The sequence below is a fragment of the Ictidomys tridecemlineatus genome, chromosome 2 (genome assembly GCF_052094955.1).
Source record: "Ictidomys tridecemlineatus isolate mIctTri1 chromosome 2, mIctTri1.hap1, whole genome shotgun sequence".
In the NCBI taxonomy this organism is placed as follows: domain Eukaryota; kingdom Metazoa; phylum Chordata; class Mammalia; order Rodentia; family Sciuridae; genus Ictidomys; species Ictidomys tridecemlineatus.
Genome location: NC_135478.1, coordinates 127485943 through 127774300, shown reverse-complemented (window position 1 = coordinate 127774300; position 288358 = coordinate 127485943). Strand labels below are relative to the sequence as shown.

Here is a 288358-nt window from a genome sequence, read left to right as displayed (position 1 = left end):
ATTTTATAAGGGAAATTGAAGAGCATAGAGGTTAATTGATTCACAGAGTCCACACAGCAATGATTAGCAGAATGAAGATCAGCTCCCATCTCTGGACTCCTCAGGCAGGGCTGCCACGTCTCTGTGTGCATTGACATGTGTACTAATGTCCTCTCACACCCGCCTGGTTCCCATCTCTCTGCCCTAAAGTGACATACCTCTAACCATCCCTTGTTTATCACAGCTCACACACAGCCTGACTTCACTCCCTTTCCCAGCTCACTTCTTGGCAATTGCTTAAGCTGGGTTCTGTCCTGCCCATGCCATATCTGTACCATTGCACCCAAGGAGTCCTGTCCCCAAGCACATGCCACCCTACATGAATCTAGATGCCCCAGCTGGTCCTCACATACCCCATTTCCCAACCCCTGTTTCTGAGTCTGATACAGTTAACTAGATGCCAGACTTAGAAAAGTTCATTTTATATGTTCCCAAAATAACATTTGCATGCTGCGTGTCTGACTCTATGATGCAGAGTTTACATATATCATCCAATTTAATTTTCACAGTAATAAGAATCGAACTTAATTTTTGTTGGCTTGTTGTTATTTTATCTTTATTTTTGATTTGTTGTTCTAGAGTTCAGGTCCCTGGGAAAGATTGATCAAAATCCTTAATACTTGACATAACACTCATCACTGATTTGACATGGTCAGCTTGTTTAGTCAGTGCTATGGTTTGAGTATTGATTGTTACCCAGTGTCCTTAGTGAAAGCTTTGTCTCCGGAGGAACGATACTGGGAGGTACTAAGTAACATTAGGAAGAGGAGCCTATGGGAGGTCTAGGTTATTAGAGGCATCCCCTCAAAAGGGATTAGGGGACCCCGCTCCCTTCATTTGTTTTATTCTCTCTGTTTCATTAGAGATGTAAGCATTTTGCTCCAAGACATGCTCTTCACCATCTGTGTTGTAAGGTGATACATTCAAGGGGGTAGCCTTCATCGAAACTTTGCTATACCAGTTGGATTTTGAACCTCCAAAACTGTGAACTATATAAACTTTCACCTTTATAAGTTAGTTACCTCAAGTGTTTTGTTGTAGTATTGCAAAGCAAGATGCCCTTCAGTGGATGCATGGATTTAAAAAAATGTGGCATATATACAGAATGGAATTTTACTCAGCAATAAAAGAGAATAAAATCGTGGCATTTGCAGGTAAATGGATGGAGTTGGAGAAGAAAATGCTAAGTGAAGTTAGCCAATCCCCCCCCAAAAAAAATAAATGCTGAATCTTTTCTCTGATATAAGGAGGATGACTCATAGTTGGGTAGGGAGGGAGAACATGGGAGGAATAGATGAATTCTAGATAGGGAAGAGGGGAGGGAGGGAGAGGGAGGAGGCAGGGGATTAGCAAGGATGGTGGAATGTAATGGAAGTACATGTATGAAGACACAAATTGGGTGTCAAACTACTTTATATACAGAGATATGAAAAATTGTGGTATATATGTGGCTTAAGAATTGTAATGCAAAAAAACCCCCAAAAACCAAATACATGTATAAAGACATGAAATGGCATGAACATACTTTATATACAAAGATATGAAAAATTGGGCTCTATATGTGTAATAATAATTGTATAGGATTCCACTGTTGTGTATTTAAAAAATAAAAATCAATTAAAAAATAAAGCATTAGTATAAAAGTAAAAAAAAAAGTATTGCAAAGCTGACTGATACAGGTAGTTGCTGAAGTTTGTATTACACCCCTGTACACCCAACTACCAAACCAAAACCAAGAGTTGATACCTTGACAGCAATCTGTGTTAAGTATATATGATAGTTCTGTCATTTTCCTTCCTACTTCCACCCAAGGTGATAGATGTCAAATCCCAGGTCCATCATCCCCTTTGGTTTTATCATTTTTATATACTTTGGTATCATTTTATGTACTTCCACAAACATTAATATAAATATCAATGTATGTGTTTATACATATATATGTGTGTTTATGTATGTGTATATTCAAAACACACACACACACACACACACCCTGAACTTTCATTATTAGAAAATCCAAAATCTGAAACTTCTAGAGCTTTAACATGATATAACAAGTGGACAATTCCATAGCATGAAACTGTTTCACATACTAAATTATTAAAACTTTGCTTCATACATAAAGTTATTACAAACATCATATAAAACTACTGTTAAGCTATGTGTATAAAGTGTACGTGTAAATAAATAAATTATATTTTTAGATTGGATCCCATCTCCAAGATAGCTCTTTGTGTATATGCAAATATTCCAAAATGTGAAACAACATGAAATCCAAAACACTTCTGGTCTTGAGCCCTTCAGGTATATGAACACTTATACACATAAACATACATATATAAAAATACACACAGAATAAACCATACCAAAAAATCTAGCTATGCCACTTCTGAAATATTTTTTTTCTTTTCTTAAAATAAAATTATTATTTAAAATTGTGCATATTAATTATAAACACTATTGGGTTTCATTATAACAATTTCATACATGCAAATAATGTACTTGTATCCACTCTGTTTTCCTGCTCGCCCCAGTTTCCCCTTAATTTATCTGCCCTTCCTTTCCCTCATAGTCTCCTGTTATGTTTTACCTACAAGGTGTCCTCCAAAAGCTCATGTGTGAGACAATGCAAGAAAATTTAGAGGAAAAAAATGATTGGGTGATGAAAGCCTGAACCTAATTAGTGCATTCATCTTCTGATAAGGATTGACTGGGTGGTAACTTTAGACAGGGTGTGGCTGAGAAGGTGGGTCATTGGAGGCGTGCCTTTGAGGGGTATTTGAGCTCCTGAGCTCTGCTTTCCTTTGCCATGTCTTTTTTTTTTTAACAACATGGCTTTATTTCATTTTCTTCCTCCTCCCTCCCTCCCTCCCTCCCTCCCTCCCTCTCTCTCTCTCTCTCTCTCTCTCTCTCTCTCTCTCTCTCTCTCTCTCTCTTTCTTTCTCTTTCCTAAGGATCAAACCCAGTGCCTCACATGTGCTAGGCACTGTGTTACAGTCCCGCCTCCTGCCATGTCCTTCCTTGGTGATATTCTTCCTAGCCTCTGATTCAGAGAAATGGAGTCAGTCATGTATTGACAGAGACCTCTGAAATCATAAGACTAACAAAATAAAATGTTCCTCCTCTAAAATTGTCTTTGTCAGGTTTTTGATTGGAGCAGAGAAAAGGCTGAGTGAAGCATCCCCCCTTCTACTTTCATGTCATCTTTTTTTTCTCTTTAGATTCCACATATGAGAGAAAATATAGGATACTTGTCTTTCTGTGTCTTATTTCGCTTGATATGATGATCTCCAGTTCCATCCATTTTCTTTGCAAATGACATAGTTTTGTTCTTCTTTATGACTGAATAATACTCCATTGTATAGTTATATCATATTTTCTTTGTCTGTTTATCCACTGATGGGCACTTTGCTCAATTTCATATCCTGGCTGTTGTGAAGATGTTACAAAAAAAAAAAAAACATGTGTATAGGGCTCCTTTTACCCTTCGTAAAATTTTGCAAGTCAGATATCCTGCCATGTAAAATCCTTGGGGAATTCTCACTTAGTGTGACCTTGCTAGGGTTCATCCCCGTTTCACCTGCTGCTGGAGTATGCCTCTTTGGATTGTAGGAGCCATTTCTGTTGTGCAAATACACAGTAGTTAATTTGCCCAATCTCCAGATGATGTACACCTGATCATTTCCAAGTTTTGCTCTAGTCAACAAGAATTCTATGAATATCTTTGTATAGGTCTTTCTTTGCACATGTGCTACCATTTCTCTAGAATATATTCCAAGAAAGTAGAAATGCAGGAGTTGCAACCTGTGCAGACACTTTACTTACTTACAGGAAACAAAGCCCATCTATTTCCCAGAGAAAGTGCACCAAGGGTCAACCCACCATCAATGCTCCATGTCCTCTTCAGAATTCACATTCTCAAACTTTTTTTGTGGACCTAATGTAGGAGTATAAAATCCTTGCTTGTCATGGTTGGGACTTTCATTTCCTTCATAAATGGCATTGACCATCTCCCCATGGGTTTATTAGAGACACCTGTTTTTGTTTTTTAAGATGCCTGTTCAAGTCTTTGCCCACTGATTATTCACACTAATGATGAGCCTGTCACTACAGAAATTACCTCTGCATCTTACCCTGACTGAACATGCCTGTTTCCAAGCGCCTGGCTCTGAGATTCCTCTCCCCACGGGTATCCTTGATGAGTTTTCTGTAAAACTTTAGGCAAGTCATTGTCTCACCACAGGAAACTGTGGCAGGTGAAGGAAAGGGAGAAATTAGAGTCTGACTCAGGAGAGACTCCTTGAATGAGGCTCTGTTAGACAGCTCATCAGGTTCCAATGGATGCCCTGGAAGTTTTGGTGGTAAAAACCCATAGAACTTTCAAGTTTGATAGTTTGGGTAAATTCTACTTTTTATTTGTGTGACAAGTGGCTCATAGTCAAATGGGTCAAAGCACAGGAAATAATAAAAGGTCTCATGAGAATATGCCCATCATCTGCAGGCTATGCACACTGAACGAGCAAAGTCAAGGAAACTTCCTTTAAGAGTTTTGGTAGAAGCAGTTTAGGATGTAATGCCTGCCAGTAGGAGCCAGTGGGCCTGGAAGACATAGAAAAGAATCTATTCAGAACTGGGGCCTGGGGATTAAGGCAAAAAGTCTATGAAATATAAATTGCATCAACAGAAAGGGAGTAGAAGGAAGAATGTGATTACCTCAAGGTAGGGATAAGAGAGGTCCTGGCCAAAAATTTTACAAACAATAATCATTTTCTGAAATAAAATGACCCAGGCTGACTGGCAGAAGAGGGTATTCTGAAAGTTATTTTGGGTTCAGGCGTCATGAGCTACATATTCCAGTGGCATCCTTTAAAGATATATATACACATACATGAACACACATAAACCATCTTTGTAAATAGTCTTCTGTTTTTAATTGACATGGTATTTCCTCCATGTATTTTGAGAGCACAATATAGCATTTCAATACACTCATACAATGTGTAATGATCAGGTCAAAGTAATTGCATGTCCATCATCATCATTTCAGACAATCATAATTTCTGTGTATTAGTAACATTCAAAGTTCTTTCTACTAGCAAAGAATAGATTTGTGAGACAGAGCTGTTGACATTTTCTGCTTTAGTCAGAATGAACTTAGGAACCATGGTGAATCAAAATCTTCGCTTAGGAAGCTCCTGTGCAAAAAAAAAAAAAAAAAAAAAACTATGGTGGAAACAAAGGAATTTATTTTAATGATTTTTTTTTTTTACATTCAGTGTATTTCAAGCACCTGACATTATCCAGGAAACACAGCTGAATATAGAATTTGCTCTCAAGTTACCTTAAAATATTTACATCAATTTTGTTTGTTATCAGTATGACTCCCAGTTCTAAACATATAACATCAATCATCTCATGTAGTTCTAAAACTACCATATAAAGTAGGTTCCAGTATTTCCCTCACTCTCTAATGAAAACATTGAGTCTAGAGGTCCCCACCATATAGAAATTCTAAGTATTTGAGGGGTTGAGAAATGCCAATGACTCTGAATTGAGAGGTAATGTCATTCATATATATATATATATATATATATATATATATATATATATATATATAAATTGTACTTTACAAAATGTGCACAAATATGTGTCAAATAAAAAGTAAAAAATATTTAAGACACACAAACACAAAACCTTCAGATTTTTTCCCAGGGTCCCTCAGAGAGTTAATGGAAGAGAAGAAATTTGCACCTAGGCAGTTAGATTCAAGATCATGTCCTTGGCCAATATGCCTGCCTTTCCAGAACTTTCCTTTTATCAGAGGCACTAAGGGCTTCCATTGCCTCCTCCAAGATGCACTATAATGATAACCATCAAAACACATAAGACTAACCACAAATTCCTTTAGTTCTTGTACAAATATGACACAAAACACATCTACAAACAATAGAAAAAAACCACAAAACCAACAAAATTTAAATCAAAATAGTACATGAACGAGACAGAGGATGTAGTTTCACCATAGTAAACCCATTTCTGCAGCCTAACACCTGCAGTGACTCATTCTCCCACCCTTCCCCTCAACATGAGTGACTGTGAAATTTCATTAGTATGGTGCCATCTGGCCTCCACTAGGTGAAAGCACATCGTTTATGAATTAATTCACCCCAGTACTTTTCCATTAGTGTGTGACAGTAAAAGAAGCATGGCTTGGCACCAACTCAATTACAAACACAAACTTGTGGGCACTAAAATTCCTGGCTATGTTCAGGTAGAAGTTAGAAGTTAGCATCTGACTGAAGAATCACAAAAGAATCCCAGTTTGAGCAACACCTTCATCTTCAGCTCCCTCCAACCACAGTCCTTATAAATGACTTCCCTGTGTGATAAGTGCCAATATGGAAAAATAAGGCCATAGGAGTAGAGAGGGCATCGACCCATCTGCAGAAAGAACAGAGAAATTCTTTCTGGAATTGTGACTCTTGAGGCAATTTTTGGAGGAACTGGCCTGGTAGAGAAAGAGAAGGGTTCCCAGGTGGAAGAATGGAAAATAAAAGAGAAGGAGGCATGAAAGAGCATTATGAATGCACAAAATGTAAATGAATATGTAATATATCAGGAGATGAAATTAAGAAGCATGTAGAAGACAGATTATGGGATATATATAGCTATACCTACACCCATATAGATAGCTATATCTACACCCATATAGATACCTATACCTACACCTAAACTAAATCTGTAGGCCTATATCTTTATCATCTACCCCCATATACCTATATCACCATCTTTTATGGCATATCTACATATCTACAGCTACAGCTACAACATCTACACCTATACCTACATCTATATCTATGTATCTATATCATCTGCATCTATATTTACATTTTTATCTGTAAGTAGATATCTACATCATCTATACCTCCATAAATATATCTATCTATATTGATATAGCTATATATCTATACATCTATATATCTATTTAAATGTATACATATATATATATATATATGTCTACATCAAATACTTCTCTAACTATACCTACGTCTGTGTATCTGTATTATCTGTATCTATACCTTGTTCTATGCCTGCATCTACAGGTTTATCTACATCTTCACCATTTACATCTACAGCTACAGCTTCATATATACCTCCATATCTACACTTTTATTCCTATACCTACACAGACATCTATACCTACACCAGAAACATTACCTTTGTATCTATATCTACATCTACATCTACACTCCTTCCAACATCTATGTGTCTACATCTATTTCATCTGAATCCATATCTACACTTATATATATATATATATATATATATATATATATATATATATATATACCCATCCATCTATATCTACATCTCTATCTCTATTTCTGTCCATGACCTGTTGGATGAAAGAGAGAAAATCACTAGACCATCCCTGAATAGTTTGAAGTTTCACTTCCTCCACTGAATGGATAGGGAACACCTCTGCTGTGTTTGAAATTGGAAGATCATGACTTTTGATGAAGCAGTCTTCCTTCAATTGCTCTGGACACTTTCCTTGCCTGACAGTTTCCGACATTCCATCATGGCTGGGCCTTGGGTGGTACTGGGTTAACAAGAAGAACACTTGGAGCTCTTACCTGACATCACCAGCTCAGCTTGGCTGAGCAGCCATGGTTTTCTGGGCCCTTTAAGTTACGTGCCCACTTTCCATGATCTCATCATTGCAGCTCTCATGGCTGCATTGCTTAAAGAAAGGACTTTTATTTATAATCATCTTCTTCAATAGGGGCATACTGGCCAATATTCATGTGCAATCACTTGCATGGCATTTTTCATCCAAGAACTTGTGCCAATACCAAATAGGTGAAGCTAGCACAATCATAAAAGCATAATGAAGAAAATGGATGTGACCTATGAACTCATTTCCCAGAGTAAGACTTTTAATTACCCATAGTGTTTCTTTCAGAGTGGTTTCTCTTTGCATATTGGGAACATATTGAATTCTGACCTTTACTGGTTGGTTGCCTTATAGTATAAACATTTCTATATAATTTTGAGTATATTGTAATCAAATTTAATGGTTATGTTCTATTTCTTTTCTACTACACATTGATCCCTCTTTTCCTTATTATCAAATACCTCTTGCTCACTCACCTGAATGAGCAAGATCAACAAGGTCCTTGTTCTTCAAGAGCTTACAATTTAAGCCAAAGAAGCAGATCATTAACAATGAATAAAAGTTATAAAATCCCAATTTTTATGTAAACTATACTCAAAATATATTCAGAGAAAAAAAATCAATTTTCAAATTTTAATTACAACCCTTTTTTCACATAATTTCCCATCCACTAAAGTGGTGAACACAAATAAGAAGTAGAATAAATTTTAGTACCAAACAGAACCCCTAGGCTAGTCAACAACATTTGATTCTTTAGTTAAAATACCCTATGGCTAATAATCCATCTCCCTCACCAGAGCAGTATCTATCAATTGAAATTCCTGCTCCAGTATCTGCTCTCAAACTTCTTACCTGCAGGATCATCTTATTCCTAACCCCAAGGTTGACTGGTCCACTGAATTCTTAGCATCTCCAAGAGTACACGTTGGGGGCTAGGATTGCGGCTTAGTGTACAGCACTTGCCTAGCATGCGTGAGGCACTGGGTTTGATTTTCAGCACCACATACAAGTAAATAAATAAAATAAAAAATTTCATCTACAACTAGTAAAAATATTAAAAAAAAAATACAATTGGGAATTTCCAGAAAGGCCAAGGGGATCTGCAACTGATGTCACAGATTCCCTTTGCTACCTACTCTCAAAGTTGCTGACCCACCTTTGTTTGACTCCCAAAGTGCCCCACCCCAAAAGCTCCACAGTGTGGTCTCTAGACTGCCAGGCCTCATATCACCTGAGAACTTGTGAGAAAAACAAATTCTTGTCAATCTGTCTACCACATCAAAAAACAGATCTGCTGATCTGTTTTAAAAGGCTTCAAGCTCATTTAAGGAGATTCTCATGGGCACTATATTTGAGAAGCACTACCCTAAATGACTACAAATTGTACATTCAGATAAGACTGCTACTGACCTGATGATCTTTTCACATATAATGTCAATCTAGATATTACTAAAATTCCTACTCCCATTCTAAGACACAAGCTCCAAGTCATGGAAGAAGGAAAAAAAAAAAAACAAGCTTTCAGGATTGTCCCCTGTCTCCCTCCACTTCACCATCTTTCATGGCTTGAAGGGGTCAGCTTGCCTTATGTTCTGTCCTCCCTTTCACCCTCCTCTGCCTCCTAGGCAGCACAGCTCATTTTCCTGCTAGTATAGATGCAGAAATCTCCTCTACATTTCTGCAACGAGCACTATAATATGCATCCTCCAGGTGTAATTCTTGACTTGGGTGAGGTGGGGGCTACCAGGGATTGAACACAGGACCTTTCATTACCTCTGAGCTTCATCGCCAGCCCAAGTTTGATTCTCAGTATGCAAGAAGACCTGAAAACATTCTCTTTTTCTTTTGCTCTCACTCTACCTTTTCCTGAACCTTCTGCTTATCCCAGCAATGCCTAATTTATAATCCTTATTATCTTGATATAGATTCAAATTTTTAAAAATCTATTTTGACAGTCAAACTGCAGAAACAAATGTATTAATTTAGCAGGTATATATCTTCTCTCCCTAAAGCATTAAAACTCATTGTTTGAATGGGAGTGAAGTCTCTAAGGCAAAAAATATAATAATAATAAAGTTAGAATATGAAAATACATCTGAAAATACTTCCAACAACAATAATATCCCTATTGCATGCACACAAAAAAATCAATATGAATTCTTTGATTCAACAAGTATTTACTAAGAATCTTCTAGAAGCAGTGACTATTTTAATCACTGGGGAATCAGCTCTGACACTAGGTGTTATACTGTTCATTCCTCAAAACAATATTAGGAGTATATACCATTATGCAGTTTTCTTAGGTAAGAGACACTAGAGAAGCTAAAAGTCTAAGTTGCTCATCCATGCAGGTTGAATCTTTAAGTCATGCTCTGCATTCAGAGGAAGTGGAATGACAGGCCTCAGCCCTAGGACTCTGTCACCCCTCATTCTAAGCATGGGTAGCACTTCTTTCAATTGACTTCTCTAAGTCTACCATTTTACTCTCTATCAAAGCCCTGTCTTTGCTACTGTTGATATGAACTCTCTAGTGTGAAATCATACATGCATACAAATGCACACACACCAGAATGCATGCATTATTTGTTGACCTGGTCATGAGGCTCTCCCTAGTACAATGTGGGGTTGGGAAAATAATGCCCCTCCCTCCCAGAGATGTCCACGTCCTTCTCCTGTGAGTGTATTATAAGATACATGGAGGATTGGTTCCAGGACCCCTGCAGATACTGAAGTCCAGAGATGCTTAAGTGCCTTATGCAAAACAGTGCAGTGTCTGTATATAACCCACACACATCCTCCCACATATTTCAAATCATCTCTAGATTACTTATCAGACCTAATATGATGAAAATGCTATGTAAATATCCATTATAGCATATTATTCAGGGAATAATAACAAGTAAAAACAATCTGTACACATTCAGTAAACACATAAAAATTTCTTTGAATACCTTCCACCTCAGTGGGTTGAATCCTGAGAATGAGAAAACAATGGTTTGGGGAAACTAACTTTGCATTACATGGCAAGGGTTTTTAAAGTTGCAAATGAATAAAGTCAACAGTCCCCTGACTTTAAGAAAAGATTAACCAATATTATCCAAGAAGGGCCAACATAACCCCATGATATAATGGACAACATGGCAAATACTGCTGAAGAAAAACCACCCAAATGGCTCAAGCTGGTGGCTGGAGGTGATTTGGAAACATCTCTGGTATGCAAGAGATGGCTCTTCACATTCCTACAACTCCATTTAAATAAGAAAAATCGTGCTGTGAATGGATAATTATGAATGCAATGCATTCCACTATTATCATGTATGTACGAAATAAATTTTAAAAATTAATCATAAAGAAAGAAAGAATCCATTCAGGTATTTCTTCCTTTAAACAGAGCATTCAGGCATTTATTTGCCCATGAACTTAAACTTACACATACCCTGTTCCATACATATATATTTGGAACAGTTATTTTTCTTTTCTCTGTCCCTCCACCATCTGACTGAATTCCTGCCTTGCATTATCTTGGGACACAGGACTAACTCTCTCAACTCAGTTCAATTTCTTCATCCAGCTCATCCAAGATCTGTAAGTAAAAATCATTGAACATGCTCCCTGTTGTGCAGGTGTATTGAATTTGGACTCTCCACCTGAAGAACCAGGGCTGCCTCTGCTGGGTCTTTCCTAGGACACTGGGGAGAACACAGGGCAAGCTCCCAGCACCCCAGTGGTGATCAGATAGCATAGACTGGACACAAACCAGACAAGAGCCACAAGGGTGCCCACCAGCATAAACATGTTTCCAGAGGGGGGAACTCCTGGTCCCAAGATAGACAACTAGGCATTGGGCTATTTGCTAGGTAAAAGAAGCATCCGTGGAAAGGTCCAATGTAAACATCCAACTCCAGCAACCTTTCATCTCCCATCAAAGCGGGGTCACTAGCAGCTCCCGTATTGGAACTCCATTTTAGCTTAGAGCTTTCAAAACACAGGATCTTTTAAATGTGGAAAGAAAAAAATAGTCAGTAATGGAGTAATGCAGTGTGAGCAAGACTCAGGCCATGGTTGACCTTGAAGAGGGAGGAAGGGGCTGCAAGCCAGCAACAAATGCAGTCCATAGAGAAAGGAAAAGGTAAGTCTACGACTCCTTCCCTGCAACCTCCAGAATGATGCAGCCCTGCCAACACCTTGGATATGGCTCAAGTGAGGTATCTATCTGACCCCCAAAACTACAAGAAAGTTTTATTGTGTTAAGCCACGGGGCATGTGCTCATTATTAGAGCAGCAAAAGGAAGCTGCCCCTCAGTGTAGGCTTCATGAAGGCAACTGTTTCACATAGGGGTGTCCCCAGCCCTAGAATAAAGCACACAGATGATTTCTATAAGTTAAATGGGCAAATAAGAATCCCCACCAACCTCTTGAGAAGGGTGACAGCTGCTGGGATGATTGGCACATGCCTGGGGAATGACTGGGGAGGCGGAGGCAGGAAGATGGCAAGTTCAAAGCCAGCAAGACTTAGCAAGACTCTCAGCAAGTGAGACCCTGTCTCAAAATAAAAAGTAAAATGGACTAGTAATATATTTCATGGCAAAACTTCCCTGGGTTAAATAAATCCCCATTATCAAGGAGAAAACAAAATGCAAAAAGATGCCTGGTTCATGCCTCCAGCCCACAGTTACCCTACTAGTTTAAACCTTCTTCATATCTCACCTGGTACATGTCTACACCCTCTAAAAATGTGGTTTCTGTTTCCAGGTAAGACTTTGTAAAGTTCAGGTCTACTGATGAAAGTCCCATTCTCCAAACCCATGAATAGTCACCCAAACTGCTTATCATAACCTTCAGAGCAGGCTTCAGCGCGGCCCATTTACATTTCCCCATTTTCCCTAACTTCCAGTTATGTGCACCCAAAGCAAGCCTCTAGCTATTGGCTAGAATGCCCTTGAACTCCTTACCCAAGCTCTTGCCCAAGCCTTTCTGTTTAGGAACTGCCAGCTCTTCTCCCTCACCTGTCTCTCTAGACCCATGTTGTGCTCCTGAGGAGATGAAGTACCATGCAGAGCTCTGTCACATGACACATGGCCCTGTCCCACCCCAGAATCAGCAGATCTGAGATGGGCCCTAGAATATAAAAAAGTTCTACCATGACAGATAAGTTGAGAAGCCGTGGTTCAATGATTATCACTCCAGGCACCTCGTAGATTTTCTGTGAAGACCTTCTTGGCTTGCAGGGAAAAAAAAATATCTCCCTCCTTTGAAATTCAGTGTCACTCTAGCTGCACTTCTAGCTCTTGGTACTCTATGTGTTTTAGCTTTTCGTAGGGTTATCTAAGCATTTCTTTCCTACAGTGACTACTAGATTGCAAGCCCCTGATAGCTGTGAATTTGTCGTCTCTGCAGTGACAGCTCCTTGCAGGCACAAGTATATGTTACGGCATTTTCTTAGATTTTGCTGTGTGTTCAATTTAAAGTCACCCCAAGAGATTTTTGAATGAGTAACTACACTTGGTTCTCATCAAGTTTGTCCTTGATAGTCTGCATAAACCAGGTCATTGAGCTATCCCAAATACTAAGCCAGCAATGCATAATTCTCACCTAAAATATAGATTATGAGACAGATTTAATGATATCAAATCATTGGTGGAAGGTCTGAGGCAGACTCTAACTGGCATCCTCTAATGCCCATTTGCTGCCTTCTCAGCTGCTCCAGGCTGGTCTGGTGCAGGGCCTTCCCTGAACCAAATGGAGAGTCTGTTGCAGTGGGATGGGCTGGTCTGTGAATGAACAAGCAGTCCTCTCTGGATTGTCTCTTTCCAATTGCCATTCTATTTCTCCAGGTTCTATTCCCAACTCTCTGACCTGAACAGTCGAGTCCCATCAATTTCTCTCATTTCCCTTCCAGGCCCACATGCCAACTTTTTCATTCTGCCCAGCCTCCTTGGATTCATTCTTCAGTGGATAGTTTCCTTTCCCAGAGATGTGTTTCTCCTCTGTGACCTTCTAAGCCTTCCCTCCACCTGGGCTTCATTTCCCCCACAGCGAATCTAGGAGACTCCAATCCTCAGCTCAGTCTGAAGCTGGAACCTTGGTTTCTTAGGAAGGGACTTAGTTTAGAACTGTTCTTCACACAGAATAGGATCCAGCAGATATTCATTAATCTGAAAATGGCTGCAACAGAATAACTGGTATGGAGGTGGGTCCAAGCATCATCAGGAATCATCTACCTCCAACCCTAACACACCATGGTGCAGGATCCATGGCCTCAAGCTAGAAGGCTAGAAGGAAAAATTGACAGTGAAATAGCAATTGTTATGGTCACAACGACGACTCCTGAATTGTCAAGTATCTGCCGAAATTATGTTGTCACAAATCCAAAAATCTGGGAGTAAAATAAGTGAAATCAATATCAAGGCAAGAAGTCAGTAACAGCCAACGCAGAGCTAGAAGCTGCCTGAGCCTGTTGACTCAGAGCATCCTGCCTCCGTTCTCTGCTTCCTGCTTAAAATGCAATAGATACAAAGTTTGCAGCTTACTCAGCATCCTTGTTTTCGCTTTCCTGGGAATCATATACCACCATCTAGTAATTAGCATTGAAATACATGCTTCTAGGTTAAAGCTTCCCTTGGCTCCAGCTGCACCAGGAGGGCTGCTGGGAAAACTTCCCCCCAGCCCTCATAGCAGTGCCATGTACTCAGTCACTTGAGTCTTGTTTGTTTGTTCCTTGCTGTTGTTCTTTCTTTTGTAATTAATCCATCCATTCATTAATTCATTTAGCAAACATTTACAGAGTACTTTCTCTGCCCGAGTGCCATGCTACTTCACAGAGTTTAAAACACGAAATACATCGATAGCTACTTCTGTCATTTAATTTAAAGAAACAGAATATCCTAGATTTCTCAGCAACCCTCAGTCCCATCAATGCTATCAGAAAAGTCCAGAACCAATCAGAATATTCAGTCACCCTATTGTGGAGATAAAAATTCTGATAGTCATCATGGTGTGGAAAATGCTAAATAGAGATAGTTCCAGAGACTTTAAGGGGTCACAAAGTGTTCAGCTTCTTCAGCCATCACTGCAGCTTAGGAACACACAGACTGAAGCTAGACACATGCAGAGGAAAGCAAAGGACTGCCAATAAAACTATGGGTCTGCAAACCCTCACATTCAAGTGCTCTCCTAGGAAAGGGTGTGTGTTCAACCTAAAGACAGGAAGATGAACAAAAAGTAGGATTTATCAGAGGCTGTAGGAGAGCATTGAGCTTATAAAAGAAGAGCCCAAACAGAGAAAATGAGAAAGAGAGAGGTCCTTTCAGAATATAATGGCTAGACCAACGGGGTGAACATAATGGGCCAGAAGGACAAGAGCTTATGGCAGAGGGTAGAAAGAAGTCACAGAGAAAGCTTTGCAGTAAAGAACATGGGAGGCCCTCCAAGGTCTGGAGCTTTGTTCCTCAGGCCAGATTTCCTCCATGCCTCAATGACACCAGCTCATAAATGCTATATCCCTGGGGCTGAGGCCCTTCATTTGTGCTCATTGTGATGACAGCGTGGGCAGCTGGTTACACACTCTTCCTACCACCCTGGCTGAATGCTGCCCAGTTGGAAAACTGGCAGAGACTTACCAGAGTGCCTGGCATTCCTTAAGAGATGTCGCTGTAAGCCATGGGTATCAAAGAATGAATTTTCAGCAATGCACCCAGAATCATACTTACATTTTTATAAGGGAGAATTCTGTCTGTGGTGTGGAAGAAAGAGAGACAAGAAAAAAGAGAGGGCATAGTTAGAAGTCAACCACAACAGCAGTGGTGGGAGGACTGTCAGGCATTTCTGGAAGAATCATTAGGGAGTGGCCTAAGTCTCCACCCTGCAAGCCACGCCTGTGCCCGGAGCTCCACTATGTATGGCACAGTACTGCCTAACTTGCATAGATCTTGGCTGCAAAAAACCATTCAAGAGACCCAGTCTCACCTCCTCTTGCAGAGTTTCCTATTCTTCACAGGTTTCTAGATGTGATTTGGAACTCCCAATAGCCCATTCTCTAAGTCTCTTTGGGATGGTCTTTGATATTATTTGTAATCCATGATACTTGTGTACATCATCATGGCCTATTGGACACAGGAAACATCTGACTCAGAAAAGACAATCACAGAGAGAAAGAAAGTGGTCAGATTCCACTGCAATGAGCTGAAATTTCCTAAGAAGTCAAGTCTGAGCAGGTCTCCTCTGTCCATCTACACAGAGGAAGGGTTAGGGGGGAGAGCGATTAAGAGGCATGGACAATACATGCAGTCCTTGAAAAATAGAAAATGTCAGGGGGCTTCAATATAAATTTCTAATTTGGGGAAAATACTAAGAAACACAAATGAACAACATTGTGAAGATACAGAAAAACAGAAAAGAATGCTTCCGACTCCAATTTTCTTGTGGCCTAGCTGAACTGATTTCTTACATAAGCTAATGCATAATCAAGTTTAGAAGAACACCTGGTGAATATTAGTACACATAAGTGCTGGCCACTGTTATTTTGAGTATCCATGAGAATGTCTGTGGTAATATTGGAAAGTAAACGTGTCAAAGCAACCTGAGAAGATTCCATTCTGTTTCTGTCACTAAAGTCAAAAGAATTGCAGAATCCATTCTATTTCTTCCCTGCCAGAAAGTTACAGAATTGTGGTTGGTTGCTACTTTATTTTTCAAATGAATGAAATAATCTTAAAATTTGTTTTCTGGACCAATTGATCTCTATCTGCATATCAATTTTTGGTGTTTCCCTGTCTCTTGTTGTCAATAATATCACCCTGCATAATTTGATTTAAGAGAAGGTCAAGAGATTTTTATACTCTGCAGAAAATGGCTGATTCGTAAGGTTTGCTAAGATCTTGCTAATATACCTTGTTCCAATGCAATGGTTGCTGGTTATGAGTCATAAATTAAAACTGAGCAACAAAAATTATAATTTTATTCTAACACCCATACCACAAAACTAACAAAATGTATGACTCAAATACCTACGTTAGTGCATATAGCAAAGTTTGATTCAATAAAACTTACTTGCTGGAAATCAGATGCCAAGAGTCCTTTTGATTTACCTTTTGGTCAATATCAAATGAAGCATTCCTCTGGATTGTTAGCATGTACATAGAAGTACCATAGTGAAGGAAAAAGAAAGAAAGAAAGAAAGAAAGAAAGAAAGAAAGAAAGAAAGAAAGAAAGAAAGAAAGAAAGAAAGAAAGAAAGAAAGAAAGAAAGAAAGAAAGAAAAGAAAAGAAAATGCACTTGAAGTTTAAACACTCCAGGAAGACTGGGTTCTCCTAATCCCAGCATGTTGACATAAACAACCTGGATGGGACAAGGTGAGGAATTAACAAGAGAAGGAATCAAGGCTCACCACAGAAAGAAAGAAAGAAAGAAAGAAAGAAAGAAAGAAAGAAAGAAAGAAAGAAAGAAAGAAAGAAAGAAAGGAAGGAAGGAAGGAAGGAAGGAAGGAAGGAAGGAAGGAAGGAAGGAAGGAAGGAAGGAAGGAAGGAAAGAAAGAAAGAAAGAAAGAAAAGAAAAGAAAAGAAAATGCACTTGAAGTTTAAACACTCCAGGAAGACTGGGTTCTCCTAATCCCAGCATGTTGACATAAACAACCTGGATGGGACAAGGTGAGGAATTAACAAGAGAAGGAATCAAGGCTCACCACACACAAGGTTATGAGTCAGTCAGAGGTAATTCCAAGTAGAACCAGGACAGGTGGAGAAGAGGAAGCAATATTTCTTACTCTTTTTTACTCCACAGTGACAGAGGGGACACCATACCCAGCCATTGTATCTGTGGTTTGTACAAAGATCATCACCTGAAGGGGCTGAGTGGGACTGATTTCCAGACAATCTCCAGTCAGAATGCTGTGCCCTTTGACCCCAGCTGTGGGCATGGATAGAAAAAATACCTCTTCTAACTAATACAAAGGGAAGTAGGAACCATAAGACTTCCACTGGAAATCACTGCACATGTGCAATAATTAAACAAATAAATATTTACGAATATTTTAAGTGTTATCTATAGAATGGGCTCCCAGAAAAAAATTTGCAAAAGTAGGTTTAAAGACATGGTCCATAGTTCTAAAGACATCATATGGTTAGGAAAGGAGTCTAAAGAAGGGTCCAGTGGATGTCCTTATTCTTGTCCTCCAGAACAAAGGATTGTGAAACACACAGAAAAAAGTAGCCAAAGTGTAGATTTATTGAAAGTGCAAGTACACTCCTTAAAGCAGAGTTGGAGTCAGAGAGAAGGACTCAAGTGTCCAAGACCAGGAACAGGGCGCCTTATACCTGCCCTCAGTTGGGGATTTCCAGAAGGAGTGTTACTTGCCTAGATTCACTTTCCTTAGTCCTATTGACACTCAGGATAGGAGTTTCCATGGCATCCTTGATGACACAACCAGGTGCATTGTTCTGCGACCTGCAGACATCTTGGCATATTCCACCATTTTGCCATCACCAACCTCCCACCTCAGGGCAAGGGCTCCTAGAATTATATTACAAACTGTTATATGCAATTCATTGTATAGACCTGTGGAAAGATTATATGAAATTTCAAAACTGCAGAAAGTTTACTTCAGTGGCAGAACAAGAACTATGAGAAAAAGAACAATACAAGAACAACACAATATAAGAAGAACAAGAAATAGAAGTCGATTACCTACCAAATACGAAGATCACCAAAAGGTTCACTATCAAAAGGCCACCTGAGCTCAAGGGGTTGCCAATCAAACTATCCAAGACCCTGGTTCTCAGACAAAGGAAGGAATTAAAAATTAGGCAGGAGCACGTATTCATGCTGCCTGATCTGAACCACCTGCTTGGCCAACATAATAACAGTTCTCAGTCCAATCAGAGCAAAGGTTATTTTTTTTCATGAAATTATTGTTTTTTTCTTTTTGACTGAATACTCTCTATTTAAATCATAATGTGTGTAGGACAGGGAACATTAATTTATAGGGGTTCATGGAGCTAGATTAGATTACCAGAAACACAAGACTGAATTCGTTCTTAAACTGAGACTTTTTTTGTGTGGTAAAAATTCAATGTAATTGACTACTTAAAAATATTTACCTCCTACTTCTAACAATTGGGTCTCTAATGACAAACAGTGGAGTTGTATTTTTTAGTAAAAGGAACACAACAGCTGGAGTTACATAATGGAACAATTTTTGAAAGATTCAGCATAAGAAAGTGTTAAACACTTAAGAGTAGAGAAGAGGGATGTCTTAAAATAGCAAATCAGTGAGTTACTTCCAATTTGAAAGAAAAGAAAGCATTGCAGATGAAGAATAAGCAGGTTTCCAATTGGCTATTACCATTTTTCTTTGAAAAAAATTATTTTAAAAAAAGTAAATCAATCAGTCAAAGAGCAAGCAACTACTTATTAGATATGCAATCAGTTCTTGAAAGAATTCCAAAGAAAGGGTGACTCTTATGTGAAGTGGTTAAAATAACTGTTATACTATGAGATGAGTGATAGTACATTAGTAAATATATTCAATTATATTTCTGACTAAACTTAAAAGTTAGCAACCTATGGCTATGTACCTGTTTTATTTGCTTTAATTATTTTAGTCCTTAAATTCCAAATCTTGAGACTATAGATTGATGAACCCATTAATCTGTTACCAAAAATAGCTGAACAAGTAGAATACAGATTAGAACATTTAATTGTTCAAATTATGTTAAATTGTTCAAATAGCTTGGGAGGGAAGAACAGAGAAGGATCTAATAAGTTGGTTAACCAACCTGAAGGTAAATCTAGTAACTAAATTCCCCCACATAAAACTCTTCTGTACATTTGTTGACACTCTTTCCTCTGTTCTCCAGATTTTTATGAGTATTTATAATTACATAACCAGGGGTCTAGGAGCTAGATTTATGGAAGGATATAATGATTTAGAGAAGACAAAAAATCATATAAAATAAAGATCAGGTTATTATGACAAGTCCAGAAGAGATCCTTTATAAAGGATGCAAAGAATGACTTGATTTATCTTTTATCATTATAGAATTATATAATGAATATTTTAAGTTTTATCTGATTTATCACCCTACTAAAGGAGCCTCCATTATTTACTTTCTAGAAAAAGACAACTGTTAATTCTTTGAAATATCTCTGGAGAAATAAATGTTATAACCAGTAGACAAATAGTTTTTAATTATTTTCTCTCCCTAGAGACAGAAAACTCCATTACTTCTAGCAACTCCCTATTCTCAGAGCTGCTATGACCAATGAATTGCCTATTCTCAAGTATAGCCTTGTGGTCATCCTAGGACTTCTCAATCTCCGAGGATAGTTGGGGGGAACATAAATACAAGAAAGAATTCCCTTTAATATATGTTAGGGTCAAAGAGTTAAAGTACCTTACAATCAACACAATCAAAAGAAGACTCTATACAAATTTAAAAATGTATAAAGTGAAAATTTCATGTTTATTATAAACAAAGTTGGTTTTTAATTTCAAAATATTGTTCAAGAACCTTAAAGTTAAGGCATCCTGTTATTCAAAACCTTCTTTTTCTTCGAGTATTATATATATATATATATATATGTGTGTGTGTGTGTGTGTGTGTGTGTGTGTGTGTGTGTGTAAATACATACATTTATTTATTCACATTTTATATATTTATAAAATGTGATATACTGCTTTATTCAGATGATCATCACAATTTTGGAAATATAGATGAAAGTGGATCTCTAATATAGAATAATGATCAACTAAATTGTAGCACATCTATAATGCACAGTCACAAAATACGATTGACTTCTTTAAAAAGCAAGTAATGATTGGAGAAATCCTTATGACAGAATGTTAAGTGATTCCAATGTGAAAGTAAATCATATATAATTATATCTGAGAAATAAGAGTTTTTTTTTCTTTTTAACTTGTGTAGTTTTAAAATTATTCACAAGGAGGCCATAATTCATTTATTGCTAAGGGTATTCACTTTTTTGAGGTTTGCTTGTCAAGTCACGCTGTTATACACCCAATATTGAGGAGAGAAAATGTTCTCTTTCTTCTCTAAGGTCACAGTTTTGAAGAAACAAGGGACATCAAATTTCCCCATGATGCTCTTTATTTGAAGTGTCAGTTTGATGTAAATCTTGGCTCAGGGTGCTCTCCCAGCAATATGCTTGCTTTAAAATCCATGTTAGAATAAAATTGCTTCCTAGTTTTTTGCAAAAATGACTTCCAAGTATAGTACAAGTGCTAATAATTTTCACCATATCCAAAAATTGGCAAGAATCAAGTTTGCAGCTGCTACAGTTCCCATTTGCTTCAGGAATTTGCACATTTTATGATAGAAAAGACCACTAGTTATAAAGTTCCCACTGGTTTATGCATGCAGATGTGTTTCTTGAATGATCTTCTTAATACTTAAGTTTGCTTGTTATTGTTAGATATTTAATATATATTATTATGTTTTAGTATGTATCATACAATTAATGTACAATATTATATCAACATTATACCATTGATACATGTTAATATATAAATATATATTATTATAGCAATAAGATATACTATATATATTATTACTATGATTATAATTATAATAATTACATGTTATATAATTATAATAATTATATATAATTACTATAATATTATATTTTTATGACTCTTTTGACAATATAATTATAAGCTAGATTGTCTTTTATTCTTATAAGAGTGTTATAAAAACAGTTACCACATATCAAAGTTTCTGAAGTAGTTATATTCATGTAATGAAAGATTAGATTATTGCCTTCATTTCAAAAAACAAATTTTGCTATTGTTTTAGTTAAATTATAAAGTTGCAATCGTGTTGGCCCTAGAGTTGCATGCCTGGCTCTGATTCCATGCCTAGTAAACCACTAACTATCTGGTGTGTCAATGAGGACACTATGTCACAAAGAAACTATATGACTTTTCCAAGATTATATATGTGCCATACAGTTCTAGCAATTAAGTCCTCTAATATTAGTTGAGTGCTGTCTGTATGCTGCATATATTTGAAGTCTGTAAAGCAGTAAAAGATCAAACAAGAAATTATGTTTTGACAACAGGCAATAATATGAACATAAGCTGTTTATTAAGGGCATTTGATTTACAAATACCAAAATGTATCCACATATAAAATGCAAAAATAAATCCTCTGGTAATAAATATAAGAAGCCTTCAAGCAATTAAAATTATAAAATGTATGTCTTTATGTCTGCTTCTTTCCTTCAATATTATATGTGTGAGACTGACTCATTTTCTTTCTTAGATTGTAATTCACTCAGATCTATCACTTTATGATTTTCCATTGTATGAATATATCATAGATCCTTTATCTACTGTATTTTTATGTACTTAATTGTATATAATTTATTGTATTTGTTGCAGTGATTAATCATTTCTGTCATTAGAAAATACTAACATTTTGCTTATTTCTCAATAATTTTTCCTAGCTCAGCTTTCCTAACATGTTCTTGTTTGTCTTCTGTTTTTATGAGTTTCTTTCTTTCCTAGAATAAGTATTTTATATTTGCTATTTTATATTTACTTATATTTTCTAAATTTTATTTGATCCACTTTTAATTTTATCTTAAGTATCACTGATAAACTTTTCTGAAAGCTTAATTCTACTATTTAATTGATTCCAAATCTAATATGTTTAATTAAGTCTTTTTCAATGTATTCTTTTCTGCTTCTATTAGTTTGATACATGAAATACTAATCAAATTCAGAATAGATAAGAACCACTATATAACATTTTAAATAATTTTTCCTCTCTCTAAACATTATCCACTCACTCATCTTAAATGATTCCTTATATATTTATCATTAGGCTTGATATTTAATTATTGGAGTAACCCCCAAGTTTAGAAGAGTTGCCTTTAAAATCTATCTAGAAGTACCTGTTCTAAAAGAGAAACTTAGTAAACTCCAGAGACAAATATAAATGTAAATCATTCCAGTACCCTTAATATGATGAAGAATCCTAAGTGTGTTCAAGGTGATATTGTTGGATATCAAACCCACCTTCATACTACTTTTGTACATACAGAGAAATCATATAGGCTCAAAATTATAGGATAAACAATTTGGGGTACAGGTTACAGATAATTTTTTAATTAGTAGATGTAGAAACCAGTATTATTTTATCTAGAAAATGGTATATTCTCATTTTGTTGATGTTCTGACTACTAGAGAAAACTATCTTCCCTCTGGATGATTTTAATGAAGTATTTAGCATTCTTTCTTATTCTATGAGTCCCCGAAAAATATTTTCACTAAGTTTTCAGCTACATAGTCATAGTGTTAGTTATATTAATTAGTAATCAATCCATCTTCCCAGTGATATTTTTTACTGACCTGCTATCCAATCAGGTACTGTATGACTCACAGAAACTATTAAATAAGCATATTGTAAGCTTTAAAATTCAATTGTATCAGCAACACTAATTAATTAAGGTTCATATTACAATGGCAACAGCCCTATTCTCTTGCACAATAAAATAGCATATCTTATTCATGTAAGGACCAATATTACTGTTCCAACTTGCATAACAGCCCTTTGATGTGGTGGGCACTCAATGGCTTCACTTAGCTGCAAGGAATGCTGGGAAGTAGTCTTAATGTGTACTGGGGTAAAGGAAACAGGTGGTAGAAACAATGGTAGGCCCTGCCAATGTCTAATCATGCACCCAAATATCCATTCTATCCTTTCTCTCAAACAAAAGAACACTGGACTTGCTCTTCAAGTTCCAGGAAGGGCACTTCAATTTCCATTTAAATACCACAATCCTTCAAATCTCAAAGTAATAGGATGTATAATTGTAGGATTTAGGATGTATTCACCTTTGAGTACAAATATAGCTCTTCCTGAGCTGGTGACCTTTAAATTAAGACATCACATGCATTATATAGGAAAGAGGAGGGGTGGGCAACTGCAGGAAACTTCCTCCAAATGTGGAAAAACAGCCTGTCCATGTCCCTAGCATTCATAAGCCTGATGGACAGCCAGGATCCCTCAAGTTGTGGGAGTTTCCCTGATTAGCTCCCGATTTTGTTTGGGGGAAGAATCTCCATAGTCCATTGCTTTCCATGTCTCTTGATTCCACACATTTTCTATGGTGCCACATTTGATTTGGACATTATACATTCTGCTTTCTATGGTGGCTGCCAAATTTTCACAGTTGACCTGCAGTTCATGAATATGTAACTGCCCCTAATTTTCATGTTTCTGACAGTTAAAGGAAGGTGTGCATAAGCCAAATCACCAATATTTTCCAAATATAACAAAATATAATACATGGATAAAAGATATATTCAAAATGCAATATAGATCAATGGACTTTAATACAACTGTGTATTTAAAGTTCATTAGAACTAGCCTTTGAAAAGTTGCCTCTTGTAGAGTTTAGGTGTAGAATCAAAGAATGTCTACAATCAGAGCTACAGTCAATATTTACAATGAGAATACTATTAAATACTATTAAATACTGCTAGTATTTTTATGAGGTCATTTTTACATATACTTCCATCAAAACAACATATTAAAACAGACTGAATATAGAAACAGGTGTGTGAATTTAATCATCTTCTGTTGAAACTTCACTTTGTGACAGTGAAGAGATTTGAAAACATATAACAATGCAACTTTCTCTTTATTTAGAAATATATCTGCTTTTCATGAAAAAAATGTCATTTATATCAACATGAAGATTATTATTTTTATTTTTTAATAAAATATTTGAATTCTATTTAATTTCTAATACAGTAAATTTTGAAATATAGAATACACATAAGAGCATTTTTATGGTCAATAACAAATGTTAGAGAATCACTGGTCTAGAAATAAGCTCAGAAGGAAACAGAAATGGGTTTCCGATGAATACCTAATGTCCCCGCTACAAACATTACAGAATTCATATCTGCAGATAGAATTGTCTCTTGCAAAAATCACAAATTCCTGAAGGAAAACCTGTGATATGAGAATAAATCAACCACAGGTATGCTCTGGGTTATTTCATACAAAAAAAAAATACTTGCAGATAGGGAAAAAACAGCAGAACACATAAATTCTGGCACTTCTCATTACCTAATCTGACAGGAAATGTACTGTCCAGGTAAATATCCATCCAAAAGTAAAGGGAGGTGGCATGCATACAGATTTGCAGATGTTCCTAAATTTTAGTGTTATGTTTTTCACTTTGTATTTTCAATGTCTTGATATTCACAGTATGGTCTTTTACATGGTTCATAATGGGATATAGTTCATATACATAGCTTCTTATTTATAAAATATTTTTGAGATGATAGATTCATTATGTCCTTTTTCTTGAGACACAGAAATAATAGATCACAAATTTAGCTCACTGCCTTTAATAACAGTTGCTTAATAATACTTGATCTTACATTCTCATGTTTTACAGATAGAATGACTAGAGAGGAATTATCAAGGAAACAGATGAAAAATAGCAGTAGAAATCAAGTAGACCTAACAGAAAACTACAGAACACCTCACTCAATAGGAGGATGCAGATTCTCCTCAAACACTCATAGAACATCCCTCGGATAGACCAAATATGAAAGCTCTAAGCAATCATTTCAAAGTACTGAAATCATATGAAGAATATTATCCAATCCCAGTGGCAATGAGTCAGAAACCAGTGATAAAGAAATCTGGGGAAATCTTCAATATATACAAATTAAAGAACACATCTAGTGAATATAAAAAATCAGAAGGAAAATTAGAAAATAGTATAAAGAGTTAGCTGGAAATTCCACACAATTCCACTGATCTGTCACACCTATGTCTCCACCTGACCCCCAAAAGTGTAAATGCATCTTTCCCTTCTCATTTTTTCATATGCTTCTATAAAACCTCATGTAAGTCATAAGAACCTCTCTTAGCTCATAGTTCACTCTAAATTATTTCAACCTAGAAGTGTAATTAAAAAATAAATTTGTTTATCTCAAATTTTGTGCACTCGTAGTTAGCCTGTGATTAGGTAAATTACATATTCTATTCCATATGATGTAAACACTATAAATAATAAGATTTATAACTTACTTTTTGTAATACCACCTAAAAGAGCAATTTTTATTACCATTTAAACTATCATTACCATTGATGTCAAACTTTTGAACATAATTAATGAAGAAAAATTCATGAACAGAGGAGACTACATGCGTCTTACTAATAAATGGCATTTCAGGTAAGAATCACTAAAATCATCTCTATTACACAAAAAATTAGAGGCATAACAAAAATAAAGATCTAGAATGTGTTTCAGAGCTGTAACTGAAAACCACACAGATCCATTAAGAATTGCCCTTCTCTTCAAGTGTAAAGAGGCACAGAAACTTTTACACTCACGGTAGTGTTAATTCTTGAAAAGGCAATGTAGTTCAAAATCAAATGGTAAAATAATAGAGAAATTTATTCTAAGGATGTATTAATACATCCTTAGAATAAATTCCTAAATAAATTGAGAAATCTACCAGACACTCTTGTTCTCTTATCTAGCTAATTACTCTCTCTCTCTCTCATCACCAAAAAGGTAATTCCAATTATCAATTTAATGTGTCTCCTTCTACATAAACATACATAAGAAAAACCTGTGCTTAATATTAATATATTAATTTAATTACATATCCTGGAGTCATTTGTATTTTGCTACATAGGGAGCTCCCTTAATTTTTTTATAGTTTCATAGATGTATATCCGGGAAAAAATGAACCAGATTCTATTTTACCACCTCATACTGATAAAATGCATGACTTTCCCACCTATTTACTGGTTAAAAAAAATGTTTCAATGAGTAATACTGTACATACACTGTTTTAAATGTATTAATACATCCTTAGAATACATTCCTAAAAATATAATTGATGAGTCAAAGGAACTCTATGCCTTGGTAATTTTGATAAATATTGAAAAATTACTCTCCCACAGTACTAAACCGATTTGCATTTCCACCAATAATCTACATAATTTCATGTTTCTCTGAGCCTTACTAATAAAATTTATTAACAGTCAACTTTTTACTATTTGAAACAAGCTTAAAGGAGTTTGATTACCTTGTCTGATGTTTTAAGCCTTTTATCTTCACTAAGAATTTCTAGTGGGCAACTGAACAGTTGAAATCTTATTTACTTCTAAGATCTTTTTATACATTAAGGAAATCAACCTTTTATGTGTGATCCAGTTTGGAATATTTCTCCAGTCGTCTGAATTTTAACTGTGCTTAGTTTACATTTGTTGGTTTGATTTTTCCATGCGTTAGTTTTAGAGTTGTGCTGACTTTAATGTAATAGAATATTTCAGTCTCTTGATGGATCTTGGATTTTCATTTAGAGTTGGAAAGTCCTTCTCCCCTGTAACATTATAAATTAATTCTAAGTTTCATTACTTATATTTAAAGACTGACTCAGAGTTTTTCAAGGTGTTCTGTGTAAGGTAAGAATATAAATTAAGCTCTTTCGAGCAGGCTAACCTCATTTTCTCAATAATATAGATTGAATCGTCTACATTTTCCCTTATTGATTTGAAAATCAACTTAAGTTAGTTTCTATATTCAGATGTACAATTTTAAATTATCTTTGCATTATTTCACTTTGAACTATCTTGTCATCAATAGTTTGGTGCTATAATATTTTAATTACTAATTATGTTAATTATAATACTATCGCCTATTTTGTCTTGAAACAATTATATCATGATATCAACTAATAGTTAAGTATTATTTTTATCATAAGTAACTTTTAAAACTATTTCTTAGCTTAGTATTTTTGTTTCATAATACATTCATTGGAATTCTATCCCTAATGAATTCCTTTCTTTCTTCTCTTTAACTCATTACATTCGTCTTTCCCTAATCTTTTGAGTGAGATGTTTAATCATTTGTTTTCATTTTTTGTTTTATTGATATAAGTATTTAAGGCTATACATGATTTTCCTTCTCTGTTCTTCAGGATGTAATGCAGAAGTCATTTAATTTTTATTTCTATCTGGTTTATAGTCTTGGTTAGTATTTGTTTCTTTTCTTGAACAAGGGAAAAAGTAAAGATACTTAAAAGTTTTAAGAGAAAAACTGGTTGATTTATGATTTGAAAGTAAATTTCTAGTTATATTTCTTTTAATGTAGGGTTAAGTTTTATGATCATTAAAATGCAACACTTATAAAACATATTCTACATCAATAATTAACAGTCAGATATTCTACTTATTGTATTATGTTGGGATTTCACGGTTGAGCTTGTTTTTGGCTCTCCTGATCTTTGTACCCAGAGAGGTGCCTTCAGTTCTCTTCCCAGAGAATCTGTTCCACATTTTATCTCCTGCAATATCTCCTTAAAAGCTCAGTATCTGCTTTTTGCTTTATAGATATTTATATGTTACACACACTTGATTAAGTATAACCTTTAACATTATTGTTTCTATCTTCATTTCATTTAATATTTTATAATTGGCTTTCATTTTATCTAATGTTAACAACATAAATTCTCCTTCTTTTCATTTTCCTTGTCTTTGAATATCATTTTGTCTTTTACATTTTCAATCCTGTCATATATGTGTCTCTTATTCAGTTGGGTTTTGTTTGATGACCCAATATGAAAATTCTATTTCTTTTTCTCTTATAAGGCAAACCCATTTATAAGAGATAGGTTTAGTCAGATACTGTTTTATAACTTTTTAATGTTATTATCCATTTTATTTTATTTTATTATGTCTTTTTATGGGCCTTGTGTGTGGGTTTTGTTTGTAGGATATATGTATGTAAGCTCTTTCTTCTATTTAAAAGTTTTATATTTTTGTCTGGTATTTACTTTTATAATTTAAGTACTGAGTTTCCCTTAGTTTTAGTTATTTGGATATTTGGACAATGTCTTTTAATTTTAACTTTGAGTCATGATAAAATTGGTTTATATCTTATATCCTCTTCTGCTCCCTTAGATGGTCTTCTCAATCATTCAATTTAATCATAATGGTATCTTTTCTAATGTCTTCCTTTGCATTGTTAATTATATCCAAATTTTTATTTTTTTATTTTACTTGTTCTAATTTATATGTTATAGATATTTATATGTTACACACACTGATTATATCTATTGTTATACATGACAGCAGAATGCAATTCAATTCATATTATACAAATAGAGCACAGGTTTTCATGTCTCTGGTTGTACACAAAGTAGAGTCATACCATTTGTGTCTTCACACATGTACTTAGGGTAATGATATCTGTTTCATTCCACGGTCTTTCCTACCCCCAGCCCCTTTCCTTCCCCTTTGCCCTATCTAAAGTTATTTATTCCTCCCATGCTTCCCGCCCCCCCATCCCCATTATGAATCAGCCTCCTTATATCAGAGAAAACATTCAGCATTTGGTCACTTAGCATTATCTTCTTCAACTCCATCCATTTACCTGCAACTGCCATAATTTTATTCTCTTTTAATGCTGAGTATATTCCATTGTGCATATATAAACTGTATATATACCAGTTTCTTTATCCATTCATCTACTGAAGGGCATCAAGGTTGGTTCAACAATTTAGCTACTGCAAAATTGAGCTGCTATAAACACTGATGTGGCTGCATGACTGTAGTATGCTGTTTTTAAGTCCTTTGGTTATAAACCCAGGAAGATGTTCTACCTCACCTTGGGCCCAGAGCAATGGAGTCAGCCACCTATGTACAAAGACCCTAGAAACTATGAACCAAAATAAACTTTTCCTCATATATGTTGTTCTTGTAGGATTTTCTTTTTAAATTCTGTTTTATTTTGTCTTAATTTCTTTTTTGTTTGTCAATGGACCTATATTTTATATATTTGTATGTGGTGCTGAGAATCAAACACAGTGCCTCACACATGCTAGGCAAGGACTCTACCACTGAGCCACAACTCCCACCCCCTCTTGTAGGGTTTTTTGGTCACACTGATGGAAAAGCTGATTAAATCATCCTAATTTTACAGGAAAAACAATCAATCAGTAAACTTGCTCTCTTTCCTTTATATCTTTGTTTCTGTTTCTTTGTTATTAGACAAGATGAGCATCCCTAATCTAAAAGTCCAAAATCCAAAATGCTGAAGAATCTGAAACTTTGTGAGTACTGACATGACACCACAAGTGAAAAACTTCCACACCATGCAACTTTCTTTTTTTAAAAAAATATTTTCTTAGTTGTCATTACACCTTTATTTTATTTGTTTGTTTGTTTGTTTGTTTATATGTGATGCTGAGAATCGAACCCAATGCCTCACACATGCCAGGCAAGTGTGCTACTGCTGATCTACAGTCCCAGCCCCACATCATGCAACTTTCTATATGAGCAAATAATGCACATCAAAAAATACCTAAAATACATATTATTTTTGGTCCAAATCATTCTAAATGAGGAATAATCCATCTATATGATATTTTCATTCTCTTTTGTCAACCTAAAATCCATACCATTTTTTTCATAATCCTCTGCTTGAATATATACAATATCAATTGCCAGTCTTTTATCCAATCTTTTGAAGATTGTTTTTGTTGGCTATATTGTGTCTTATGGAAACTTTCTTGAGAAAAAATATTCTGATTTCTTGCATGTGAGAAAGGCTTGCCCTGCAGCTTCTATTCTGGAGGCCCAATTGGGCTGAATTTTGAATTCTTGGCTCACAATTCATTTCTTTGCAGATATTTCAATGCAATTTTCAATTGAAGGTGTTCAACATTGCTGTGAAGTCTGAGAATTAACTTTTCTTGTTATAAATGACTTGATCTATTTTTGTCATAGTGTTCAAGTAATTATGAATTTGTGAGTTTTATCCTACGGCTCCATATGAACCACTTGAGGAACAGTTTGCCTGGAATACACTATCATCATACAGAGCATGCATTTCAATCTCATTTTCATTCCTTGAGTTGTATCAGCAAATATTTTCTCTTTTTTTATTGGTTGTTCAAAACATTACAAAGCTCATGACATATCATCTTTCATACATTAGATTCAAGTGGGTTATGAACTCCCATTTTTACCCCAAATACAGATTGCAGAATCACTTCGGTTACACATCCACATTTTTACATAATGCCATATTAGTGACTGTTGTATTCTGCTACGTTTCCTATCCTCTACTATCCCCCCCCACCCCTCCCATCTTCTCTCTCTACCCCATCTACTGTAATTCATTTCTCTCCTTGTTTATTTTCCCATTCCCCTCACAACCTCTTATATGTAATTTTGTATAAGAATGAGGGTCTCCCATTTCAATGCAATATACTTTCTCTATTTTGGCTTTTACTTTTGTTTCTTAGAGACTGGAATTGTACACAGGCTGATTCTTCTTTCTATGTGTTTTTCCCTTTAGGTTTTTCCTTGGGCAGTTTTTTATTTCTACGTTATGCTTTCTCTTATCATTCCTTTGTTTTTCATAGCCTTTGTTCCTGGTTTTGTTGTTGTTGTTTGTTTGCTTGTTTGTTTGTTTTGCTATGTTTTAATTCTATTGTGGTTTTGGCTCCAATTTTACTTGTCTTGTGATTTCTGCCACTTCGTACTTTAGGTCTTCTTTTTCCACATGAAATTTTTTTTTTTTTAAGAGAGAGAGAGAGAGAGAATTGTAATATTTATTTTTTTTAGTTTTCAGTGGACACAACATCTTTATTTTATTTTTATGTGGTGCTGAGGATCTACCCCAGTGCCCCGCCACTTGAGCCACATCCGCAGCCCGACACATGAGATTTCTTCATGAAAGGGATTGTTTTTATTTAAGAAAATTTTTTTTTAATTTAAGCCAAATTTTTCCGTCAGAGCTTTTATTTTCTTCAGGGTAACACTTCTCCTGTTAGTAAATTTTTTCTGATCTTTTGGCTTTTTTTCTTACTGTACCATTATACCAATGTTATACTAAATCTTTTTTATTTCTTATCATTGAATATGTTGTCTTTCCTCAAGTGAGGTTCCTATTGACAGGAAGGCAAAGTAGTTTTTCAAGCTTTCCAGTTTTCACTGCACAAGTGTGCTCTTCTTTCTCCGCGTTGCCTTCTCTGCTCCTTAATAGTAGCAGTTTTTCCAGTGACATATTTTTACACATTGCATGGGCTCCTCTCCTCTGGATGGGCATTCGTGTGACATCTCTTGCATTCTGATATCCCTGGGTCCTTCATTCCTTCTTGCATCTTTCCTTTCTCCACTCACTTTGTCTTATGAATGTGGTTAGATTCTAGGAATTATATCTCCCTCCTAGTTCACCATAGTTGAGTTCTCTTGGTGTTTACTTTTGAATAATTTCCATGAGGAGAAGGAAAATGCAGACTTTCGCTGCCATAATCATATTAGAAATCCTCTTTGGTAACTTTACAATCACTTTTAAGGTTGATTCATTTTATCAGAAAAAAATATATACACAATTTCTCCTCCATGAAAGGTTTATCAGAAAATAAGTATTAGCTGTAAACTTGAATCTTTTATGAATATTAACTATGAACTTTAAACTAGAATAAATATTATAAATGAAATCTTTTGACACAGGCATGTACAAAGTAGAAGGGGTTTTAGCTAAGGTCTAGAAAAAAGAACTTGGATTTTATATAATCTCAATTTTGTATGCCAGATAATAAAAGAGAATAAAATCATGTCATTTGCAGATAAATGGATGAAGTTAGAGGAGATAATGCTAAATGAAGTTAGACAATCCCAAAAAAACAAATGCCAAATGTTTGCTTGGATATAAGTAGGTTGATTCATAGTGGGATAGGGAGGGGGATCATGGGAGGAATAGGGAACTCTAGATAAGGCACAGGTTTGGGAGGGGAAGGGAGGGGGTATGGGGTTATAAATGATGATGGAATGTGATGGACATTATTATCCAAAGTACGTGTGTAAAGACATGAATTGGTATGAATATACAACCAGAGATATGAAAAATTGTGCTCTATATGTGGAATAAGAATTGAAATGCATTCTGCTGTCATATATAAATAAAAAATCAATTAAAAAAGATTACTTAGGTCTTTTTCTCCATAATTTACCAATGGAAAGTTAGGAATTGACAACATATAAAATTAATTGGTCTTTCATATCCTACAGATACAACTTGACAACAGTAAAGTTTCATATATATATATAATATATATATTATATATATTATATATATAATGGCAGCCCTGAAACTCATAGGAGAGTTGTCAAATTATCCTTCCTATTTATTACATTCATCATCTTTCTGCCCTTTTTCAGCTTCTCTTAAAATCCTTGATAACAAATAAGATTCTTCCTTCTCAGTTACTCTCAGTGATATGGAATATTGCATTGTTATATGTATACTCTCCTCCCTCCATCCAGAAAAAATGATCATAGCTCCCTGTCTGCATTCAGTAGAAGACCTCACTTCTTCCTGGTACAAAATGATAGGATAAAATCTCAACAAAGTGTTAATATTGGCAACCTGCAGAAACAGACCAAGTGTGTTGGAGTAGGGAAGGCATATTGTCTGCTTTCAACTTTCTCTTTCTCATAGATAGATACTTACACACATAAGAAAGAAAGAGATTAGAAATATGGCTGGTTTAATGGCTGGATGGTTGGTTAAATAAGCGAGAGAGAGAAAGAAAGGATAGATAAATATGACAAATAGATAAATTATGCAGATGAAAGATTGGTAGATAGGCAGATTGATAAAAATATACATACATGCATATGAAAAAATGATTAGAGATGGATAAATGGATGGATGGATTAATGGTTGACCTTTCTACTCAAAGTTTCATGGTTCAAATCTTCTGTTACCAACCTATACTACTCTGTAATACTTGTAAATATCATTAAAAAACTTCACCATGTAAAAAAAAATTCTATCTAGAATATATTGATGATACTGACTGGCCCACATCTTCCTCTCCAGGTGTTGTCCATGGTTACTCACATCCCCCAGTCAATAAACTGGTCCCCTTTGGCCTATAAGTGAACACCATTCCCTCCAGACCTACAGGCCAGGAATGGATTGTGAGTGCACCATGGGAAATTCAGTATGTTCTTTTAATATTTGGAACCAGAATTTGGAAACTACATTCACTCCACCAACAATTTAAACCAAGAGTTTCCATAAATCTGAGTCTGGGGTAGCCAGATTTATGTAAATGAGAAAAAGTTGAGAGGAATGGGAGAGAGAAAGAAATGAATATTAAAGTAATAGTCAGAAATTTAGGGGTCCAGGTCTCTGTTTCATGCTAGGATTGCCAGTTATCAAGATTCCTTTGGTTGCTTATACTAGTTTCATTAAATCTGCACTTTGTAAAACAATGATTCCATAATTAGATATGCCTATTATTTAAAATAAGACAACATAGAGACATTTGTTGACAAAGCAATGATAAAAGCAACAGAAATATTTGAATTAAAATATTACAACAGAAGTTCAAATTAAAGCTTAAGGGGGAAAAAACAAAAGATACTTTAACATTTGCAGCATTAACAGCATGAAATAACTTATTTGTGCAGGTTCATTAGGCCTCAAGGAATTCTCAGTGGAGTATATTATGTAGAATAAAATTAGAATAAAATTTCACAACCTCCTACCTTTTCAACCCAGCTATAAAAATCACAAAGCCATGCTTCAATACCGGCTTACACTTCACCATTTTAAATCAGATTCTTGGATCACTCCAGATTGATTAATCCAGATTCACAGACATGGAACTAAGATGACACCCTTTTGGCCAACTGGGGACCCTGTCCAAGGTATTTAAATCTCTAGTGATTAGAAACTCTCTCTTTTTTTAAGGTGGCAGCATGGATGATGATTATGGCAAGAATGACTTCAATGGACACATGTGAATAGGAGTTTAACTAGGTGTTAGATTTGCAACACGAGTTGCAAAGTACATGGTCTGTTGAGGACCCAGGGATATTATATTCCAGTCAAGAAATGAATGAACTTGACCTTGTAATGTTCCTATACCAAGAGTGTCACAATGAACATCTTTGGTTGTCAAACTAAAGAACTAAAAAAAAGTGTACATGAACATCTGAAGACAGGCACATGTCTGTCCATACTTCAGACGTATGTCCTGTGTTTTCAAAACCGAATGCTCAGTGCTGCTAAAAAACTTCCCTGTTTTCCAGGAAGCTTTCAGTCTTTTTTCCTATATGTCACATATCTATAAATTTTTTAAAGTTTCTGTAGTACAAGAGGAAATTGGAACATTTTACTTTAAAATATTTAATTAACTAATAATGTACATATTCAAGGCATATGACATGATTTAATATATGCTGTACATTGATTAATAAGTTATCACAACTCATAGATTTCATTGGTGTGGTTGCGGAGGGGCATGATGACACTTAAAAATCTTCTCATCATTTTATATATAGTTAATACTGTACTATTAATTATAGTCACTATAATGTATGTCAGTTCCCCCAAATTTATTCATGTTACAACTGAAAGTCTATACCCTTGACCAATGTCTTCCTTTATTTTCATTTAAACAGAGCTACACATTTTTATTTGAGATGTTTGAGATTTTTACATTTGTTGTTGTTGGTTTTATGTTTTGTTTTGTTTTGTTTTCAGTACTGGACCTTGAACCCAGGTACCCTTTACTACTGAGTTACATCTCCAGCCCTTGTTTCATTTCATTGTGAGGCAAGATCTTGTTAAAATGCCCAGGCTGGTCTTGAATTTGCAATCCTCCTGCTTCAGCATTCCAAGTAGCTGGGATTACAGGACTGCACAACTTCCCTAGTCTGAGATTTTTAATATTTGGGACATTAACCCTTATCAGGTATAAAGATTGTAAATATTTTCTCCCCTAAGATGTCACTGTTGATTGCTTCCTTTATTAGATGGAAGGTTTTTAGCTTTATGCAATCCCATTTGTCTATTTTTACTTTTGTTGCCTGACCTTTTGGGGTCAGATCCAAAAACAATCTTTCTAAGTCCAATGCCATACCAGCTTACACATCACAATTTTAAATCATGTTTTTTTTTCTAGTGTTTTACATTTAGAACACTCACATTTTAGTCTCTAATCCATTTTCAATTGTGTTTTGTGTATGATTTGAGATAAGTGTGAAATTTTATTCTTCTGTGGGCAGATATCTTATTTCCCTAACTTTATGGAAAACAAAATTATTTTTCTATTCTATGTCTGTGGCACTGCTTTTTGGAAAACCAATTAATTGACCACAAATGCTTGAGGTCACTTCTGGACTCTGGACTCTATATTCTCTCTCATGAGTTAGTGTGCCTATTTTATGTCAGGATTATGTGTTTTGATAACTATAGTTCTGTGATTTAGTCTGAGATCAGGTTGATTGCCATCAATATTTGAGAATTTGTGGTTTCATATAACTTTTAGAGTATTTTGACTATTCCAGTGAAATATAATATTGGAAATTTGAAAGGGACTCAGTTAAATCTGATTGTCTCTTTGGGTAGCATGGATATTTGAACAATGTTAATTCTTTTAATTCATGAATATTAAATAGCTTTCTATTTATTTGTGCTTTCTCCAATTTCTTTCATCCATGCTTTATAGATTTCAGTGTATATATCTTTCATCTCCTTGGTTAAATTTATTCCTATGTATTTTATTTTGTAGCTATTGTTAATAAGATTGTTTCTTTTTTGGATAATTCAATGTTAATACAAAGTGTCTGAATAAACATTTTGTCTTAAGAAGACATACAAATTGCCAGAAGATGCTAAAAAAATTTAAAATACTAATCATAAGAGAAATGCAAATATAAACCGCAATGATATAATACCTCATACTTGTCAGAAGGACAATTATCAAAAAGATTATATATAAGAATAGTGTTGAGCAGGATATGGAAAAAAGGGAACACTTGGATATGATTGGGGGAACATAAATTAGTACAACCATTACAGAAAACTGTATGTGGACCCTTTTAAAAAATAAAACATGATCAGCAATCCCATTTCTGGGTATATATGTAAAAATTTGAAATCAATATGTCAAAGAGATATCTGCACTCCTCTATTCATCACAGCAGTACGTACAATAGCCAAATTATGAAATGAATGTAGGTTATGTCTATCAACAGGTGGATCAAGAAAAAGTACACTCATGCACACATACAAGAGCACTACTTAGTCTTTTTCTAAAAAAAATAAAATAGGAATGTTGTCATTTGTAACAACATAGATGAACCTGGAGGACACTGTAGTAAGAAAAATAAGCCAATTACAGAAAGACAAACACTATATGATCTCAATTATATGTGGAATCTAAAACAGACTCTTAGAAGCAGAAGCAATGCTTCAGGCATAAACAGATCTTAGTTACCAGAGGCTGGGGGAGTAGGAGAAATGGTGATTTTGGCCAAGGGATATGATTTCAGTTACAAAGGAGGAATAAATGGGAAAGTATTCCAGGTGACAGATATGTTATTTAAATTGATGCAATTATTCCACATTGTATATATGTATCATAATATGACTTTGTATCCCATAAATACATAAGGTTATAATTTGTCAATATAAAACATAATTTTTATGGAACCAAACAGAATGCTGTCATCTGTCCTTAATTGCATTTAAAAAAAATTCTATTTAACTTCTATGTCCTTCTGTAATAATGACACATGCATTTTAATTGTTTTACCCATATAATATTAACTAAGAGGCTTATGTTAATTCTTTTCTCTATTATTTTGGTGCCCAAATGTTCAGTGTACTAAACAGTTTTTGAATGTGGATCTGATATGCCTCATAAAAAATATTAATATTTAGCAGGAAGTAAACTTGCTTAGAAATAACCATGTTAAAAGTCTCTTTTTGCAGGAGCGTTGCTCAACTTGCATGGCCCTCAAAACCCTGCAACCAGAGTGGGATCCACTGGTGCCTTTCCCTAACTAGAGCAATAGGTAAGGCAACACTTGTCCCTTGCGATTTAATAAAAGGTCTCCAGTAAAGGATTTATTTAGAATTATTGGGTCACTCCATGGATTACACATAATAGGTTGTGAGGGGAATGGGATAATAAACAAGGAGGGAAATGAATTACAGTAGATGGGGTAGAGAGAGAAGATGGGAGGGGAGGGGAGAGGGGATAGTAGAGAATAGGAAAGGTAGCAGAATACAACAGTTACTAATATGGCATTATGTAAAAATGTGGATGTGTAACCGAAGTGATTCTGCAATCTGTATTTGGGGTAAAAATGGGAGTTCATAACCCACTTGAATCTAATGTATGAAATATGATATGTCAAGAGCTTTGTAATGTTTTGGACAATCAATAAAAAAGGAATAAAAATAATATACATTTAGCCTTAAATTAATGGCTTCTCAACTGTATTTTAAGTAGTGTTCATTTGCTTTAAGTCCCCAGTATGCAAAATAGTGAAAAGCAGAGCTTCTCTAGGTAAAGGAGGGAGGATCATTGTAAGGCAAAATACTCCCTATTAAATCCACTACTCCCTAGAATGCAGGCAAAACAGGAGGGAATTGGATAGAAGAGACTTTTGTCCTGAAGGATTCTAAGGAAAAACTGCAGGTTACCTCTCAGAAATCACTAATGCTGTTTAGTTGATGTGGTCCTGAGCACAGCTCATTCATTGCCCTGTCTGGTCACCATCCACATTGTCCCTTTTAGGGTCCTTTCTGCATCCACACAATTTTGTTCTCTAATGACCTTTGAGTTCACCCTTACTTGCAACCTAGCCCTGTTCTTTAGGTTCCTCATATTCAAAATTAACCTGTTTTCTGTTGATCAAAAGAATTTTGGGGGAGGCTTTGCTTTCCACCTAAAAAACCACTTAAATATCTGCTACTAACAGCATATAACCCCAGGAAGTTTTTCTCTACCATTTTATTCAGTTCTTCAATCACCTTTAATAACATGAGCATTGGTATGATTTAATAAAAGGTGTGATTACTGACCATATGCTTCCTCTGCTGCTCTAGATTCCCAAAGTAACTATGTCTAGAGAGGTGGATGGCTTTGAGAAGAGATCATTTTCTTACCAGGAATTAATGAGTTCTTATAGGACTTTGTTAGACTGGGTTAATTTTTTCTTTTCTTTCTTTCTTTTTTCTTTTTCTTTTTTTTTCTTTTGGTCCCAGGAATTAAACCAGAGCACTTAACCATTGAGTCATATCCCCAGCCCTTATAAAAATTTATTTATTTATTTACTTGTTTGTTTGTTTGTTTGTTTGTTTACTTTGAGGCAGCGTCTAAGTTATCTAGGACCTAGCTAAATTGCTGAGACTTGCCTTGAACTTGTGATCTTCCTGCTTCAGCCTCCCAAGGCACTAGGATTATAGGTGTGAACCACCACGGCACCAGTCTAGGGCTGGTTTAATTCTTATCTGGGGACTGAGTTCTCTCCTTCTCAGGAAAGGACTAGTTACCTTGAGAGTGAATTGTTACAAAGCAAGGCCACCCATGTGCTTTCTCTCATCATTTATGCCCTCTTGCCCTCCCACTATCCACTGTGATTTGAAGCAACACAAAGCTGAGCAGATGCTGGGGCCATGCTCTTGAACTTCTCAGTCTCCAAAACAACAAGCCTTTTTTTTTCTTTTTAACCTTTTTTTTTCTTTATAAATGACTCAGCCTATGATATTCAGTTATAGAAAATGGACTAAGACAAAGCAATATCCTCAAAAGGCAGAATTACGGCCTCCTAATCTGTTCGATTTAAGAACTTAAACATCCTCACTAGCCACTGTGGCAAATCATTTCCTTTCTGTGCATCTGTCCCATGCCTGTTGCCTTTTGGCGTCCAGATGATTTTATATATTTAAGTACATTATAAATATATCAAATGAAAATGGAATCATTTTGAGAGTCCTACTGGACTGTCTTCAATCTTGATTACATAATAAAATCACCTGAGGAGAATTTTTTTAATACTCAAAATATCACCAACGTACTAGTAAAATCACTCAGAAAGTCCGCAATGGGGCCCCAGGCATCTCTTGTAAGATTCCTCAGGTGATTCCAAGAGAAGCCAAAGCTGGGTGCTGTTCAGTCAAGAGAATCAAGTTCTTCATCCTAGACAAGATTTCCACAAGTTTCTCTTCACATCTGTCTCCATAGATACTCAAAAGGGGAGGACCATGGGGAAGGTCCTGGTGGAAGGACAGCAGGGCAGGACTTAGTATTCTCTATTCACTCTACCTGTCATTTGGGGACAGACCTCCAAGAAATTACATTTGCACCTCCCAACCACACCATCTTCCTCAGTGCAGTCTGACTAGAAATCATGATAATCTCCCCCTGACTTCTGAGTCCATTTCTCAATTGGTACAAAATCCAGAGAATGAGTGAATTTCCTCTAGGATACAAATGCAAACAAACCTGGGTTCCTAGGGCTGGAGAGCTTGTTAATGCAGGAGGACCAGAGCCTGACACTCTCCCTAGCTCAGCTGTCTGTGGCCCTCAAAAGTGAAAACACGTCAGTTGCAAGACGCTTCCCCAGAGGAGAAGCTGGGAGAACACTTTGGGCATAAGCAGGCATAAAATAAACTATTAAAATAATTGTTTTATATTTTACTTTTAATATTTGCTTGATTTTATTTTAAATAAAACTTTCTGTTTTAGTTTATTATCATGCAATTAAGCCACATCCCCGCTTAGATATTAAAATGTTCAATATTTTGAAAACTAACTACGTGTCAGGTATGTACTGTGTATTTAAGTCGTTATAAAAATAGGTAGATTTTCCCTACATACTGCAACACCACACATAGGACAAATGAAATCAACACACCTCTGCCTGGTGCACAGCACCCCTCTATAATAGTGGCAATGGGATGGAACAGCACATCCTATTAGCAGCCCAAGAGGTCACTGCTGTGGTGTCACTCAGCCACCTGTTGACACGTTCATGAGGGTCAGTGGCCCCCAACTCTTTGCATAGTCATTGACTAGGTGTATGATTCAAGATAACAGGAACTGAAATACAGTCTGATATAAGGAATTAGTTCTTGGAGTTATATTGCACAGCAGGGTAATGATAGTGTTATGGCTTGGAGGTAAGGTGTCCCACAGCAGGTCATGTATGAGACAGTGCAAGTTTTAAAGGAGAAATGATTGAGTTCTGAGAGCCTAAACCCAATCAGTTAATTAATCCCCTGACAGGATTAACTGAGTGATGACTGAAGAGATGGATAAAATGTGGCTGAAGGAGGTGGGTTCCTTGGTACCTATTTTGTGCCTGGTGAGTAGAGTCTCTCTCTCTGCTCTGATCACCATGTGAGCTGTTTCTCCGCCATGCTCTTCCACCATGTTCTGCCTCAACTCAAGTCTGAGGAATGAAGCCTGCTACCTATGGACTAAGACATCTAAGACTGTTAGCCCCTAAATAAGCTTTTCCTCCTCTAAAATTGTTCACGTACGTCTTCTAGTCATAACAGGAGAAAAGCTGACTAAAACAAATACTGACAATTTATTATATGTTTCAAAATTCCTATAATAGAAGAATTCTAAGGTTCTCATATACAGAAATGATAAATCCTTGAAGATATGAAAACCTTGATTTGATCATTACACATTGTATACATGTATCAAATTATCTTACTATACTCCATAAAATGTACAATTATTATGGATCAATTAAAACTTAGATATCAAAAAGGAATAGATTCATATACATATTATTAAAATAATATTATATGTTTTTTTAATTCCTACGAATTCTAACTATTTTCAATTTTTACTTCAGATTTTTTCTTACATGAATTTTTTGAACTTTAGGTGGAAGCCATTGCTTATTGACAAAGAAGAAAAATTAAATATACTGTTAAAATAATTGTTTTGTATTTTATTTTTAATATTTGCTCAATTTTATTTCAGATAACCTATCTCCAACTTTTTGTTTTAGTTTATTATCATAAAATTAAGCCACATCCCCCCTGAGATGTTAAAATGTTCAATATTTTTGAAAACCAACTCTGTTTCAGTATTGCACTTGTTTAAGTCATTTTAAAAGTAGGTAAATTTTCCCTACTTTACAAATGAAAAATTAAAATACCCAAACATTTGTACTCACTTGACGAAATTCCCAGCTTCATTTGAAATATTTTTGTAATAGATTAGTAATTATGTTTTGGACTTAATAATGTGGTCTTTTTAATCTTTGACAAATTAAGGATTAATTTTTAAAATATATACTCAGTGTCATGAATATTTTAACAATAATATTACATATAACTCCACTTTCCTGAAATATATTATATTGATGCATCATTTTCTTCTGTCACATATTTTTCTATTTTATAAGCAAAGAGTACAGACTTGGGAATCTCAAGAGGCTGATTTAAATCCTAGATTGATGTAGTATAAGAGGAATAAGCAGCAGCTCTGAGACCAAAAACCCAGGCCCCACCACAGCTGTGATGTTTGTTGTCTCATTTTCCACCAGGCACATTGGCACACACCTGTAATCCCAGTGACTCTAAAGGCTGAGGCAGGAGGATCCAAGTTCAAAGCCAGCCTCAGAAATTTATTGAGACCCTAAGCAATTCAGGGATACTATATCTCAAAGTGCAAAGGGCTGATGAATGTACCTCAGTGGATTCGAACCCCTGGGTTCAATCCCTGGTTTAAAAAAGGGGGGGGCCTTATTTTCTTTGTCTAAGAAAATGGTGGCTATATTAATTTCTTCATGAGATTATTGTGAGGACAAAATGAGGTCATGGTTATAAATTCTCTTACACTGTGACTGGCACTTCACAAATGTTAAATTACTCTTGGTTTCATTTCTCCCCTCCTAATCACACATAGAAATAATTCAAGTTTATGTATCTGAACCCGAACGCCATTCAGACAGTCACCATCCATATGTCTTTGTGATCCCTCGACTCAATGTATGACTAATCAGTTTGAAGTTTATAGCAGCTGAAGATATCTCAGTCCCTTTAATGAGTCAAATACAACTCAACACTAGGTTGTCAAGAAGGATAACATGTTTAAAAAGTTGTTTTCTCCCAGGAAAAAAATACATTGACTTTTAGCCCCTAGAATGAAGGCTGCCACAGGTAGAAGACAGCAAAGTGAATGAGGTCCTCACAGGAATTCTCTTATTTCCTCTCTTGGCCAAGCATTTTACAAAACACCTGCTCCCAAATTCTCGGGATGCAGATGACAAGTTATCCTCTAGCCCTAGAATTAAATCCATATTAAAAGTGCTCTGTCTCATGGATATGGATGTAGTGGAGCCCCTCTTGGCCTGTTCAATGAAAGAAGATATAAAACCTTGGGGATTGTCCCCCATCAAGTATGTATCAGCTTTGCATTGTTATATTTAACACATTAATTGTATTCATCTTTAGGAAGGTGTTTATATACCCATGTTATACACATGTACAATTTCTTTAGTGCTTGGGCAGATTCAGATCTGCCCAAGCACTAAAGATTATCAATTTTAGCATCTACCTCCTTCTGCTCACCAACTTTTGAATGTTGACAACGGAAGAGACCACTTGAAAAGGATATTAAATGTGTACATCCACGCCTTGCAGAGGTATTTTCCACACATTCCCTTATAACTGAACACTTCTGGGCTTTCTATACATAGTAATAAGACAAATTTATAGCAGAAAACTCCTGGAATTGGCCAGTTCTGGGCTTAATTCCTGTCTTCATTACTTAAACAATGCTTTAAATTGGATTTTAAAATTAACTGGTCTGAGCTTCAGTCTCCCACAAGGGGTTGCAAAATCAGACTCACAAAATGTACTTAGTCCTTCTGTTTTTCTTTCATGCATAGATCCTGTAACTTCTGCTCAGTGGTCTTTTCCTGTTCAAGGAGCTACCACTCCTCCATTGTTTAACAACTTATTCTCTTTATGCTAACATAACCCAGCTTGCCTGTATCATTTCAGCATTGCCAAGTAGAAAAAACAACAAAGCAACTCTATCTTAGATCAGAAGGAAGTTTTATCAGCTTGGTAACTGAACAATTTTGATGTTTATAGATTTCTTCATGCCCCATCTGTTCAATGCCATCAGTGCTGTAGAAAGTCCTTGTGATTCCCCATGCCTCTTGTATATGCTACCTTTGCCCCCAGGAAAAAAAAAAATATATGTTTTTCACAATAATGAGGCTTCAAGCTTCACACCTGGGAAAAAAATAGATAACTATGGGTCTCTTCCTGTGTATGTGTGGTGAGGATTGAAACTAGGGCTTCTTGTGCATGCTAAGCACACACTCTACCACCAAACTATGCTGTAGTCCCTCTTCCCAAAGCTTTTTAAAAATACTCCTTAAGCTTCACTATACCTGAATCATCTAAAGTCATGAACCCTCCTCTTAACCAGTCACAAAGTACAAGACACATATTACCATTACTGGCTTATAAGTGAGGTAGGTCTCTCCTGAATTGATAATGTGGTCTTTCTGAATAACACATGACTGACAAACACAGGGAGAGAGGTGGTACAAATATCTACATTCCACTATTTCACCATTCAAGTCTTTTCTTTCAACAGAATTTTTCATTTCTGTCTTGTTTGCTCTTAGGCTTTACCATTCTAATTCGATATGGCCCCAGTGGCCAGTTCTAGAAACTTTCATGGAAAAGATCTGCTGTTGGGTAACAGTACAGTAAGTATAGTTCCAGGAGAAGGTGTTCATTGACTTCCCAGGAACATATAAGTTTGCTGAAATTGTAAAATAAAATAAAATTGGGAAAGCTGTTTATAAACAAAGATGAGTGTGAATGTCTTCTGATTCCTAAGTAAACCCATCTAGACTTGTCTTTGTGAGGAGACCTTGGTTTGTGAAAGAGGAAAAAATTCAAGGGAATGTGCAATAACAGAAGTATCATTAGTCTATAGAGTATTGTTCACTTGATTACTGCCTTTTAGTAAGATGGGCATTTGAATGCATAGTATCATGGAATTTACTGATGGTTTACATTAAACCTACATATTTTTATGTAAAAAGTTCTTTATATTTACAAAAAACAAACCAAAAAAGGCAATGAATGTGAGTGATATAGAGAAAATCATGAAAATATTTTAAGCATTCATCTTAAGGCTAATGGATAGGTTCTTAATAGCAGAAAGGAGAATAAAGAGTCTTTAAAGTACAGCATACTATCAACATATTCCCTAGGAAAATTGCACATTATAATAAAAAGGTACAGCCTCTCAAGGTGAGTACTTTATTCAAATGAGCAAGATCAGTTATATTTAGTTTAAAAAATAGCACAATACCTGATACCTAATACATTTAAATGGCACCTTACAAACACTCTTCTAGACATACTGCATGAATTATAAAATTTAATAAGAAATGCTCAGAAATGTTTTGTTTAAAGCCTGGAAAAATCCAAGCAATATTGATGAAATAATTTGCTGCAGTCACATTAAAATAGCCATATTTAAATATATTTTTTAAAAGATGGCACCTGTAATATTGGCGCTGTTCGTGATTGATCAGTAAAGCACTGTTTATCACTTCACAAATAGTTTTATTCAGTATTTTAGGCCTCCATGATGTACATAGGTGTGCAAAAAATAGGAAACATGATACATGTGTTTCTACCATAATAAATTTTAACAATTCATAAATAAATACAAATATATCTCTATTTTTAAGAATCCTCATTCTCATCAATCAGTAGGGTCCCACCTAACAGAAACACCTATCACAGAATGCTCCATAATTGCACTTTTTCCTCATGAAAAGCTGGTGCTACCAGTTTTTCTTTGGCTGAATTCCCAGACACCGGATGCTTTAGTTTTATTACAAACCTTGCCCATTTTAATCTGATTCTTTCTTCATGATACATGAGCCTCTCCTTGCAGGGTAAGTTCATTCGAGTGCAGTTCTCTCATTTTAAATTAATCGGCTGCCTTCCACATTATCCAGATTGAAGTGTTGATTGTATACTATTTATCTTCTTAATAACAAAAAAAAATTAATCTATAAAGGAAAGATCAAAGAAGACATTCTGTTCTCCACTGTGAGAGATGAAGTGGTCTGATGTCACTAAGAGGAACATTTGCCTCCTTATATTTATTTCTGGGTGGCTGTTATTTTATTTAAATGTGATTGCTTTCTGGACTTTATATTTTTAACATCAGTTCCAGAATACCCATCAAGCTTCATTTCGGGTCTTCCCAAGACCATAGCTGCTTCTTGCCAGGAATGCTGAACAGCCTCTCCTGATGTCCACTTTTAAACCAACTCCAGCATCCTCTTCGGAACAAAGATGTAGCATCCACACCCAAAGCAAAAGCTGCAAAGAGATACTCAGACTACCAAGCACTCCTTCCTTGCTAAGTGATCACACAATCCCTTTCTAACAGCCTCTCACTCATTCCTCCCTCCAACCACTGGCTTCCTTCCCATTCTGCAGTGTGATGAGGGAAGAAATACTCATTCATAAACACTGGATGGAACCAGGAAACACATCCAGACATATATACCTAAGAAATCAGATCAGATGTTCAGAACTCTCCCTTGCAAGACATGAGCTCTGTGCTTCACTGGAGAATCAAAGTCCAGGGTTTCCTCAAGGTTAGGGTAAGATGCAATAGTCAAAGGAGTGAGTAAAGATGATGGAGCCATGGTAAAAATGTCATCAGGGCCCTGGAATTAAACCCTAGCGTACTAGTTTCTTCCATAAACCATGCAGACATTCCATCAATGCATGCCAAGTACTAAACACATACTAGGTCTGAAGAATGCAGTAAGAAACCCGAAAGTCCAAGCCGCACCCTCATTTAAATAAAGGACGTGGTTCATGAACCCAATAACAACATGGACTTTCACAGAGGGTCTGTTAGATGCCAGGCATTTCTGTGGATAATTTATTAGTTGTTTTAATTTCCATATAAATTGTTTAGAGTCACTATTGCCATCCCTTTTTTTATAGAGGAACAGATATAGGTACATAAAATTTAAATACTTGTCCCAAAAGACATGGCCGGCAAGCTATACTGCCAAGTTTTGTGTATAAGCAGCAGGAACCGCCCCCCCAAAATCTGTGCTCTGAGCCGTCAGTTGTATCAACAGAGCCATCAGTTGTATTAATAGAGCCATCTTCAGCATCGCATTCCAGCTCATCTTTACGAAAGAAAGCACAGTCTCAGAATCCTTTAGAGTGAAGAGTCTGGCTGGAGGTAATCTTAGACAAAACTCCTGTATTTGGGAGAGGAGGCTGAAGCTAACAGAGGGCTTCTGACTGAGGAGGCACTGGGCACCACATTCCTATGCTACACATTGCCTTCCTCATCTAAAACTAGCCGCAGCCAGCGAGGTAGTCATGTTAACTGGATCACCCAGCCCCACGTTTTTCCAGCTTGAATAAGAGAATAATTGAGTTCAAATCACATTGCCTCTATGTTAACTTCAGCTTTTTTAGTTCTTTTTCTTGTCTCTCTGTGTCCCCCCAAACCCTGCCTATGTGTTTTCAATCTTGCATTTTGACAGCAGGCCCTCACTCAGCAGGAAGATTTTATTTACCATGTCCAAAGCTTCTCCCTTCAGGGTGATCTTTTTCTAGATGTGTCTGTCATTGATAAGTAGTAGCTGGCCACCTGGAGAATCCAGGAAGATCAGGACATACCCCAAACATTGGTACCTTCTCAGTACAGCTGGGCATCTCCTACAGGGCAGAGCAGTACAACAGGCTGTGGAAGGGTAGTGGGTGATAGGAACACAGACCCAGCTGGTGATACACAGGAGTGTCCACTCAGCCTAAACATGCTCACTTGAAAATGATGATGGGAAGGGCGCAGACTCTCAGACTGTCACAGTCTCACCGCAAGTGCCTGAAAACTGTAGCTCTGATTATTAGTAAGATTTAATCTGGTGTTTGTTTACTGAGGTGTTTTCACTGGACAGCAATTTATCCATTTTGATTCATACACTTTTCTGTCTTCACAGGATACATTCTATAACACACATGAGATCTGAGATCACACAAATTTTAAGTCTAAATCGTCAGGCCTTCATTCCCGCCTTCACTTCTAGGACAGTCTCCTAGTCTGTCCTGCCTTCCACTCATAAATGAAAATAATAACACTTGCCAGAGTTCTCCTAATAATTTTTTTTTAAAAAAAAGAGTTTTATATGACCAAAAGCATCTGACGCACACCAGTCCTCCATGAAAATTCTTGTAAAGAAGAAAGAGCTTGTATTGTGATTTTTTTTCCCCAATTCCTATCATGGAAAGCCTTAACCAATGTTTTATTTAAATTACCTATGATGTTATTCACTTATCTTTCTCAAAGAGACACTTTATACAAAAATGTTAAGAGTTCCACTTAAGACAATTCTGAACTAGACAGCAAAGATATTCTTCACACACCCAAGTGTTAGAAAGATTCACTAGATAATAGTGGATTCTCCTCTCCAGGTGGAGACACAAAGTCCTGCTGAGTTTAAAATAGTCCTTCAAGACCTGGCTTTAAATGGGCCATCTCCGGCCAAGAGACGTGGAGTGAGGCAATGAGTATTTATGTCTGTAATTACCTGATTTGCATAGCTAATTGCCCTCCACTGCCTGTGCAGCCTGGACTGTGCCAGTAGTCTAGATGCAGGGCTGAGAGCCAACAACTGCCTAGTACAAATGCTCTTTCTGCAATTCATTTGCTGAATGGCTTAGACAAATCACTTAGCACCTCCACATCTCAATTTTCCACTCTCTGTAAGCGTGGCAATGGTTTATACTTGTTTACCAATTAGCTGACTTAGTTAATAAATTTAAATTGCTTTGTAGATAGGTGATATTGAGTGCGAGTAAGTATTAATTATTGTGATTTGTGAACACTTCTCAGATAGTGAGTCTTACATGCAAATGAGGCAATAACTAGCCTAATTTGGTAAAAAGAGAAATAAATGCTAAGTAGACGTTGTGTCAGCAAGTGCAAATGTTTACATGAAAGCAGAAAGGAAGAATTAGAAGATGCACTGGTGGGAAATTGTCCTTGGACTGCCAAATTAGTCTGTTGCTTGCAGAGTCAAAAACAGATTGAGAAAGTGAATGATCTGCCAAGAGACCCTGGACAACCTCACCCCTTGGAGAGAGTAAACTCAATCTATATGGTTGGACATGGGAAAACTAAAGGGTAGTCCAACAGTTACAAATGCTTTCCTTGATAGTAATTAATTAATTACTGTATTCAATACACCTAAATTGCATCTGCCTTAGGAGCCACATGCTCTTTTGGGTGATTGGCAAGGGGAATGAATGTAACCTAAGAAAGAAAAATACTAGGAATTATTCTCAGCCTTTGAAAAACTCATAATCTGAAAGAGGAAGACCTATAAACATGTGCATGCTTACATACACACACACACACACACACTTATGTGTACCCATACACAAGAGATTAAGTAATTATAAGAGACATCTGGACGAGCAAATAGAATTAAAAGAAACAAGAGAGGCTTCAGAGAGGAGGTAATATTTGAACTGGGTCCTAGAAAAATAAATAGTAATTAGCAAGAAAGAAACGAACACACAGTTCAGCCTTTTGAGCAACAAGATAAGTGGGTCTTTCTGGTCATTCTATTGGGTGGACAGCATATGTCCAACACAGGCAAACTGAAAAGGAGATAATTATAATAACAGGTGACCAGAGCAGGGAGGACATGGCCAAGGAGGGCCTTTGAATCACCTTCTTAGCACAGTATCTCTTAGAAAAGCAGACCACATACTAAAGAGGCATTTTATTTCCTTTTTGAAAAATGTTTTATTGGCTTATTTCGTTTATCATGGTATTATCCAACTCCATCCATTTAAGGGGAGAGGGGCACTAGGGAAGAATACCTTAGATTAGGTGGAGGAGAGTGAAGAGAGAGAAGGAATTGGAGTGGATGGATTTGGGGATAGGAAAGATAGTAGAATGAAATGAACATTATTACCTTATGTGTATGTATGTATATACATATATGACTGCATGACTAATGTGATTCTTCAATATATACAATCAGAAAAATAAGAATACCCCATCTAAAATATATCAAAGTGCATAAATGCATTCTACTGTCATGTATAACAAAAACAAATGAAAAAAATTTAAAGTTTTCTTGGGGTATTATAATTGTATATGATAATGGAAATCATTGCGCCTTACTCAAAACATGCACATTACATGGAATTTAAGTCTACAAAACCATGGTTTCCTTCAGCCACAGAAACTTCCCTTTTCAATGAACCTCAAGGAGGTGAAAACCAAAACAAAATAGAGTATAAAAATTCCAGTCTTATGTAGTTAAGTCTAAGGAAGCCAAACACCTAAATTCCTTTGCATAATGGATATTTATTTTTGTAATTATCTGAAGGTTGGCAATAATCATTTCATTTATTTCTTTACCCACCTCCTTGATACCCACAGGGTATCCCTATTTTATAATCCTATGCTGGCTATTGTCATTTGATGACTTTTGGGAACTGACCGGCTTCCTATCTGAGGAAACTCTCTGTTTTCACTTTGGCAGGACATAGTTCTATACCTTTTTCTAGGGAAGCTATCAGGGAGCAGATAATTCGTCGTTCTTTGGATAGCCAAGAGGGGCATAGGTGGCCTGACCCAAGCCACGATCTAAACCCAGATACCATGGTTTCTGCTAAAGCTGAGTGGGTATGGAGAGAATGGGGCAGAGGACCAGTAAGATTCAAGGGGATTGCTGGTTGTGGTAGAACATGCCTGTAATCCCAGCACTCAAGAGACTAAGGCAAGAAAGTCAGCCTCAACAATTTAGTGAAGTCCTAAGAAACATAGTGATAACTTGTATCAAAAAAATAAAAAGGGCCAGGCATAGTGGTGCACACCTGTAATCCCATCAGCTCTAGAGATTAAGGCAGGAGGATTGTGAGTTCAAAGCCAGTCTCAGCATCAGCAAGGTGTTAAGCAATTCAGTGAGACCCTGTCTCTAAATAAAATATGAAATAGAGCTGGGGATGTGGCTCAGTGGTTAAATGCCCCTGAGTTAAATCCCCAGTACCAAAAAACATTTTAAAATAAAAAAATAAAAAGAGCTGGAGATGTGGCTCAGTGGCTAAGCACCGTTGGGTTCAGTTCCTAGTACAAAAAAAAAAAAAAAACAAAAAAACCCCCAAGATTCCAAGGGGGGGGTGACTGCAAATGTGTCATGATGATCACACCAGAAGTCACATTGTGACCAGATACTTCATCAGATCCCTGACCTTCATAGGCTCCAGTCCTGGCAATTCTCCCAGCTTAGCCCACAGCCCTAAACAAGGACTCTGAGAACCCCAAGTATCTACTGGAACAATTTATTGTCTGTTTCACTAAACAAGCAAGAACCTCGACTGCACTACAGAAGTTTTAATCCTGTACCTGGAGTAACAGAGGACACAACTGCCCTGACACTCAGTGGTGCCGTCTTAATTCCAGCCACAACATTTAATCTAGCACTGTTCTGAGGTTCTGCCCAGCACCAGAGTGTGAGGCATTACAAAGTATAACCAAGTTTTGACAGCATGAGATGAGAGTGAAAATTACAAAATAATTAATATTTTTCTGTATTCATACCCCACAATCCACATAAGAAAGGATAACAGCAACCATTTATTTCCTACTATGTGCTTTGCCTTATACCATAGCATACATTCCCTGTATATATTCCATCCCATCTAATATCTACATCGTTATAAGGATAGTATTTTACCCATGTTTACAGAGAAGAATTGAGGCTCCCTAAAGTTTGGGCTATTTGCAAAATGCACAGAAACAGTATGTATTTGCCTAACTCTTTTTTTAAAAAATTTTATTTGTTTTAATTAGTTATATATAACAATAGAAAGCATTTATGCTCTTTGATATACATAGATGGGATATAATTTCTTATTTTTCTGAGTGCACATGTTGCAGAATCATATTGGTCATGCAGTCACATATATACATACAGTAATAATGTCTGTTTCATTCTACTCTCTTTCCTATCCCCACATCCCCTCCATTCCCCTCCCATCACTTCCCTCTACCTAACTTAAGGTAATGTTATTCTTCCCTAGTGTCCCCTGCACCTTATTGTGAATTAGCATGCGCATATTAGAGAAAACATTCAGCCTTTGGTTTTTTAGGATGAGCTTATTTCGCTTAGCATGATATTCTCCAACTCCAAACATTTACTGTCAAATGCCATAATTTTATTCTTCTTTAAAGACGAGAAATATTCCATTTAGTATATATACCACATTTCCTTTATCTATTCATCTATTGAGGGACACCTAGGTTGGTTCCATACTCTAGCTATTGTGAATTGAGCTGCTATAAATATTGGTGTGTCTGTGTCACTATAGTATGCTGATTTTTTAGTCCTTTGGGTATAAACCAAGGAGTGGGATAGCTGGGTCAAATGGTGGTTTCATTCCAAATTTTCTGAGGAATCTCTATACTGCTTTCCATAGTGGTTGCACCAATTTGCAGTTCCACCAACAATATATGAGTGTATCTTTTTCACCACATCCTTGCTAACATTGCCTGTATTCTTGATTACCATTCTGACAGGAGTGAGGTGAAATCTTAGTGTAGTTTTGATTTGCATTTCTCTTAATTGTTAGAAATGTTGAACACTTTTTCATATATTTGAAGATCAATTGTATTTCTTCTTCTGTGAAGTGTCTGTTCAGTTTCGTAGCCCATTTATTGATTGGGTTGTTTTATGTTTTTTTGTTTGTTTGTTTGTTTTGTTTTGGTATTAAGTACTTGGAGTTCTTTATATATACTAGAGATTAATGCTTTATTGGAGGTGTATGTGGTAAAGATTTTCTCCCAATATCTAGGCTCTCTCCTTGCTTCACTAACTGTTTCCTTTGCTGAGAAGTTTTTTAATATGAATCCATCTCATTTATTAATTCTTGACTTTACTTCTTGCGCTTTAGGAGTCTTGTTAAAGAATTCAGATCCTAGGCCAATATGGCAAAGATTTGGGTCTATTTTTTCTTCTATTAGGCACAGGGTCTCTGTTCTAGTGCCTAAATCTTTGATCCATTTTGAATTGATTTTTTTGTGCAGGATGAGAGATAGAGGTTTAATTTCATTTTTCTACATATGGATTTCCAGTTTTGCCAGCATCATTTGTTGAATAGACTATCTTTTCTCCAGTGAATGTTTTTGGCACCTTTGTCTAGTATGACATAACCATATTTATGTGGGTTTGTCCCTATTCTTCTATTCTATTCCATTGGTCTACAAGTCTATTTTGGTGCCAATACTATGCCATTTTTATTACTATAAGCTCTGTAGTATTGTTTAAAGTATGTTTTTATGATGCTTCCTGCTTCACTTTTCTTGCTAAGGATTGCTTTAGCTATTCTGAGTCTCTTATGTTTCCAAATAAATTTCATGATTATTTTTTCTAATTCTATAAAGAATGTCATTGGGACATTTAATAGGAATTGTATTAAATCTGTATAAGCTTCTGCTAGTATGGTAATTTTGACAATACTAATTTTGTCTATCCAGGAGCATGGGAGATTTTTCCATCTTCTGAGATTTTCTTCAATTTCTTTCTTTAGTGTTCTGTAGTTTTCATTGTAGACATCTTTTACCTCTTTTTTTAGATTTATTCTCAGGAGTTTTTGGTTGTTTGTTTTCTTGCTTGCTTTGTTTAGTTTTGTTTTTGTTTCTGAGGCTATGATGAGTGGAGTAGTTTACCTAATTTCTCTTTCAGTGGGTTCATCACTGATGTATAGGAATGCATTTGACTTGTGGGTGTTGATTTTATATCCACTACTTTGCTGAATTCATTTATTATTTCTAGAAGTTTTTTTGGATCTTCTAGATATAGAATTATGTCATCAGCAAATAGTGATAGTTTGAGTTCTTTTTTACCTATATGTATCCTTTTAATTTCTTTCTTTTGTCTATTTGCTCTGGTTAGAGTTTCAGGGATGATGTTGAATAGAAGTGGTGAAAGAGAACAACCTTGTCTTGTTCCAGTTTTTAGTGGGAATGCTTTGAATTTTTCTCCATTTAGAATGATACTGGCCATGGGTTTAGCATATATAGCTTTTACAATGTTGAGATATATTCCTACTATCCCTAGTTTTTCTAATGTTTTGATTATGAAGGTGTGTTGTATTTTGTCAAATGTTTTCTCTGCATCTATTGAGATGACCATACAATTCTTGTTTTTAAGTCTATTAATATGATGTATTACATTTATTTATTTCCAAATGTTTAATCATCCCTGCATCCCTGTGATGAGTCCCACTTGATCATGGTGCACTATCTTTTTAATATGTTTTTGTATGTGATTTGCCAGCATTTTATTGAGAATTTTTGCACCTGTGTTCATCAGGGATATTGGTCTGAAGTTTTCTTTCCTTGATGCATCTTTGTTTGGTTTGGGCATCAGGGTGATATTAGCCTCACAGAATGAGTTTGGAAGGGTTTCCTCCTTTTCTATTTCATGGAATACTTTTAGAAGTATTGGTGTTAATTCTTCTTGAAAGTCTTATAGAACTTGGCTAAGAATCCATCTGGCTCTGGGCTTTTCTTTGTTGGTAGGCTTTTGATGTTGTTTTCTATTGCATTACTTGAAATTGACCTATTTAAATCATGTACAATATCCTCATTTAGTTTGGGTAAGCCATATGTCTCTAGAAATTTGTCAATGTCTTCAATATTTTGTATTGTATTAGAGTATAAATTTTCAAAATAGTTTCTAATTATCTTCTGTATTTCAGACATGTCTGTTGTGATATTTCCTTCTTCATCTTGCATTTTAATAATTTGAGTTTTTCTCTTTTTCTCTTTGTTAGCATGGCCAGGGGTTTATATACCTTATTTATTTTTTCAAAGAACTTTTTGTTTTGTCAATTTTTTCAATTGTTTCTTTTGTTTCAATTTTATTAATTTCAGCTCTGATTTTAATTATTTCCTGTCTTCTACTGCTTTTGGTGTTGATTTGTTCTTTTTCTAGGGCTTTGAGATGAAGTGTTAGATCATTTATTTGTTGATTTTTCATTCTTTTGATGAATGTGCTCAGTGCAATAAACTTTCCTCTTAGTACTACGTTAACAATGTTCCAGACATAACCATATTTATGTGGGTTTGTCTCTGTTATATCAGTGTTGTCATATACCTCTAAGAATTTTTTTATTTCAATCATGATTTCTTCTTCTATCCACTCATCATTCAATTGTGTATTATTTAGTCTCAATTTGTTACAGTAGCTTCTATTTTTTATTTTATAATTGATTTCTAATTCCACTCCATTGTGGTCTGATAGAATGTAGGGTATTATTGCTGCTTTTTTGTATTTCCTAAGAGTTGCTTTTTGGCATAAGATATGGTCTGTTTTAGAGAAGGAGCCATGTGCTGCTGAGAAGAAAGTATATTTGCTTATTGATGGATGAAATATTCTATGTATATCTGTTAAGTCTAAATTATTGATTGTATTATTTAGTTCTATAGTTTCCTTCTTTGTTTTTGGTTGAAAGATCTGTCCAATAGAGAAAGAAGTATGTTAAAATCACCCAGTATTATTGTATTGTGGTCTATTTGACTCTTGAAATTGAGAAGGGTTTGTTTGATGTACATCGATTCTCCAATATTTGGGGCATAATTACTTATAATTGTTATGTCCTGCTTATATATACTTCCCTTAAGAAGTATGAAATATCCTTCTTTGTCTTTTCTGATTAACTTTGGTTGAAGTCTACTTTATCTGAAATGAAAATGGAAACCCTGCTTGTTTACATAATCCATATAAGTGATAAGTTTTTTCCATCCTTTCACCTCCAGCCTAGGGATATCTTTGCCCATGAGGTGAGTGTCTTGAAGACAGTATGTTGTTGGGTCTTGCTTTTTAATCCAATCTGCCAGTCTGTCTTTTGATTGATGAGTTTAGGCCATTAACATTTAAGATTATTACTGAGATAGGATTTGTTTTCCCTGTCATTTTGATTTATTTCTAGTTTTTGTCTTAGTTTCTCATTTGGTTGAATGCTATTTTAGTGTAAACTCTCCCTTTTCTGGTTTTTACTTTTTTTTTCACTTCATCCTCATGGAATATTTTGTTGAGAATGCTCTGTAGTGTAGACTTTCTAGTTGTGAATTCTTTGAATTTTTGTTTATCATGGAATGTTTTAATTTAATTTTCAAATCTGAAACTTAATTTTGCTGGATATAAAATTCTTGGTTGGCATCCATTTTCTTTTAGATCTTGAAAAATGTTATTCCAAGACCCTCCCAGCTTTGAGAGTCTGAGATGAGAAATCAGTTGAGATCCCAATTAGTTTTTCCCTATACATAATTTGATTTTTTTCTCTCACAGTCTTTAAGATTTTATCTTTATTCTTTATGTCATTAATTCTCATTATAATATGTCTTGGTGTGGGTCTGCTATAATTTTATACTTTTTGGGTCCTGTAAGCCTCTTGTATTTGATTTTCCATTCCATTCTTTAGGTTTGGGAAATTTTCTGCTATTGTATCATTGAAAAGATTGTGCATTCCTTTAGTTAGTATTTCTGCTCCCTCATCTATTCCAATAACTCTTAAATTTTATCTTGTCATGTTATCCCATAATTCTTGGATATTCTGTTAATTGTTTCTTTTCATCTTCTCCGAATGTTCTACTCTACTTCCAAGGTTATATATTTTGTCTTCATTGTCTGAGGTTCTGTCTTCCAAGTGATCTAATATGTTGGTGATACTTTCTATTGAATTTATAATTTGGTTTACTAATTCCTTCATTTTAAGAATTTCTGCTTTTTTTTCACCATCTCTAACTCTTCATTGAAGTGATCTTTCACTTCTTGTATTTGTTCTTTGATTTCACTCCTCATACTCCTTTACTTCACATATCAATACCTTACCTTTACTGGTAAAACCAATATGAACAAGCACCCAATGAACACAATATATAGCTTTAAACCTAATAACTCCCACTAAGGCATCTACTGCTTTCTCGCATTGAACCAAAATGATGAGTTCAATAACTATCGATAGTATAAACAGAATATTTTTTAAAATGATTTACAATTTAAAATGGTGGATGAGAGAACAGTGGTAGTGTAGTAAGCAATATTCGCGAGGGAGGAAGATAGAAGCTAGAAGTAAAAATTCACAGGAAGAGTGGAAGTGTAGCTAAAAGAGATTGGCTGTTGGTTGGAGAAAAGTTGGAAAGAAAATCCAAGAAAATAGACAAGAGAGAGGAAGAATATGAACAAAGAGAAAAAATTAAAGACATAAGAATACAACAAAAATGCAAAACACCATTCATGTATCATTGTCCTGTATACCCTGATGCATAATAAACATTCTGTTCCAAATATGGTAGAGAGATTAGTGAATCCAAAAAAAAAAAAAATAACATAAAATAAAATAAGTCTTGCTGGAAAGTTGAACTGTCTCTGTCAGTGTTCAACAGTTCTCAGCCCTGTTTCTGACATCTCTTGGAATCACTAAATCCAGATCAACCCTTGCAAACCCATCTCTAGCCCATCGACATGGGCTTCAGATACCTCAGGATCCGCCATGCTGCAGCCCCAAGATCTCAATGCTGCTCCTACTTGCAGAGAGACCACCAGGGGATACACTCGTGTAAAGGAGCAAACCTGAGATGCAGCAGCAGCAAGACAATGGCCACTAGCACTCTCATCGGGAAGACCACAGGCTCCTCCAAACCTGCAGGCACCCCCACACTGGACCTGCAGGTCCCAGCTAGAGTTCCCAGACAGAAGCTCTTGTGGTGGTAAACCTGATGGAACCCAGGCCCCTGGCCCTAGGCTGGTGTCTCAAGATGGGTTCAGCCACATGCAACCAAACCTGGAGTCTCCCCAGAAGCAGTCCTCTAGGCTGTGGTTGCAGCAGTAGTGGCCCGTGGTTGTTGGCCACGGGCAGCAGGTCAGCAGTAGCGGTGGCTGCAGAAGCTGCTGCAACTGCAGCTGTGGGGGACATTGTCTCTAGGCTACCTCCAGGGGTCAGCAGGAGTGTTGGCTTCAGTTGCTTCTAAGGCAGTGGTTCCTTCTGTGGCAGTAGAACCCAGAAAGAAGACCTCCATGTGATCTAAGGCTGTCAGCAGCGGAATCAGAGGCAGCAGCAGCAGCCATAGTGGTGCAGGCGGCAGTTGATTGACAGGAGATTTCCGGTTCAGCAGCCGGGGACCACAGAGGTAGCCACGGAATTCACCTCTAAGGTAATGGAGGCCGTGTCCAGAGAAGAGATCTCTTCTGCTGCAGCCCAGAAAAAAGACCTCCAGGTGATCTCAGGCTGAAAGCAGTGGAAACAGAAGCAGCAGCCATGGCGGTGGCGGTGCGGGTGGCGGTTGTTGACAGGAGACTTCCGGTTCAGCTGCATGGACCACGGAGGTAGCCATGGAATTCACCCCCAAAGTAACGGAGGCCATGCCCGGGGAAGAGATCTCCAGGCATGGCACTGACTTCTGCTGCAGCCCAGAAAGAAAACCCCTCCAGGTGATCTCAGGCAGGCAGCAGTAGTGGTTTGCCGTTTTTATTTCATAAAGTTTTAGTTAGACCTGAGTCTTGGAAGCCTGGCTATCTGATAAATGTCACTTAATAGATGGTGCAAAAAGATGGACAGAATTGCAAGCACGGAATTAACAAAGCAGGTATTTATGCTTGAAGACTTATTATATTCATAAACGTCCCCTTGTGCCCTGCAGAAATAGAAACTGCTTTTTTTTCTGGCACTAAAAAAAAAATGAAAGAATAAGAAAAAAATCAAGACATCATATCTGATAAGAGATTTCTACACAGAATATGTAAGAACTCTTACAAATCAGTAATAAAAAATACAACAATCTAATTTTACAATGGACAAATAGCCAATTAGGTCATGAAAATATACCCAATATTATCAATCACTAAAAAAATGCAAATCAAAACTGCATACTCACCTCACACCCACCTGAATGACTAAATTAAGAAGTCTTAGTGAGGATGTAGAGAAATTGGATTTGACACATTGCTAAAAGAAAAGTAAAATCCATGTCAGAGTACATGAGTCACAAACAATATGCTAAGTGAAAGAAACCAGCAATAAAGACCAACTATTGCATGTGCCATTATACAAAATGTTCATACTAGGTGAAACCATGGAGATAGTAGGTTGATGGATGCCTAGGGACTGGTCAAGGGAGCTAGTGGTGGAATCAGGGGTGAAATAGGCACAAGCTTCTTTTTGGGTTAGTGAAAATGTTCCAAGATTAGATTATATTCATGATTCCACAATGCTGTAAATATGCTAAATAAATAATAAATGCTAAATAAATGCTAAAAAGCATAATACACTAAACAAATGAAGCTCGTGGTTTACATAAATTATATTTCAACAAAGCTCTTCCCAATAAAAGGAATTTATTTAGTTGATGATTATACCATGTAACTTATTTTCAATAATTCTAAAAAGTCTAATAACTATCCTTCTTTATGACTAACCAACCTTGGGCTATAGAGGTCATTTAATCTCTGTAAGTATCTCTCTACATAACACAGTGAATGGATAACTAATATCTAAGTGGAACCTTCTATCATGCTTTTAACTAAACAATATTCAAATGATAGAGCCCAATATGTTTTGAAAATTTTACCTTTAACTTCACAATCCTTTTATGATACATATATCATTATTTCCATTTCTATTTATTTTTCTGTGGCTGAGAAAAATGAAAATGAGAGAATTTTTAAAGCATTTTACATAGTTAATAAGTAAATTTATCAAATATACATTTGTTTAATTTCAAAATAGGAACTCTTTTCTACTGTTCCTATTTTTTTCTCATTATACAGAAGTTCAAATCTCTAAAGTAATAATTTGCTTCAGAGATATAAAAAAGTCATGAAAACAAAGCTATTATTTCCTCATCATTTATATAAAGAAACAATATTAGGCACCAAAAGATTGAAAAAAAAAGTTGTCCCAAGTGTGCATAATGTAGATGAGCGAAAATGCTCTGTCAGTTCTCAATCCAGTATTCCTGAAGGTGTTTGAGTGATACTATACTACTAAGAACATATCTTTAATTTGGTTTTCTTTAATTCTTGTAAAACATATTTAATCTTATATTTTTCTTCTTTGGAAAAGCAATAAAAGTAATGCACCAACAGTAACAAATAAAAAAAATAAAAATAAAATAACTTTCCATACTAGAACAGGTGTTAAATTAGCCACAAGAGGACTCTCGTGTTATTTCCCAAATGTAATACAATGGAATTACAGGGAATGCATCATTAAGAAGGGAAAAGCTTTTTAAACTCCTATTCTCCAGTATAAATTAATAGCTTCTAGGTTTATTACCTCCCAGAAGGAAACAAGCTGAATTTGTTTACTCCTACATATGAATAATCATGTCCATCATGTCCCAGCAGAAGAAAACATACAAAAATGATTAATGTTCTTAGTTATATGAAGTAAACAGAAGGCCCAGTCAGAAATGAGGAGAGAGAGAGGACTTGAAATATAACAAAGAATGTAGTTTGCTCTAGGGAGTTTAGATTTGCAGACAGACAATAATCCAAGAGCAAAGTTCATGGCAGTACAAGAAAGGCATGACCCCTATTATGTATCAACCAGCATTGAATAAGAAATACTTTCCTTCCTCAAAGTGTTTAAGATCTCACTCATCTCAGTCCATTATAGACAGTTTCATGTCTTAGGAGCAGACATGCAGAAAACTAGGTGATGGGAATAAGTCACTACCAAATAAGGTCACCTTTGTATGCATCTTACATAAAAAATACAGAACACATAAGCAAATTGAGCTGATTAAACTAAAGCCACAAATTATTTAAACACACATAATCTCAATAACAACCCCATGAAATGCCGTTTCTCACATTGTCCAGATGTGAATATTGAGATTGGAGCAGTTATGTGCTTCCAAGCTTAGATAGTTAGGTCTGTGTCTGCCAGCCTATGGTCGTCTTTCTTTGAGAAGAAAGCACAAGTGAGCAGAGAAAAAGCAAAAGAATCAGGAGGGACCAGATCCTAGAAAGCAAAGCACAGAATTTGTAACAGCCAATTCTTTCTGTGTACCAACCTGGAATACCAATGGCAATGGCAATGGCATGGAAACTTAGGAATTTATTTCTTATTCACCTGCTAGTGGGACAGACTGGGTAACTTCCCTCCACCTGTCTTTCTTCCTCCCTGCAGGTCCAGATGACTCTGGGAGAATTTTCATATGTGACAATGGTTAAGGCCAAGGGAGACATCCCAACTGTGCAGGCACAATGGGAGCTCCTGCCTATGCCAAGTCAACTGCTGGCCCAGGGGCCACAACAAAGCACAAGAGAAGTGCCCAGAGAAGTGAGGAAGTAACTTACTCTACCTCGGTGGTGGGAATAACAAGGAAAACAGGTGGAGGACATTGTGGTTTGCCTGGTCACTGGTGTGGACAATTTGGTCACTCAGCTTTCTCAGTCACTGGGGATAGAGACTCGGAGTCAACACACAGACACAAGGAACTGGTGAGAGAGCTGGAAGGTAGCAACCTCAGCCAACATCCAGCAGCTGCTTTAATGTGGAAATGATTACAATTGATATAGAATGCATCTTCCAATCATACACAAGCAAGCAGGTTACACAACATCTAGAAACCAATCATCTTATGATTAATGTAGCTGCACTATGAGGAAGCTCTAAATATTGCTACGCAGTGGAAGGCAGACTGGAAGGGTCTTTGTCCCTATGAAAAGGGGGCCTTATGAGCTGGGGGTTTCATGCCCCGAAGCACCCGACTTTCGGTTTCCTGGCCTTGTAGCTTGGCAACTCTGACCTCAAGCACTGAGAATGTGGTTTCACTGACAACTCGATAGAGTAGAGCGCCCCATCTCCTGCAGGTGTTCCTGTCAGGCCTGTATGAGTCTTGCATTCTGAGTTGCTCATAGCTGCTAGCTGTAAACTGAAAGTTATTCCAACAGGACATGGATAAAAAGAGGTAAAGAATGAGGGTCAATCTTTCCATCTACCTCAGCATCTACAGAAATTTTACTCCAACAGTTGACTTCTGGGGAACCACTTACAGATGTTACTCAGGAGTAACAGTAAACAGTCAGTGTTGTCATAGGTGTATGTTGGGAAAAACTTTAAAGAATAAATCAATTATTGGGATGCATGATAAGGAGATAATTTTTCCCCTTTCCTGGAAAATATATGAAATGCAAGATTTCCACGGTGGCTAAGGGATAAATGGAATCCACCTACCTGACTCCTGTAATCAGGTGCTGAAGATCTGTCAGACTCCTGCAAAAAAAAAAAATGGATTTGTACATTTTTACGGTGATTTTTTGCAAACATTTGTTCAAAGAAAAGAAACCAAAAGGGAACTAGGATTAGATTTCAAGCTTTGTTCAAAATATAGGAATGTGAATATGTCATAATAAGTACTTTCATTGAATAGACAACTGTTTAAATCACCACCTGACTTTCATTCAGCATGTACATTTCCATTCAATAATAACGTGAAATTCTATCATTGATATTTTTAAATTGACAAAAATATTTTCAGAGGTTTGTACTGATTTTTATCCCTATTGGAATATACTTCATTTACCAAACTATGTATGAGTTTGCCTATTGAAAATTGATTATTATCTTTATATATGTTAAATTTGAAATTGTGTAGATCTGAGCATGTACTTTTTATGAGACTTCTCTTGTTTTTAAAATAAAAATACTAATACCTACAATATAAGAAAGTGTGGGTATTAAAGAAAAATGTAAAGCATGATGTCCTTCATTCATGGGAACTATTATTATCATTATCAACATTATTATTATTATTATTATTTGGCATGTCCCAGTGAAGAATGGGCTCCCACTTACAACATATTAAAGACCTCTTCAGTTAATAATGAGTTACTTTGAATCCTTCTGAAAACGCAACAATAAATAGAAAATTGTTTTGTTTCTTAAGAATCAGGGACTCTCCCAGAAACCCCCAAAGATAAGGCAGGAGAATCTCAAGTTCAAAACCAGCCTCAGCAACTTAGCAAGGCCCTTGTTAACTAGCAAGACCCTGTCATGAAAGTAAAAAAAAAAAAACAAAAAAACAAAACAACAACAAAAAAGGCCCAACACTCTTGCATGTCAGCTTAGGAACTGAGTTCCTAAACAAGACTCCTCAAGTGCAAGAAATAAAATGTAAAATTAATAAATGGAATGGCCTCAAATTAAAAATCATCTTCACAGCAAAGGAAACAATCAAGGTCATTAAGAAATATCCTAAAGATGGGATAAGATCTTTGCCACCTGCTGCTCAGGGCATTAATATCCAGGATATACAAAGAGCTCAAAAAACTTAACACCAAAAAAAAAAAATAACCCAATCAGTAAATGGGAAAAGTAACTAAACAAATACTTCTCAAAAGAGGAAATACATGAGAATATGTGAAAATAAAAAATATTCAACATCTCTAACAATTAGACAAATGCAGAAACTACACATAGATTTCATCTCACTCCACTCAGAATGGCAATTATCAAGAATACAGTAACAATAACTGTTGGCAAGGATGTGGGGAGAAAGATACTCTCATATGTTGCTAGTGGGACTGTAAATTGTTGCAACCACTATGGAAAGCAATATGGATGTTTCTGAAAAAGCTAGGAATGAAACCACCATATGATCCAGCTATTAAATCAGCATACTAGAGGGATGCAGCTGCATCAATGTTTACAGCAGCTCAATTCACAGTAGCTAAGCTATGGAGTTAACCTAGGTTGTCTTCAACAGATGATTGGATAAAGAAATGTGGTATATATACACAATGGAATATTACTCAGCTATAAAAAAGGACTGTGGCATTTCCTGGTAAGTGTATGAAACTGAAAACTATCATGCTAAGTAAAATAAGTCAATCCCAGTAAGTCAAAGGTTGAATGTTTTCTCTAATATGTGGAAGCTTACCAAAAGTGGGGGGGTTGATAAAAAAAAAAGAAGAAAGATCAAAGGTACAGACAAGGAGAATGAAAGGAAGGGAGGAGGGATGGGATAGAAAAATTCAATGGAATGACAACTATCGAGAAAGAGAAAGCCCAGCCCCAGCCCAGATTCACCCAAACCAATTTATGCAGGACCCAGATCCAGGGTAGGTCTGTGTTTGCCCCCACACACACCTGGGAGCCTAAGCCTAAACCTCTTCCATCTTGGGACACTGCAGTCATCTCCATAGCCTTCCCCACACGGTAGCCTCTAACTTTTTGACAACAGACAGTGCCTGGAAGAATCTGTATCTCAGAACAGGCATCCCAAAGAGAGTGTGAGGCCCAACCTTTCAGCCCCATCTCTGTAAGACATTGCTTCCCTCTTGGGGCACCTCAACTATTACCTTGAGTTACCTCAGCTATTGCCGCCACCACTTTTACATGCAGTAGCATACATTGAGGGACACCAGCAGGAATCCCAATATCAAGATGAGGTACAGACATTCTGCATGGGTACTACAAGAATACAGGGTAGAAACTGCAATATCTCAGACACACACTGCAAGAAAGGAAGACACGTAGACAACACGAAAAAACAAGGGAGGAAAGTGCCCCAAACAAACCAGGATACTACTATAACAGAACTCATGGACAGTGAAGTTGATGAAGTGTCAGAGAAGGAGATCAGAAGGTTTGTAATTAAAATGATCTGTGAATTAAAGAATGACCAAAGTGAGCAAATACAGAAAAAAATTGATTACTTCAACAAAGAAATAAGAGAGAAAATATAGGTAGCAAAAGATGACTTCAAGAAAGAGATGGAGACTCTGGGAAAAAAAAACCAGTCAGAAATCCTTGAAATGAAGGATACAAAAAAGACAAATAAAAAACTCAATAGAAATCATAATCAACAGACTAGATCTCTTCAAAGAAAGAACATCAGATAATGAAGACAAAGTATACAATCTGGAAAATAAAGTTAATCACATAGAGAAGATAGTAAGAAACCATGAACCATGAACAGAACATCCAAGAATTATGGGACCAAATCTAAGAGTTATTGGGAAAGAGCAAAGTACAGAGTTTCAAACCAAAGGAATGCACAATCTCTCCTATGAGCTAATATCAGAAAATTTCCCAAGCATGAAGAACAAATTAAAAAACCAAATACAAGAGGCTTACCAGACACCAAATGTACAAAATTACTACAGATCTGGTATACATAATAAAAATAGAATCTTAAAAGCTGACAGAGAGAGGAATCAGATCACACATGGGGGAAACGAATTCGTATCTCAGCAGATTTTTCAACCCAGACCCTCAAAGCCAGGAAATCATGGAACAACATATGCCAAGCTCTGAAAGAAAATAGATGCCAACCAAGAATCTTATATCCAGCAAAATTAAGCTTTACATTCGATGATGAAATAAAAACCTTCCATGATAAACAAAAGTTAAAAGAATTTACAACTAGAAAGCCTCCACTATAGAACATCCTCAGCAAAATATTCCAAGAAAAGGAAATGAAAAACAATGATGAAAATCAGCAGAGGGAGGGATTACACCAAAGGAAAATCTATGCAGAGTAGAAACCAAGTCATGTTAAATACCAAAAATAAACAAAAATGGCTGGGAATACAAATAATGTCTCAATAATGACCCTCAATGTTAATGGCCTAAACTCACCAGTCAAAAGACATAGATTAGCAGATTGGATTTAAAAAAAAAAAAACAATATGCTGCCTCCAAGAGACTCATCTCATAGGAAAAGACAGCCACAGACTGAAGGTGAAGGGTTGGGAAAAAATCATACCACTTGCATGTACTGCGGAAGCAACCAGGGGTTTCCATCCTCATGTCAAATAAAGTAAACTTCAAGCTAAAATCAATCAAAAGGATAAAGAAGGACACTACTCAAGGGACCCATACACCAACAAGACTAACAATTATAAATATATATGCCCCAAACAATGGAGCATCTACATTCATCAAACTCTTTACAAGTTCAAGAGTCAAATAGACCAAAATACAATAATCTTGGGTGACTTTAACACATCTCTTTCACCACTAGACAGATCTTCCAAACAAAAGCTGAAAAAAGAAAATATTACACAATCAATAACTTAGACTTAACTGATATATATAGAATATTTCATCCTTCAACAAACAAATACATTTTCTTCTCAGCAGCACATGTATCCTTCCCTAAAATAGACAATATATTATTCCACAAAACAAATCTTAGCAAATATAAAAAAGTAGAGATACTACCCTGCATTCTATCAGATCACAATGGATTGAAATTAGAAATCAATGAAAGATAAGAAATAAAAGCTATTCCAACACCTGGAAACTAAATAATATGCTACTGAATGAACAATGGGTTGCAGAAGACATTAAGGAGAAGATTAAAAATTTTTAGAGGTGAATGATAATACAGATAACAACATATAGAAAACTCTGGGACACTATGAAAGTGGTTCTAAGAGGAAAGTTCATTGCATGAAGTGCATTCCTTAAAAGAAAACACTCAACAAATAAATGACGTAACATTACATCTCAAAGCTCTAGAAAAAAAAATAAAAGTCAACACCAAAAGCAGTAGAAAATAGGAAATAATTAAAATCAGAGCTGAAATCAATGAAATAAAAACAAAAACAATTTAAAAAATTGAAAAGTTGGTTCTGTAAGTTGACTCCCAATTATGTTATTATTTTTTTGAGGCTATTGTAAATGGACTAGTTTTTCTCATTTCCCTCTCAGAGGATTTGTCACCAAAAACAAGTCAGTTCTTTGAAAAAATAAATAAAATTGACAGACTATTAGCCACTATAACAAAGAGAAGGAGAGAGAAATCTCAAATTACTAACATACATGTTGAAAAGGAAATATCATGACAGACACTACAGAAATACAGAAGATAATTAGAAATTATTTTGAAAACTTGTACTCCAGTAAAATAGAAAATATTGAAGGCATCAACAAATTTCTAGAGTCATATAATTTGCCCAAACTGAATCAGGATGATGTATACAATTAAACCAGATCAAATTCAAGATGCCATTAGAAGTCTACCAATCAAGAAAAGCCAAGGACCAGATGGATATGCAGCTGAGATCTACAAGACCTTTAAAGAAGAACTAATACCTATACTCTTCAATTTATTTCAGGAAACAGAAAATGAGGCAGTAATTCCAAACTCATAATATGAGGCCAATATCACCCTGATTCCAAAACCAGGCAAAGACACATCAAAAAAGGAAAACTTCAGACCAATATCTCTAATGAACATAGATGCAAAAATTATCAATAAAATTCTGGCAAATCGAAAACAAAAACATATCAGAAAGATCTGCACCACAATCAAGTGGGATTCATCCCAGGGATCCAAGGTTGATTCAACATACAGAAATCAATAAATGTAATTCATCACATCGATAGACAAGAATCATATGATCATCTCAATAGACACAGACAAAGCATCTGACAAAATACAGCACCCTTCATTTTCAAAACACTAGAAAAAATTAGGGATAACAGGAACATATCTCAACATCATAAAGCCTATCTAAGCTAAGCCCCAGGCCAACATCATTCTAAATGGACAAAAATTGAAGGCATTCCCTCTAAAAACTGAAACGAGACAGGGATGCCCTCTAACACCACTTCTATTTAACATAGTTTTTGAAACACTGGACAGAACAATTAGATGAAAGAAATGAAAGGATATGCATAGGAAAAGAATAACTCAAATGGGCACTATTTTCTGGTAATATGATTCTATACCTAGAAAATCCAAAAAACTGCACCAGAAAACTTCTAGAACTAGTAAATGAATTCAGCAAAGTAGCAAGATATAAAATCAACATGCATAAATCAAAGAAATTTCTGTATATCAGTGACAAATTCTCAGAAAGAGAAACGAGGAAAATTTCTCCATTACAATAGTCTCAAAAAATAAAATACTTGGGAATCAACTTAACAAAAGAGGTGAAAGATCTATATAATGATAATAATACATAATTTTGTGAGTTAATCTCTGTACCATTTGTTTGAATGGAATCAAACTAAAAAGTTTCTTCGCAGCAAAAGAAACAATCTGTGAGGTGAATAGAGATCCTACATCTTGGGAGCAAATCTTTACCCCTCACACATCACACAGAAGCCTAAAGAAAGAAATCAAAGACCTTAGAAGATGGAAGGACCTACCTTGCTTGTGGATAGGCAAAATTAATATTATCAAAATGACCATACTACCAAAAGCACTATACAGATTTAATGCAATTCTGATCAAAATCCCAATGGCATTCCTGATAGAAATAGAAAAAGCAACCATGAAAGTCATTTGGAAAAATAAGAGACCCAGAATAGCTAAAGCAATCCTTAGCAGGAAGAGTGAAGCAGGTGGCATCACTAAACCAGACCTTAAACAATACTACAGAGCGATAGTAACAAAAACAGCATGATATTGGTACCAAAACAGACTGGTAGACCAATGATACAGAATATAGGACACAGAGATTAACCCACAAAATTACAATTATTATATATTAGACAAAGGTGCCAAAAACATGCACTGAAGAAAAGATAGCATCTTCAACAAATGGTGCTGAGAAAACTGGAAATCCATATGTAACAAAATGAAATTAAACCCCTCTCTCACCATGCACTCAACTCCAAATGGATCAAGGACCTAGGAATTAAGCCAGAGACTCTGCATCTAATAGAAGAAAAAGTAGGCCCTAATCTTCATCATGTGGGATTAGGGCTCAACTTCCTTAAAAAGACTCCTTTGGCACACAAGAATCAATAAATGGAATGGAATCAAACTAAAAAGTTTTTCTTCTCAGAAAAAGAAACAATCTGAGAGGTGAATAGACAGCCTACATCTTGGGAGCAAATTTTAGCCCTCACACATCAGACAGGCCACTAATCTCTAGGGTATATAAAGAACTCAAAGAGCTAAGCACCAAAAAAACAAATAACCCAATCAATACATGGGCCAAGGACCTGAATAGACACTTCTCAAAAGAGAATATACAATCAATCAACAAATATATGAAAAATGTTCATCATCTCTAGGAATTAGAGAAATGCAAATCAAAACTACGCTTAAGATTTCATCTCGCTCCAATCAGAATGTCAGCTATTATGAAAATGAACAATAATAAGTGTTGGTGAGGATGTGGGGAAAAAGGTACACTCCTACACTGCTGGTGGGGCTACAAATTGGTGCAGCCAATCTGGAAAGCAGTATGGAGATTCCTTGGAAAATTGGGAATGGAACTACCATTTTACCCAACTATCCCTCTCCTTAGTGTATACACAAAGGACTTAAAAACAGCACACTACAGGGACACAGCCACATAAGTGTTTATAGCATCACAAGTCACAATAGATAAACTGTAGGACCAACCTAGATGCCCTTCAATAGATTAATGGATAAAAAGAAAATGTGGCATACATACACAATGGAATATTACTCAGCAATAAAAGAGAATAAAATGGCATTTGCATATAAATGGGTGGAGTTAGAGAAGATAATGCTAAGTGAAGCTAGATAATCCCAAAAAAGCAAATGTCAAATGTTTTTTCTGATATAAGGAGGCTGATTCATAGTGTGGTAGGGAGGGGGAGCATGGGAGAACTAAACAAACTCTAGGTAGGGTGGGAGGGGAAAAGAAGGGGTACGGGGTTAGAAATGATGGAGGAATGTGATGGACATTATTATTCAAAGAACATGTATAAAGACATGGATTCGTGTGACTCTACATTGTACACCACCAGAGATATGAGAAATTGTGCTCTATATGTGTAATAAGAATTATAATGTATTCCACTGTTTTAAGTAAATTAAAAATTAATTTTAAAAAGAAAGATCAGTGTAGTAGAGGAAGGGAAGAGGAGTGGAAAGAAGGGACTGCAAGGGGAAATACTGGGGAGTGTAGAACAAATTATAGTCCATGCTTATAAAAATAAAATTAGAAATCCTGTAAACTTAATAAGATATGTGTACCACTTTTATGATGAAAATTATATGATGTTACTAAATAAACAACTACACCATGTTCAGTGATGGAAAGTGTCGGTATAATAAAGAGAATAATTTCCTCTCAAAAAGGGCCAGGGACTGGGTACATATACCCATGATATATACATATGATTCAGTGGTTAAATATCCCTTGGTTCAATTCTGGGAACCAAAAACAAGGAATTAGGGACTCAAGAAATAGGTTTGTTTTTCTTAGTGTTGTTGTTGTACTTCCTCCTCCTCTTCTTCTTTTTAAAGCTATAGCATTTTCTCTTTCGTTGTCAGTTCAAATATAACTCTGCACTGTGGAGACTAGAAGTGATCACTGCCTGATGACCTAGAAATAAAGAAGGTAAGAGTCTCCATCAAATTCTGGCAAGGCAGGTGACTGGTGCAGCCAAATGAATGTCTTTAATTGCCAGCCCTTTTCACAAATCCTGGGACAGGTTAAGGATCCACCAAACATATTGTCTCATGGTCCATGGCCTCCCCTAGTGAGGCTGGGAGGCATAAGGGGAGGTAGAGGGGGTAGTCCCCCACATTAACATTTTTGCTTCATTCTCTCCTTTTAATAGAATAAATTAATTATCTCCACCCAGAACATCATTAGTTTGGGTAAACTCAGCAGTAGAACAATATTGTGCTAACAGAGAGTCCGTGGTAACCAAGGTGGTTCACATTTGACAAAGTTCTCATCATGTACATTTGCATGCTACGTATGCTCTAACATCTGATATCCCTTCTAAAATTAATACCCAAAATGCCTAGTCATCCATTAACCACATGCACACCATCCCTGCCCAATGATACTCTGTCTATTCAACTCACTGTAAGAAAATCCTCTGTTCTATTAGTCTTGACTTCCTCAGTAAGTAGGGAATTCCTGGACATCATTGGAAGTTTCAAGCAAAAGAACAGCTGGTTGGTTAAGATTCTGGAAAATTATGAAGTGCTTATACTCTATGAATTTTTTATATTCCATTTCTAACATTAAGAACTGGAAAGGACTTTAACATGGGTTGAACTCCTACTAATTGCCAGGCCTATTAGGCATGCTTTACATAGACAGGTTTTATTCTGTTTATGTAAATATGTAATGAGACACCTCTACAAGGCCTTTATTTTATAGAAAAGGGAAATGAGATTCAAAAAGCAAAAGGGACTTGTCCAAGATTGCATATCGAGGGAATATCAAAGCTGGGATTTAACCAGGGCCGGTCAGGATTTTTATTTAATTTTATAGGAGGATTTGTTTTGCTTCATTACACAATACTACCTTACAACCCTAGTCCAGGAGAAGTAATTCTGCATGATCTGAATGTGAATTTGATTTGCTTTGGCCTTTTCCATTAGTAACTAATCACATTATGCTACGGATCAGAAAGGAGAGCAAAGAAGGCCACAGTACCTGTGAAATCAGCTTGTTCAGAGGTTGGCTGGAGGAGAATAAGAGAGGCAAAAGCTGTGAGAACATTGTTGAGGTTAGAAACAAACTGGGTGCGGTGGTGCACGCCTATAATCCCAGCAGCTCTGTGGGCTGAGGCAGGAGGATTGTGAGTTCAAAGCCAGCCTCAGCAAGATAGCAAGGCCCTAAGCAATTTGGTGCGACCCTGTCTCAAGATAAAAAATAAATAAAAAGGGCTGGAAAGTGGCTCAGTGGTTGAGTGCCCTGGGTTCAACCCCCTGCATGTATGTATATAATATCTATTAGTGAATAGATAGATTTAATACATATATATACATATATGTATATCCACACATATGCATGTGTATGTGTATATATATACTATCTAAATATTACTGGAACCTTTTCCAACTCTTCTCAAGTCAAGAAAATGATGACATCACAGGGCTTGAGAGAAGAAAATGGAAAACAAAAGCTTACTTGCAACAAGTTTGGGGAGTACAGAAGATTACCCAAAATTTAAGTTCCCTCAGAATCATCAAAGAATCTCTCCTAAATTCCTCAAGATTTTCTGGAAGAGAAAAATTAAAATTCCTTGAGAAGCATAGAATTCCTACATTGGTAGGAAAGGCCTTGGAGATTCCCTGATACCTTCCCTAAAGTATAAGCTAAACAATAATCTCTCTTTGCTTGCCGTCTTCAAAAACAAACAAAAAGCCATTAGGAAACATGGAGTTTTTCAAGGGGTGTCTGGCAGAGAGGAACTGAACAGAGAGGGACTGAAGGTGAGAATGGGAAGAAGTCAAGCTTCCAAAGAGCCTCATGGAAAAGCAGCAGAGTTTGCATTTCATCTCAGATCTCCAAGTACCAGTCTAGAATCTCTGTCCCTCAGCCACCTTTTCAGGAGATGTGTTTCCTGATTGTGTGTTAGATACTATTCTAAATGCTGAGATCATATTTATAGCATTGTTGTTTTCAAGAGACCAGGGATTGGTGGAGAGGGCCAACTAATCAATGGTCAAACTGCAGATTCTCGGCACTACAATAGTAGGGGTAATGTGGGAGTACAGAGAAGAATCTGAGTTCCTCCTGTGGTGGGTCACAGGATAAAATGAAGATTTTATTGAGCAAGCAATTAATGGCACAGTTTTGACCTTCATAGCAATATTCAAAACAAATAATTATGGTGATGGAGCCAGAGTCATGTTTCACATTGGGTAAGCAAGTTAAGGGAATGAACTGTGTGTGCAGAATGCCTATGCATGAATCCAATCCCAACACTCACTCTCTATGTAACTGTGAGCACATTATTTAAACTCCTTGAGCCCTACATTTCTCAACAGTAAAATGGGCATTTGTATGTTATGAAGTTAACAAAACTTACATGTGGTTAGTTTAGTACCTAAAACGTTATGCCTTACGGAAATGTTAACAATCATTATCATTATAAATTAGACACAAAGACTTGGGTTTGTTGCCTCCATTGAGGACTTATAAGTCTCCTTATCATTGATATCAGAACCTCTTTCAAGATGAGAGAGGAGGAAGCACCAGGTTCAGAATGTGTCATTTTTGTAGACAAAAAGTCTGCAATGCTTCAGGCCCAACATGGAAGTATTGAATTTTTTAATATAAAATATTCCTAGTGTAGGTACAAATATTCTTCCAGAACATCTTAGACTATGACTAAAAAAAGCAAAAAAAATTGTCCAATTTTATTAGATGAGCAAATAACAGCATCAGTATTTATAAAAGGAAACCGGTACTTTCATGGCGATAGCGATTCTTGGAAGAGAAATCAGGTTGAGCACATAATATGTGAAATTTAAGCCTGTCAGTCACTGCCAACCCTGAAAATGCAGCATCCTCACATTGTTCATGGTCTAGGCCAAACCCCTCGAGCATCAGCAAGGAACGGCTAATTCTCCCAGCTGTCATTCACAATCTTGATGATCATCTTACTGCCCCACCTCAGCCATTGTGCTTTCTGACACTTTGCTGGTCAGCACTGTGGCTTCTCTCTTTGCTGGTGCCGCAGGCTGTCCTTCTGTCTACATGTTCTGAACTGGCTTCCTTCATATCACTCTCCACCTTCTACGCCGTCTTGAAGAGCTGATTCCCACTGACTAGGTGCTCGGGATTCTGTGTCAGTTTTGACCATGTTCAGTCAGTAAAGGAGCAATGGGGTTGGGGAGGGGGGGCTCAGACAGGAGATGAAAGGAAGGTGGAGGATGCTCCTATAGTCAGAAGCAACAACTTGTCTATGGTTGTAGCTCTGGCAGGCAGACCTTTTGAATTCCAGATTTTGTGGAATGGCCCTGCATACTGGGCATCAAGAAGGCCTCCTCCTACTTCCCCTTAGGTCTAAAGGCAAGGGATAATGGCTTTCTGATGTTGCTCATTTCTACCTCCTTCACTGTCTTCTTTAGTCTTCTCAGCTCCTTCATAACCTGAACACCAACCTCCTAAACTCCACTCTCTCTGTTTCAAACACTCAAGTGGCTTCTGCTTTCCTGGTTAGACCTTGACTAGCAGAGTTGGTTTCATGAATGTTCTTCCCTCCACAGTGGCATAGGGACCTGTTTTTGGAAAGGATTTGTGCTTGGTCTAGTGCTCAGCTATCACCATGTTCAAGAAACTCCCTAAAATTTCATTTTTCTCAGGGAACCACAGGTAAATCAGCTAACCCTGCCAAACAATACACATGGAAACTTTCAAAATTGCTTGCTATGATAGAGCAAGTTCAAAAGAGGTATTACTCTTCCCAGGATTGTCTGGCCAGGGCTCTAGACATGAAATAGATGTTCCTTCTGACATACTGTTTTTGGAGATGACAGCAGTACTTGGTCCTGGCTCATCATGTGCCCCATATGATAGCACAGCAATCCCATCTTAAACAGGGTTATCTTTCAGTCCTCAGCTGTCCATGGACATAAAACAGCTATCAGGCTGGCTGCATTTCTTCTGGCTCAATTGCAAAACTTTGAATTTTTTTTTTTTATTGATTGTTCAAAACATTACAGAGCTCAAGACATATCATCTTTCATACATTCGACTCAATTGGGTTTTGAACTCCCCAAATACATAATACAGACTCACTTCTGTTACATACTCACATTTTTACATAATGGCATATTAGTGACTGTTGTATTCTGCTACCTTTCCTATCCCCTACTATGCCCCCTCCCCTTCCCTCCCCTCCCATCTTCCCTCTCTACCTCCTCTGCTGTTGTTCAATTCTCTCCCCTTTTTTTTCCCCCCACCCCCTTGCCCCTCATAACCTCTTATAATTTTGTGTATCACTGAAGGTCTCCTACCATTTCCATATGTTTTCCCTTCTCTCTTCCTTTCTCTCCCCCCATTCGTCTTAGTTTACTGTTAGTCTTTTCCTCATGCTCTTCCTTCCTGTTCTATTCTTAGTGGCTCTCTTTATATCAAAGAAGACATTTGACATTTGTTTTTTAGGGCTTGGCTAGCTTCACTTAGCATAATCTGCTCTAATGCCATCCATTTCCCTGCAAATTCTATGATTTTGTCGTTTCTTAGTGCTGCATAATACTCCATTGTGTATAGCTGCCACAATTTTTTTATCCACTCATCTATTGAAGGGCATCTAGGTTGGTTCCACAGTCTAGCTATTGTGAATTGTGCTGCTATAATCATTGATGTGGCCGTATCCGTATAGTGTGCTCTTTTAAGGTCCTCAGGGAATAGTCCAAGAAGGGCAATAGCTGGGTCAAATGGTGGATCCATTCCCAGCTTTCCCAGGAATCTCCATACTGCTTTCCAAATTGGCCTCACCATTTTGCAGTCCCACCAGCAGTGAACAAGTGTGCCCTTTTCCCCACATCCTCGCCAACACTTATTGTTGTTTGACTTCATAATGGCTGCCAATCTTACAGGAGTGAAATGGTATCTTAGGGTGGTTTTGATTTGCATTTCTCTGATTGCTAGAGATGGTGAGCATTTTCTCATGTGCTTGTGGATTGATTGTATGTCCTCCTCTGAGAAGTGTCTGTTCAGGTCCTTGGCCCATTTGTTGATTGGATTATTTGTTATCTTATTGTTTAATTTTTTGAGTTCTTTGTACATTCTGGATATTAGGGCTCTATCTGAGGTGTGAGGGGTAAAAATTTGTTCCCAGGATGTAGGCTCTCTATTTACCTCTTTTACTGTTTCTCTTGCTGAGAAAAAACTTTTTAGTTTAAGTAGGTCCCATTTATTTATTCTTGTCATTAACTCTTGGGCTACGGGCGTTCTATTAAGGAATTTGGAGCCCGACCCCACAATATGTAGATCGTAGCCAACTTTTCCTTCTATCAGACGCAGTGTCTCTGTTTTTATATCTAGCTCCTTGATCCATTTTGAGTTAACTTTTGTGGCTGGCGAGAGAAAGGGATTCAATTTCATTTTGTTGCATATGGATTTCCAATTTTCCCAGCACCATTTGTTGAAGATGCTATCCTTCCTCCATTGCATGTTTTTAGCCCCTTTATCAAATATAAGATAGTTGTAACTTTGTGGATTAGTCTCTGTGTCCTCTATTCTGTACCATTGGTCCACCTGCCTGTTTTGGTACCAGTACCATGCTGTTTTTGTTACTATTGCTTTGTAGTACAGTTTGAGCTCTGGTATCGCTATACCTCCAGATTCACACTTCCTGCTTAGAATTGCTTTTGCTATTCTGGGTCTTTTGTTTTTCCATATGAATTTCATGATTGCTTTATCTATTTCTACAAGAAATGTCTTTGGGATTCTGATTGGCATCGCATTAAACCTGTAGAGAACTTTGGGTAATATCGCCATTTTGATGATGTTAGTTCTGCCTATCCATGAACAGGGTACATTTTTCCATCTTCTGAGATCTTCTTCTATCTCTCTCTTTAAGGTTCTGTAGTTTTCATTATATAAATCTTTCACCTCTTTTGTTAGGTTGATTCCCAAGTATCTTATTTTCTTTGAGGATATTGTGAATGGAGTGGTTTTCCTTATTTCCATTTCAGAGGTTTTGTTGCTGATATACAGGAATGCCTTTGATTTGTGCGTGTTGATTTTATATCCTGCCACTTTGCTGAATTCATTTATTAACTCTAGCAGCTTCTTTGTAGATCCTTTTGGGTCTGTTAAGTAAATTATCATGTCATCTGCAAATAGCGATAATTTAATTTCTTCTTTTCCTATTTTTATGCCTTTAATTTCTTTTGTCTGTCTAATTGCTCTGGCTAGTACTTCGAGAACTAAATTGAATAGAAGTGGTGATAGAGGACATCCCTGTCTTGTTCCAGATTTTAGAGGGAATGCCTTCAGTTTTTCTCCGTTTAGGATGATGCTAGCCTGAGGTTTAGCATATATAGCTTTTACAATGTTGAGGTAAGTTCCTGATATCCCTAGTTTTTCTAATGTTTTGAACATAAAGGGATGTTGTATTTTGTCAAATGCTTTTTCTGCATCTATCGAGATGATCATATGGTTCTTGTCTTTAAGCCTATTGATGTGGTGAATAGCATGTATTGATTTCCGTATATTGAACCAGCCTTGCATCCCAGGGATGAATCCTACTTGATCATGGTGCACAAGTTTTCTGATATGTTTTTGTATTCGATTCGCCAGAATTTTATTGAGAATTTTTGCATCCAAGTTCATTAGAGATATTGGTCTGTAGTTTTCTTTCTTTGAAGTGTCTTTGTCTGGTTTTGGGATCAGGGTGATGTTGGCCTCATAGAATGAATTTGGAAGAGCTCCTTCTTTTTCTATTTCTTGAAATAGTTTGAAAAGTATTGGTATTAGTTCTTCTTTGAAGGTTTTGTAGAACTCCGCTGTATACCCATCAGGTCCAGGGCTTTTCTTGGTTGGTAGTCTTTTGATGGCTTCTTCTATTTCTTCCTTTGTTATTGGTCTGTTTAAATTGTGTGTGTCTTCCTGTCTCAATCTGGGCAAATCATATGCCTTAAGAAATTTATCGATATCCTCGCTATCTTCTATTTTATTAGAATATAGGGTTTCAAAATACTTTCTAATTGTCTTCTGTATTTCTGTAGTGTCGGTTGTGATATTGCCTTTTTCATCCCGTATATTAGTAATTTGAGTTCTCTCTCTTCTTCTTTTTGTTAGCATAGCTAAGGGCTTGTCTATCTTATTTATTTTTTCAAAGAACCAACTTTTAGTTTTATCAATTTTTTCAATGGTTTTTTTTGTTTCAATTTCGTTTATTTCTGCTCTAATTTTAATTATTTCTTGTCTTCTACTACAATTGCTGTTGTTTTGTTCTTCCTTTTCTAGGTTTTTGAGGTGTAGTGTGAGTTCATTTATTTGTTGGTTTTTTCTTTTTTTGATGAAAGAACTCCAGGATATGAATTTCCCAAAACTTTGAATTTTTAAATGAGATATTCCTGGTATAGGTACAAACATTATTTCACTTAAATGACTATACGCCTGGTATACTCATTAATGGTCCTGACTTGATTGAGTCATTGTTGTCTTCTATGAACTTCTCCCATTGATCCTAAGTCACTCCACAATTCATTAGGTTCCAGATATAGTCACCACTTTCACTGAGTAGTAATTCATTTGATGCCTCATAATTGGGATTAATAATCTGAAAGAATAGAATAATCCTCTCATGTGCCAAATACTTCATAGTCCTAAGGAGCCAAATTAGCCAGGTGGCAGCCCCAACTTCTAGTTGAGTGAGAACAATGCTGTATCCATAGGCAGAGTACACCTTTCGAAGGAAACTAGGTCTCCAGACCAGAAGATGTCAATATTTAAGAAACAAAAAGCAAAACCCCTGCAAAAGTTATTTGTATCTTGGTCTTGGCTCATCATGTGCCCCATATGATAGCACAGAATCCCATCTTAAACAGGGTTTCTCTTTCAGTCCTAAGCTGTCCATGGACATAAAACAGCTATCAGGCTGGCTGCTCAAGGCAATGGGACATGTCATGAATATTGCAACTGACAGGAGCAATCTAGTTATACAAAGCAAATCTATATTATACTTATGAAGATGAAATCTCTGTTGTCTCACAATCCTTGATGAAAAGATTATAATGGGAAAATGTAATCAACTTGTTACTTGGGAACTGGCTGATCTACCCTAGGAAACAGTATTATAACAGAAGTCCAGTGACTACCCATCAGGGTCATGAGTCTAGCCCAGCCTCAGTGTTGTGAAGTCCCTATGTTGAGCCCCTGGAAAACCTTGACTCCTGCCACCATGATCTATTTATATGGATTCCACAATGAGTTTGGGCTGCTAGACCAGAATATCATATACAAGCTATCTTGGAAAAAAAAACACTTTCTGCTCACAGTTTTGAAGGCTAAAAGTCCCAGATCAGGTTGTCTATATGGTAAGTTTCTCTCTGAGGGCTCACTTTCAGATTATATTCCCAGATGGCACTCAATTGCAGAGATTTTTTTTTCTTCTGGCACTGTGGACTGAACCAAGGGGCAATTTACTATTGAGCTACATCCCCAATCCTATTATATATTTTTTAATTTATTATTATTATATTAGTACTAAGGATTGAAGCCAGGGTTGCTTAATCACTGAGCTTTAGCCCCAGTCATTTTTTTTTATTTTTTCATTTTGAGACAGGGTCTTGCTAAGTTGTTGAGGCTTTCCTTAAATTTGTGTTCCTCCTGCCTCAGCCTCCCAAGCCAGTGGGATGACACGACACGCATGTGCCACCACACCCAATTTACATTTTTTGTTTTGTTTTGTTTTTAGACAGGATCTTGCAAGGTTGTTGAGGCTGGCCTCAAACTTATTATCTTCTGGCCTCAGCCTCCTGAAACATTGGTATTACTGGTATAAGCCATCATACCTGGATGAGAAAAAGGTCTTATGTCCCCTTCCCTTCTATACTTCATTTAAATTTAATTACATCCCAAGTCCCCACCTATGAATAGCTTCAAATTAAGTATTAGGTTTTCAGCATAGGAATTTGGAGGGAGTGCCCAACCCTTGATGAGTGATAGTAAGCCAAAGAGGGAGTGCTAGGTGGCTGGGAGAGAGGCTGACTGACATCACAGGGTGGATTTTCATGGCCAATTGCATCTCCAAGAGCTATTTCTGCAGTCCATGCCTTTCTTTAACACCTGTATGAGACACAAGTATCTTCACATTCTCTGACCATCTAATGAGTCCAAAATCCTATCTTTCCCTAAAATTCTTTCTCAACAATCAATAACAAATCCCTGGATAACTGGCCAAGATATAAGTCATTTTCCAGATCTCAAGGTAATGTATCCTTCTATTAAAAATGAACAGTCTGGCATTCTGAAAAGGTTGTCATGACCACTTAGTTTCAGGGCCACTCTAAAGTCAGAGTTTATTGAGACAGCACTTTGATCTTGGCTGGTGCCAGTACATTATGCAGAACCTTCTGAAAACTAAGGCTGAGATTAAATCTTTTATTTCAAATTTTTAATTTCACAACTGGCCAAAGGAAATTCCCCTTAAGATGATAGATTTAAGTTGAGAGCATTGAAAATGAATAAGGAGTCTTAGGCAACGTCTTGTGTATCTGCTGATTATTTGCTTTTTTAAATGGATTTCTGCTGTATATTTTAGTCTGATGGTTTGGTGAATAGATATTATCCAGATTATAATGAGAAATTCAATCCCATAGTCTATTGGTAATCATAGCAAATAGCAGTCTCTACAAAGACCCAATTACAAACAAGGAGCTGATTGTTAAAATGGGAACAGTTATCAACATGAGAGGCCTGACATTGCTCAAAACCCTTCAGGGTCTGCCTTATGATTTCATTATAAACCACCTGAACTTAAGGAGTGAGGAGTAGGTTCTACCTGAGAGAATACTATCTACATAATTTAATAGGGGTACTTTAGTTATAGGAGATAGCACTATTCAACTCCATTTACTGATTGAATAATTTTTGTCATATACATTTATTTTATTTTATGCCTGTATTATAATCCAATTGTATTTTACTTATTTATTTGCTCAAATATTTCAGCTTTAGCCATTGTGAATTTTCATTTGTCTCCTGTATCTCTTCAATATATCTTCATCATTAGTAGTTTATTGCTGGGGGTTTTATCTGTTTTTTTTTTGGGGGGGGGGTGTGAGGGTGGGGGTGGAGAGGGATATTGTTTTTTGAACACTACTAACCTTCTGGATTAACAAAATGCTTTCAGCTCATCTTGTGTATTTCTTCCTTTAGCCGTAGAATTATCCATTTCTCCTAAATTACTCTTATTGATTCATTTTATTCTAGATGATACTAGAAACAAAGACCTCTATGTTAAGTGTGCTCATTTTGGATTGAGGTATCTCCAGACTCAGTCAACTGAAAGAGCAAGGGAATATCTGGATCTCTACTAACCCATGTATATAACTCTATCTGTAAAATTTCTATGTAAACAACTATATTTATATTCTAAAACTGAGTCCTACATTTGTCTCCAGCTCTGATCCTTTATTATATGGATCATTCTAGCCTCCTCCAACAGTAAGAAACCTTCCGTTAGCCATCTATCATCTATTTACTTTGCTATTCAATTTTGATATACATGTATGACCATCTAAGTAACTGTTATAACCCATACCCCATTGGGAAGCAACTTTATGAACTAGAATACAATACTTATATACTCTTACTTTGCCTTTAGTCTTACAGACTCCACTCAATTCCAAAATTATTTAAGTCCCCACATTATTCCCCTACCCATTTCTCTGAGGTATTTTATGCATTTGCAATACAGGTAGATAATTTCATCACTTTCTCCATCCCATCCTAAAGTGGCTTAAACTCCTAAATGATGTTATTTTTACAAATATCATATATTTAGTTTAATTGTTTGCTATGAATTTCTACAGGTTCTCTTAAATGCATACTATCAAGAATCCATCATTACAAAATTATAAAGAATAATTTCATCACTGAAAATAGTGCCCTGTGCCTCACCTCTTCAATACCTCCATACTCCACCTCTTTTCCCAAATTTTGGAAACCACTAATCTGTTTACTTCCTCAATAGTTTTGCATTCCATAATCCCATACAATTGGAATCACATAGTATGAAGCTTTTCTTTTACTTTTCTTTTTATTTAGGGTTCATTCATGTATTTTTTGTTACTTAATTGCTCATTTATCTCTTCTTTTTCCAAATAATATTCCATTTTGTCCATTCACCAATTGAAGAGCATCTTGTCACCAAATAGAGATGATTATAAATAAACCTGTTATAAGCATTCTCATGCTAGTGTTTGCAAGAACATGTGATCAAACTAGTTGGATAAGTTGAACACGTCAGGTAAATACCCATGGAATCATTGCTGGATTGTATAGTCAGGCTGGCAAGGTTTTTGTTTGTTTATATTCATAATTCTCTAGTGTCAAATTATATGGAACATCTATTCTTATATTCATGTGCCAATGTATAATTCCTTTGGTGAAATGTATGTTCCAAACTTCTATTATTTTATTTTTTACAATTGAGTTTTAAGAACTTTTTAATATTTTGTACATATTATCAGACATGCATTTGCACATATTTTCCCCTAAAATGTCACTAAAATTTTCATTCTGTTAGCAAAGTCTTTTATAAAACCGAAGTTTTTAATTTCAATAACACCCAACTAGACAATATTGTCTTTAAAAACTATGATTATATCAAAACATTTATCATTAAACCTAAGGACTCTCAGATATTTTCTTTTATATTTTCTTCTAGGTATTTCATGATTTTGCATTTTTCATTTAAGTGTATGGTCCCTGTTGAGTTAAATTTTGCAAAAGGTGTGAGGCTATGTCTAGATTCAGGCTTTTGCATGAATTTGTAAAAAAACACTTTCTTTGCTTTACTGTGTAGCCTTTGATCCTTTGGCAATGATGGATTGACTATATTTATTTGCGTCTATTTATGGGCTCTCTATTTTGTTCCATTGATCTTTTTATCTATTCTTTTACCAACTACTAAATCCTCATTATTATTGTAGCCTCTAAGTCAGATAATGTCAGTCCTTTGAATATGATATTTAATATTGGTTGTGATAGCTTTTATAAGTATTTTTTATGTTCCTATAAACTTTAAAATTAGTTGTCAATGTCTACAAAACTACATACTGAAATTTTGATAGGGATTATATTGAATCTATAAAGTTCATAATAGCCATCATATTAACCTTGAATTTTCTAATTCATAAACATAGAATCTCTCTCCACTAATTTATATCTTGTTTGATTTCTTTTACCAGAGTTTTGTAGTGTTCTGAATAAGGATCCTATACACATTTTGTTATATCTAGGCCTAAATATTTCATTTTTGGAACTATTACATTTATTTAATTTTAAGGTCCAATTTTTCATTGGTGCTATATAGAAAAATAATTAGCTTATATATGTTACGCTTCTACCTTGAAATCTTGTCAAAATCCCTGTAGTTGATTTTACATAGACAATCATGAATCTAAGAATAACACCTTTTTTCTTGCTTTCCAATGCATATACCTTTTATTTCTTATTTGTGTCTTATTGTACTAGGTATACTTACAACAAGATCTTGAAATAACTGATGATGCTCTTTTAGTTTTTTTCTTACTCTTTAACACCACCCTCATCCTACAATACAAAGGAGTAAAATATAGCAGTTCACAAGGTAATCTGTGGCCCACATTTTTAATTCACCTAATTACACACATTAGCTCACACTTTTAATTCTGTAGTCCCTTCATTGGTTTTGTTTTTGATTCCTTCCTTTGAAATCTTGGATTGAATATGGATGATGTTTTTGAGCCCTAGATCATCCTACATCATCATGATCAAATTGACTTTGTTGTCTTATTCTCAACTTAAGAGATTAAAAGACTCACTGGTGGCAACCAATAGCAAGAAAGATGGAGAAAACAATTTTGGATACCAGGCATATTAGGGATAGCCACAATGATTAGGATAAAAAAGAAGTGATTTGAATATAATGAACTTAGAAATTAAGAAGTGAAAAAGACTATGGAGGAAAAATGAAATTATAGTAAAGATAAAATCTATATACCTTAAATATTTTATTTGGATTGGATAGTTGAGGAACCTGGGGTTACTCTTCTCTTCGCCTCCTATGAAAGAACGTATCCTAAGGCAGCAATAAATTCTCCCCCAGATAATATTTCCACTCTGCAACTTGAACAAACACTAAAATTACCTTTTGAGAATTAACATAAGTGAAAATATAGGAGATTGGGATAGCAATACATATACTAATATAACAAGGTTGAAACCAATGTTTAAAAAAAATTGAATGAGTTGTTACTGAATTTAGAGGGGAAAAGTATCCATAAAAAGAAATGTTGGTCCGCAATGCAAGTATTAGAAATGAAGGTTCAGAAATATAGATTTTGTAGAATTTCTATATCCCTCTCCAAAAGGTGGTTGCCCCCAGAGTTTAGTTGAATTGGAACTAGAAAAAGATGTTATCTTTATTGAGAATATAGAAATACCTAGTTAGCCTCACCAATAAAATCAGCTCAGTTCTGAGCTCAAGAAGCAACCTCTGATTGATTGAACCCACGGTCCTCAGAGGGTGAAGGCACCAACAATGGATTCTACAGGGAGATGAAGCCTCTTGAGCATTCTGTTACTCATTACAAATGAGCAAGCTAGTATCTTTTGTATAAAATTACACTTTCTCAGGAGTTTGGTTAACCCTAATCAACAGCTCTTAAGCTTCACCAATTTAATATTCTGACCAAGTGGAAGTCAAGCTGAAGGTCAAGCCCTGGAGTCAGTAAGCTCTCCCAGTCATTTAGCATAGTCTATACACAACACGCCCAACTCCAGCCAGCCTCCCTGTTGAAGGCCAACCACATCATACTCCTTAAAATATCAACAATCCCATTGACAATGTTTCTATTCCAAAAAGTGTGAAATGATAAATAAGAATTTAAAACATTCACCTTAGATCAATTCTCCCTGGAGAATGATAAGAGTCCTTGAAGGAATTACCAGGTTCTCCAGGTACCACCCTTCTTCATATTTTGTATCTGAGGCTGAGTAGGCACTCAACTATCTTCTGGCCTGAAACTTGGAGAGCGGCTCATGTTAAGCTACACACTTAAATAAAGTACACCCTTGGATTGTTCTCTCAAAAGAAGTACTTGAGTTTCTGCTTAAAATCAGGAAACAGCCTAAGAGTAAAGGATTGACATGACAACATGACAGAAAGAAGTATCATATAACTCATAACCCATGGCCGGAGCAGCAAACACCAGGCAACTGATATTCCCCTGACTCTGGCTAGATGGTACCTTCCTTCCAAATGTCAGTCAAGGTGTTTGTCTCGGAATGTGATGCCCACATTCAGATTTATGCAGGGTAACTTTAAATGATGAATTCAGTCATGACATCACTTCTTGAAAAAAAAAAATACGAGTGATTAATGGCTAAAGAGAGTAGGTAAGCGGACCACAGTCAGTCGGGGGGAAAATATGGAAAGTTAGAAAATAAAATACATATTCAGCAGTATGTCTTTTCTCCTTCTCAGGGAGTGTGCTTTGGGCACTTAAAAAGTATACTGTTCTTGAAACATGAAACTTTCCTGACACATAAGTATTGTGTGAAGGAACAGTCACAGTAATGGGGTCCACAAGGTCCAGTGGTTAACTCAGCACAGACCTTCCTTGTTCCCGGGCTCTAGGGGGCTGCCTGTTGAAATCACATTAGGAGTCTCTGAATATTCTACACTTTCCCATGAATTTTCTTCTGATAGTATTGACAAAACTCAAAATAGGTACTCAGGTTCATTTTATATTCTGAATAATAACGATGATTCAATTTGTTGAATGACTTTGAGTACATAAGCAAAATTCTAATGGGATGGTGTGCTGGTGAGAAGAGCTCATTCTAGGAGAAGAAAAGCCTGAGACCTGATTAACACAAGGGAGGGCTAAGGTCATAGCAATAACCTTTCTTCCCATGGCATATAGAGAGGAGAGGGCAAAATATTTCAAAATTCAATCTGAAGCAGAGTGACAATCTCATCAGATACTAAAACATGGGTCAATATCCAAAATATTCAATGGGAAGGTGACTAACATACGATGTAAAGACAACTGAAGGCTAGGAATCCATAGCCATAATAGACTAAGCATCTGTGCAGAATGTGATGAGAGTTTATGTAAGCTTGACTACTTTGGATACCTCACATGAATGGAATCACATAGTATTTGAGACAGACTTATTTCATTTAGCATAATGTCATCCAGATGCATCTATTTCATCATAAATGGTAGGATTTTATTTTTTCAAGGCTGAATAATATTCCTTTGCACATATATACCACATGATCATCTGTCAATGAGCATTTAAATTTTTTCCATAGCTTGGTTATTGTAAATAATGCTACAATGAAAATGGATGTATAGATAACACTTTGAGAAAAAATAGAACAGTGATTGCCAGGAAATGGTAACCAGGGATGAGGAAGTTGTTCTTTGGGTATACAATTACCCAAGAAGAACACAACACAGTGCCTCAAATGTACACTTACACATTTGTTCAGATAGTAGATGTCATTAAAATTTTTGTCACCAAAAAATAATGAAGGAAAGGGACATAAGGAATCTTTTGTAGGTTATGGATGTATACATATGGTATTCCCTTGGCTGCCACGATGGTATCACAGGTGGATGCTCATTTGCAAACTCATCAACTTTAGTATGTTAAATAAGTGCAGGTTTTTGAATATCAATTATACCTTAAAAGTTGTAGAAGATTAAAGAACTATTGCTAGAGACAAAACCAAATTCACATAAACGAGATAAGAAAGGACAATAGTCTTGATTGATAAAGATTGAGCTACAGTCACTAAGAAAACTTTGCTAAGTTCAAGAGAACTGGACGTAAGGGGCTGTTGTGTAGGAAAGTACAAAAAGACTTTAAAAGGAGGCTACAAAAACAGCCAATTCATGTAACATATGAAGTGACATGGTTAACTTCTTAAATTCATGACATTAATATTTCAAGATTTAACTTAGTACCTGAAAGACCATAATTTGATCATAATTCTAAGAGTTCTTAGGGGAAATAGAAAGGAAAATACATGCAAAGTGCCTGGAATATATTTGAATTATGTACAGGAAACCATGACACAACATTTACGTTTTGTTTGTTTTCTTGTTTGTTTGTTTTTATTTTGTACCCAGGGGCACTTAACCACTGAGCCACATCCCCGACCTTTTGATTGTTTTATTTTGAGACAGGGTCTTTCTGGTGATTGCTTAGGACCTCACTGAGTTGCTGAGAGTGGACTCCAACTTGTGATCCTGCTGCTCTCATTCTTCCCAGTTACTGGGTTTATAGTGATGTTCCACTGTGCCCGGCTATTTTGTTTTTCATCCAAAAATAGTTAATGCCTATATGCTTTCCTTAGAAATGGGAAAATCAATTTTCTTTTCCACTGTCAACGATTAGGAATCTACTACCAGGCTTGTCTTGTGTTGCCCTTGTGCCTGCACAAAGTTTAGCCTATGGCAGAGACCACATCGAAGACAGCAGGGCCAGCCAGGGCAGCCAAGGACAGACAAGTGGGACTGTCCCAAGATAGATTGTGCTCCAAAAAGAGCTAATAAAAGTTTCAAGAAAAGCACACAGGCTGGTACCATAGGACATATGACATATAACATGTACATAGGACATAGAACATTCCATGTGGTGGCTCCCATGCAGAAGTGGTATCTCAGGAAAGGTGAATGTGTTAGTACCCACTTCCTTAGAGCAAAAGCATGACAGCAATTTCAAGCACAAAGTCAACCAGGGAGTGTCTAATTGTGAGTTTTCCAGGGATAGTAATATCAGCAAGCAGTGCATAAGTGATGTTCAAGCTTTCAAAAACTTCTTGGAGGGACCTGACTGAGCAATCAAGATACCCGAGCTCCCAAAACTTGAATGAGAAGACACATGGAGAATAGTGCCTGTCTGGGTTCCGGGAGGGGCAGTATTGGCTGGGAATTTCTAAACTATGGCAGTGGGAATTGCTAGGATGAGATCAATTGCTAGCAAAGGAAGATCATACAATTGGGACAGGGATCAGGAATTTTCTTGGAAAGATCCAGTTACTAAATATTATAAGTTTTGTGGACAATACTGTCTCCCCTGCAGCTACTCAGTTCTGTGATTGTATTGAGTGCCAAAGCAGCCACAGCCAAAGCAAATGAACACATCCCAATCAAATTTCATTTACAAATCCAAATATCAACCAGATTTGGCTGCAATTTGTTGGTAGCTTTCTTAGAGGAGAATCTTTGCAGGTATAAAAAAAATGTATACTTTTTCTGAATATCTTTTTTTTAAATTTTGATTTGTTATATATGACAATATAATGCATTACAATTCATATTACACATATAGAGCACAATTTTTCATTTCTCTGGTTGTACACTAAGTAGAGTCACATTCTTTGTGTCTTCTTACATGTACTTAGGGTAATGATGACCATTGCATTCCACCATCTTTCCTACCCTATGCCCACTCCTTTCTCCTCCCTCCTCTTTTCCCCTTTGCCCTATCTAGAGTTCATTTAATCCTTGCCCCACAAACCCCTCACAGCATATTATGGATCCTTAAATCAGATAAATCATTCTGCATTTGGTTTTTTGGGATTGACGAATTTCACTTACCATTATATTCTCCAGCTTCATCCATTTACCTGCAAATGCCATGATTTTATTCTCTTTTAATGCTGAATAATATTCCATTGTATATATACACCACATTTTCTTTATCCATTCACCTACTGCAGGGCATGTAGGTTCATTCCACACTTTAGCTATTGAGAATCATGCTGCTATAAATATTTATGTGGCTGTGTCCCTATAATAGGCTTTTTAAAAGTTCTTTGAGTATAGACTGAGGAGAGGGATAGCTGGGTAAAATGGTGGTTCCATTCCCAGTTTTCCAAGAAAAACTTTCCATAATGACTGCACTAATTTGCAGTCCTACCAGCAATGTATAAGTGTGCCTTTTTCCCCATATCTTCACCAACACTTGTCGTTTGTGTTCTTCATAGCTGCCATTCTAACTGGAGTGTAATGAAATTTTAGAGTAGTTTTGATTTGCATTTCTCTAATTGAAAGAGATGTTAAACATTTTTTCATATATTTGTTGATTGATTGTATTTCTTTTTCTGTAAAGTATCTGTTCAGTTCCTTAGCCCATTTATTGATTGGGTTATTTGGTTTGAGGTTTTTTGGTGTTCAGATTTATGAGTTCTTTATATATTCTAGAGATTAGTGCTGTATCTGACGTGCATGTATAAGAATTGTTCCCAATTAATAGGATGTCTATTCACCTCACTGATTGTTTCTTTTGCTGAGAAGAAGCTTTTTAGTTTGAATTCATCCTAATGATTCTTAATAATAATTCTTGTGCTTTAGGAGTCTTATTGAGGAAGTTGGGGCCTAATCCCACATGATGTATATTTGGGCCTACTTTTTCTTCTAATAGACCAAGTATCTGATCTAATCTTTCTCTATATGTATATGAATATACCACAGTTACTCTTACATTTATGTATATACAAAGGCATCATTAAAAAATAAAAACTATAAATGAATAGCAGAAAGATGAGTAGAATAGAGAAAAGAGAACAGGGGTAGGGGCAAGAGGAGGGATAAGGGAAACACTGTTTGATTTAGGGCAAATTATATTTCTCACTTTTATAATTATGTCAAAATGAATTGTAATGTATGTATAACTAAAAAAACTAATAAAAATTATTTTTTTGCTCTGACATTAAAAAATAGGTGATCACTGTTCAAAATTTATAGAGTGGAAAAATGTAAAAAATGTTTTAAATTACCTATTTATTACCAGAACCACAAAAATATTTTGATATGAATTCAATATTTTTGCCAACTTTTATACAAAAGTGAAATTCTATGTATGGATAAACCTGTTTATTGCTTTTTAGTGAAAATTTTAATTATCATTTATATAATCTCATAAAAATTCCTCATAAATATTTGGATCACTATGAAATACTTTACCATATGGATAGGCCAACTTTTATTTAATCCATATGAACTAATAAAGACATGGTTTCCAATGCTTTGCTATTATAAGTGGATTGGATGTAAGCATACACTAAGACATCTTTACCCATGCACTTGATCTTTTCTTTATCAATTGATTACCTGAATTGAATTTGAGTGCACAACCCAGAGTGGTTTTGAGTACACAGTGAGAAACCAGAATGACTGCTTTTTAACACTGAGCTGCAAACTAGTCTTTCTCAGGAATATATCAAAGAATAATTAAATAATTTTTTGCTCAATTTATTATTATCATACTTGATACTTACCTTGCCATGAAAATTTCAATCATAAAACTGAGATGTAAACATTGATTGAATGGTATAATGAGGTAAATCATTTGATTCTAATATCTCACTTCTAAATTTGAAAATTAAAAAAGAGTATCCAAGTAGAATTCCATAACTAAAAAAATTTGAAGGTAACAATGTTAATAATAATTTATATTTGTATAAATTCATAATGGTTTTAAAACCACTTTCATATACATTCTTTAACCCTAGAACCAGTACTTTTTCAAGATAACTTTTTTTAGAACAGTGAGTACATGATCTTATCTGCTCTAGGACTATGTATGAAACCATCAAAGCAGATCCACTCAATATATTCCACCATACACACACTCACACACACACACACACACACACACACAAATGATGTCTCCAAAGTATTGAAATTAATTTTAATAGAGAACTAGTCTGGAAAAGAATAAAAATATTAATGTTAGATTATTAGATTGAGACACAAAGCCAAAGAAAAGATGAAAAGTCAAAATCTGCATTGAAAAATTATTTTGTTTTTGTCAACTTTAAATAATGCTGATATATCTTGAAAAATGAAGCATAAAAACTAAAAAGTTTTATACTACACAATCTGAAACCCATAACAATCAAACCTTTCCACAATGTTTAAAAGAATTTCTCAAAGGTCATCTCTTACTCTGAACTCCTGTTTCCACTGAAATTTAATGAATCAATATCTGGAAATCCTACAAATGTCCCCTCTATTTTATATTGATAGAATCTCAGTTTATACTTATAACCAAGACAAGCAAAGAAACCAAAGTAGATACTTAGCACTGTGAAAATTTTCAACTTAAATAATCCTGTTGTTGAAAGAGTTCTGCAAAGTACAGATGTTGAAAACCAGAGGAAGGATCCAGGCTTGGAGTTTAAAAGGAGAGCTATGTTAAGAGCTGAGACACTCACAGCATGTTTTCAGATTAAATGTTGAAGATAAATGACAGACAGACAGACATATAGATAGATATATAGATAGATACATAGAGTTATGGAGATAAAGATAGAGCTATACATATCTCCATAAGATATGGATAGGTAGATAGATAGATAGATATGTATATCTGTGTGTGTGTGTATGTTTTGTGTGTGTGTATGTGTGTGTGTGTGTATGTGTGTGTGTGTGTGTGGGGGGGAGAGAGAGAGAGAGAGAGAGAGAGAAATCATTTTGGAAAAACAGTGACAACGAGGAAATGCACTCGACTTTAGCTTTTAGCTGAGGGTTAGGTGAAGATTTTTTTTTAATCTCCCTCAACAAACGTAACCAGAATTTATAGAAAGAATTATGGTACTTGTGTTTCCTAAAACTTGCAGATAAATGCAGGACTATATATTTCAACCAACAGGTAAATTTTCAAAGAATCTGTACAGAATCCAGTTATTCCGAGAAAAAAATAAATCACAAAACAAAAAACAAATCATAATGCATAAGAAAAAACAAAGAAAGATAGAGTCACAATGGAGTTATTGGAATGAAGAGAGACACTAAGTATGTTTAACATGTATCCCAAGATGGAAGTGACATTCTGAATATAAAGCAAGGAGCAAGGGACCAAACACACTTGGAAAAAACAAATAAGTAATGCAACTTCTCAAAATTTAGGAAAAAAAAATATTGAAATTAGAGGTTCATACTTAAGTAACTTCTAAAAATCAAATTTCCAATAAGAATTAAGGATCCAAATTGAAAAGTCAGAGAAGCATTGTTATACAAAATTACATATAAGAGGAAGTGAGGGGAAAGGGGAAAAAACAAGAGAGAGAAATGAATTACAGTAGATGGGGTAGAGAGAGAAGATGGGAGGAGGGGGGGAGGGGGGATAGTAGAGTATAGGAAGGGCAGCAGAATACAACAGACACTAGTATGGCAGTATGTAAAAAAGTGGATGTTGAATCGTTGTGAATCTGCAATATGTTTATGGGGTAAAAATGGGAGTTCATAATCTGCTTGAATCAAATCTATAAAATATGATATGTCAAGAGGTTTGTAATGTTTTGAACAACTAATAATAAAAAAATAAAAAATTTATAAAAGAGCTTGGAAATCAAAAGAAAACAAAACTGCTGAGAGCCATTGCCAAGTAGGAATGACGCATGGCAATTTCTTTGTCAGCCTACCCAATGTTGCTTAGAGGAAGGACTCTCCATATTGGACACAGGTCATTTGCAGTGACATTGCATGTAAGGTGACCTTGTTCAAGGACCAGGGCAGATCCGGGTTTAGGGCAGACCAGTGTTTAGGGCGCTCCTTGGGTTTAGGGCAGTTCCAGGTTTAAGGTGTACCCTACTGGGAATAGGGCGTATCCTGCTGCCTCAGGCTCGCCCACTCCTTGAGTTCCCTTGAGTTCTCGTTGAGGGATTCAGAGAGTATTTGGGATTCAGAGCCTAGTGGAGTGTGTGGATTTTGCCCAGAGCGTGGATTTTGCCCAGAGCGTGGATTTCCCCAGAACGTGTGTAGAGTGCAGGTGTGAGTTCAGGAATAAAGAATTGCTGTTTGAATCTACAAGGCTGTGAGTGGCTCGTGATTTTGTGCCCAGCCAAACTGCGGCACAAAACAAAAAAAAAACAAAGACCTGGTAACGTTTTCATATAAATAAATCTTACAACACAATAATAAAAAGAAGAAATCCAATAAAGGACAAAAATTCAACATGGACAAAAGTTTTAAGCATACATTCTACAAGGGCAGACATATGAATAACCCACAAGCACATAAAACTTTGCTCACCATCATTATTCATAGACGAAATAATAATTAAAACTAAAATTATTCATCATTACATATCAATCCAAATTGTAAAAATTTAAAAGACTGAAATATACATGATTCTAAGAATTCTTATTTTTTTTGCTGATGGAAACACAGCATGGTTGCTTGGTGGTAAAGTACCTGACTAGCATATATAAGGTCTGGGTTTGGTTGTCAACAACACAAACCCCAAGGCTTCTTTTTCTTGCATAAATGAAAGACTTATAAATTCATATGGAATTCCAAGAGAACCTGAGTAGGCAAAACAATCTTGACACAAGTCAGAGAACTTGCAATTCACAGGGTTTCATTATACCAAACAGAGTAGGGGTAGTATAAAGACTGACATAATGACCAAAGGAAGGGCTGGGGTTGTGACTTAGTGCTAAAGCACTTGCCTGGTATGTGTGAGGCACTGGGTTCAATCCTCAGAACCACATAAAAATAAATAAATAAACTAAAGGTATTGTGTTCTTTTACAACTAAAAATTAAAAAAAAAAAAGACCAAAGGAATAGAAGTGAGAGTCCAGAAGTAAATCTATACATCTATGGTAATGTGATGTTGAACTAAGGTACTTGGTCCATTTAATAGTAGGCAGAACAGTCTCTTCAACAAATGGAGATGGGAAATTAAACATCCATTAAAAAAGAGTAAAGTTCAGCCCTTACTTCATATTATTTCCAAATTTTAATTTAAAATGGATCAGTGATCTAAATATAAGATTTAAAATTATAAAACCCTTAGAAGACAAGATAGGGCTAAATGCTCATGAACTTATATTCAGATATGATCTAGGATTCTTAGATATTGTACTAATAGCAGAAACAACAAAGAAGAAAATAAACTTGACTTCATCAAAATAAAATCTTTATGCATCAAAAGACATTATTAAGGGCTGAGGTTGTGACTCAATGGTAGAGCATTTTCCTAGCATGGGTGAGGCACTGGGTTCAATCCTCAGCAACACATAAAAATAAATAAATAAAATAAAGGCATTGTGTCTGTATACAACTAAAAAATAGTTTTTAAAAAGGCATTATTAAGAAAGTGAAAGATGAGACACAAACAAGTATATATCTGATAAGGGTTTTGGTAACCATAATGCATAAAGAATTATTTCAACAACAAAAAGACAAACATACCAATTATAACATTCACAAAGGAATTGAATAGATATTTCTTCAAAGGAGATACAAACATAATACATACAAACATAATAAGGATATAGAAAGATGTTCAGGGACACTCTTAGCCTCTTACTCTTTATATTTAGAGTGCATTCCTTTTACTTTATTATGCAAAGTATTTAATAACTTTCCTCAATTGAAATTCAACAAGCGAAGTTATTTCAAAGATCACCTTTAGATATTCAAATACATGGGTTTGAACACTAGCTACATTCAAAACATTTAACCCTTGCTATGAATAGACACTGACCAATTAGAAAGGACATTTTATGTACACAATTGTTACAGCTATTCCAGACAGGCCCAGCTGCATCCTGATCCTAGTGCAAAGCAGTTCTGTTCAGAAAGGTAGAATACTGACATGGTAATGGGCTTATATCCAAGCATACTCTTTAGGGATGTCACCAAAAGTGTATATTATATTAACATTTGTACTTTGTTCCAGCGACATGAATGATTTGCTCAATTCAGACTAGGAAAAAGCAAATCACTTAGGTAGCACAAGAGTCCAGTCTTCAACCAGATTTGCTAGATATTAATTCCAATTATTGCTGCACAGTATTGTTAGGGCATAAATTATATGCTGCAATAAATTTGCAAATCTGATTATGCCCAAATCATGTCCTAAATACACTCCATCCTCCCATCCCCCCCAACACCTCCCCTCCATCCATATGAGACTACAGAGTTGACACCACAGGAAACCATATCATTCACCATCATAGTAACACAATTATCTATTTCTTTTTATAGCTCCCCCGGTACCACAGCATCTAAATCTCAGGGAAGGGACTGTATTTTATTCTCCTTATTCCTAGTACCCATCATACTGCCTAGAATAAATGTGAAATACTAAAAATTTTGGAATCACACTGTTAAAAATGAGAATAAGCTTTTAGTCTCCACAAGCACTTAAGGTATTTAAGGATGATCTGTGTTTGATGTCTTTATTTTACATTTTCCTTGACAGGGAAACAATTAAGAGAGAAAGGACATTTTATAGTGCTGCTAAAGTGGCAATTGTGTATACATTTCTCATCTTAGCTGTGGAAGAAAAACCATTTATAGTTCATCTTAGTCCATCTAAAAAAAATAATGTTTGTCAGATAACTTTTATGGAAATCAGATACAAATATAGAAGGAAAAAACCATGGTATAGATTACCTAATAAGAAACTTAAGATTTTAAACTAACAACTCCTGGTTGACATTCACATTGTCTTTAAAGTTCACACATTTGAAATCTGTAAGTTATTTACATTGATTACATAATTCATGATCATACAGAATATTTTGGAATCACAAAAAATTAAAAATTAAAAATAACTCCTGTATAATATCAGAAAATAGAGAAGATATAAAATTTGTATGAACATAGTTACCTTTTTTCATAATTTCATACATTACTTTTATTCTTTTTTTATTCTTAAATATATTCTTTTATGTTTGATTAACATACAAAATCATGTATATTTCTAGAATGAAGTGTGACATTTCAGTACATGTATATAGTATGTAATGATTAGATCAGGACAATTGGCATCTCCATCTCTTCAAACATTTATCCTTTCTTTGTGTTAAGAACACATAAGTTCCTCTCTTCTGGATATTTTGAAATATGCTTTTAGTTGTCAATCATAGTTGTTATCCAGCTCTGCTTTAGAACTTTAGAAGCTTTTCCTCCTTCCAACCACAGCTTCCTTTTCCTCCCCACTCTCATGCACACACTTTTTATCTTCCAGTAACCATTATTTTTTCTTTCTATTTCTATGAGATCAATGTTTTAGCTTCCACATGCTAAGTGAAAACAGTGTTAATATACGAATGGACCTACAGGAGTAGACGCAAAGTGGATAGACCTTTGCATTTCACAGAAGTGACCCAGTGTGAGCCTCCACCTCAAGCAGACATACAGAATGCATTCAGTGGATATCTACTTTCCTCTATTCTCAGCCATTCCAGGGAACAATGGATTTAAAAAAGTAAATACACATTCAGCTAAAATTCAATAGATTCAACTTACAGTTACTTAATAAAATGAATGACTTCTTAGGACAAATTACAATCTTATTAAAGAATATCAAAGAAGAATTTAAGCATTTTTATTAAGAAACTAAAGTACTACTAAATGGTTATTATCAATTATAACAAGCAAGCTGGTTTTGCCCTAGAACATATTTAGGACAATTTTTTTCTTTAATGATTCTTTTTTATTTAGACAATTAAAAATCTATCTTGTTAACGGGGGATATTATATTGAGTGAAATAAGTCAGACATACAAAGACAAATACCACTTAACATACATTACTTTTATTCTGAAAAATTATATTTTCATCATGTAAGCTAGTTCTTTACTTTTTCTAACTCACAATTGTTTGATCTTAAAAGCATAACTAATTTATTAATATTTTATTTCCAAATCTTTACTCTCTTCTGCTGTTGATTTATAATTATTCCTTGTTAGTACATTAAGTTCATGTGCATACTGAACTTCTATTTTATTGATTATTGGAAATTTCTCAATTGCTATAAATTTTTATGTCCTAATAAAGAAGATAGGCTATTCCTCATTATCATCATTTTCAAAATTTATTTTGCAAATAGTGGAAACAGAGAAATTCAAGCATTGTGTATTTGTCTTCTGTATTTTAATGAAAGATCAAACATGGGCAGCCAAATTTGTTCCTTCTAGACATATCTTAAAGACTTAAAAGTATAATAAAATTGATCAAAGGAAGTATATATATGAATATATACCACTATGAATTCTACTTCTATGTGTGACTATAATGCACCAACTTAAAAAGAAAAATGAATAGAAAGAAGACCATTAGAACAGGAGGGGGAAGGAGGAAGGGTATAGTACTGGTGACTGAAATGGAACAAATGATATGCATTTATGAAAATGCCAAAATGGACCTCACAATTATGTGTAACTAAAATACACTAATAAAAGCATTTTTAAATTTTAAAAAATTAAAAATTAAGGTTAGTTTGAAAAGGTATAAATCCATAACAACAAGAGAATCCAAGATTTGAGTGAAGAGGAGAAAATATCAAAAGCTAAGAAAGCAGATAAATGAAGAGGTAATAGAGAAAGTCTAGTGGTCCCTGTTAACAATATAATATTTAGCCTTAAATGTAAAATGACTGAGGATGTAAGAAAATCAGCTGGAGAAGAAACAGAAAAAATGGTTATGGGCAGTTAACACCTGAGTGTGACCGATTCATAGTCCATTGACAAACAGGAAGAGAGGGGGAAAGGGCTGGCCTGACCAAAAAGATAAACTTTATACATTCCAAAATGCACTCAATCCCAGAAAGGCCTTCCTGCCACAAAAAGAACAAAGGAGTACTATGCAGTAATAAAAAATGACAAAATCATAGAATTTGCAGGGAAATGGATGGCACTAGAGCAGAATATGCTTAGTGAAGCTAGTCAATCCCTAAAAAACAAATACCAAATGTCTTCTTTGATATAATGAGAGCAACTATGAACAGAGCAAGGAGGAAGAGCAGGAAGAAAAGACTAACATTTAACAGAGTCATGAGATGGGAGGGAAAGGGAGAGAAAAGGGAAATTGCATGGAAATGAAGGGAGACCCTCATTGCTATACAAAATTACATATAAGAGGTTGTGAGGGGAATGGGAAAATAAACAAGGAGAGTAATGAATTACAGTAGATGGGGTAGAGAGAGAAGAAGGGAGGGGAGGGGAGGGGAGGGGGGATAGTAGGGGATAGGAAAGGTAGCAGAATACAACAATTACTAATTGGGCATTATGTAAAATTGTGGATGTATAACCGACGTGATTCTGCAATCTGCATTTGGGGTAAAATTGGGAGTTCATAACCCACTTCAATCTAATGTATGAAATATGATATGTCAAGAGCTTTGTAATGTTGTGAACAACCAATAAAAAAAAATCGAAAAAAAAAAAAAGAACAAAGGGACGTGGGAACAACCTCTTGAATGACCCAATAGGAGACAGTAAAACCTAGGCAACCTTTGGGAAGGTTGTACACCCCATAGTACTCAGCCAATGAGAAACCTAGAGAGGAACCTTGTGCTTCTAGGGAGTGAAATGCGGATTGTAACCACTCTGGGTGTGTCTGCTCCCACAAAGTCCTGATCTTCTAAGATTGTCAGTGAAGCCTTGCTTTTTGCTCTATCTGTGTCTCTTAGTTAATTCTTTGGATTTAGGAGGGTGAGAGTATTTCCTCACAGTATCTCACTGAGCAACCTCCAAAAAGGTAAACCCCAAGCTGTAAGGTAAGCTAAAAATCAATGTGATTTACTTTCAACATGAACTTGCAAGTTCAGTAATGGTGTAACCAGAGCTGCTGCTTGAATGGGGCTAAAATAAAGAGCATTGAGTGAAGTCAAGAGGAGGAACAATGCTCCACAAGAAGGAAAGACCTAGAGAGTGTCACATAATGAAGAGCAGCTCATACAAAGAAAGTCAAAATTAACAAGCCTATCCCAGACATTCAGAACTTCCAATTAGCTTTTCAGTCCCCTACTTGTAATTATGAGAAGATAGCGAGAGATAATCTTATATCTGAAGAAAGCCCTTAAGGAAGAAATAATATAAAGAAATACTTGGAGAAGACGGAGAGAAATACTGGGAGAAGCAAATGAAAACAAAATAAAAATTAATGTTCTCCAAAATATTGTCAATAAAAAAAGCAATTATATATCATTAGCATATATATATATGATATATACATATACAAGATCTATATCATATATAGATACATAATACATAATTATGAAGTTATATATACAATATTATTCTTAATAAGCAAGAATTCTATACCCCTTCATACATATATTATTTATTTGTCATAATATATGACATATTTAGGTCATATGTAATACTCAGTAAAAAGCAAAGAGTTTTTAAGAACTGAAGACATGATAGTATAAACATAAAACTAAATTAAAAGTAAGTCAAGAAAACCTGTAGACAATTATATCAAATGCTAAAAAAAATGTGGAAAATACAAAAGATACAAAACTTAAGAGTTTCTGTTCAAAAGATCCATCAACAAAATGATAGGGGTTCCAAAAAAAGAGATAATAAAGACAAAATCAAGACAACTGTTACAGAAATAATTTTAAAAATCCTTCCTCTGAAACTGAAGAACTTGAAGGAATACCTGAAAGACTTCTTTCCCCCTAGCTTTTAATTAAGATGAAAAGTGTTACCCATTCCTTAAAACGAGAAACAAATGGAAAATATAAAAAAAAAATCACACTTTTTCTTCATTCCTCCAAAGATCCTATAGATTGCCAGGCAACCTTAGCTGAAACTTTAGGAAAGTGCCTGTAAAGAAAAATGGTACATGACCTAGTGTAGATTTGGACAAGAGTGTAGAACCTTGGAACCTATAGGCAGAAAGAAAATTTTCATCTCCTCACAGGGTGGTCTCTAGGATTTCAATGGCAGCTTAGAGAAAAGCTAGGAAAGGACAAGACAGGGAGAAAGCCCTTCTCATGTTGCATACCTAGGAGAGAGAACAAGAGCTGCTGCAAGGACATAGCACTACCTAGATACTTGGTCCCCACTGTTCAGGAGAACAAAGCCTTAAACTGATTTGGGGAGGCCAGTAAACCCTGTCATCCTCAGGACTTAAAGATCCATTGCAACTATAGAAAGGAAACAAACAAACAAATAAATCCTACATATCTGGAGTAGGTGCTGAAAAAAAAATCTGTAAAGCTCTCCTAAGACATGGGAAAGAGGAGAATCACAGAGAAACCATAGACAAATCAACGCCTAATATGAAGGCTAAGGGAGGAAAGGAGCACTGCTTGCTTCCCACATGGCTAGCAAACTCTCAGTCACAAATAACATAATTTCAAGGACAGTGTGGAGAAAAGCACATAAAGGAGACATTGTCCAAGGTACGAACACACATGGAAGGATAAAAGCTGGTGGTAGATCAGGATCATTGAGAAAAATCCTCTTGAAACCTGATCCCCACTTAAATAAAAAGTAAGCTAGAAAAATTAAGAAACTTGTATGGAATTGAAGGTAACTATAGCAACAATAAAACCAAATCCGGCTTAATTTCTGACTAGATTGACTCAGAGTCTCACAATAAAAGCCCAACAAAAGAGAAGAAGGCATACCCACTTCCAGCTATAAATTCTCCTGTCCTTCATAAGATGTCCAACTTTTGGTCAAAAATTAGAAGACACAGAAAGAAACAAGAAACAATAACATCCTGAAGAGAGACAAGAAAATCAGCAGAGAGATACGCTTATAGGACCTTATATTGGTCCATTTTTTATTATGCGAATGAAATATGTGAGGCTGGGCAACTTTATAAAGAAAATGGGTTTATATGGCTTACAATTACAGATGATGAAAGTCCAACCAGCATATCCAGTTCTAGCAAGGGCCTCCTTGGCTGTGTCTCACCACGGTGAAAGTGCATGTATGGAGAGATCACACAGCCAGACAGCATAGCCAGAGAAGTGGGGATGGGCAACAACTTGTCTCCTTTATAACAACCCTCTCATGAGACATAATTTAGGGGTATTGCAATCTCTTCATAAGAGATATTCCAGATTGACCTAAGGATCTCCCACTAGACCGAATCTTAAAAATGCCACACCACCTCCCAGCACCACATACTGATAATTGAGATTCCAATGCATAAACTCTTGGAGGGTAAATTCAAACTATAACTGAGTTGGATATAGAAAATATCAGAGAATTAAATAAATGTCAAAGATTTAGTGGGGAAAGGAGAAGCATGCATGGACACACAGGAATTTTAAAACATTACATAAAAGAATTAAATGTAAGTGCTGGAAATGAAAACATTGCACCAAAGACAAAAAAAAAAAAAAAAAAAAACTCCTTCAACAAGTGCTTATATAGACTTATAGTGTCAAGGAAAGACTCAGTAAAATTGAAGTTACATCAATAGAAATTACCCAAACTGAAGCATGGGAGAGGGAAAAACATAGAAAAAAATTTAAAAGACTAAAGTATTCAAGAGCTAAGGAATGATACAAAATTAATTTGTATGTTTATGATTTGAACCAAAGGAAAAAAGAGAGAATGGGGCAAAAACATAATTGAAGATATCATAGTTGAGAACTGATCAAAAGTATAAAGGACATAAAATCACATGAGAAGCTCAAATTATGCTAAATAAGATAAATATGTAAACTAAAAGTAAAGAGAAAATCTTGAAGGCATAATTATCATCAGAAACTGTTTAAGAGGACAGTAGAATGATGTGCCTAATTTTATGATTACAAAAACAATTAACTCAGAATTCTATACCTATTGAAACTATCTTTCTAGTTGATAACAATATGAAAACTCTTTGACATAAGCAAAAACTTAGAAAATATATTAACTGCTGAATTGCATTACAAGAAATGGGAAAATAAGTTCTTCAGAAAAAAGAAATAAGATGTCTACAGAAACTTGCATCTACACAAAGAAATAGACTGTTAGTAGTAACATAATTGAAGGGAAATATCAAATAATGTCTTCTTTGCTCTAAAATACTATTACCTGTAATAAGAATTTACCATGTTTATAGGCTATGTAAAAGTAAAATGTATGACACTACATCAGAAATAAATGGAGAGAAAAATAATCCAGTTGAGAAATCTTTACAACTACAGGAGAAGTGTCATGATATTTGAATATTGGATATTATTAATCAAAATGTTGGCTTTCTCTCCCCCTGAAGATAGACTGCATTATCCCTTGAATGCCTATTCCTTGCTTGAATGCCTATTCCATGTGAAATAAAAGATTTCCCCCATTCTCTCTTGAATATATATCTAATTTCCTAAATAAACCTGTCTATATCTTTGAATAATATACATACACATACATATATAGAAAGAATATATAAAACATATGTATGCATACATACTTACATATATATAATTATATACATTAGAATATATATATATTCTAATGTATATATATATATACACACACAAAGTGTGTGTGTGTGTGTGTGTGTGTATCTCCTAAATCCTAGAGAAATCATTAAGAAAAAAAATTAAAGGGAACTAAAGAGCAATACAAAATAAGAGACAAAAGAGAACCATTGTTTTAAATACTGAATTAATGCAAAAGAGAAAAAAGACAAAAGCAAAAAAATGGTTAACAAAATAATGGTCATTTCAATCATATTGAAAACTAATTAAATATGGTCTAAGCATTCCATTTAAAAGAACCATTCATAAGAGTATATAAAATAATTAACGTCCAAATATATGGTATTTAAAAGACATCCATACAAAGACATATTTAAATGCAAAGATACAAATGACTTAAAGGTTAAATGATGTAAAACAAAAGAAAACTTGAGTGCATATATGAATGACAGGCCAAATAGACTGTAAAACAAGTAGTATTGCCAGAGATAAGTAGTCACTGAATACTTTTCTTCCTAAAAATTGTACTTCAATCCATGTGAAATAAAAGGATAAGTAGTAAAATTCACAATTATAATTGGAAACTTTAGTAGTTCTTTGCTAGTAATCAATGGGACAAAGAGAAAATATGAATAGACATAGATGACCTGAAGTACACTATCAACCAATTTGACCTCATTGACATTTACAGACACTTCCAACAAGAGCAAATATATAAAAGTGTAATTGGAGCAATCATTAGGATAAGATTTATTCTTGATCAAAACATAAACCTTAATAAATAAAAAAATATTGAAATTTTACTAAAATTATTCTTCGATCATAATGGAAATAAAGTATAAATGAACAGAGAAATATATATGAAGAAATTATTCAATATTTGGAAATTAAAACACAAGACACTTATGGCATATGAAAAAAGTTAAACAGATAATGGGATTTTTTAATTTAGTGAAAATAAGGTCCCAGCACATTGTTTCAACTAAACCACATTCAAAGAAAAATTGGCAGCATTGAATATTTAAGTTACAAAAGAATGAGAGCCTCTAATCAATATCTAACTTTTCACTTGGAGAAGTTAGAAACAGAAGAACAAATTAAATCCAAACAAGCAGGAGTGTACAGGAGGATGACAGGGACAGAGGATGAGGCAGGAATGTCACCCATCAAGCTTCAATTTTGTAGACAGAGTGGTGGCTCTGATCCCATCACCTGGGGTATCACTGTAATTGGTAAGAGTTGATAATATACTTGACTGGCATCTCCAGGATATAAAGCTGTAGAAGGATTCTGCCTGTGGGACTGGGGATAAGTCACTACTGTCCCCTGTGCAAGTTTCCTTACCTATGGAATAGGTATTTAAACCAAGAGTGGCATTGCTGCTTTAATATGCCACATCAATAGGCTGAATGAGAATCACTGTAAGAATTTTAAAAGATGAGAGGAAAAAAAGGTGTTTATCTTCATATTTCTCAAAGGGCATTGTAAATAGCATGACATTTTACATTTTTGAAGACACTAAGATGTTTCTGCAGGCACATCTTACATTCCAAGAAAATCAATGAGCAGGGGCACAGGCCTTTCTAGATGATCCTGTGAGGGAGGGTTCCAAAGTATCTACTCATATTTTGGTAAGTAAAAACTAAAATAGCCCAGAATACATATTTTAATTAAAACCAGGTATTTAAATGTGAGTGCTAGCTATTTCCCATGGTTACATAAATTGTAGAGGATAAAAATAATACAAAAATTCCTCTGATTTCTGACCTCAACAGCAAAGGGGCACTAAGCCCTCACAGAAAAAGAAACACTATAGGGAACAATAAGGGGCAGCAATAAAATGGTAGAGAATTCTCAAAAATGCCATTCGGATAAGTAACATTTTAGTAGTTAACTGGATGTTTTCTGAAAATGTAACTCTACATTACGTCTCTTGTCAACTTTTTCCTATATTGAAAACATGTCTAACTCATAAATTGTAGACATCTATAGATTTTCAAAGGTCAGAGTTTTCCTCGCTTATCATATTAAATGTTATGGATACATATTGGTGATTTTTCTTTATATATTGGTGCAACATTAATGAGATTTCAACTCCAATTTAGAAAAGGCTTGAGGCTGTCATTGAGAAGGTACAAGTTTGAAAATTCATGCCCACATCTCTGTGAAGGAGCTCCAGCTATGGTAGCAACCAGGGCTCAAACAGCCAATACGTGACATCAGCTCTTTACACACTGAAAATATAATGATGCTGGCCGCGACGATATTTCTGTTTCATCTTAGCTATGGCACTCCGTTTCTTCTATTTTTTTTTTAACATCAGTAATATAGAGTCATTGTGGAAGAAAAGGTAACAGAGGTAAGAAAACAATATATTAATACTGTTTTTCATATATATATATATATGAATATAAACATATGAATTATATATGTATATATATATGAAAAAAGCATTAATATATTGATTTATATCTTTCCTAGCTTATATGCATACACTTATATAATAATCCTATACCTTTAATAATCTCCTTTTCTCTCAGAATGCAAGGCTTTTGATGTAATAAATATAATAACCTTATCATTTTCAATAACTACTGCTTTGAGTTTAAAAGTAACAAGAAGTTTTAGCTGGAGGCTATAGAAGGAACTTTATCAATAAAAGATAGACCAAGGGACATAAAATGACAAGAGATGTGAGAAAATTGTGTGGTCAAGTACTTTAAATTTTAATAAATCAATTTACTAAAGACCATTTATACCAAGTCTTCTGTATATTTGAATATCTTCTAAGCTACGCAGAAATAATGATGAATTGCATGAGGATTCTGGTCTCACAGGGTTTACTATGTAATGGGGAAGGAGCCAAATTTCTCAAACAAATGTTTATTCAACAAGCTACATAAAATACTAGAAAGAACTCCAGGAATGACATACGATACTTAAGTGTCATGATTATACCAACATAGCATAGTATTCAACTAAGCAACTGATAGAAGATTTGTGGGAAAGATGGCATTTAATTGAATTAAATTCATGAGTCTGAAGTCAAAATTGACAAGAAAATCCCAGGATAAGGAAAACAACCTAGGCAGTGTGCACCACAGTGGAGTCTGAAGTAGAGTAGGAGCTCGATGTTTGACTCCAAGTCAAAGGACTGGATCTCATTGCCTCAAAACTCAATAAGGTGGAGGATAACACTGCAATCCAATCAGAGCTTGTGGTTAAATTAATCCAAGATTCCACACATGCAAGTCCCAACTACTTAAGGGAAATTTATTGGAGAAAATAGAAAGGAATTAATCTTGCATAAGAAAATATATGCCTTAGATCACATCATCCTCACAATCCCGTTTGAAATGTACATTATTAACTCTATTTCTTAAATGTTAAAAAAAAACTGAAGTTCAAAGAGCATCAAATGTGTCCTCCAATAATGAGGTCAGAAATAATGGAATCCAGTGTAAATTTAGGGAAATTTGCTTTCAAGGACAATCCCTTTCAGTCATCTCACTGTCACGCTGGAAGTGGTTAAGCAAATGGAGGTATAAACCTGAAACAAACTTTTAAATGAAAGGATGGCTCTGAGTTTGTGGAGAATAATAAATGGAGAATTGAAGGAAGAAGATAAAGAAGGAGAATGGAGAAGAGAGTCTGACGGAATGCGATGGAATGTTAAATGATGCTGCTTCTTAACTACACTGTCTAGGAAAGAAGCCCTTCAAGTACACAGGATATTAGTAGAACACCTTTCCTTAGTAAGTTTTCACCTTTCTGCCAGTCTAGAAATTCAACCCTGATGATGTGAGACCTAGTATCTCCAGAAGTAAGAACACTGCCTATTTCACAGTTCATAAGGGAAGCCAGGCTTAGGGAAAATTATGACCTTCATAAGACAGCAAATGGATGAGGAAGGGGAGGCTGTGTCTGCAGCAGAACCCCAAGTGTTTCAGCAGGGGACTATCTTAGTCTTACTTCCCCCTTGAAGCTCCATATGGAAGAGTAGGGTACAGCTGCAATTGCTGCATTGCCTATAGCCCAAAGAGCTCTCCTGCAATTCCCTTCCCTTAAAGAGCTGCAGGTACCAAGGAAAGAGCCATTGGTAAAGGCCATAAGAGATTTGCAGCAGGAGAGAAGGCAGCAAAAGACTCAGTTCCAGATGCACGGCAGGTGAATAGATATTTAAACAGTGAACTTGGGACTAACTGTAGAAATGACTTAGCCCAGTTTCCCAAAGCAGGTAAATCTGTGAGATATGTAAGTATCACTGGAAATGTCGAGGTTGTTTTGATAGTATATTTGGGAAATATCCTACTAATTAGGATACTAATAAATATCCTATTAATTCCCTACTAATTAATGCTTTCAAAGATTAAACTCATTTGCCTACAAATGCCATGATTTTATTCTCTTTTAATACTGAGTAATATTCCATCATGTATATATATACCAGTTACTTTATCTATTTATTTATTAAAGGGCATCTAGGTTGGTTCCACAATTTAGCTACTGTGAATTGTACTACTCTAAACATTGATATGGTTGTGTCACTGTAGTATGCTGTTTTTAAATCCTATAAATAAATAAAATGCAATAATAGAGTTTTTAAAAAATCTATTTTTGGCCCACAGAAAGACATCTCTTTAAAAGCAGGTCTTTAATTTCTGTCAGGTGGTTCTCTAACCTCCATAATCAATGGCTTGTTTCCCCTTGGTGGGATTTATTCAAAGCCAAGAAAAATCCCCAGCCACCTGTCACATAAAGATATTGATTAACTATAAGCAACATATTATAAGAGAAATCTTCCATGCATCAGCAGCCAAGAGGCCACACATCCCACCTTACAGACCCCCGAGTTGTCTGTAGAAGTTATATTTATCATGGTAGTAAACTTGTTGATAAGAATTCATCTCCCAAGAAAAGGAAATTAAAAGCCATTTCTAGAGTACTAAAATGGCCTATCCCTATTTCCAATGTCTTCCTTGCTTGGGTCGGGTTTATAGTTTTTCAGTGATAGATGGCCACCACTCAAGATGGCCATTACCCACTTTGGCATGAAGTGATGAAAATGTCTCTTCCAAGTGACAGCAAATGACAGCAGGATGATATAGCCCACTATTGGCTGGGCTCAAAACTGCAAACAAGCAAGCAAATAACTTCCCTTACCGTAACAGATGGGCATCCTGCAGGGGGATACTAGAGAGATTTAACTCGAAGGTTGAGATTGTATGTATCAATCCAAAATCAAGGATTCTAGTGCAGGGATTAGTAGGACAAAGAGTGGTATCTTAAGTATGGAGTTATTTGCAGGCTATTACACAAAGCTCTTTCTGTAAAAATGCAGCTATGATCAGGGACTGGCTACTTGCGTCTGAGGTATTATGACTTTACACACACACACACACACACACACACACACACACACCTTTCTCACTACTATATTGACAAAAAGGAATGCATTAAAATGAGAAAGGGTCTCTCTTAGGTGATCACAGTATTATCGTTTATTTTCTTCTACATTGTATAATTTTCAAATCATCTTGAATAAACATATATTATGTTTTGTTAAATGCCTGTCTTTTAAATTTGAACATCAGCAAGAAGAATACATGCCTTTCCTAAAGATTATAGCATAATAAAATAAACTTTGATTCCATAAGGTATTGCATTTGTTTTATGGATCCAGAGAATCTAGGATCATTAAATAATTCCAGTAATTTCACCATAACAAAAACCTCTATCCACAAAACTCTGATCACATGTAGAAGTAGAAACATATATTACTCATTTTTTAACCCTTTGATTTGGACAAAAAAAGGAGAATGGTAATCATAAGGTAGTGTCTAGTTCTAGCACTGAAATAGTCAACACGGTGTAATGGAAACGGGATCTTAAGCAAACAAGTAAAAGTGCAGGATACTCCATTAAATTGAGTAATTGAAAAACAACAAAAAAATATTTTAATATAGATATAGCTCATGTAGTATTTTCTTTACTTAACCTGGGAATCCTAAATGGAAAGAATCTAAGGTAAGAAACCTGGAAACTTAATTTGAAGTTCAGATTCTAGTCCTGTCCCTAAAGACCTGGCCCTCAATTTCCTGAGTTAAATAGGAGGGCTGGCTCCTGGTTGAAGTGCAAGGAAATGTTCCTGATGAACTTCATTCCTAGAGGCTTGTGATAAACCAAAATTTGTTTTTCCCAAACTCAGACCTTAGAACCATGAGGATTCGGGAGCATAGGTTTTAAGGTCTTTAAGTTTTTGTTTTTTGTTTTTTTATTGATTTTTCCAATTTTATTTTATTTTTTCTAACAATTTTTTAAAATTATATAAGCAAAATTCCTTTCCAGTTGGTATTTGGAAGGATGTGGGAGAGGGGGACCACTCCATTTTTGTCAACAAAAAAAAGGAAGAAAATGTTCAGAATGTTTTATTTAAAAATTTTTGAAGAGCTGTGGATGCAAAGAAATTGAAAGGAACTAAAACTCCAGAAGGCAAAACACATCCTAGGTGAGCCAAGTCCTAAGCTCACCCTCTCATCATTCTGAAGTGGCCAGAGGCATGGTGGAGAAACTTGTGTCGTCCAGAGACAAACTATGGCTGGGATAATAAGGAAACATGCAAATTACTGATAAACTGTGGGCAAGCAGGTCAACTCCGGGTCTGAAGAGAATGCAAAGGCAAAGAATTTCTCTTGTCCCAGTAATTATGTGACCTTTGAAATTTCTGGTGGTAGAAAGGGTTCAGGGAGGCTGGTGAGCAGAAGGAGAACATGAGCTCTCCTTATCTAAGTTACCTAAGTCTCACAGCCCTGCAGTATCCAGATCTCAGCCTCCAAACTTCCAGGTTTCCAGAACTGGATGTCTGTACATCTTTCAGATTTACTACATAGTAGCCTCACAGTCTCAAGTGGTAGGGGTCTTCCTGGGTCTTGATTCTAGAATCTTAGGGACCAATACAGCTTGAGCTCACTTTCAAAGCATGTGAAGTGATTGGTGAGCCAAGTTTAAAGATGAAGTCAAACCCAAGTCAAAATAAATTGTTAAAATTGTAAATACAGAAAGCATCTCAATGATTGATCAGCTCAAAGAGATGGTCTGTCTTAGCTGTTCATTACTATAACAAATACTTGAGATCTACTTATAAAAAGTTCATGTTGATTCAGTTTCATATATTCCAACAGTCTATGGCTGCTTAGTTAGCCCTGTTTCTTTTGGACAAATGGTGAGACAGCATATCATGGCAGGAAGCATGTAGCAGAGCACTGCCATTCACTTCATGGCCAGGAATGAATGAAAGAGAGAAAGACATCAGATAGAGAAAGAGTAGGGAGGGGGCTGGATCTCTCTCCCCTCTCAAAGGCATGGCCCAGGGCCCAGAAGGCCACCTACTTGGCCCCACCTCTTAATGTTTTCCACCACCTCTCAATAGCATCACTCTGGAGACTAAGCCTTCAACACAGAGACATTTACTTCCAGATTCAAACTATAGCGTGGCCCTAAGCTCTAGTTGTTTAATATGTTTAACAGAGGCAATGATGTTCCATAAAATAAGAATGTATCTATTTCCATGTATCTACCTATAAATACACATGTACATACACACACACACACACACACACACACACACACAGTTATTTGTCAATCAGAAATAAGCTGAAATAAAATAAAATATGATGGCTCATATGTTAATATCAGCAGATATGTACTCTAGCATAACTATGAGTTGAATTTTTTTAAGTTTGTAGAGAAAGATGTAGGTTAAGAAGGCTAGGAGAGATATGGAAACTTTAAAATAACATGTTAGCATCCAAGAAACTCAACATCTGAAATAAAATTTTGTTGTATAGATTTAACAGGAAATTGGACACAGAATAATTAGAATTTGTGAATTTGAAGACAAGTTAATAGGTATCACTGAAATTGAAGAACTGGCTGAAAAAAGACTGTTTAAATGAACAGAGCTTTGATGGCCTTTCACCAATTTCAAGCATTCTGGATTATGTATAGTTGAATCTCTAGTAGGAGAGGAAGACAAGAAAAGAAAAGGTATTTTTTAAATGTTGACCACTTTTTAAAATTATTCACAAGTAACAATCCGGACACGCTGCAAGTTCAACAAACATTAAACAGAATAAATACAAATGAAATGAGAACATAGGAATAGCATAGTTAACTGGCTTAAAAACAACAATATGAAGAAAATCTTAAAAGATGTCAAAGAAAAAGACATATTAGATATACAAAAACAATGTTTGAGAAAATGCAAGACTTATTAAAAACAATGGAAGACATCATTAAAAAAAACAACTTTTTATTAAGAAAATAAAAACCTGACAATCTAGAATCTAATGTTCAGTAAGGACTATTTTCAATAATGAAGGTGAAATTTTTAGAGAAATGAAAGTTGAGAGATTTTGTTGCCATCAGACCTGTATCATAAGACATGCCAAAGCAAGTTTTCAGGTAGAAAACAAACAAGGATTCCAGATGGAAACTTGTATGTAAAGAAAGAAATGAAGAAACCTTGAAAGAGTAAATGGGAAATTATTTTATTTTTTTTCATTTAAGAAAAATTCAATTGACTGTTAAAAGAAAAATATTAATGACTAAGGGGGTTTATAGCTTATGTAGAATTAAAATATATAACAATGATAACATGAAGAACAAGATTACGCATTCATGGAGTTATGTTGTTGTAAAGTTTCTTACATTAGCCATGGAGGGCAGTAAATTAATCAAGGTAGATGTGATAAATTAAGGAGAACTATTGTAACCCCTACAGCAACCGTGACAAAAGTAATACCAGCACATACAGTTAAAATCCAACAAATACAATAAAATAATAAAATACACCCATTGAAACCACAGGAAGACCAACAACAGCAATAAAAATAAGTAAAAACAAAGTAAGAAAAAAGGAAAAAGCAATACCAACACAAGGACAAGTAGAAAACAAATCACAAGATGGTAAATATAAGCCCTAATGCCATTGATAATTATGGTAGATTAACCACTTTAAATAAAAGATAGAAATTTTTCTTTAAAACACATCAAAGAATGGGCACATTAAAATAATGCAGATCAGGATTTTACATAATTTTATAATTAAAATTAATTTCTTGAGAAATTAATTTTAAATATAAAATTATGTAAAAAGATTGGCAGAATGGAAAAGCTCCACTACTCAAAGAGTAAGCCCAAGATAATTGATGTGAAAATATTAATATTAGATACAATAAAATTTCAGACTATGAGTGTACTAGATATGAAAAGAACCATTTCATAATGAAAAAAGGTCAAATAATCACATCCCAGTAATCCTAAATGTGTATAAATAGTGTCAAAATACTTGGAGAAGAAAATTGACAGCACTAAAGGTTTTAAAAACAAATCCACAGTCATAATTATAATTATAATCATAATGTCAATGTCTAGCTCTCAATGCATGATAGAAAATATAAACAAAAATCAGGAAGAATATATGGAACCAACTTGCTGTGGTTGGTATTTGTGGAACACTATGGTTAACATCTTTTCTAGAGCTCATGGGGCAGTGAACAAGTAAAACACACCATGGTCTGTGAAGCCAGTCTTGTTGTATTTTGAAAACTTAAAATAATAAATATGTGTCTTCTAATCTCAGTTAAATTAAAAATAAATACCACTTAATTATAAAATATCTAGAAAATTTCCAAATATTTACAGACTTTGTAGCAGATGTTAAATAAGAAACTGATCAAAGCCCAAGAAAAATTAGAAATGTTTCAGCAATAATAAAAAAACTCAAAAATATCAACAACCTGTATGAGATAAAGATACAGTGGTTCTTAAAGAAAAACTGATGTTAAATGGTTTAATAGGAAATTAATTATGCAAACATTCAATATGAAATACTACAAAGAGAAAGAAAAAGAGAGAGAGGAAAATTTACCTAATGACATAAATGAAACAGAAGCAAACTATAAAACATATCTATAAGGCACAAGTTAGGTTTTTTAAAAGTAGTAATGAAATTTCAAGCAAATAGAGAAAGAATATGTAATAACAAATCCTACTATTATGTATCATTATAATGTGCCAATATAATGAAAAAAGTTGAATTTTTAAAAATTGTTTATTTTAAAAATTGAATTTCTAAGTAATCTTCTACTCACAGAGAAATCTCCAGGCCAGATGCTTTATTGGTGAATTCTATCAGATATTTAGAGAAGAAATAATACCAACTTTTTGAAAGGCTCTTTCAAATAAGATGAAAAAAATATTTCTGAAGTTTCTTTTATTGTTTCTTTTATTAAAAGCAAACCTGAGAGATTTCAAAAGAAAAAAATTACAGGCCAATATTTCTCATAAAAATAAATATAGAAATCCTCATTAAATAATAGCAAACTGAACACAGCATCAAAATCTAGTGGTTTATTCAAGAAATACAACATTTGTTTGATGTTTAAAATTTAATCAATTCACACATTAAGAAAAAAAATTATGATCATGTTAACTATTGTCAAAATACATGCACTGGAGAAAATTCAACACTCATTCATTAAAGAAGGAGGAGGAGGAGGTGAAGAAGGAAGAGGAGGAGGAAGAGGGAGTACAATACAATTAACAAAAAAATAAATAAAAATAAAAATGAATTTCTTGAATCTAATAAAAGATATGCACAATCAAATCTGTACCCAACATTAATTTGAATTATTAATTATGAATGATTTCCTTATATGACTGGGAGCAAGACTCTCAGTCTTTTTATTTCAGACTGTATTGGAGGTTCCTAAAGAACACAATCAAACATTAAAAAAGACAAACTAAGAATTTTCAAAAGCAGTTAAACTCTCATTATTGAAGCCCAGAAAATTTTTTTATTTAAAATTTTTGAGAAATATAGAAAGCAATAATTACAATTAATAAGTGAATTTATCAGGTGATAGGATATAAGATCAATATGCAAAAACTAATTCCTTATTTTTTTGAACCCAGAGGCACTTAACCACTGAACCATATCCCCATCCCTTTTTATTTTTATATTAAGAAGGGTCTTGCTAAGTTGCTTAGGGCCTTGCTAATTTGCTGAGGCTCACCTTGAACTTTTGATTTTCCTACCTCAGCCTCCTAAGTTAATTGTCATTTGTAATAGCATCTAAAAGTAGCAAATGCTTGTATTAAATTTTTTTAAAGTGTCATAAAATATCACAAAGAAAATATAAACATATAGAGATATATACTATGTTCGTAGATTAGACTCAATATTATTAAAATGTCAATCCTTCCCAAATGGATCTGTAGAATAGTACAATCTCAGTAAGCATTTATGTAAAAACAGACATATAGATTCAAATTCTGTTATGAAAATCCAAAAGAGTTGGTAAAGCTAATATAATTTTCAAAATTTTGGAAGGATGAACAGTACTTATTTCAAGTCTTATTAAGCTACTTAATCAGGCACTGTGTTAACATAAGGATATATAAATCCATGGAACAGAATGGAAATATAGTGAATAAAATTGATAGAACTGACTAATTTGACAGATTCTGAAAAGGAAGTCAACTTAGCACATGATATTCAAAATAATGGAAATATCTACTTGGAAAGAAATAAACCTTGACCTCTATTTCTGCACATACCACAAACTTTCCTTGAACAAGATCATAGACCAAAACATAAAAGCTCAACCTACTATGCCTCCAGAAGAAAACATGAAAATAACTGTTCTCAGTCTCAGAGAAGTCACAGATATTTTGAAAGGGGGAGAAAAAGTAGATCTGAAGAAAACAAAAGTTTGGTAAGTTGGAATTTATGAAAATTTAATATTACTGCTTTGTAAGAGACTCTTTAAACCTGAAGGTGTAACCATTCAAAAAAATTTTTTGAACAACAAAAACTCAGAAAAATACTGATAATACTTTCATCTAAGGAATCCTATCAAAAACATATAAACTCCAGAAACTCCACAAAAAGGTTAACAACCAATTTTTGTAAAGGGTGATTGAAAATAGACTCTTTACAACATAAGATACATGAATAGTCACAAGCTCATGAGAAAATGTTCAACACAGGGGAGTCAAATGCAAGTTAAAAGCACACTGAGATATATTTTCACACTCACTAGGTGGTTAAAGTATTAAAAGGTTAGTAACTTCAATGTTGAAAAGGATGTGACATAATAGGAACTCTCAGATATTGCTGGTAGACATAAAAATGCATACAGTCATTTTGGAAAGTAGTTTGAAAATTTTTTTATAAAGTTATTTATATATTATAGATATAACAATTGCACTTCTCCAAGAGCATATATCCACAAAATTACTTGTGTAAAAATGCTCAGTTAGCTTTAATCTTGATAGTCAAAGTGTGAAAACCACTCAAATGCTCTTTAGTAGATGAATAGAGAAACAGTGTTGGGGCCATACAACGGAACACTCTCAGCAGTTAAAAACAATTTTCTGAGATATGTAATCTCACTGGTGAATCTTAAAACCATCAGTTAATGGTAAGTATTACCAGGTGGAGATTTCCTTGACTCTTGTGTTCCTAAAGGAACGATTTCAGATGAGACTTACAAGCAGTGCATTGTGTAAGCAATGAGATTTATTAAGCAAGAAGTGAAAGTGCACTCCCAAGAAGAGGGAGCAGGTCATCCTGCACAGAAAAAAAATGTACTGACACCCCATTTAGGTTCAGTCTGTCTTTTTATATCCAACCTTGTTTGAGTTTTTTCTCCATTTTCCGTACCTCACGTGATTGTCAAACATGATTGACAGTTAATATCAATAACTGTCCTATCACATCATTATCTATAAAAGCCCACAAAGTGGGTGTGGGATTAAAGCTGCAATACTGATGATTTTGTAATGGCTTGGTAATTTGCCACAAGTTACCTTCAAATATATGGAAACTTAGTGCATGAGCCCAGGGGACTGGTTTGATTGAGCAGATGCACTGTTTCCAGGTAGAACATGTGGTTCTATCCGCAACTGGGCATAGCTTTCCTTATCACTTGGTCTCTCCTTTTGGTCTGCCTCTAATTTCCCCCTTCTTTCCTGTGGCCTTGATCATATTTATATTAACTACCTAATAAAAGAAGTTTGATATAAGAGACTATGTAGCACTACATGATTCCCTGTATGGACATCCTTAAGCAAAATGGTAGTGATTATTTGGGAAAGGTGGGGTGGTAGGCAGTCAGATAAAGGATTGACTGAAATGGATTATAGGATAATTTCTGAAATGGTAACAATGTATAGTTTTATTTGGGGGTTACCTAAACATTTGTGTAAATTTGTCAAAGTCCACAAAGTATGTAAAATATTTCTCAATAAAATTGGTTTAAAAATGATGTAAGCACAGGTCCTTAGATGACCACGCTATGAGGACCATCATGTGAGTTTATTTTCTAACAGTTCAAATATGTTTATTTTTATGCTGATATGGCAGTTGGTACAATGTTAATAGTTACAGACTCAATAAGAAACGGCAGTGAATCTTCATAAATAACAGTTGTAGTTATGTTGAGTAAAGGATAGCTACTTTATAGGAAGTCCTGCTAATGAAGCTCTGAAGTAGTTTAAATAGAGAAAAATGCTGAAGAATCCAGGGCCCACCAGGCATGAAACTTTGGCGATGCTGAGCACAGAGGAACCAGTTATTAGAAACATGGGCCTCTCATACTGAGAGCTGCCATGGGGTTTCAGGAAGACTCCCTTCCTGTCTCATTAAACTGGTGGGTCTGGCTTCAGTTTCACTGGTTTTATAGTTTATTTTATATCTGGTCTGTAAATTCATTTTTATAATTGTCTAAAAGCTGTAAGCCTAAGGATTTGTAGTGTTTTATGTTTGCATATATTTAAGTAAAATTATAATAAAAAGAATTTAAGTCAACATTGGGGGATCTGTGTGAATATTTCCTCCTTTAAAAGAGACCAATACATTATTCAAGGCTGGAAAATGCTGAGTATTTCCAAATGGTGTTTTAATTGGAAAAGACCCAGAAATCTTGATTGAATGCTGGGACTGCCAGAAAAATGTAGCCGAGTTGGCAATGGTGACTCTTTGCACAATTCAGGACCAGTTCTGCCTCTGAGAGCACAGAGGCAGATTTTCTGGGATGTCATGAAAGGAATTCTTGTGCAGAAAAAGCAGTGGCTTAATCTCCAAGTGAGAAACCACTTTTGAGAGCAGTGGAGATAGTCCTAAAACCCACTTAGAGACTAATGGTTATGGTGGGATTTCAAAATCTGCAGATAGGTTTCAGGGCCACAGTCTGAACTATATCAATGAATTCAATTAATAAACACACTGAACCATTTGATTTGTCAGAACTTTTGAATTTGCAAGTAACAGAAAATTCTAATTCAAAATGGCTTGGGAAAGAAAAAAAAATTTTTAAAAGATATACGTGGGACTTGTCAATTGAAAAAAACACCAGTCGGAGACTTTTTCAATTCTGAGAGGACATTACATGATATTCACAGGAGTTGATTTGTCTTTTTTTCCTGTTTCAGTTTTCTTCTATACTGTCTACATTTCAGTTAGACTTATCCTTTGTGGTGCCTCTAGCTGATCAAGACTTATGTATACAAAATTCAGGACTAATGGAAAAAAGAAAAAGTTTTCATCATCAGATGATTCAAGCAGAAGTCCTGACTCTCATCATCCCAAAGGGATCATATGAGCATCCCTACATCAATCATCATGACACAAAGACAAAGATCCTATTCATACCTGTTTCCCTTGTTCCAGATGTTAGCTCTATCTGAGAAACAGTTAGGCTGATAATGGGTTGACTTTGATCTTCTGGAAGAAAATCAAGTTGGTATTTGTTATCAGAAGAAGCATAATGGATGCTGGGTGGCAAACATTTAAAAACCTAGTGCCATATAGATATGAATGTCTATCTCTCTATACACAACCTCCAACAAAATTAGCATAAGCAACAATAAATAAATTTATAATAAGTGAATGGTAATAGTATCTTTGAGGCACAAAGAAGAAATAGTTGAATGCAAGTATGGAAGGCTGCTTTGAAACTATTTGAAAAATTTTTACCCAAAGAATACTAGTGAACTTCTGGCTTCTGTTCCAATACATAGGAAAAGCTTAGAAGTCTTCCCTCTGTTCTTACAAAAAAAAAAAAAAAAAAAAAAAAGTTAAACCTACTGAAAAATCAACAAACACCCCTTCAGTTTTTCAGAGAAATGAACTCACAAGCAAACCTCTATTCCTAAAATTAGATAAGTGAATGCAGAGAATTAAAACTTATTGAAGCATGAATTCAGAGTAGCAACCTTCATGAGAAATAGAGATGGGATAGGAAAACCTGAACTGTAATTAACTAATTGTTTGAGGTCAGTGTCAACAAGTCTCACATTAAAAACTCCAGCTGAACCCAAGCATAGTGGCCATCACTCACACTTTTGTGAGTTTCATCTGCTGTAGCTTCATCATGTTCTTGCTTCCATCAAGGGTATGGAAAAAGGAGCTATTTTGAAATATATCAAAGCATTCTGTTCTTCTTACAAAGGTTTGCCCTCAGGAGAGACTAGTTAACAGTGCTTAACCTGCTGTGGTATCATTAGACCCTAATGTCTTTGGGGAAGGGAAAACTCAACTTCAGCCCACTACAACCATCCTGTACTACCTGAGGAGAAAGCTAATCTAAAAGCACTGGTGACATTTGGGTACAGGCCCACCAAAGACTAAAACCTGATAAAACTAAAGAATGCTTCCCTTTTTCCCACTTCTTAACATTACTAAAGGCCTACTTTTACCTTTTTATTTTATTTTATTTTTTTGCACAATACATATGCCCAGACATCAAGAAAAAAACTACAAGGCATACTAAAAAGCAAACAAACAAAAAAACAAACAAAAAGACAGACACACACAGTTTGAAAAAATAGAACAAGTATCAGAACCAGACATGGCAGGAAATTTGGAATTATCAGACTAGGAATTGAACTGGAATATTAACAACTACAGTTAATATACAAAGAGCAATAACCGACCAAGTAAACAACATGCTAGAACATATGGGCTATGTAAACAAAGAGATGGAAATCCTAAGAAAGAACCAAAAGGAAATGCTCAAGATAAAAAACACTTGCCACAGAAATCAAGGATGCCTTTCATGGACTTATTAGTAAACCATACAGAGGAGAGAAAAGAATGAGTTTAAAGATATTTCCATAGAAACCTCTAAAATTGAAAAGCAAGACTGAAAACAATAGAACAGAATTGAGAGGATTATTTGGGTCAAATACAAAAGTTGAATGATAGATGCCATGGGAATTCAAAAAAGAAAAAACAGAGAAAAAAAAGGGGGGATGGAAAGAGTGTTTGAAACAATAGTGATTGAAAATTTCCCCAAATTAACATCAGGCACCAAACCACAGTTCCAGGAACTTCAGAGAACCTCCAGCAGGATAATTGCCAGAATAACTGTGCCTAGACATGTCATTTTCAAACTACCAATATCCAAAGACAAACTCCTGAATGAAGCCAGAGGGGGAAATACCTTAACTATAAAATAGAAAAAAGGAATACATCTGACTTCTCAGAAATCATGCAAGAAAAAGAAAGTGAAAAGTTAAATACTATTATGCACTACATAACATTTTTGTCCATGACAGACTCCCTTTTGATGGTGGTTCTATAAAACTATAATGGAGCTGAAAATTTCTTTGTCTATTTAATGCATAACTGGAGAAAACTTCTACCCAGGCTATTACTGCACCTGAGGAAGACCCTGAGAAGATCCTAAAGCAATACTAAAAGGATTCCAGCATTTATTTCTGCTGCTTTCTTGGCTTTCACGCTTCATTCAACAAGGAGTGAATAAATGACATCTGGAACAAGATACTCGAAAGGTTCTTTCCTTTGAAAGATTTTCCAAGAAAGACGAGGTTGCAAAAAATCAACAAGAATGAGGTTAAGATGGCATCACCTTTGCCATGTATGTGGGTGAGGATCCCGTTGAGGAGCTCCTGGAGATGGCTCCTGAGGAACTGGCTAATGAGGAATCATTCAAACTGGAACAGGAAGTTTTAGCTAAAAAAAGAGTCAGGAGGAAAAGAAACCTCAGGAGAAGGAAAAGAAGAATCCCCAAGAGAACTGACAATGAAAGGTTTAGCAGAAATATTTGCAGACCTCAACACGCACCTTGAAAAGTGTGAAAATCGGGCTGAGGATGTGGCTAGGTGGCAGAGGGCCTGCCTGTCATACATGTCATACATTTTCATCACCAGCACCACCAACAAATAAATAAATAAAGTGAAAGTGTGGGTCCCAACATGATCAACTGAAATGAAAATTTGCTTGCGGCACATCCTCTGCTTACAGGATGATATAGAGAAACAAACCAAGGAAACTTCCTTGGTTAGATCTCTGAAAAGAGTACCACCTCCTCAATAAAAGTACCACCTCCTTAATAAGGAAGGTCCTTCAGGAGGAAGTCCAGAAGCTGCCAGAGGAGATGACAGCCCCATGCATGTTAGCACCTCTGAAGACCTTCCAGTGGGACAAGGTGTGGCGATGGAAGACAGTGATAATGATGATCCTGACCCTGGGCAGGCCCAGGCTAATGGGCTGTGTCTTTTTGATTTCTTGTTTGTTTGTTTTAAACAAAAATGCTTAGAGAGTTAAAGTAAGTAAATAAGTAAAATCTTTTTTTCTACAAAATCAGGACATAAAGAAAGATTTTGTACAGCTATACAATGAGTTTCGCTTTTTAACAAAAGTGTTAAAAGGTTTAAAGAAATTAAACAGTTACAGTTACAGGGAAGCTAAGGTTAATTTATTATGAAAGAAGTCAAAATATTTTTGAATAAATTTAGTATGACCCAAGTGTACAGAATTTATAAAGTCAACAGTGATACCCGAGGCCTGAATATCAACCTAGATATATTCTCAAAAAGTATCTTTTAAAAATAAAGAATAAATGAAGATTTTTCTCAAATAAAAATTGAGGAGATGTGTAACCAGTAAAACTGCCTTGCAAGAAATATTATAAGAAATTCATTAGAGAGGAGGAAAATGATATAGTTCAAAAAGTTGGGTCTATATAAAGAAAGGAAGAATATCAGAGAAGGAATAAATGCTAGTACAATGAAACCTTTTATTTCTCTTGATCAGTTAAGACCAAGATATGAAAGAACAAAGTGAAGTCATGAGTTGGTACCAGTCCAGAAGCAAACCAACAGTTGAATGCTAAGAAATCCTGTGCTTGGTGATAGAAACTTGAAGTTCAGTTCATCAAACATCTAGATAAACAAGGTAGAGGTTGCTTAATTTGCTGCAAGACAGAGCACTGATTACCAGAATATGAACCAAATAAAATAACTTAGTATAAATAATAAAGTGAAAGGCCAATTGTTAGTGTATAATCCAGCTCCAACAATAATAAGATAGGGAAGGCTTACCCATGCTCCAACACTGGTGGGCCCCAGAGCCACCTCCTCACTGAGCAGTGGTAGAGATCAGGTGTTGAATGCCTCACTAGTCCCACTAAGGATTTTCTTCTTGAACATCACAAAGGAATAGGAAATAATGAGGACAAAAGAGATATACACTGAGCTATAGAACAGGGATTTTTAATCCAAGACCACAGAGAAATTCCAGGTTTCCTACTGCCTGGTGCTAAAATGAAGGAGTTTCTCTTGATAACTGGACTAACTAGTATGGCTTTTTTAATTAAATTATTTATTTATTTGATTTTGTTATACATAATTGCAGAATGCAATTCATTTCATATTACACATATAGAGCATAATTTTTCTTTTTTTAATTTTTAAAATTTTTTTTAGCTATAGGTGGACACAACCTTTATTTTATTTTTATGTAGTGCTGAGGATCAAACCCAGGGCCTCACACATGCTAGGCAAGCACTTTACCAGCGCTAGAGTATAATTTTCAAGTCACTGATTGTACACAAAGTATTTTTACACCATTCCTGTCTTCATACATGTACTTAGGGTAATGATGTCTAACTCATTCTACCATCATTCCTACTCCCTTGCCCCCTCCCTTTCCCTCCCTCCCCTTTGCCCTATCTCAAGTTCCTCCATTCCTCCCAAGCTCCCCCACCATTGCCATTATGAGTCAGCATCTTCATATCAAAGAAAATATTCTGCCTTTAGTTTGGGGGATTGGCTTGCTTCACTTAGCATTATCTTTTCCAACTTTATTCATTTACCTGCAAATGCCATGATTTTATTCTCTTTTAATGCTGAGTAATGTTCCATTGTGTATATATACCAAAGTTTCCCTAACCATTCATATACTGAAGGGCATGTAGATTGGTTCCATAATTTAGCTATTGTGAATTGTGCTGCTATAAACATTAATATGGTTGTGTCCCTGTCGTATGCTGTTTTTAAGTCCTTTGGGTATAAACTGAGGAGTGGGATTGCTGGGTCAGATGGTGGTTTCATTCTAAGTTTTCCAAGGAATCTCCAACTGTTTCCAGATTGGCTGCACCAATTTGCAGTCCCACCAGCAATGTATGAGTGTGCCTTTTGCCCCACATCCTCACCAACAATTGTTGTTTGTATTCTTGATAGCTACTATTCTGACTGGAGTGAGATGAAATCTTAGAGTAGTTTTGTCTTGCATTTGTCCAATTCTAGAGATGTTGAACATTTTAAAGTCATGAACAGAATAAGAAGTGACTGGGACTGTCCAGCAAACAACTAAAAAAGTTCAGGGGGCCTCCATGTGTGAGAGCTCAGCTTATTTGCAGGACAGTTATGTATGATTAAGCACAGCCTGGAGGGGAGAAAGTGATGGGGAAGACCTATGAAAAATCACCTTATGTTAGATATTTTATGTTTCTTTGTTAATTCATCTGATAAACATTTATCATGCCCCTGACATGTGCTAACAGATGTGGCATGTGTCAGATGCTAAAAATGCAGCAATGACTTAAAGGGTGGTTGGGGCATGGAAGGTGAAATAAAATTAAACAAATACAATGGGCCCTCTATATTGTCAGATTCCACATCCTCAAATTCAACCAACTGTGGATCAAAAAATTTCAGAAAACATTTGCATCTACAATGATCCTGCTGTCACTTTTTTCTTTTTGTTATTCCCTAAACAAAACAGTGTAACAATTATTTACATGGCATTTACATTGTGCTACTTATTATAAGTAATCTAGAGATGATTTAAAGTACACAGGAGGATGTGTATAGGTTATATGCAAACAGCATTCCATTTTATATAAAGGACTTAAGCATCCATGGATTTTAGTGTCTGCAGGGGTTCTTGGAACCAATTCTCTGCAGTTACTGAGGGATGACTGTATATACGGCACTAGCTTACAAGCGCAAAGGAGTTTGTATTGGAAAATAATGGCTTTTGAAGCATGCGTGGGTGATTTGATGGTACAACCCTGTTCCATTTCAGCCAGCCCAAATCACCCCGGACTGAGAAGGACCAACAGAAGTGGATAGCATGAAAGGTAACCTATGCAGGAACAGCTTTTTCATGATGCCTAGAAGTGCATCATTGCAATGTTTTTGAACTCATTAGATACTTCCCACCCTCTCCCTTGGTCTTCAGTTTCCCTGGATTAATCACCAACAAATGATCATTTCCTCAGTACCCCATATCTTCTGCTTTTACCTCAGATATGACCCCGTCATTGTCCTTATTTCCTAAAGTTCCAGAAGAGTAGGTCCTGGCTGTAGTTTGGAAGTGTTCCTTGAAGGCCCATGTGTTAAAGTCTTGGTCACCAATCTGTGGTACTATTGGGAGGTGTTAAAACCTTTAGGAGGTGGGGCCTGGTGGAAGGAAGTCAAATGATTGGGTCATGCCTTAAAAAGGATATTGGGACTCTGAACATTCCTCTCTCTCTCTCTCTCTCTCTCTCTCTCTCTCTCTCTCTCTCTCTCTCTCTCTCTCTCTCTCTCTCTTCTCCCCAAAGCCACCAGAAGGTAAGCAGCTTTGCTTTACCACTTGCTACCCACCTTGACGTACTGTCTTACCCTTCGGCCCAAAAGCAATGGAGCAAACAAATCACTGACTGGAACCTTTAAAACTTCAGCCAAAATAACTTTTTCCTCTTTTAAGTTGATTATTCCAAATATTTTGTCACAGTGAGGGAAAGTCCTTGGCTGTTATACAATAAATCCTCTGGTTCCATCGTTGCTCAAGTCAGTAACTGGCAACATCTGGGAAAGTGTTGATATGCTTCAAACGATTTCAAAGTTTCTTGGAATATTATAGATTGTTCTGGAAAACAATCAGCTTGGGACAGAGAGAGAAGTCATTCCTGGAAGATATGTGCCTAACTCTACCATCTATGTGTTACCTATTCATTATCAGTCCACTTGAAAGACCCTCCATTCTTATCCCCAGCAAGACATCCCTTGCATACCACTACATCTTGTGGTATCAAGTCAGGTCTGTGCCTGGCTCCTGAGAAGATCTTAAGCCAGAGAATCCGCTAGGAGAAGGAGAAGGAATACCCCATGTCAGAAGTGCTCCAGATTGGATTACAGAAGTTCTTGAGCAACCTCAAGGAAAATCCTGTCCTTCCATATCTACATGACACTCAGCACTTTGAATAGACTGCCACCTTTGGAACTTTGGAACCATCCAAAGGAAAGAGGAAAATCTTGAGTGATACAATTCAAGGTCCTTACTCTGCTTGACCCACTTGGATCCTTTTCAAAAGCATCACCATGACATGCCATCAGCAGTCCCAACAATTCTAAGCAATCTGCTTATTGCAATTCTTAGACCAATAAACTCCAATCAGCCCTTGTTTCATAATAATTGTTTCAAAACTTTCTTACCCATCAGTATTGATGCGGTCTGTGATGCACATACAGTGAATGATTCCGTGGTATATTAAAAATGGATCCCTAGAAACCCCTTTCAAGGAGCAAGCTTTGGGGACTGATTTTAGAAGAATATCTCTGAGTCATCCATTTGATTATTTGAACAGATGCTGCTGACTTTTGGCATCATAGCAGAAGGGATGAGTCCCCAAGGTGCGTTGTAATCAGGCAGCCTGTGAGGCGGGTCGGCGCAGGGAACAGTAACTCTCAAACCCAGGCATGTATCAAAAGTGTAAGCAGTAATGGAGCTGTTGCTCTCTCAACTGGTAGTTTGCTCCAGAGCAGAACTTTAATTAGTGGCTCCTAGTTTGCTCCAGAGCAGAACTTTAATTAGTGGCTCCCTTAACAGCCAAGCAGGCTCTGTGTACATCCATAAAAAGCCATCTGAGCACTAACAGTGGCTTCTTCCACTCATTAAATTGAGGGAATGGTCAACCTTCTGCCTGAACCACAAAAGTCCCGCTGACCTGATTTCAGGTGGAAGTGGTTTTTATTCCATGTAACCTGGAAAGAGGAAGGTTTTACAGCATTTCCTTCACTGGCTCAAGTCCAGAATTCAAATTGAATGTGGCTTTGTCAAAGGTGTAAACAGGTGTAAGCACCTGTTATTATTTTGAGCAGGGCCTTAGGCAGTCTGAAGGATAAGGTGAGGAACCCTCTTCATTTTTGCTGGCCTTGCTGCAGTCACTGTACCTGGAGCATGAGTTCCCAGAGGGCTTCCTATCCCTTGGAAGCTACAAGGTGCTTCCCCATCCACAACAGCCAGGCCCACTGTCAGGGTGCCATGTCTGTCCACTGCCACTCCTAAAGATATTTCACCTCTGTATCCCCAAGCAAATCTTCATTGTTGAGAATATGCAGAAGGTACTTGCTCTTTCCCTGTATCTGCTTTCCATTCCCCGTGAGGCCTTCTCTACTTGTGGGGGTCATCTTCCAATAATCCTAACTTCATACCATATTTTATTTCACACCATCTCTTATCTACTTTTAATTCCAGCAGATGATTTTGTCACAACCTCCTTTGAGCAGATCCAAGCTTTCTGGTATCTTATCTATTTCATTGTCCATAGAGGCTCTGATGTGAATCCTATCCTAAAGCACCTTGTTTTGCATCTTCCTCCAAGGTGAACCTGCTGCTTGGTTCCTTTTCTTTAGGGTCTCATTTTCCATTAAAGTACCTTCTCTCTGCCAGGCATCTCTTAATTTGTTCCCTGATTCATTGGCATCCTCTCATCCACTGAAACTGTTAAGAGATGGCCACTAGCCTGAGGATGTGCAGCTGGGAAAATCTCAGCAACCAACCTCAAGGGTAACAACAGCCTGTGCATTGCTTCTCTGCAGCCTGATGAGTAAAAGGCCTGGTAGGTTAACTTGTATAGTGTGGGCAGAATAGGGAAACAAAGCGGGGGCATATTAATTAACACAATGAATAATTCAAAGAGCACTTTCTCCCAGACAGCAGTTGGGCAGGGCTGGAACATGATTATGGAACTCTAATATCATGCTTCAGGGTCAACCTGGCTTTGAGATGTATAATCTTAGTCAAGTCAAAATCTCTTTGAGATATAGTTCTTCACTGAAAAAAAGGAAACAATAATAGAGGTCTTGAAAGACCCTAAAAATTCAAGGTGCTGAATGAGATGGTTATGAATATACCCAACAATGTGTAGATGATAAGCAAATTTTGCCCAGTTTTTACCTTTTTTCTTCCTCCCTCCCTCCTCCCTCTGTATTAGTCCATTTCCAGCTATTGTACGAAAAGTAATAAGGCTGGCTACTTCACAAAGAAAATAAATTTATTTTGGCTCATGGTTCTGGAGGTACAGTCTAGGCAATGGCAATGGGTTCTTGTTGGCAGGGTCCCAAGGTAGAACAGAGAGTCACTTGTTGAGAGACAGGGAATGTATGAACATCTATCTGGTCTCTTTCCCTTTTGATAAAGCCACAGGGTGCAATCCTATTCTAATGACATTTTCGAATCCAAATCATGCCCCCATTACCACCACAGTGCCAACCAGAATCAGGTTAAGTTTCTACCCTCTTCATAAATTAAACATCTGATTTTGGAGATTAAACTCCTGCGTGAGTTCAAACCACAGCTTCCTCTCCCCTTCCCCTCCTCCCTTTCTTCCTTCCATTCCCCTCTTCCTTCTTTACTCCTTCCCTTCTTATTTAGTCCTCTGAAGATCCTAGGTGCAAAGCATAGAGAGATAAATGAAGCATAGCCCCAGCTCTTTAGTAAGATGCTATTTCAGAGTGAATGCAGATACCTCAGAGCAATGAAGAAGTCAACTATTAAAAAGGTTGTAACAGACCAGAGAAGAGGAAGGTAAGATCAATTCTGCCTAAGGGCATGGGAAAGGTGACCAGTCTTTGAAGTGGAAGTCTAATCCTGCCTGAAACCTACCTGCTCTGCTTTGCTGAGGACTGGACCTGAGACCCAGCACACACTCACACTATCTTTGGAATATGGTTGTGTTTCAGCTGACTGATTTAACTCTTGCACAAAGAAAGAAAAATGGGAGTAATAAACTGGATTTAAAATGGCATGATGGCAGAAATGTGTCATGGTACCAGGGCATGTAAGGTTTCCTCTCCATTCAGAGATTCTCTCTTTTTCCTTTTAAAAAAATAAAGACCCTATATAACACTGGGTGGCGTATCCAATGTTGCAAAACCAAAACCTGGTGGAACTTGGATGAGACTCACATCATCATATTCCCTGACCACAGATCATTCTGCTTCTGCCTTTCACTTCTGTAGCCTGAGAAACAAATAGGAAGGAAGAAAGAGAGGAAGAGGATGGAAGAGAGGGGATAAAGGAAGAAAGGAAGAAAATGTAATGGAGAAAGGGATGGAGAGTGATTGCAACAATTTATTGTTTTGTCAATAAACAAATTTTAAATTCTTTCAATGCTAGCAAACTCCATCGTTCGAGTTACACGGGTAATCAAGCTGTATGAGTGTTGTTCCTTGTTCTCATTCACTAAGGACAAAATCTTTCTGTAATTGCCTTCCTCTCTAATCTCATCTGCCCTGTCATACCATCTCTGAGAATATCTGTTAGAAAAATCAGGTTTATGAATAGCTCATATTGTGGCTCTCCAATGTGACTGGAAGGAACAATTTCTCATTCAAAGAGACTTGGGATTGAGGCAAAACCAACGAAAAGACATCATTATTCCCTTTTTCAGACCCCAAACAAATTTTCAGTTAGAATGCTTTATACATACTATCATAAGTTCTTATTAGCTGCCTCCATTTGGGGTCACCCCACTGTAGACATAGACTTTTTGTTAAACAAAACAAAGAGGATATTTAATGACAGAAACAGAATTATTTAATAAATAAGTCAAACAAGAAAAACTTCCTGCATTCTATAAAACTGTTTGATGGTGTCACAAGATCCTCCCCTCTGGACCTGTTTCCCACATTGTATATAATCACACCTCTTAGCCCAATTTGCATATTGGAGGCACTGTGAAATCTGTGGAATTCATAATAAAGATATCATAAAGGCACAGAAGCCTAACTGATGGATCAGAGCACATGTGGAAGAGTACTGGAAAGAACTGAAAAGCATTGGACAGGTGGTGGCCCCACCATTACAGTCCACAGGCAAAGTTGGCCTATCTCTTATCCTGGGATGAGCAGAAGAAAAGAGAGTGAAAAAGCAAAGGTAGAAGCACTCAAATCATCCTGGACATGTAAACCTTCCACTTGACCACAGTTAGTTTTGTCTTCTTTACTTTTTTATTTTTGTTGTTGTTGTTATTGTTGTTTTCTTCCCCTGTAACTTCTCTCCCAGGATTTCCAAGTCTTCCTGTTCTTTCTAGCACCTCATTTAAGCCTGATTTGAACATGATAAAGGGGTGAGAGACAGTAACCCCAAATCACATTCCACCCTCCAGCAAAAGTCCTGCCTGAGCTTTTAGGAAAGATAGTGTTTATCATTAGAGCATTTTCAAGGATTCCAAAATACCGTGCATAGTAACCACTGCCCTGAAAATGAACATGTCTATAAAAATTCCATTTCATAGGTTAATTTGAACAGGACCATTGACCTTTTCTCTGTAATCCAAGCGCACTCTGTGATCAAGAGCAAAGAGTAAACACAAGCCTAGTCCACACAGTCCTCCACTTAACATTTAGCATTCTAACAAATTAATCAAAGATGTTTGTTTGTGGTAGAAGAGAGAGCAAAGCAGAGATTCAGAAAGCACATTGTTTGGATTTTTGTGAAGTTTCGTACTTTCATGCGTCTATACCTCTGGGTTTCTGAATGTAAAGAGAGATAAAAACTTCCCAACAATCTAAGTCAATACCGTCTTCGCATCCCAAACTGAACAATTTGGTTGCGTTTTTCAACAGTGGCAAAAGCAGCTGTCCACAAAGCGGAAAACGAAAGGGGGCCAGTTAGAGAGGAAGAAATTAAAGAATGAAGAAAAGAGAAAGATGAAAGGTCCATCGGAGAGTGAGTGACAAGCCTGGAGAAAGGCAGCCTGCGCAGTGCTGGCTGCCCACCAGGGAGGTGAGCAGACCGCCTCGCGCTAGCCTGACAGGTGAATCGAGCGGCGCAAAAGGAGAACGCGTGCGGAAGAAGGTCTTCTCTCAGACCGTCGCAGCTACGCCTGCCGAGCGGGGGCAGCAGAGGAGCTGGGCGCGAGTTGGGCGGAAGACGGCTGCGACAGGAGGCGGGAGGCTGGAGGCGGGTGAGCCGGGTACTCGGCATCCTGCGTACCACTCGCCCGCCAGACGCGCTCCGGGCTTCTCCTCTTCCTCCGACGCGGGGCGGCTGCCCAGACATCCCCGCCTCTAGGTCTGGAGAACTCCCGAACCCGCCCGCGGAGTAGAGCGAGGCCGGGAGTCTGGAGGTCCCCAAGGCGCTCTTTGTCGTGGAGACGCGGGGACTAGACCCTGGGATGAGCGGAGGAGGGCGGCGCAGGCACTGACGCGAGTTGGGACCAGGACAACCCGCCGCTGGCAGGGGGATGCGCCAGCCCCGGCAGACAACCTAACCCGGTGCACGCGCCAGGTGGAGCGCGCAGGTGGGACTGCGCTCTCCGTGGTCCGCCCCGCGCGGGTCCCCTGCTGGCCGGAGGATGGGCACTGGTGCCCCAGGGCTGCGCCCGCCGCTGCTGCCCCCACCGCGAGCCCGGCGTCAGGCTGGCGTCCCATGCTCATGTATGTAGACTGGGCGCTGGTCTTCAGGGATGAGGGTGCATGTTGGGTGTCCGCGCCCCACGCGCTGGGACGACGCCCTGCTGCTGGGGTGAACCCTCACTTCCCCGCAGCCCAAGTTTGTAAATATGGGAGGTTCACCCCGGGTTAAGGTCTGCTGGACTGGGGCTAGGAATGAGCAGAGAGCGAGTATGACAACCCTAATGGAGAGGGTTGAGGGGGAGGAGGACAAGCGCACTGGAGCATTTAGAGTGGGTGGGCGTTTAGGGAAGCCAGGTTGGGTTGCAATTGCATAGCAGTGATAGGGGCTTTCTATGCTCCTTTGGGTGATACAAACTTTGAATCCCAGAAAGGTTGGTTGGCATCCCTCCAAGTGAGATACTCTTACCCCCACTTTGCGTGCTGGAGCCCATACTTCCCCCACCGTCCACCTCAATGTTTCTGGGCACTCTATCACCAGGACCCCTCCCGGGTAAAAGCACTTCCAAGACTGAGCGCTATGGCTGGCTACCCAGCCTTGAATCACAGCTCTAATCGCCCGTGACGGGCTGGGCGCCGGGGGCTGGCAAAGGAACAGATGCCTTGGGAATCCCCGATTCCGCTATCCCGGAAGAGAGAGGGGTATCCTTCGGGCAGCAGGGGTTAGAAAAGATAGAAAGCCTGTGCTCCCCGGACAGGAGGCATTTAAGAAGTTACGAATGAGTCACGGGGTCTAAGGAGAAGCCTTGTTAATCCGCTCCCCCCCCCCCCCCGCTTTCCCCAGCAGAAGCCCTTAGGGCAAGAGAGAAAAGGTTTCCCTTTAATCTTCCTGCCCATTCAGTGTCCAGCTCCACTGCAGAATTTTCCATTTAATAACCTTGAAGAAATAGGGCCAGGACCTAGGGAGGGACAACCAGTGTGCTTGAATTATGTGGTTTCTGTATGAGCTTTGCAGGCGGGCACGGGCCCGGCTCGCTGCATTCCCTAGCTCCTCAAGCCGCCGGTGACAATCTCCAACACTCTTCACCACTACAGAAGACCCCGACGGCCGGTATATTTCTTGGACTTCGCTTCCAGTGTATTCCTCCACAATTTGCGATGTCTAAGAACCCCAGCTGTGCACTGACGCTAAGCATGCTGCCTCCGTCTCCGGCGTCCAGCTCTTTAATCTAGAGCTATGCTGGAGCCCGGGCGGCACCGGGCCGGGTGGGGGCCGCGGCGGCCGGGGCGCGCGCGGGCCGTGGGGCTCAGTTGTGCTGCTGTTCTCTCCGCAGGGACGGCGGCTCCCGGCTGGCGGCGGCGCGCTCCCGGGCTGTGAATGCGACTCTCCCTGTGTCCGCGCTCCCCGCCCGCCCGCCCGCCGGGACGTGGTAGGGGATGCCCAGCTCCACTGCGATGGCAGTTGGCGCGCTCTCCAGTTCCCTTCTGGTCACCTGCTGCCTGATGGTGGCTCTTTGCAGTCCGAGCATCCCTCTGGAGAAGCTGGCCCAGGCACCAGAGCAGCCGGGCCAGGAGAAGCGCGAGCACGCGTCTCGGGACGGCCCGGGGCGAGTGAGCGAGCTCGGGCGCGCAGCGAGAGACGAGGGCAGCAGTGCCCGGGACTGGAAGAGCAAGAGCAACCGTGGGTTCTCCAGCCGCGAAGCGTGGAGCAAGCAGAAGCAGGCCTGGGGTGTCCAAGGCGGGGGCGCCAAGGCTGCGGACTTGCAGGTCCGACCTCGCGGGGACACCCCCCAAGGGGAGATCCCGGCCGCAGCCGCCCAGGACGCGATCAGCCGGGAACTCGCGCCTACGCCAGAGCTGCCTGAGGAGTATGCGTACCCAGACTACCGAGGGAAGGGCTGCGTAGACGAGAGTGGCTTCGTGTACGCTATTGGGGAGAAGTTCGCGCCGGGTCCCTCTGCCTGCCCATGCCTGTGCACCGAGGAGGGGCCGCTGTGCGCACAGCCTGAATGCCCGAGGCTGCACCCGCGCTGCATCCACGTCGACACGAGCCAGTGCTGCCCGCAATGCAAGGAGAGGAAGAACTACTGCGAGTTCCGGGGCAAGACCTATCAGACTTTGGAAGAGTTCGTGGTAAGAGGACAGGCGACTTTGCACTTTCCTAGAAGGGGTGAAGCAGTTTTGTTCTATGGTTCCCCACTATTAAGAGGCAGGTTTTTTTGGTTCTCATGACCCTTTAACAAGACCTCTCTTTTTCAGTGTAGAGGTAACACTTCCAAGAGGATATTTGGCCAATCCATATTGAGTGCCTAGATATTCACTATAAAAGGGTTTCATTAAATGAAGCCCAAGGTACTGAAGGGAACAGCTCCAAAGTAACAACTGTACTTTCAACGTGAATGTATGGCTTCTAAGAAGTACTATAGGTGAAATGCTCAACCTGTTTTCAAACAGGGTAATTAACTATGATACTTGGGATATATTCTTAAACTAATAGCTAATTAACACACACACACACACACTCTCACACTCACGCGCCATTTCCCTAAATTATTTGTTCATGGTATCATGCAAATGTTCTAAAAATTAAAAGAAAAAGAAAACATTGGCTAATTAGGCTCCAAAACATACTGGATGGCAAAATCACAAAGTCCAGTTTATAGTTAAAAATGGTTTCATTTCAGAAGAGTAGCAGTTATATTCACAGTACCAGTCATGGCCCCAATGCTTCTCTGTTGGGCCCCAGGCTAAGTTTTTCATATGCATTAGTTTATTTAAATTTCATATACCATGCTAGAAGCTAGATTATTATCTATTATCTCCAATTTATAAAGAAGAAACTGAGACACAGAATATTTATATAACTTGAAGGCAATGAAGCTATTAGAAAGCAGATCCATGAGTTAGAACTCTGCAATGCTACTCCATAGCTCATGCTTTTAACCCTTACTCACCACCTTGAACCAAAAGCCCAGCTCTGTTGGGGCGTGGATTTGCTTGGAGGTGCTGCCCAGCACGCATGCGCTGGCCCTGGGTAAACTCTCCTCCTCTAGGGGCCTCAGAGAGAACTCAGCAGATGTTCAGCATTTCCAAACTCCTCAAGGTAGATTCAACCCGTGACTGGCCCTGGTCTGGGCCCCTTGACTTAACAAGCAACAGATTTTTTTTTTTCTCGCCTGCAGAGGGCATACTGAAACCTACAGCCCCTAAAGAGGAGTTTGGAAGGCAGGTAGGGAGGAACTCTTTAGGAATCTCTGAGAGCTGCTGATTCCAGGGCGCATTACTGAGTTGTAGCAATGTGTTATCGAGTTGTATAGACATGTAAAGGCAGAAATGATAACACCATAGATAATGTACAAATATGGAATGAGTCCTGGGATTTAGAGTCAGGAAACATGGGTTTCATTCTGGCTTGAACACTAGGCAACTATATTACTAAAACAAAGCACATGTCCCCTCTGGATTTCTTTTCTCACCTCTGTAGTGTGAGGGTCAAGCTATCAGTAAGGCGCATGAGCAAAGTATAGTTTCAGACATAAAATATTTAATTACTTACAGTCTTTGGCTTCAGCTCTTTAGAGAAAGACAACTCTGGTGAGAATTTCCTATGAACCATCCCTAAGTGATACATTTCTGAGTCAGGAACTCTTCTCTCCAAATCCTTCCTGTTGGTTGGGAAGTCTGGTGTATACTTCTTCAGATGTTTTGGTCACTACACAAAATATACAGGCAAAAGCATCCATGGGTGCTAAGGAGCCTAAAGAGGCACCTTCCATTTTGCTGTGGGAAAGTATCATAGGCACTGGCTCAATAAAACAATTCTCTTATAAGTAGTTGACTTTCATTAAGATAATCAAATTTTTATAAGGTCAAAGATAGGCAACTGTTCTTAAATTAATAACATTTGTTGTTTGCATTATTTAGTGTTCCACAGTTTTTTTTCTTATAAAGTTTCCATAAAATAAGCTGAAGAATTACTACCATTTTCATCTGAAGATCCCAAATACTTCTCAGAGTGGCCATTCATCCCGGGTAGAAGGAAAAATTGAAACTTGTTTTTTTGTTTTTTGTTTTTTAAACTCATGGCCAAGTACAGCCCTAAAGCTGTCTTTGCCTCTGGGGGAAAAGAATCTCTTCTTTGATTTCTGTTTGCAAAAACTGGTAGTCAATACATAGAATGTGTTTTTCAAACTCTGGGGATGTAAGATGATATTGACCAAAGAGGGACTGGAAAGATTACAATCTTATATAACAAATAAAGTTGTTTTTAGAGTATTAAGTGCATCTTTCATCTTCAAATGACATTTTATTCTTAACTTTCATCCTAGGATCCACACATGCTTGAATGCTGAAAAGTTATTACGAATTTTTAATTATATGCTTTCTGCTTTCTCTTACATACACTACAGAAAGATATTTTTTGTATGGTGTCATGTTTTCTGATTTCTGTTAGTATCAGGTAAATTTCTAGGTATTTCTCTTACTTAGCGTGGCTTGTGAATATCACGTAGTGCCTCTGTTTTTGTTTCCTACAATGTTGAAAGGAAAACCCAGCATTTTGATGACAGGTGTGGAAAAGACAAATGCAGAAGGAGGTGCCAGCTGTAAGTCCATGGAGTTCATGGGGTGCAGTAAAGGAGATTTGTTGTGATGCTGAGGCCAGACCAAAGCAATTGGTAACATGCCTGCTCTGGGTATTGTGGGCTTTAGAGAGAGATAAATTGTAGGTCTGCAGTTTGCACAGCACAAAGTATATGGAAAATGAAAAAGGAAGCATTTTCTATCAGAAGTGCTTTGAGCTACTCTGAAGAAAATGTAATTCAAATGGAGATTGTGGCACAATAAGGTCATACTTGGAACAGTATTTACCTTGGCACAGAAGGAAGTGAAAGAGAGATGGTGCCTGGCTCTCTTTCTCTGAGAGATGAACAGCCCTGCAATAGTCTATTCTCTACTTCCTGAGAGGAAATCACTACTGATGGAGTCTGGACCCACCTTGATTGTGACTGAGGTGAGGAACAGATAAAACTCCTGAGCTGCCGTTGCCTATGATGTGCAGGGCATTTGGCCCCAACAAAAGTGGCTTCCCCTTAGCTTCCTGGATTTCTGAGTCTTTGGGCACATAAGCTTTCTTGCCACTTTCTGTGCCAAGTATTGTACAGATTCCAAACCTGTCTTCCCTCTTCTTTCTGGATTCTTTTACCCATCAAAACTCCTCTTCCTTTACACTCTGTTTAATCTCAGCCACGTGGGTAGAAAACATCACTGATACAACAAAACACCATTAAGTTGCTAGTAATAATGGGTGTATCATCCCCATTCATTAGGGAATGGTTGTAACTTAATTTGTGAGTCCAAAGAAAAATATAGATAGTAGTAGAGTTTTCTTCTCTACTAACTCTTAAGTTGTACCGAATATCTTATTCTTCAACCTGTGCCACCAGACATCCAACTTTGAGGAAGCCTGTTCATTGGTTTATGTATGTTTTATAAATAATTCATATCTGTGCTTCCTAGGATATATTGACTTTCTAGGGCTTAAATAACAAAGTACTAAAATCTAGGTGCCTTAAGCAACAGAAACTTATTGCCTCATAGTCCTGAGAGCTAGACGTCTAGGATCAAGGTGTGTACAGGTTTGATTCTTTCTGAGTCCTATTTCCTTGGTTTCCAGGTGGTTTTTTGATGTCTCTATCTGTTCTTCCCTCTGGAGATATGTCTGTGTCCAGTTTTTTTTTTTTTTTTTTTTGACTAGCACTGGGACTCAGGTCCTTGTGCGTGCTAGGCAGGAAGTACTCTACTATTGAGCTATGGCCCAACCCCAAGTTTCTTCTTCTTCTTTTAAAGTCACCAAAACTAGTGGATCAAAGCCAACTCTAATGATCTCTTAATCACCTCTTTAAATAACTTGTCGTATTCCCCAAGTACATTCAGATTCTGGGGTATTTAGGGGATAGAATTGCAAAATATGAATTTGAGGGGGACACAATTCTGCCCATAACATAGGGTGTCTGTGACCAGAGTAGACCTTGTAGAAACAGACCCAAGGAGCATTGGTTGGGGAAGGATGCACTAGTAACTATGAATAAAAGGAAGAAAGTGTTTACAAAGAAGGCAGAGAGTGAGTGGTAATGAACTCACTGCTGAATATAAATACCCAAATGGCTTCCCATGCATATTCAGTCTCTGTGTCTATTCCATTCTTAGTGCTCCTTTTGGAATTCTTATATTACTTATGTGAATAGATCCTTTTATCATAGAAAACTGAAAGGTGAAGGAGGGAGGGGGTTATTGAGCAGTTTTACATCTGCCCTTAATGATCACTATTCATTCCACAAGCTAATCAAATTTGAAATTCATTAATAAAAGTACTTCTATTGTGATCAAGAGAATAAGTTGTTCCTGTTATGAGAATTATGGTCTCCTGTTGGATTGTGAAGTTTGAACAGGAGTCTACAGCCTTGTTTCAGTGTTTTATAGAATCTAATGAAATCTGTGCTTTCTGAAATAAGGCCTTACAGGATAACTAAATCATTATGTTCCTTTGTGTTTAGTTGGGGTGTATCAGTTCAGGTGTCAGCAATGGTCATCAGAGCTGATCAGAAGCTCTTGATTGAGAATTGTATAAGACTTTGAAAAAAAGAATGAATTATTAATAAGTGTGGCTTTCTAGACTACCTTTCAAAGCTTGAGAAATGTTGAAAGGGGTTCTGGTGGACAAATTGATCTGGGACCATAGAGATCCAACTGCTCTCCCATGGCTTCAGTGTCTGACTTGCCATTAACCCCATTGCAAAATCTCATTTCTGGACTTTTATCAATGAAAAAATTATTCTCACATGAAATTTGGAACCAAACCCTTCATCTAAATAGATCTCTATTAAAACTTTGAGATCGTGCCAGTAAAGAGAAAGACACGATTAATTATACTTTTCAGTCTTCATATTCTTGTTGCTGATATTGCTGAACCAAAAATAATGTTATTATTATCTACCTTTACAGAGTAAAATGACTCAGTTTGTATTAAGTTTGTGCCCTTTTCTGTGACAATCTAATATATGTGCTGTTGCCACCTCTGATTTTGTTCTGGTTAAGATTTTGCAAATGCTGCCTTTCTACCTAAAGGAATTTAAACAATCACAATTTTTTAAAAAGAAGGAATCCATATGCCTTGGCTTTTTTGGACTTTTCAACGTGTTTCTAACTCAGGTGGGGGCAACATAATCTCAAAAACTCTTACTTACATGCCCTATGCAATGTTTGATGTATAAATACAGTCTAGCCTTTTCTAATGGTCAGAGGAAGCCAGTATGTATCTAAAATTTATTATGCATTAGCTTATTTTCCTTTGTCAATTTATAGGACAGATTGATGAGCTGGTGGTATTTTCTTTATTTTGAAGGAAAGAAAACTAAGGTTCAAAAAGAGTAACTTGATCGTGGTCACAGAGCTAATAAATGGTAGAGCCAAGATTTGGGTTCAACTCTGTTGAACTCTGACAATCCTGCTCTTCCAGCTGTTCCACAGTGTCTTCATGACCATACACTGATGAAGTAGCAGTTTGTGTGTGTCGAAAAGAATGGTATTTAGTATCAGGTACCTGGAAAAAAGAATACTTCCACAGACTTGGAACATCCAGCCCATGTTTCTATCCAACAGATATTCAGTGGATCTTGGATAAGCTTTATTTATGTGGGTTTATATCATATCTGACTCAGGCTATCTAGAATAAAATAAATGTCTATCTACTTCAAAGCATGAAATATTGAGTTGTAATGATAACAAACAAATTTGATCTTAGGTGTTCGTCAAGGACAATGGGGAAGGATTCCAGTGAACAGTGTACCAGAATGTGAGATCTGAAGAGGTAGATAGGACCCCAGTGAGATCTGAAGAGGTGAATAGGACCTCAGAGTTGACCAGACCTATCTCGGGCCAACCTGTGACCCAAGAGTCACATCTGGCCTGAGAAGGTATTCCAAGTGACCATTATTTACCAAATGAGAGGTTCGTATAAATATGCAGATTGTCTATTTCTTGTGAAAATGGTATTACTCCCTGATGGCAGCCGTGTACCAGAGCTGAGCTCTGGAGATGGCATTTGCTTCCCAGCTCTCCACTTAGTGGACATGTGACTCCCCCTTGAATCTGTTTTTTTTTTTTTTTTGAAGTTTCACCCTAGAAAATAGGAAATACATGTCTTATTCAAATCAGACAGCTAGCTGGTAGGCAAAGGAGCTTTGGGATCTCCAGGTACTATGTTATCAAGTCCTGTCCCCTTCACAGATTTCAGAGAGTGAGCTTTGGGGACTTCAAGCACAGGACATTTAGAGTCTAGAGACCTCAGTATAAAACATCACTCTCCATCATTCTGTGCCTCTGGGAGAAATTTTAGAGCTTCACTGTTCTCATTGTTTTCTGGTGATATAACATAGGTAAAACCTGCATCTCTCTTACATTATAAAGAAGCAAATGAGATATACTTAAGAGCAGCCCACTCCTGGATCTGATGTGAACATTTAGGAGAATGTGTATCTGTGAGAAGTGATGACTGTACCCTAGCAGTCTGGGGCTCTAGGAGAAATATCTATAGACACCCTCTTCTTCAGCACTGGCTTTTTAAATTATTTTGGGGGGCACTAAGGGTTGAACCTAGGGGCACTTAACCACTGAGCCACATCCACAGCCCTTTATAATATTTTTTTATTTTGAGACAGGGTCTCACTAAATTGCTTAGGGCCTCTCTAAGTTGCTGAAGCTGGCTTAGAACTTGTGATTCTCCTGCCTCAGTCTTCCAAGTCACTGGGATTATAGGCATGCACCATCATGCCCAGCTCAGTGCTGACTTTATGGAGCTAGGTTTCCCCCACAGAGCATTTTCTCTCCAAATCTGGTAAATTCCAACAGAATAAACATTCTTGCATTTATTTGTTCATAATAATTTGAACCATGAGCCAGGCCCTGGGCTAGATTCAGGAGACACAAATGGGTGTCTCCAGGAGACAGTCAGGAACACTGATGTGTGACGTGTTCTGAGGGCCTCGTGGGGAGGCTGTGAGTGGGTATGCAGCTGGGAGCCACTGCCTTGTTTATTACTGTTATTATTGTTGTTATTAATAATAGACTCTTCTTGTTGATGGCTCAGTTTTGAATGACAGAGGAGTCCTGGAGCAGATGTTCTAGGGAACAGAAAAGAGTTTTTCTCAAATATAACAATTGTGAATTTGAATAAAGGATGTGGCTTTTCGCCCAGGCCTGCATGCCCTGTAACCATCTTCATGGTACTTTTCTGACCACGTAGCTGGAAATCCTCCTTGTTGCTCATCTGCTCCAAGGCTGAGATCCTGCCAGCTGGATCTCACTTCTCATTCTATTTCTGTCAGGCACTGGGGTGCGGCCAGGACATAGACTGCCTTTCGAATCTGTGGAAAAGGATGATGTCAGTCATCTGCCGATGGCCCTGTGGGTTTTCTCAGAAGCGCTAGCCACTGGGAAAGCATAAGAATTGAAAATTAAAATGTCCTGTGGCTCTGTGCATTTCCACTTGTGGCGGAAATGATATTGCTTTAAACATGTAGAGAGTATTCCTTTCCTGGGAATATGGAAGATGGCCTGAAAATCCCACCTTTGACAAATCCATGAACTCCTGAATTTCTACATTCATCAGCCTTCTATACTGTAACCAAATATCTGAGATAATCAACTTACTAAAGAAAAAGAGTTGTTTTGGCTCACAGTTTTAAAAGCTCTAGCCTGTGATATATTGGTCCCACTGTTTTGGGTCCACTATGGGGTAGTACATCATGATGGGAGCACATGGCTGGGTAAAACCACTCATGTCATGAGCCATAGAAAAAAAAAAAAGAAAGGAAGGAGCCTGGGTCCCACAATCCCCCTTATAGGAGCACCCCCATGACCTAAGGACTTCTTAGTAGGCCCCACCTCTTCAAAATTCTATCACTTCCCAGAATCACCACACGGGGAACCCAACCCTGCCCACATGGGCCTTTGAAAGACATTGGCAATCCCCACTACAGCAGTGTGTTTTGAAAAGCATGGCTGAAATAGGAAGAAAGTTAAATAAATTAATTCCTAGAAGGGGATATTGTAATCCACAGAACAAAGGAGTCCTTGCTATGGTGGTTGTCTGGAGGCATCTGTTGGTCCCTGAGGTCTGTGCTCTTGGCACTCATGGGGCAACATTGGGACATATGATGAGTCCAGGGCCCTGTGATGAAAGATTCAGATAAACATCTATCTCATATGTCCATTTTCTCTTGAAGAGCCTGTCCTGCAAAAGAAAAGTGTAGGCAAACACCTCTTAATAGGCCTCAGCACTCTGCAAAGGGGAAGAAAATGTTTTCTTTGGGTAGCTTTAGTCTCTAGCATGCAAATCTGTTATGGGCATGGAAGCCAAATCATGCTTCTCTGTATGACCTACAAAATCCATGTGGAATTTTTTTTTTGAGGGGTTGGGGAGGAGTCTACAGGTATCTGACCTAAGCAAACATTTAGAGTTGGAATACACCCTCCAACCAGGCTGCAAAAAAATTCGTACAAATTGCATTCCAGGGAATGTGACCTCAAAACTAAAATTACACTCAAAAAGAAAGGGCCTCAAAAAGTAAGAGTCAGCCAAGATAAAATATGTCATATCAGACTCAGATATTGGAATATAAAATAAGTATATTTAATATAAATAAAGAAATATATGTTGGAATAAAATTCATTGATAAAGAATGGAAATGCATATGGAATACTAGTCAGCTTTGAAGAAAAATCAAATACAACTGGAATAAATGGGTAATACAAGCATGGGAATTAGTGAGAGGAGTACTTAACAGTAGTCTGTTAGATACTGATGAAGAGATAATTTAGTGAACCAGCAGATAGCTCCAAGGAAGGTAGCCAGTATGAAAGGCAGTAGTGACATGTTTCCAAACACGGAGGAGAGAATGAGAAATCTAGTATACATCTGATTAGAATTCTAATGGAGATAGCATAGTGCATGGGAGAAATCAAGAAGTAAGTGTCCAAGACTTTCTAGTTGAAAGACCAATTGTCTGATTCAGAAAACCCAGTGAATATGAAGAGATTTAAAAAAAAAAATGTATCATACCTAACCACGTTGTAGTGATACTGCAGAACACCAAAGGCGAAAAAAGATGCTCAAAGCCATCAGAGTGAAGACATTACACTAGAATTCTTTTGTCTGGTTAAGGGCTACAGTCACAACACACTAAGATAACATCTTTGAAGAATAAAGAGAAGCAAATGTTAATCTGATTTATATATGCACCAAGGAATCAGAACAAAAGTAATTTTAATCAATAATAAGCCGCTGTGATACATACCTGTAGTTACAGGTACTCATGAAGCTGAGGAAGGAGGATTGCTGGAGCCCAGGAGTTTGAGACCAGTGCCTGGGCAACATAGTGAGACACCCTTTATCTGAAAAAAAAGAAATTTTTTCAGGAGGAAGGAAAATGATCACAGAAGCAAAGTCACAGTTAAGGAGAGAATAAAACCTTTTGTTTACTAACCTGTAGACTAGTGGCTCTTACCTGAGAATAAGGATGCCTGCCTTCTCCCAGGGGACTTTTGCACTTCTTGGAGATATTTTTGATTGTCATATGGGCATGAGGATGGAGGATGTTACTGACATCTCCTGGGTAGTGGCCAAATGTGCTGTTGGAGTTCCACAGTATACCAAAGAGTCCTGGACAACCCACACCTGGGTATGGGGTGAAGAACCCCAGTATAGACTGAGTGATGTAAGTCTCCAGGGTCTGTCTTTACCTGGAAGGGGTCGGTTTGTCTTAAACTTTAGTTTTGGACTTGGTGGACTTTAAACAGGACAGGCCATTAGATAAAGCTTTCAAATGCTCTTGGAAAAAAAGGTACTAGGGGCCAGCTCAGCTTTAGGGCAAATCATGATAGAAGTGGACACTTTCAACGACCCCTCCTGCTTCCCAGGGATGCCTACTCCAGACAACCACCAAGTTCCATTGAACCATGAGCAAATTTTCCTGCCCTTTCTGTCCTAAATGTCAGAATACTTCAAAATGATCTTCCTTTCAAGTTGTCTCTCTGTACTTTTGGGGCACACGGCTGCTAAGAAATAGTCCTTTCAACCATCCAAAACAGACTGGTCCTTCTGTATTGTATCTTTGTCTTACTTACATCCACCTTTAAAGCAGTTTATTTTTATTTTGTTTTTGGAATTGTTTGCCTTTTACAAATATATCTCAGTACTTTTTAGGAGACTTGAAATGAATAAATATGATTAAAAAAATGTTTGAAGCAAGTTACCACTCTTATTTGTTAACTATTTTTGGAGTATTAGGATCTAACCTCTCCTCTTGGTAATGTCTTGGGGCACAGTAACTCAGTCAGGGAATCCACTGTGACTGTGGCATTTTCTTCTGTTGGCTGTGGTCAGCAAGTGGCCAGAAGGAAGCTCACATCCCCTTCTCATTTGGGGCAGGCCTGCCCTGAGAACCTATGCAGCCACTTGCTGGTGGTGCAACTTTGTTATACACGCAGAAGTGTCAGAAAAGGGATAAGAAAAAGGATTCTGACAAGGCTGCTCCTTCCCCTGGGTATGAGGAGCAGGAGAGGTGCCCTGAGGGATAAACTGTGCTCTGGAGTCTGCCTCTCAGTTCTGGGTAACCTCCTGCTGTTGGCAGAGTTCATTTCTGGGCTCTCAGTACCCTCCAGGAAGCCAAGAAAATAAGCTCATCTTGCTTCTGGGTAACAGTGAGGGATGAAGGATACAGTTTAATGGTCAGGTCTCAGGGACCATCACACCAGTGTATCTGAGTGCAAAGATGGATTCCTTTCTGGTTGAATGAGCCCTCCAGGCTCCTCTTTACCAGAGCTTAAAACCCCACAGAAAAAAAGGACTTGATTACCTAGAAAAACTGCTGTGGTGCCCTGCTCTAATTTGAGAGCACTTAGTTCCAGGCAGAGGGATGGGGCCAGGGGTGTGAGCCAGCGGTGGGTCTGCTGCTGGCTGGGCTGAGCTCCAGCTCTTCCTGAGTGACTGGCAGCTGATGTACCCTGAATGAGCTTTAACAAGACAGCCAGACTCTGTCATCAGGCCATGCCCACACAGGCCACTTTATGGCTGGGAGTCTGATCCCTGTTGCTGGGGCCATACCAGTTGTGGGTAGAATGCCAGACCCCTTTGGTCACTGTCATTGCTCCCTGCTTAAGGTGTCTGTTGTTGCTGCCATCTAGAGTGAGGAATGCCAAAAGGGGGCAACATGGCTCTTTCCTTCTGATGCGTGTGTGTGTGTGTGTGTGTGTGTGTGTGTGTGTTGATATACACATACTAGTTTCAGTGCATTAATTTTTCCTCATTTGCCACAGTCCTCACCACTCCTTATTACTGCATGCAGTTTGTACTTCATTTACTTACTTGACTGATCCCTGAAAAAATTGGATTTGCAGTCTTCAAGAGAGAACCAGTCTCCATGCCACAGTTGTCTTTTAAAAGCCTACTCTTCTGAAGATATTTGATTTTAGGCATTTGTGAAAAGTATCCCCTGTTTCATTCTCTCAAGGGTTACTTAGCTTTAATACTTTATTCTCATTCTAAAACAAAAGTGTTTGGATCTTCCTTTTTTTTTTTAAAAGCAAAAAAGTGGTTCACCTTTCAACAAAAGTTATCAGAAGGACTTTTATCCCAATAGTCCAAAGTAGTTTGTCATATCCAGGTGACATCACCTCCCTTCTCTTAAGGGCTTGATTTAGGAATCTGAGAATGAGCCAATTATCTACTAAAGGAATTCCACAAGTGTCTTGGCATCACCTAAGCTCCCAGACGGGAGGCAAGAGACCCCTCCCTACCCCTCCCTACCCTCCCTACAGTACCAGGTGGATGCACAGAATCTGGTCACCCACTGCCCTGTGGTCCTTGGTCCCTCCATTCTCTGCACTGGTTTGCAGGACTTAGAGCAGGAGGCCATACACCCAACAAGGCACATTCACCTGCCTCCACTGCAGCTGGAAGTTTGTTGGTGCATCCTTCTAACTATATATCAGTCATGCCTGCAGATTCCAGAATGTTCCTTGAGTCTGCACCACTAGCAGAGAAGAAGGGTTCTTCCTCCTGATTCTCTAAGCTTCTCAGCTCTTTGCCAGCAAATACAAATTCTGTGTAAATACTGCCAACATATCCCCTCTCACAATTGACCTAGCAAGTTCCTGCACGATTCCTGTTAATCTGAGAGAATTATTTAGAAGAGGAATTGGAAGATGTTAGTAGACAAGGGTCTTGCCTCAAGCTAAAGCATAAAGAAGGCCAAGCTGTTGGTTGGTGCGTGAGAAGAAAGCTGTGTCACCTCTCTTTGGCAGGCTGGTGTGCTGTGACTTTACCGTGCAGTCTGTGGACTTTTTTTTTTTTTTCCTGATGCTCAGAAGCTGACAGCTTCTGGGACAGTTCTTAATTAAGTCCCTTTGTGTGCAAATCCATTCTCTGACAGAGCGTGGAAAGGCAAAGAGAATAGCAGCAGCAGCAACAACAACGACAAAAAATCTTCTCTGAAGGGCAGAGGCAGCCAGGCTCTCTGTCACTGGTTTTCTCTTGCTACTTATGTTGGAGGCTAAAGGTGGCCTGTGGATCAGCCTCATTCAATTTTAGACTCACTCCCTTCCCGTGGGAGCCGTGGGCACGTCAGGGAATGTGGAACCTTTTTTTGTGTTCGCCCTGGTGAGCAAAGGGACATCAGACAGCAGGGGCACTGGCCAGCCTTTGAGATTGTGGGGCAGGAGAGTACATGGATCAGCTGTGTCCTGCTTCTGGTCAAGTTTGAAGGAAGCATGTGATAATGCCTTGGAATGCTTTGATAAGACAATTTCAGGGAAGGAAAACTGAAGTGGAACTGGGAAGAGATTCGATTCCAGGTGATTGTGGAGAAGAAGGTAGTCGCATGTGTGTCACTTCTGGGAATCTTGCAGGTAGCAGAGAGATCAGAGCCCCTCATGGCCCCGGATGCATGTGGATTCTGAGCACTCAGTAATGAAGATGTTTATACTGGTGGCTGGGTTCTGTGACCAGACCAGTGTTCAGGTGTCTATCCTTTCTTGGCAATACACCAGACCTGTGGGTATTTTCACTCTATCAAAGTGGAGTCAAAAGGCATCACTTCTGCCCTTTCCTCCAGCTCTGAAATAAGACAGTTATTCCAGGTTCTCAGAAGCTAATAAGATGCCTTTTTTTTTTTTTTTTTTTTTTTTTTGCATAGAAGGGGACTTGGTGACTTGTCTCTGTGCATCTTGCTAGGAGTGTGAGCTGGACATAGGTTTGATGGATTGAGAATCTAGAAAGGACACTTTCGCCACCTGGTGACAAAACTGTGACAATGGCTTTGGGAGGCTGCGTGCCCTCGGCCAGGTGGAGAGGCTGCTTTTAGTTCCTGCCTCTGGCAACTTGTTTCTTAGTCTGAGCTCATCAGAATAATCCGCAGCAGAGTCAGAAGGAACCCAACAAAATTCAGATGTGTGAATGTGGAGATAATTTTCTTTAGTTTTAGAACACTTCTTTTAGTTTTGTGACTCCCCACATCTGCAGATGGCTGAAAACATTTATGCTTGGCAATTTTAGCTAAGTCTCCTCCGGGATATCCCAGTCTTTTGGGGGTATCAGGAATCTCATTACTTTTGGTAATTACTCAGCATTTCAGGAATTCTCCCCTCTGAACACATCTTTACCTTCTTTTATTTATTCCAAGTGGGAAGAACTCTTGTAATATTATGGTGTTAGGAAGGAAATCTTATTCTGTGCTATCTCCTGCTTCTTGCCCCTGGTAGAATTCAGCCCACAATGCCAGGGTGCTGCTGGTCCTGCACTTTCATGGGGACATTTTTCTAGCTCCCTTGGCTATGGTCACAGGCCTTTTTAGAGCCCCTGGGACTGGGGTCTTTACCCCCTGCAGCTGTCTTGTCTCGAGTCCCTCTGTACTACTGGTCCCCAGGGATCTCTGCTATACTCTGCACCCCAGAAGAGGATGGGCAGTGCCTGTTAGGTCTTCTTGTTAGTGTGTGTCCCCTGATAAAACTACACAGAGACCACCACGGGGACAAAGGGCAAATGCACTCTGGAGCTTGACTCATGGCCTGATGGTAGACCCCTGGAGGCTTGGTGTGTGCCACCCTCAACCAGGGTCAGCTTTGCATCCTGAGGTGGGGCTTCCCTGTAGGCACTCTCTTGAAGAGTTACTATGGGGAGGTGGCCAGCGCCTCATTAGGGGGTTCTTCTTTCTGCCAAGGAGGGGGAAAGTCACCTAAGAAATTAATAATTAATGAAGAACAAAAGACAAAGTCAGAAAGATACTTTCAAAAGTTGGAGCCCCTGATAGGTCCGGTCCACACAGGAGCTGGAGCTAGACAATTAGAAAATGGCTCCTGTGGTTTATTTAAGGGAGTCCATCAAAGGCAGGGATAAGTTTTCAGGGTGAGTTCGTGATGTCTTGGAATCAGCAGGTTGATTGGTATCTTGGCAGGTCACACCCATCTCGAGAGGCTACGTGGCTACAGCAAGTCACCCCATCTCTGGTGCTATGTGGGACCTGGCAGAGCTGAATAGGACTCACAATGTGTCTAGGCAGTCTCACATAGAGGAAATGTCCACTGGAAGCTCCCAGACACGAGATTCTCTTATTCATTAGGCTGTGATGCTCCATATAGTCCATTATACCACCCTGGATGGCTTTCAACAAGCTACAGTAACTTTTCTTTGGTACATTTCAAAATGTTTGTGTTGGATACACCTCAAGCCAATTAACATTCCCACCTCTGCAAGTAACCAATAAAATGAGCTCCCTTCTTTCAATCAGGGAGCCAGCCTGGCATCTTCTTGTTGGTGCTGGGCCACCCTTCCTAAATGAGAGCTCCCATAAAAAGCCTTTTGCTCATTTGACTTGATTTCATTCCATCACCATTGGGACAAAATTTCTCAGTGTCTGGCATTAAAAACACTGATTCCTTCCATGTCTCATGGGTCCCAGAACCTATCGAAAGCCAGCTTTCTCAGAGGTCTACAAGGTCTCCAGAATGTGTCCAGGGGAGTGGAGGACCAGCTTAGACTTCTCAGACTTCACTAAGATTGGGGGATGTTCTCCAGCCTCAGGTTGACTCCAGCCTGGGTTATGGCATTTGAACTCTTGCCTTTGCCATTTGCCCTTCTTGCTTCCTGGCTCAAGTCTTTCTTTCCAATACCAAAGATAGCCTGCCTTCCCTGCAATGCCATGTTTTGAACACATCTTCCTTATTTCTGCTTCATGGTTGAACCTCCTTTCTTATTCTTAGTAAGAAAAACCAGCTTAACAAGTACTGAAAATGACCACTTCACTCTGGAAAGTTTCACTATTGTAATATTCAAAAACTCAAATGTAAGCAATGAGTTACTTGTTCCAGCTTGTGTCTGCTCTCAAGAAAACTAGGGAATGGCTTCTTTGCATAGATTGGGAGGTAGCATGCTGAAGGGGAAGCACCTCTGAGAAAGGAACATGTGTTGGATATTATTTTGGAATACAGCCAGCCCTCTCTATCTGTGGGTTCTGTGTCCATGGATTCAAATTTCTGTGGCTTGAAAGTACTGGAGAAAAACAGACTTGTTCATTATTTCCTAAAGATATAGTAAAGAAACATTAACATAGCTTTTGCATTGTATTAGGTATTACAAATCATCTAGAGATGGTTAAAATATCGGGGAGGGCATACATAGACTATATGCAAATGCTTAGTCATTTTGTATGAGGAACTTGAGCATCTGTGGATTTTGGGATCTACAAGGATCTGTACAAGGATCCTGGAATCAACTCCCTCAGATATTGAGAGATGACTGTACTATCCTGTCTTAATGAGTTGAATGCCTAAGCATATTGTGAGCATTATTTAATCATCCCCATTTTCCAGATAAGGAGACTGAGGAATAAGTTCAAGGTAACTTGTTCAAGGTCACACAGTCAATCAATGGCAGAAATGGGTTGGACCCAGAGTCTGGTTGTCCACTCCTGCCACTCACTTTTACACTGCATTAGACACTTTGATTTGCACCCATGTACGTTAAGTAGAGTGACCATTGGGACTATACCCTGCTTTGTTTCTCAGATATCTTCCTCTTTACCCTTTTTTGTATGAGTACACTGAAGCTCAGCAAGGTGAAGGGACTGGCCTGAGATGGTGCCTTTTAGCTATAGGGTTGCCTTACTCCCCAAATCTCTGTACTGTTGCAATGTGAGGATACAATTCCACCTGTCTTCTTGGTGGGGTATCCTGATGCTTGCTCTTCTGGGAGAAGGCTAGAAATCTCTCATCTTGATGGTCAGAGGCTTCCTCACCAGTGATGTGTCTAGCTTTGCATTTCCAGTGGGCTTACTGGGAGGAGGCCAATGCTGGGGTTCCTTATAGACTCTTTCCTTTTGGAGCCCGTCAGGAAGTTGCTGGGATAGAGGGGCACATGGAATTCTGCCTGTGTAACTTATCCTGTGTTTTAGTCAGCTTTTTTACTGTGACTTAAGGATCTGATCAGTAAAACTATGGAGAAGGAAAAATTTATTCAAGGGCTCACATTTTCGGAGGTCTTAGTCCATAGAAGGCTGGCATCATTTCTTAGAGCTGGAGCTCGAGGTAAGGCAGAACATCATGATGGAAGAGTGTGGCAGAAGGAAGCAGCTTACATCATGGTGACCAGGAAGCAGAGAGACTCTAACTTCAGATACAAAATATAAACCCCATAGCCACACTAGCAATTAACCACTTCCTCCAGCCACACCCCACCTGCCTCTAGTCACCACCCAGTTAATCCCATCAGGGATTAACCCACTGATTGGATCAAGACTCTCACAATCCAATCATTTCTCCTCTGAACCTTCTTGCATTGTCTCACTTGTGAGCTTTTGGGGGATATCTCACATTCAAACCATGACATCCTGGGACTGCAATGCCAGACCTGCAGGAATTGGCCTGAAGCCACATGCAGGTTAGGGAACAGATCTTGCCTGCCACCACCTGCCTGGACCTGTAGATCTCAGTGCATCCTGGAATCCAGCCCCCAGCAATTAATACCATGGACACCTTCTGAGGGGTCCTGATGGGGTGTTAAATGGTGATGACATTCTCTGTCCTCTCTTTGAATCCCCAAGGAAGGGCTTTAGCCCAGAGGAACTTCATCACACCCCTCTATTAGGTGGCTACCAGATGGGGGTAATAAGTGGGATTTAGGGTATTTCCTGGCATACATTAGGTATTTACCAAATATATTTGGATACAGAATGAATATTTAAACATTTTTTGTACAAAATATCAAGTGTGCTTAAATAATATGCAGATGTTCAGTTACTACATGTTACTCCAGATGCTGTTATTTTGTCCCATTTGTTTCTATTTCAGTGAAATAAAAAGTTACAGATAAAACTAAATCTCACCAGGTGTGGTGGTGCATACCTGTCATCTCAACAACATGGGAGGCTGAGGCAGGAGAACACAAGTTTGAGACCAACGTCAGCAAGGCCCTAAGCAACTTAGTAAGACCCTAGCTCAAAGAAATAAAACAAAAATGAGCTGGGGATGTGGTTCAGTGGTACAGATCTTGCCTAGCACACATGAGGCTCTGGGTTCCATGCCCAGCACCAATAAAATGTTTTTGAGATTCATAGCTTTTTTGCATGCATAATAATGCATTAATTTTTGCCACTTTCTTATATTCCATCTCTTACTAATGAATGTCAGTTGTTACTAAGTTTTTTCTTTATTCCAGGCTGTTACAGTTTTAGATTGTCTGTATAAACAGGACTCTATTATTTTACTTCCGAATTTTAACCAACTGAGAAATGACACCAAGTCAGGCTTGATATGCAGCTAGATGGATAGCCTGTCATCAGCAGATCAGGAGCATATCTGTACCTCCATAGTCAGAGCAACTACAGAGCCCACATATAGAAGAGCACCTGCAAGCCTACTGAAAGTGGGGTACAGATGCCATCTTCCATTGACAAGCTGACATCCAAAGTTATCAAGATTAGAGGGGCCAAGCAGAGCTGGCTGCAGAGTTTCTTTGAATACCCACTCCTAGAGAGACATGACTGGAAACAAGAAATGGAGGGACTTTTGCACTCCTGACCCTTCCATCGTGACTTCCTGTATATCATGATCCAAAGTCATTGTGTCTATTTGTGTACTGACATATATAAGAATTCAGGAGCTCCTATTTGCCAAAGCTTGATGTCATCACACATTCTTCTCTTATAACTATAGTGCCTATGATACATTCTCATTTGATTTGAGTTTTCCTGATTTTGAATGTGCAGGAACATGCTTTCATATATTAATTGACTATCCAGATTGTCTCTTTTGTAAATTGCCTTGGAATAGACTTTGCTTATTTTTCTTTTCAGTTTTAAAAAATAATTCAAAATTGAGTTACAGGATATTTCTTTTGCACAAAATGGATATTCATACTTGGCAGTTCCATCATGATAACTCCAGCAGTGACAACTGGTATTTGTTAAGTGTTGTATGTTTTAATTCATTTCATCCCCCACAATAATCCTTTGAGCTCAACACTGTTATTATATTAGCTATCTTTTTATCGATTCTTTAAAAAAATAAATGACAGCAAAATGCATTACAATTCTTGTTACATGTATACAGCACAATTTTTCATATCTTGTTGACACCAATTCATGTCTTCATACATGTACCTTGGATGATGATGTCTATCACATTCCATCATCCTAGCTAATACCCTGCCCCCATCTTTATATCATGATAACAAAATATCTCAAATAATCATCTTATAAATAGATAAGGTTTACTTGGGCTTACAGTTTGGGAGGCTCCAGTTCACGAATGATTTGACCCATTGCTTTTGGGTCTGTGGGGAAGTAGCACATTGTGGTGGAGCAAAACCATTTACTTCATGGTCAAGAAACAAAAGAAAGCATGGAAGAAACTGAGGCCCCACACTCCTCTTCTGGGAGATATCCCCAGTGACCTAAAGACCTCCTTCTGGGCTCCAGCTCTTAAATAATCCATCCCTAACAATAATGCCTCCCTGGGGTCTAAGCTTGTAAACATGGACTTTTAGAGGATGTTTAAAGATCCAAACTATAAAAGTTATTTCCAATTCACAGGTGTGAACACTAAACTACAGCAATGTTCAGTTACTTTCCAATAATTACACCAATAAGTATGCTGGATTTAAACCCATGCTGGTTAGCTGTGCTGTCTTTGGCCTTTGTGATACAGTACGTGAGCTCAGCAGGCAGGTAACTACAGATGTTGGAACTAGAAGGCAGTGAAATAAATGTTGCTTATGATTGAACAAGAAATTGTTGGTTAGCGAAGATCCAGGTTGATCTTTTTTTTTATCATGCAATAACCATGAGCACCACAGTCCCCACCCCAGCATGTACAGGATGTGTTCCCAGTCTCTTCCCTCTCTACCTGCTATGTCTGCTCTGCTGCTGCAACTCTTCGTCATGATTATATTCAGTCAGTTTTGAATAAGCAGCATACTCTGAATATTCATCTCCATCCTTCAGCCTCTTGTCTACGTAGCTGTCTTTTCTGCTCTACCTGCCCAGTCCTCCTCACCCACCTTAACCATATTCTAGCTTGTTCTCTGACCAGTCATTCCATCAGAAGTGAAAATTTACCTTAGGAACTCTCAAAAAGCACATAGCATCTGACGTATTCTGCCATCTTATTAGTTTCTCCTCCAGATATTGACTACAGGGTATTTGAGGTGAGTGATTTAGGTATTACTTTGTATCTTTCTCTGACCAACAGATTCTCAAGAGGGCTTGTAGCAAGGTTTGTTGCAGTCTTATACAATTGGTGGATGGAGGGATGGAGGGTGCATGATGCCATTGGAGGAGGCCCTGCCTTTGTTGATGCTGCAGGTCCCACATGCAGAAATTCATTCTGCAAGATGAATACATTTCTTTCATATTTGGAATTGAAAAATAGTTTGTCAATTTTGTAAGTAAGAAATTTTGAGCCTCCATTTATACCACAGAAATTTTTTAGTTGTTTAAAGAAAACTTGAAAAGAGAATAGAGGGTTAAAACACAGGAATTAGGTAAACTATGTTGTGGTTGCTATAGAAGGTTCTGAATTAGAAACAGTCTTGAAGTTCTACTGTGTGCTCTAAGGCTTCGAATTAACCTACTTGATTTCTACATATGCCTTACATACAAAATCAGACCTCTTCTTTCAAGTCATTGCTTTAATGTTTTTATAGTAGTGTCTGCATATTCTATTCCATCTATGGGTTAAATATATAGATCTTGATGCCTTTCAATCGACAGATTTGTTTTTATCTGCATCCCACCCTATCCTTAGGTGTGGGCATCTAATCCTTACGTACTTTGTGAAGTGCTGGGCAACCCTTCTTGAAACAAAGCTGTAGGTTTGTTGTTGTTGTTGTTTTGTTTTGTTTTTCATCATGTACTGTGCAAGCTAATCTTACCTTTTTTTAATCCAACAATTTTATTTCTTGATTTAGTCAATACTTATTGACTGTATTAGTCTGTTTCCATTCCTGTAATAAAATGCCTAAGGCTGAGTAAAGTGTAAAGAAAAGAGGGTTATTTAGCATATGGTTTTTCAGGCTGAAAATTTAAGTTTGGGTGACTTCATTTGTCTGACTTTGTGTGAGGGCCCCATAGGAGATACCGTCACAGTAGCTGTAGCATATATGAGAGGAAGAGATCACATGGTGACACAGAAAGCCAGAGAGAGAAATTCATGGGCCACCCTTGCTCTTTTTTTTTTTTCCATTTTTTAAATTTGTTTTAATTAGTTACACATGACGGTATAGCTGTGTTACCACAAAAACTGCCTTAACCATTTCACAGGTAGCACGGCAAATGACCTAACCACTTCATAGAGGCCCCACCACTTAAAGGTTTCACCACCTTTCACAGGAACCACTGGGGAGTAAACCACATGCAAATGTAGCAAGCAAGTAAATGACTGAGACTTGGCTTTGGGTCTGGAGTTGCAGAGTCCAGCTGGCCACCATGATGCACAGACTAGGATTAGGGAACTAATAGATGGAGGCTTTGTACTGTGTGCCTGGCCAATTTCAGGGGGTTTGGGGACCAAAGTCATTTCAAGGAGGAAGTGATTGGAAGAGAATGATAGGAAGGAAATAGGCAGGGCAGATTCCAGTGTTTTTTTCTTTGTCATTATGATAATTCTATTTTGTGGTCATTGCAGAATCAAAGAATTTGGAGGTTAGAAAAATAAACACCACTTCTCTACTGATAAAAATGGGGAGAAGAGTTCATTTCATGTTGAATAATTTTAGTTGAGAAAAATCTATACTGGAGCCTGTTGCCTCATACTTCTCTTTCTTCTCTGTGTTTAAATTAATCCCATTTACGAAATCATTACAATTATTTAGGAAATTATTCTGGGATTTTCATGCCTCCCATTTGTCGGCTCTTGAGTTTTCAGCCTGGAATTGTTCCCTGGCTACAAGAACCAGTGCATTTTGCAGCAGTGGGATTTCATGGCACCTACTCCAACAGTTCACAGTAAACACCTCCAGTTTGGAAGGAAGTGCAATGGTGGCCACCACATGGGTGGCAGGATTGTTGACCTGGGCATCTCTTCCTTCTTTCCCATGAAATGAACTTTCGTGGTCATATAGAACAGGAAGATGTGTTAAACTGGATTTTTAAAAAGTATGTTGCATTCCAAAGTGGGTGGGTATTCTGATGGGTGATTAGGGAATGCTGCTGAACAGACAGAAAAGAGCAGAAAGAAGTCCTGGAAAAGACTTCCTACTTCCCACAATGTGAAGAGATTTGAGACATAGATAAGAATAGATAAAAATTTACCCAGTTCTCTGCAATATTTCAGAACCTGGCTCTCATGGTTAAAATGATTATAATCACAGTTATTAACCAAGGAAACATTTCCTACTGATGGCTGCTTAATTGCACCTGAGTTCCTTAATGTTACCTATATGTGATAAAATATAAAAATTATTTTATATTACTTACATAAAGTTATTAGTCCCCAAATCTCAACCCCTTTCCATCATATGGGGATTCATGTGTTGGAGGGTGATGGAGGCATGGTCCCTACTCTGGCAAAGTTGAGGTGCATTTAAGATGGGGGGGGGCGTTCATTTCTCCGGGAGGTGGTTAGGTCATATACAGGTACTTAATTTATGTTTAAAGTACTTCAGTTAAATGGTATTCACTTTATATAGTCTCATTTTATATTTAAGAATCATTTCATCCTACATTACCCACATCTACTTCATTGTTCAGAAGTAGAGTCAATATTTATTGTACAGTCCCTGCTGCTTATAGACATATGATGTAGACATAAATGATTACTAGGGACAATAAGGGTCTAACTAATTGGGAGCCATTCTGTTTTAATTACCACTGAGTTCATATCTTGACCAAGGCTGTACTATCCATATTGTAGACATAGTTGTTTCATTGAAAAAAATATTCCCATATCTTGTCTGTTCTTGATTGTTGTGCTTCAGGTTTGAGGGTGTATTTCTTAGATCTATTTTAAAGCACAATTTTTTGTAAGCACAGTCAGTGTGGCAGCTATGAAAGCCGCATGAATGGATAAATGAGAAGGAACTTCACCATTAGCTGAGAGATTGCATTTGGAGGCCAGGTCCAGCATGCACACCTTCGTTATTCTCCCTTAAACCCCAGATATCATCCGTTTCTCACATTTCCCCCTGCAATAACAAAGGACTGGCCTCAGGAGTAAAATAAATGAATGAAATGTCTTTATTTTCACCGCCATTTGGGAGGAACAGTATCCTTTGCGTCCAACACAGTAGGTGCCCTGAGGTGCTGAGCAGACTCTTTGTTGGAAAAGTGGGTACCTGTGCTGTAAGGAGGGCAGGCCATGGTCCCACTGAGTCTTTGTGGGCTGCGCTGGAGTACTCAAGGCTTGGATTTCAGTGGGAAATCTTCATGTGCCACATGGTAAGTCCAAGCAAGAGTGGGTGCATCTTCCTCTGCTGGCTGCTCAGTTCACATAAGCGCAGGCTTGAGTGTTGATTTTGTTTTGTTTCTTAACTTAGCAACATTCCCTACACTATCTGAGCGTCATGGGAGACATGGATACAAGCCCAGGTGAAGCCTGCATGGAGGGCCAGGCCCCAGCTCTTCCATCTTAGGGTCAAATTTGGCTTCCCAGAGGAGGACTCCTTTTAATGTTATCGGTGGTGAACAGGAGTTTATCAGATGTGAGCTTTACCGGGAACAGATCAGCATGGGGAGCAGACATGTATGAGAATATTTTTTTTTTTCAATGAAACAACAGTGACTACAACATGGATAGCACAGCCCAGGTAAAGCAAAGACTGGGTCAGTTGTGCTCAGTAGTATTATTGATCTCTGAAGACAAGGACCCAATGTTATTTTTGTCTGTTAGGTCAATGCAGGGCTGATTAGTTGAGTAGAGTCCAATCAATGACCCAATCCTGCCACACACACAGGGGTGGTGAGGCCTACAAGACAGTCCGAACATAGTCTCTGAGCCCATGAGGCAGGTCTCACTAAGAAGTGGGTTGTGTGTTGGGTTTGGGGCTAGCCAGGCCCTAGGATTGCACTGTCTCACAAGAGGTGGGGGCTTCTGCACAGTGAAGGCAGACTTCTGTTTTGTGACTTGAGTCCTGGGCAAGGGCTGTGAGAGCCTGTCATCAAACGAGAAGCTCCGGTTTCTATGATCCAGGTGCGTGTGGTTAACAGGAGGGCTTTAGCCCAGGTGAGAGTGGGCCTAGAAGGGCATGTGGCTGGCATCTGATGGAACCACAGAGTTTTGTAACTTGTTCTCAGTGGCCTTCCTTCACCGGAACTAGGCAGCTGAACCTGGGGTAAGAGTAAATAGGACCCCAGTAGGGGAGCCGGTGAATGTAGACTGGGAGCAGGGGACACACTCATGGTAACCCTAATTCTAAGCATTGACTCTGATTTTTGAGAAGTGAACAAATCTCTAAATAATCAAATTAGGATTTCTAAATAGTTAAGACCATAAAACTCATCATCAGCTTTTTGATAAAATTGCCAAATCTTTAAGAAAAATAGTGTTTGGCTGCGTTTGAGTGGGTTCCACAACATCGTGTGGTGAAACTGCAGCTCTGAGGTGGTGACCCTAAGAGTTTCCTTCTCAGGCAAGGTTCCTTGCCCCCTTCATGAGGGCATGTCCCTCATGGGAAACTGCTGCTGGTTCAGGGCCTCCTGCCCAGCTATCTGGGGTCATTTGATTTGTAGTTGCACACTTTGCTCTGTGGTCCTGCTGTTTTCCTAGCTATACTTATGAACATGAAATAGGGTCCATTCCCCCTCCTTTCAAATTCACAGCTAGATACAATGCTTTTTATTCTCTCCCTGGAGTACCACCAAGGTGAGGGGTAGGAGCTAGGTTGTGCAGCTTTCTGAGAACAGATCCAAATATTTGACCCTCTTTAACCCCTAACCCCAGCCACCTCCACTGCTCTCTATGGGGTCTGGCTTTCTATCTCTAATCCACACCATCTTGGATACCTGACTTGTGCCAAAATCCATTTAGTTGAAAGCTCCAACATGTGATAACCCATACCTCTGACAACTCAAGGTCTCTGCTTTTAATACTCAGAATCTTTTCTTCCTCCTGCTTGCTGTGTATGTCTGCCCTTGAGACAGAGGTGCTGCAATCTGAATGAGGGAAATGGTAGGAGGTGAAGGTAAATAAGACCACGTGGCAACAGCAACCAAGAGAAACACTAATTATGTAGCAAAACCCAAAAAACTTTGTTGTCTCAAAAATATTTCCCTAAAACATGCTTTTTTCTTTATATTGTTGTAAGTTTGATTTTAACTTCTAAGACTGTTTTGTAAACCAGGTAAATATTTTGTCCTGGACTGAAGTTTTCCAAAGTTTCCTTTCTTTTCTTTTTTTTTTCCAAGCATGCATGCACACACATGCATACACATGCACACACAAAACACACACACACACATTCACAGACACACACAAACATATACACAAGTACACATATATTCGTCCTGGCTCCCAGGCAGGTTGACTCTGGCCTAGGGCAAACATACATTAAACCCAAAGCTTGAATTTTTTATCTGCCAGCATTTAACTGTACCTGTTTGAGCTACTACTTTATGCAATAACTAGTGTGTTGATCACAGATCACTAGTCTGTCTCAAAATAAAACATAAAAAGGGCTGGGATGTGGTTCAGTGGGTAAGTCCCCCTGTTTGTTTGTTTGTTTGTTTGTTTCTGATTGCATTGCATAGAAGAAGCATCTGTCACATCTGTAGGTGTTACTTGTGTTCTTTGCCCCACAAGTGATATTTGTATCATATTGTGGTACACACAAATCAAATGGTGTCTCCCTGCTCCTGAGAAGACAGGAAACATGGCTTCACAAACCTGTTTCACATGATCATTGTATTTCAAAGTGCAGCTTTCAATCTATGGTTTCTGCTTCTGATGGCCAGGACTCTATGTGCTGTTTTTGCCTTATCCTGGGTCAACCCAGATCAGAAATTACCCAGTGTTTCCAGGAAATAAATTATGCACACTGTACCCTGCACTGCTACAGGAGGGCTCAGTTGGCAGTTACTGCAGTTCCTGTGCAATCTCTTCAGGAATGGCCATTGTGCTTGACTTGTCTGGTGTCAAAAGGTAGAGTTTAGGCCAATACCTAGAGAGTCCAGAGGCAGGTGGCAGCCTAATATCTAGAACAGCATAACACTGGATGCTGGAAGGAAATATCACCCGGAGCCTTGGAGGAAAATGGAACTGCCGTGGGATTACAGTCAGGAGCCCCAGGTGGAACCAAAGCTCAACCCCTTAGGAAAGTTCTGCTGCAGACAAAGTTGCCTAATACCTCTGAGTCTCAGTTTCCTCATCAAAAATAGGGCCAGTAATTGTAGTAGAGTTGTGTTAGCATTAATGAATTCAGACATAACTTTCATACAGCCCCTCACAAGAGGCTTGGCCCATTTTCCCCTCCTTTCACCTTTTCCCTGCCTTCCCTGTTCTAGTGTGTTCATAACCAGAAACCTTGGAAATGCTCCATGCTAGGTTGGGCGGTGACTTGCCAGGGCTACAGAAGAGGGATTATTCATGATGAATGGCTGGAGCAGAAATCAGTAGCAATTTATTATTTGATCAATCTTTCAAAAAAGCAAAAGCATTTTTTCAAAAGGCGGCTAATAGAGAAGCCCAGTCATTAGATGACTAAGCACCTTAGATGCTCTCTCTCGTTGGATGTGAGAGCCATGTGTCCCCAGTGAATGGCTGCGTACATACAGTGACCTGCTAAACACCCAAGGTGTCTATGTCCACACTTGGAAAACTGCTGGACATGTCAATTTTTTTTTTTTTTTAATATTCGTAAAACAGCCAGGCGCAGTGGCACAGGCCTGTGATCATAGTGATTTGGAAGACTGAGGCAGAGGGATCATGAGTTCAAAGCCAACCTCAGCAACTTAGTGAAACCCTGTCTCAAAATAAAACATAAAAAGGGCTAGGGATGTGGCTCAGTGGGTAAGTCCCCCTGGGTTCAATACCTGGTATTAAATATATATATATATATATATATATATATATATATATATATATATATATATGTTTTTTTTTTCTGCAAAAACATTTGATGCCTGATGTCTTTACAGAAAGTTCAGGAGAATGAAAATATGACCTCATAAAGCACAGCTTGAGGGAGATATGATCTGACCGGTGGACTTGTGTTTCAGGTGTCTCCATGTGAGAGGTGCCGCTGTGAAGCCAACGGTGAAGTGCTCTGCACAGTGTCGGCTTGTCCCCAGACAGAGTGTGTGGACCCCGTGTATGAGCCTGACCAGTGCTGTCCCATCTGCAAAAATGGTATGTGGAATGCCCGTCGGTGACAGGGTGCACCTCTGAGTCCACCATGCATTCTACTCCCTACTTCATGGTAGAAGGAACGTGTACGGATATCTGAGCTTAAATAGAAGTGTTCACACACGCACAAGCATGTGTATGTGACCTTCAGGTCACAGGGTATGGTTGGGACTTGCTGTGTATCAAGGCATTCCCTGTCTTATTGGTGTCAGCCCCATTTTTATGGATGTTAAGAAATTCTTAGGGAAGAAATTCAATTTCCACTATCAAGGAGAGTCACTTATTTTAATTTAGCTTTGTTTGTTCTTGCAAAGCTGTTTCTTTCTTTCCAAGACAAATCAAACATACTGGTTGAGCTCATTTACTTTTCATTACTAAGTGAATTAAACTTGGAACATAATTGAATATTTTTCATAAGCAAATTAGGCAGGGAGAGAGACCCCGGTTCTCAGGAAGAGCCAGTGGTTGATCAGAAGCCATGCCTGCTTCAGGAAAAGAAATGGCAAGATGCCCTTAGTGCTGAGTTACCAGGGACAGGGATTTCTTTTTCTGAATAACTAGGATTGTCTGTACCTGAGTCACTGGGTATCATTCTCCACGAGGGAATATAATGAGAGCCAGAATGGGTGAGAAGTATGGCTCAAGAGGGAGATTTGGCAAGGAGAAGAGAGTACCTTGGAAGAGAGCAGAATCAGGAAACACAGCTGTCATCTTCAGGATCTGATGGTTGTGTGTGACAAGAGGGTCTGGGTCTTCTAGATGTCGACACATGGTGTATGCTTCTGGTACTCTGTGTGGGAGCATTTTGGGCTAACTTGTGTCCTCTGCCTGCTGGACCAAGGCTTGATGACTTTGTGATAATGGGCTTTGTAAGTTGCAGACAAGCTCTGGGAGCATGGTTTACACAGGTGTTAATGGTGTCCTCGGCAACTCTGTGAATCTGCAATCATGCCAATCATACATGGATCGGGAAGTACCGTGGAACTCTTTGACTGGGTACATACACCCAAATTGCACCACAAAGCATTGTAACACACTTCAAATATGTAAGAAAATCAGGAGATGAAATATCTTTCGAGAACAGACTTGTCAAAGCATGACTGTTGTAGTAGGAATGCAATAATTACCAGGTTGCCATGTGTATAGTCCTCTGAATGTAAGTGGACAGTGACCAAAGAAAAATGACACAAAGTTCATGAGGGGTTGGCTGTTCTTTAGTGCATGTTCATTATGAAAAAACCATGAGGATAATTCCATAAAATGAGAATGTGAAACTTTGGACATAGAGTATGTTCTTTTAAAAAAATGATGTTGAAAAATTACAGTAAGGTAGAGGGGACACCAATACAGTTTATACTACTAGCATAAATTGGTAATAATGGGGTGGGGTGGAGTTGGGGAAGGAGAAGCAGGTAGAGGCCAGGGGAGTCTCCTTGGGATTGGGATGTGGCAATACAGTAACACTGTGAAGAGTTGGCCTACACCTCAGGACTGTTGGGAGATGGTGAAGATAGGATTCTCATATAGTTCCCTGTGTGGAGAACTGGGACCAGAGAATAACTCCTCATTGAGTCAGATGAGATTTAGCTAATGATTTAAACACTGGTGGCTGAAATACTTGGCATTTTAAGTGCCCAAAATATTTCATACTTTTCTTGGTTAGTTATGGTTAGAAACCAATTTTGGCATTAGAGAGTCATGGATGGAATCCTGATTTGGAACAATAGGTAGGAAGTCAGAATTTCAGTCCTTGGGTCTGTTTTATCTGCCTTTCCCATAAGAAAAATTTCAGACCAATGGAAAAGCTGAAATAATTCTACAATGAGTAATTATATACCCTTCTCTATATTTGCCTCTTGTTGATGTTTAGCCATATTTACTTCCTTTGTCTTTTCACCTCACAACCCAGCTCTGAAAACCAGTACCGTCAGTGTATTTACTCATTTGTTCTGTCCCATAATATGCAGAGTCATTTCTGTTTACCCTACCACCAACATGAAACCTAACCAGTAGAGATCAAGAGTTCTTTGCAGTTCTTTTATCCTAGTTAAGGTACAGAGTCAGAAAATATTTGAATTAATTCTTTGTCATGTTAAAATTTATGAAGATATAATTTATTTCTGTTTGCATTCAACTTTTGCATCATTTAAGGTATCATTTTACTTATTTATTTATAGATACTGGGGATTGAACCCAGGGACAGTCAATCTCTGAGCCATATCTTCAGTCTTTTTTTTTTTTAATTTGATTTTGAGACGGGGTCTTGCTAAGTTGACCAGACTGGCCTTGACCTTGGAATCATACTTCCTCGGCTTTTCAAGTCACTAGGATTATAGGTGTACACTACCATGCCTGGCAAGTTTTTTTTTTTTGTGTGTGTGTGTGTGTGTAGGCAAAATGTGTTTGAAAGTGTGTTTTATTATTGGATTGATGGTTTAGGAAGAGAGTAGAAGGCAATCCACCCTGATGATAAACTTCCAAGTGTTCACCCTTCACCTCTATAGTTTGAGAAACAGCACAGGTCAAAATTAGACATGGTTTTTAGGGCGACAGTTGAGAGATTTCTTAGAAGGATGAATATTTTTAAACTAGATTTATATTACATAAGGCTTTGTATTAAGAGACTTGAGCCCATTGTATCAAAACATCCACCAGTTTTTATTTTCAAGACTACAACTAAAAATAAGTTGGAATGTATTTAATTATGTACATATTTTGAAATTTTGTTCTGTTTACCAGAGAGAACTTGGCTTTAAGCTGTATCCAGTTGTCGGGTACTCTGACTTTGATGGGTCAAATCAAGTGTAGAATTTTGAGTAAAAATGATTTGCTCAAAAATGAAAGCCGATTCTGTCAGAAGTGAATGCTCTGTAGTAATGGACTGAGGTTAATGAATAATTTACAGTAGTCCAACCCTGCCACCACACACACACACACACACACACACACACACAAATAATGTTTTTATAAAAAAGATTCTATCTGAATATTGAAAATTAGAATACATCCATAAAAAGAGATGCTTTATATGAAATTAAATTCGAGGATAGACTTAGCTTGGATGAAGTACCAAGGTTCTAACTCTTGATCTCTACAGACCAGCCCCTCCTCCTCATGTCTTGACCTATGGCATTAAATAGCTTTTTCTCCCAATGGAAGGAAAATTACAGTTCACTGTGAGCTGCCAAAGTCCCTTGCATCAAAGGAGCAAAAGTTTGAAATGAAGAATGTCTTGAATATAAATAAATGATCACAAATCAAATACAGTTTAATATATTCACTTTGCTGACTTGTGTAGATCAGTCTCCCAAGGTTTTTCTTTTGATAAAATGGATGTTCTGTGGTTGAGTTTGTTTGGGTTTTTTTGTTTGTTTTGTTTTGTTTTATTCTCTTTTTCTTCCCGCACAATGATGTAAACAGCAAGTATCATATTGATGTTCAAGGATTCAGGTTTTCTCTGGTGATTGATGTACTTCAGAAGTTCACAGCACCCTTTCCATTTGAGCCCCTGGGTCTCAGATGTGCTTGTCAGCATTAAGTAGGCCTGAGGTTCCCATTAGTGATCAGTAGGCCTCCCTTTGGCATGTGTACAGCCATCTTACTTTATGGATACCAAGGAAGAGAACCGATAAAAAGCAGGAATCGGTGGTGTAGTATGAACGCCGTGTTAGCTATGCATCTCAAAGGTAGAAGATGGTACCTAAGGGGCGTGTGATGTATACCAGCAGCACACAGGCACTATACAAAGATTACATCTCTCCCAAAGGTCTCACTGCTACTTGATGGCAGTTATTTGAAGCTTTATTTTCATAGGAAAATAAATATAGCTATTTGGGGGAGGAAAATAAAAAACATTTATGAAATGGATAAGATGAACAATGAGCTTTCAAATGAGTAGATGTACTGCTATGGAAATTATGTGAGACGCACTGACTGAGAATTAAGCAAGAATTTTCTTTCGGTTGTTTGTTTTCTTGTGTATCTCAGAGAAGGACAAGTTCATAGTTAAAATTTATGGAGTGAGTTCAACAAAACCAAATGGGATGCTTATGGGTGGGGGTGGGTATGTTTCAGATCAAGATTCTCTCATAAAAGCCTCCTCGAATATGGCCTTACCATGGAATACTTCCAAAATTTTCACCAAGGAAATAATATCCTATCATAAAGAAATGCTCATCATTATTTACAGATGATATGATTGTGCCCATAAGAAATAAAGGAATTCCCAAATATCAAAATAAATAGTTAGTTGTAGTAAGGATTTTAGCAATGTTTTAAAAAAGGCTGTATTTCTATATGAGCACAAAAAAATGTAGAAATGCATTAAAAACTACAGTTTCAAATAATATTATGTATATTAGATTAAATAAATCCAACTAAATTTTGTAAGATCACTACAGTTAAAAATCATTAAAGTTTTATTGAGAAATTCAAGAATCCCTGAGGAAATGGTGGCATACAACATATTCACAAGAGACTCAATAATGTAAAGAAGTCAAGCTGATTCAAATTTATCTATTGATTGAGCACAAGTCCAGTAAAAAATTTTAATAATTATTATTAAATTTTTTTTGTGCATGGAAAATACCAGATTGGTTCTAAACTCCAAATGGGAATATAAGAGTTAAAAGTAGCCCAGTGAAAAATTGAAAAACAGTAAGCCTGGAAAGTGTATATGATGAGAGAGATTAAGACTCAAAGTCACAATAAGTAACATACTGCAATATGGTCTAAAAGACTGACAAATGGAGCAGAATTGAGTTGAAAAGAGCTGTGTATGTAAGATTAGCAGCTTTATGTCTAAGCTGATACTGCAGGATAGTAGGCAAAAGAGTAGTCATTCCAATGATTGGTGTTCAACCACAAATAGGTAAATAAATTCCCTACAGATTACAGATTTAGATATTAAGGCTAATACAATAATGCTTTTAGAGGAAAACACAGGAGAACATCTTCATGATTTTGCCTAGATGATGATTAATTTTAAAAGAACACTAAAAGGATGGGTTTGATGCCTCATACCTGTAATCCCAGTGGCTCCAGAGGCTGAGGCAGGAGGATGGCAAGTTCAAAGACAGTCTCAACCACTTAGCAAGGGCCTGAGCAACTTAGCAATACCCCATCTCAAAATTTAAAAAATAAAAGGCACTGGGGATGTAGCTAAGTGGTTAAGCGCCTCTGGGTTCAATCTCTGGCTAAAAACAACAACAACAAAAACAAAAACACTAAAATTATTAACCATAAAGAAAGAATTAATAAATTGGACTTTTATTAAAATTAAAAAGCTTTGTTCATCAAATAATACTATTAAACAAATGCAAGGTAGCTTACATATTTGGAGAAAATATGTCATGGATATATCAGAAAGGTATCTATTCAACAATTCCAACACATCAAAATAAAGCAAAGAGATATAAAAGAGAGAAAAATACAGAGTAGATTCCCAGCTCTGTACATTGGTACCTCTTTCCCATTCTTCTCATCAGAGGGATGCATTTTCTCACTGAGTTTTAGGTACTTAGTCTACCACTATTTCCATCCCATTCCATTCCCATGATAGGGCCAGTCATTGTTGCAGATATGACGGAAAAAAAAATAGAAAAAAAAATGTAATTTCAAGGCAAACAAATTAGTGTTCACCTGGAGTAGGCTATTACAGATTAAGGTGCATCTTGTAATTCCTAGAGCAATCACTAAGATAATCAATAAAGGAATTATGCACAATGCAATAAAAATGTATAAATTTTAAAAAGGCATTCAAGGTAAAACAGAAACAAATAAAACCCCAGGAAACAGATAGGAAACAAAATTAAAAATGTACATGGTCTCAAAACAAAGCCCCCAAATACATGAAGTAAAAATCTATATAATTCAAGGACAAATGGAAACTTAAATAATTAGAGTTGGAAATGTCAAACCATTCATTCACTGAAGATCTAAAGAAATCTTGCAAGTTAGCAAGGGTTATAGAAGACTTGAATGACACTGTCAACAAACTTGACCTAAAGGATATGGATGAAGAATACACTACCCTGTACAATACTTATTTTTGCCAAGGGCAGATAGATATTCTTTAGGGGAAATCAAGTGTTAAGCCATAAAAACATTCTCAGTAAACTTAAAGTGCTTAGTCATAGAAAGTATGTTCTTTGAAGAGATTTTAATCAGAATGAATAGTAGAATAAAATGTGGGAAATCTGAAAATATCTGGAAGTTAAATATCATACCATAAATAACCCAGGGGTCATCGTAGAAATCACAGAGTTTTTAGAAAACATCTTGAATCTTTAATAAAATGAAAACAGAACATATCATACTTGATGGGATGATGCTAAAAAGGGCTTAGAAGGAAATTTAGCTCTCAAATCAACAATTTAAGCTTCTCTCCTAAGGAACTAGAGAAGAAGAGCAGATTTTACCAAAAGCATGCAGAAGAAAGAACATAATAAGAATGCAGGCAGAAATCAATAGTGTATAAATTAGAAAAGCTTAGGAGAATATTCATTATAACCAACTTAAGCAAGTTCTTTGGAAGCAATAAAATTGACAAAACCTTCACAAAACTAACCAAGAAGAAATCAAAGAGGATACACAAGTGAGGAATGAAAGAGGGCATCATTAATGATCCTTCAAAAATGAAAATTATTATGAGGCAATGTTATGGTCAGCTATATGCCAACAAATTAGACAAATATGAAGAAAAGGAAAACTTAGAAAAGCAAAAATAAAAATTCAAACTGATATCCAAAATCTTTCCCCAGATGAAAAGCCTATCTGCCTTCCCCAGAGAAATTCTACCAGATATTTTAAAAAGAAATGTCACAAGTTCTTAGCAAACTGATTCAGGAAATAGAAGCACAGCACATATTTCAATTTAGTTTCTGCATTAATTATGAACTTGATATTAAAGCTACTTGAGGGCATCTCACATGCACAAAGGGAAACTACATACATTTTTTTCTTTTTTAACATAGATGGAAAACTTTTAACAAAATATTAGCAATCTCAATCCAACACCCTCAAAAGAATTAAACGGTATAACAAGTGAGAATCTTTTCCAGGAATTTAAAGGTGTCTTAATATCTGAAAAAAAAACTAATGAAATATGCCATAGTAATAAGATAAAGGTAACAAAACTATAAATGATCTCAAGAGAGGTAGAGAAGGTATTTGACAAAATCCAGCATTCATTTGTCATTCGAACTCTCAATAAACTAGGCATAAAATGGAACTTTCTCAGTTTATTAAAGGCAACTGAGTCACAGCCAACAGCTAGCGTGAATATTCCCACGGTGCTCCTGCCTCCTAAGATCAGGAGGAAGGCAAGGATATCTATTTTCACATCTTCTATCCACTAATGAAGTAAAGGAGAAAAAGAGAGGAAGGAAGGGAGGAAAAATTAGAAAGAAAAACTGTATTTATTAGAAAACTATACACGAGAAGTTCCAATCATCTCCCCTCACAACACTCACACTTATTTGAATTAATAAAGATTGATACCAGATGAATATACAAAAAAAAATTCCTGTAGCCTATAATAGATCACAAAAATTGAATAAACATAATTCCATTTGGAATAGCATCCAAAAGAATAGAATAATTAAGAATAAATGTAACAATCGGAGTGCAAGACTTGGAAACCAAAACTAAAAAATATTGCTGAAAAAAATTAAAGGAGATATAAATTAATAGATATCTCATATGTATAAGAATGAATATCTTTTCCAGTCACCGAGGCACACACCTGTAATCCCAGCAGCTTGGGAGGCTGAGACAGGAGGATTATGAGTTCAAAGCCAGCCCCAGCAATTTAGCAAGGCTTTAAGCAACTTAGCAAGACTCTGTCTCTAAATAAAATACAAAAAAGGGCTGAGAATGTGGCTCAGTGGTTAAGTTTATCCCTGATTAAAAAAATATATAAATATTGTCGAGATGGCAGTACTTCCAAAATTGAGCAGTAAATTCAAAGCATTCTTATGCAAATCTGAACACACTTTATATTTCTCAGAAATGAACAAGATGACTCTAAAGTTCAAATGAATCATAAAGTATAGATTAAACAATTTTGGAAAAGTACAGTTAAAAATTTTTTAATATCTCATTTCATAACATATTTGTAAATTATCAGTCTATGGTATTGTTGCAAAGATATATATAGAGAGAGAGATATATAGATATATATATAGATAGATACACACATACACACACACATACATACATACACACATATACACATACTATTTTATATATGTTATATTTATATAATCTTTGATGTATATTTTCTTGAATATTCCTCAGTTGGGAAACCAGGAAAAAAAGTTCAGGATGTGCATCTTTACATATTTATTTTCAACTAGGGTAAAAAGGCACTTCAATGGAAAAAATAATTTTTTTCAACAAATGGTGTTGGAATAACTAGATAATCACAGAGGCTAAATTCATACCATCTACAAATATTACTTATAGGTGACCCATAGGCCTAAAAATAAAGGAGAACATTCTCTTGACCAGGTTGGGCAGAGTTCTTAGATTTAACATTGAAATCACAGTCTATAAAGTAGAAAACAAAACTTGAATGCATGAAAAGTATAATCTCTTGCATTTAAAAATACACTATGAAGAAAATGAAAATAAAAGCTACAGAGTGTGGGAAAATATTTTCAAATAATATATCTGAAGAAAGACTTTTATCAAGAATGTACATAGAAATTGTATGACCTGAAAAGAACAAAAACCGTAACAAAAAAATGGGCACAGGATTTAAGCACACATTATAGCCAAGAAAATGAGCAAATGGCAAATAATCACAGAAGAAAATATTCACCCTAGTAATCTTTAGAGAAATAAAAATTAAAGGCTCATTGAGAGACTACCATATTCCCCCAAATTAGTTACAGTACCAAAGACAGACAAAACCAATGTTGGAAAAGATGTGGAGAAACCAGAAGCCTCAAAGCCAGGCCAGGTGGTGTTTGTCTGTATTTCCATCTCTTCAGTAATCTGAGGCAGGAGGATTACAAATTTGAGGCCAGCTTGGACAGTGAAGCTCTGCATTGGATTCCCAGGAACATAAAACAACAGAAAAAAAAAAAAACTAGAACCCACAAACATTGAGAGTGGAATTGTTAAATTGTACATCCACTTTGGAAAACAATTTAACATTCACTGAGATATTAAACAAAAACCTTCCATACATCCCCACAATTCCATTCTAGAATTCCATCCCAGGAAAATTGAAAGTATATGTTCAGCAAAGATATGTATGCAAATGTTCAGAGCAGGATTATTCTTAATGGACAAAGAATAAAGATCTGAATGTCCACCAACTGTTGAATAGATAAACAAAATGTGGTGAGTTCATACCATGGAATACTATTTAGGAATAAAAGAAAATGAACTAATAATACATGCTACAATACGAATGAACCTGAAAATCAGTATTCTAAATGAAAGTAGATCGTTTGCAAAAGAGCACTGAGAGCAGAGTTAACTGACAGAATTAACTGCAAATAGGCATGAGAGAATTTGTTGAGGTGATATTTATTGATTGGGTTGCCATGATGACTACACAGTTGAATAATTTACTAAAAATTAAGCTGTAGACTTACAATGGGTAAGTTTTATAGTATGTAAGGTATAGCTGAATAAAGTTGCTAAAAACTTGACAAGGTCTTTAAAAGAAAATTAAAATTTTTCTATTTTCCTTTGACTTGTCAAGACTAATCTTGACTACATATTCTTCCATCTTTCTTCAGAAAAGATAAAATAACTTTTCTATCCCAGTTCTGACGTCCTAGGTATTTTTTGTGAAATCTTCTTTCTCAAGCCTATCAAAGCCAAAACCCTTCTAAGAATATATTATTATTACCCATATTAAAATAAAAATTTCAGATAAATTAAAGAGACATAATTTGAGCAAAGAAAGCTTGATAAGCTGAACAACACTCAAAACTAGAAGTGGTTCTTAGAGGTCCACCCAGTAGTTGAATATTTTTTTAAATATTTTTTTTAGTTAGAGTTGGACACAATATCTGTATTTTTTAATTTATTTTTATATGGTGCTAAGGATTGAACCCAATGCCTCATGCATGGGAGGCAAGCACTCTACCACTGAGCTATAGCCCCAGCCCCACACAGTAGTTCAATCAACAAGATTTTATAGAGAGAATATGAGAGTAAAGTAGAAAAGTCCTATGATTGGCTAACATCTGGACATCTGCCTTATTGGGGATACTGTGATGAGATATTTGCCTTATTTGGATGTGGTCTGATCAGTCGATTGCCTTTGACTGGCTGAGGTGCAGAGACGTTTGTGATTGACTGAAGTCTGTCTATTTGTTACAAAAATCAACTTCTAAGTTATGCTTTAGTTTGTTAGGTAGGAACTTTAAGTAAGGAGATAGCCTCAGGTTAATGGCCTCCTACTTGTTTATTTTCACACCTTTAAAAGATAGGAAATTGTGAAGAATAACACAGCATAGAAACCAAACAGAAGTCAATGGCTTTTTGTGGATTTTTATATTCTAGATACCCCATGCATAATATGGATGTCCAGTTCCCCACACAAATTTCTTCTTTGGTCACTCTTCTCTACAGGGCAGATACCACTTCTTTTCCTTCAAGTCCTGCATTTCCTCATGTCATTGTAGGATCTTCCTTTTTATGATTCAGCTTCCCAGAATGTGGGATGGGATTGAAAATGCAAGAAGAATGAAAATCAGGAAGTGCCTCTTGGTCCATGGCAGGCACTATAGTTCTCTGAGTGGCTGACAGCAAGATACACCATCCACCTGCTCCTTCACTCCCGTGATTTGCAAAGACAGCTGAGCATCCGAATTGTCTTGAGGATAGGTTCAGACAAAAACCACCAGCTGCAGTCCTGAAGTACCTGATCCATAAGGTCTGGGTTGGGATCTGAAAATCAGCACTTTTATGAAGCTCCTAGGCGCTCCTGATGCTGCTGGTCTGGAGACCACCTTGTGAAGATCACTGCTTTCTGGCACTCATTTTTCCCACACTCTTCTTTGTTCATTTCCTCACGGTCAGATTTAGTGAGAGAATACAGTAGAGCTGCAAGGCTTTAAACATTGAGTAAGATCATTCTGAGACTTAACTGCATTTACAAATGCTTTCATTATGTCTGGTGTTTTTCTAGAAGCTTTAGAGTTTATAGAAATATATGACATGTAATAGTACTTTAAAATTTGAAAATATCAGGGCAGAGAGAAAATGAGCATTGAATGGCAAATTAGGCCAGAAAATGATGCTTTGTCTCATCCTGTAAAGCGAGTTATTAAAGGTGGACATAAAATTTGACTATAAACTTTCTAGCAGCCAAAACAAAACAAAAAAGAAAACCATAATGAATAATAATAAATATTAGTTACAAAGAGAAACACAACATTAAGCTTTTTCTTGGTAGTGAGGCTGGAAGAAATGACTTCTTAGTGAATAGATTCCCTAAAAATAAGTACATACATAAATTCAAAAATATTTAAAAACTTTATTCAACTCCTTCTGCTTGTATTCTTCAAAATAAGTCAAGAACCCAAGGGCTAAAATACTTTTCTAAGTGTGTCTTAATTTATTTGCGGTTTGCTTTGGTGAGAATAATGATTCAGATGGCAGCACATTAATCCTTGTAAAGCCCAGTGAGCATCAATTATTTATTCTTATTTAGAAAAGCATGTGAATGTCCTAGCCTCTGTGGTATGTATTTTTATTCTGTTCCTTATCAGTTCCTTAACCAGTATTAATTCTGGGTTTACTGGTACCTGTTCCAGGCTTCATGCTCAGTATTGTCAGAAGAAAGCTCAGCTAGTTCTTGGATCTTCTTATTTCTGACAACAAGATAAGAGGAAAAGCAAAGTTTGGTTTCGTAAATTTTCATTCCCACCTGAGATCCTGGAATTAGCTCTTTTTCTTAAATTTGAGAACAACCCAAAATGGTTTGTTTGCAAACACTGATGCAGAGTTTTATTTTTGAAACAAAAGGTAGAGAGGGATCACCCCAAAGTAGTTGCTACCAGTTTATGAAGATGACACTCTGAGTCAAGTGCACTTTGACTATAAACTTCTTCCAGTCAGAAGGTATATGGTGCTAGTTTATGCACATATGTTTCTGAGGACACAGAACAGAAACTAGTCTGCACTTTGCCTGGCCATTTCCATTTTGCACAATGCCTTTGACCTTGCTGAGAACCTGCCCTGAAGTCCCTTTCCCATCTCCATTCTTTTGTAAATCACTTTCAGTCTCTGAAGACAAGTTTTCAAATATCTTAAGAAAGCTTCCATGGCCTACTTTCTAACCACTGTTAGCTATTCTCAAAACCTACCACGCTAATCACATGGATTCCGAGTATGGGCATTGTGGAGACACCACGTTTAAGCATTTTCATTTATTCAACATTGGCTTCTCCTTGTAGATTTTTGGAGAGGAATGTGCATGGATTTATAGATTTTTATTGTTTACACAAAACATTAAGGCTTATTGTTTATTTCTTTGCAAACATAAAGATGAATAAAGATTTGGTGCTTGCCCTTAATGAGCTCATGGTCTAGAAGGGAGGTTGTCCTGTAAATAACTCTTGTTCGATGTTCTACTTGAATTATGATGAAAGGTGTGGGGGAGTGAGTAATATTGCAGTAACATCACTATGAATGTGGCCTTGATTTTGAACTATTTCATTAGGATAAATTCCCAAGAGTGAGATGATTAGGTCAAAGGCTTGGAACATTTTTATGACTCTGATATTATTGCCATGCCATTTTACAAAAGACTGTGCACATTTATAAAGCCTCTAGTTTTATTATAACCTTGGTATTCTTAAATTTAATCTATAGAAGATGGTGCCTCATTATTTCAATATTGAGAGCCTAAACTTTAAAATATCCTGGATGACACTTTTCTGTAACATACTTTCTACCTTCTTAACAAAGTAACTTCTAACAGAATTTAAATGGTTCTTGATGACTGAAGGCCATTGATAGGAAAACCAATTGTTGAACTGCCCTATAATGCAGTTAGGGCTTCAGAATAAGATTTTAATTAAGTAACTTCATTTTTCTGTGTCCTTTTTGTACCTGTAAAATGGAGATATGAAATGAAGCTACATTAGTGGATGTTTGGTGACAAATGACATGATGGATTTTGAAATCCTTCTTTCATTTATCCAGATACTGACTCACCGTTTGCTGTATGCCTCAGGCAATAAAATGAAAAATAATAGTAAGACCCCCAGAAACATAGATTAGGCAAAAGAAACAGTATGAGGAGTTTTCTTCACTGCATTAGGAGAAGGCCTGTGGGGCTATAGAAGGTGAGAAGAAAAGGTGGAGTGGGCAGACCCTAGGGCACAGCACATGTCAAGGGGTGAAGTTGCGCCACCTTGGTGAACTAGAATAATCTTGTGGGCCCGGAGATGGAGCCAGAGTCAGGAAATGTGATGCAGAGGCATAAGATGATCAATGCCTAACTTATAGAAGATCTTTAGGTTTTGTTGAGGAAGTGAGATTTAATTCAGAGGCAATGAGGAGCCAAAGAAGCAATTTTAGGATAGGAGTGGTCTCAATATATTTGAATCCTACAAAGTCATTTGGTTGTAGGATTCAAAATAGAGGCTATTGCAGTATCGGAGAAGGATAATGGGGACATCAACTTGTACATGAGCAGTAGCCGTGGGGAGAAGCAGATGCATGTATAGGTACTTCAGAGGTCGTCAGATGCATTCATTGGCCATCCGTGTAAGGTAGGTGCCGATCAAGAGTATAAGAATGGGGATCTGGTTCAGATTTGGACAGTGGCAGAGGTGGTGGTGTAGTTCCCTGAGAAAGGAAGAATGGGAGGAAGAGTAGACCTGATGGAAGACAAAAGGCTCATAGATGCTATAGGCTAAATTCCTTGAAGAAGGATAAAAAAAAAATTCTGGCTTTGGAAATAAGCAAATATTACAGTCCAGCTGAATCCCCGCCATCTTGTCTAACTGACTTATCCTCTTCAGTTTCTTCACCTGCAATTTTGGGATAATCTTTCATATATCCCTTGCAAGTTTACTATGATGATTAAGTCAAGAGCTTACTGTGAGTCAAGAGCTCTCCCACAAAATTGAACATAACAGTAACACCCAATTCAAGAGCACCTGGGTAACATAATGATAAGACTTCATCTCAAAAAGAAAAAAAAATAGAGCACACATTGCCAGATTTTCTTTCAATCTACTTCTAAAATTTGTTCCACAAACACCATGGCAGTTTGCCCAGCCTGAGGAAGGCAGACAAACACTGCAGAAGAGGTTAAATTTCCAGCTGTATTTTACAGGCAAGGCCCTCTTGGAGATTATCCATTCATGCTTCTTCACCATTATTCATCTGTTAAAAGCCACTTGGTCATTAATACAGTGGTCCAAAATCTCTCCCTCCCAGTGTCCTCAGCAAAAGGGAAATCAATTGTCACAATACACAATAAAACTATTCATCCCAAGACAGATATCTTTACCACATCCACAGGATGATCAATGGCAGCATTACCAGAGGTAACTTGAATTGCATCCAAAACACTTACATGGGACACATTCTGGTAGAATGCTCTGTCAGGGATAGACAGTGTGAAGACAAATAACCCTGTGGATGACTTGCCCAATCTGTCTTTGTCTCCAGAAGAATGAGCCAATGAATATTCTTAGCAAGGATTTCAGTGGTTGCTTCCAGGGAATATAAAATACTCTCTTTGTTGATCAGAAGACACATTCTGCTCTTATACCAATAGCAAAACCCAAACCTTATTTGTCTTTCAGGAAGATAAACTTCAGGTATAAAAGAGTCCATTACCCCAGGAGGTATCCATAAACCTCCAATTCTGAAAATTGCATCTCATCTTTTGAAAGCAAATGCCTTCACTTAAGAGCGCTTACAATTTGCTAATCCCGACAGCTGTGAACTGAATTTATCTTTAATCACACATTCACTGAATGTCTTTTGAAAGCACATCAACCATCATTGAGTAAAGCATTATCATATGGGGGGAAAAACATTGCCAATTCTTTAATTAGGAATGCTGAATTTTTTTTTAGATAAATAAGAATCTTATGCCTCTGGAATGAGCATGTATACTTCAGTTTATGCTATAACTTAATTCTTAATAATTCTGGATAAAATAGAAGTAGTTTAAACAAGTGTTTGATTACTTAAGGGGCCAAACAAGGTAGGTAGAAAGGAACATGCTAGACTTCACCAGATGGGGAACCATCAAATGTGAGGCATGTCTCCATCCAGTTTAACGTAGGAGGCAAGAACTGAAAATGGGTGAAAACTGAAAGAAGGTAGATTGGGATTCAGTACAAAGAAGAAGTTTATAACCATTTGAATTGTTCCTCTGAAGTGTTCAGAAGATGGAAAACCAAATACAGAGTTTATTATTCCCAGAGTGGTTTGTATGACTTGAGTAGTCCTTCAGCACTCAAGATCTATTTTTCTTTGATATTGATGTACAAATATCTCAGATATGATTGCTTGGTAATCCAGTTTAGATCAATTTTCTCTTCTCTGGTTAATTCACAGGCTTTCTTGCTTATCCATATCTTGTTATACCATATCACTTCCCTCTAAAATAAGAGAGAAAGAGACATCAGCTCCAGGGAGGGGTACCTAATATATTCCCTGGAGAGAGTTAAGTTTTAAGAACCTGAAGCAGAGTCGCTGGATCTGCTCCAAGTCTGCCGGAACCATTTGTGAGGTGTGGACCTTGCTTTTACATCTGCAAGTGAGATCAATAAAATAAAATAAAATATATGTGTCTTAATCAGCTTATTCACTGCTGTGGGTAAAAGACCTGACAAGAACAATTTTTAAGGAGAAAAAGGTTACTTTAGGGCTCATGGTTTCAGTTCATAGGAGGCTGGCTCCATTCCTCTGGGATCAAGGTGAGGTCGAACATCATGGTGGAAGAGTGTGGCTGAGGGAAGCAGCTCACGTGATGATCAATAGGCAGAGAGAGACTCCACTTGCCAGCTGCAAAATATGTATCCCAAAGACATGCCCCCAGTGACCCTCCTCCTCCAGGCAAACCCTATGCACCTTAGTTACCAGGCTGTTAATCCCATCAGGGGATTAATTCACTGATTGAGTTAAAGTCTTCATAACCCACTCATCTCTCCTCTAAATCTTCTTGCGTTGTCTCACACATGAGCTTTTGGGGAACACCTAATATCTAAACCACCACAATATGTGAGGTTGTCTTAATTTTTTAACAGTGTTACATAATAGAGGGCAAATACCTTAGCAAACAAATCAGGTATGTTAAATGTTTATGAAAAGTGTCATGGATATACCTTTTCAAACTTCAAAATTCCCTTCAAGTATTCACTAATACTTGAATATTTGAAGCCGTCTCACCTGGCATTGTAAAGGTGGGCCTCTTAGCACATAGCTTCCTGGCTGGTCTGCATTTTCCTCTGTGCCTGAGCCATTCAGCCCCTCCTCCTGTCTTGAATCCACACAGAGTTGCTGATCCACTCATTCATGTTCGCCTGTTTGTCCTCAGTCTCTCACTCTACCTAGAATTCCTTAAAGCCCTCCTGGTGCAATCACAACTCTACTCTTGTGCAAGAATCTAAGCAAATGTCTGTCTCCTGTCTTCCAGCACCTTGAGATACGGGCCTTCTTATCTTCCTATTCACAGGAAATGTGTGTATGCCTCTGTTGTGGCCCTCATCACTCTCTATGTAATGACATGTTGACGTGTTTGCTGACGGGAGGCAGGGACAGCCCCAGTCCAGGACCCAGAACTCTCTCATTCCCCATTCTTTACAACTATGTCCACCAAAACCCAGAGGAAGTGGGAGCCAGGAGACCTTAGTCATGATCTAAAACCTAAAATGCCAAATCACATGTTTCTTTATAGTATAGGGAGAAAAAAAATAACCTCCATAGGTTCATAGTAGGAGTGGATCCCCAGTACAAAAGACAGATTGACAAGAGAAAACAAATGGAAGTTTATTATCATGCATATTTTATGTATACTGGGAGACCCCAAGAAATGATTGGTTCTCAAAGCGCTAGTTTGAATTCCTGCTTATACAGCATCTTCAACAAAAAACAGTAAATTTTTAGAGAAGTGAAAAGACAAAGGAAAAAGACTTTTAGTCCTTCTGGGTGGCAACTTGGAGGAAGGCAAAAAACTGACAGATAAAGGCCAGTTGTAAAGCTTGTTAATGTAGATTCCTCTGGTTCATCTCCATGCCCACAAGGGGCTGAAGTGGCTAACTGTTGTTTTCCCTGGTGGAGAGGGGAGATGGGATATCTTTTGTCTATGTACTAGTCCAGACAATTGGAGGGCAGAGATCTCTCCTGCATCTGCTTCTTCATGGCCTACAGCTTAACAGTCCTTCACATTTTGAGAAGATGCATTCTGGTCTCTCATTCTGGTCTTTCGTTTCCAAGGTTCTAATCTCTTCTAAATAAAGTAAATTTAGAGATGTCAAACTTCCTGTCCTTAGTTAAGGAGAAATGATTCTACTAATCTCCCTGAAGTCCTTGAAGGAAATGATGATGATGTTGTGTGTGAAAAAAAATATATATATATATGTGTGTATATGTGTGTGTGTGTGTGTGTGTGTGTGTGTGTGTGTGTATATATTTTAACACCTCTTACAAATACCCAAGGAATGCTTTACCCTGCAGTTTCTCTGGAGCTCTTTGCCCATCATGAGTGCCAGTTGCAGGCAACCATGGCTGCACTCCAAGCTCCATGAACAATGATCCCCAAGGCGACTTGACGGTCATGATTTAAAATACAACATCAGAATAATGAAGATGCTAAAGACTCTTCCCTGTGGCTCCCATGAGTAATGACAGCCTGAAGGAAGGGCTCATTCATTAAGATTTTATAAGGAGAGCGAGAATAAAAGGATATTTGTTTTAAAGAAATTCATTTCTGTCCAGTCTATTCTTGCTTTAAAGGAACTTTGTAGAGAAGGTACATTTATTTTTAAAAAGTGGTTAGAATGACGTTCAAACGAGCCTTTTTAACTATTCCTGAAATGTTTCATTAGTAGCATTTTGTTCCAAAATTTTAATCGACTAAGAAGAATTTGTTTTTTGTTTCATTTTTCTAAAGGGATATAAATGTAGTTATCCTTACACTTGGGAGTCCAGAAAGTAAAATGCTTCCCACTTATATTGACTCTTCCCATCATTTAAACTCACAAAGCGTTTGTGACCCCTAAGTAAGCTGGCAATAATTTGTCGATCAAAACCTACCGAACAGGTGAAAATTGACAATCATACTCCACAAGTGCAGGCCAAGGAAACCTGGAGGGACAGGAGTCCAGTGTGATAGTGATAACAGGAAAGAGGAGCTGTCCTTTAGCCTGCACTAGACACCAAGTGGGACCACAACCTGAAGCTGACCTGTGCCACCCTCCCAGACTGAGATTCTTAATGATGGGCTGATTTTTCTGATTAGGCAATATTATCACAACAAAAGTCACTACAGTTACCCCTTGGCATCTGAAGGGAGGTTTTCAGGATCTCCAAAGATCCCCAAATCTGCAGATGCTCACGCCCCTTACATAAAATGGTGTAGCATTTGCATCTCACCTGTACAAATTCTCCTGTTTAGTTTATATCATCTCTGACTGATAATATCTAAAATGATACAAATGCTATATAAGTAGATATCTCACTATATTGTTTGGGGAGTATTGACAAGAATAAAAGTTTGTATATGTGCAGTAAAAAAAGTTTCAACCTTAGTGCTACTGTTTGGACTTCAAATGTCCCCCACAGACCCATGTGTTAGTTAGCATTCCATTACCATGACCGAAATACCAGAGATGAACATCTAAAAGGGAAGAAATATTTATTTTGGCTCATGGTTTCAGAGGTCTGGTCTTTTGAACCTGTGAGGAGATAGCACATCATGGTGGAAGTGCTTAGTGGAGGAAATATCTCACCTCATATCAGCTAGGAAGCAACAAGAGAGAGGAAGAGGCTGGGTTCTCAATATACCCTTTAAGGTCAAAACCCCAATGACCTGCTTCTTCTCACTTGGGTCCACCTTCTAAAGTTTTTGCCACTTTCCAATAGCGCTATCACCTGGGGACTGACCTGTTCAGGGACACTTGACATCCAAACCATAAGGCCTGTATTAGAGACTAGGTCCCCAGGGAGACAGTATTGGAAGGCGGTGGGGCCTCTAAGAGGTGGAGCCTAGTGGGAGGCTCTTTAGGTCATTGGAGGTGTGTCACTTAAAGAGGATTGTGGGATCCGACCTCTTCTTGCTTCTTTTTTGCTTCCTGACCTTGGGGGTGAGCAGTTTTGCTTCCCCACCTACTCCCCACCATTGCTCTCCAGCACCCCCATCTAAGCAATGGGTTTACCTAATAATAGAATGAAACTTCCAGAACTGTGAGCCAAAATCAACCTTTTCTCTTTGTAATTTGATTATCTCAGGAATTTGTTACAATAGCAGAAAGCTAACATCAGGTGGGTTCAATCCACAGGTGCAGAACGGCTACTGGGGAGGGATGACTGTAATAATATTTGCTAAAGATTTTCCATTTTGCAACTAATCCTTTTTGTGGAAAGCCGTTCTCACACGTAATTGGGTACCTCCCTGACTGGGTGTGAGGCACTCCAGCCAGCTGTGTCAGAGCTTATCCTTTTTAGGTGGAGAGCCCGTCCCTGTGGGGGTGAGACTGACCATTGACCCTGAGACCAATCACTGACCCTGACCTTGGAATGCTGTCCCCCTCGACCTTCATTGGATGGAATTTTCCCCTGAAATTTTTGTTCCCCAATAAAAGCCCACTCTCTGGCGTGCTCTTCCTCTCTCCTGCTGGTCTCTTGTGTAAACCTCACTACCACATCAGGTGGCTCGAGGCAGGAGCCAGGAAGGGCGGTCTCTGAGCTGGGCAAGAAAAAGGTAAATTGAGTTTATGTGTCTTTATTTTGATCTCACTAGTTGACGTCTATGTTTAGGACCTCTAGCATGAAGCTAGCTGGTCGAGCAGCAGACCTTTTATTAGCAATGAGAAAGAAAGGGGAAGAACATTTTGCCAATATGTAAAATATTTAGTATTGATTTCAACTTCTGGGTGCTATTGATGATGAAAATTTAATTTGCCCAGATTTTGTACTAACATTGATGGGGTCCATAGTGAACTCACTGACCAGGTACAAATAAACTGACATATATTTCCTTACAAAGAATCAGCCTTTAGCTCAAAGATTAAGAGTTATTCTAAAAAGACTGTCTATAGACAGAGCAGCCTATGAAGCATTGGAAGATATTCTCTCTTGTCCCTCTATGAACTGTGAATTTTCTTTAAGAGCAAATGATTCATACTCTAGAGGAATGCCACTAATTTTGAGCTGAAAGTTATTTTGTAGTTGTACAAAAAGTGAAACAACTGCTGTTAACATGTTGACTCCTATAACAGAAAAAAAAATATCAAAATAATTAATAATTAAAGGTTAACAACATAATCCTATTTCTATTTATACTTCTATTTTACTTTATTTTCAGGCACTGGGGATTGAACCCAGGGCTGCACTACTACTGAGCTATATCCCTATCCCTTTTTGTGGGGGTGGGGTGGGGTTAGGGGACCAAGGATTGAACTCAGGAGCACTCGACCACTGAGCCACATCCCCAGCCCTATTTTGTATTTTATTTAGACACAGTATCTCACTGAGTTGCTGAGCACCTTCTTTTGCTGAGGCTGGTTTTGAACTCACAATCCTCCTGCCTCAGCCTCCCAAGCTGCTGGGATTACAGGCGTGCACCACCATGCCCAGCTCCCATTCCTTTTTATATTTTATTTTGATTCAAGGTCTTGCTAAACTGCAAAGACTGGACATGAAAGTGTGTTCCTCCTGTCTCAGCTTCCCAAGTCACTAGAATTACAGACATGTGCCACTGCAGCCAGCTTGCTATTTCTATTTAAGTTCATTTTTAAAATTCAACGTTGAAAGGAATATTTTGACTGCTACTATGAATAAATGTTTGGTAGAACAGAGTATCATTATAAAAGCCATGATCTCCCTGACTGACCAAGCCAACAGCAGAAATGCACTTGGACTTGATTACATTGCACATATTATTCATAATTGCATCCAAATAAATTGTGATATCCTAGAAATAAATGCAGAAGCTATAATTGTCAAAATTTAAAAACCTGGGCTGGGGGCACAGCTGAGTGGTAATGTGCTTGCCTAGCATATATGAGGCCCTGGGTTAAAAACAAATCTTTTTGTGAATTAAAAACAATTTCAGCTTGACTATTGTACCTTCTCTTCATATTTATTTTCTTTTCATATTGTTGGATCTTGGAACTGCTACTTTGACATCAACTTAAATTTCTAAAGAGTTTTTGACTTTTTTATTGTAAATGATTTGTATATATTTTGGATGCACATTTTTTTCAAAATCAATTGGAAATGTTTACTCTCAGTGTTCAGCAAATAGAAAAAAAATAGCTTTTGAAGGTTCTGAAAGTTGCTATTTTTGAAATAATTATATGTTATCAAATGTAAATCATAGTGTTTTTAATTTCTTCTTTTAAAAATCAGATTTATTGAGATAAAAGGGAGGCTCTTTAGTATATATAATTTTGAACTGCTTAGGTCGGTTCTCAGCATCCTTCCCCATCTACTGCTCTGGCCCCAAACAACTACTGATCAGCATTTCATCATTGTCATGCTTTTTAAGCTGCCTCTCATAGAATTTCATAGGAATGAAGTAATAAAAGAATCTTTTTAAAAAATATTTTTAGTTGTAGATGGACACAAGAACTTTATTTTTATTTGTTTACCTTTATGTGGTGCTGAGGATTGAACCCAGGGCCTCAACTTGCAAGGCAAGAGCTCTACTGAGCTACAACCAGCCCCAAGAATCTTTACATCTGGCTTATATTTGACTTATCCTGATGGTTGAGACTTACCAATGTTATTGTCTACATTCATATCATTCTATGGATCACACTTTATCCTACCTGATGGAAGTTTGCTTTTATTTTGGTTTCTGACTACTGTGCATATGCGGCTACGAGCATTCCCCAACGAGCCTTTGTGTAGACATATGTTTTTACATTTTTCGGGTAGATTGTTAGGAATGGAACTGCTGGCAGCGAGAGCACTTGTTTTACTTGGTAAGAAACTGCCCAACAGCTTCCTGACGTGCTGTCCTGCTCTGCCTTCCCTTCAGTGCTGCATGAGTGCTCTCTTTTGTTTCATAATTATCTATTAGGTATGATTGCAGGCTTTTCGGATGGCAGAGTACAAGACAAAGGCACTCAGATAGATGAAAAGCATAAGCCTTTGCTACTTACAGCTCCAAACAAGAAAAGGCTGCCACTTGAAACTTACAGTACAAAGCATGCAGAGACAGTTACAGCAAGCTGGAACTATAGGAGGCACCTATGGATGGCAAGTGGGGTGGGAGGGCTTGGTGGAGCTAGATGGGGTTCCTGGAGTTGGGCATTTTGAACCTACAATTCAGAAGGGGCCATACCTGGATGTTAGGTACCCAGAGGTCTCTGTGGTTGAGTGTATGTGTTTTATTTAAATTCAGGAGTGTGAGAAACTGATAAGGGAAGAAGTAGTGAAGGGATTTAGGAAATTGTGGAGGGATTGAGAGTTTGCAGTCATAACATCAAATCTGGGTTAAAAACAACCTTTGTAAAGTATAACACAGGTACTCTATTATTATTGCAAACACTTGGTATTGACAGTGTTTAATTTTAGAAACACTAGATGGTTTAGTGTACTTTAAGTGGTATTTCCATTATTACTGCTGATGAGCATCATTTCTTATGGTTTATGGCCATTTGTACAGCTTATTTTTGTGAAGTGCCTATTCATATTTCTGACTCTTTTTATTGAGTTTTATGATCTCTGTTATTAACTTGAAGAGATTAATACAAATCCTCTGGCGTGTGTGTGAATGCAATCTAAGATAAACTTTTCATTTCTTAATGGTATTTTTCAAATAATAAGTTTTTAATTTTGATGAAGTTTCATTTATCAATTTTTCTTACATGGCTTATACTGTTTGTGCCCTGTATATGAAATGTTTGGCTAATCCAAGGTAACATAAGTTTTTGTTGTTGACTTGTAGAAATTTTATAATTTTAGCTCTCAGATTTATTGGTCTATATTTTTGGGTATGGAAGGAGGCAAGAGATGATGTTTTCTTTGTTTCTATATTGATATCAGTTGTTTTACCAACATTTTTCAAAAAGATTATCTTTTCCCCTTGACTATTTTTGGTCAAAATGAAATCGTCATGTAAGGATGGACCTATTTTCAGACTATCTGTTATGTTGTATGGATCTGCATGTCAGACTCTGTGTTACTTCAAAATTATTTAAAGTCTTAAAACCAGAAACTAGCAAACATTATTTTTTAAGTTGTTTTGACTTTTGCATTGTTCTAAAAATTTAAAATCAGCCTGTCAAAAATCTGTGGTTGGATTGTGAATGGCATTGCATTGTAAATTTATAGATTAATTTTGAGGGAATAGACTGAATTTTCTTAATACATAAACATGGACTATCTTTCCATTTATTGATAGCTTGCTTATTTTCTCAGTGATATTTTATAGTTTGTTGTGCAGGTATTACACATATTTTATTAATTTGGTTTCTAGTATTTTATTTTTTCTAATATTAAATAAAAATGTTTTATCTTATTTTCCAGTTGTTTGTAACATTAGTATAGAAATACATTTGATTTTTGCTTAGTATAATCGTACCTTACCGTCTTACTAAATTTACTGAATTTAGGAGATTTTTAACCTAATATCTTCTCAGTCAGTTTTTCTGTCTCTGTTTCTCCTATCCTTCATGGACACCGGTTATACATATGAAAATCTATTTTGTTGTTTGACGAGTCTTTGAGGATATAATCATTTTTTCTGTATCATTCTACTTTCTGTTCTTTAAATTGGAAAATTTTCTATTGCTGTATCTTGAAGCTCATTGATTCTTTCTACTGCCCTCTCCAATTTTCTGTTGAATTAATCTAGTAAATTTTTTACTTCACTCATTGTACTTTTAGCTCTTGGAACTTCATCAAATTCTTTATGTAATTTTCATTTCTCTATTTGATTCTCTATATCGTCACCCACTAGGACTCATTAAGACCACATTGACCATATTTTTATTTAAATCTTCCAATGTATTTAAAAGATGCTTCAACATCTTGTCTGCAGAATCCAATGTCTACAACCTCTCAAAGTCAATTTTTGTAACTTTTTTTTTTCCAGTATGGGGAAAACACTTTTTTGTTGTTGTTGTTCTTTATTTTTCTGGAAACAAGCTTTTGTTTTAAAAGGATGCATCATGGATATGCTGCAGCAACTCTGAATTCTGACATTTCCTCTGAGGATTGATGGTTTTCTCCTCCTATAGGCACTTGGCTTGCCTGAACTCACAGTGTGAGCACAGAAAAATCCTTGCAGAATGCAATTTTGCCCAGTTTTTTGGGAAAGGATAGGATGGAAGAAGTGTTTGGTTTTGCTAATATCTGCGTCTTTTTTAGCCTGGGCCCCTGGGGTTTCACTTTGCCTGTGTAGTTTAGTGACTAGTTTGGAATTTGTGCAATTTTTGCTGGATTTTGGACCCAGCCTTTTTTCTGTTTTCTTGCTTCTGAGTTTTTCTCCTCATTTTCCATTGATCTGATCCCACTTGTTTCCTTTGACAGCTTAAGCCAGTAAGTCATCTTTCTCTTGCCTGAGATCTTTGTATGTTGGGAAATTCACATGGGCAAAAGAGCAGCAAATTCACAGATCTGTTTTTGGTGTACTTTGTCTTTCAAAGATTGACTTCTCTGTTGTTACACCTCCTCTTTGGTTAGTGCCCCCAGAGTCCTTCCCACGCTACATGCCGGGCATACAGTAATCTGTACTCAAATTTGGGCCTCACCCCTTCCTGGGCTCTATCATGCTATACACCCCCCACATTTCCAGCTGTCCTGCCAACCCTAACTCTGTCACAGGGAGACGGTGATTTTCTGTGCCTAAAGTAGAAAGGGCACTGGGATCACCTCAGGCAAAAATGCCACAAACTCACAGTTCTTACCTTTTGTTGGCTGTGACTGTTCAGAATAAATTCTCAGGCTTTCTACCTGCTTTGGGTGATTTTTCTTATACCTCTCCCAAACTATTTCTTTCATCTAGTTTTCATCATTGTCAAAATGAGAAAGTTCTTGTTGTCAGAAGTCTTCCACTTTCAGTTTTTAATATGAAGATTCAAGAAGGCTTCAATAAGCTCAGTTCAGTATTCTTATCTATGAAATCTTGTAGCTCAAAAAGAATAAACTTCGTCTAAACACTTTAAAACTTTTTTTAGAAAATATCATGTATTAGGTCACAAATAAAATATTAGTGGATTCAAAAGACATAACTCATAGTCATTCAATAATTAAGAATCAGTTTTCTTATATATATATATATATATATTAGTGTGGTTATAAGAAAAATATGTAGAGATAACAAACAAGAGTGTGTCTCATGGTGCATAAATGCATTGTTTATAAAAGTATCCTCGATTATTTTTAGCTTAAAGAAAGGAAATATTAAAATTTTACTGGGTTTAGATATTAAGAAAGTAAACATCCCATAACAAAACCAGTTATATTTCTGTACATTAATGTTTTGTTATGTACTACAAATATGATAGGAAATTTTTTACAGTTACATTTAAAGCATTTTTTAATAGATTTCTTATACATCTGTATAGATTCAACTATTTGAAAGTTTGAAATATGTTACACACATCATTTAATTGACTCTGGCATTGGATAGGTATACTATATAAATATACTTTTTGGTTTTTTTGTTTCAGCAAATATTTGCCTTATGATAAATTTAATGTTGTATAAATTCTGTATATTTTCTTAAGTAAAGTTTTCATCCTAAGCATATTCAGCTTTCCAAATTAGGAAAACCAGTGTATTCACAATTGTTTTTTCCTTGGGATTATCTACAGTTATAAATAAGCATATTTTATCCCTATAACCTTCCCAGATTTCAAGTATTATAAGTATTCATGCATTCTAAGTATTAATACTTATAATACTTTCAAATTTTGAGTTTATTTCTTGCTTAACTTGGTCTTTCATCTTCTATAAACACAAATATCTTAGATTGCAGTTGGATTTTTGAATAGGATTGTGTCGTTTAGATTTTATGTAGTTTTCCTATTCTTGGGTTTTATAATCAATTCTGACACACAAGTAGAGTGATGTTTTGCTCATTCTTTAGCATGTTTATATATTTTAATTTTAAATTTTATAATCAATATATGGTTTGGTTTTGATTTTGATTTGTTCATGTTAAATCCCATGTCTCTCTCTCTCTCTCTCTCTCTCTCTCTCTCTCTCTCTCTATATATATATATATATATATATATATATATATATATATATAAATATAAATATAAAGTAGTCTAGCCATTTTAGTATTTATTAACACTAGACTCTGTAGGAATGAAGGGAAATGTCTCCTATTCCCTGTTAGTATTCATTGGAAGAAAACCTGACAAATAGTAGAAAAGCATACAAATGGATTAACATGGTAAAGGGGAAAATCACAGCTCAGGGGAAATCACAGGAATGCATCACATACTTAAACTATCCATAATCTTATATATCCCATCTTCTATAGGGGAAGAGGTGATAGCTTTGAGGACTTGCAGATGATTATTAGGAAATTATGTGGTCCTGGGAACAGTCTCTTTGAAATTGGCATGAGTTCTAGGGGCACACATTATTTGTAAGGGGAGTTTCTGTTCTTATCCTTTTTTATTCCTGTGTTATTTGGAACAATAATTCTTTATTGTTCTTTGTGTCAGATTGGAGGAAATTGCATGTTATTGAATTTATTTTCTAGGACTTAATTATGTTCAAAATAAGATATTTTCATTATTTTCTGCCATTCTTACCATTGTATCCTATTAATAGAATCACTATTTAATAGAACTATTTTGTAGAAAGAGCAATTCTAACCCTTCTGTGTAATGTTTCATGGCTTCATGGCTCCCCTGTCCTCTGGGATACTTTTCCAAATTGAGCAAGGGGCATCCTCCACTGAACATCCCTTTACATCATTTTGTTTTGTGATGCTAGGAATTGAACCCATATCTGCATGCATGTATTGAGCTACTTCCTCTCCCCTGCTTAGGTGTTTAGTTTTTTACTATTAAACATAATACAGAATGAATTTTGTTCATTTCTATATTCTGATTAAGCCTTTTATTAAGGCATGGCTTACATACAATGTAAGCACAGATTTCAATCATCCATTTAAATTTTGATAGTTATATACATCAACTTAACCATCACTCCAGAAAGTTCTTCATGCATCTTACTACATAGGTCCCAATTCACCCAATTTCTCTCTCTGTAAATTACTTTGGTGGGTCCTAAATAATACATAAGAGGAATTACAGAAGATGTTCTGGGTCTGCTTTTTTCATGCAACGTAATATTTTTTTTTAAGAGAGAGAGAGAGAGAGAGACAATTTTTCAATATTTATTTTTCAGTTTTTTGGCGGACAAAACATCTTTGTTTGTATGTGTGCTGAGGATCGAACCCGGGCTGCATGCACTCCAGGCGAGCGCGCTACCGCTTGAGCCACATTCCCAGCCCATAATATTTTTGAGATTCATCCATGTTGATGTGCTTACTTATATTTTGTTTCCTTCTTCTTACTGAGTGATGGGTCCATAGTACAAATAAACTACAGTTTATAAATCTCTTCTCTTGCTGATGGACATTTTGTTTCTTTCCAGTTTAGATCAATAATGAATAAATTGCTATGAACATATTCACACTAGTCTGCTCTCTGTCTTAAGTAAATATTAAGGAGTGAGTCATGGTTTATGCCCCCACTGGTGCATAGGCCTATCCACAAGTATGGCTATATGCTGGACCGGTATTCAGTGACGGGTATGATCCAATTGCAGTGGTATCAATCTAAGACAGGAGGCTGAGGCCTAGAGGTCAGTTTTCCGATGACGGGTAAGAACCATATGTTGAATTGGACAAACCTAACAGGCATGGTCCCTAGCCACATTGCTTGTTGCTTAATTAAACAGAAGGGGGGAGATGCTAAGAGCCACAGCCAAGTAATATGATGCATGGCATTTTTGGTTGTAAGGTGACGCCAGCTAGCCATTGAGATGATATGATTATGTTAAGATCTGCATTCTTATGGATATTGGACTCCTGCTGTTCACCTCAGCCTGCTGAGGGACTCCTGGAGAGCTCCCATTGGTTGTGGAAGTGCAGTAGGAGGGAATTCCGGGGGAGGAACTTGCTCTGGGGTTCCGGGAGAACTCGGGGGAGGGGGGGGGGGGAGAACACTGAGTGTGATCTTCCCAGGCGCGTACCGGGCATTGGCGGCAGTTTCAAAAAATAAAGCTTGTTCCTACTTGAGCGGCTCGTGATTTTGTGCCCAGCCAGACTGCAGCAATAAAGTTATATGAGATTGCCAATTGTAAAAAGGTTTGTACTATTTTAAGCTCCTACCAGCAATGTATGAGGGCCCCATTACTAAAAATCCTTACCAACACTTGGTATTGTTGATTCTAATGGGTGTGTGCTGGTATCACATGTGTTGAGCCAGGTCTGGGTTTATTTGCTGTATAGTTGGATTCGTATTTACCATGTCCTCCCTCCCACCCTCCGTATTCTGATACTTTAACATGTGGCATTGCTGACCCTGGAGGGATGGACCCTCCAAATGTCTAGTGGCCAGTGTCTACAGATAGTAAGCAACTTGCTCAGGAGCACAGTTGTCAAATATCAATCAACCAATCCAGAGCACAGCCCCTGCTCCATCCCCCTCTGCAGTAGGCTCTCACCTGCCCTCATGTCCTATTAAAGTCAAGTGCCAAATGACTAGGAACAGCCCCTACACCAGAACCACTCAAATGACTCAAACCAGACAGTCCAAGGTCATCTTGTACAGGTTCACTTGTTCATTCCCACTGAAACCACAGTCATGGTTCTTACCCATAGATGCTTCCTCTGTGGCCTTGTGACAGATACTCGCTTTGGGGCAAAACCCCTCCTCTTGGGAAATGTGAGTAAGACTTGCCTCCTTATCTGTCAACTTACTCTGCCTCACACTTCTCTTATTAAACCCATCTTAACCCTTTCCCCAACCCTTACTGGGAATTCACTGTTCTCACTAGCTCTGTTCATGGTGCCTCTGGTCCACCATCTCACCCTGGTGCCCTGGATGTATATCCACAGCATTCTCAGTTACAGACTTCACAGTTTTTTGGAGGGTGTCTCAGTACCCCTGCACTTTCCCAAATGTCCCCTGTTCACTTGGGGAAACTATGGCAAAGGGCCAATGTTTGGGTGCAGACTTGCAACTGGCTCGGGCTACACTTGTGTGTAAGGCACCATGCCAGTCTCCTCTCTCCTTTGAAATCTGCGATCACTATTCCTGCCTGAATGGCCTCCTTTCCTGCTACTCTGTGGTGATGGAGGCAGCTGTGGGCCTCTGCTTTCAGGGAAAGTCTTATCCTTTCTGGATTTGGTCCACTTGAGCCTCTTTGTGTCCTTAGCTCTTTAATGAACAGATAGATAACAAACAACAATAACAACAGAAGCCTATGGTTTTATGGTTGATACAGCTCCTTCTTGTTTGGATGTGTGTGACAGTCTCTGGAGACTTTTATATGCTAACTGGCGGCAGGACTTTATATTGATTTATAGATATTACTACCTATCTGTAGGTTATTGTCATCTTCTCTAGAGAATCTGCTTTAGATTTCTGTTGCAGATTTTCTTTTTACAGCTATGGAACTATGTTTGTAGAATTTTCTCCTGTCCTTGAGCTACTGAAACATTTTTTTTTCTTTTGCTTTCAAAAGTCAGGTAAACAGGTGTATTGGCACATACCTGTAATCCCAGCAAGTGAAGGCTGAGTCCAGAGGATCCCAACTTCAAGGCCAGCCTCAACAACTTAGTGAGACCCTCAGAAACTTAGCAAGACCCCTTTCTTAAAATTAAAAATAAAAATGGCCAGGGATGCAATGCTCAATGGTACAGCACCTCTGGGTTCAAAGGCCAGTAACAACAACAACAAAGAGAAGTCAGACCAATTGATTTAGTGATTGCAGCTGTAACAGCCTTCACTTAGACTGTGCAGGGTTCTTCCTTGGTACTCTCCTTCTTCAAAATCTCCAGGAAGAAATCTGAGGCATTCTCCTTTTTCTTGTCCATGGCATATCATAGCATCTTCTCTTTAGTGCTTGAAAAAAGGAACTCTTTAATAAGTAGAGGTCTGAAGCAGAAGAGAGGTCATTTCTTTACATGGATCAGTGGGTACTCTGGGTTGTTAGAACACCCTGATTTCTTCAGAATGTTGCTTGCATCACAGGCTGAAATTCTGAAATGTGATTTCAAAATTTGTGAGTTCATCTCATTTGTTGTTGTTGTTATTATTTTTTGATATTTGTCAATAGTCAATTTTTCTGGGATAGCATTTAGGTAACATTACTCTCCCAATATTTGTCTCTGTTAGATTTAAATTCTGAAAAGTTTGTTAATCCCCACTTCCTGACACATGGCTGTTTTAGCTGCAGGACACCATAGCATGTGCTTGTCTGCTTCTCTGAAGGCATTGAGCATTCTCTTTTTCATTTAGCTGAAGAAGTGTGCAAACTCTTCCAGAACATCATGCGGCTCCTGGGCCAAGTGAGCCGGTGTCCAGCTGCCTGCTCTTCTTTGTGTCACCAGATAGGCTGCAGGTGGTGGTGACCTTTCTTTTAAAATTCCTCATTGCTTTTTGGAGTTGTTCTAACTAATTTAGGTGTGATTTTTTTTTCCTTCTTTCTTTCTTCCTTTTTTTGAAATGTTACTTGAAATGCACTTGAGAGTGTTGAGATGATGATGATGATGATGAAGATGATGATTTAAAATAATTTCAGTAGCATTCATAAAGAGAACCATTTTGTGTTGTTCAGGATTTAGGAATTTTATGATAAATGTTGTATTTATTAGCATGATTATTTAACAAGGAGATACTTATTTAATCTGGAGAACAGAAGATGTTAGGGCTTCAGGGGAAAAAATGCTATAAGAATTGAGAGCAATTGGCTCTTTGTATACATTTGATTCTACATTTATGGATCAAAAACGTGGGCCTATGATGTTTGCAACTGTACTTAACTCGCTCCATAGATAGGATTTAAATTGTATAAAATATTGTAAGTAATCTAGAGATAATTTAAAGTGTATGGAAGGGTATAAATAATGCATCATTTTATATAAGAAACTTGAGCATCCATGGGTTTTGATCCACAAGGGTCCTGGAACGAGTGGCCCATGTGTGCCAAGGCATGATATTATCTTATGGAAAAGAGTTATTCTACACAAATTCAGGGGACCTCATGGGTAGAATACAACAGGCTGATTTTGGCTTCATGTAAAGAGAAAGTCCTAAAAATTAGGAATAATCTCCACTGAAATTGGTGGGTATTTAGGAGTGTCAAGCTACTAGAGGCAAGTGGACAAGGCTCAGTTACCATGAGAAGAGAGACTTACTTAAGCAATAACAAAAGAAGAAAAAAGTGTTCTATCAACAAGTTGATCAACTGTCAAATAAAAAGACAAATCTGAATTTAGAAAGGAGAGACTTTTATTCAAAAAGATCATTGCATGGTGGAAGGGACTATTACGGTGAGGGAAAAGGGCCATTTCAATAGGGGAAATGGGCTTTGTATCAAGGGGATGGCTTGTTGCAATAGCAACAGAGGTTTATTGCAATAGAGGGAGGTGGGTGTTGCAATAGGGAGAAGACCTTGGCTGAAATATCTTCAAGCAACCAAAGAGGAAATATGTGGTTTCCTTTAGTAGATGGGAGTAGAAAGGATTAGAAGGAACTAGGTGTGGAACGTGGGACAAAAGAGCAGCATGACTGGATTTAGACCTAAGAATATTTTACCTAAGGCCACCTGTTCTCACATGGGCCAAAGCTCCGGGGACTGGAGGCAGGCTAACAAATGTTCTGTAACATTTGAGCAGTGGAGACACAATGCTTCAGCTAATCATGTATGTGTCAAAGAATGGGAATTTGTAGGTTCTGTGTCTAGCCTTGCCACATGTAGACAAAGGGCATCATGAGTCATCATGAGGTTTTATCTAAGTCATATGGAGAAGGGTGATTCTTTACAGTTAGCTGTTTTCAGGAATGCAAAGGGGTGGGAGTTTCCTTGATCTTGTCAAAAGATAAAATTATAACAAATTGTCTAAAGATCCAATTGGCTTTTGTTGTTGATTCTAGAATCAGGAAAATTCTCATTCTACTAAATAGAAGAAATATTCTGGAGAGCTCAGAAGAGGAGTTTGACTTCAAAGGCTCCAAAGGGCTGAGAAAAGTAGAAACAGTAATAAGTAACTTGGTTGTTTCAAAGTTATTTTTCTTATATAGTTAAAACAGAGAGGACTTCCTTATTATACTGACTCCGTTGACAGAGATCTCCTGAGTTCTGGAAAACTGGCCCATTCCAACATTCAGTTTGATGACCTGATACTTAGATCACATGACTCCATTTTGGTTTGGTCTGGTCTTCTGGGATGTAGAATCTCAGTCCAAAAACAATTGCCTTCCATACACTTTGCATAGCAACCCTCAGGTATAAAATTCAGTGTTGCCAAGAGTCTCTTAAGTTTTATTAGCTTCTTGGAGTAAGACTGTGCCCCCATGTTATTTAGGTTCCTGGGTCATATGCCCAGCACCGGGCACTCTGCTAGACCTCAGGACTAAAAGTCTGATCGAAAAATTGACCCTCCCCCAAGGAGATCACAGTACTCTTCGGTGAAGGACACCTCTAGAATTGTAGCCATGGACCATGTGTGTCTTGAGTTGGAACTGTGTAAAAATCCAGGAAGTCAGGACCACCCAAGGAAAGGAGACAGATCAAAGGTTATGATGACAGGCTGATGTTCGCCATGATTTGCATTTGTGCATGAGACACAGAGAGCTTAATTGCAAACAGTTTAGTCTGAACAACTAGATGAATAGAATTGATAGTTATTGTCACTGAGGGAAATCTAAGCATGGCAAGGAGAGGAGGAGTGTTCAGTGTGTTAAATTTGATAATCCTATTTTAGAGACCCAAATCACTTTTTTTTGAGTAGAGACTTAAAGTATAGAATTTAGAGGTGGGATTTGGGCCAGAGAGGTGAATGTGGAGGTGACTTTTGGATCATCATATTCGGGGGCCATAAAATGGACCTAGCACTTGGAGGCCACGTACTGGTTGATCTAGACAAGGAGTGAAGTTATTGAGTTCTAGGCTGATCGATAGGATTTGGGAGTGAAGAAGGCCGGATATTTTCCAAAACAATCCTCTGATCTATGAGTAGGGATATTTTGATTAGCTGAATAACATTGTGTGGGTTATGTGGGCCTTGAGGCAAACTTCAATGTTGACTTGATTTAGTTCATTGGTATGTTCCTTTGTCCTCTAACCATTATGCCCAGTGGCTAATTCACTCCCAGGGGACTCTGTGGGAATCAAATAGTTCATTATATGGAGAATGAATCTGAGCAGAGAGTTTTAATCATACGTTAAGAGGTCCTTGCAATAAACAAGATGCAAAGCTGTAAGTGTAAGATTAAAATTACGTAAATATATACTCATGCAGGAAGTTGATTAGCAAGTTGATTATGAGACAGATTTGTTAGTCCTACTGTGTGTCAATGACTATGTTACATGCTGAAGTATACATGGAAAATAGGGTCTAGGACCACATGGCTGGTGGAGCTGAGATTCATGAAGTCATCCTACTGAAAAGACTGAATATTGGGGATATCTGTACATCTCGATTTTTCTGTCTACTGATAGATACAGAGAAAGACGTTTGACCAAAAATGTAAGTAATATCCTCATGTGCTAAAAATAGAAAAGTGAAACTCAGAGTAATATCAGACCATCAATGCTCCAGGGACTTTGGAGCTGGACAGAGGCCCCAAGCATCGCAGTTGTGATCCCAGGTGGGAACATAAAATTTCCATATAGTTTTTAATCTAGATTGTGTGGGGAGGAGTGGAAAGGAAGGATATTTAAACCCCTACATGGACTTTGATTTCAAGTTTTCTCACATGTGTCAGGAAGGAGGCAAAGGCCAGGGTCAGACATTGTCAGAAAGAGGCAGCGAGACAGATTTTATTCAGACAACTGCCAAAGGACAGAAAGTTCCATATATACTGAGCTCAACTCCAACTAGGATAAAAGTGATTGAAAATTTTAAAGGGAGACGGAGAGGGAACAAAGGGGATTGAGGGAAAGTAAGCAAAAAATAAAAAATAAATAAATAATGCCAAGGGGCTTGGGGAATATGGAAAATTAGCAGGGAATGAGCAGAACATTACTGAAAATGACTGGGTAATGTGGGTTGAGTCAGGGCACATTCTGCAGTTTGGTAGCTTTGTGTTTTCTGAGTAAAGACTCATCCCAGGAGCTGGGGCTATCTGTAGGGACACAGCATGGTGCCTGGAGAGCCAGGCTTAGCATTGCTTAGGGCTCTTAGCACAGAGGTCAGGTGATACACTGGAGTCTGCAGCACAGAAAAACAACATCTTGACATACAGAGTTCTGACAGAAGGATGCTCAAACCACTCTGTAGTGACATTTTCATGAGTAAAGAACAAATGAATCCCTCTAAAAAGAATAAAACTGCGTGATTAGGAAAGATCGCAATGAAAACTTATAGTTAGCTCACAAGATGGAGCATAAAGGCATAGCAAGTGATATTGAAAAGGGGGGGAAAGATCTGAGACACAGCTATAATTACAGCTGAAATTACAAAACTCAAAAAATTCAGTGAATAATTATACTACAATATTGAAAACTTAAGTGAAATAAAAATTCTTTGAGAAGTGAAAATTTCTAAAATTGATCTCAGAAAAACATGAAAACCTAAATAGACATGCAAACATTAAAGAAATAGAATCAATCAGTTAAATTTTTAAAATCTGCTTGCATAAAATGGCTAGGTAGTTTCCCAGATAAGTTTCATCAACTTTTAAAAAACAGCTGTCCCTTGCATTTTTAAGAACTACATGGTGATTGCAGGATTTAAAACTGTCTGAACTCCTTATGAGACTCAAAAATCTTTAAGGACAATATCTGTAATTCAGTTTCACAGACATAAATACAATAATTATAGCAGAAAATATCATTAAACTAAATCATCAATGTGGATTGTGATCAACTAGAGGTTACCCATGAATTCAGAAATAGTCACAACAAGAAAATCAGTTGAAATAATAATATTAACAGGTTAAATGAGAAAAGTGTGTGATTATTTCAATAAATTCAGAAGAAATACATGATGAAATTCAGTCCCCAGACATGAAAAAAAAATTATAATGCCTTATCCAATAAGGAATAAAAAGCAAAGCTAAAATTTTTGATTAATTGTGCAAAGAAAACAATAAAGCAAATATATTTTAGGTGAAGCATGGTAAGTATTCTGTGGAAACAGAAGAAAACAATAGCCATTCTCACCATTTTAATTGAATACTTTATTAGAAATTCTAACGTGATGAGATTTAGTAGACATGAAAGGAATAAGGATTTGAAGATAAAGTTTTATTTAGAAGATAGATTATACAGAAAATCCTAAAAATGTGTAGATAAGCTGTTAGAACTAAAGAGAGCTCACTAAATTGTTGATAGAAAACTCAGTAGTCTTTCTATATATCAAGAGCAACTAATTAGAAAATACAATAGATGACTGAATATCACTGGAAAAAAACATATAACTATTGGTATTAATTTTCTCTCTTAAAAAGTTATTAGTTCCCTTTTGTTTCCTATTTTAGTCATCATTGTGTTACTGTAACAAAAATCTAAGATACAATCAACTTAAAAAGAGAAAAGATTGCTTTTGGCTTATGGTTTCAGAGGTTTCAGGCCATGATTGCATGGCCCTATAATTTTTGGCCTGTGTTAAAGTAGTTCATCATGAAAGAAGCATTTGGTGGAGGAAGCGTCTCATCTCATAGTAGCCAGGAAATGATAAAAAGAGTGGCAGGAAGGGACTAGGACACATCCCCAGTAACCAGACTTCCTCTCTGTAGTCCCTACCTCTAGAAGGTTCCACCACTTCCTGATAGCACTACAGGCTGGGCACCAGGCCTTTAACATGTGGATCTTTGGGGGACATTTATCCAAACCATTGTGTCTTCTTTATACGTTTTTTCCCAGCTTGCTATGATTGCCATTATTTTTTTGTATCATAAGAAAAAATTGAAGTCACGCTACCATGACTAAATCCTTATACATATAAACAAAAATAAATTAAATGGCTTTAAAGGAAAAGCCATTTCCTGTTTCTCCTTTTCTGGATGTTGACTCATACTCTGTAGATGATAATGAAAGGAAGCCTAAAAATGTGTAGATAAGCCAAAGGGACTTAGTTAATATTTTTCATTCTAGGCTTAAACAGAAATCTGGGATGCTATTCTGAGATTGCTTCAATATGGCACTATGCCAAAAAATTTAATTTGGATAGAATGTTATAGGCAGATAAATTCAATAATTTTTTTTTTTTGTGTGTGTGTGTGTATGTAAAAACAAAGTGATGATTTTTCCTACTAAAATGTTAAGAGGTAAAAACTTATAAGTTGATGGCTTCCATTAATGTATTTTACATTCAAGTTTTTATCTATGACTTACATTCAAACATATTTAAAATATATACTTAGGTGTGCAGAGAAGTTATAGAAATTTTTCTTGAGGCCTGGCAAAGTCTGTCTGAATTTTATATACAAATAATAACAAACACTCTGACAAAGAAACCAAACCACTGTTTAGTTGATAGATACAGCTGTGTCATATATTCTTCACAAAGGGAATCCTCATTTGATGAGTCATAGTCAAGTCAGGATTCCACACCACCTTCTGCTGCCCTTGAATTAAATGCCAAAAGTCATGACAATGTATGCAAAACTACTTTCTGAAGTCGTGGTCACTAAATACCCGAACTTGTAGTTATTTGGTTTGTGTGACATTACAAATGGGCTTCACAGAGGATAATATGAGGCAATCATTGAAATGAGTTGAAAACTTTAACAGAAAGACCCAGTTCTTTTCAAACATTTTTATTACACATATTTCACAGAGGTAAGAACAATTTAAATTAAGATTTGCAACTGTGATAAACACTGAGGGAATATTTAACTAAACACCACTCTATGAGACTCAATGGACCATGCATTTCTCATACTGACTTGAGTGATTGAAGTTAATTAAATGTAGTCATTCTTAGAGTAATTGCTAATGATTGTATTATCTTTTGAAAAAAAAAATCGTATCACATGCAAGGAAAACCAAAATAGCAAATGACCTGAATTATGTGCTTATGGTGCCAGGATGGAGCATGGATATCCCTAGGATATATTAAGGATCTTTGAGTTCCCTCTTATTAGGCTTAACCTAGGGTTTTTTCCTTGGAATTTCTGAAGGTGGGTCAGGTGGTAGAGAGGGTGCTGGACTGTTCCACCTGATGGGTCCTGGAACTTGCTGGAGGAACAGTGGTGAGGGGAGTCACTTGCATCAGGAGGGATGCTTTAAAGATCAAAATTGGGAATAATACATGAAGAGCGGTTTTATTCATTCCACTCCACTTCTTTTCAAAAAGAACTTGGCAGGCTAATACAAGATATAGAATACAAAGAGATTTTAGAAATTGCAAAAGCAATACAGTTTGAGAGGGAGTAGAAGAAGATAAATCCAGTAGCAAGATTATGATCCCAAATGCTGTCCAAAGGTCATATACACTTATTAGAGATGAGACACAAATTTCATTTTGAATTTTCTCATAGACATGGGGCTAGAAATCTAATCCATTGCATGACTCATGTGCTGATAATAAAATTAAAAATGTCTTGCTTAGGAAGACCATATTTATTTCTCATTTTCAGGCCCAAGAGACATGTCCCCATTAAATGTAATATTATAATAATAATAATAATAAATCTTTCCAATTCTTACAGAAAATATAAACATAAAGTTAAAACACTGTCTATAAGCATCTTCCATGTACATTTATGGAATGGTGCCAAGCACAGCTCAATGGAAGCAATTCAAAGGGAAGTCACTGCCCTCCAATCCAGTGTAGCCATTCTCAAAATGGTCTGGCTTAATCTAAGTATTGAATTCACAACCATTTTGGGGTGTAGGACTGAACATCCTGAAGGCCCTGTTTTGTGACTCTCACAAATATGCCAACTCTATGTAAATTTCAGAGGCATAATTAAGGGTCATAATCTCTGGTCGGAGCATGCTAGGAGTACAAAACCATGAAAGATGAAAACACTGTATGAATGTGAGACATTTCTCACCTGTGATTCCTGAACACTGTTTTGAGAAACACTCATTCAGCAATTTACCTATAATCTCTTGCTTAATTCTTTCTTTTCATCAGATTAGTGCTCTTTTTTATTTCATTACAAATAACTGGTTGGACTTTTAAGGGGTATTTGGAGGTTGACCAAGGAGGATCAGGTGAGGGGGTGTGGTTCAGGCAGATGAGTGTGTCTGCAGATATGGTCAGTGAGGGCAGCCGAGTCCCATGGGCTGCTGAGGCAGGGGCTGGGGCTCCTGGGGCTGGGGATGCAGGTGCTCACAGCAGGGATTCTTCCAGTGGCTAGCAGAGGAGGGCCCACATTGGTGGACAGGATTCAGGATTCAAATTGTGCCCTTAGAGGAGACTACAATAGTGTATAAGCAGTTTTTTGAGGGAAGCCTTAACCAACATCTTCATAAAGTTGCAATGGTCATGGTAAAGATTGTAATATATTTTTAAGTTTCCACAATTTTCTAGGAGCTTTTAATCTATCATTCAGACTTCATAGTGACTATGTAAAATAAATGCAATACACAGTTCATAAATAAAAGAAAGAGGCCTAGCAGTAACATAGAAGTCATCCAAAGTTACTCAATTATTAAGATTATTATAGACTGAATTTTGTACACCCCTGAAAACTTGCATGTTGAATTCTTAACCCTCAATGTGATAGAATTTTGAAATAAGGCCTAGCAGAGGGCAATAACATTGGATTGAGGTTCATTAAGGTGGGACCCTGGTTTGATAAGTCTGGATTCCTTAAAAGAGGAGGCCTGTTTTGTGAAATAAGCCACATAGCAAGAATGTAACTCTATAAGCCTGCAAGAGAACCCCCAACATACACCAACCCAGCTGTACCTGGGTCTTGGACTTCCCAATCTCTGGAACTATCAGAAAAAAAACTTTTTTGCCACTCTATTGCATTTTGTACTGGCAACCCAACAGACCAATACAAAAACACAAGGGCAGATTTTCAATTCAGTCCTGATGTCCCCTGAGGTCAAATTGATGCCATGTTACCTCTGAGGCAGTGATGCTAACATACAATATATGGCATTATTTAATTTTCATAGTCTTTTCAAACATACTTGAATTCCATCGAAACTGAGGGGATTCAAGGATTTGCTTACTCAGAAGTGTCTATAATAACATCAGAATTTCCTGTTTGCACTAAATGATGTTGCACATCCTCATGATTAAAGCAGAGAGAAACCAGAGTAATTACTAGAAAAACCTCACAATATTGAAACCAGAATAATTGTTGAAAAACCTCCAGGTTCCATCTGGATAAGATGTGGGTGGAAGATAACCACTATTATCAAAAACAGGGATTTCCTTTGATGCCAAAGTCCATTGGACAATGCCCAAGGTCAGAAAGTCCAGGACTCTATATGTAGGATCAGTGAAAGAATAACATGGTGATGTTTGAAAATGTCCTGAGAAGACTGATAATTAAAACTCACTCGACAAAGGATAGGACCTTTGTCATGAGCTAAGTATGACATTGGGATTTGAACCATGTATTTCAAGTTGTGAAAACCCTAAGAAATACAAGTACTAAAAGATTTAATGTTTCCAAATGAAGTTTTTGTTGTATTTGTTTTCCCAAAATGAATCATTTCTAGGATCAAATCATGTCTTCCCATGTCAAAGCTGTGGTGAGGCCCCACGAGCAAGGGGGCAGATGCATCTCCCTCTCCCTGCATGGGTCACTGTGGCCTAGCAGCTGCTAGACTTCCTCAGCAGAAAATCCATTTCCTCCTTCTGTCACATTACACATTATATCCCGTATGAGGTGACTGTTCTTGGTTAGTGATAGAGAAAATCTAGGAATCAATTGGCTTGCTAAGAATAAATATCATTCTCTGCAAAGATTATCATAATCTAGAGCTCCAGAGAACATGAGGTGAAGTGAGCACTCCCATTGGTGGGTGTGAAAAATTCTAGCCTTTTTCTGGCACATACACCCGCAGTATTGAGGTTATAATTGTCATGTAACGTCTGCTTTATGGAGCTCATCATATTTGATCAGTGACTGATTCTGGATGGATACATTGGCTTAACAGAATGTACTGGCTGTTGCTCAGTAGCCACAGCTTGGTGGGAGCCATTTAGGAAAACTCAAGTGCTGTGCAATAACGTTTAGCAGTGGGAGGGAGTGATTTTGGATCAGTGAGCTCAAATCAGCGCGTTAGGTTTCCAAATCAGTAAATGTTTGGAAACTCTTCTGCTTTTATTTATTCTGTGAGCAGAAGGGGTATTGGTATGACTGCTTTTTCTTCCCGAATCACTAGCAAATTGTTTCAGTGCAGCTTCAAGAGCTTCATGCATGATAGCACGTTGCTTATCTGTCTTTTATTGTTCACTTAAATGAATCAGACATTCAGGAAAATCCTCCAAAATTTCCAGTTGCAGGTTCAAAGGTACTTCAGGTTTAAAATGAGTCAAGCAATACTGTATTTTATTTTTTCTCCAATCTCTCTCCAACCCCCAAGGCAAAGCTGTAGCTCAGTCCCAAGCTGTCTGCCTATCAATGCAAGCTGGTCAATACCAGAGCTGGTTAGAATGAATGAGTTCATGGGTGTGTAAAGCACAGACAATGACATTAGGAGGAAGGCTAGCAGGAACACCTTCCTCTTGATTTGGTTCCATGCAAAAGGACAGGAGGTTGACATACTTGCTTCTATTTGAATGCATGGAGGAGTATGGTTTGATTTTCTTTTTCTGCCTGAATTATGAGACAAATGTATATAAGGAAGCTATCTGTTCTGACCCAGGAGGGATCCCACAGCAAGTGATCTTAGTGCTCCAGGTCAAGTAACCAAGGCCAGGAAGGAGCTGACAGTTCCCTATTGACAAGTGAATTCAGCTGTGATCATGATATGGAAACTAGCATTTGCTTGATATAGCCTAAGATGTTCACAGTTTTGTTTGTTTAAAGTAAGAAAATCAAGCAAAAACAGTAAGCAGACTATCAGCTCAAAGTACTGTAGTCAAGCAAAAAATGTGTTTTTCACTGTGAAGAAAAGAAATTAAATGACTTGGTGGAATTTAAGGTAGTGTTTAAATTTGGACATATGATTCTCACTTAAAAGTATTTGAACAGCTGAACCAGTGTTTTTTCTTTGGAAGTTTCATGCCTCAGAACTCTTGTATTTCAGTGCATATTGTAAAGCTCTATGAAAGGGTAGAAAAAATTTCCTATAATTTGGACATGGAGCTTTTTTCCCTTTGAATTTCCAATGGGACAGATGTTCTGTGTGACACCCTAGGGGACCCTGCAATAGATATTTATTTACAACAGATTGCTTTTCTTCTCATCCCTCATTCTATTTGATGTCATTATTCACTTATTTCTCATAATGTAGAATAATATATCACAGAGATGTGTTTTTGTAGGAAATCAGTGTCTCTGTGTTCTGTTGCTATAACTGAATGCCACAGACTGTATAATTTATAGAGAATAAAGGTTTTATTCAGTTTCAAGGTTTTGAAGGCTGGAAAGTTCAGAATTGGACAGATACATCTGACGAAGTCCTCCCTGCTGGTAGCAGCTCTGAAGAAGTGAGGGCATCACGTGGTGAGATGGAATGCCTGAGCTCAGGTCTCTCCTGTTCTTAAAAAGCCACAGTGCAATGGGACATGTGTCCCACCCTCATGTTCTCATCCAACTGGGATTACCTTCCAAAGGTCCCACCTCCAGAAACAATTATCAGATTAAGTTTCTACTTTTTAAATAACTCACCATGGGAATTAAATTTCAACAAGATTTTTGGTTGGGATGTTCAAACCACAGCAGCCTCCCTTAAGTTTCTGAGTGAGGAGAGCTTATCCATGTACCACAACAATTGTTCATAATATGTGACATAAAATAAGTCCCTTTTATGAGAACATTTTAAATTCAGCTCTTTAAAGTGATGCTATAAGGATTGCATAAATATTCAATAAATACATGCTAAAATTTAGTGCATTTGAATAAATGCACAATACCATAGCTCATAGGAGAATACATATTATTCAGGAAATAAAAAGAAATGTAAAACTATATTATGTATCTACTTTAATGTATTTAAAAATTTTAAATGCCATGTCTTACTTTTTATTTTATTTTATTTGGGGGGGGGTACCAGGGATTGAATTCAGGGGTACTCAACCACTGAACCACAACCAGCCCAATTTTTGTGTTTTATTAGAGACAGGGTCTCACTGAGTTACTTGGCACCTCGCCATTGCTGAGGCTGGCTTTGAACTCATGATCCTCCTGTCTCAGCCTCCTGAGCTGCTGGGTACAGGCATGCGCCACATAACTTAAACAAGTCAGTCTAGGGAAGAACCTAAAACTTCGGAATAACATAAAAGAACAAAAGTGGGGGGAAAAAAAAAACCTATATTTGGAAAGACCCCCCACTGAGACTCAAAGACATCACAGCAAATCTACACCCTTGCCTGTAGGAGATTTCCAGAAGAGACCCTTACCCCAATCATGCATGAGCTTAATAAAACTCATATCAGAAATAGTGTGTACGTTTGCACAACAATGTTTTCATTAATGTTTTTGAGAATAAGCTTTAATAATTTTTGTAAGTGATATGTATCAGTGAAGACTGTGACATAAAGGAAAGTTTTACAGTGTGACTTTGGCCATGTGGCTTTAATGCCATCTTTTCACTGTAGACGAGAATGGAACCTGGTTTAGGGAGGCTGGTGTGACCCTGTAGAAAGGGATCATGTTTCCCCTTGCTCCCATGGCTTCGTAAATGACACCTCATAACCTTATCCACCATCTCTTCTTTGAAAATTTCTTTCTTACTATAACCAATAAGAAGTAGCAAATGCAGTCATTTCAGTATTGGAAGGAAATCTTGATTCAAATTCTGGGTTAAATTTCTTTTTTTATGGATGAATCCTTTTTCTTAGAATCCAATGTCCTAGGCACATGAAGCGCTCAGGCTGCAGGTTATAGATACCAGACCCAAGACTTCAATGAATGAAGAAGTTCAGTGAGGTCCCACTTTGTTAAGCAAATATTTTTGGAGATTCTGTGCAGGTATAATTTCTTATCATTCAAGAGGCGAAACAATGTCTCATTAATGATCTTAGCCAGCAACGTTCCAGTTCAGATCATTGACCGAGGAGATTTTTCTTATTTTCCTAAATAGCTACTTATGTAAACTAAACAAACAAACCAACTGTCAACATTCAGAATTACTCTTCAATGAATGATTGTACTTCAGTAAGTTCAGAAAAGCCTTTCCATTTGTGGTATTCCATTGTCGGTAAAGACCTCTTTTTGTTGTTGTTTAAGTCAACTAATTTCCTTCCATTTTTACTACAGAAGGAGCAATGATTTGAGATTAAAGCACCAATCATCAGAGAAGTCCTGTGCACAGCATAGTCATGAGGTGTTGGAAATAGACTATTCCATGCAGGGGATAGGATATCCTAGAAGATCTTAGTCCATCCTGGGTGGTCTTAGTTTATTTGCCTCAATTCTTAGGGTAGTTATCTCTAAAGAAACAACGTGATATTGTCTAAAAAAAAAAAAAAAAGTAATGTGTACTTTTGGAACCACTGCAAACATTTTTTGGAAAGATGAATAATAGAGATAAATTATATGGAGGAGAGCCATCTTTTATGAATGCCAAGGAAGCATTTATATCAAAATACCCTCAGTGACAGATTTCAAAGATTCTTTGGTGGAAAATCTTCCAACAATCAATACATAATAAGAAAAATTGTGTGTGTGTGCACGCGTACGTACATGCTCACTCTTCTTTGCTACTCCAACATAACACATCGATGCTTGTGGCCCTGGGCAGACTGACCATACAGAGAAAACCCTCCACTGTTATTCTGACGTCTGCCTGGTATTGGAGAATGTGTTGGAGTTTAATTTTGGCAGACTTTGTCTCTAAAGTATCAGTGAGGGTTGGTTTCTTGAAGTTAGAAAGGTATCTTTTTGAAAATTACTCTCTGTTTTGTAGGAATTCCTTTAGGTCATGAAAATTCTCTGTTTTGTTAGTATCTGACTAATTTGATTGACACCTTAGATATATTCCTTCATTGTATATTCCATACATTTTAATAATTAAACAATAATATGTCAAGAGTTGGCTATTTTACTAGTGATTGAGAGCCATAATCACAGGTGCTATGGTTGAAATTATAGGTTGTACCTGATCATGCAAGTTTCCTTAGAAATCAGAGATGATTAACAGATAGATAGAGTACCAAAAGTTGAGTATTTTAATCACCTCCCTTACAAAAGGGGAAACCATGGCCCAGAGATGGGGACAGAAGTGACTTATTCAAGGTAATGTGGCTGCTGTTTCTGAGTACGTTGAGCCCAAACCAGAGAGTCTCAAAGGCCACCACTCTTTCATGCTACCTTTCTGTTTTAAGATTTATTTTGCTACTATCTCATAACCTAATAATAAGCAGAAATTTATATTCAGCAGTAGACATACAGTTAATTGAATAGTGTAGAATAAATATTGCCCAGGGATATACTGATAGGACAGTCTTTTAGAAGTGTATCGTATTCGCATTAGTTGACTACAGACCAAAGCCCACTTCTCCTGACCACCTTGACTTGACTTATGTGGAAGTGTGAAAATAAAGAGGTTAATAACTTAATGAGACTTTCTAGAGGTAAATACCATAGGGTTTTAAATGGCTTTAAGGGTAAAGAGGCTAGAAGCAATGTTCTGACCTTAAAATGTTTACTTCATCATCCATAATGATATGGAAATGTCCCACACCGACATCCAAAGCCCATTTAGAGTATGAGATTTATGTCCAATCAAGTAGACCTCTCCACTTGGCAGTCCCACCTGCACCTAAATACCACTAGTTCTTACTCCTTTTGCCATCCTCTCCCCAACAAAAATGACTCCTGACTCTCGTCTCATGTCCCCCACCTTCATGGATCATCCACTAGCCAGTTCCACTGCCAAAACTGTGGAACCACAACACAAAGAAAAGACCACCAACTCCAATTTTAAATCAAATAAAGCCAGCTTGTATTGTGTACACAAAAGCTGGCCAGGGACTCTCTCTCCCAAAACCCAGGCCAGAGAACAGCCCCCAAGCTCTCCAGGAAAAAGGTTTTATAGCACAAAAAGTTGCAAAGTGGAGCAGGGGGTTGTCCTGAGAACTCATAGCTAACGGGATTTTGGCAAGCATGATACAAAGGCAGATGTCAGGTTAATGATCTATGTGGCATGATATTTTAAGGTAGGGAGTAAATTCAGATCCCAACATCAAAATTTATGAGGGGCTGCTGAGGTTTCAGAGAGGGTTGTTATCTGGTCAGGGGGAGCCAGGTTTGATGAGGTCCCACTAAGGTTTTAGAGAGGGTAGTTATCTGGTCAAGGAGACCCAGGCATGGGTGAGTTCAGAGCATGGGCAGGAATTCCAAACAAGTTTAGAAATCTCAGTAATTTATAGCAAAACAGAAATTTTTCCTGACTTTGTGACAAGATGGTTCCCAATCTTAAGATGGGATTGGGCTGGGTTCGTCAAAACCATCAGTCTTCATTGGCTTTTCCCCCTTTTCCCTTCCCTTATACTCAGCTCCCAACCCCAACTGAATTAGTCCTAAACCCTTCAATATCTCTGAGATCTCTCCATCTGCAAGGACTTACTACCTCAGCCTGTATTCTCATTTTCCCACCCATCCTCTGCATGACAGATAGACTGATTTTTCTAAGATGGAATTTTTTTGATATCACTGCCCAGCTTGAGTCCTTCCATGACATCCTGTAGCACCAGACACAACATTCACACTCAGCTTCTCATTCCAGCACTCCTGTGATCTGGCCTCTACCAAACCTCATAATTGCTGCTTCTGCACCCACATGCTGGGCCAGTTCCTCAGCTTCCTCATTTAGCTGTGGCTCAAGCCTGAGTGCTGTAAAATCCTTGTTGAGGGGCTGGGGTTATGGCCCAGTGGTAGAGCGCTTGCCTAGCATGTGTGAGGTACTGGGTTCGATCTTCAGCACCACATATAAATAAATAAAAAATAAAGGTCCATCAACAAGTAAAAAACTTGGGAAAAAAAAAAAAGCCTTGTTGACCAAGACAGATGGCTTTCTCCGAATCTCCTTGTTACACTGTGGTATTACCATTGCCTTACTTATTTCCTTCACTAAACTGTAAGTACCATATAGACTTTTTCATCTTTGTATCCACGGCGCCTGAGGAATGGATGACACTTAAGTCCCTGCACTACATATGGGTTGAATTAATTCATAATTTCCTGACATAGGAATGCATACATTTTCAGTTCTTGATACATATGTAAATTTCTCTGAGCATCATTTGACAGTCAGAAAAGTAGGTTTCCTAATCACTCTGACACCTTGGCAGTTTAGTGTAGATGAGGTAAAATATTATGATACAAATATCTGATTGTTTTTCTTTGAAGGAATAATTAGCAGTTTGACAGCTTGCATATGTGAATTATTCAGTGTGAGGCTGTAAATTTTCCTACCTGCATAATTTAACTCTAGCTTGCAGTGAACAGAAGGTCTGTGTGAAAGTGTGGATGCCTTTGAAAATGTTGGCTTGTTATTTGCCAAGTGTTTTAAAAGAACAGTGCAGAGACGGCTTTGTTTAAAAAAGAATAAATCTTAAAAGGGTCACTGCCAGGGTATATGAATCCTCTGTGGGTTGTAACATTAGGAAATGAGAAATGGGAGCATTTTATAATATATGACTGATTGGGTATGAATTCCACATCTGATGAGTGTCAGCTCTGAACTTTGACAAGTTACCTGTCATCTGTAATTCTTAGTTGTTTTTTTTTCATATTTAAGTTGGTATAAGTATGTTACCTGTGTTGCAGAATTGTTGTAGGGAGGGTCAGATAGCTGATGCTGTGCTGCCAGAGCACAGAGCCTGGAGGTGTTCCCTGCTGTCACTGTGTCCCTACTGAGGGCATGTGCTTGAAAGATGGGTTTTATTATTGATGGATATAGCAAGGTCAGCAGATCATGAGATGATTGCCTTTGAAAAGACTGTCCATTCTACTCACATATGGCGGACAACCCAGGGAAGCATGTGTCAGTCAGATGGCAGAAGAAGCCAAAGGAACACAGAAGAAAAGCCTTGATCCTAGTTTCTCCAGGAAGGAACAAATAGGCAAGGCAGGAAAGTAAGGCTTAGGACTGGCTAGTTGGGATAATGTCTGCAGCATCTGGAACACAGAACTGTCCCTGGTTTCCTCTTACTCAGACCTGGGGTGAGAAAGGCAGCTGGAGATGGCTCCCTGTGTGAGAGCTCATGGAGGAGGTGGGGATGTGTGGGCTCCAGATGGACTGGTTTACCTATGAAAAGCATCATGCTCACAGGAAAATCCTTTATTCTCCAGGAATGGCTAAGCCTGGAAGGGCTGGACTCCAGGGTCAGCAATGCTCCAGATGTCACAGCATCAGAATGCAGAGAATGTAGGAGCAGTAATACAACCTGTCACTCTGCTCCAGTATCAGTCACTAGTTAGATATGATCTCCCAGGGAGAACTCGGACAAGTGTTCATTTTGTGTGTGGGATGTCCTGCCTGACTCTGGAAGACAGGGGTTGAGGGTTGAGAGGAACATGAATCTTCACCTGTGGACCAGGTGAACTAAATGCTAAGGTGGTGCGGTGCCCTCATCTCCACTCATGGCCTCCCATGGCAGGAACTACCAAAGATCTACTCTCTGCCCCAGTGGCAGTCCAACATGTCCTTTTCTCCGCAGATAATAAGAAGCAGGAGATGCCCTGTGGCCCCTAGGAGCCAGGACACGACTCTGGACAAAGCATCCTGACACATTTGTATCTTATCTTTCCAAAAGTTCTGGTCCAGAGGTACATGTGGGCAGGGGAAAATATCCCCCAGTAGGCTGAGAAATTGCAATATGTTCTCATTTTGCAATTTATCATCCACTTCCTCAGTACCCGCTTTCAGAAGCCATCTTTTCCCTTTCTCCCACTTGAAATATCTTGCCAAAAATGTGGGCAGGCTATCCTCCATATCCGTGGGTTCTGCATCTGCAGATTTAACCAACCATGAATGGAAAATATTTGGAAAAATAAATCATGTCTGTACTGAACATATACAGTTTTTTTTTTCATGCTCTTATTCCAGAAATAATGCAGGATAACAGCTACTTCATTTTATGTAAGGGATTTGAGCATACTGAGTTCGTTATTTGTGGGACATTCTGGGACCCATATCTTGTGAAAGCTGAGTATCTATGAATCAGTGACTGTCATTTCCCATATCCTTAGGCGTAATATGTTCAAAATGAAACACTTTTTTTTAATGTTTTATGTGATTCATGTTTTTCATATATTAATGGTTACCAAATTGATACTTTGGTAACTCTTATCTGGCCCTGGAATTATTTTTCACGCTATAAATTGAACACATTTTTTAAAAGATAGTCAAAATGATTATGTTTTATCTAGATCACTAGACCAGAAAGGAATCTTGGGGTGGGGGAGAGACTCTAAGAATTTTTCTAGAATTTCTTTCTCTTTCTCTGCATTTTTAATGAATTAATTTGTTGTTTGATTATTTATTTATCTATTTGGTGATACTGGGGATCAAAACCAGGACTTTGTGCATGCTAGACAAGTTCTCTATCACTGAGTTATGCTCACAGCCATATTTCTAGAATTTCTTAAACCTCGTGTTTCTTTTATAATACCATATAGATTTGCTTAAAATTTGGAAAATGCATGTTGATCATATCTGCTCCATAAAGTAGCCAATTATTTATATTTCTCTTCAGGTTCCTCTTGCTTATATATGGCAAATAGCATGGAGCTACAATCTTGTGATTTCTTCTCCTACTGTCCAATATTTTGAATTTCTCAGAGTTTGATTCTCATATCCTAGTAAGTCACACTCCACAGGACTCAGGCAGGTTTCAAACTGGTTACCATAAAGCCAGCCAGAGGTATTTACGTCACCAGGGAAAAAAACATATCATCGCCAAACCTTGATTCAGCAACACCCTCATCTTTTATAAACAAATTTCCACTAGAGAAGAGGAAGACTGAATTATAACTACATTTATTTATCTGCTCAAAACTCACTGTTTAGGAAAACTGGACTAGAGGAGGAGCCCTAGAAACCAAATGGCCAAAAAAAGGGGGGAGTTTAATTTTCTATATGTACAGAATCTGCTCCTGAAGGCCCTGAAAAGTGACTGCTAAAACTGAGACCAGAGTTACAGGGAGGCCTTCTCATGGACCTGTAAGTAGGGCTTAGATTTCAAGTTCACATTTTGTGTGAATCATTAGCAGGAGAGTTTTTCCTACATGCAATTTCAGCTTGTAAATACACACGCTGCTTTCTGTTGTTCCTTTCTAGTCAACCGAGACTCTATCTGAGAACATCAGGTCTGGTGCTGCTTGTTTATCTTCACCATGTGGTGGCTGCCTGTTTATTTCAGGGAGATTGTGGATTTTAGCTAAAGCCTGGAGGATGGGCAACCAGCCAGAGTCAGTTTGTTCTGCTCCCTGAGTCTGACTCACCAGGTGTGGCTCCTGCTCACACTGGATCAATTCTCATTTTCTAAACTATAAATGCATTGGAGGCCCATGTGATGGGATTGAGAGGATTACAAGGAAACTGAGAACAGTACTGCAGCATGGTGTGCAAGAAGACTAAGCATATTACCGTAGCACAGTGCACAGGTGGACTGGGTACTGTACCTGGTACAGTGTGCAGGGAAATGAGCCACCGGACCATGGCATAGGTGAAGGAAGGCTGAGTACATTACCGTAGCATGGTGTGGAGGAAGGGCCTCTCGTCAGTGAGGATGTAACAATAAAAACCATTCTCCTCATACCACTGTAAGGGAGGGAAAGCTTTCCCACAAGCATATAAACAGGAGAAAAAGAAGACCAATTTATTATGTGCATGGGAACATTGCATGAAAATAATGAGTGAGATCTAGAAGCACATATACTCTCTCCTTGAGAGGAGGGGGGGCAGTGAGGTGTGAGTATAATCAATTTAGGGAAAAGTGGATGGCTTTGGGGAAGGATGAGCGGGTCAGAAAAAGTGATTGTCAGTGAAGAAGTCTGCCTGGATGTGAACTTGACCTCCAGTCTTCCCTCTTAAGATATGAGTTTAATTTTCCCTGTTTGATGAAGTTTCCAGGACCAGATTCATGAAAACTGCCTTCCTTTTGGAGGGTCTGTACTTGTGTAGCTGAGTGGAGCTCAGAGCAAACCCTCCCTGCATTTATTATTTGACAGATACCTTCGGTTTGAAGGAATGAACACACCAAAGTAGTATTCTCTGGAGTGGCATTACCTGAACACCTTCACTTCACACCAAGGAGTTGGAATGACATCAGCACCTAGGAATTTGTCCTTTAGACATATTGTTCAACTCCTGTTATCTGACAAGTTCCACTGGTGAGTTCAAGATGAAGAACCCTGGCCTGTGCTGTAGTGAAGTTTCAGATCGTTGTAGGAGGCCCCTTCCTGCAAAGTCTTCATAAGCCAAGTGGCCCTATGGGAACAGTGGTGGCATCCACACAGGGGATGGATGAGGGCTTACTGGGAGATCCTGAGGATGAAAAATATGCTTGCTCACACGTGTGTTCACAAGCCTATGGAAACACACACGTGCAACACACACACACACACACACACACACACACACACACACACCAGCCTCTACAGTCTTTCCTGTACTCGGTCATATCCAATTTCATATCTTATAGACAGTCAACTGTTTGTACTTAGGAAGTGAAATATGGTCTTAGGGGAAAATGCTAACATCAAACAACTTGGGTCCAAAATGTCTTACCTATGAGACTTTTCCTAAATTACTATGCTCTACATTACTCTCAGTTACATCCTGTGCACAATGGAGTTCATGTATCATCTAGCAAATATTGGCACTCAGATAGCCACAGGGGATGCACCTGGGGATGGCTCTCTGTGCAGGGCTGCATGATAAAATGGAGATAAACTAAGTTCCTGGTTAGATTCCTAGGGCTTCTATAACAAATTACCACAATCCGAGCAGCTGAAAACAGCCTAAGTTCATTCTCTCACAGTTCTGGAGGCCACAAGTCTGAAATCAAGGTGTAAGCAGCATGGAGTCCTTATAGATTCTAGGGAGAATCTGTTCCAGATTGCTTCACGGGCTTCTGGTGGCTGGCAGCAATCCCTGGCTTCTTTGACTTTAGTCCCCTTTGTCTTCATGTGGCCTTCTCTGTGACTTTTCCTTTTCCCTTAAGAACTCTGGTTGTTGTGTTTAGAGCCGCCTCGCCATCCAGGATGATCTCATCTTAAGATCTTTACTTCATTCCATCTGCAAAGACCTTTTCCAAAGAAGGCCTCATTCATAGACTCTAAGTGGAAATAAACTTTGGAGATGGCCATTCAGTTCATTTCAGTTGATAAAGGCAAAGCCCTCTCACAGCAGATAGGCCTTTAGGGAGGTCTCCCCTCAGGAAAGGGAATGCTTATTGAGTACCACCATTATTCCAAAACTGCTCTAATGGCTTTGAGAGTGTCACACAGTGGTGTGCAAATGAAGACAACTTGGGTCCTGAGGAACAAAGCTAAAACCAAACACCCTACTCCAAACGGACCAGACCCATGGAGTTTTCACTGCCACAACTCAGGGTCTCCATGGCTCAGTGGACTCCTTCCTACTCTTATTCTTATATTCTCGTAAGCATTGAGGTGATATGACATCCTTATCACCTGTAAATCATTTCTATAATCCAGAGATGAACATTTTATCATTAAACCCCAAATTTTCCTGAAACTAGTAGCTGGCCAGAAGCCAGAAGGGAGGTAGACAGGTACCACCTGTTCTGCTTCCTGGGGAATGGATCATTCAGGCCAGTGGATGGTCTCCTGCTTCATGATCACTGTCTTATCTCTGACCCTTACCACCAATGTGAGAATCAAAAGCCCAGGTTCAGTAGTTCTTCCTTTCCCAAGGGGGTTAGACTGGGGGGTTGGGGTCATAGCAGCTCAGCCCTATAGTTATGTTTTCTGAAAACCAAGGATACATGTACTGATGACCTCAAGGGTACCAGTTAAAAGAAGAGTCCATCCAGGCCTGGGCCAGGAGTTATCCTTGATGTGTTTGCTCATCGATTTAACAGCAGCTCCTGCTGTTTGACACTTGATGAAAGTCTAATGTGTAACCCAGAACTTTAGGGAGATGATTTTATTCCATCTTTAAACCAAACTTTTATGATTTTCAGGGGCAGAATGATTGAAGATCGCTATTTAATGGTTTTTCCTATTTTTATGCCTTTTTTGAGAAAAGGTCATTGTATGTTGTGAGGAATGATTGGGGAGGGTTGAGGTTGGTGGGTTCATATCCTCTCTTAAGTGGAGCCCTATTGGGCTAGGAACAGGCCTTGCTCCTTCTGTAGACTCACATCTGTGGGGATGTAAGGGTCTCCACCTCAACTTCTAAAACCTCTCTCATCCCCATTCCCTCAAACTCCCAGATTAACGTTCGGCCATGACTTGGACTAAAGCGCCATCTAGTGTTTGCTTCCTTGAACTACAGATTCCAGTGGAAGCCAACACCTGTTAAATCAAGTCGGCTGCTGAACTGGGTAACAAGAATGAGCAAAGGGCATCCAGGCTGCCCTGAGAATCAAGTCCTTTATTAACACAGATTGCCTCTGATCCAGTGCCCTTTCCTTTTATTCCTCACGTCACATATTAAAACACAACAGCAGAATGTTAGCTTTGTGTTGCTCTGACCAACACAACTAACAAGAACAATTTAGAGGAAGAAAACTACTTTTGCTCAGAGTTTCAGAGGCTCAGTTCAGGATAGGCCATCTTCATTGCTATTTGCCCAAGGTAAGGTAGAACATCATGGTGGAAGATCATGGCAGAGAAAATATCTCAGGACATGGCAGCCAAGAAGCCAAGAAGGTTTGAGTGCAAGGAGCCAGGCCTCATATAATCCCCAGCGTCATGCCCCCAGAGACCTACTTCCTCCAGTCACACACTACCTGCCGACAGTTACCACCCACTAATCCATTCAAATTTTTAATCCATCAAATAGATTAATTCATTGATTAGGTCACAGCTCTCATAATCTAATCAGTTTGCTTTGAACATTTCTGTGTTTTCTCACACATGAGCTTTCTGGAGACACCTCGTATCCAAGCGATAACAAGGGACAAAAATGAAAGTCACAGGAACTAACACAACCCAAATTTCATTCCAGGCTTGATAGCTGGCCTGACAAGGCTATGGGGAAGGGCTTGCTTTTCACTCTAGATCACTGTTTGAAGGTGAGGCCCCTCATGGTCAGGTTCATGCTAGGTATGGAGTAGGTTATTCTGCAGGCAGGCCCTCCCCTGAGAACTGTAGGCTTCCCCCAGGGACGTGTAGCTGTCTGTTGACTGCCATCCCTTCCCCTGGAGACTCCATTCTGTTCCTCCTCAGGACCCAGAGAGTCCTGCTGGGAACCCAGACTGGCCTCTAGCCTCAGGAGATGCTGATGACCTGTCTGCTCTTCACCAAGAACTCTGCTAAGCCAAAACCCAGTCTCCTGACATTAGGCATTTTACAGTTCAAGGGACAGAGTGGGGAAAGACAGATACTAGAATTATTTTTTATCATGATAAAGTATAAAGCTTATGATGAAATTAACTGAAAGAACTTATATAAAGTATGTTATGTTTTTCTACTTGTCATGTAATGTTGCACCCTCTATATGAGCCACACATTGTGCTACCTGCTGTAGGTACACATTTGTCACAACATCTGGATGAATAGCTATTATCATCCACATTTTTTTAAAGATAAGAATATGAAAACTTGAAAGTTTTGTTTAATGTCATGCAACTTGAACCAAGGCAGATTGGTTGATAAATATTAATTATTCTAATAAAAGGAGTACCAAAAATGAAGGTGCAAAGGGAAATACATTCATACATCGCTTAACAAGAATATGATCTGAGAAATACAGTGTTAGATGATTTTGTTGTGGTATGAACATCAGAGTATACACAAACTCAGATGGTATAGCCTACCACACCTAGGCTACAAACCTGTATAGCATGTTGCTATACTGAATACTATAGATAATTGTAGCACAGTGATAAGTATATGTGTATTCACATATTTCCAAAAATGGAAAAGGTATAGTAAAAAATGGTAGTGGTAGGAATTTTTTATCCCCTTTATAATTTTATGGGACTGCTGTTGTATATATGGATCCTCACTGACCAAAACCTTATGAGACTGTATTATCATACCTATTTGAGATGGATGAGGAGTTCTCAGCTTCTATATTTTAAAGTAGAAAAATGAATATGTTCCTCAGTAAAGCCATAGATCTAGGAATAAATGAGATCCTGTATGTGAAAAGATTGCTCACATTAGGTTCTTAATATTATTTATGCAAACACCATATTTATTGTCCCTCAAAGGCATTTCTTTCTTAAATGGTGTCATCTCTGAAATTGGAATGTGTTTTGCAACCAATGGCTGAGGAAAACATAGGGCCATAGGGACAGCATCTTTTCTTTCTTAATGATATTTAATGATGCTTCTTCTGATCACTGACAGCTTAGATGCAATTTGGTACCACATCATTTGTTGTTAGGTGCAATTCTTTATGGCGATCTGGTCAGCATTCTTGAGTGGCTATTCAATGTTCAGAGAATGAGCTTCAGGAACATTCAGCAAGGTCAGGAAGGCATAAGTGAGCCTGGCTGGACCTGGGGTGAAAGAGGACAGGCCTCCAGAATCAAGTTCAGTTAGGCAAGTCCAGTTAGGATGAGCCCTAGGCACAGAAAGAAGGAGGAGGCCAGCTGGGCAGCAGAGGGATTTTGTTCCTTTGTGTCAGGACAGGTTTCATGCTTGGTGCTGTGAAAGGTGACAGTTTTCCAAAATAATTTCTGGGCGCCTCGTGTTGGCAGATGGGGAGTAACAAATGAAGCCAACACTGGTCTCCTGAGGAGCCAGCTCGGTCCTTGTCTCCAGGGTCTCAGCCTGCCCAGCTGTGTGGGCAACCAGCTGCCCTCTGCCTACCAGGTTCCTGTAGTGGAAGCCAATTCCCAGAGCACATGGGTAAGCTTGTCTACCTAGCTTCATCATGGTCACGAGGGATTTGGTGAGAGGGGCAGAAGAGAGTGAGGAAGAAAAGGAAGAAGGAAGACTGATGGCTCTTTTCAAATCAGGTGACAACAAGCCCACAGTGTGCCCCTGTGAGCTATGGCTTCATTCAGTTATTTGTGTGACCAGATGGAAAAATGCTAAACTCTGATTTGTTCAGGTGTATAAGGTTGCCTGTCAGGACTGGGTCCCTGACTGTCCCCCAGAGATGCCATTCATTGAGAAGCAGTGCATAAGACTATTCAAAGAGAGCTGGGCTTCCATTTCTGGATTCTTCCCAACCTTTTTTTTTTTTTTGAGGTATAATTTATATCCAAAAATTATACATTATTAACATAATATTTGGTGAGTTTAGACGTATGTGTACACTCATTTGACCATGACGATCCAGGAAATAAACATACCCATCGCCTCCAAAAGTTTCCTTATGTCTCTTTGTTTTGTTTTGGTAAGAAAATTTAACATGGTATCTACTCTCTGAAAATTAAATTTTTAAGTGCCCAAGACCATATTGTTAACTTCAGACACTGGTACTAGGAGCACTATTAAGTGCTACTATTAAGTGCTACTATTAAGTGTAGCACTTACTCTGTAGTACTTGCTCATCTTGCACAACTGAAACTTCATATACATTCAGCAACTCTTCATTTCCCCCATTCTGGTAACCTCTATTCTATTCTTTGGTTCTGAGTGTGACTATTTTAGGTACCTCATCTAAATCATGAAGTATGAATGGAATTCGAATTATATACTATGGTCCTTCTATGACTGGCTTATTTCATTTATATCCTCAAGCTTCCTCCATGTTGTTACAAATGGCAAGACTTCCTTAAAAAAAAAAAGCCTGAATAACATTCTATTGTATCCATATGTTGCATTTTCTTTATCCATTCACCTGTTCACAACATTTGGGTTGTTTCCATATCTTGACTATTGTGAATTAATACTTCTATGAACATGTGCTGCAGGCCTCTTCCAAGAAGACATGCAAATGGGCAACAGAAACAAGAGAAGATGCTCAGCTGCTCAGCATTGCTGATCATCAGGGAAACACGGATCAAAATCACAACGATATATTACAACTAGAGTAGAGTGGGTATTATAAAAATATGAAAAACTAATAAGTGCTAGTGAAGATGAGAAGAAAAGAGAAACTTCATAAACCATTTATCGGTGGCAATATAGCATCATGCCTCTGGTGTGAAATTTCCTCAGAAAGTTAAAAATATACCTACCATATGATTAGCAAACTCACTTCTGGGTGTAAGTTTTTAAAAAGTGAATTCAGGGTTGCCATGTCTTTACCATAATGCCTGATTCTCAATCTGGGCTGGGATTTGTGCAAAATGCAGTGAGTGGTCTGACTTGTGTCTGGTGTTTCCAAAGGCTTGTTGGTGGTTATCCACCATGCAGAGGAAAGTTCATGCACGGTTCCTAGAAATTTCTAATTCTTTCTCCTTAGTCCTCTAGAGTTCCACTGTAATCTCACATCAATGAAAAGCAGGAACCACTAGTATCCATATTCTTGATTTAATCATCAATTAATTATTAGCACATGTGGTAATATCAGCTCTCAGGGCATGACAGAAAATAATAATAATGACTGCTGGCCAAATTACTAGTTCTGGGAAGAGTAGTTCATTTGTCCTGGGTGGTTTTCTAGGTCAGTGAGGACACTGGGTTCAAAAATGCAAACCATGTGCAGGAAACCTACCTTAAAAATAGTGCTCTCTGGCACTATGATTCGTAGTTTTTAGAATGCTTTTACCTAAGCAGTTTGGGGCCTTTATTATACCCTGTGAGGCAGATTCATTCCCATTTTACAGTTTTGGAAATTAGTTCAGAGATGCCCAAGTAAAGGAGAAGTAAGGTTTATCATCACATTAATGTCAGTCATTCAGATCTGAGGGCATTGCTTTCTAGATCTTCCTTTAAAATTTGTTATGAAATATTTCATCACTATGAAAGAATGCATAACATATACAGATAAAATTTTTAAACAGGCAAATACAAACCAGTGAATCTTATGAAGTAGAGCATTAAAAAGACCTAACTGAAATCCCCAGGTACTCCTCCTCCAGGAGGAAACATCTATTAGATTTTGCATTTATTACACATTTAAAAATATTTTTTTTTATTATGTAGGTTTTCTTTAAAGTACCTAGGGTTGGAAGTATAGCTCAGTGGTAAGGTGTGTGCTTAGCACACGTGCTGTGGTTTCGGTGAGTGTCCCTCAAAGCCCTTGTGTTGGGGCTTGGTCACCAGCCTCTGATACCATGAGAAGGTAGTGCAGACCTCAGGAGGTGGGGCCTAGTGAGAGGAAGTTAGGTCATTGGGGATGAGCCTTTGAAAGGAATTTTGGGATCCCATCCCCAGCATCTTTGCTTTCTGGTTGCCAAGAAGTGAGCAGCTTGTTTGCTGCAAGTACCCCAACATGATATCGTGCCTTGCCACAGACCCAAAAGCAATGGGACCAAGGGACCATCGACTGAAGTTTCTGAAACAGTGAACCAAATAAATCTTTCCTTTTCAAAATCCAGTTATCTCCAGTATTTGTAATGGTGATAGAAAGCTGAATGACACAAAGGGCAAGTCCCTGGGTTCAATTCTCAACAGCTAAATAAATATGACTTATTTCTTTAAATTAAAATGCTCATGTCATATAATTTTAATGTTCTTAAAATTCAAATGTTCGTGTCATACAAATTGTCTTAAAACTTACTCTTTTCCTTAGTATTATCTTTCTGAGATTCATGCTCATGGATGAGGGCTGAAGGTATTTATTCATTTCATCATTCTATAGAGGTTCTCTGAATATGTCACAGTATATCCATCTATGTGCTTATTTGTTAGGGTGTGTAAACAAGTCAAGATGGCACCTGGCATTTTGCCAGAGGGAGTGGTTTGTGAAGTAACGCCAGCGAGCCATTAAGTGTGGAGATTCCTTATTGGTTGACTGCTGTATCTAGTTTATGTTAATTAAGATAAGCTGTGTGGAATGTATAAATATCCCTTCTGTCCTACAATAAATGGCTCCCACTCCTGCTGTGTCAATGTACACAAGTTGTTCATGTCCCCCCCCGCCCCCCTCCCCCCCCCTGTTATTTTGCTACAGCCAGACTGCGGCCGGCACTTATTAAACATCAGTGTTGTTTTCTGACAGTGTTTGGTGAGTGTAGGTGATACTGGCTTGATTCTGCATTGTGGCACAGATTGGCCCTCACTTATTCTCCAAACACACATGTGCACCGAACACCTGCCTTTAACTTTCCTCAACACCAAAATTGTTTTTTAAGAATTCTTCTATCTTCTTTAATGATTCTTAAGTTACAAATATCTTGAGTTACCATTTTGGGTAGTCTCTTTCTTTTACTTTTATTTATGGTATCTTTTGACAAAATCAAAGTCTATATTTTATGATTTTGTAGTATGAGTCTTGCTTCAAAAGTTCTGTCCCTTTATGTAGCAGGATTTCTTATCCCATTTGAAATTGTTACGTGTGTGTTGTGAGACTGGAATCTGATTTTTTTGTTGTTCTTCACGTGGAAAACCACTTATCAGCACTAATAGTGAGGATGCTCAGTGCTACCTCTGTCTACATATGTGTGAGTCCATGTCTGGGCTGCCTAGGCTTCTGTTCTGTGGTGGCTTTGCCTAGTGCTCTGTCAGGATGCACTCTAATCACTTAATGGCTATAGACATTTAGAAAGGTTTGACAATTGGCAAGACAGGCCCCCAGGATGACCTTGACTATTTTCTCCCTTTTTCTTTTAAAAAAAATGTCTTCAAATGTCTTAACAACAAACACAGAAATAAACTCTGTTGGGGGTTTTATCACAATGACATTATATGTGTGAATCAATTTGAGGGAAATAAAGAACTTTACCTTAAGTCATCTTCCTTTCTCTCTCTCTCTCTCTCTCTCTCTCTCTCTCTCTCTCTCTCTCTCTCTCCTCCCTCCTTCCCTCCCTCCCCCCATATATGTATATACTTAGATATATATATATATATATATATATATATATATATATATATATATATATAATTAGATTCTATGGAAGTTTAATGCCACTTTAGTTATTTAATTAAGTCATATCTCCCCATTCTTCTCTTCCAAATCCCTGCTAACTTCTAACTTAGTTTCTGTCTGTATAAATTTACCTATACTAGTCATTTCATTTGAGTGAAATCATATTTGTCCTTTTATATCTAGTATATTTCATTTAATGTTTTCAAGATTCTTCCATTTTGTAGCATATATCAAAACTTCATTCCTTCTTGTAGCTGAATAATATTGTCTTATATTATGTACCAAAGTTCATTTATCCATATCTCTGGTGATAGACATGTGGGTTACTTTCATCTCTTTGGCTGTTGTGAATAATGCTTCAAGGTGAATGTTGAAAGACAAATATCTAAGTCCATTTTTAATTCATTTGGGTAGGTATCTAGGAGTCAAACTGCTGTGACATATAGTGCCGCAGTCTGGCTGGGCACAAAATCAGGAGCCACTCAAACAGGAACAAACTTTATTTTGAAACTCCTGCCAATGCCTTGTATGCCCCCGGGAAATATGCCGACCCACATGCTGTGTTCTCCCCAGCATACACCCCAACAGGAAGTCCCTCCTCCCGAATTCCCTCCTACCGCACTTCCCTAACCAATGGAAACTCTCCAGGAGTCCTGTAGGCCGAGGTGGACCGCAGGGGTCTAATATCCATTTGAATGCAGATCTTAACATAACCATATCATCTCAATGGCTTGCTGGCGTCACCTTTCAACCAAAAATGCCATGCATCATACTACTTGGCTATGGCTCTTAGCAATACAGTGGGTATTATGGACTGAATTTCATCCTCCTTCCAAATTTATATGTTGAAGTCCTAACTCCCAATGTAACTGTATTATGAAATAGGACCCTTTAAAAAGTAATTAAGGTTAAATGAGGTCATAAGTGTGGAGCTTCATAAAAGAGGACTAGTTTTCTTATAAGAATAGACACCATAGACCCAAGTGCTCAGAGAAAAAGACATGTGTGAACACAGCAAGAAAGCAGCCATCCACAGGTCAGCTCGGGAGAAATCACATTTGCCAACACCTTAATTGTGTATATCCAGTCTCCAGAACTGTAAGAAAACATATTTCTGTTGAATAAACAACTCAGTTTCTGGTATTTTATATGATAGTCTTAGAAAGCTTATTTATAAGATAATCTATTTAGCTTTTTGAGGAACCACCAAACTTTCCCATGGTGCCTACACAATTTTACCTTCTCAGCAAAATGGAAAAAGATTCCAATTTATAGGAGTTTCAATTTTTCCACATTTTTACACTTCTTATTTTCATTTTCATTGTTGTTATTATTGCCATATTAGTAGATATGAAATGATATCACCTTGTGCTTTTGATTTGCCTTTCCCTAATGATTCATGATGTTGAGTCTTTTTCATAAGCTTACTGGCCATTCTGTATGGAGAAATGACTATTCAGGTCTTTGCCTGTTTTTATTTTTCTTAATATTTTTTTCAGTTGCAGATGGACATAATACTTTTATTTATTTATTTTTATGTGATGCTGAGGATTGAACTCAGTGCCTCACTTGTGCTAGGCAAATGCTTTACCACTGAGTCACAACCCCAGCTCTTGCCTGGTTTTTAAAATCAGAATGTTTTTGATGTTGTTGAGATACAAAAGTTTATTTTCCGAATATATTCAAATGTGTGATTTGCAAATATTTTATCTCAAACTGTTGGCTATCTTTTCACTATCTTGATAAAATTCCCTCTGATGCACATAAGTTTTTTTGTTTGTTTGTTTTGTTTTGAAGGACACTTTATCAATTGTTTCTTTAGTGCTCAAGTTTAGGTGTAACATCTAGGAATCCATTACCCAGTCCTGTGTCAGAAAAATTTATACCTTTGTTTTCATCTAAGAATTTTACAATTTTAGTTCTTATGTTATGGTTGTACACCCACTTGGAACTAATTTTTGTATATGGTATGAAATAGGGACGGGACTTTGTTCTGTTGTACCCCTCTCTGGTTGTCCGCTTATTGAAGGGACTATTCTTCACCCATTGAATAGATCTGATGCTCTTGTCCACAACCAATGGGCCAAAGATGTAGTGACTTTTTTTGATTTATACAGACAGAAACTAGGTTAGAATTTGGACTCTAAATTTTATGTCATTTTTTAAATATATCTTTTTTATTGTAGTTTTGTAAGTCCCAAAATTGGAAAGTTATGTCTTCTAATATTTTCTTGGAGATGAGTTTGACTATTTGGACCTCTGTGTAATTGCATATGAATTAAGGAAAAATTTTCCCATCTCTTTAAAAAAGCAGTTGTCAGAATTTTGATGGGAGTCATCTTGAATCTGCAGATTGCTTTGATTGTTCCATTTTAACAATATCAAGTATTAGCCATAGGATGGGAAGTTTTCCCCCTTCATTTGTCTGTCCCTTTTACTTTCTTTAAGCAACATTTTATAGTTTTCAATGCACAGGTCCTTTACGTCAATAGTAAAATTTATCCCTAGGTAATTTATTCTTTTATATTCTAATGTAGACTAAATTGCTCTTAAATTCCTCTTTGGATTATTCATTGCTGATATATAGAAACACAGTTGACTTTTGGGTGTTGATCTTGTCACTTGTAACCACTGTGGGTTCAATTGGCAGCCCCAGTACCATTCTTGTGGACTCTTTGGCATTTTCTATACCCAGCCTCATGGTATCTGTGAATAGAAGTAGTTTTACTTCTTTCTTTACAGCTTGGATGTCTTTTATTTCATTTCCTTACCTATCCACTCTGGCTAGAACTTCCAATACAACTTGGAATAGCAGTGGTGACACTCCTTGTCTTGTTTCTATTTTAGAGGGAAAGCTTTCACTGTTTCTCCATTGAGTGTTAGCTCTAGGATTTTCATTAAAGCCTTTCATCATGTTAGGAAGTTCCCATCTCTTCCTTCTAATTCTACTTTGCTGAAGGTTTTTCTAAATGATGAAAGGGTATTGGATTTTGTTGAATGTTTTACTGCATCAGTTGGGATGACTATAATTTTTGCCCCTTCATGCTGTTAGCATGGTGTATTACATTCATTGATTTTTGTACACTGTATCACTCTTGCATTCCAGGGATAAATCCTAGTTGGACATGATATATAATTCTCTTAATATGCTGCTGGATTCAATTTGCTAGTATGTTGTTGAGGATTTTTGCATCTATATTCATTGAGTTATTTGTCGGTAGCTTTCTTGTGATGTCTCTGTCTGGCTTTGGTATCAAGGTGATGCTGGATTTTTACAATAAGGTAGAAAAAGTGTTCCCTTCTATGGTATGAAAGAGCTTGAAAAGGATTTTTGCTCTTTATTTTTCAAATAACGATTTGATAATATTCACCAATGAAACTCTCTGGTCCTAAAATTTTCCCGATGGGAGGTTTTAGATGGCTGATTCACTATCTTTACTTGTTATAGGGATTTTTTGTTTGTTTTGTTTTGTTTTGTTTTGTTTTAGATTTATCTATTTCTTTTTCCATCAGTTCAGGTAACTTGTCCATTTCTAGGAATTTGTCCATTTAATCTAGACTATCTAATTTATTGATGTATACTATTCATCACAATCTCATATAATCCTTTTTTCTGTCCGTTTTTATTTTTATTGTTGATTTCAATCATTTCTGTCTTTACTTTTTATCATTGTAATTCTAGCTGAAGTCTTGTCAATTTTGTTGATCGTTACAAACACAAACTTTTGGCTTTGTCAATTTTCTCTTTTGTTTTCCTATTCTCTAGAGATAGAAATGAAGTATTTGTTTTTCATTTATCTTTGCTTTAATCTTCATTATTTCTTTTCTCCTGCTACCTTTGGGTTTAGTGTACTCTCTTTTTAAAAGTTCTTTTCTTTAGGTTATTGATTTTTTTTTCTTTTATAATAAAAAGTTTAGTGCCATAGATCACCTTCCTAGAACTGCCTTGCCTTAAGTTTTGATGTGTTGTGTTTGTTTCCTGATAGGTCGTATTTTCTTTCATCAATTCTTTTTTCAAAAAATAGATATCTGATTATTATAATGTGGCAAAATTTGAAATCAGATTTCCCATTTTCTGCAGGTTTGCTGAAGTTTTCAGGGTTGTTGAAGGCTGCGATAGTTGGTTTATTGGACTTTCATCAACCATTTTGCATATTGTGTTCCTTGTCGTCTGTGTCACTGAAGTGTCCATTACTTAACTATTATTCAATTAGTGGTTTGACAAAGACTTCCTTTCATTCAAGGGAGAACTGGGAGGCAGGGGTGAGGATAACAGGAGAGAGGAAGAAGGAGGGAAAGAATAGGGAGGAGAAAGGCCCCCTTCTCCTGTTCTCTGCGGATTGCTCTGAGCTAGGACCCTCTTTCAACTCCTACCTAGGCTTCCATTAAGTCTAGGGCTCAGCTTGGGATGAAAACAATGTCCACACAGGTTTTTTTCTTGTCTTGGACACCTGGATGGCTTTCAAGGTAACCCATACACAGGATTCTTTCGAATGCTCTAATGTCCTAAAGAAACCCTTTTCAGGCTCTTTCTCTCTGTGGGTGGTCTGTTGCAGATCTCCACTTTGGCCTCGGTGGCTGCAGGTTTTTGTTTGTTTGTTTGTTTGTTTGTTTTTTAATCGGTCTTGCAGTGTTTTTGAGCAATATTCACCTTGAGTAGCTTCTGAGTTAGGCAAAACAGATCTGAGCTCCTGTGTCAGTCCTTCCGGTAGCCCCAGACAGATTCAAACAGAGATGCTCGATGATTTGCTAATGCTGTCTGCTTTTCTGAACCTGGTACCAAGCATCCACACTGGATGTCCAAACATGGGCTTCAGACCTCCAGATTGCCAAGCCAAGGAGAGGTGAAGCAAGGGCACATAAAATGCCCCAATGCTTTCCTTCCATTTTTAAATTGCCTTCTTCTTGATTTAGTGTTTGCATGGTTGCTGTAAATCTTTGTCTGTTTTCCACCTTTCTAACAAAGTTGGTTCTGACAGGTCCTGCTTGCTTTTAAGTGTTTCTGTGGAGCAGATGAAACTCTGGAACTACATACTCTGCTTTTGCTGATATCTTTCTATATTTATTCTGAAAGACTTATTTTTTTGGTAAACAATTATAGATGATATAGTTTAATGTCATATTTTTGAACTGAAAATTTGCTATATAGGAATGTGATTGATTTTGTAAGAATATAACCTATAAAAAGAGGGAATTATTTTTACTATGGGTGGTAATTAGTGAGCTAGGCTCTAAAATCAGATTACCTTGGCTCATACCTGTGATTTGATCCATTTTATAGTATTTGATAAGCTATTTAAAACTTTAACCTTCAGTTTTCTCACCTGAAAAATGGGGATAACATGAGAACTGTATCAGGTAGCTTTGCATAACCAACCACTACAAAATGTATGGCTTCAAGTAACCCGTTGTGTTATTTGGTCATGTTTTAAGTTGGAAGTCAGACCACCTAAGGCAGTTGTTCAGGGAGGCACATATAAGCAAGGGGTTCCTTTCTGCCATAGCCCAGGCTAGTTTGCTGTCCAGCACCAAACATCTGACCACACCCAAAATGCAAGATGTATCCACTCCCTTCTAACACCCCAGAATTCTCATCTCATGTAGTATCAATCTCACAGTCCAGATGTCTCTTTACTTTAGGCAGCATTTCATGATGAAGTGGGACAAGGCCATGAAACTATTAGAAACCTTATTGTTCAGTTGAGTACACTCAACTAGGTACTACCTTAAATCTTTTATAAACCTTCATATATGTTCTTATAATCTGTCTTAGTCTGCTTTGTATTGCTCATAACACAATACCACAAACTGGGTAAGTTGCAAAGAGTTTTATTTACTCATGGTTCTTGTCCAAGGTCAAGATGGCCTAATGATGGCCTGCTTGCAAGCAGCATCCTCAGGTGGCATAGGACACCACAGAGTGTGAGTGACAGGGTATAACTGGGAAACCTAGTTGAACTGACTTTTTTAAAAGCAGACTCACTCTCCAGATAACTCATTTACCCATTAATCCATTAGTCACATGGGTTAATCCAGTCATGAGGACAAAGCCTAATCACCTCTTAAAAGTCCCACCTGGTTTCATTCTCTCACAAATGGGCTAAGTTTCAATATGAGTTTTTTAAGAGAGACACCATATTTCCTACTTGGAGAATTGTTTTCCAGTTGGACAGTTCAGATATGTGAAACTGTTTCATTCTTCCACCTAGCAAGTCCTGGCTCCTCCATGTTTCTCTAGATTCCACTTCTTGGCTGAACATTCTCTTCCTTTGCTTACCTTTTCTTGCCAGTAGCATACCAGGCACATCTAAGAGAACCAACTGGTATTTCACCAAATCCATCAGTCCATCAGTACTGTATCTTCTGAACTTCCTGCAAATTTCAGTTGTGCCATCTGTTTCACCACAGACACACTGGTTGCCATTTTCCTACCCTGAGTAGCCATTTTCCAACAATTTTTCTATCTCTGCCTGTTGCTTAGTCCTTAGATGAATGCCACAGACCAGGGTGGCCGCTTTCATGGTTATCTCAGGATTGCAGGTACAGGCGGAGAACCAGATCCAATGTGCAAGCAGCCCAGAGTGCAAATAATGCATTAGTCAAAGCAAGCAAGTGAGCAAGCCCTGACTCAAAAGGAGGAAAATCAGACTGCAGTTCTTGATGGGAAGAGATGCACAGTCACATCATAAAGGAGGAGATCAATTTTGACATCTGTCCCATGCTTCGAGTTTGTATGGTTGTGGTCAGCCATCATGTCTTGTTTGTTATGAGAAGGTAATCATACATATGAAGCTACCTCTTAAGATGATCACACATGACCTTGGCAGGCTGGAAATATGTGCACAGTGCAAGGCACCTTTATGGCATATAGTTTCCTATATTTGTGGAATTGGATCTATGATTGCTTCCTTTCTACTTGGACAGCCTGAGGCAGGAGCAACTCACCTAAAGAGGCTTCAGCTAGCAACAGCAACAAACTAAAGAGCTCCTGTGAATATGTGGGGTTGCCTCTCATTAGTGGAACAAACATAGAATAGCATGTGAGGATTGTCTTTCTATTTTAGTTGGCTTCCTATAATGAGATTTAAATTTTTGTTATTTGTTAACAATTCCATGGAAAATAATATTGATCAAAATATTCTGAAAATGAAATAAAAAATAGTTCATTCCTGAATGATTGCTAGAAAGAAAAAGAATCATGATAAAACAGAAATGTGGTCTTCTCATTTACTCATTTATTGTCAGAATTTGCTATTCAGACAGAATAAGAGAGGAACAGAAAGATGGTCCCGACGATCCAAAAAGGTTTGAATTCTAATTTTTCCATTTTACAATAGTATAGAAGCAATATTCATTCAGTAGAATCCATACTTCACATTTGAATCCAGATAGTTTTCTGGGCTAGCTAGGTGTAGTTTGTATTGCAGGACTCTTGCAATGCTGAGCAGCAGCAGCCTGCCCCAATTTCCAGCAAGTTATATGATTAAGTGGGGAAGTCACCAACACTCTATACTGTACTGTGTTGCCAGCATTTTTTGAATGATACATTACATGAGGCATTCAGCACTTTATTATAAAAGAAGTTTTGTGTTAGATGATTTCACCCAACTGTAGGCTAATATAAGTGTTCTAATCACACTTAAGGAAGGCTGGGCTGAGTTGGAATCCTCTGGATATTAGATGTATTAAATGTGTTTTTTTTTATTTTTAATCTTCCCAGCTTGCTATGGATTTATTGGGCCATAACCCCATCCTTAGTCAAGCAGCATCTGTAATGGAATGTCAAGTCAATGGAGAGGTGGTGCTGTGTATCCAAACTTAAGGGAGAAAATATTAGAAAATGATTCACTCTTCTAAATAAAGTATGTTCCATGTGCTAACATGAACTCTTCACACCATTAAAATAATAAGCATATAACTAAATGTTCTATAAATTAAAAAGGCACTACAGTATGCTGGAAGGACATGGAAAGCCTGAGTCAATCCACTGGAATCTGGCATCTGTGAGCATCTGGCCTGAAAGACAGGAGGATTTTGATACAGAGGTGCGAGTGCTACTTAGCCATGAACTTGAAGGCATGGGAATGTTTCCCTAACACATGTACAGAAGCAGAAAGAACATACCTTCAGGGCTCTCAGTGTGCCCGGTGGCTACCATAGCACAGATTTCATGAAGGAAAATGACATCGTGTTGAAAGAGATATGATTGAATAATTCATTCTCCCTATAATAGCTGTGTTCTTGTTTTCTGGAGGTAATATTAACAGTACTGTTTCCCAAGAGTTTAGAGACAGATTAGGTGTTATAGATAAGAGGCATTTGTCCTTTCTTCTAAGGCAGAGATCTAGAACTGTTTTGGTCCTGTTTTGCCATACTAATTTTACAGATATATCAAAGGACCAATTTGATGATTCATTTGCTCATGCATAACTAAAAAGAACCAATGAAAAAGAGAAATCTTAAAAATAAATAAGTTAAATGATGACACTTATTTAGTGTTTGTGAGGTGAAGCACATATAATTCAGAGCCACTGTGTCTACTGAAGGACTATGTTTATATTTTATAAAACCATCTGAATCGCTTAGAAGTAGAGAAAGTGCCTCAGCCTATTTCCATCATATGTAGAAATACATAGAATCATATGTAGATCATCATATGATTCTACATCTATGTTCAAGATTTGTAAACATTCATATCCATCATTTAAATGTTCTCACATAGGGAGGTCTTAACGGATTGTTATATGGGAAGAAGTTTTTCTGTTTCAGATAGATGTACAATTTTTTTATAAAACAATTTCCAGAAGGATAAGCCATGAATTAAGAAAATGCCAGTTTCTGAATGGTAAGGAGTTTTTGATACCCCTACAAGTGAGGAAGCATTTATACACTCTTTCATTTTTCTCCCTAAATATTCATGGAACACTAGCTATTTGCTTAAACGCTGCAACAAGGCTAGGGGCATACATATGAATAAAACATGGCATCCCACAGCTTGGGAGAATAGGCTGGCATTGCCAGTAATTCCATGAGGGCAATTGCTATAAATTAAGCATTTGCAAAGTCCGTAGAGAATGGGGGGAATAATTCCACTCAGGGATCCAGGGAAGAACAGTAGAGGAAGAACTATGGAGCAGGCTCTGACAGGGTGTGTTCATCTGGCCAGGGGGAGAAGGGGAGGAGGACTATTTCAGGCAGACAAAGAATTTTAACAACCAAAATCTATAATAGGCTAACAAAATTGGAGATTGAAAAAAAAATGATGTTGTGTACTATAAAAGTTGCATGGTAGTCCCTATGTCATGATAGTTCCAAACTTTAAAAATCTTAGATCTTTAGATTGATTCTTTTGCAGATTTTTAAGTCCTTATTTTGACATGTTTGCGTCCAACGAGTTCCAATAAAAAGTTGCCCGATGAAAGGATATGTTGTTCACAGAATAGTTAGAGTTACCAAGCCCAACAGCAAGGATGTGAAACAACTGGAGCTCTCATAACTTGAGATGACAAAATTAAATCCATGCCTGGCCCAGCATTTCAACGCCTAGATGTACATACAAGAGAAATGAGTGCACATGTCTACCAAAAGGCATTTACAAAAATGTGCACATATGTTTTATTTATAATAGCCCCAGACTGGAAACTGCCTAGTTCCCATCAAGAGGAGAATGGATTAACAAATTATGGCATATTCATGCACCACAGAACTACTCAGATGTCAAAAAGAATGAACTACTTGATATACACAAGACATGTTGAGTCTTCAAAACATTATGCTAAGTAAAAGAGGCTCTAAACAAAAGAATGCATATGATTTCTATTTATTTGAAGATTAAGAACAGGAAAACGAATGTCTGACAAGACAGAATGGCAGTATTTATTGGGAGTGGGAATGAGAAAACTTTCTGGGATGACAAGTCTTTCTATATCTTAACTGGAAAACTATACACATATGTAAATGTTACCAGCCTAAAAGATTATTTTATCTTAACTGCATATAAAAACTAAAAGATTTTAAAGTCATATAAATAAGAGTGATGACAATTACTTGGGTAGGATTTTCATTCTTGCAGAGGTGAGCTTTAGCTGCAGGTCCCAGGTGTAGCAAAAAGACTCAAATAGTTTCCCCTTCAGGAACAAGAATTGGGAAACCATGACGTTATCATGGGCATATAACAGAGAACATTTCTTCCCACTATTTTGTGCTGCTGAAAATGGAACTGTGCATGGTTACCCATGACTAGAAAAGAGTTACCCACAAGGGAGGAAAACAGACTGTGCCCTTCATTTTATACTAATCTTTGTTGGATTACCCACAATTCAAAAACTTACTTAATAACAGTAGAATGCCTTAGATCCCAGGCAAAGCAACAATGAATCAACTCCAGGATAGATTTGGGACTCTCTTAGAAGAAAAAAAATACCTTTACAAAACAGGAAGATAATTTAAAACAAGAAAACTATGAAGAAGGCAAATTCCTGAAAATATTCCATAGACGCAACAAATTGAAGAATCAAACCCCCAAAATGTAGAAATAATGGAGCATTCCAAAGGGGATTTCAAAATAACATTTTAAAAATATGTAAGGTGATAAAGGAATATCAATTTAAAGCCAAATTTGAAGTGAAAATGAGTGATAATGTCCATTGTTGGTATCTTAATGAGACTTCTGGCAGTCTTTTGCATAATCAATTGGTCAGTGTTGCCTAAAATTGAATCTCATGTGTCCTTCTATCCCAGTCTGATTCCTGAAACCACAGGGCAATTAAAACCTTAGCATTGGAAGTTACATTCTATGGTTTTCTTTTTTACCAGAGCATTGCTTATAAGAAAAAAAAATGAGAAATTATGATGAATACTTGTCAGTGATGGAATGGCTGAATGAAGTATGCTACATACATTCATGAGCTAATATACAGTGGTTAGAAGTAAAGACTTGGTTGGAGATGAGTTGACTTGGTAGGGTTTCCATGATGTGTTTCCAAGAGAAAAAAAAATGGCATAAAAGTTGATGTAATATCTAATTTTTCCTGAGAAACACTGAACAAATTCAAAACCTCTGTATGTATTCATTTTATTGTTTCATGATATGAGAATGTAATATAGAAGGAAACGTAATGGAGTAATTCTGTTGGTCTATACAAATGTGAGATAGGGTTGGGTCAAGCAAGGAAAAAAATGTTAAACACACACTTAAAAATGCATTGTTCTCCGAATGTGGCAAGCATTTTTTAATCAGGTCTGTGGGAAATTATACACTCAATCAATCTGACATGTATGAGCATATATGTGTATAAAAAAGAGAGGGAGAAAGAAATAAGGAGTGACAAGCAAGAATGATAAAATAGTATGTGGCAATAATTAATAAAACTAAACAAAGTTAAAAAATGTAGGAGTAATTTGTCTTTAAAGAATGAATGTAGTCATGCACACAATAATCCCAACAGTTTGGGAGGCTGAGGCAGGAGACTAGCAAGTTCAAAACCAACCTCAGCAACTTGGCAAGGCCCTAAGCAACTTAGTGGGACCCTGTCTCAAAATGAAAGATAAAAATGGCTAAGTATATAACTCAATGGTTATATGCTCCTGGGCTTAATCCCTAGTAAACACAAAAACAAACCACAACAAAGAATGTAGGAGCCAGGCATAGTGGCATATGCCCTGAGGTTCCACCTTTTGGGGTGGCAGGATCACTTGAGCCTACAAGTTGGAGACCTGCCTAAGCAACACAGCATGATCCTGTCTCAGAAAAGAAAGGGAAAGGTGTAGAAGGGAGGGGTGGGAGGGGAACTCTGAAACAGGAAAAAAAAAAAATGCTGTTCTTGGTGTTCCCATAGAACTAAAAATCAGCACAAAGGGTCAATACCCTGTCCTTTCAGTCCTTACTCCCTTAGGTCTAAGCTGGACATCACTTGGGCAAACTCTACCAAAGCCCCTCTTCACAGATCTGTAATCTCCATTATCTCCAACACAGAGCAGGCAAGGCAAGGCTGAGAGACAAGAGGAACCCAAGGGAGACAGAACTCTAAACCAAAAGCCAATGAAAGGGAAAAAAAGAAAATCACAATGGCAAATTTAGTAAGTAATAATCTAAAAACAATGATAGGGGCTGGGGATGTGGCTCAAGCAGTTTAGTAAGTAATAATTTAAAAACAATGATGGGGCTGGGGATGTGGCTCAATCGGTTTAGTAAGTAATAATTTAAAAACAATGATAGGGTCTGGGGATGTGGCTCAAGCGGCATGCTCAGGGTGCTGGGTAAAAATAAATATTAGAAAATTCTCTCTCTCTCTCTCTCTCTCTCTCTCTCTCTCTCTCTCTCTCTCTCTCTCTCTCTCTCTCTCTCTCTCTCTCAAAAATAAATAAATAAAAATAAAAACAATGATAGAAGGAAAGGAGGTTTTGTGTATGCTTGGAATCATGTTGTCAGGAAAATAATTGCTAACAATTACTTGACAGTTCAGAGGAAAGTTAAGCTACAAAAACTTATCTGTCCTTTTGGAGAAGAGACTAGAAATACTATTTAACTTTAGTTAACTATCTAACTATTAGAAAATTTAAGGGCAGCCATCAACAGAATATGCACAGATCGTTTAATGACTGCTAGTAAAGGGAGTACAAGAAATTACCACCAAGTATTGAAGAAAGTGGGGGAAGAGGAACAGCTGTGGCTATATGTTCCCCAAACAAAAATGAAGATCACAAAAGTAAATCCAAAGAAACCATTTGTCACAATGAATCTAAAAATTTAATCCTCCTAAACAAAACACCTTTAAAATGTCCTCAACAAAATCCATTTGTTTCCTCAAAAATGTATACCATTACAAATAGTTATCAATAAACCTTGTCAAATATGTCCACACTAATATAAGACCATATCAAATCAAATAAAAAGTAAGTCAAAATATCAAAGAAGTCCACACTGTGTCCACTAAAAATAAAAAAGGGCACTCTAAATCCATGCACATTCCAATGGGAAGACCCAGCATTTTCTTCCCTTGGTGAAATGGGTTGTGTTAAATGGCACTCCAGCAACTGACTAGGCACATGAGGTGAACCCAAGGAAGAAGCCACCAGGCATGGGGGACAGAAATTCAGAAGGAACTGAGCCTCTCATGAGCATATAAGTGCTGCACCAGGCCTGAGCTGCTGCCTGCTGACTTTGTGACATGAAAGAAATCTCAGTTTAAGCCTGTTTTTTGTACACAAGCCTAATCCTCACTGGTATTATTCAATAAATAATACCAAGAAAATTGGGTTTCCATATGGAAACAAATTAAATTAGATCTCTGCATCACAGTATAAGCAAAAATACATCCCAGGTGGTTTAGAACTCTAAATGTGAAAAATAAGTAATTGAATATGTAAGAATCTATGGCTTATGGGGTGAAAATTTCTTTGAGATAGAAAATAAAAAATATAGAGGAAAAATTACCATATAACATATCTACAATAAGATATAATAAAAAACCATGAAGATAAAATTTGGAATCCAAATAAATAAAATTATAAATTAATAAAGAAACACTATTTGAGAAGCAAGAATTAAACCAGAAATGCTGATGAAAGAATTATATGAAAAAATGTTCAACCTTAGTCACTGTTTCAAACTACTGAAGATAGGGATTGTGGCTCAACAGCAGAGCACTCGATAGCATATGTAAGGCTCTGGGTTCGAGCCTCAGCACCGCATAAAGATTAATAAATAAAATAAAGGTATTGTGTCCAACTACAACTAAAAAATAAATATTAAAAAAAACTGAAGATAGACAATTCTGACCCATTCTTTTGAAAAAAAAAGAAAAATTTGAGAGGGTAACAACTTGTCATGGTCTCTTTAAGTTCCTATAACAAGGTATCATAAATGGAGTGAATTATAAACAACAATAAATATTGCCTAGAATTCTGGAGGCTAGAAGTCCAAGATCAAGGCTCTGGCTCACAGGAGGTTTGATGAGGGTCTACCAACTCGCTGATTATTATTATTATTATTATTATTATTATTATTATTATTATTATTATTCTTTCTTCTTTCTTCTTTCTTCTTCTTCTTCCTGTGTTCACCTTGTGGTGGGGGGAAATGAGGTCCCCAGACCTATATTATGAGGGGTCTAACCCCATCAGGATGGCTCCACCTCATGACCTAATCATTTCCAAAAGGCCCTACCTTCTAATACCATCACCTAGGAGTTAGGATATCCACATGAATTTGTTTAGGGCAGGGGCCGGAGAGAGGGATGCTACAAACATTCAGACCATGGGTCAGGTGTGAGAAACCATGTTACACATAGCTGGCATGAGCATGAATTGGAAGGACTACTTTGGAAAAAAAAAAAAAGTTTGACCATAGATTTAAAAACTGTTAATGGGTATAGGAAGGCAATTTGCAGTAATTATGAATTTTTGCTTCTGGAGAGAATAGCCGTCATGGATTTTGTATAAGGAAATTGGAACATTTATATTTATTAAAATTGTTTTTAATAACCTTATAAAGTTAGAAACAGATTAAATAGTGGCTATGAAGAAAAGAATGAATAATTTAAATATGATACATTCATATACTGTCCTACTACAGAACATTCTATTTATGTCAAATGGAGAAATGTCAGAAGACATAAACAATAGTGTTCTATTACTATTACTGAATAACACAGAGTGGATAATTTATAAAGAAAAGAGGTATATTTAGTTCACAGTTCTGGAGCTCCAAGAGCATGGCATCAGCATCTGCTTGGCATTAGGTGAGGATTTTTCTGCCAGGTCATGGCATGTCAAAGGGCATCATATGATGAGCCAGAGCAACTATGGAAAGGAGAGCTCAATTTTATTAAAAAAAAAAAGCCACTCAAAAGATAACCCATTAATCCATGACTTTATTAAACCATTTAAAAATGAGTGGATTAACCCATTTGCCTCTTAATGATCCCACATCATAATGCTTTAAGATAGGGATTAAATTTCAACATGTGCTTTGGCGGAACACTAGAATTTTAGCAAACAATTTTACCATATTATAATATATTTGTTTAATATAAAAATCAAGCCGAAACCAATACATTTTATTTTGGGTGTGTGTGTGTGTGTTTAATGAAGGCATAGTGGACATGACATATTTTGATAGATGTTTCCCGGGAAACAGGAAGGAATGGGGTAAGAGTTGATGGGCAGAGGAGATCCTTGTTCTGTGTATTATAGCCAAGATTCTTAAAAGCAAAAATAAGAACATGTACACACACACACACACACACACACACACACACCTGTTAGAAACTAATACAGTGTCTTAGGTGATAGGATTTAGCCCCCTTTCTTCCTTTCATTTCCCTTTGTCTTTTTTCTTTTCTGGAACTTATAAACTGACTATAAAAATGCCAAGATGACACTGGCCTGCCACAGGTTAGGACTCAGTAGTTATAACCACTGAGCAGTGATGAGACACAGTGAGTCTCCTGTCCCATGGGTCCATCTTTTCCAATTTCCCTGCAGTCTCTTGCAGCTCTTCCAAATTCTGAATGGACAGAAGACATCAGAGCCACCCTGGGTTGTCCCTCTTTGTAGGGAGGGAGTTGAATTCCTCAAATTAACGATTTCCCAAGGAAATACATTTCAAATTGTACAGAAATGTTGTTAACTAGTTTTATCATTATAATATGGTTTCAAACAGGTAAAAACAAGTTTTCAAAACTGAACTGTTAACTGTTTATGATATTGTTTCTTTGGGGAAAAAGAAGAGTTTCCCACATAAATAATGAGATAGAAGTAAAAATCATTTGGATCTGGATCCACTCACAGATGGGTTCCCTGTGCTGAGATAGAGATATGCAAAGAAAGCCTTTGTCCCTGACCTGGGGCTTGACATTCGTTTGCATGATTATTCCACTAGTGACAAGAGGTAGGGGATGCCTCTGCCGACCTCTTCACTTTGCTTACTCTCAAGTTTCTGCTCTATACTATGACAGCAATTATAGATTGAGTAGCCCTTATCTGGAATGCTTGGGAGCAGAGTATTTTCAGAGTTTGGGATATTTGCATATACAAAATGAGATCTCTTAGGAATGAGACCTAAGCCAAATGCTTTTTATGTTTCTTGTGCACTTACACACAGAATCTGAATGTAATTTATATAATATTTTAAATAATTTTATGCATCAAACCAAAAATTCATGGTGTGGCGTTTTCTACTTGTGATATCATGGCGGTGCTCAGAAAGTTTTGGATTTTAGAACATTTTGAATTTCAATCCTTGGATTAAGGATACTCAATATGTGATAGTCTTTGATAGGATCAGACAAGAATTATATTGCTGAATATGTATTTTTAGTCCTTCAAACCATGTCTAAACATAGTAAGTACAGCAAAAGCAGCTATTTATTGTTAGTATGCATGTTATTCCTCTTAGTATCTGTCTCCTCAGTTCCATGAGGAGTGGAATCATGCTCCAGTATGTCCTTGGCATCTATACAGTGTCTTACCAATTGTAGATGCTCAATGAGTAGTCTCTGAAAGGATGAATAGAGGAAATCAGTACTGGATTTTGCTGACACTTATTCTGTACTGGCAATGTGAATCTTTACAATATTTCTGGAAAATCACTTGGCAATGTGTGTCAAGTATTTAAAATGTTCAGAATTTGTTATGGCTTGGGGATTGTATTTCTAGATGCTTATCCTAAGAAAAGAAATCAGGACTTATATGGAAGGCTCTCTGGGCTACATAAGAACTTCAAAGGACCTGTCCTTTGAGTCATATAAGGAAGTCATGTCCCTATGAAGAATATGATATTGAAATGTATGGTCCAAGATGATGTGAAAACATTGACAACTTTTCCTTTATGAGGAGTACTTATGGTTCCTTCGATGGAAAAATAAATGAGCTTTTTGATCTTTCTGCCTGCCACTCTGTGGCTGACGAGTTTGGCCAAGTCAACTCATATCTACGAGCCTCAGTTTCCACATCAATAGTTGAGAAAACATTATTTGTCTCACAGTTCAAAAAATAATTAACAATATATGAGAGCTGTTTGAAGACCACAAATTTAGATATAAATATTATTCCCAAGTGGTATTCAAGGAAGTGCTTTTGACATAATTCATATTTCAATGTAGTACTTCAATTAAATACCTAGTTGGGGCAACTCCATGAGTATTATCTGAGAGCAGCCCCTGGAAAGAGATCAGGAAAGAGGCCCCTTGATGCTTTTCAGGTGGCCTGCCACTTTATCCTATTTTAAGATGTTCCTTCCTCCTCCCTTTTTCCTGACAGCCTGTATCTGTATTCAATCATTACCTGTCAACACAGTTTTATTTGGTATGAATAAATATGGCATAATTAGCTTGGAAGCGATTCTTGTAATTACAGTTGTAGAGTTGCTTTATTTGCTCAGTCTTCATGTCTAAAGAATGTGACACAACCTGCCAAGATGACTTAAAACACAAAGTCTAAATTTATCGGTGTGATCCTTTGGATGTGCTTGCAATATTGTGGCTTTGTCCAATTTCTGTTGACGGGTCTTCAGGGTTCAAATACATTTAAGCCACGCTGATTCCTCAGAAGAGTCTGGGGGTGCAGAGCTTTCTACTTAATTGTCAACCTCTTTCCACCCAGAGGGATGGGAAGAAAAGATGGCGCCCCCTGCATCCACCTCTGTGGTGTTGCAAGAGTCAAATGAGAAAAAAACATCATCGCAAGTTAAAAACATCTCTTCCCTGGCATACAGTCAGTGCTCAGAAATACTCGTCAGTCACTGTTCATCTAGGCATCTTTTGCCTTCTATCTCTCTTTATGACCATCTCCATGACGAAAACCCAGACTCATGGATAGACAAAATATGGTGTGTAATGGTTGTGATTTACCTGAGGAGGGTGGTAGATGGCAGAGAGTTCTGATCTGGGGATTATAGCCTTTCACAACTAGTCCTGATTTCATATTCTGGGCAGTCTTTATCTCTCTTAGGTGTCAGCTGCTTTGGGGGCTTCATTATTATTTGGAATGGATAGCTCTTCAAAGGCTCTGTCCTCATTTCCTCACCCTGCTGTGAGCACCTGCTGTAGCCATCTGATTCCTCTGCCCTTGAATTTGGACTAAACATCCTAGGAGCCTTTGAAGAATTATGTTATATTGTTGGGTTCAGCATCCTATGTCCTTCAAGTTAGGGTTAGTGGTCAACTCTTTTCTTGAGATGCTTTGATGATTAAGAATATTTTATTCAGCCTTCCCCTTCCATTGGCTCAGAAGATAATGACATTTTTTAGTGATGGACCCTACTGTTTCAATGCCCCCCGCCGCCCAACTTCGGTTTCTATCAAACCATGCTTTCTGCCCACTGCCTGGACAACAGGAGGGCTTCTGCTCACTTTGCCTCCAAATACATGGCACTGAATTAATGTTATCATTGGAAAATCATCGACCAAGATCTGTTCACATATTCATGAGTTGTTGCTGCACCTCTCCAAGCTCCTTTTGGGGTACTTCCTGCCTCAAAATTACACTCTTTTAATAAAGTCTTGATGGTGATTAATTTTTGCAGCACTTGTTCATCTGAACTTGTATTTCTCTTTCCTTCTTAAAGAATATATTTGCTCAATCTGTTCCTCTAGTTTGACTATTTTCTTTCACATATCTGAAAATACTTTACTCTCTTCTGACTTCCAGAGTTGAGCTCTGTTCTCAATGTACTCTTGGATCCTTTGGAGGTAACTCAACCTTTTTTTCTCTGACTGACATTAATACTTTATCTTGCCCAGAGCAGTGGCCGCACGCCTGTAATGCCAGCAGCCAAGGAGGCTGAGGCAGTAGGATCACGAGTTCAAAGCCAGCCTCAGCAAAAGCAAGGCACTAAGCAACTTAGTGAAACCCTGTCTCTAAATAAAATACAAAATAGGGCTGGGGATGTAGCTCAGTGGTCAAATACCCCTTAGTTCAATCCCTGGTACCGAAAAAAAAAAAATGTATCTTTGTTCGTCTTCTTCAGCAGTTTGATAATATTACTCCTAGCTGCACATTGTTATTATTTAAAAATTTTTCCTTTTGGTTTTTCTAATCCTTATTTTACCTGTGGCTTGTTGTCTTCATAAATTCTTTGCTAGAATCTTAAAAAACAATTGTCCATAGTCTATTTTTCCTTTTACTGATGGTATTGCACTTAATTTCTCAAAAGTTAGATCAGGAACCAACAACTATGTCTCACTGGCTAAATAAAACCAGCTGGCTACATTTGTAATTCTCTTTTTTTCTTTTGCAGTTCTGGGAATCAAACCAGAGCCAAGCATGCTAGGTGAATGTTTTACTAACTGGGCTACATCCCCAGCCCTTTAAATAAGGTTTTATTGGAACACCCCTGCCCTTGTTCATTTCTGTTTTGTGCATGACTTCTTTCTTTCAACCATGGCAGAACTGAGTTTTCCTCAGAATCCAAAAGCCTCAAATAGTTACCTTTTATCCCTTTACAGAAAGGTTTACCAGCACTTAGGTTAAATTTTGTTGCCATATCCTTTATATCTGTTACATGCTCTTCATAATTTCTAATCTTTTATCACTTTGTGCTCTATTCTGGATATTTTCTTCTATTAAGTCTTTCTTTATAGTCTCCAGTTCTTTGCCTAAAAATTTTGTGTTTTACCTTCTTGAATATAGTGAGTGAATTGAATTTAAATACTGTGTCAGGTAATTCCAGAATGTGAAGCAATTATTTAATTCTCTCCTTAATGTCTCATCTCATGTCTTATTGTCTCATCTTATTTTTTAAATAAATATTTCTTAGATATTCATTTGCAAAAGTTTTTAGGAATAATGTGAGACTAAAGATACAGTCAAGCCAGGTGTGGTGTCAGATACCTGTAATATCAACTACTCAGGAAACTGAGGCAGAAGGATGGCAAGTTCAAGATCATCCTAGGCAACTTAGTGAGACCCTATCACAAAATAAATGGAGGGAAGTAGCTCAATCATAAAGAGCTTCAGGTTTAATCCTCAGTACTGAAAAACAAACAAACAAAAAGGTGACATCATCTTAGCAGAGCAGATTTGTATGTACATATACTGCTGTATGTACAGCAGGCTGAATCACCTGGTCAAGCTGAGCTTCAGTCCCAGGGAAGCCTGTTTACTTGTATTGAACTGTGAATAGTAAATAGGATTGCAGCAATTCAGGGTCCTTATCCAAAGCCAGTGGCGGTATGGACACTGCCCAGCTCCAAACTTTACTGGACTGTCGTTTTTGTGAAAATCACATCCTGGTATACAGTATGTCTTTCTAGTATTTTTTTTTCAATTGTTATTATTTTATGTAGGCCTTTTTCTATCTTTCTGAGTTTTTATTTTTAGAATTTCAGGTGCAATCATTATTTTCAGTGGATAGTTTTCTCATTTTCTTTTCTATATACTAGTTTTGAACTTCAGAAAGTTGTTTGGTTTTCTGGGCATACAGTCTGATCAATGGCTTCCCAGTGTTTATTGAAGCAATTTCATCCTTCCATTTACATTTCTGTAGTTTGCAAGTTTAAAGAAAGCATTCACTGGTGAGAGGGGGCATCATTTTCTATTTCTTGATTTTAATAGAAATGGTTTTGGTGTGTCATCATTTAGAGTCATAACTCTTTAGATTTTGATAAGCAGTTTTTCTTTTATTAAAACATTTTTTCCTGCCTTTATAATGTTTTTATTAAAAGTATCTGGCAAAATTTATCAAATGCCTTTTTTATTTTTTGTGTTGTAATGTTTTTTCTTTTATATGTATTGATACAAAACATGCTGACAAATTTCTTAAACTGAACCACACTTACATTTCTCAGCATGTCATTTTGTATACAATACTGAATTCTTCATATGTATAATTTCCTCTTAAATTTTATGTCTGTATTTATAGATGAATTTGGATTTCTTTTCAGTTTTGGTAATGAAGTTTATCTGGCTTCATTTTATTACTGGGTTCAACCTCTAGCATTGCAAAATAAATGAATAAATAATACTAGGATTAAGGTTACAATAGTTCCCTCCTTATCCATCATTTCATTTTCCACAGGTTTAGTTACCCACAGTCAACTGAGTTTTAAAAATAGTACATGAACAATTCCTGAAATAAATGAATGAAATTTAAACATCATGCCATCCTGAGTAGCATGGTGAAATCTCCTACCAACCCACTCCATCCTCTTGCAATGTGAGTCATTCTCTGTCCTGCGAGTCCATGCTGTATATGCTACCTACCTGTGAGTCCCTTAGTAACAGTCTTGGTTATCAGTTTGGTATCATGGTATCATAGCATTAGCCTTTCTATCTCTCTTCCTTCTTTTTCTTTTTAAATAACTTTCAAGTTGGAAAGTTTCTAATATTTAAGTTTTTTTTTTAACTTTCAAGTAATCCTCGTTTTCTTTAATAGTGGTTCCAAAGTGCAAAAGCAGTAATGCTGGCAATTTTATTGCATTGTATTTTTATGATTGTTTATCTGTAATTATTGTTGTTGGATTTTTTGCTATCTGATTTATAAGTCAAACTTTCTCATAGATATGTGTGTATGTATACGAAAAAATTACTTTATATGGGTTTGGTACTATCATGATTTCAGGCATACACTGAGAGTCTTGAAATGTGTTACCTGTGAATGAGGAGTGACTCCTGTGTATTAATTCCCATTGTCCATTTATCTGACTTTGAGTTTTCTTTAAGAGTAGACTTTTAATTCATCCTTTTTATGGCAATTGATCTATTTGGTGTCTGAGCTTTCTTTCATCCCTTTATCCATCCTCTGTGGTCCAAGATCTTGCTCTAAGTACCCAGTTCCTGGTTGTAGTTTATTAGCCCAAGGGAACCAGTCTTGGTCCTACTTCTATTCAGCTGTCCTCAAACTGTGGGAGTTGCTGTGCTCTGGAGCTGAAGCTAAATTAGTTTTTCAGAGCTGGAGAGTCCATCTCAGGTACTTTGACCCCAACTTCCCAACTTGTCTGTTCCATTTACTTAACCAGCCCGTTAAGAGCTTTGGAGAGCTGCCTGCCTAGTTACTCCACGCGTCTGACAATATAGCTTAAGGGATTCTGAAAACACAAAAAGACAGTCTGAAATTATGTGAGGGGTAACTGGAAGTTTTGAGTAAGAGTGACTTAGTGGATTTATGGAAACTGATGATTAAACAGACAGCAGTTCAAGCATCTCTTATTTTCTTAGACTAAAGGTACTATTGATGGGCACATCAGGTACTAGGAAGGTAAAAGTGCATTGTGCTAACAGACATGAGAGTTGTATTTAAGGTAGTGTGTTAATAAGATCCATTAATAACTGCATTGAGGGTTTTTTTAGTTAAAGGAAGTAATTAATGAACTTATGAATAATAGTTGTTCTTCAATTCAACCTCAGAAAATGATACTGAACATGAAAAGAAGAATTTAATATTATCCAATAAAGTAATGTTTGGCAAGTGTCAATGTTAGACTAAACAGGAGTTGATTGTGTATATCTCTAAGTTAAATACTACTGCATAATTGTTGAGTGACTTCTACAAGTGTTTTATTTGTAAGAAGGGTCTTTTTTTTCTTTAAAAGTGGGAAGACACAAATTGCTATTTGCTTACTATATTTCAAACTTTCACAAATGTGAGGATGGGGGTTAAGAATATAATGTTGGATCAAATGTTCTAATAAAGACAAAAAAATGGAAAGAAAAAAAAAAGAGTGACTTAGTGGAAAGTCACCTGGGCCTACTCCACCTTCACCTGCACAAGAAAACCTCCTTTAACCTCTTCTTTCATGGTGTTAGTGGTTTGGGTCCTCTTAGGAAATAATTATGTGTTTTTAGACTCACAAAACATTTTAAGAACTTCTTTGAGATTCTCTTATTTTTCTTACCTCTCATGCCTTGCTCATCTCAAACAAACCACCATGATGTTATTTCAGAATATATTAATTTCCTCTAAAAGACTAGATTCCTAGTAGAATAAATACAACTGGCATTGCAGTTTCTCTTCGATAAATATTTATTGAAATAATTTTTTCACATAGTGAAAATGTTTACTTCAATAATTGGCCATTTATTCTTGTGCTATTAAACAGACATATTTCCAAAGTTGAATTTGCAGATGTATGATAAATGATGAACAAATACTAAAATAAAATTCTCTATTATTGAGTAGACTCAATTTCCAATTGGGTTGACTAAGTTTTCCCTTTTCTATGTTGAAATTTATCTTGAAAATAAATTGTTTTTCACTTTATTTTATAAGCCTGAGAGAAAATGAAAATAGCTTTTAGATAAGCATCCAGGTGCCATCTGCTTACTTACTTGTGCACAGATTTTTTTGTTGTTGTTTTAGAAATTATTTTAAACACTGAATATAAATATTTAAGAATAGATTTACATGTGGTATAAAATTTGGGAACAAATTAATCAATCTTTTTTTAATTAATTTAACAGAAAATAAAACTAATAGAAATAACCCTCTTCCCTTACATGGAAGTTGTCCAGATTTTGCAATGAATAATATCAATTCCTCAATATTTTTTATTCCTAAGCCTGCTCTTCTCATCCCATGTAACTTTGACACATACATTAAGGCAACAAAAAGCAGATTAGCAGAGGAGGAAAACATACCAGTGTTTCACATCAACATACCATTCACTGTCTTCAATTGGGTCGTCTCTTCTTTTTCCACATGCATTCCATAATTTCAGATTGTCCTTATAAAAAGGAGTAGAAAGGAGAGAGAGCAACAGGAGGAAAAGAGAAAGAGGGAGAGACTCACATTATGTTGGATTCCTTGCAGGCTTTTCGCTTCCCCATCCCTAGATCTATACTGAAAAGATCAATTTATAACCCAAAGCCATAAGAAAGCTGAGCAGGCCAGTGGGCACCAGCTACCAGGATGCTCTGTGGACTCAGAACATAATAAACTGCACTGGGCACAGTGGTGCATGCCTGTGACCCAGTGATCTTAGAGCCCAAAGTAGGAGAATCACAAATTCAAGCCCAGCCTGGGCATGTTAGTGTAAGACTCTATCTCAAAAAAGAAAAAAAAGAGGGTGGGGGCTGGGAACTTAGAGCACTTGTGGAGCACGTACAAGGCCTTGCTGATCCCCAACACTGCTAAAAGAATAAAAATAAATAAAAATAAAATGGGCTGGAGAGGTAGCTCAGTGATAGAGCACCAGTGGGCTCAATCCCCAGGAGAATAATAATCTTAATCATATGTTTAATCATAATTATCTGCCAAGTAAAATAGCTTCCATTTATCAAAAAATAGGAGAAATTCTTATAAAAATAAGATTGTACTCTCAAAATAAACATTAAAGGGAATTATATATCTCTGGAATTAGGCTTAAAATAGCAGGAAGACTAGGAAAGCCCGAGGCGAAATTAAAATAGCATTTGTCAATGTTTAAAGTGTATGGTGGGCAGTACTAGCTGCACACATAGGATTCGTGGAGAGAGTAGCTTACACATATTCCTCCGATGCTGTGGGAAGAGCACAAGATGGAAAAACCAAAAAAGGGAAAAATGAACAGAGAAGGAGGAAAGAACATGAAATCTCACTGTCCTGCAGTGGCACTTCCTAAAGGGAACATCAGAACAGGTGACACAGATTGAATGAATTTCTTTTTAAAGTTCTCATTGAAAACTTTAAGGGCCTCCTCAGTGTCAGTTAAGATCAAAGAAAACAATATAATTCATAGATGTACATTAGGAAATATTTGAAATTCTGGAAAAAAGCAAATACATATTCAACGAAGAAGCAAAAGTCATGCTGTCCTTGGATTTGTCCCCTGACACAAAAGAACAGAAGGCAGCAGAGGATAATGCCTTGTTAGCATGATGATGGGAAAACGTTTTCATCCTGCAGAAGATGGACACCAGTAGGTGTGGGGACAACCAAATTAGGAGCAGGTTCCCAGGTAAGGAGAGTGTGGTGCATCTGAGAACTCTGAGCACCTGATTCAGTAGTACCTTAACTAGGTAAGTAGAGGAAAGGGCTCTTGGGGTGTCCTTTGAAGCCCCAGTGCAAGGGCCTGTTCCCCCAGGTTTGGGAGGAATGAAGGGTCCTAACTGCTTCATGAGGAGCTGTCGTCCACCATTGCAGGAAGGAAGGAAGAATGGGCAAAGACAGGCAGCCAGTGAGACTCAGGGAAACCAGACCTTTGGGCCCAGCCATGTGGACATCCTTGAGATTTCTAGCAGAAATTCCACTCATTTTAATACACTGCCTTACATATTTTGACTTGTAAATAAGGACAAACATAAATCAACTGAGTGTTCCAGAGGAGAAAAAAATCAAAAGTAACTTAGAGATTAGTAGCTAATGTAAACAAATGGAAAAATAATCAGAAAATACAAAACACAGAAAATTTGATGAACATAAAAATGACCAAACCAATAAATAAGGACTTTTATAAGCTAAATAAAGTAAAAGACTAAAAGCATCAATTTGTAAAATTAGGGAAAATAAGGAAGCTACAATAGTTGTAGAGTTAACTTTAAAATCGTAAGAGAAGTTTTATATAATAGTAACTTTTTTATTTATAAAATATTAAAACTTCAATTAAGTGGACTATTTTTTTGGGTTTACTAAAAGTGTCTCAAAAGGCGAAATAGAAAAATGGAATGGTCTAAAATATGTATAAAAAATTGAAATGCTTTTTAAATAATTCAGTTGCAGAAAAGTCTTAATGGTGACTTTTTGGAAGTTTTTGAGAAGTAAATAATATTTCCTACTGAAAATTAGCACACAAAAGGTGGAAGTTTATCAATAAATTTCATATTATTAGTATCATGCTAAACCACAACATGATTTTTTAAAAAATAGCTCTAGAAAGAAAAATAGAGTAAATTCTATTTACTGATATAAGAGCAAATTAACTATCAAAATAAATTCAAAAAGGTAATGTTGTGGGGCAGAAAACACACCAAGTCCCAGTTTTGTCCAAATTGAAGAGTATTTAGCTGGTAGCTGGTGACAGCTCCCACAGTACCCCTAACTGTCTCTGCAAGGAACAGCCTGGAGCCTCAATGTTTTAGGATATTTAAAGTCAAAAATCACAAAAACCACATCCGGGTTTGATGTAGCTGCAAGCAAGCGGGTACAGGGTACAGAAGCTGAATTGGGCAGTTAGCGAGACAGTGCAATGGGTACACTGGTATTTCTCATGGGACTTTCCAGGTTAGCATAGCAGCAAGCAAGCAGAAGGGAAGTGGGTCAAAATGACCCTATTTCAGTACACGCTAGACAATAGTTACTAACATCTAGACAATAAATCTCTGACAAGGTATATTGCCCAAGAAAAATGGAAACCAAAGAGAACAATTTTACATTATATAAGAATTGTTAGGGGCTGGGGATGTGGCTCAAGCAGTAGCGCGCTCGCCTGGCATGTGTGCGGCCTGAGTTCGATCCTCAGCACCACATACAAACAAAGATGTTGTGTCTGCCGATAACTAGAAAATAAATATTTAAAAAAAATTCTCTCTCTCTCTCTCTCTCTCTCTCTCTCTCTCTCTCTCTCTCTCAAAAAAAAAAAAAAAAAGAAAATTGCTATTTTGCTTTGCCAAGTATGCTATGCTAGGTAACTATTAATGGGTACAGAGGTGGGGCATTCCCATGGGAGAAGCATTTCTTACATGATAAGGAGTCTCAGGGTAAAATGGGGTCTGTTTGGTCATTTCCCATCCATTTAGCCTGGGCCATAACAAGTAATACTCCCTAAATATTTAGTATTTTTTTTTCCTAACAACTTTTTAAACTACAAAGAATATCTGTTTCAACGTAATCTCACCTTAAGAGCAAAATACAACATATGTTTTTTAAGAAAACAATAAATTTTCTCATTTTATTCTGGAAGTTCTACCTAATCCAGTTACATAAAGGTGTTGACATAGTATTCATGAGTGTTCACAAGAGGTTGAGAGGGTGTCTGTCATCATTTGGGATTAACTTTAAACGTGGCTAAATCATTGATTCATTAGTGAAGGTGCTTGGAGGCGTAGATCCTCAGGACCAGAAGGTGGCAGTGGAGGTGTTGAGAAACAGGTGGATGCTCCTGATTCCAAAGGTGAACCTGGTGAGATGTGCTCACCCTTGAATGAGAAAGGAAAGAGGCAGAGGTACCTGCTGGTATAGTTAGGCTCTAAACTGTCTTCCAAAAGCCCATGTGTAAAGGCTTGGTCCCCAGATTGACACTGTTAGGAGATGGTGAAACTTACAAGACCTAGTAAGAGGTCTTGGGTCTCAGAGGCAGGACCTCAAAGATATGGTGAGAACCAATCCCCTTCTACTCTCTGCTTTCTGGCCTCTATAAAGTGAGCAGGTTGTGCTACCACATACTTCTTGCCTTGATGAGCTGCTTTACTACAGGCCCAAATGGCCTAAAACCATGTGCCAAAATAACCCTTTTCTCCTTACAAGTTTATTACTTTTAGGTATTTTGTCACAGTAATGGGTGGCTTCATCTATTTCTATAGCTGGAAGACCTCAAAAAGACTGGATTTTCCCTATTTCTGACTTGATAACTTTGAGATGGCCATTAGATATTTGAGTAGAGAGGTCAGTTTAGCAGTATGTGTAGGAGTCTGGGGATGGGGAAGAGGTCCTTGATGAACATGGCCTATAAGCACTTGATCTCATCCGAAGCCTCAAACGGGGGGAGTACAGATAAAGAAGCATACCCACACTGAATTTAAGGCACCATGAACTGGGATGAAGGAAAAAAGGGACCTTGTAAAGTTGCTTTTCTATTCTGTTTATTGAAATTTTCTGTGTGCCTTTAAACTACTTCTAGTAAAAAAACCCTTAAATATTAGACATTTGGGTGTACAAATGCAACCATGTTCCCCTGACCTCTATAACGTTAATTAAGCTTCCTATAGCTTCTAAGCCATCATTTAATGTGCCATTTGCTAAGTAATTAAAAAAGACATTACTACTTTTCAATTTTGATTCCAAATGGAGTTTTGTTTAAGTATTTCATTGGTGTGCTCTTTGGGATCTTAAGGTTTAAATGTTTTTAACTCCTTATGTTTTGAATTTCATTTGTTATTACAAAATGAATGTTTCTATTCATTTCTTTTTTAAGGTTGTAAACACCATTATGAAATAGTTTTCTAAATGAAATTATGCATGAATTGAAATTTTTATTTTTTACATATGTTCCTTGAGAGCCACATTTTGGTGCTTCTTTGCCTTAACAAAAACATTTAGCCTAGAATAAATAGGGGAATAGATGCGCTGTAACTGCCGGACCTGGTAAGACTTCCCTCCCACTTTATATTTTATGGATCCTCTGTTAGTTTGTCTGTGTCTTTTTACTTGCTTTTAACTTATTTGCTTTTGCCTATTTTTTTTGTCTTTACTTTTTTTTCTAGGAGAATTTTAAGTAATTATTTTTGCAGAAAAGTTATTTTTAATTATTCCAAATTCCTTTCTATCTTTCAATACAAAAATTACAAAATTCTTTATCAATGAGGGCTTGAATATTTTAAATTCAGGAATGACTTGTACTGGCTGTTGAGAAACCTTACTATGAGGATTTGGAGTTTTCCCCCTAATCTCAGTTCTACTTAAAAAAAAGCTAGATTTGAGGTCCAGCTCTGACATAAACTTATTCCTCAATTGGCTTTGTGTGAGATCTTAAAATCCATCGGCACCAATTTGACTAAGGATCTTCTGCATCATTTGAAACATTTGAAATTGATTTGTTTCCTGTGACTTCTGTGGATGAAAACAACATTGCTAGTCATTAAGAATGACTGACAAAGATTTTGATATCATTTGGGACTTATTTATTTATTGACATTTATTTACTAATTGTAGTGCTGGGGATGGAACCTAGGTGTGGTCTACTATATAGAAATATATACCCAGTTCATTTTTATTTTTAATCGTAAGACAAGGTCTTGCTAAGCTGACAAAGCTAGCCTCAAACTTGAAATCCTCCTGACTCAGCCTCCCAAACTGCCGGGATTATAACTGTGTGCCACTGCACCCAGCTTTAGGACTAATTTTAAATGTGGTTACAATTAAAAGACTGAGACTGTAGCAGGCTTATGGAAGATTCAGGTAGCCTGACATTCTAGCTCACACCCTGACCAGAAAATGGCTCAAAAATTTATCTTGGATGAATGGATGGGCAGATGTATGGATGAATGGATGGGTGAGTGGATGGGTAGATGAAGCTAGGATGACAAATTGAACTGGTCAGGGTGGCATGGAGAGCTGGGAACATGCCTTCAGGCTTTATGCTGAGTATTAATGAGGATAAAGTTCAAGTGAGATCAGATACAGAGGGAAGTTTGTCTTTTATCTCTGGTGGGTGCATTATCAATGACTATCCTTCATTTGACCCATCTCACATTCACTTCTTGCTATAGTTTATATGTAAGGTGACCCTGAAAAGGTCATGATGCAAGAAAATTTAGAGGTGAAATGATTGAGTTATGAAAGCCTTAACCCAATCAGTGAATTAAATCTTTGACAGGAATTAACTGGGTGGTAAATACAGGCAGGTAGTATCTGACTAGAGGAGGTGTTCATGGCAAATGTGGGAGTGGGTGGGAGGTGCCTTTGGGAAATATATTTTGTTCTTAGTGAGCAGAGTTCTCTGTTTTCCTGGTGCCATTTTCCCAGCTGCTTTTCTCCACCAAACACTTCTGCCATGATGTTCTCCCTCACCTCAGGCTCCGAGGAATGGAGCTGTCCATCTATGGACTGACACCTCTGAATCCATGAGCCCCAAATAAACTTGTCCTCATCTAAAATTGTTCTTGGCAGTTCTTGGTCACAGTGGCAAAATAGTCAACTAAACACTTCATATTAATGATGTTGTGTTTATTAAATATATTAATAGCACTTGAAAAAGGAACATTTCCTGGAATCTGTTTTTCCGGAAGTTTTTCAGTTAGCGAATTAGGCTTCTATCTTAAAGGTGAAATTTGATGAGGTCATAATGTCACTAACTGACGGTGGGTCCAACCAACAAAAATGAGAAGATCTGATTTAAAGACAACATGATGTATTGCCATGTACTTGAGATTGTAGTGCTTTGGCTATGGGAGAACAGAGGAAGGAATGCATGAGAAGGCAGAAGATGACAGCAACGTCTTGGAGCTATGACGTTAAAATGGGTCAGAGGGAAAGGGGAGGGCCAGGAGCTGGATCTCAAGGCCAGTAGAAGACAGGAAAGAAGAGAAGCAGCAAGAGGGTTATGGTCCAGCACAATTTTGAGTGGCACACAACTGTCATCCCTGCAGGCTCTTTTTGATCTTCCAAGAGTAGGCAGTTTACCCCAGAAAGTCCTCAAGGCACCCACATTTGGCTTTTGGCAGTGATCATTAAAACTTGAAAACCAACTTACTCCAACTAAGTAACAAACTTGATTAGCACATTTTTGAATATTCTATTTGAATTCAAAACCCCTCAATTGGTCTTTAGCCATAACAAATAGATGCTCCTGTGTATCATCATTCACAATTGAAATTTTGAAACAATGAGACCATCTGGTGTGTTAGGTCATACAGAAAGTTTGAGAGACAAATCCGTGTTTTGTAAAAGAAAGTCAAAATCTAATCCCAATTCCAATCTTGTGATGTTTCAGGGACATCAGGGCTTTGAGTTTCCCGTTTGAATGTTGAAGGAATCTAAAGGAAAGATCTTCAGGGCATAATATCTTGTGGTTTGAGTATTCTAAACCTTATTTTCCACCTAGCAGTTAACACTCATGCATCTCTTTTAGGAACTGACAAATAGCAGAACAAATAGCAAGGAAGAACCACATGAATAGCACAAATACAAAGTGATATGTCATCCTAATAATTAATAGGACAATGGTATTTGCTATACACTTTGAAATTCCATTATTTTATAAATTATCTTCTCACTTAAATGCTGTAATATTAGGGAACATATTCAAAATCATATTTAATTTATTTATGATTCAACTAGGCAGGAAACAAAAGAACTGGTTCAGAAGCAGGGATTTATATAGTCAGTTGAGAAAGGAGTACATATGTAAACATGCTAAATTACACTGCATGCTTTGTTATGACACATGTGAACGTCCTGGTAGGACTGTGTAGCTGTGACACCTTGCCAGCTTCTTCGGTTTAACTTTTCATTTTCCAGGGCTGCTTTAGGTCTGTACCTTCTGATTTGGGAGGTTTGGGTCAAATATGTAAGCACAAAATGACAGGTGCAGACCTCAACAGATTCAGGGAAACTGTTTTTTTATTCTCGGACTCAGGCACCAGAGGAACTCATTTTCTGGATGCAAAAATAGTCGTCTGTTACAGAGGGGATCTTAGTTTTATAGGGTACAATTGGGGTGGTTTGATCATTGGAACTTGTGGACGTGCAGTTCAGACAGTCAGGGGCTAGTTGTGTAAGTTAAAAATTTAATTTGTTATGTTCGAATTCAGGACCCCCAAAAGACCACCAGAGACCAAGATCATGGTAAGCAACAAAGATGTGTTTATTGCGAGCTAGCTCGGTCCTCCAGGCACAACAGCAACTGGTGACACGGAGAGGCCCTGAGCCCAGGGTTTGCAGCAGTTTTATATACTCTTTGGGGAAGACAGGGACTTCACATACATCATAGCATTTCTTAGCAAATCATCATACACCACGGGAAAATCATAAAACAACTCTAAAACATGATTAGCACATTATGGCTGGAACAAGTTGAGTAGGAGTGATTGGCATTGTTACAGGCCTGGTGCCCTCCTCACTTCAGGTACTTGAGACTGCTGGAAAGAATTCCAGTGGAAACCCAGAGTAGTAAGCAAGTGTTTAACAGGGTGAGCATCGAGGGTAACATACAGTAGGGGAACTGCAAAGGCCATGTTGAAGAGAGGATGGTCTGGTCCTCCCAGAGATGGAGGTTTTGAAGAAATTGAGTCCCCCTGTTTTTGATCTCAGTTTATTACTATGGGGGTCTTGATGTTTTAGTTATCAGGATGATTAGGGGTTGTGACATAGTTTCTATAATAAAGAAGTGTCCTGGAGACCATGACAACATAGTCTGGAAACTAGCTTTTCTTAATTAAGTCTGGGGGAGGTTTTGATATCTTTCAGGTGCTTCTCTATTAGTTAAGGCCCCCCTGTGGTTTTTAGTTGCCCTTCATTTTCCATTCTCCTACCCATCAATTCATGGCTGACTAGCTAATAACATCAGATCCTTTTGTTGAGGACTCAGTCCCCAAGACTCTTAAAATGTCAGTTGCAAGACCCTGGTGGTTTTACCTGTGTTTCTGACGGACCAAGTATACACTCAGGTCCTCACTTCCCCTCTTCAGGCTTGATTAATTTGCTGGAGTGGCCCTTAAAACTTGGGGAAACATGTTTATTGCTTTAATACAGAAGATATCACAAAGGATTCAGATGAAAAGATGAATTGGGTAAGAGATGTAGGATGGGACTCAGAGCTTCTGTGGCCTCTCTGGGGCTCCTTGAATCTCATTCTTTTAGTTTTTTTTTTTTTTTTTTTTTTTGTGTGTGTGTGTTTATTGTTTTGTTTTGGGGTTGTGTGGGTGAAGCCTTCATTACATAAATTGTATAAGTTATTACATCAAGTCACTGGCCATTAGTAATTAAAGTTCAGCTCTTCTTCATTCCCTTGATGTTGGGGGTGGTGAGCCCTCTTCAAGTCCCAGCCTCTAGTCTTGCCTTTGTCTTTCCACTGACCAGCCCCCATCCTAAAAAGCTACCTGGGAGTTGCCAGCCATCTTTTAATTCTTTAGAATACAAAAAGACTCTCTTTCTTTGAAGGGTGTAGGGATTTTCAGAGTTGTGTGCTAGGAAATGGAGATGAACACCAGAAATAGATTTCAGAATCTCACTAGGTACCCGAGAAGAACTTCAAAGTCTACCTCTTAGAGAATGAGAGACTCAGTGAGATAAGCCCCATACATATTAGCTCTCCATTTTCTTCCTGGGTAGATGTGCAATCCAGGGAGTAGGGAATGGGTGTTAAGCTCAAAGCAAGAGCCTGAGTTAGCAGCACTTGATACCACCCGCTATGGGTAATGAGTCCTGCTTTCCCACATGTTGAAGTATAACATTAGAGAAGCACGTGGAGGCAAGCATAGAAAGCAGGGTTCACTTAAAAAGGAATGATACAGAGGGTGAAGGGGGCCATATCCTGGTATCTCAAGAAGTGAGGGTGTTCTGCCTCTTTTATATATTCTAGACTTTCTTTGTTCTTCTGCCTCCTTCCTCCTGTCTCTCTCCTTCCTGCTGTGTGACTAGGCCCAGGAGATAGCCCAGGTGGGATGGCCAAAGGTGGGAATGTGCCTCGAAGTGTTCTGTGAGTCTTTCCAAGGACAAAGGTCATGTCCCTTCCTTGGACAGGCTTTGCTTGGAGGTAGAGGCTGGTTTTTCAGTAGAAGGGCCAAAAGAATGATCCAGGCAGAAACCAGCTCAGGAGACATTAATTAACAACTTTTACAACTCCCTGTGGGAAGAGGTAATTCCTGGGACAGGTTACCTTAGCAACAGGTTGGAGCCAGGGCAGTTTAGCTTGATAAGAGTGGAGGAAGGGCTCTGAAGGCACTAACATTTCAATACCTCAGGGTTGTCTCCAATTTCTGAGACCCAAATTGGTCTCAGTCTCTCCTTCTGACCTGATTACCTATCTATATCGACTGCCTGACTTTAATTCTGGCTTCACAGTGATACCTTACTGAACTAGGGAGATAACACTTGGGATTTAGGACTGCCAGGGGAGCTGGGATCTGAGCATCTGGAGTCTAGACCCAGGTAACCAAAAAAAAAAAAAAACAGGCATTAACTCTGTGTTGTTCCACAAATATTCAGGAGTCAGATTGGCAGGAAAATAGTTTCATTCAAAATCACCATTTAGGAAGGTAGAGACATTTCTGTCTCAAATCTCTTTTCAGGCACTGAAAGCTTCCATGAACAGGGAAAGAGGTGGATTAGGACAAAAGACAGGAATTTCACAGGTTTCCAGGACCTGTGACAGGTGCCTCCTTATCACACCAAGGGGACCCCCAGCCTCCTGGGGCCAGCACCTGATGTGTATGTGTGATGCTAGATATTAAACCAAACCGAGGGCTTTACACATGCTACCTCTGCCATTGAGCCATTGAGCTATATCCCCAGCCCTCTATCTTTCCTTTGGTTAAACATTTTGCCTTGTAAACAAAGAAAAAGATGCATTACAGAAGGCTTTGTTTAGCTGATTACCAATGGTGATGCTTATAATTTCAGGGATCTGAGACTGGGGAGCCGGAGCACCAAACCTCTAGTGTTCCAATGGAAGAAAATTTATTTATTTATTTTTTATTATTTTTTTTTAATATTTATTTTTTAGTTTTCGGCGGACACAACATCTTTATTTGTACGTGGTGCTGAGGATCAAACCCAGGGCCGTGCGCATACCAGGCGAGCACACTACCGCTTGAGCCACATCCCCAGCCCTGGAAGAAAATTTAAAGTCAAACACCAACAACCATGCAAGAGAGCATTATAATAAGTGACAATAAAGTGAAGGTCAAGCAAAGGGCACTCTCAGGAGAGTGAGTCCTCTCAGAACAAAGAACGAAAAAGGAAAGAGTGCTGCTTCCAAATGTATTGCCATGAGAACTGGGGTGCATCTTCTGCACCAATCAGGTGTTAAGTCCTCCTTCATGTTGGAGGGGGGCTGAATTTTGACCCTGGTTGGTCCTCTTGGTAGTTGTCATGGTGGCCATCTTATTCAGGGGAGCTTCATCTGCAAGTCAGTCCTATGTTAATGTGGGTATTGAGGTCAGTGGCTGGTCAGAATTTACCTTATTTTGCCTGGGCTTCTGAAGAAACCTCTCTTCTGACATATATGGAGACACCTGTGGCCATGAATTCTAACTTTACAATGACCTCAGTATACCCTGTCAAAAGCTAATCCCTTTCATCCTTCTTTTTTTGATGTATTTCTTGAATTGGTTCCCTTTGTTTCTATCTGTTCATTCTCAAGGTTTGTGCACTTAGTGTTTTTCTGTAAGTTATCTGATTATCCGTGTGCCTCAAAAGAAACTTGAAGAAAACTTTAAGAAAAGTAACTTAAAGAAAACCCATGACCTTGTCATGAATTTCACTGCTCATTACCAACTGCTACCTAACAACTCAGGAGGCTGAGGCAGGAGGATTGCATGTTTGAAGTTAGCCTCAGCAATTTAGCTAGGTCATAAGCAACTTGGTGAGACCCTGCCTCAAAATTGAAAATAGAAAGGTCTGGGGATGTAGCTCTCAGTAAAATCCCCCTGGGTTCAATCCCCAATACCAAAAAAAAAAAAAAGAATTTGCAATATCAAAAGAAAGAATATTAGAGATGGATGGATAGAGAGAATAGTTGGGAAGGGGAAGAAGGAAGTAGCATTAAGAAAACATCTTTTCAAGGAAATACTTTAATTAAAAAAAAAAAACTCTCCAAATTGCTCTGTTACAAAGAGAGGTCAAATTCTGAGTGGAAATTTTCTTTAAAGCATTTGTAGACTTTTGAAGGCAAAATAATAACGGAATAACAGCTTTAAAAGATATAAGAAAATAATTTATTCTGAATCAAATATGAGAGACCCAGTCTCAGGAGCACAGATTCAAATTGTTTTGAATGGATGTTCCAAAGAAGAGTTATATTAACTTTTATAAATAGAGAACAAGGTATTGTTAATCACCCTATTCAGTGAATTCTTTGGTGAGGGCATTATGTAGGCAGGTTAAGATAAAGCTGAGAACTTTTGATCTTTGGAATAAGCTGGTGTCTTACTGCATTTTTAGTGAAAAGATTGGTCAAGTCGGGGGTCTGTTCTTTTTCAAGATATGGATGGTTAACCAGCTCCAAAAATACATCCCAGAAAGTTTAACTAATAACTATGAGAATGATAGATCAGATACAAAAGTCAGGAAAAGGACTTCTAAAGCCTGAAGTGTTAGAACCAAAAGACCAGGTCAAAAGCGAACTTCACAAATCAGCTCAGCTCAGCTCCTTTATTCAGGAATGAAGTTTCACACAAGAGCAGGGGAAGCAGGGACGAAATGGCACCATGGGACCCACTTTCCTGGTTGGAAATAAGCCTCTGAACAAAGAAAGGGACTGAGCTTATATAGGTTACACTGAGAGGTGACTTAGGAATTTGGGGTCCCTTTGGGTGAGATGAGGAGGGGTCTAGGGTCAGTGGTCAGTTTTAGACCCTCAGGAAACAGGTTTGTGAGAATTTGAAAATTTGGTTTTCCTGGGCGATATTTTTACTTGGATCAGAATGGAGGGTCTGGTGTCAGGTGTCAGTGTTCAGAGCTTTTCTCCTTTCCCTTCGGGGCCCCATTGTACTGTCACTGGGAAAGGATGTATTTGGGAAGGATCCATGCTTTGGCTTCCTTCCTAAGGATTGTTCCATCCCTGGAAAGAATGCACTGGGAAAGAATCGATGCCATCAATATGCTGCTTTTCTCTGCATTCCCTCTCCCCAGGCTATACTATTTTGGGATTTGTCATTTTCCATATCCAAAGGCTACTTTCCATATGAAGTAGCCTTTGTAAAAGAAGTCTCTAGTGTCATATCTCATAGGTCTCCTAGTAAGCCCGCCTGTGTATTTATCTAGGCACTTGCTTGAAGAAATTCTATTGCAGTAGTTTCTTTGGGAATGTTTAGTTTTGTTCTAGTGCAAGACCTGCCTGCCAGCAGAGCTGCAGCTCCAAAAAGCAGTTGTAGGTCATAAGGTGGGTGGTTGTGAGACAAGTACAGGTAGTCAGCATAGATGGTAAATGATCAGTCAGTAAGAAAGATGAGCACTGATTATCAAGAAAAGGAAATGGGTTGCTAACACTTCCTGAGATGCACTTTCCAACTCAAGAGCTCACCCCCTGGGCTGCTACTTCTTGCCCTTTGGCACATATGCTGAAAAGAAAGAGAAGGTGGGGCTATATTAAAAAAAAAAAAGGCAAGACACACCCACTCCCCAAGAAACCCAGCTCTAGGCTCCATTTCTTTCTGGAGAAGTCTGCTAGCTCTGTTCTGTCTCTTTCTTAAATAAAACTTTCTTTCTTTTTTTTTAATTTATTTTATTTTATTGGTTGTTCAAAACATTACAAAGATTGCAGAATCACATCAGTTACACATCCACATTTTTACATAATGCCATATTGGTAACTGTTGTATTCTGCAGAATAAAACTTGCTTTCTATACTTGCCTCTGTGTATCTTGGGTGTTTAATCTTCAACACAGGGGGAATGAGGACTCCATCCTGATTTCAAAGACCAGTATCAGTTGGTCCTGAAGACTGACAATTTTTTGGTGAACTTGCAGGATTTTCAGTGAGTCTCCCAGAACAACAAACATGAATTTATTTGAGAAAATGAGACAAAAGTTAAACCTACAATAAGGACTGCTAAGTGGTTCCCTACTGCCTATGGAGAGGATGGTGTATTTTTCACAGACATAGGAACTTTTAAGGGGTTTGAAACTAGTTGAATTTAGAAGGCTTCCCCCTCTGAAATTTAGGTGTTACCCCAGGAAATCTAGCTCCCTTCTGATGTGATAAGGAAGGCATCAGGCACTAAAAAGGAACCAAAACCTATGAAATCCTGACTTCCTGAATCCTAGAAGCATTTGTGGGTATAAAGGGTATACAGGTCATAAACATCCCCCTTCAGGGTAACTTGTGTCCTTTCTGTCAGCAGGGAAGGAGTCTCTGGGCTTGCATTTTTTTTGTTGTTGTTGTTGCTGATAACAGGTTGTTTGCTGAGGAATATAGCATAATCCTTTTGATTTAAGCCAGAACAGCCCCTCAGGTAAATTACATTTTAAAAGAAAGCACATGAGTGTCAGCCCAGTGGGGTCAGCTTATAGAATTATACTCTTAGCCTCGTGTTCCCACCACTCTTTGTCTGTATCCTATCAATTCCACACTCCTAATTTGCACATGTGCAAAAGCAAGACAAACAGGGGGAAAAAAAAAAAAGCAGTCCCTGGAGACTGAAAACTCCAGATGTTGTCAAGCAGCTCTTTGCAAGGGCTGTCTCCCCACAGTGAGAGAAGAACTGCCCTTACAACATCTAATGTTATAGTGAAGCCAGAATCAGACAGGAAGTCAGTATAGACAGGTAAATCAAGTCAGGTCGGATCAAGGAGGCCAATTTTGACTGAGTCTGGGAAGTTGGAGACTGTCCCCAAGGGATTGAAATGTTAATTCCTTCAGAGCCCTTCCTGCACCCTTATCAAGAACCTCCCCCTGCTCCTACCTGTTGCCAAGGTAACCTGTCCCAGGAATTGCCCCCTACAGGAAGCTATAAGGTTGTTAATGTGTCCTTGCTACTCCATCCTGCCCTTCCCCCTTCAGCCCACCTGTTTCCCACCTATGGGCCACCCCCCCCCAAGCATTCCTGGGCTTAGTCACTTACACAGGAAGGAGAATGATAAGGGGAAAAGGCAGGAGAACAAAGGAAGCCTAGGACATATAAAAAGGGCAGAACACCTCGCTTCTTGGGATACCAGGATACTAGCTATGGGCCCCTTCTCCCTCCTGGAAGAAGGAAGAATTCTGTGTTACCCCTTTTAAGTAAACCCTGCTCTATATGCTTACCTAGGCGTGCTTCTCTAATGTTCAAACTTCAACATGTGGGGATGTAAAGGATCCTGCAGAGTGTCGGAGGGAGAGACCACACAAGAGACTGAACTCATGCAATTGCAGAAGGAGATTTATTGGGGATCCGTTCCAGCGCGCTGGGGCTCTGTGTTCACTCAAGAAGGGAGAGCATCCCAGAGCCCAGAGCAGAGGTCAAGCAGAGCTTAAGCACACTTTCTGGAGACGGTGGTGGGCTTTGCATACATCAGAACAAATCATCATGAGACTCAGGAAAATTGAACAACAACTCTGAGACAGGATTAGTACATTCATTGGCGGGAACAGGGCAGGTGGGGGTGATTGGTCACTCCTAAGCGGGGTACACATTTAAACTGATTGGTTTCGGAGCCTAGATGCTTACGTGCCATGCTGCTTGGAGCCCTTAGCTATTAAACAACCAGGGAATCAATGGAGATATTTACGGGGCAGTTCCAGCATTGTCCTAACAACTACAGAGATTACAGGTTCCAGGGGTAGCAGAGGAATTGTAAAAATGCCTTGTCTTTTACTTTTTAGCCCAGGCCTTGTAATCTAGAAACCTTACAATGCCCGGTCTTCTACACTTTAACTCAGACTTTTGCAGCTTAGAATCAGCTTTAAAATTTTACCTTTACAGGGAAACAGGACTTGTCACCAATAACCAGCAGTGTCAATAGAACTGGAGTCTTCTATGAAACAGAAAGCACAAAGGCCCCTCTTTGCCCCTATTATTGTGATCAGAACAGAGAGATTTCAGACATGTTGCTCAGAGTAACAGACATGAGTTTATTAGGAGGGATAATGTTATGGTTTAGATATAAAGTGTCCCTCAAAAGCTCAATGCAAGAAAGTTTAGAGATGAAATGTTTGGGTTCCACATAATCAGCATGTTAATCCACTTAAGTGGATTAGCTGGGTGATGACTGTAGGCAAGTAGGATATGGCTGGAGGAGGTAGGTCACTGAGGGTGTACCTATGGGATTAATATTTTGTCCCTGGTGAACAGAACTCTGTCTACTTCTTGGTGCCACTTTCCTCAGCCATGCCCCTCCATCATGGTGAGCTGCCTCTCCTCAGGCCCAGAACAACAGAGTCAGCCATCTATGGATTAGACCTCTGAAACCATGATCACCGAATGAACTTGTCCTCCTCTAAAATTGTCCTTGTCAGGTGTTTTGACCACAGTGGTGAAAAACCTGACTAAAAACAAATGAAAGGAGAAAAGGGGACATATTAGAAACACTGAGGTGCCACAAGAAATCAAACACATGCTTGGAAGTGGGTCAGCCAGGCAAAATTGGACTTCTGAAGAAAGGCGCACCCCAAAAGGGAACCCGGAGAGCAAATACAGTTGGGTGGGCAGTCTGCTAGTTTTTATTTCTAATAAAGCACTGCCCCTCACTTTGATAGGAAGGGTTTGGGGGTACTCCCCTGTGGGAGTATGTAACATTGGGAAGGGCACCGAAGAGGGCTACAGATGAGATTGGATGCCTGTTAGGGAATTTAAAAATGGTTTCCTAACGTAAGATGACTCCATTATGTATATGAAATTTAAGTTAAAGTCAACATGGCTGTGTTATATTACAGGTTTAACTCTGATAGATAGGAAAACATAAATCATCCCCCTCTTTATATGATCCATATAAATGCTTTTCTTCAGATTTGGATAGCATCTTTTGACATTCATGATTGACTATATCTAATACAGGAGGATTATTTTGATATGAGATTGGATTATGGGGAGAGCTATCTCCGTCATTCATGGAAGAAGACTTCTCATACATGGAATTATGTAAATCTGACTGCAGTCATGTCTTCCAATACAATATTAATGGGATAATAATAGATGCGAATCTCCAAACTGCTTTCCAAATTGGCCGCACCAATTTGCAGTCCCACCAGCAATGTACAAGAGTACCCTTTTCTCCACATCCTCGCCAGCACTTGTTGTTGTTTGACTTCATAGTGGCTGCCAATCTTACTGGAGTGAGATGGTATCTTAGGGTGGTTTTGATTTGCATTTCTCTGACTGCTAGAGATGGTGAGCATTTTTTCATGTACTTGTTGATTGATTGTATATCCTCCTCTGAGAAGTGTCTGTTCAGATCCTTGGCCCATTTGTTGATTGGGTTATTTGTTATCTTATTGTCTAATTTTTTGAGTTCTTTGTATACTCTGGATATTAGGGCTCTATCTGAAGTGTGAGGAGTAAAAATTTGTTCCCAGGATGTAGGCTCCCTATTTACCTCTCTTATTGTTTCTCTTGCTGAGAAAAAACTTTTTAGTTTAAGTAAGTCCCATTTGTTGATTCTTGTTATTAACTCTTGTGCTATGGGTGTCCTATTAAGGAATTTGGAGCCCAACCCCACAATATGTAGATCGGAGCCAACTTTTTCTTCTATCAGACGCAGAGTCTCTGATTTGATATCAAGCTCCTTGATCCATTTAGAGTTAACTTTTGTGCATGTCGAGAGGAAGGGATTCAGTTTCATTTTTTTGCATATGGATTTCCAGTTTTCCCAACACCATTTGTTGAAGATGCTATCCTTCCTCCATTGCATGCTTTTAGCCCCTTTATCAAATATAAGATAGTTGTAACTTTGTGGATTAGTCTCTGTGTCCTCTATTCTATACCATTGGTCCACTCGCCTGTTTTGGTACCAGTACCATGCTGTTTTAGTCACTATTTTTGACCCTGCTATTGCCCTTCTCGGACTATTCCCTGAAGACCTTAAAAGAGCATGCTACAGGGATGCTGCCATATCGATGTTCACAGCAGCACAATTCACAATAACTAGACTGTGGAACCAACCCAGATGCCCTTCAATAGATGAATGGATAAAAAAAATGTGGCATCTATACACAATGGAGTACTATGCAGCAATAAAAAATGACAAAATCATAGAATTTGCAGGGAAATGGATGGCACTAGAGCAGATTATGCTTAGTGAAGCTAGTCAATCCCTAAAAAACAAATACCAAATGTCTTCTTTGATATAATGAGAGCAACTATGAACAGAGCAAGGAGGAGGAGCAGGAAGAAAAGACTAACATTAAACAGAGTCATGAGATGGGAGGGAAAGGAAGAGTAAAGGGAAATTGCATGGAAATGAAGGGAGACCCTCATTGCTATACAAATTACATGTAAGAGGTTGTGAGGGGAATGGGAAAATAAACAAGGAGAGTAATGAATTACAGTAGATGGGATAGAGAGAGAAGATGGGAGGGGAGGGGAGGGGGGATAGTAGGGGATAGGAAAGGTAGCAGAATACAACAATTACTAATTGGGCATTATGTAAAATTGTGGATGTGTAACCGACGTGATTCTGCAATCTGCATTTGGGGTAAAATTGGGAGTTCATAACCCACTTCAATCTAATGTATGAAATATGATATGTCAAGAGCTTTGTAATGTTGTGAACAACCAATAAAAAAAATTAAAAATTAAAAAAAAAATAATAGATGCGATTAGATTAATTCTTTCTATATCATTATATTAGTAACATTTTTTTCTAGAATTCCCTTGAGAATGCCTCTGGTATAATTAATAATCCTTTGTTAATTATAATTAATATAATTAATCCAGTGTACATTTTGATTTATCATAGACCACCAAGGAAAAATTGATTCAAAACCTGCTGATTCCTGACTTTGAACTCATTAGGAACCCCTAGAGGAATTCCAGGTGAATCTATGTAAATATGATGTTCAAGGACTCCGGGGAGGAGACATCCCTCTCCTTCCTCAGGAACTGGGATTGATTTGATCTGAGAAGTGCCAGGGTGAAAGGAATAGCCAATTGAACCAAAGTACAGGTTCCACTCCAGTTGGTGGGTAAGTTCTCAAGTAATGGCCCTCCACAATACCACCAGTCACAGGCTCAGGCTATAATGAGGGCTGTTTGATTAGATACCTCTTCAAAGGACTGGCTTTCTTGCATCCAGATATGTTGCCCAAGAAGGCCAATCCTCCACGCCAACCCCGCACCTAGGCATGAGGTATAATTGGTTCCAAAGGAAGGAGGTGGGGTCAGATGGTCTTTGGGGGCTCATGCCTTAGACCCTTAATTCTAGGAACAATAATAACAGGGGATTGCAAGAGTTATTTTCTCCAAGCTGGGTTTTCCTGAAAGAGTGATATAATAGAACTCATGCCCATCAGGTCTCAGATCTAGCCAAGCATGAATGGTGATACTTGATTTGAGAATCAAGGTCAATTTACGTACCCACAGTGTTGAAGGTTGAACATCCCTGAAATGCCAAGGAAAGAGCAAAAAGTTATTTAAGGAGAGAGAGGGACAGAGGCCCCTGCACAGAGGAGAAGGTCCATGTTGGTGTCAGAGGAGGTAGGGGCATTGTTCCCTTTTTATAGATTTCAGATTTCCTTTATCTCATGCCTTCTTCTCATATCCTGACTACCTAAGCCCAAAGGTGGAGTGATCCAAGGGCAGGAATGAAGCTGCCCCATGGTACAGGCAGGAAGGGAGTCACCCAGGGTTTCTCACTAATAACTCCTTGCATGGAGGAACAATCCTCATGGTGGCAATCTGTTGGACTGGGGGAAGTATCCTGGAGGTATGAATATTTTATTTCCTTATCTTTCAAGCAGCCCCCATCTTCCTGATCCACCTGATTATTCATTACCTACACTGACTGTCCTCCCACCACCCTCCTCAATCCCCCCATCCCAAAAGGAACCCTTACTGCTATAGGGAAAACGGATGATGATTGCTCTGGCTTCATTGAGCCAAGAGGGGGCAAGGCAAGATGAGGCAAGCAGTTTGGGTTTCCCTTTTAGGAATGTTTTGGGTTAGTTGAGGGGTTTGTGGCAAAAGTCTAGTTTGAAAGCAACAGATTGTAAAGTCATCTGGGAGGTGGGTGCTTAGAAGCGACAGGCTGTAAAGTCATTTTGGGGGATGCTTCTATGAAAGAAACAAAAAGATAAGAATACTAGAATGTGATTAATGCAAAATAAATGTTGTAGCATCTGGAAAATGTCAATGAATATCATGATGATGATAGAAACCAGTAATTTTTCACCAGGAGGTGCAAGAGCTAAGAAGTTGTTCCCATGACAAGGCCGATAAGGAAGGACCTAACCTCTATTTGGGAATGTAAATCTTTAATGACATTAGATGCATTGTCAGAGTTATCAGGAATGTAAACACAACACTTTGTTTTTATAACATCACAGATTCCCTGAAAGAAATCTAATGACATCTGATTTTTGTAAAATATTTTTTTATTGGTATGACCTCTGGTTAGTAGAGATCCCTTTATTTTTCTGTTACTTAGGGATAGATAATCATTCTAGCAAACACAGATCAAGCCTACCAGTGAAAGAGATTAGGAAGATTTGTAGACCTTAAATTGGCTATTGACCAAAAAAAAAAAAAAAAAAAAACTTCTGACTTTGATAGTGTCTGTTTTGTAGTCTCAAGTCTTACTTTTGGTGGGACTAACATAGTGTACATCTTAAGTTACATTAAAAAAATTATTGTCTTTCCTTTTAAATGCCCAGGTATAGCTGTACTTTGGTTATAACTTGTTTTGTTAGGTTTTTAAGATCAAGCTGGTTAAATTTGACCTTATTCCTTTCTATTTTTAAGTCAGCTGAGTTTCCTCGGGAGGTCACTCTTGGGAACTTGAGAGCAGCCTCTTAACTCCTTTAGTGCCATCTGCCAGGACGGGTCAGAGTCTCCTTGACAATGTGGCTTCCCTTGGAAGTATTAGGGACATCTTCCTTCTCCAATGACCTTCCTCTTTGCAGCATGTGCACTGGCTGGCTTTCTATCCTCTAGGGTCTCATAAATTCCCCTGATTAGGAGGTCATGTGACCTAGTGTTGCAAAGCCATTAGGAAAGTCCCCTTGTTTCCTGGGTTCAGCTGACTCAGAGGGCAAGCGCCAAATATTGGCTATTTTCTTTCTTGGCCTTTTTATTTCCTTAAATTTAGTCTCCAAGCTTTGGTCTTAAATATCCAGCAAGCCAGTTTCACCAGTCTTAAAGTAAGAGTACTAGGTTTTACCTTTAATGTCTATAACTTTAGTGTTAGTTACCCCTTCTATCTAATTGTATTAGTACTAGAAGTTAGCCTTACATCCTCCTGTCTGTCCTATAGATGATGACCAATTATCTCAAATTAATTTAGGTTGTTATATTAGATATTATACTTCTGTAAGGCACTAACAGATAATGGTTATACAGTTTACAAGAAGAATATAAAATTAAATTAACAAGAGCAAAAACATATTTAGTTTGTAGAATAGCTATGAACTAAGAAACTTTTTTTTTAATAATCCCAAATCTTGACTATAAACCTTAGTTTGAATAACACCACCTTGGTAAACTGTTCTTTTAAATGTTATATTTTTAAATATTTATATACTTGGAAGATAAGACAAAGAAGACAGCAACAGTACCATAACTGCGCTGATATTCTTATATTAACAAGTTTACCTTTTAAAGAAAAATTTAGAATCAGTCATGCAGTATAATATTCTAAAATAACAGTTGTTGTTTAACTAGAGTTGTACAAATCCTAATTCCTTTAAGACTAGTTTCTCTAAATAATAAAACTTAACAGACTCAAAAGATTATCTTGCTAGATAAGAGCAGATTAATTTTTTAAGAAATATTTGTTTCTTCAGTCCATAGAGGATTAAATGTTGGTTTATATCAGTACATTAATATTTGATCTTAGGAAAAAGCCTTGAATAACTTTAACTGATTGTGCTACCAACTTAGTTACACACAAACTTTTTGAAATTTGCCCTTCATAAATCTTCTGTAAACTAGACATTTTACAACTTTTTACTTTACCATATACTTTCTCATCAGAAACATTTCCTTTTTCCTTCTTCTTTCTATACTAAAATATATTTTCATACCTAGAACCTTCTTATATATCTTTACTAGTTGTTTACCTCTTTTTCAAATTCACTTTCTGAAACAACCCTTATAAAATTTCTTAATAAGATGAAATACTTTTATGTTCTTATAGTAATTTAATTGAAGTTCAATTGAAACCTCTTTTTTCTAAATTATACCTGATAGAATCTTAACTCTTAGCAATCTTGTTTTAGTGAAGACACAGACACAAAGCAATCTCAAACTTTTTTCATTTACCCATTTATGAAAATGCACATGTTTAAATATATTACCTTACGGAATTTAATAAGTTAAGAGTACCTGATTTTATATTTAGCAGATATTTAGTAGGTTTATTTGTAGGTAGATCTCCACAGTAAGGAGGCAATGCTACAGATGTTTATTGAAGCCTCCAATAGATTAAACTTGTTAGAAACTTAAATAGATTCTATCAGGCTTTTACATTATGGCTTACATACAGGGTGGGCCTGTATAGTTGGAAATGCTAGATATAAAGTCTGACAGCCATGGTGGACACTGAAATCAAAGGTTCGGGGGGCCTCTTGTCCTCAATAGCTATCAGATTTATTCCCAATATCACCATGTCTATGTCCTTAGGATTCCGTACAAGGAGATTTTTCCAGTGTGTTTGAGAACTAAACCCTTAAAAATTGGCCTCTGAACAAAAACGAGTGTAAAGCCTCTATAGTTATATAGAATAAGACTAATCCGTAAAATATATTAATTTAGGCATGCAGGATCAAATGTGAATTCACCATAAAATCATGAGCTCAAAGATATAGAATTTTAAAATAACAAGAATTCTAAAAACATGACATGGCAGTAATTACTATAGTAAAAGATCTTTATCAGATCAAAGTTCCCTTTTTAGCTCAGATTAGAGTCAGTTTAGATATCTAAAGAATGTTGAGAGCCCTGAAGGACTCAGGTAAAGAATCTCAAGGAAAACAAGATTTGTATATAGGAGATCATTCCATCTTTCCTCCCTGTGCTGTAGTGTTTAGGGAGGAACTTGTTAAACAAGAAAGATGCATGGTAGACTGCAAGAGGAGATAAGATAGTCAGCTATTTAGGTCCCACAAGCAGCTTGAATTTAAAAGTGATGCTTTTTATCCCTTTTGGTCTCAACTGGTTCTCTGCAAGCCTTTCAACTCTAGCATGCTCTGTAAGCCTCTGTCATTTACATTTTAAATGCAAGCCTTGAAGAGAGATCTAGCAGAAGCTAAATAAGGGAAGCTACTGTTTTGAGCTTGAGATGTAAAACTTCATGTATAGGGCATTTTAATAATTTTTTTTTTCCTTTTGTAAAATCAGTCTCTTAAGGTGTGGTCCTATAATCTATGTTTCCTCCAGAGACTAGTTTTTTTTTTTTTTTCCCCCAGTTGGTAATTAGGCTAGGTTGGATGCAGAAAATTAAGAGACATCTTTTTCCTATTGTGATTATTAGGTCATTTCCCAGGCCTGGCAGCAGAAGAAAATGAGACTTTTTCTTGAGTGTCTGTGGGTCAGACTTATCCCAGTTTTTCTGTATGCAGGCTAATGGTGAACCTGGCATAAGTATTGAGAACAAACCTTCCTCTGAGTAAGAAAAAAACAGAACTCGGGTGCCTGAACCAGAGAAAACTGTCCATTTCACTAGGGACTTCTCCCTATGAGCTTCTAAAGGTCCAGCAAACTCATTTCTCACCACATGATTCTGCCAGCTCTGTTGCTGGCATCGTGGCAGAATGTGAGGGTCTTTGCTTGCCCCAAGCCAAAGACCTGAGAATTCAGACTTAGAGGCATGACTAACCTTCTCCTGCCACTATAGACTTCCAAATGTGACAACCTTTGGGGGAAAAAAAAAACAAAAAACAAAAACCTTTGATGGTGTACATTTCCCTGCTCTGGGCTAAAGGAATCTCTGGAGAGTAAGGAGGACATCTAGTGGTCTTTACACACTTAACAGGCCTTTTCTAGAGGAGTTTATGGAAGGATTGAATTGAAAATGTCTCCCTTTTGAGCCAAAGAAGCTTGTGGAGCACAGAAGCAACAATGGGGAGAATCCATACAGGCTGGTAAAGGCTTAATACATGAACAAAGGGAAACCAGGTGTTTCTTTATGAACCATTCCATGTAAAGTGTCCCTTTCTCAACTGCTAGTTGAGATTGGTGAGGGGAGGGAGCTGTTGGGGAGGAGTGAGCATGGAAAATTTCAGTACGGCTCTTTTGGAGGCTACTTGTGTTACCTGGGGCTTTAGCTCAGTGCCACTTGATCTACCAGTCACCACAGGATACCCCATAGGGACAGTCAGGAGAGGAGTTGGGGAGAAACTTTTGAGATTCATTGGGAAGTGGCCCTTTGTCTATCTCAACCCTTTGTCCATCTCTACATATCCGAAAGCAGACTGAGATTAGAAACACTGTGTACTCAAACCAGAAGTGCTCTGAGCCTGCATAGGATAGTGAATAACGGCTTTGGCATTATGATCTTCAGGACAGGTGATGAGGAGCCTTTTAAGCCATGAATTCTGTCACCTAAGTCTCAAAGAATGGTGGATCACACTAACTGCATACAAGCAGCTGATGGGTGCCCACTATTGTCCTCCAGAAAGAAATAAAGACCCAAAGGCACACCTCAGAAAGATGTGGGATGCTTGTGAAGGAGCTTACCTTGTTGATGATCTCCGTGGAACTTCCAGAGATGATACCAGTGTTGAGAATCAGGGCCAATTCCTGTTCCCCCAGTGTTGAAGAGTGAACACCCAAGAAAAAGAGTTTTATTTAAAGGACAGAACAGAGAGATACAGGGACAGAGGCTCCTCCACAGAGAAGTGGGTGCAAGTTGGTGCCCGAGGAAGTAGGGGTATCCTCCTCTTTTTATAGATTGCAGAGAGCTGTTCTAATTCAAAGGAGAACAATGGGGGCCACTTGGTCCAGGGGAGTGTTTTTTTCTCAATATTAACTTCACAATTTGTTTATAGAGTTTAGTTCATTCTTTCCACCTTTCCTGAGGAAGGAGAGTGCTAGGGAGTGGGTAGTCCCATTTGACATTCAGATTTTCATGAGTTCTTTAATAATGGTTGCGGTATAGTGGCTTCCATTTTCTGAATATATATTTTTTAATCAAACCAAATCAAGGGATTATAGATTCCAATAAGACCTTAGTCACATTTTTGGCAGTGGTGCTGGATAGGGGAAAGGCTTCTACCAAATTAGTTAAATAAAAGTATGAACAAATATTCTAGGCGTCCTATTTTGGGCATTTCAGTATAGTCAATCTAGATGCTTTGGAAAAGGCCTTAATCCAGGGTTTCCCCCTTCTGAGGACTGTTTTCTCAAAGCCTGTTTATTTTTGTATTTTTTTTTTAGTTACATATAACAGTAGAATGTATTTTGGCAAATTACACACATAGAAGTTGAATATGACTTATTCTATTTAGGATCCCACTCTTGTGGTTGTACGTGATGCAGAGTTACCCTGGTTGTGTATTCAAATACAAGGCTAGAAAAGTTATGTCTGATCAATTCTACTGTTTATCCTATTCCTCTCCCCTCTTCCCTACATTTGCCTTTGTTTAATCCAATGCATTTCTGTTATTCCCCTACCCAACCTCCCTTGTTTTAGGTTAGCATCCATAAATCAGACACACAATTTGGTCTTTGGTTTTTTGGGATTGGCTTATTTCACTTAGCATGATAATCTTCAGTTCCATTTATTTACCAGCAAATGCCATTATTTTATTCTTATTTCACATATAAATTCCATTGTGTATAGATACCATATTTTCTTTATCCATTCATCTGTTGAAGGGCTCCTGGGTTGGTTCCAGAGCATAGCTATTGTGAATTGAGCTGCTATAAACATTGATGTGGCAGCATCACTATAGTATGATGATTTTAAATCCCTTGGGTATATATATGCTAAGGAGTTGGATAACTGAGTCAAATGGTGGTTCCATTCCAAGTTTTCTAAAAAATCTCCATACTGCTTTCCAGAGTGGTTGCACCAATTTGCAGTCCCACTAGCAATGTATGAGAGTACCTTTCTTTCCACATCCTCACCAACATTTTTTGCTACTTTTATTCTTTTTTTAATGTGTAAATTCCAGGTCAATTTATTTTTCTTTAGAGTTTAATTGCAGACTTTGTATATATAGTTTAGTTGTTGATAGACCTTTATTTAATTTATTTATATGTCATGCTGAGAATCGAACACAGTGTCTCACACATGCCAGGCAAGCGCTCTACTGATGACCCACAGCTCCAGCCTGCTACTTTTATTCTTGATAATTGCCATTCTGAATGGAGTAAGTTGGAATCTCAGTATAGTTTTAATATGCATTTCTCTAAATTGCTAAAGATGTTGAACATTTTTTCATATATTTGTTGACCATTAGTATTTCTTCTTCTGTGAATTGTTTTTTTAGTTCCTTTACCCATTTATCAATTGGGTATTTGTTTTTCTGGTGTTAAATTTTTTGAGTTCTTTGTATATCCTGGAAATTAATCCTCACCTGAGGTATGTATGATAAATTTGTTTCCCATCCTGTAGGATCTCAGTTCATGTTTTTGATTGTTTCCTTTGCTTGAAGAAGCTTTTCAGTGTGATACCATCCCATTTATTAATTCTTGATTTTACTTCTTATGCAGAGTCCTTGGGATCAAAAATAAGAGAAAATAATATAAAAAGGAAAAATGAATGTGTTTTAGTCAACTGTTTTGCTGCTGCAACTAAAAGATCTGACCAGAACAATTTTAGGAGAGGAAAAGTTTATTAGAGGGCTCACAGTTTCAGAGGTCCATTCACAGAAGGCTCCATTCCTTGGAGCTCAAGGTGAGGCAGGATATCACGGTGGAAGAGTGTGGCAGAGGGAAATAGATCACATAGTGATCAGGAAGTAGAGAGAGAGACTTCACTGTACAGATTCAAATATATGCCCCATAGCCACACCTCCAATGAACCACTTTCTCCAACCACATCCCACCTGCCTCCAGTCACCACTCAGTTAATTCTATCAGTGATTAATTAACTGATTATGCTAAGGCTATAACCCAATCACTTCTCCTCTGATCCCTCTTGCATTGTCTCACATGTGAGTTTTGGGGGGACACTTCACATCGAAATTATAACAGAATATAATCCCCGTTTGGCCAAAACTGGGAAAAGAACTCATACAACTCATACAGAAACATTACAATTGACAGGAACAAAAGCCAGGAAATCTGCATATGTAGGTTCAGCCAGGCTGAGCCCAGAGATATATTAAGATTCTGGTTCTCCAACTTTTGTTGGGTCCTCCTGTTCCCAAGCCAGGGCTTTGGAGCCCTTTCAGCTTGCATTCTCATCACAAGATTATGGCCTCTGGGAAGGAAGGGTGGAAAATACAGCTTAACCAGCATATTGTCAGGAAACAGCTGAAGAAAAAAATTATTTGGGGACTTCTAATTTGAAATGGGCCCTGTCAACACCATCTAGACCTCTATGACCATCAAAGTTAAATTTCACCAATAAAGGCAATAAAGAATATTTTCAGAGGCTGGGGATGTGGCTCAAGCGGTAACGCACTTGCCTGGCATGCACAGGGCACTGGGTTTGATCCTCAGCACCACATAAAAATAAAGTAAAGATGTTGTGTCCTCCGGAAACTGAAAAATAAATATTAAAAAATCCTCTCTTTCTTAAAAAAAAACCTGAAGAATGTTTCTTTCTACTATTAAAATTTTGTAAAAGGAATATTTCAAGCAATAAGAAAAGAACAAACTAATATGGGGAAAAGAATATAAAAAGTTCATAAGAAGACAACAAAGGAGAAAAAGAAATAAGCACAGATGGATCAAATGCAAAATCAGTAATAAGGCTGTAGATGTAACGCAGATGTATTTCTCATTACATTAAAATTAAACATACCAATTAAAAGAAAAAGATTTTCAAACACAATCGTTGGAACTCTACATACTGTTTTTAAGAGAGGTTTAGGGTAGAAAGATGTTGAATTTAAAAAAGACCAGGATGGAGTTGTGGCTCAGCGGAGACTGCTGACCTTACACATGCAAAGGCCTGGGTTCAATACTTGTCGCCACATAAAAATAAATAAATTAAATAAAGGTATTGTGTCTAACTATAATTTTTTAAAAAATTAAAAAAGAGAGAGACAAGGTTGGACCATGCACACTCTCACCAATTGAAGGCAGCTGGGGAAACAGTGGATTTGGAGGCAAGAAGCATCAGTAGACAAAAAATGGCAGGCTCCATTGAACCACAAGATATGACTCAACTACATATGTGTACCTAATAGCTTTAAAGTCGTTTTAAAATAGGTAGGGAAACACTGGGACGAACTAAAAAGAGAGATAACAATGCAATAATTATATATGGAAGTTTTGTTTGCAATCATCCATCAAAGGACTTATTCAGGGTATATGAGATTCTTATAAATGAATAAGAAAGTCTTCACAGTTCAGGGTTAAGTGTTGTCAATACAAATCCTTTCAGTATTTAAGATGTAAAAAGACCTACGTTGAATGAGAATATCCAAATAATTAGTCATCAGGGAAATGCAATTAAAACCACCAATCAATACTGTTGCTCACAGGCCATGATCCATAAAATATAACAATAAAAACTGACAATACCAAATGAAGGATATGAATCAACTGGAATTCTCAGACACTGATTCTGGGTATCAATTTGTTGCAAACACTTCAGGAAAATATTTATCAGTTTCTACTACAGCTAAAAACATAGTATCAAGCAATTATTCCATTCCTGAGATGCGTGTGTTCGTTGGTTCATACCAAGGATGTGTATTTTTATAGTAGACTTTTTCATCTCATAAATTGTTTCTTATAAAAGTTACTTCCAAACTACTGTAGTTTTCTACTATTTATTTATTTATTTATTTATTTACTTTTGGTACTGGAAATTGAACCCAGGTGTGCTGTAATACTGAGCTACTTCCCCAGCCCTTTTTAGTTTTTATTTTGAGACAAGGTCTTGCTAAGTTGTTGTGGCTGGCCTCAAACTTTCAACCCTCTTGTCTCAGTCTCCTGAGTTACTGGGATTACAAGTGTGGGTCACAGTGCCCAGCAGCTTTGATAGATATTTGGCAGTAAATACCTAATAATATTAGAAGTAAGTATATATAAAAAGTAGTAAATAAATAGTAGTAAATTGATAAAATGGAAGGCCATACAGTGCTGAGAATGAGATCAACAGTAGATTCAACAATGTGAATGACTCTCACAAACAAGATATTGAGGACAAGAAGCCCATTGCAAAGAGGGGAGTATATACATTATGAATCTTATTTTCAGGGATCGCAAAAGTAGGCAAACTCATTCTGTTGTCTTAGACGCTAGACCAGGATCAGGACACAAGTGGGCTTTTTAGGTCCTGGTAATATTCTGTCCCTTGATCTTGTGGTGGTTTCATGCATGTGTTGGCACTTTGGTCATGAGCATTGTAAGCTGGGTGAGCAGACCCATTATTTGCTCATGAACCAGTGTGTACATGCCCTCAGTGTGTGCCTCGTAGCTCTGCATAGACCATGCAAAGGGGTCACTCACACACTTCATTCATAATTTATTGACTCATTGTATAAAATATAAATGTTCCTCAGATGCTAACAATTATTTGTGAATAAAAGCTTTCATAATCAAATAAATTTAGAAAATATTTCCATGCCAGCCCTTTTACTGATGTTCTCAGTACAGGTCAGCATAGTTAAAGTTCTGAAAATATCTCAAGAACCCTCATTTCTGGCATTTAATGAAACCTGTCCCAAATATACTCTACAGTGGGGACTTCTTTTTTTAAACAGGATATTTTCTGCCATATTGAAGTAGGAATTTTGGAAAATATTTCTCACCATTCCCCTGAGTGGGACATACTTATATTTTATAAGAATTTAGAGCATGTGAATGCATTAGCCCCTAAAAATGAAGATGCATTTTATTTCTTGAATTTTGGCAGAGATTGGGTGGCATGTGATAAATTATATCATTACCTGAATTCTTGGGCGAAGGCCCAACTCCTGTAGTCCCAATAGACCTGACTCATCCCAGAGTGCCAATCAAAGAGACCAGCAGTGGTGAGAGACAGGAAAGGAGCTTAAATCTGCATGGCAAAACACAAGGACAAACAGATGTAGGGTTACGGTGACCAAAGCCCTGTCTTCAAAGGACTGACAGAAACTGGTGTTTTATAGAAGAGGGGAATAAAGGCAAGGGTTGGGGACTTGTTTCTGTGGGTGGGAGGTTTGCATAGCTAGCAAAGTAGGTCATCCTGGTCAGGACTTGTTCATTATCTCAGTTCTAGTTCTGTGAGGTGACTCCAGAGGTGCTTATTGCTTGTGGAGGGAAGCAATTTGGCTCCCATGAGATGAATGCTTCTGCTTAAGGGTGGGGGGCAGCCTCAGGACTTGTGTTGCATAGAGGAGTAATCTCATCCATCATGGGTGATTTGTTTTGCTAGGCCTTCAGTTGCATATAGGTAGATTTGGTCCCTTGTCATAAAGATGCTTATTAACCAAGCCTGTAGTTATTGGACTACAAGGTAACTGGAGAAGAAAGTTACTCAGAAGGCAAAGAAACAGACATTTAAAAGGCAAATGCAGTTGAAAGAGACCAAATGGAGCTGGCTGGGTCAGTGACCCGACTCACTTTGAAGAGCAACTTGACAAGATTGGAGTAGAGTGACTAAGGAGCTATGCAGTAGGTTCCAGAGGCTGGAAGGAAAGGTGAACTACGAAAAACAGGCTCCTTTACCTTAGTCCCTGGGAACCACCAGGAGAGAATGCTGATCTGGCAGGGTGGCTTTCTAACTGACAGATGTTTTCTTTTGATGAAGATTATTTCTCCTACAGATATAAATTTGCTTCATTTTTATACCTATTTTGGTGTCCTTTGTTTGTTTGTTTGTTTGTTTTTCCTCATTTTATCTGTTCTGGTTTAAAAGTAATTTTGTACTAGATTCTTACCAGAGAGACAGATATGTAAACATGAACACATAGGTGTGCAGACACACGTACTTTTAATTTCTTAATTTCCCTTAAAATAAAGATGTAAAGGCATATTAGAAAATGTCTTTCCTCTCCTTTTGAGACCAATGCCCTGTGAATCTAAAATACTCCAAGTATATAAAAGGGAAATTGAGATTAGGGCCTTCTTTTTCTTCTATTAGACGCAGGGTCTCTGGTTTCATTCCTAGGTCCTTGATCCACTTTGAGTTTTGTGCATAGGAGAGATAGGGGTTTAATTTCATTTTGTTGCATATGGATTTCCAGTTTTCCCAGCACCATTTGTTGAAGAGGCCATCTTTTCTCCAATGCAGGTTTTTCGAACCTTTGTCTAATGTAAGATAATTGTAATTTTGTGGGCTAGTCTCTATGTCCTCTATACTGTACCATTGGTCTAGTAGTAGATTAGTAGGCTCTAATCTACCAGTCTGTTTTGGTGCCAATAACATGCTGTTTTTGTTACTATTGCTCTGTAGTATAGTTTAAGCTCTGGTATAGTGATGCTACCTGCTTCACTCTTCCTTCTAAGGATTTCTTTAGCTATTCTGGGTCTCTTATTTTTCCAGATGAATTTCATGATTGTTTTTTCTGTTTTTATGAGAAATGTCATTGGGATTTTGATCAGAATTGCATTAAATTTGTATAGTGCTTTTGGTAGTATGGTCATTTTGACAATATTAATTCTGCCTATCCAAGAGTAATGTAGATCTTTCCATCTTCTAAGGTCTTCTTTGATTTCTTTCTTTAGGGTTCTGTAGTTTTTTTGTTTGTTTGTTTGTTTTGTTTTTGAGAGAGAGAGAGACTTTTTTAATATTTATTTTTTAGTTATCGGCGGGCACAACATCTTTGTTTGTATTCGGTGCTGAGGATCGAACCCAGGCCGCACGCCTGGCGAGCGTGCTACCGCTTGAGCCACATCCCCAGCCCGGGTTCTGTAGTTTTCATTTCATAGATCTTTCACCTCTTTCATTAAGTTGATTCCCAAGTATTTTATTTTATTTTTTGAGGCTATTGTAAATGGGGTAGTTTTCCTCATGTCCCTCTCAGAAGATTTGTCACTGATATACAGAAATGCCTTTGATTTATGATTGTTGATTTTATATCTTGCTACTTTGCTGAATTCATTTACTAGTTCTAGAAGTTTTCTGGTGGAGCTTTTTGGGTTTTCTAGATATAGAATCATATCAGCAGCAAATAGTGCTAATTTAAGTTCTTCTTTTCCTATATGTATCCCTTTAATTTTTTTCATCTAATTGCTCTGGCCAGTGTTTCAAGAACTATGTTAAATAGAAGTGGTGAAAGAGGGCATCCCTGTCTTATTTCAGTTTTTAGAGGGAATGCCTTCATTTTTTCTCCATTTATAATGATGTTGGCCAGGGGCTTAGCGTAGAATTAAAACCAAGAATTAATAAATGGGATGGACTCAAACTAAAAAATTTCCTCTCAGCAAAAGAAACAATCTGAGATGAATAGAGTGCCTTCATCTTGGGAGAAAATTTTTGCTTCTCACACATCAGTTAAAGCTCTAATCTCTAGGGTATAGAAAGATCTCAAAAAGCTAAGCACCAAAAAAACAAATAACCCAATCAATAAATGGGCCAAGGACCTGAACAGACAATTCTCAGAAGAGGATCTACAATCAATCAACAAATATATGAAAAAAATGCTTATTATCTCTAGCAATTAGAGAAATACAAATCAAAACTACTCTAAGATTTTATCTCACTCCAGTCAGAATGGCAGCTATTATGAAGGCAAACAACAATAAGTGTTGGTGAGGATGTGGAGAAAAAGGTATACTCATACATTGCTGGTGGGACTGCAAGTTGGTGCAACCAAATGGAAAGCAGTATAGAGAATGCTTTTGGAAATCTGGGAATGGAACCACTATTTGATCCAGCTATCCCTCTCCTCAGTCTATACCCAAAGGACTTAAAAACAGCATACTATGGGGACACAGCCACAATAATGTTTATAGCAGCACTATTCACAATAGCTAAACTGTGGGACCTACTAAATGCCCTTCAGTAGAGGAATGGATAAAAAAAATGTAGCATATATACACAATGGAATTTTGCTCAGCAACAAAATAGAATAAAATTATGGCTTTTGCAGGTAAATGGATGGGAGATAATGCTAAGTGAAGTTAGCCAATCCTCAAAAGACAAATGCTGAATGTTTTCTCTGATACAAGGTGACTGATTCATAGTGGGGCAGGGAGGGGGAGCATGGGGTGGGAGGTGAACAGAGGGGGCAGGGGGTTAGCAATGATGGTGGAATGTGATGAACATGTATGAAGACATGAATTGGTGTGAACATACTTTATATACAAAAATATGAAAAATTGTGCTGTATATGTTTAATAAGAATTGTAATGCATTCCACTGTCATTTATTTTAAAAATTAAATCAATTTTACAAAAGGGAAATTGAGATGCAATACCTGTTACTTCCTCTCTATAAATAACAGGTGGGAAATTTCATACTTGGGAGTTAGGGTTCTGCTGAGCAACATGATTTATAGTAAGATAGAGAAAACGTAGCTACTTCAACAGGTATAGGAAGTTCTGTATACTTAATAGTTGTTTTTATTCTAATTTCATGGCTCTAAAAGAAAGATTATCAATAATCTAGTTCCTAAAATAAAATGTGCAGCCACCAATGAATGCTGTCCCTGCTGGGCTCCTGAACTGGATGGATTTCTGCTCCATAGCTCTGCCTTCTGGGATGCGGGGGACATTCTCAGTGTTCAGTTCTGGATGGAAGAGAAAGCGATATGACCTCAAGCATGTGCTTGTGTCTTTTCTCATTAACACTCTGTCTTCTGTGATGCACCATTCCTTGTGGTACTAATCTAAAACATACTGGCAACTTGCTCATCAATACAGCCATTGTAGTTTATTTCAGTGTGTCAATTAATTGTCTAATTCTAAAATTTTAACTCAATTTTACATACACTGAGCTCTTGCCCTGTGCTGTAAGCAGTAGTAGACCCTGCAGTGAAACCATGATGTCACTGTGACTTCTGCCCCTAGGGGATGCCAATCAATGGAGGACATGCATGGGTTCCAAGGACTGTCACTGTGAAAGGCAGTTTTGTTGGATATACAGGAGCAGCTGAGAAGGATGTCCAAATCCAAATCTCCCAGGAGGTTCCAGCTTGATTTGTCTTCAGTTCAGCACACCTTAAGTTAACACACCTCTTCTGGTCTAGATTGTGCTGGTATCTATGGCAACAGTGGGGCAGACTGTGGAGGGTCTTAAGGGGATGAAAAGCAGCTTCTTCTTGTCCATGTCCATCCAGGATGAAGTCTGTGTTAACTGTGTGAAAAACTTCAAGTCATTCTGATACCATGTGTCTTTGTCCATTTGTGCTGCTATAATATGACAAAAAGGGCGATTTATGAAAATCAGAAACTTATTACATCACAGTTCTGGAGGCTGTAGAGTCCAAGACCAGGGATTAGCAGTTTCTGCATTTGGAAAGGGCCTGTTACATGACGGCATCTTCTGCTTGTGTCCTCATATTAAGAAAGAGGTACCGGCAAAGAAGATGAATGCCTCCCTCAAAGCCTCTAATAAGATTGCTATTCTCATCTGTTAGGACTTCTCATGATTTAATTCCTTGTGATCTAATCACATCCAAAAACCTTATCTCTTAATACTAGCACATTGTTAAGTTTCAACATAGGGATTTTGAGGGGAGACCAGCATTCAAACCAAACCCCTGTGTATCATCACCTATAGTGAGTGGGGTTCACATACTTATGTTCACAACCTTCCCAATTGTGAACCCTCTGTCCTAAATTCAGATCAGCACAGAAAACATCATTTTAGCAACAATTATCAAGTGTCCCTGAGGAAAAAAATATTATATGCTATAATTATTTTGAAATTAGCCATTTTTTTACCCAATAGATACTTTAATTGTAGCCAAGCCAAATTAATATAATATAATGTAATGTATCAGCAATTATTAGCTATGTGACTTCACAAATGCTTATTTTCTCTAAATGTAATTTTCCATATTTTGAAATTGTTCTGCCTTATATAAATATAAAACATAAATGCATAAATACGAAACAAATTTTATAATTATGGTTAAAATTAATTTTTTTCCTCCATTGCCCTACTTACTAATGAAGTTAAATGTATAGAAGTTCATTTGTCATTGAGTGATTATAGTAGCACAATCTACTTTCATATATCAGTATTCTCTTAGGTAGTTTACCGAGTAATTGGAAGTGATATTTTCCCCAAGACTTTTAGTCATCCACTCTGTCTGAAATTAATACAACTACTTCTGCTTGCATATAGACTTTCTTATTTTCTGCCCCACGTCTACCCTCCCCCAGCCCAAGTAATGGAAATTGAACCCAGGGGCATTCTACCACTGAGATACACCCCTACCAAGACCTCATGCCTGGGCTGTTAATTCAGGAACCAGACGGGTAATGAGGGGATGAAGAAAAGACAAACAGACACACACATAGAGAAAAAGGTGGGCCAGGTTCAGCAAAGCCCTCGTGAGGCTTACCAGCGCTAGCTCAGCACGTTTATTATATAGGTTTTGTCATTAACAGGTTATTTGTTAGAAAGTTTTAATGGAGCAGGCAGTCTGAAGGTAAGGTGAAACTTTTGAGACATGAGGTCATCTTGTTATAGCCAGAATTCTCTACCCCAGGAGTGGGTATCTGAATCCAAGATTCCAGTTGTCAGAGCTGTGCACCTTGGCATATAGCCTCCCCTGGCCAGTGTTACCATAGCAGCTGAGGGCATCCTGACCTGCACTTTTGCAGAGTTAGCTCCCAGTACAAAGGCAACCATGAGGGAATCAGAGACCAGGTTCCAGTCAACACTCTCCACACACCCCTAGTCATTTTTATTTTATTTTTGAGACAGGGACTCACTGAGTTACCTAGGAAGGCTTCAAACATGTGATCCTCCTGCCTTAGCCTCCCAAGAAGCTAGGATTATAGGTATGTGCCACTACAACTGGATCTTTTTTTTTTTTTTTGATTAATGTTAGCATGGTACAACTTTCTCTATTTCTTTATTTTAAATTTATGAGTGTATTTAATCCACGAAGTGGGTTTTTTATATTCAACAAATAGTTGTGCACTGTTTTGTGATCCACTCTGAAAAACTCTTTTTCTTTTACTTGGTGTATTTAGATCATTGACATTCAAAGTGATGATTCATGTAGTTTTGTCAATATCAATCATATTTGTTACAATTTTCTATTCATTACCTTCATTCTTAGTTTCTATTTTTGTCTTCTATTCTTTTTCTGCTTTTGCTGTTTTAATTTAAAAAAAATGGTTCCATTTTTTTTCTATTTCCTTAGCATATCTGTTATCCTTCCTTCTTAAAAAAAGTTTAGTGGTTGCCATAAATTTGTTACATATGTTTACAGGGTTATCAGGGATATTATACAATAGCAGGCTAACAGAGAGGTTATATAATGATAAAGGGGTCAGCTCTCCAGAAAGAAAAATACATCTTCAACAGGTATTTGTCTCTAATTAGAAAATCAAACTGTACAAGGCAAAATATGACAGAAATACAAAACTAAATAAATGAATCCATCATTATACTTTGGATCTTATAGTACTCCTTTTTCATATCTAGCAGGTAGAAAATTGGAGGACATAGTTGACTTGAAGAGCAGCAGCATTCAACTGGATAGTACTACATCCATTGAGTTCTTCATCTAACAACAGCAGAATAAACATTTTTCTCAAGATTGCATGGAACATTCACTAAGAAAGAACAAGTTCTGGACCACAAAACACACCACAACATATTTAAAAGAATGAAAATCATATTCTATCTACTCTCAGTCTATAATAGTATTAGACTGAAAACAGAAAGATAGTAGAGAAATCCCTAAATACTTGGAGATTTAAGAGCACATTTATAAATAACACATGGATCCAGAAGAAATCTCAAGGAAACTTTAATATTAAAAACTAAATGAAAATGAAAACACTTTATCAGAACTTGTGGGATGAGAGAAAGCAGTGCTCAGGAAATTAATAGCATTAAATGCACATATTAGAAAAGAAGAAATCTAAAATAAATAATGAAAGCTTCTACTTTAGGAAACTAGGAAAAGAAGATGAAACTAAATTAAATTAAATCCAAAATAAACCGAAGAAAATAAAAGGATAAACTTTCAACAAATGGTGCTGGGATAATTAAATATCCATAAACATACACACACAAAAATTTCAACATAAACCTCATTCCTTATGCAAAATTGTCTTCAAATGGATCATGGGCTTAAATGTAAACCATAAAACTATAGCATTTTTATGAGATAACATAGGAGAAAATCTTCAGGGCATAGAGCTCTTGATGATTTACTTGGGACAATCGAAGGTGTGACCTATAAAAAAGAAAATTGATATGTTAAAATATAAGACATTTGCTCTGAAAAACTCCCTCTTAAAATGTTAGAAAGCAAGCTAAAAAAAAGACAGGAGAAAATATTTGCAAGTCATCTGTCTGAAAATTGAATAGTACATAGAATATAAAAAGAATATTCCAAATTCAACACTAAAAAAAAAAAACCCAAATAAGCCAACTAAAAAACAGGCTAAATACATGAAGAGACCTCTAACAAATGAAGCTTTAAAATGGCAAATATACACATGAAATGATGATAATTACCAGCCAGTAGAGAAATAACAAACTACGCATCTGTCAAAATGGCTAAGCAAAGCTGGGCATAGTGGCTCATGCTTGTAATCCCTGTGGCTTAGGAGGCTGAAACAAGTTGAAGGCCAGACTCAGCAATTTAGCAATGCCCTAGGCAATTTAGTGAGACCCTGTCTCAAAGTAAAAAACTAAAAGGGTTGAGGATGTGGCTCATTGGTAAAGTGTCCCTGAGTTCAATCCCTAGGACAAAATTTTAAAAAGTATGGTAACAAGGCCAAATGCTGATAAGTATGTGCATAAACTGAATTCCTGGTTGGACTGTAGATTTTACTGGCTCTCTAGTTTATTAATTTCTTACAAACTAAACATACAACTACCATGCAATCCAGCAATTGCTCTGAGGTATCCCCCTCAGATAGTAAAAGTGTTTACACAAAGCCTATACAGGAATCTTTATAGTGGCTTTATTCATAACAAGCTCCAAACTGGAGAAAAGTGTTCTGCTTTATGGGTGGTTAAACTGTGTTATATCCACACCTTGCATTTGAGTCAGTTTTTGTGTCACTGTGCTAAAAGATTTGGTGAGAAAAATTGTAGAGGTTAAAAAGTTTATTTGGGGGCTCATGGTTTCAGTGGTCTGAGTCCACAGATTGCTGGCTCCATTCCTCAGGGCTTGAGTTGAGGCTGAACATCATGGCAAAAGAGTGTGGTGGAGGGAAGCAGCTCACATGATGATCAGGAAGCAGAGAGAGAGGTCTCTACCTGCTAGATACACATATATATATATCCCATAGCCACACCCCCAATGAACCACTCCTTCCAGCCCCACCCCACCTGCCTCCAGTTACCACTCAGTTAATCTCACTAGGGATTAATTTGTTGATTAGGTTAAGGCTATAACCCAATCATTTCACCTACAAACCTTCTATCATTGTCTCATGTGAGCTTTTGGGGGACACCATATCCAAACCATAACACCTTGGAACATCACTTATAAAGAAAGAATGAACTGTTTATGCCTAACATATAGGTGGATCTCAACAGCATTATGCTGAGCTTCAAAAGCCAGTCTTAAAGTCCAAACTACGGCATGAGTTCATTTCTATAATGTTCTTTTAATGGCACAACTGTAGATATGAAAAATACATAAATGGTTCTGTTGGGGAAGGAAGGAAGATACAAACAACTTAAAGGGTGGCATGAGGGAGTACTCTGGTGATGGGACAGTTCTGTCTCTTGATTTTGGTCCTAATAACACAAAATGTGGGAAAATAACGTAGATGTATACCTGTATATCATATCTCATCGGTTTCTCTTTTTATATTGTTCTTATAATTATGGAAGATCTAACTTTTTGGGGAAACTAAAGAGTGCATGAGTTTCCTCTCTACTACCTTTGCAACTTCCTGGTTTGATTTATTTCTACAATTTCAAAATCAAAGCTTTTTCGTGAACTATTTCATAAAATTAACTTTGTGTGTGTTGTATGTGTTTGTGTGTCGCCAAATATTCAGAGGGAGTTTATTGAAACAGTCTTACAATTTGGTTAATTTACAGGAATTCTGCTTCTAAGAAGAAAACTTTAGAAAATGTCAGTAATTGGAATCTGTTGTGTAATTCTAAATTTATATTAAAATTTTATAACTTATAAAACAATTTATATGGCCTTAATTCAAAAGAATTTATAAAATACAAGAAGAATACCTCAGCTGTGCCATAAACTAAATATTAGAAGTAGGAAAAAAATGGTAAAATGGCAGATAATTTTAATTAAAAATTACCTGAGAAATCCTCTACTTGAGCTGATGTCATTTTAGATGAAGAAAGCTTACTTCATAAATTCTTTAACAGTTCATATATTAATCCTTTTTTTGTTGCTATAATGAAATATTTGAGACAGGGTACTTTTTTTTTTTTTAAGTAGAGGTTTATTTAGCTCCAGATATAGAAGTTTAAGGGCATGGCACCAGCAACAGTTTGTCCCTGTGAGAACCAAATGGTGGATGGCATTGCAATAGTGGGACCCCATGAAAGAGGGAGAAAGATCCATCACATCACCAGACAGGAAGCCAGAAGGTCTATTTAGGATGAGGCTCAGCCTTTTAAACCACTAGCTCTTAGGGATCTCACCAGAACAACCTTAATCCCTTCCAAAGATACACCCGCAGTGACTTAAGTTCCTCTTAAGTCATTCTTCATGTTGTCACACTGAGGACAAAGCTTCCAGCACATGAACACTTGGGGCACACACCCAACCGTATTTAAATACCACATGTGAAGTACTTGTTACCCCTCCTCTTCCTCACTGACACTGCATGAGACAAAGGCATGTTCACATGTTTTTCCAACATAATCAGCCTGGGCAGTTCTATAAGGTTTTAGAAAAAGGGGCTAATGAATCTGGTTAATATTGAACACCTGTCAGAATTTAATTAACCATATCATTGTAAAATTCTTATCAAGAGTTACTCTTTTTTTATTTTTAACATCTGACATTTCAAATGCTTATAGTACCTTTGGGTGCAATCAGCATGGAAGTTGTGACAAGGAAGGTTCAGAATCAGTGTTTCTCCTCATGATTCATTTAGCATGATTTGTCATAAGAGGAATTTATATAAAACTATAATTAAAAGTATGTGAAATAGAAAGTTTTCTATATGAAACAGAATGTTACTTGTGTTCTGCCTCTAGATTTGTGTATATTAATTACTATTTAAACACTTGATATTTTTGTTGGCTTTTTGCTTTTCTTCATGAGTATATTTTTCACTAAGTTCCCAACAATTTGTGTATCTCTTCTTGCCTGAAAAGATGATTAAAAAAATACACTGAACGTATATGCACTTCATAGATGCGAGGGACCAATTTCAAACTGCCCAGCAGTAGAACTCATTTTGAATAATGATGAATGTGCATGTGAGGCCATAAATAACGAGGGTCTCCATTCTAACATGAAGTGATTAGCTGGGACAAGTCCTTAAGGAAGAATAAAAGTAAAGTATATAATTGTTAAGAAGATCCTGCATTTTGAGGAAAAAAAAAGTTTCTTATTTTTAAAAAACCAGTTGTCACACTAGGAGAATACATTAGAAATTGATGAAAATATTGACTATACAGGTCAGAGGTGGGAGGTGACAGAGTAGTAATGGGTAGAGTGGACACATGGAAGCAAATGTAACTAACAGTATGTTATTGATAACATGACTATACAGGGAGGAATTGAGTGACTTTATTTATTTTTCCAGTTGGATATTTAATCCAGGGATACTTCGCCACTCCTCTACATTCCTAGACATTTTTATGTTTCATTTTGAGACAGGGTCTTGCTAAGCTATTTAGAACCTTGCTAAATTGCTGAGGCTGGCCTTGAACTTTGTGATCCTCCTGCCTCAGCCTCCCAAGTGTATGAGTTTACAGGTGTGACTTTTAAACAAAATATATTGTAAAAATTGCAAAGAAAATGTATTTATTATTAATTAATAATAATATATTTGGTATAATTTTAAAATTGCTTCATGTGAACCGTAGGATAAAAGTAACTGTAGTATTTGAAAATGTGAATATGTTAATCATTTTTTTGTTTCTTCTTCTTGTGCCTGGCCTTAGAGCTGCAACCTGACAGTGCTTGGGTTGTCCACTCACATCCAGCAGGTCCCAACTCCTTTGTGTTTCAAAAGTCCTCATGGGAGGCCAGGGACGGGACTTCCACCTTAGTCAATGATTTTAACAAAGGAGAATTTCTGTCAAAGGCATCACACAAGATAGCATGGTGACCTGCTGGTGGTCTCAGCTATACAGCAAGAGCCAGGCTTAAAAAGGAAAGAAAAGAAAAAGAAATATATGTGGAATTAAAAACTATCAGATAAATAAGTAAAACTGATAAATTTAGTGTTTCATTATAAAAGAAATATATATATATGTATATACATACATATATAATCTAAGAAAAATTTTTGAACTATTTATTATGAAATCACAATTTCAAAATTTCTTATGTACATTTCTATCTGTGCCTATATCTGAAGAGGGCCTGCAAACAGTGTCTGATCAGTACAATGAGTGTATACAATATTTAGGTCTTATATCTAAATATATTCTCCACTGAAAGGAATTAGGGTCCCTTGGAAAAAGTGCTAATTTTAGATTTAGGAAATATGAGCTAAAATTATCATGTTGGTACAGAAATTAAAGATGCTTCTATTGACCAAAGATGCATGTCAAAAGATAATAATAACTGGCTTGAAGTTCTCTAGCCAAATTTTAGGTAATTTGAACATCAAAAAGAACAAAAATTGCAGTGGGTTGCAAAACATTGAAAAATAAAGACCAAAACCCATCAGTGATATTAAAAATAAACTAATAATCACCTAAAACCTTTAAAAGTGACTATTAACACTGGCATAGAAAAATTAATTCAGGAAAGGAGATTTGTTGGAATTTTCAAAAGCGTATGAGAGGTATATTATTTCATAAGATTCTTTGGCATGAAGTACAAAACATTTATTTAGTCCACACTTACTTAACTATTAAGTGGCAGTACCAGGTTTTTAATCCAAATTGATTTAAAATAAAGTAATCCAAATTTATTTAAAACCTGTAAATAATTTAAGGATACAGGTTTCCTGGGCAATTATGGTGTGCCTTCTGTGTGGAAAGCACACTGCCATATATTATGCTGAATTGGAAGCAGATTGTGTCCTCAAACTCTGCAAAGAAAGATGGTAAACAGAAAGAAAAAAAGTATTTCAGAGAGCTCAGGCCTAATGTAAAATTCATAGCAGCTCTGGTATTGTGCAGGGACAGTATGACCAAATTAGGAACACTTTCACAATGTTGGTCCCACCTAAATGACCACTGTAGCACTGTCTTTTGTCTCACATAGCAGAGGAAGACTCATCCTATGCCAAGAACAGTGGTGCTGAAGTGTGTGGGTGGCCAGAAGAGGGTTGTGTTCAGGGAATATCAGGATATCATGCCAGGGCAACTGGGTAGGGAGGGGTCTTGAGTTTAAATAGTATTACAGTTTACCAAAGTTTATGAATTGGTTGTCTTTAATGTAAATAAAGCTCATCAGATGTCAGCTTGAAAAGACACAAGGCCTAGGCATGATCAACCTGGTATCAGCACGCAGTGCAGACAGATTTCCTCTGGAAGCACAAAACCAGAGCTCAAAAAAGAATGTTGAGTCATTTTCAAATGAATGACTGTAAAGCTTCAATTTGTCTGAGGGAGAAGAGAAGAGATCACAGGCAGAACTTTACAGCAGTGTCTCAATAGGAAACAAGAAGAAAACAAGTCAAGAGAGGGAGAAGGGGGCCATGTGCACCTATGTATATATCCTAAGCACAACATTCTGGAGCTGATTTGAAAGACATCTACTAGAAAGTGTGACTTAGACAGTTTGGAAGTGTAAAAGGACTGATTTTTTACTCTAGCACTTTGTTGGATTAATTTAAAATTTTTTGCAGATGAACCTTTTTATCTCTTTGATGATTTTACCCATTATAATTAAACATGTTTTGATTGTAAGCACATCCTCAAAGACTTTAGAAGCAAAGAAATTTGGAGAAGGAAAATTCTTTTTTAAAAAATTAATTAATTAATTAATTAATTTTTACACGAGCTCTCATTATTATTATTTTTTTGCATTACAATTCTTAATATACCTTTATACCACAATTTATCATATCTTTGTATATAAGATATGTTGACACCAAATTCACATCTTCATACATATATTTGTACAACGATGAGGGTCTTCTTCCACCATCCATCTCACAAACTGTTAAAGTTCTAAGTTAGAGCCTTTGTTAGTGATTACTTATGTTGGAATTTTAGAGAGGGTTTTGGAGGCAGAGCAGTTGTAGGTGTATGAACCATAAAATAAAGCCAATAATTTTTAAAATTAGTTCAAATTCACATTGGAAATTGTTCTAATACTCATTTTCTTCACATATTTGACTTTCTTATAGAGTGAAGTGTGGCTGTGACATCTTTATTGCTTGACAAGGTTATAATCAGTGTTAATTGAATTACAGAGATCCTCAGTTCTTATGGAAGATTGTTGAAGATATACCCCTGGAGCATGCTAAGGAGGGGCTAGCTATCACAGAGTGATCTCCCGAAAACAGCCACATCAACTAAGGAACTTATCAAAGCAAATTTTGGGGCCCCATCCCAATCCTGGGGAGTCAGAAAATCTTGGGTGGGACCTGCAACCAGCATTTGTATAGTCTTCCAGGTGACGAAAAGTCTGATGAAGTTTGAAAACCTGCTCCAGGAGATATGGAAAGTATGATGGATTTATGCTACTTAAAGATGTTTTCTTCTTTGAGCTCTGCTAAAAAAATGTCAAGAGGAATATGACTGGTTCTCCGAAGGTCTTGGTTAATGAGAGTGCTTTTCCTATAATTACTTAGCATGAATTAAATCTATGATTGCAAATATGGCCATACATAAGGTCTCAAAATGGAATAGTCTGATAATGAAATCCACAACATTATCACTCATAAAATTTTAAATGCATTGGTTTCATTTCAGATGAAAAAGGGAGAGTAAGCACTTCATTTTACTGAAGTTCTGACTTTCCCACTATCTTTCATAAAAAAGAGTGAATAAAATATATATTATAATGCTAATTACCTAATTATATTGATCATATATTTATGCACACACTTAAAATGTTCTTCTGCATTTCAGGTCCAAACTGCTTTGCAGAAACTGCTGTCATTCCAGCTGGCAGAGAAGTGAAGACCGACGAGTGCACCATATGTCACTGTACTTATGAGGAAGGAACATGGAGAATTGAGCGGCAGGCCATGTGCACGAGACACGAATGCAGGCAGATGTAGACACTTCACAATATAAAAACTCTCACGTTTTTCTAGACCCTTTTACTGATGTGAACATTCTAGATGACTGGGAAGTATCAATCAAAAGGAAAAGACTTTTGATAAGCAATCATGGAAAATAGTTGGTACATTTGCTTTTCTTGGTAACAATTACTGCAAAAGAAGGAGATGGATATATTTCAAAACATCAACAAGAACTTTGGGCATAAATCCCTCTCTAAATAAATGTGCTATTTTCACAGTAAGTACACTAAAGTACACTATTATATAATAAATGTATTTCTATAATCCCTCTATTAGAGAGCTTATATAAATGTTTTCTATAGATACAGATTAAAAATGCTGTGCTGTCAACCGTCTTCACTGTGTACCTGCATATCTTTGTCAGTTCTGATTGCATCAAACGGGGATGCTAAGGATTGCCTGTCCCCCTTCACAGCTTCACACAGACTAGTGCATCCATCCATTAATGGATCATAATAGGACTGGTTTCTATTGAAACCTTGTCCAAATTCTATTTAATTATAGACATCTATCTGATGTTCATCCCTAGAAGGCACAGACAAATTCATGTAAACATAATGCCACCTTCTTATAACAACATATTGCTTTTATCAGTTCATTCTCATTCATTTGGGAAATGTAGGTATAAAAGATTACTAATACACTTTTTCACTTTTTACAGCTCTCCTATGTTGTGGACCATAAATAAACATATACATATATTTCATTTTCATTTTTGTTATCTTCTCTTCTAAGCATGATTCTATTCCATTCCCTAAAATGAGGAATACGATAGACTGGAAAACTTGTATGATTGTTCCATCAAGCTGAAGCATGCTTCAAAATGGAAGGGTCCTTTGATTACCTGGAGAAAATAGAAGGAAAATCCTGTACAAGTTTGAAATTGAAATGTAAATATGGTACAGATATCTCCAACCTCAGTTCAGTGTGGTCATATTATTAATGAGAATAAAGCATCCATCCTCCATAACAGAGCATCTGCCATTAAGAGCAGAGTGAGAAAGCATTTCTTTTGTTCAATTATGTTGAAAGATATAAAGCTGAAGGTCAAGTGTACTCTAAAATTTCCTGTGTTTAAATATAATCCCCTCTTCATTTGGACAGAGAATAAAAGACTCCACTGCACAGTGTTGCTGATCTGACCAGTGTAATTGGAGAATAGTTCTACCATTATGGATCACATCAACACTTGGCTCTTTGATGAAAGAGGTAGTCAGGGTCTTAATAGGTGCAGGATGAAGAAAGCAAAACTGCAATCACTATTTTAAACCTTTAAAGTGATTTTTCTATAGATTAATTTATTCCAAAATTCGGAATTACACATCTGTTTAGCACAAAGGGTTATAATTACAAAAAAGGAATAAGGAGTGGTTTCTCACCTTCACATGCTTTTGGTCTCAAGCATAACTGGAATAAAAAATTTGTGTTATTATATTAGGAGTCAAACTAAAGACCATGAAATAGTGATTAGAAAAGCTTACTAAAAGGAGGGTAGAGTACAAAAAAAAAAGAGGAGAGGCACTCACTATATTAAAAGTTCATTAATTTAAAATAATATTCAGGAAAAATTGGTACATCTACCATTGGTGAAAATTTGAAGTATTGTAGACCTTAGTAAATTGAAGCCACCACTAACTGAATCACCAGGACATTTACTTAGGCTCATATTGTTTATAAACAACATCTTGAGTCAAGTGTATTAACATGCACATAAATTTCATGAAAATACTCAGGGGAATTATTAACTAATTACTCTCAGGTATGATCAGCTTTCTAAAACTTAACTTTTAGTATTAAAGACTGCTAGATATTAGCTATTCCTCCATTACTCAACAGTAGTTTTTCTGAGACTAGGTTATATAAAGGTACCATTTTGCCAACAAATGACCCTACACCAGTTGGGTAGGTGGGCTATTGAGCTATGTCTCCCAGCAAGCGCATAGCATTTTCTCTTCTCACAAAACACAATGTGGTTACAGCCTCAGTCTACAAAGCCAAGTTTTCCTGTTTCCCTTGAGAATACAATCCCTCTCAGAATGGACAGTGAGCTCTGAGACAATGACAGCGGTAAGAATCTTAAATGCTGGGAGAATTGCAGGAAACCAAGAATTTTGTTGCACAGAGAGTAAATAGAGTTTCATATGGAGAAATTGATTTTCACTCAGTATAAAGTGGTCGGGACACAATTGTCTCAACTACTCCTGGGGGCTGGAGATCAGTGGCTGCTATGGCCCTAAGTAACTCTCTTCCTGTGTCCATTTCAACCCCCTCACTTGTTTCTCCTCATAAGGAACAGTACATACACCAAACATGGCAGAATTTGGATGAATGACACTGCACATACTTAATAAATGGAATGATCTGCATTGTTGTTGAACAAAAGCTACTCATCTCCTTGCAGATAATTCATGCTGTCACATTTACATAGCTATCTCAGGTATACATTTGCTTTTTATCCCCTCTGTTCCCACAGAATTCTTTGCTGAGTTTTCACCAATTAAATTGTTCTACTTGATAAGCATGATAACTTCAATAACTACATAATAAAAAGAGGAGTGTATGACCCCAAGTTCTCTGATTCCAAAATATAATTGTTTGGACATAGAACTAAAAAAGCCTCACAATTCAAGTACAGAAGTTTTTGGAAAGCCATAATTCTCCAAATTCCAATAGTTTTGATCAACAAGTATCTAATAACTCTTAGATGATTTATTCAAATGAAAAAGGAAATTGTGCTTACAAATGTATTATATGAATTTATTTTAAACTTTTAAGCCTATATGAAGCTTCTTATGTAAATCATAGAATAGTTCTGGGATGTTGTCTGATACTTTAGAAGTTTTCAAGTATCTTTCAGCCACAGGACATATTTCCTTTTGGGGTAGAATTTTTAGTACTTTCATTTGCATTTCACAAAAGTCTTAGATAAAATACTTTCAAAAACATATATGTTATTATTGGGTGCAAAAAACATTACTCGTGAGCCAAGTCACAGAGGCCCCAGTGACATTACAGCTGGTACAGATGGAAGGCCGGAGTATTTTTGACTTCAAGTAGTTTATATTCTGTGAACCTAATTTTCATATGCTTATTCATATACTTTTAATATTTATAATATATCTTTTGTGTAATAAAACATGTTAAGGATGAATTATCATCCATTTTTAAGTTTGTGGCATCGTGAATACAGTATGTTTGAGCAGTACTTCTATCGACTTTACCAGCATAATGTTGTATGTACACAATGTTTTAAAGTCTTTAAATTTTCAGAAAATGCACATATTTTCTATTTTTGGTTTTGGGTTCAAGCAGTGAAATGTTTCTTTAATATGTACATTCACTTGAAACATATATACAGTATTTCAAACAAGCATTGTTGAAAATTAAATCTATTATTTAAATGGACACTCTTTCAACATACGGAAAACAAAATTATAGATATAAAGCATGGGCTACCAATATTAATAATTTATCACATTTTCTTCAATAGGCAAGAAATCAAGTCTACTTAGGTTTGTTTAAAATCAGACTTTTCTCTAACACACACAATGAAGAAAAGTAATCTAAATATCATTCCATCTGAATACTGGGAAGAATCAAAACTACAAACAAGCACCATTGGTGATGTATTTTGTGCTTTCTTTGGCCAATATAATTTGTAACCTTAACTTCTTACTGTACCTACTCACTCCTTATTTTTTTGTCTCACTAGCAGCATCTGTCAATGGCTGATGTAGTAAATAGTTATCCTGAATGATTATATTTAGAGTGCAATTCATTTATTCTGGTATAAATGCATTTTTAC

The 288358-nt window shown here is 37.5% G+C and overlaps 1 protein-coding gene across 2 annotated transcripts; it reads left to right on the top strand.

Annotated features, from left to right (window-relative positions):
• Positions 1-128068: 128068 nt before the first annotated feature.
• Positions 128069-285523, top strand: Vwc2 (von Willebrand factor C domain containing 2). Of its 2 annotated transcripts, none has more exons than XM_005337548.4 (4): positions 128069-128238; positions 129489-130287; positions 156912-157041; positions 284378-285523. In XM_005337548.4, exons 2-4 carry the CDS (start codon positions 129592-129594, stop codon positions 284527-284529), a joined length of 978 nt encoding a protein of 325 aa, XP_005337605.1. In that variant the 5' UTR covers positions 128069-128238; positions 129489-129591; the 3' UTR covers positions 284530-285523. The 2 variants fall into 2 exon arrangements, with proteins under 2 accessions (XP_005337605.1, XP_040147869.1); XM_040291935.2 differs by lacking the exon at positions 128069-128238 and adding an exon at positions 129003-129265.
• The last annotated feature ends 2835 nt before the right edge of the window (positions 285524-288358 follow it).

Coding starts and splice junctions, on each gene's coding strand:
- Vwc2 (XM_005337548.4), top strand. CDS start 129,592: ATGCCCAGCTCCACTGCGATGGCAGTTGGCGCGCTCTCCAGTTCCCTT. Junction 130,288..156,911: donor AGACTTTGGAAGAGTTCGTG/GTAAGAGGACAG, acceptor CTTGTGTTTCAG/GTGTCTCCATGTGAGAGGTG. Junction 157,042..284,377: donor CTGTCCCATCTGCAAAAATG/GTATGTGGAATG, acceptor TCTGCATTTCAG/GTCCAAACTGCTTTGCAGAA.